We start from the raw sequence: 206,728 nt of genomic DNA, 5'->3' as shown, positions 1-206,728 counted from the left end.
CATCTGTGCATAAATCAGCTATCCTACACAGGGCACACCAATCAGAGCAAGGATGAAAATCAACAATAAGCCATTGCATTCTGTAACGGAGATGTGATATTGTGTGAAACTATCAGGTCAGCTACACGGTTTTTTTGGCTTGGTTGGAGGGGTGGAACAGGTTCACAGTGAATGGATTTAGAAACTATTTTTAAAGATTTGTGAGATAATTGCTCTCCCACCAGCAGCTACACACAGACCACCCCTTCCTGCAACCGGCTCAGACATTTCTATGGCACTGGTTCCCCTCTATCTGAGGTTTCGCCTGTTCTAGTGAGTATGACGGGGAGAAGGATACATGTCTACCTCCTCCCACCACCGCTAAACACTCCCCAGTGTTTGTCTAAGACCAGGAAAAGGCCATCAGAGCTGGTACAGAACCTCCTGCGGTGTCCTTTGAAGCCACATGAGATTTAAGAGAAAACAGGGATGTTTTGGTGGGGTGGAAGGATGGGGATAAATGTTCCTGTTGGAAAAGCTGGGGCAGGATCAGGGGAGTTTTTCCCAATTGCTCCAGCAGAGCTGGGGATTTTACCCAGATTTTAACGTAGCACAGATCAAATGTGTTGAAGTAAATTTTCAAGTTAAACCTTCATAAGGCAGTGCCCTCATAGTGACACTGTTTTCTCTTGGTTTGTGGGAGCGAGGATGATCCCATATGTCTTCAGAACAAATCAGACAACTGCCCGTTGATAAGAAATAAATATCCTACGGGTGCAGATTATCTGATGCTTTCTTTTCCTCCTGTGAAACAGAATTCAAAACTTAGCCTAAATGAAAGCAAAAAGCCTGTTCGCACTGTGGATTCAGGAATCACATCACTGCACGGTTGTGCAGTAATACCTCAGGAAGATTAGCTCATCTGCCTTTGGAGTTCAGTGATGGTCTCATTGGGAAGTGCAACATCGCCCCCTCCAGGAAATGAAGTTTTGTAATTATTTGTATTGCTGAGCCCTACAATGCTAGAACTGATCCAGCAGGTTTATATGATGATGATCCCAGTTCATGTAATTATACAAGTTGCTTTAAATTGAGCTACCTGAAGCCTCTTTCATGTAAACCCTATTGAGGCTGTTTTTTTCTCTGAGTGACCAGGCTCCATTGCAAGCAAGCCCTGAAATCTTCCTAGAGTCATCGTAGCTACTGAATAACTGTAAAAAGTACAACTGGCTAGAGTAGTGTAGACAGAACTCACCCTGTGCCTGTAAAGAGTTTTCTATACACATGCACATCTACTGAGCATATATAATCTTATCCCCTAAAGAGTCTCACAACCTTCTTCTGTGAACAAACAAACCCCCAAACTAAGGGCTTGTGCCTGCTTCCTTCCATTACTGTTGGTTCAATTCCAGTGCTGGTGGCACTAAAAGCAGCGTGGCCACCAGCTGTGAAGCAGACTGACAGAAGAGGAAAAGCTTCCCCCTGACTCTACTTCTGCATTAGCCTCTCTCCTTGTCAGACCTTCTGAGGAGGAGCCCTCCAAGACTGTAGCCTGCTGCAAAGGAGCAAGACAGCCAGGAGTTACTCTCATTTATTGTAGCTCAGAACGAGCAAAGGACTAGATCCACAACGAGGATGTAGGCTTAGTGTCTGAACACCTAACTTTAGGTGTCCTGCCCTGGTGTTTGTACTGGCTGCCAGGACAGCAGGTGTCTTCCTTTAGGTGACCCTAAGCTATGGCCTGGGTATTCTCAAGTCAGCCGTACAAATGACAGGCCCAGACCAGTGCAGCTGTTTTAGGCGCATGCTTTAGATGCCAGCCAAGATTTCCCTACTGAGAATCTTGTCCCACCCGTTGTCCCTGCAAATTGGCCAAAGCCGAGGCAAAGCTCTCTGCATGGAAGAAAGGGCTCCACAGAGAGCTGAGGAAGGTGCCACCTAAACTAGCCAATAGGAAAGGCCAAGGACAAATATCCCTCCTGCAAGAGAATTAGATGCCTACGTCCAGGCCAGAGGGAGGCATGAACCATCTCCTGGAACATTGGTGCCTGAGCCCCTTCTGATGAACAGGAGGAGGCAGCAGTTCCCTTTAGCCCAGAGGTTAGAACACTAACCCCTCAGGTAGGAGATGCAGGTTCAATTCCCACCTCTGCCATGTGGAACAGTGCCTTGAACACACACACTCGTGAGCTCCCTAGCCCTCAGACTAGTCTATCTCACCCGCTAGTCCAAAGCCTTATGTCAAGTGGAACAGGAGAGACGGACAGAGATCTGCTGAAGAATACACCAAAGGCCAGCGTGCAGGAGACCAGCGTTGAATCCCTACTCAGCAGGCCATGGAAGGAATTGAACGTGGGCTTCCTAGAGGCTGGAGTTGTGCTTCTAATCCCTGAGCTAACAGAAGGCAGCAGTGAAGCCAATGCAATGATGGGTGTTTTGGGCAGGACTCATGCTGTTAGGCAGCCTCTGAAAACATGGGCTCAGGTCCTGCACATGGGATACGCAGGTGAGGCTCTACTCTGGATCTTAGGCCCCAGCTATGAAGATTAATGTGGCTGTGTGTATGATCACTGCCAGCCACTTAGAAGCCCTGGGGATTTTATTGACAGAACTTCAGGCTAGGCAGCAGCTGAGCAGGGATGCTGAGGCTTGACACTGAACGTACAGCTCTGTAATGTCAGTACCTCAGTCCCTTTGGGGTTCTAACCTCAAGGGAATTGGAGCAGACTTTGTTCATCTTTCTGGGACAATGGCTCCCAGGGGGAGGGAGCTCACAGAATGGCCAGGCAAAAGGTATGATTCTATCCACAGCAGAGAGCAGTATAATCCCCCTAATATAATTTACATCATCCTCCCCAGTGCACAGAACCCGAAGGTAAAAAAGGATGACAAAACTAAGTCAGCACCAACTTCCTATCCTGGACCACTTCAGGATGCAATCAAAGCAGACCCAGAAGTACTACAGGCCAACACTCCCCTTCCCCCACAAACCAGGGTGACTTTCTCTTGCTCAACCAACAGATGCAGCAAGAGGAGCCCTGCTACACCACCAGTTCTTCCTGTTGAAGTAACTTCCTGACTAAGGTATTTACTCACCATTATATAAACTCATGCAACAGAAAGTAAGTCAAAACAGTCCTCAGGTGCATCCCGTTGCTTTGCCAAAGCAGTTCTTGCAGACAAGCCTTGCATACAGTTGTAAGCAATGACATGGGGAATAAGTCGTTAGTTTTTCACTCTACCAGAGCAAGGAACGTCGTAATCCCATGGCTGGAAGTTGAAACTAGACCAGTTCAGACTGGACCCAAGGCATACATTTCTGAGAGTGAGCGTAATCAATTACTGGAACATCACTGACAGCTGTAAAATCAAGCTTGGCTGCTGTGCTAAAAGAGCTCCTCTAGGAATTAGTTTAGGGCAGTTCTATGGTCTGTGCAACCCAGGAAGTAAGATTTGATGATCATAATGGTCCCATCTGGTCCTGGAATCTATTGGCCAATCTTCCAGCCAAAAGGAGTTCGGAGAAGGAGACGGGCCAGACAGAAAGTGTTCCTGGTCATGCAAGCACAGACGTGGCCCAGCTGATTTTCAGGGTTGGTCCTTCTTTTTGTCAGGGCTGGATCACAGTCCCACACATATGCACATCTCACACTTTGGACCTGACCCTGCCATACCACAGTGCAATTTCTTTGTCCACATCAGTCTTAGCCGTACAAAGGTCACCCCTGCCCCCCTGCAGGCTGACTTTGCTCGGCCTTGTTTCAGACCATCAGTTCAGTGGCCCATTGAAAAGTCAGGGGATATCAGCTCAGGTAGGCACCTCATTTAGACAAACCAAAGTCCTGCATGAGCTGTGGTACTGAAATTCTCTCGCACCTTTAGACATAGCTACCTGCCCCCCCCAGCAGGGATGTTAGGAAGCAGATAGGGAATGTGGCAGTCTGTCACCCTTCAGCCCCACAACCAGCTCATTAATCTGTTACTCTGCTGCCAGGCCCAGTCACAGGCCCATAAGCTGAGGGATGTGTAATTAGCACAGCCTCAGTGTGTGGGCAGTGACAATTCATTGAATGTGGAAGAGGTGGGATAGCCAAGTGAACTTTTTTGGGGGGAAATGACACCATCCCTCTACTGAAAAGAAATGGCATGTAGGCTGAGTCCTAGGACAAAATAGCTGCCAGCAGCCTCCATCTCCATGCTCATAAGATAGCTCTGTTATCACCAGCTGTCCCAGTCCTTCCACAGGCTGCAGCAGACAGTTTAGGCAAGGTCTGATTCAGCTCCAGCGGCCACAGTGGGAAGAGGGGTCTCCCGAAAGGAGTTCTGAAAGACCAGTGCCCTAATACAGACCATTCCTCTCTCCCTACGATCTGTCTGTCCACAGTGAGGGAGGGGCTTCCATTCACTATTGGCAGAGTTGCCCTTGGCTTCCTCTTTCTTTGACCATCCATGGACTACTTGGTTCCTCTGGTCCTGCTTTTCACTGTGTAGGGGTCTTGGGCATATGCTGCCCCCTGTTGGAATTCCACTGGTCTTGCTCTAAGCCAGCGTCAATTCTTCCATCTCTCATTGATCTCTCTCTGCCAATAGGTTGCAGACACTGAGCATTCTCTTGAAGGACAGAATATAGCACTGTATGGCAGCTCAGGGGTTATGAAAGTCACAGCCTGTGCACCCACACCTGGTGTGTTGGAAGAGAGGGGCAGGATACATTACAATAAGTTGTGCTGTGCAGGAGAGTGGGCCTAGCCAGCTGGTCAGTTCATGAGTAATAAAATGGAGCTTGAGAGGATTATGGCCTTCAGATCGCTCACAGAGTTAACAAGCAGGCTGCTGGGGAAATTACAGTATTGGAATGGGCACCTGAGCCAAAGCTGTTCCATCTTTCTATGGCAGCCGTCACGTGGCTGGCCTGGAGGATCAAGGCCAGCTTGCTCTGATGTTAGGCTACTAGACAATCTTGTAGAAGATACAATAACCCACTGCTTCAGCACTTTCCTACCTCACCCAGAATTGGAGCAGCAGATTGAGGAGCCAATCCAAACAGCAGCTGATCTTTCAACAGCTTCTGTCTGAAAGGCAGCTCTTGTCTGTGATAAGCTTAACCTGTGGTGCTGTGTGTATGCTGGAGCCAGGGTCACGGAGTGCAGTGGGATTTCTCCAGCACCCGCAGCATCTCCCCCTCCTTTTCATACTACAGTAAGGAAAGCCAAAACCATTTACACTGACATCCTACTCACCCCTCTTTTTGCTTCTCAAAGTAAATCTCACAGGTGAGAGCAACACAATTGCACTCAGACTCTTTAGTACCACTGGCTGGGTAATCATAGACCTAAAAATCCAATGTGTGTATTCGTATCTGAACACTCCCTAGGTCACCCAATGGGCTGAGCCCAGGTTCTTGGCTCACTCTTCTAGCCAGTGGTTCTCAACCTTTTATGGGCACAAGACCCATCTGCAAACGTTGATGGCCTGTTGCCCCCCCCCCCCCAATAAATAGCTTTAGAGACTTAAATATGTCTAAATATAACATACTAAATATGTCTGACCCATGCTATATATTAGACACACTAACATACTAAGTACTGTGTGCAGACCCCAGTGGTGACTCCTGTCCTATGGCACTGGCTGGGCTTAGCTCCCTGCTCCAGGTGTTGTGACCGCCAAGGTTGCAGTAACACTCAGTAACATTTGACTGGGCCCCCATATGGGATGCTGGGCAGGTCAAATTTGTGAGAGTGGGGACACAGTGCGACAAATTTAGCCTGGCTGGAATGATCCTTTGACATATTCGGTACCCCAAATTTTGGGACATGACCCATGGATTGAGAGACCATGTTCTAGCCAGCGGATGAGCATCTTCCGAAATGCCGCTGACAAGCTGCATCATCCAGAGGTGTCGTCACTGAAATTCCGCCTATTTTCGGCGACATTTCGGCAGCGACGCCAGTGGATGACACTACTTATCGGTGGCATTTCAGCGGTGGTGCCTATTGACGTTGCCGCTTGTTGGCGGAATTTTCTCGGATGCTCATCCACCGTCGCGGTCCTCCATGGCTTGTTGTTTGGTGCCCACCAGACGAAAAAGATTAGAGGCTTGCAAATGGTTCAAGTAACTCCAGTGCTGTAAGCAAGGAAGGTTTTGCTCTGTATTTCAGAGAGAGGCCCATGCCCCGCTTAGCTCATGTCACCATTATCCTGGCCTTGGTTAGCATGGTTTCCAGGTTCCTCACCAGTTCACCTACTTGACATCAATGGCCATTTAAGTAGCTGACTGATGTTAATGCAACGGTACGATTCACCTTGGTATTGTTATGGGTGAAGAGTAGCTCCTGCATTTTGAACAGCTTTCCCTTTTAAAAGTAGCAGCTGTCTCACGGCAAAATTAACAGGAAGCCCTGGCACTAGCCTAGTGAATTGTGCTGCGGCACAGCCAGCAGAGGAAGTACGAGCTGAGAAACACAGTTCAAGCCATGTTGCTGCCACTGATCAGGCTGGGACAAACTGACAAGGTAGGTTAGTTTCAGGGGGCATGAGGCTGGGAGAGGGGAAATCACAATCTGGCCCATGAAAACCAGTGAGAAGTTTCACAGATGGTGTTTTGCAAACTGCTTGGATGGAGCACTTCCAGTATGCCAGGCTGTGGGTGGCGATGTTGCAGCACCTACAGTTATTAAGCAATGCTGCTGCCTGGATACTGCTGTCCAGTCAAGGGCTCCAGCAGTTTTTATAGTCAACTAAAAGCCAAGCCCCCTTTCTGGGCCCTCTGTGGCAACTCAAGTCTCTCTTTGTTTCTTGGGTATAAGGTGACTCAAGATCAAATCGGGGCTGAGCTCAAGGTTGTAGGAGGGCAAAGACCCAAGGACAAATTCACCTGGAGAGATCAGAGCAGCTGGGGTGCAGGCTGCCTGGGGAGATTTGGTACCAAGATGTGTGAAGCCATATGCAGAGTTGGAGGAAAGAAACAGGCACACCATACAGGGAATGTAACCAAATCACCATGGCACGGAAGTGAGCTTATTTTCACCTTGTCCCCTTAAGTGAAATCTTAACACCTGCACCAAGGTAGAAGTTGGACTAGATCTGACTTTGGGGCTGGTCCATAGCTGCAGAATTGGTCTAACAAGCACTATGGAGGTTGCATCTCTCCCCTTTGCTTTCTGGATCCAGATCCAGCCTGTGTAGGTTAGGCCCATGGAGACTCTTGACAGTCCTTTTCTAGTTGCTGTGGGAATCAGGAGATGTCTGGGAGGGGCTCTTCTTGTACCCTACTCTGACAGATCCAGTAATTCCCAAGCTTGAAGATATTACAAAAAATAAAGAGAGTGAGCAAGAAGGATTTGAAAGGTCACTGGCCCTTTCAAGATGAGGCCATGGCAGGATTTATTATGTTTAAAAGTTGTTCTCCAAATTCAGACATTTGAATTTTTTAAGCTTTAGCGCAGCAGATTGAGAGTCCCTGAAGTTTTCCTGGGGATGATGGAACAGCTTAAAATATTGCGTCTTTCAAAATGCTCTCCACAAATAGCCCACTTCCAAACAACAGACTATTTATGAGAAGCCTCCTCTAGGAGCTTTAGTTATGGAAACTATTTGACCCTAACTTGCTGCTGGGAAAGTGGCGGGAAGAGTCAGACGAACACCCACAAAGTGACTGCAGCTCAGATCCCTCCCTGTGCCACAAGAAGTTCTGCTCTACTCCTGCATGTGCCATAAAGTTCCAAGCTGGCTGAAGAAGCTTTTCATAAACCCAGGAAACGAGCAACTCTTTACTCTTGCTCTACAAGTCCTTGTTTGCTTGATGCAGTTTGGCAGTCAAGCAGCCCAAATCTTGCCTTAGCATGTCAACCCTTTCCCAAGTAAACTAGCTCCTGGGACATACATCTGTCTATTCCAAACGCCCCCAAACTCCCCTCGCTCTGGCCTTGTTTGGAGATTAAGCTGCAAGATGGAATTCTTGCCTGAAAAGCATTCGCTAGAATTCCCTGTGATGAAGCTGGGCTGGAGCCGAGAGATGCTACTTTTGGAAATGGGCCTTATCACAGCTCAAGTCTACTGCCTGAGCAGTGGTCATCCAGAAGAGCAGATGAACAGCTTTCCCCAGCAGGGCGATCTGATAGCTGGTGTAATATGCTGCAGGAACACAAACAGGCTCCTAAGAATGGACACGAACTACAGCCTGATAGGGTCAAGATGCCCTGAACAAGGTGTCTCCCATTTCCCCGCAGCCAGAACGGGAACATTTCTCCCGATGCATATGAATGCTACAGTGGGCACCGTTCAAATCTCAACATTAACACTGCAGACATTAACACTGCACAGGGAAGTGGTCTTGTCTCTCTGCTACCATTGGGTGGGAACTACTGTACATAGGCCAAGAACCCCTCTGCCACGCATAACTAGGGTATCTTACCTTCATAAAACTAGTAAGCAGCATTGAATATGCATTGAAGTGGGGCCTCCTAAAGCCTAGGTGAGGATCCAGAACATTCGCATTCCATGACCAATATAGGACAACCTGCCCAATAGGTTTCTGTCATCTTTGGTTTTATGACAACTGGGCAACTGATACATCAATTCTCCTTCAAAACTATACCTCTTGCTGGTGCCATGATTACTGCCTCCAGACAAACTACCATCATCCCACAAAGACACAGATAGGGCAGGCTGTAGCAAGATGCCTCAAAGCGGCCATTCAAATCAGAGGCCAATGTGAACGCCAGACACACCTCACGATCCCGCAGCATTAGGGTTAAGCCAGAAGGTATAGTGCAGAGGAGAAAACATCTCTAAACACAACAGAGAGACAGTGTCCTTACTGCAGGTGAAAGAGCGTTCAGATTAACTTAAAATCAACAATAGTAGATTGTTCCCCCCCCAGAACAAACATTTGTCAGTTTTCATTTCACTACAATGCTGGCTATAAATAACTCAGTTAGGTGCTTGCTCCTCAGTTAGCTCCACTGCTAGCTCCAGCTTCAGTGAACTTCCTGCAGGTCCAGCTCACAGTAATGTCTAGACTAAGCTAGAGTGCGTTAGCCTTTTACTGCACACAGCTGGGCCAAGAACCCGAAACAGCCATGTGACTTTCCAGGCTTTGACTCAGTGACATTACAATGCTGTGCACCATGGGAAGAAAGTGATGTGGCAGTGTAAGTTTCCCTCCCCCGCAGATACTTGGAAACAAGATTTGCCAAGCAAACTTTCCTAGGGGTGTGAAAATGACTGTGGCCATCTTCCAAGTCACAGCAGCACCTACATACGTGATCCATTAAGGCTACAGCCAACAAAGTTCTTTGGACCCTGTTGAGGATAACCAGAGATGTTCTCAGATCATCATCATTTCCAGGAATAAGGAAGCTACAATACAGCTGCACTACAAAGAAAAGTGATGCTGACCTGTGTTAGGCCCAGGCCCAGATCCCCAAGTGTATTTAAGCTCCTAACTTCCACTGAGATCAGAGGTGCCTAACTACCTTTTTGTGGATCTGGGCCCCAATGTCTGTGCCACACATTGTTCCACCACCTGCATGCTGCTCACAGCGGTGGCTGAAAGCCACAGACCTGCCATCTTAGGGGATGCTGCTTCTCCACTAGTACATGCGAGTTGAACGCTGCCATTGCAAGACAGTCTGGCTCCTGTGCATTTGACTGTCATGAAAAGCCCCTTGATTAAAAGCCAACAACAGGCTGTCACCCCTTGTTCTGGATACAGTACCCTTCTTTTAAGAATTAGAGCATGTATAATTCTGGAGGGGCAAGCAGCGACGAAGGCCAGTCCGTTTCACTCAAGCAGAAGGCTGAATGCAAAACAGTCCTTTGTCTGGAGCGATTAGCAGCCTCCCGCCCTCATGTGTCCTTGGGGATGTTCAGCAGGCACACAAAGTGATGCATGCAGGCACACAAAGGAATGCAAGGCCTGTCGGTTATGAAGACCGGCGGAGAACGAAAGTTCTGAAGCCAGCTGAACTGCGTTTAGCAGCCATTAAGCAGCAGTCAGCTGGCTTTAATTATAACTCATGTCTATCAAAGTCATCCCTTTTCTAGAGTATAAAATGACAGTTACCGGAAACCAACTCCAGGCCCCGCAACACAAACCTGTTTGTTTAAACCACGGAAACTTTGCTGATGATTTTGATACCATCAGTTGCAGTACCAAGGGGGAAGGAGGGCGGGAAGTAAGGCAGGGGCTTATTTGATATACCAACAAGAATGGACGCACATCATCAAGATAATGCTATGGGATGGACTGACAATTCAGTGCATGAAAAAAGGGAGACACAACTCCAGGGCAGCGTTACGCTCCTTCCAGTTCAGTAGCCACAAGTGGGTGAAGGATATTGCACTCGAAGAATTAAAACAGCCTCCACTAAAAAGAAGACAATCCAAATGGGGCTGCTTGAGAATTTCTGTCCTGGTCAGTTTTATTTTGATGTTATTAAAAAAATGGTTCCTGGGAGGTAAGAGCGACAGTCCTAAATACTAAAACTTGGCTAAATGATTAGGGAACGTGAGACACAGGGAGTTGAGAGGCATGAGAACTAGTCACAAATACGAGCACTCACTGAGAGCAAGCACCAAAACTGGTGTGGGCCAACCTTCACCTGAACATCATCTGATAAATCAATATGATGGCTCCAGGGAAGAAGCCAAACAAATGCCACCTTCCTCAGCAAACAGAGTCCAAGTAAAAGCCATTTCTGGAGGAGTGCAGTGCGGAAAGAGAGTTGGAGTGTGGGCAGAGAGAGTAGCCACATGCACCATCTACCTCAACTGGAGACCTGGGTTTGCACAGCCGAAGCTTCTATGGAATTCTACCATCAAACCTTGTTCTGCAATCTAGGCAGAGATCATGTGAATGAAGTCTGTGAGGTATAACAGGCAAGTAACATGGTAATTCACTACTCTACATACACACATCTGCCCGAGCAGCTGTGCAACCCATCCCAAGTCCCTTGGCTGGCTTTCTAGATGACATTAATGCAGAGCCTACAATGTACACAGCGTAAGGGGCACATTACATATCACTTATATTTAATAACAAACAAATCTGTTATACTGGAAGAAAAGGCCACTCCTGCTAGAAGTGTCCCGGTGGAACATTCCACCAGGAGCTAGTCAGCCTGTGTTCAGTGCCATCAACTCCTCAACGTTCTGACAGACAGGAATGCACTAGTGGGAGTCTTTTCTGTCTCTAGCTCTGGGCCCAATCCAGTCCCACAAGAGCCGGTGGCAAGACTGACTTCCGTGGGAGTGAGATCAGGCCCTCTGACACTCTTGGCAATGTTAGAGGGCAGCAGCAAGCTGGGGACACATTCATCATCCTCTGTGATCAACAAGGAATCCTGAGCTGCTGCCATCACTGGATTCCAGGTACTCAGCCCCGCTCATAATGAAGAAATTATCAATCTGTCCTTTAAATAAAATAAAAATGAAACATGGAGAAGGGAAAATGCATAAACTGGAATGTTCAACAGAAAAATCATCATTTATCTAAAAAGAGCAGGAAAAAATGCTTTTAAACAAAATCACAAAATATACAAATAAATCAGGTACAAAATAAATAGAAGAGATTGGAAATCTGCAACACAATTGGAATAATTATAACATTCATTCATATGACAATTGGTTTATGAAACGTATACACTTGGTTCATGGATTACATTTGTGCTTATTCGAGTTTATGTACACAATTTGAAATACTGTAGTCAGAATACTACATCTCTGATAAAAACTGGAGTAATGTACAATATGATACAATTAGAAAAGACCACATATGATGGAAAATAAGACATAGTGAAAAGGCCTAGGAATAGCAGCATAATCTAAAGACAATTGTGTGAGTTTAAACAGTTGTGAACATACATTTTAAAGGTGAACTTCAAAGCTTTTCGGTGGAGAAAAAAGTAAAAAAGTTTTATGAATGGAAGTCGAAGAAAAACAGTACAGACTTCAATATGTAGTCAAAGTTAAGACTTAAATGCAGGGGAATGGCTTGGTTTTAGGGATTAGGAGATGTAGCTGCTGTTGCAGAGAGAGTGCTGAATGTTGAACCAGAGGTCTTGGGCTGTTAAGTTACAGAGGAGCATATTAGCCAATTGTTTGGCTTCCAAATTAAATTAATTTGCCACGAAGACATCGGCACCTTGATTTAGTTACTGATCTGGGATCTCAAGTAGTGTTAAGAACAAACAAAAGCTTTGCAGTTCACCCCTTAGGGCCCAACCCTACAATCCTTGTGCCCCTTAAAGTCAGCAGGAGTTCTGAGGCCAGGAAATGCAGGATCGGACTTGAAGGGTATGCCTGCATGGTGTTCTGGAGCCTATGGCAGCGAGCTTCCCAGCCTGGGACGACAAGTCTTGGACTTGCTGGCGCCCTAAAAGTAGCCGTGTAGACAGCACTTTGAAGTCACAGCTTGGGCTAGAGCTCAGACCCTGAACTCCACCATGGCTATTTTTAGAGTGCTAGCACAAGCCCTGCTAGCCTAAGTCTATCTACAGTTATTGTGGGGAGAAGATCAGAACAGTTCAGTCAATTACAGCCTTCTGCAACTGCATGTGGCTAGATGTGCAGCGTTTCTTCTCCTTCCCCCGAAACTCAACCAAAGTTGTGGGAGGACGGCAGGGAGCTAGACAGAGTCAGAGCAGCAGCACTGTCAGAATGCTGCGTCCACGTACCAAGAGAGTATTATCCAGAATGACAGAATGCATTACCTAAGTGAGACTCCAGCAACAAAAACCTTCCCAGCCTAGCCATGGAACATGGACCCTAGCGAGTAGGAACTGTGTTGGAGATTCTCTAGCTACCACATGTCTGTTGCCTTTGTAAAAACATGCTCACAAACCTAATTAACTTCTTACTGCTGGAGGTACTGACCTATGGATGGGCCCAGAAGGCATTAATGCAAGTATCTACACCAGGGGTCAGCAACCTTTCAGAAATGGTGTGCCGAGTCTTCATTTATTCACTTTAATTTAAGGCTTTGCATGCCAGTAATATATTTTAACGTTTTTAGAAGGTCTCTTTCTATAAGTCTATAATATATAACTAAACTATAGTTGTATGTAAAGTAAATAAGGTTTTTAAAATGTTTAAGAAGCTTCATTTAAAATTAAATTAAAATACAGAGCCCCCCGGACCGGTGGCCAGGACCCAGGCAGTGTGAGTGCCACTGAAAATCAGCCTGCATGCTGCCTTTGGCACGCGTGCCATAGGTTGCCTACCCCTGATCTACACTTTCAATGATAGGTGTAAAACCCAGGTTACCTGCCTGACACCATCTACCTGGGTTCTGCAGTCACTCCAGTTCACAACGTCCCCCGCATGCTGACACACTTCTGCACAGAATGGGGCACTTGAGATCTGCAGCACAGAAGAAAACAAATTTTTGCTCTAAGAGGAGCAAATCAACCAAATGCTGCTAGCCAACCAGACTTCATTTGCCCTATGTCCAAACACTGCCTCACAAAGGAAGGAGACCTCCAGAGATACCAGCACATCCCAGTAACTCCTTGAGCATCACAGCTGCTTGCAGTCTCAGATTTTGTTCACTTAGCCTCTTTGCCGTTGCTGATGTTATGGCTCTGACTTTCCATTACTAGCATCTATAAAAATCTCAACCACCACTCTGCAACAGACAGGTTTTCTTCATAACCCTCCAAACCGTTCTTTAGAGAAGAGGAAAAGGATTGACTCAACAGCAAGCACTTGGCTAAAACTGAATTAGATTTTCTTAATAGCATTTTCACAGCAGTTGGGAAGGCACTTTACTCTGCAGAATTCCAGCCGCCAGCCCTGTTCAAATTTAAAAGTCTCAGGAGAAATCACGAACAATAGGTTTGGGGTGGGGAAGGAGAATCAGAAATCCCAAGAATCCTATCTCAGTGTGAAGCAATGTTATAATGGAATCACACCGGAGGGATGCAAAAATGACTAACAGTCATCTTGGCTTGCAGACAAAGATATGAAGAACAAAACCAAGCAATGGAGTTTAATCTACTAATATACACACACTGTAGGTTTTTAAGGATTTGATCCCATCCATAGGTGAGACTTTAAAGCAGCATGTGAATGGGGGTGAGTAGGACGGAAGAAAGGGCTCCAGGTGACTCTCAGAAATTAGGTGTTCAGACGATGTCTAATGTGTCTTATACCTGAGCCAGAAGTCAGTGCTAATGACAGGTAAACATCTCAAACCAGGCTTCTTCACTGGGCAAGAGGCTGGATACATCACTTTAGTTCCATGCCTCCTACATTCACCTTCCCCAGCTCAGGAGGAAAGACGCTGGGATTTCCTGCATTGCTGAGGTCTTTCCCTTTCTCCCCTAAGGTATGCTCTAGCCACCCCAAGCTCAGTTTCCCAGGTGTTAATGTAGAAGAGCAATAAACACATGAAATCCAAACTGAAAATCTAACCTGTGCTATTTAGGAGAGGGAAGTACCATAGCCAGGATGCGCCTCGCGCTGAACATGCCCTCATGATGTGGGCAGCTAGCACAGCAGGGAAGCAAAAGGCGGAGAGATTAAACAGAACATGAAGAGTGGCCTTTTGGAGGAGAGAGGCAGAAGCAGGGCAATGAGTAGAAACCTTGATAATAATTTGGCGGAGGGGCGAAACGAGGCAAGCCTACGTATTGCAATTAGGCTCCTCAACACCAGTCCTCACTTGCTACATGCAAGCTGCCGCATCATGTCTGTGTGCCATTGGGATAGCAACACTTCAGAAGCAGCTCTCCCCAGAGAGACCACAAAGGGGGGTGCACTGGGACTAATGCGCAGACACACAGCACAGCAGTGAAGCAGTTTCGCTAGTTACTCATTTAAGATCTCCCACACAGGTGCTCACTTTGCCCCATAGTCAGAACCAGACTAAGGGCTACTTTTTGCAATAATTCTGCCAGGATAAACCACTTGGCCTTTGGCATCACTTATCAAGGTGAGGCCTCATCTGGAGTACTGTGTCCAGTTTTGGGCCCCACACTACAAGAAGGATGTGGAAAAATTGGAAAGAATCCAGTGGAGGGCAACAAAAATAATTATGGGGCTGGAGCACATGATTTATGAGGAGAGGCTGAGGGAACTGGGATTGTTTAGTCTGCAGAAGAGAAGAATGAGGGGGGATTTGATAGCTGCTTTCAACTACCTGAAAGAGGGTTCCAAAGAGGATGGAGCTTGTCTGTTCTCAGTGGTAGCAGATGACAGAACAAGGAATAATGGTCTCAAGTTGCAGTGGGGGAGGTTTAGGTTGGATATTAGGAAAAACTTTTTCACTAGGAGGGCGGTGAAGCACTGCAATGGGTTACCTAGGGAGGTGGTGGAATCTCCTTCCTTAGAGGTTTTTTAGGTCAGGCCTGACAAAGCCCTGGCTGGGATGATTTAGTTGGGAATTGGTCCTGCTTTGAGCAGGAGGCTGGACTAGATGACCTCCTGAGCTCCTTTCCAACCCTGATATTCTGATTCTAAGATGATTATTTCCCTGTCAGAAGAAGCCAAACCCCTATTCTTTCAATCCAAGGATCAAATACTTCTTTGGATCCTTCTGAAGCCACACGATGGACAGCCTAAAAAAAGAACACACACAAAGCCAAAGCAGCATGATGTACAGCAAGTCCAAGGTCTGTTTCACACAGTGCTATTGAGCAAACCCCACTTATGGCATCAAAGTCTACAATATACACATTTCTATATAACATATTAATGCCAGTCAGACACCTTCACTATAAAGTCTCAAGTTATAATGTTAACAAAGATACTGGAATGGTAACACCCACCCCTCCCCAAGTTTGCTAGTTCTAAACTAATCCAGACACTGGATAACGTAACAGCTGGTACACCAGGTACTAGTTTTAAACCAGTGATTTGTGTATTCGATATCCTATAACATATGGTACATATATCACATGGGAATGATTTGTGTCTATTCTATATCAGCATGAGGAAGTTGCATTTCCCAGCAGGTCCTGGAGAACTCGGTCATCCCCTCTGTTATATGGGGTAGTTACCTGGGATGCTAGCGAGGAGACAGTGCTGCCATCTGCCATTCACAACCACTTCCCTTGTGGCTGAGCTCCACAGAGATCACATGAAGCACCATGGCAACCAAAGGGGGCGGAGCACTGCTGCTGTCCAATCAGCCACTCCATTTTCCTTTGAGCTGCTTTCAAACAGAACACAGAAGCAGCTCCCTACAACACCTCCTCCAAGGCCAAATCCCAGCCTGCTCAAGTGCCTGCCCATTGCGGGGTAAGGAGCAGCAACTGGGAGATGTTAGTGAGTCTCCCAGGTGCCATTCCCTTTTTCCCCTCCCCACATGCCTTCTCCCCAGGAGAGGTGAATGCCAAGGGCATATGAACAGGAATGACAGTCTGGAGGAAATGTGTGCATATGGCATTACCACCACACTGCTAAATGTGGAGCCAGATTAGACTTTGACTGCGACATATGGAAACAATACTGGGCAGCACCCTGAGCTCAGTATAGGAACAGTGACACAAAATGGTTCGAGAGAAGTCAGAGAGAGAATTGTATGGGAATGAAAGCAATGACCAAGGCAGGGAAGTACTGTGCAAGCCTGCCCCATCCAGCTCTGCTGATGCACCTCATCCTTGATCTATAGTACCTCCTGCTATGCCAATCCTGGGTTCCCCACTTAGCTTTGACAATGCACATCAATCTCAGGCTGCACCGGCTATGCCAGTCCTGGGCTATCCCACCACCTCTGCCAATGTACCTTAATCCTGGCCTTCATTCTCTGCTATAACCCAGTCCTAAGCAATCCTTGGGGAAGGGCCTCCCACGGTGCAGGGATTTTGGGATGCAGACATGTGGCAAGTAGAATAACAAGGGCCCTGCAAACTCTCACCTGTGAGTAGGGTCTGCAGAGGGAAAGGTTATATGTTAAATCCACCTCCACATTCAGAGCTTATGTGCTTCATCTGATCTCCGTGCCACCAGAGTCAGTCTTGTTTGGAGAGAGAGATTCTCATTATAAAGCAAGAACATTCCTTCACTCTTTACAAAGATTTGGCAATACACAGAATTAAAAATCATGGTGACAACAGATTCAGGTTCATTTAATTCGAACAGGATTCACCCAACAGGAGTGTAAAAACTAATTCACAGTTGTGCATTTAAGATACTAGTGTTGAAAACCTCACTTCAAAGAACTTTTGTGCAAAAAGTGTATTGACATAGGAAACGGTGGTGGCATGCCCTCCTGCCTCCCAGAGACCACCAGCTAATGAGCTGGATTGACATAGGAAACGGTGGTGGCATGCCCTCCTGCCTCCCAGAGACCACCAGCTAATGAGCTGGATTGACATAGGAAATGGTGGTGGCATGCCCTCCTGCCTCCCAGAGACCACCAGCTAATGAGCTGGATTGACATAGGAAATGGTGGTGGCATGCCCTCCTGCCTCCCAGAGACCACCAGCTAATGAGCTGGATTGACATAGGAAATGGTGGTGGCATGCCCTCCTGCCTCCCAGAGACCACCAGCTAATGAGCTGGATTGACATAGGAAATGGTGGTGGCATGCCCTCCTGCCTCCCAGAGACCACCAGCTAATGGGCTGGATTCTGCACTTTGGCTTGCACTTCAATGCAGGTGGAAGAGGGAAACAATACAGCCACAGGAGCCAACGTTGAATGATGCCGTATCCTTTCTACAAATCAAAGCCTTGCCAAGGGTCAAGGACTGAAGTCAAGTCCAATGGTTCCCAAAGCTTTCAGCCGGTGCCTTGTTTCATGACAGTGACTGATTGACAGCTCTGCTTTGGGTGTGCATGGCACTGTACCGTAGCATCTAGAACCTGAGCACCCCTGAATTTGGACAGCCAAGCAGAGACTCCATAGCGCTATGTCTGCTCCGGTAGGAAGCTTACAGCATAGAAGCAGCTCTGGGGATTTCCACTGCAGCAGGAACACTATTTCTGCAAACATGGGTTCAAAAACTAAGATTGGTTCCCGAGTTGGGCGTGTCGTCCCTCTGCTTGCACTGGCACCTGCCATATGCCCCAGTAGCCATTTCTCTCGGAAGCCCATCTCTGCTGGGTCCCCCTTCACATTTCAACAGCCCCATGTACTCTTACAGCAGAGAGACTGGCTTTTTTTTTTTTTCCCACAGAAGCCAGGCTATGGAGAGACAACATTCCTTGTCCCTGAAGCCAATTTGTGGGAGCTCCTGTCCCCCTACCAAGGATGTCCATTTTCCGTAAAAAATCACACCCATGACCAACTAGCTTTATGAAAGTTACTTCACCTTCTCTTACCAAATTTGGAAGAGTGAAGGGAAAAGTTATGCAAAAACAGCCTGGAGAGTTTGGACAGAGACAGGAGTTACTCGCCTTTAGGATGACATGGCTTTTGTGGTTTGTGTTACAGGAGAACAAATATTTTCAAAAAAGTCACACCGCAGCATGAAAACCAGAAATCCAATCAAATTAGAAATCTCCCCGGCAGAGAATTTCTTCTGTTTGAATCCTGCCCTAACTCAGCAGGTTTGACATGAAGCATACTGCAGCCCAGGGTTACCATGCTATGCATCTCTGTCAACAGTGGTTCCCAATCAGGAACATTAGGGCACAATGGCAGCTTAAATGAAAGCGACCAGAGCAAGGAAACAGATCTCTCTTCTATGTGGGTTAACATCATAACATTTCACCCCTCTGCTCTGGCAGAAAAGGTGCAACGTTAGCAGCCCTCCTTGAGACAACTAAATGGGGGCTGCTGGGGCTAGACAATCCGGTGCTGTCAATAACCTATACATTGCCAGCTCCATCCGAGACATGTGTGGCACATACGTCCACAGGTGGCTGCAGTTCTCTCGCAGCGCTGTGCCAGAGCCAACGGGTGGGCCAGAAAACGCTGAAGGAGACAACAGGCACATCGTTTAAAAGGAAAAAGCAGCAGCATTTTTTAAGATACAAGGGTAAAAAATGAGAGAGTTAAGTTTCGGGGCCGAATTTCCCAGTCTCATGGTTCCACATGTTAAATACCATGCATGGAACTTCCATTCCCCCTTGGGGGACTTTACCAACTGCCCTCCAAAGGGCTAGAGTGCCTTCTGTGAAAGGGGCCACGAACTGCCTTTCCCCATGCCATCTCTCCTTGAAGGGCACAGAGGACCCATCTGTGGCCCCTTCTCAGGGGAAACAGCAAAATGCTTCCTAAGGCCTAAAGCAAATGGGACAGACCCCCATGCAGCAGCCACATACTCTGGCTTCCCACAAGGAGCTGCTGCAGTGAAATATTGCACCTTTTCAAAACACGTTTGCACAGATGTAACTATGGAGTCAAACTTGACTCACACCCACAGAGGAGGTGCTTCCCGCCTGGGCTTCCGCGACTGGGCTTTGCTTTTAAACTCAGTCAGGTAAAGCTTATCTGAGCATAAAGACAGAAAATGGTACATAACAATCAGGCCACGGGAGGTTCTTTGAGCAACGCAGGCTGAAAGTCAACAGAGAAACCACCATGCAGCATTTGCTCACTGACAGACTCTGCATTTTGGGGGGTTTACAATATACAACACAATGACCTCCCAACGAACGCATTTCCCCTCCACTCTGAGGCCAGGCTCCGGGATGCCTGGGATGGGCAGGTGGAGTGGCACTGATGGCAGTCATGGAGGATGCTACTGTGGCAGCTAGAAGAACAGTAGATAAAAGGGATGAGGGAAGGAAATCCAGCATCTCCTCAAAAATAGGGGAATCGCCTGGAGACTAACCTCTCCAGTCCCTGAAGTACAATATGCTCCCTCAAACTCCCTCCACAAAATACAGATCAAGCTTGTAGTGGAAGTTCTTGGTCAGTCTTTGGGGAGATCAGGAAGGCCCTCACTCTACCATGAAATCCATCTTGCAATGGCAAAGGTTTAGGAGCCACCTGGAGGATTTGCTTTGGACATTGTTGTAGCAGCATCTTTTGTCTTAACACGAACAGTAATACTGGGGGAATGGTTTGTCCTGAATTCTATCTCAGTTATTTAACATGCCCTGCAAATATGCTTTGGTTAAAGCAAAGGGCACACAGACGACTTCGGTATGTTAGAATCTGAGATTCGACATTTTGGGGTTCACGCTTTCAGTACAGCAGGGGAGGCAGGGAACTTGACCATGTGATTCCCAGTAACATTAATGCAAATTCCAGGGGGACAAAAATTGCCCAGTACACTACTAGAGAAATTTATCCCAGTCTGTAACTTGACGAGACTGCAGTTATGTCAATTAAAAACCCACCTTCATGTTCAAAACACACAACATCTGTGGAGGTTACAAAACTGTAAATGTAACAATCTTTTTGTTTGTTTTACAAGGAACCGTCTGAAATTTCAGATATTATGAACACATGCAACCAAAATAACTACCCCTTCCTTGAAGCTCAACTGGGGAGAAAATAATGCCCATTCCCCCAAACTTCCATACTGCTAAGCCACAAGTTCCTTGAAGTCTCATCCACATTCTTTGTTCTCAGGACACAAATACATATGGGTACCAGCTGCTGTTTTAACAACAGGGCAACAGACAGGACCAAAAGGAGGGGTGGAAACAGGTCTATGACAATGGAGCTGATTCACAAAGTCACAACAGAGCCTATTTGGGGGAGGGGAGGGACAGCAACCATTTAAAACTCTGCAAAATTCTTTTTAAAAACATGATCTCTCTTGAAAAAATAATCAGAGCAGTTTTAAAAACTTCTCTGCGCATCTAGGAAGGAGGGGCAACCAATGAGGGTCAAAGATACGGCTGAAAAAATAAACACTATTCTACTTTGCAAGGAAGAATCCCATCGTTCTCCAAAGGGCACTCACCATGCCCAATGTTTGTTTGGTTTTTGTCTTGCTGTGTTCTCGTTTCTTCCTCTTCTGCTCCTAGGAAGGGCGCTAAGTCTTTGGTCTCAGAACACTGGATGCAGCACAGCATTGCAAGCACATACTAAGAGCATTTGCAGTCAAGAAGGAGCGATGACTGGTCCTGCTGAAGTGATGGGTGGGAAAGGATGCAGATTGTTAGCTCCTAGATGGAGCCTTCACTGTGCATACTGTGATTGGACTTGTTGTGTGTCACGCAGTTCTGTTCATTCAGCAGGTTTGCCGTCTCATCCGGCAAACCATCATGCAGCTCCGTAAGAGTCAGTTCAATTTTAGTGTTTTCACTGTCCGAGGACTGAGGTGTCTTGTCCATCCGGGATGCCATCAGGGCATTTTGGTACTGCTGTCTTGAGATCTATTTCACGCACACAAGGGGGGTGGGGTGGGAAACACACACAAAGAAGACACAATAACACTTTGGTTTCTAATGCTGGTGTCCTATAGGACACACTATGAACATAAACTCTCTCCTCTTACAAAATTCTCCTTTCAGCCCCGTTTTTCATGGGATCATTCCACTTTCTACAAGACAAGGCTGAGTTCTGCAAGCCTAGCAGGATAACAGAGAATCCTAACTTAATATCATGATGTGGTGACAATTCAACGTGATACAACATTGTGATGATAATGTTGCCACGTGGTTCTGTCCTGTCTCAGTGTTGTGATGCATAGATTTGTCTCACTGGATATACTCTCAAGAGGCCCAAGAGATTTTTAGTTACTCCGAGCTAAAAGCCACTGATGTTGTGAAGCAAATTTTGAGGGCCTCATCCAAAGCCCATTGACGTCAATGGGAGTCTTTCCAGTGACTTCAATGTGCTTGGGATCAGATTCTTAGAGCCCTTTGTAGGAATTGAGTAGTGAGTCAAACAAGGTTTACAATTCTGATATAGTTCAGCAATTCATGGTCTCACATGCAGCGTGGGTCAAATCCTGAAGTCCTTGCTCCGTTGCCAATGGGCATTTGCCTGAGTAAAATCTGACCTTTGGGCCAACATCAAATTAGCCAGCTTTTTGGTAAGCTAACAGGAACTTACGGTTTGCTATACTGGAGTCAGCATATAGGTCAAATATTTCAATACCTTGTCCTGGTACCTGATGCTCCAGAGGAAAGCAAACCCGCTAACCTCACACTATACCTGATAGTAGTTCCATGCTACACATGGGGAAATGGGAAACTTCTTCCTGACAATAGCGAGCAATCCCCTTGCACTGCGTTGGATTCACCTTCCCAGTTATATCAGCTGTCGCTGTCTGAAATGATGTAAGTGTAGAGATGACCCCAAGTTCTGAGCAGCAACAACTGATTGACATGGGGGTTGGGGAAATGAAGGAGGTGGGAAAGGAGTTCTGCTTCTTGCTCACTAGGATCGTATCTCACAAAGCAATTTCAAGGCATGTGGATGCAACATAACCATGGGTTGCCTCTCAATACAAAGAAATAATTGGCCATTGCAGTCTGTAACACAGGCCTGTAACACTGACACTGAATTCTCAATTCACCCTGGCCAGTATTAAACCCTTATTCATGTAAGTCTGTAAGATTCAGTGCATCAGCTGGTTGGAGCGTGCGTCTCTGTGTTAAGACATCACCACTTTTAAATCTTATTCCCAGTATATCTGGGACCATAATCAACATCTTCACCATTAAAAAGATTCTTTTTATTCTCTCTTATTTAAAGAGTTTTGAATATCTGATTAACTGCAGCAAAGGGCAAGACAAGTTAAAGTGCACTGTTTGAGCTGTGTGCTTCGAAAGAAAATCTCAGTGTAAGTAACCAATTGAAAATGTTTTTGTTTAAACTAAGCACCATGATCATTCTGGGATACCAGCTTCCCTTAACTAAAGGGGGATTCAGCTAGGTTTGAATTTCCGGTTCCATCACATTGGTCTGCTCATCCCACAAGATCTATACTCATTTCAGCACCTTGCCTGCTTATCACGATGGGACACAGAGAGCTGAAGAACAGAGCAATACGCACGTGCCCAGTGGTGGTTAGCACAAGAGGTGGGCCTGACATGGGAAGTCCGGATGCAGAGATGAAGTCAAGACTTCTCTAAAGTTGAGGAAGGGGGACAAGCTGGGAGGCAGGCTGGATCCCAAGTTACATTCTGGGCCAGTTTTTAGTTAGAAATGAAATGAATCAATTGTACCACCAAATTCTTCATTCTTCAACTACTGAGAGCTGATTCAGATTGTTCAAAAGGCTTTACAAAACTTCACAGCAATAGATGGGCTTTCAAGACTAACTCCAGTGGAAAAGATTTTTTTTTTTTAAAGCTTCCTCTGAAGTGCTGGTAACCAGAAAGTGAAGTGACCAGTCCGATTTCACTGTCCAAACCAAGCACTGGAGGAAAGTCAACCAGCAGCAGAAACCGGGGAAAGCAGGCAGTTTAAAATGACTGCTGCTTTCATAATTCTAGTTCCTCTTTGCAACTCAAGGACATAACAGATCTGCCATCTCCCTCCCCCGCCTCTCAGCTCTGCAAGGTAGCGCAGCATTTCTGAGAGGGAACCCGGCTGTCTCTTTTCCTACCTTGACAAACTGAATATCTGAGAGGGCTTTCACTGAGTAGTCTGGGACGTACACCTGAAGGAAAGATGCATTCAGCTGGTTGTTGTTGCTCCCCAACGTGGGTGTCACCGCCTCAATACGATCACCTCTATTTAGAGAGTCCGAATGGTTCAAGCCACAAGGACGAGGGGGTGACTTGTTTTCAGCTGAAGAATAGGAAAGAAGAGAGAGAAACTTTTTAAATAAAGCAGGAAACGGTTAGTAGCTGGTTCTCAGAGACACCTGTTAACCCATGATATAGCATGGAGGACTGCACCAGTACTTAAATCATTGAGTACACAAAGTACAGGTCAGCAGCAAAATTACCATCAGAGTTAGAACACTTTAAATCCCAAGCCAATTTGTGACATCACTATAGTTAGGATAAGCTCTTAATGATGATCACACACAGTGTATAGTGCCTTTCATCCAGGGACCTTGGAGCCATTTACCAAGATTTACTTCATTATACCATTTAGTACATTTCACCTACATCACAGGGGAGGCCTCTACTATATCACAGCTGGTTGCTTCACAAGGTAGGGTGCATCCACCTTTAGAGGCCGAGGGAATGCTAAGTGATGGGGTTCTGAATGGGCCAAAGTGCTCTCTCTTTATTTCATCTGTTTCTGAAATATTTTCCCTGACACCTGCCATGGCTCAGGGTTTGAAGAGATAACTTGGGCTGATGCAGTATAGAACCTCTGTCAGCCAGGTGACACAGCGCAACAAGCGAATTACTCTACTCTATGGAGAAACACCCAGATTCCAGAAAGGCCTTGGCATGCTTGCTCCCTGGGTATGGCAAAATCATGAATGATCAGCTTCTTGCTCTCACTGAAAAAAAAGTGCTGAGCCTCACTGGCCTACCAAAGCATTGTAACCATCCCAGGAGGGTGCCTTGGCCATCATTTACCTACTGTAAAGTTGTTTTCAGTAGATCTGATGATCCCTTCTGGCTTTAAACTATGAAAATACTAAAATGCTGCTTTCCTTGTAAAATGATGTTTGCTTCCTTAAGTTTGCACCAATTCAATGCCCTACATGGATTGGGGCCCTCCAAGGTATGTCTACACAGCAACAACAACAAAAAACAATCCACAGCAGTGAGTCTCAGAGGCCATGTCAACTGACTTGGGCTCGCACAGCAGGACTAAAAATAGTGGTGTAGATGTTCAGGCTGGAGCCCACACTCTGAAACCTGACAAGGGGGTTGTGCCTCGAAGCCCAGACCCAAACAGCTACATTGCAATTTTTAGCCTTGCAGCATAAGCCCGAGTCAGCTGACCCAGGCTCTAAAAAAGACGGTTACTCACCTTTGTAACTGTTGTTCTTCGAGATGTGTTGCTCACATCCATTCCAGTTAGGTGTGCGCGCCGCGTGTGCACGTCTGCCGGAAACTTTTTACCCTAGCAACTCCAGTGGGCCGGCAGGTCGCCCCCTAGAGTGGCGCCACTATGGCACTAGATATATACCCCTGCCGGCCCGCCCGCTCCTCAGTTCCTTCTTGCCTGCGACTCCGACAGTGGGGAAGGAGGGCGGGTGTGGAATGGATACGAGCAACACATCTCGAAGAACAACAGTTACAAAGATGAGTAACCGTCTTTTCTTCTTCGAGTGCTTGCTCATATCCATTCCAGTTAGGTGATTCCCAAGCCTTACCTAGGCGGTGGGGTCGGAGTGAGAGGTCGCGGCCTGGAGTACTGCAGATCCAAAAGCAGCATCATCTCTGGACTGCTGGACCAGGGCATAATGTGAAGCAAATGTATGAACAGATGACCAGGTCGCTGCTCTACAGATTTCGTGAATGGGCACTCGGGCGAGGAAGGCCAGCGAGGATGCCTGTGCTCTGGTAGAGTGAGCAGTCACTCGGCCCGACGGGAGTTGGGCCAAGTCGTAGCAGGTCCTGATGCAGGACGTAACCCATGATGATAACCTCTGAGAGGAGATCGGTAGCCCCTTGACCCTGTCCGCCACTGCCACGAATAACTGAGGGGACCTACGGAAGGGTTTTGTCCTGTCCATGTAAAAGGCTAGCGCCCGTCGGACATCTAGCGAGTGAAGCTGCTGCTCCCTGCGGGACGAATGGGGCTTAGGGAAGAAAACTGGGAGGAAAATCTCTTGGTTGACATGGAAAGCTGAGACCACCTTAGGAAGGAAAGCAGGGTACGGCCTCAGCTGTACCTTATCCTTGTGGAAGACCGTATACGGCGGGTCCACCATGAGGGCCCGCAGCTCTGACACCCTTCTAGCTGAGGTAATGGCCACAAGGAAGGCGGTTTTCCATGAGAGGTAAAGCAGGGATCAGGTAGCTAAGGGCTCGAAAGGAGGGATCATGAGCCGAGACAGGACCAGGTTCAGGTCCCATGAGGGGGCCGGAGGGCGAATTTGGGGATAGAGCCTCTCCAGTCCCTTCAGGAATCTCGCCACCATGGGGTGAGAAAAAACAGAACAGCCGTCCACGCCAGGATGAAAAGCGGAGATGGCAGCGAGGTGAACTCGTAGGGACGACAATGACAACCCCTGGGTCTTAAGGGACCAGACGTAGTCCAGAAGAGTGGTGACGGGAACCTCCATAGGGATGCGGAAGGCTGGGGCGGATGGAACGGGAGCCCCGCACACACCACGGATCGGTCCAGCCACCAGTGTAGAGAGTCCAGCACCACCTGAGGGATGGTGACGACTGAATCCAAGGACCGTTTGGTCGGTCGATACTGAGCAATCAGCCATGTTTGAAGAGGCCGCATGCGGAGACGGGCGTACGCCGTTACAAACGTACAGGCCGCCATGTGGCCTATTAGGGCCAGACACGTTCGGATTGAGGTCAGCGGGGCCGCTTGCAACCAGAGAATAATGTCTGACAATGACCGGAACCTGGGCAGGGGCAGCAAGGCCCTGGCGAGGGTAGAGTCTAGAACAGCTCCGATAAACTCTATCCGCTGCGTGGGGAGTAGAGTGGACTTGTCGGTATTGATTATGAGGCCCAAAGTTGCAAAAAGGGAGCTGATCCTGGTGACATGATCCCTGATCTGTTGCTCTGACGTACCCCTGATCAGCCAGTCGTCCAGGTAGGGGAAGATGTGGACATGGCATCGTCTGAGATGAGCGACGACTACTGCCATACATTTTGTAAATACTCGTGGGGCCATAGAGAGGCCAAATGGGAGGACCGCAAATTGATAGTGCTGGCAGTCGGCCACAAAGCGGAGGAAACGCCTGTGATGGGGGGTGATAGCAATGTGGAAGTAGGCGTCCTGCATATCGAGGGCGGCGTACCAGTCTCCGGGATCCAGGGATGGGATGATAGTTCCGAGGGACACCATGCGGAACTTCAACTTCACGATGTACTTGTTGAGTTCCCGCAGGTCGAGGATGAGCCTGAGACCGCCCTTGGATTTGGGGATCAGGAAATAGCGGGAGTAAAACCCTTTGCCCTTCTCGTTCTCCGGAACCACCTCTATGGCTCCTTTGGTCAGGAGCGTGTGCACCTCCTGACGGAGGAATTGCTCGTGAGAGGGGTCCCTGAAGAGGGACGGGGAAGGAGGGTGGGGGTGAGGAAAACTGTAGGCGATAACCGTCGTGTATCGTGCGTAGGACCCAGCGGTCCGATGTTATTTGGGACCACGCCGGGAGGAAAGAGGAAAGGCGGTTGGAAAACTGCAGGAAAGGATCCGTAGGGGAGGCTGGTACTGCGCCCTCGGGCGCACCTTCAAAATGAAGGCTTAGGCCCTGTGGGGGCCTTAGCGGGACCCTGACTTTGTCCCGCCTGACCTCCCGACTGCCTGCGGCGGTTGTTCCTGCCCCGGCGTCGCGAGGGGTCCTGTCTCGGGCGGAACGGGGGGTAGGGACGACGCTGCTGCTGCTGGTTCTGTTGTCTGAAGGACCTGCATTGGGTCGCCGGAGTATGCATTCCGAGCGACTTTATGATGACCCTATTATCTTTTAAGTCCTTCAGCCTAGGGTCAGTGTTGTCGGAGAACAGACCCTGGCCTTCGAAGGGGAGGTTCTGGATCATGTGCTGGAGTTCCGGCGGAAGGCCGGAGACCTGCAGCCACGAGAGGCGCCGCATGGTGAGCCCGGAAGCCAGGGTTCGCGCGGCCAAGTCAGCGGCATCAAGGGAGGCCTGGAGTGATGTTCTTGCTACCTTCTTGCCCTCGTCCAGGATGGTGGAAAACTCCTGGCATGCGTCCTGTGGCAAGAGCTCTGCAAACTTCTCCGTCGCTACCCAGGTGTTAAAGGAGTAGCGGCTGAGGAGAGCCTGCTGGTTGGATACGCGGAGCTGTAGAGCCCCTGCCGAATAGACCTTGCGGCCCAAAAGGTCCATGCGCCTGGCCTCCCTTGACTTAGGCGCCGGGGCCTCCTGTCCGTGGCGCTCCCTGTCGTTCACCGACTGGACCACTAGAGAGCAGGAAGTCGGGTGAACGTACAAATATTCATACCCTTTAGATGGAGCCATGTATTTCAGCTCCACTCCCCGAGAGGTCGGGGGAATGGAGGCCGGAGACTGCCAGATGGTATTGGCATTATTTTGTATGGTCTTCATGAAGGGCAAGGCAACCCTGGTTGGTGCATCGGCTGCCAGGATGCTCACCACTGGGTCCTCCACTTCCTCTACCTCCTCCGCCTGGAGGTTTAGATCTTGAGCCACTCGGCGGAGGAGATCCTGATGTGCCCTTAAATCCAATGGCGGGGGGCTGGAGGAAGAGGTACCGGCCACCGCCTCATCCGGGGATGAAGATGAGGAGACTCTGGGCAACAGAGTATCGACGGGGGGTTGCACAAGGGGCTGCACCTCGGTATCCTGAGGGAGCTCCGGGTCCCGGGAAGTGTCCTCCGTTTGTGGAGAGAGGGGTGGCCTGGACACCGTAGCCTCCGGTGGTCTACGCTCCGCCAATGGACGGGGGGTGATCTGATGAGGACCTTGTGCCTGGGCGTATGCCCACGGGGTCCAGAATCCCCACTGCGGATGTCCTCTATCTTGCTCCGGGAAGCGGTTTTCGTGCCTGTCGAGAGCACTATCATCGAGGGAGGAGACGGAAGGCTCTGCAGCAGGCCAGGGAGGCGCTGAGCTGGAATGGTATAGCACCGCCGGTGCCGCGACTGACGTTGCCCTCAGTGCCGGGGGTCGGTGCCGAGACTCATACCGGGGCTGGGACCGGGACCGGGATTGGGACCGAGAGCGGCGTGATGACCTGCGCCGAGATCTCGACCTGGAGCGGGAGCGATGACGATGTCTGGAGCGAGATCGCGACCTTCTGGAGGCCCGGTGCCGAGACGGCAATGGAGACCGGGACCTTCTACCAGCGCGGTGCCGGGAGGTCGACCGGGTGCGGGACCTGCCACCAGTTCAGTGCCGGGAGGTCGACCGCGGTGCCGAACGCCGAGGCGAACGACTCCTGGAGGCTCGGTGCCGATGGTGAGATGAAGCCGATCGGGACCGGCCAGATGGTGATCGGTGCCGCGAGTACGACCGGCACCGTCTAGGCGATCGGTGCCGGGACTCCGAGCGGTGCCCCGAGCGTGAGCGGTCACGCCACCGGGGTGATCGGCGTCGGGATGCAGGAGAGGATGGACGAAGCATCGGCTTGCCCATGGATACTATGCGTCCCGTGGGTGGTTGAGGTGGCTCCGTGAGAGCAATCAAGTCCCGAGCCGAGGCGAAAGTCTCCGGCGTTGACGGGACCCTTAGCTCGACCCCTGATCGTATTGGGGAGCTAGGAGGAGCTGGATTCAACGGACCCTCCGGGCCCGGAGTCGACAGTCCTGCAGGCGGTGCCACGGCTAAGGTAGGAGCCGGGCGGTCCACTCGGGTCTGCCTGGGTGTGGAGACAGACGTCGAGGGACGTAGGTCTGTTCCCGGTGCCGGAGATGGTCGGTGCCGGGGAGTCTTGCCGGTGCCGGCGCGGTCCGGTGCCAGAGCCGAAGCGGTGGACTGCGCTGCCGGTGCCGGAGAGAGAGCCGCTTCCATGAGAAGGGCGCGGAGACGTTGGTCTCTTTCCTTTTTTGTGCGCGGCTTAAAGGCCTTACAAATGCGGCACTTGTCACTAATGTGCAACTCCCCCAGGCACTTCAGGCACGCGTCGTGGGGGTCGCTTGTAGGCATCGGCTTCTTGCAAGTCGAGCACTGTTTAAACCCCGGCGAGCCAGGCATGGGCCCGGTGCTGGGTGCCGGGGAGGGCAACAGCCCACCCACAGGCAATGTTCAATAACTATTTACAAAACTTAACTAACTACAACTATACTGAAAAGGTAACTATACTAACTGAGAAAAAAGGTTTTATAAGCTAAACGACGAGGAGAGCTAGGGACGTGGAGGTCAGCGAACCGCACTCCACAGTTCCAGCAACCGACACGGCGGTAAGAAGGAACTGAGGAGCGGGCGGCCGGCAGGGGTATATATCTAGTACCATAGTGGCGCCACTCTAGGGGGCGACCTGCCGGCCCACTGGAGTTGCTAGGATAAAAAGTTTCCGGCAGACGTGCACGCGCGGCGCACACACCTAACTGGAATGGATATGAGCAAGCACTCAAAGAAGAACTTGCTGCAGAGGGGTTTTTTGCTGTGAAGATGTGCCCACAGAAACACATTTCAAAATCACAGAATATCAGGGTTGGAAGGGACCATGTGCTGATCAAGATACAGATTATCTACAGGATCTGTGGGTTTTTTGTCCATACCAGACGCAAAGTTCATCAATTCCAAATCAAAGCTAAACCTGGCTTGTTCTGAAGAGCTCATTGGTTAGCCAGTGCACCAAGAGAGAGGTCTCACTTTAAGATGTCATGGTGAAAGCCTTTTTGCATTGACTTACCATCCAGCAGAACAGCATCTTGACAGCTGGAGCCTTTCTATAAAGGAGCTTTGATCTTAAAAGGTTTCACAGTGCTCTAGGCATTGTCTCCTTCACTTAATCATAAAATTCTTAATGCCCTCCTTGGCAGCTGGACACAGATCTGCCTTGTCATGGGCAGCACCGCCCACTCTCTGCACTGGCCACATGGATATGCAAACCATGCCATCCTTGCAAGAGAATGAAATGTGCTTCTTCACTTCTTGTGTTCTTTTACCTTTTTCTATAGTCCTAGCATCTCAGACTCCTCCTGGCTTATGACGGAATTAAAGTGACCCTCCATTTGCCAATTGCTTTTAAAATCCAGTGGCTTCTTTACATCTTTCTTTTCAAAATAGCAAGGAGGAAAATAAAGGTTTTGAGAAACAGGCAATTCTGTGCTGCAATTTCCATCGGTGGGGCAATCATTTTGGCTTCTAGAAGCAATGCCAAGCTTAGACTCAGATTTCTGTCAGCCCTCCCTGTGGATACCCCCTTGTTGTCTTGGGAAATGACTATAAGGCTATAATGGCTATTATCAGAAGCAACCCAACGTTACTAAGCATCTTTCTTCACAGAAAGTAGTCTGACCATATACCATCATTTTGTCAACTGACCAAATCAGTCAGCCTTTGCTTTCCCATACTGATGCACAAAATGCCTATTTTGTGGCAAGAACAGCACCTTACTAGTTTTTGGAAGAAAGTTTTTTTTGTGTGAAGTAGCTTCAGGATCAGTGTGAATCTGACATGGACTCCTGAAATCCTCATTCATCAAGGGTAAGGATATTATTTGAAAAATATGGTGACTGAAGGGGGGGGGGAGGGAATGGAAAAAGAGTGCATGTGCGAAAAACATGGAGTGGATGGAGGGAGAGGCCAGAACAAGAACAGCCAGCATGCAGGAGAGCACAAAAAGGAAGGGACAGAGAAAGTATGGGGGCAAGTGAGGAAGAGAGGGCATGCAGGTGTGCATGTGCAGAGGTTTCTGGGGGTAGAGGAGGTGTGCATGAAGAAGTAAGGAAATAGAAAGCGCATGAGACAGAAAGAAACCAGACAGGTCCATGTTCTCTGAAGAACAGTGCATTCCCCGCCCCCTCCCAAGCAGGTCAGCTCATATCTAGAAAGCTTGGGTCTTCCCAAATTCCTACAGAAAGGCACAAACCACAAGCCAAACAGCTTTTGGGATTAACACAATGGAGTGTTTTTCAGAATGCCCCAATACCACAGCTGAGAACCCTGGTACAGTCTCCTTTGTACCACATGTTCAGCAACACAACTGACATGGAGCTGCATTGTCAGTTGCCATAGCAACCAGGGTTACTATATGATTTCATTTCAAGTGGTATATTCTCTCCCCCTCACCCCCCCATTATTATTTTCCATTATTATTTTATTTCTTTCAGTGGGAAAAATCTAGGAAAAAATGTCTGGCATTTATACTGGAAATAGTTTGCAAGTGTGAGGGGTACAGTTCATTTGTAAAATGGAAAAATAAAAAAAAAGATGATCTGGGCACAGCAAAATAGTTGAGCAAAAAAGATAATCAAAGCTGCAGAGTTTCAAGGAAAAAAAGCCATCAAACAGTTTAATTAAAGAAAGATTAAACTTTTTTCCCTTCGATTTCAGTGGCTGGAAACTTTAACTGGGCATGAAAAAACCCTCCCGCAGGGCAATAACCTGTAGTTTGTTTGGAATCTGCGTAATACTAATTTCAGGACAGAGAGTAAAATATAGCAGAAAGTTTAAAAGAGAGAGGAAAAACTCAGGGAGTAGATGCCACATAAACACCAAAAGCTCAGGAAATGGCCAATGCCTCCTTTCATAGAATATCAGGGTTGGAAGGGACCTCAGGAGGTCATCTAGTCCAACGCCCTGCTCAAAGCAGGACCAATCCCCAGACAGATTTTTACTCCAAAATTGGCCCCCTTAAGGACTGAACTCACAACCCTGGGTTTAGCAGGCCAATGCTCAAACCACTGAACCTATCCCTCCCCCCTTTTGGTTTGTACATTAAAGTTTGGGGGAAAGGGGATGGTTTTGTTTTTTAAGAACACACACATTGTCCTGTTCATGTTCCAGTCAGAGACACAAAGAGACAGTGGCATTAACATGAACAAGGTAACCTCATGGAAGACAAAATTTCAGCACAGCTCAGCCTTTGTTGAGGAACAGTCATTCCAGTACACTCTGTCATTTCCCTTGAGTAACATTTTCATTTATCTCCTAACCAGGAAAGGCACCCATAGTGCTCACTATAGGTAAGGCTGGCTTTCAACTTCCATTCTGGATTCCTCTCTTCCCTGTTTCCAATCATTCACAAATGCCCCTAACAAGTTCTTTTTGGCCTGACGCATTCCATACTTGGTCTCAACCCTCAAGTGAAATGTTTTGGGGAAGTTTAAGCAAAATTAGTTCAAGTTCAGTCATCTGAGTAATACATGGTCTTAAAACAAACAAAAAACCCAATCCCCACATTTTCCCCATCTCTCTCAGTCACACATTAAGTGTATGAATAACTTATATACCACTATTGAGAGAACTATCAAATTTGGCTTTATTTATAACTCTCCATGGAAATCTGTGAAATAAACCAATTTTGAAGACGAGTTTTTGAGCATGTGAAACGGGATATTCTGTGTATGAACAATAAATTTAAATTTTGTCTGGAGATAAGATACCTCTTTCTCAGTTAAATTTTATATTTTTGGCAGTTCAGCAGTATGCTTTCCTCCATTTTAACTCCATCTTCTGCAGAATTGAGACATTTTGTACATTTTTACATGAACCCAGGCTAGGGACCAGAATATTATCTTAAAAAAAAAAATTCACCCTGATACTGCGTCAGTCAGTATAGGAGTAAGAGAAGCAAGGACCTTTTCATTACAAAATACGTTCTCTTTAAAAAGTTATTACTTTTTTCATTTTGACGTGTCTGCAAGTTTGCTACTAATTAGTCATAAATGAAAGTTTAGGATACTTACCTGTTAGGCATATCTCTTGGCTGAACTTCTCTCTAACAAGTAAAAGGGTCAGACAAATACAGACTGCAACTGGTTTTTGGGTCAGCGCAGGCACAAGAATGATGAAAAAGAAGCATGCGGATTTACCTGGAGAACCTGCTGCTAATAATTCTGTTCTGCTGACAACAAAGGTACGAGACAGGGACAAGGGAACTAGAAGAGGGAGAGAAAAAGGGTGAGATCATGACTGGGCAGGGACAGTTCTCCATACTTGCCAGGGGAAGAGTTAATTCACACTCTTCGAAGAAACCAGAAGCACAAATCAATTGCAGAAAAGAAAAGGGGGGAAAAAAAAGCTGATTAGGCAATTTGTAGAAACAATTAAAAATAAATAAATCAGCAAAACTACATACATTCCACTTGGTAATCGTAAGTGCCATTCAATACAGAGCTCTCAATTTACATTTCAAGACCCATTCACTTAAAAACAGTACACAACGCAAAAGCAGCAACCACTTTAGCCCAAGAGATGAGGAATAAAAATGAAAACCCTGCAAGTCATCTTGGGGGAAGACCCAACTGGGTAACTAAATACAGAAACAAAAACTGGTGAAATTGATCCTTTTTTCAAATTCTTTTTATCAGACCATCAAAAAGAGCCTGCAATTGTCCAAGTTTAGCCATTTTAGGGTGAAGAACATAGGAACAGCCATACTAGGTCAGACCAATAGTCCACCTAGCCCAGTACCCTGTCTTCCGACAGTGGCCAGCACCAGATCCTTCAGAGGGAATGAACGGAACAAGTAATCATCAAGTGATCCATCCTCTGTCACCCATTCCCAGCTTCTGGTAAACAGAGGCTAGGAACACTTCAGAGCATGGTTTTGCATCCCTGCCCATCCTGGCTAATAGCCATTGATGGACGTATCCTCCATGAATGCATCTAGTCCTTTTTTGAACCCTGTTATAGTCTTGGACTTCACAACATCCTCTGGCAAGGAATTCCACAGGTTGACTATGCATTGTGTGAAGAAATACTTCCTTTTATTTGTTTTAAACCTACTGCCTATTAATTTCATTTGGTGACCCCTAGCTCTTGTGTTATAAGGAGTAAATAACACTTCCTTATTTACTTTTTCCACATCAGTCATGATTTTATAGTGATAATTTGCACTTATGTAGCACTTTCCATCTACAGTTCAAACTGGACTTTACAGACGTTTAAGCCTCAGCACCCTTGTATTGTCGTCACTTTCCAGAGGGGGAAACAGAGGCATGAGGGCTGTTAGGGATTAGGAGTCTTACAGAGACAGGCAACAGCACCTACTCTTGCGCTGCAGTGCCTCTCTCTGGCTATTACCCAGAGTGCTGAGAGGAACAGCTTCCAGACCTACATGGAGCAATCCCAGTCATTTTATTTATAAGAGTTCATCCCGCCAAAGCCGAACTCTGGGTGCCATAAGACCTAAAATCTCATAATGAAATGTACTCTCTTGACATACAGAAAAATGCACCCACAAACTAACTGCTTTGCTACTGGAAAAGGGACTGTAGGGAACGTAGCAAATACAGAGCCACTAGTGGTCAATTGAAAACAACCTCCAGACGTATGCTCTTGGGAGTTTGGTGAGGGGAAGACCAACACAGTTCAGAGTAGGAGGGCCCATCCTGGGAAAGGTACAATGACACGATCTATGGTAGAGTGGTGACGTCTGAGTGCAAAAGCTGGATTGATGAAAGGAAGAACCCAGAGCATGCCAGCAAAGACAGAACACTAGGAAGTTCACACTGAATAATACTGGCAAACGGAGTAGCTGTGAAAGATTTTCCAGTGTAGTGTTGGTACATGTCAGGTGAGCCTTGATGCTCTGGCATCCCCCAGATCCATCTGTATTGTAAGAGCTCAGCCTCAAAATGGAGAGAACAGGAAGGGTGTAAAACACACACACACACACAGAGGACTGTTTCTAGAGCACAGACAAAACTCTTCCAAGGATCTGTGCTTTAGCAAATCTGCTGTTCAAAAACCTACAGGGTGGCAGTAAGATCTATTTAACTTCAGCACGCGTAATCAAGGAACAATTGCTCCCTACTTTGAATGTGAAATTGCTAACATATATTCAGAAAAATGTCAGCTAAATGGCAACATAGGTTGCTGCTTACATCACAAATGTTCCAGAGAATTGTTTGTGTCTCTGGAATTTACTCTAATCATATGCTGTTACACGGAAATGATAATACCTTATTTATATATAATACTTTTCATCCTAAAGGTTTTCAAAGCCATTTAACAATATATACTGAGATCATTAACCCACTTTTGAATTGCAGCTACTTCGTGGGTGGAACATGGAAGGCATTCTGCTCCTGTAACACCAGAAACAAATTTCTGTGTGAGTGAAGAAAAACTTCCCCATTTGAAGCCATTCAAGGAATTTTAGGTTGGCAGAATGTAACTGCAAGACTAACCCACCAATATTGGTGAAAAGTGATGTGTGATTTTTAATTACTTCAGCTGATCAGAATCTTGGTTTTTGATCTCTACCTGAAATGCAGCATTTCCAGCAATAAAATACGTCCCCTGGTGGTGGCAGTGGCTCAATACTGTCTAAGATGGACAGGTACCATCCACTGAATCACTAATATCACTTTCTGCAGCACCTGAGATTTCTGGGAGGTCTCCCGTTAGACAGTGAGCCAGCCCAACCAGGTTTAACTTGTGAGCTGTGACAGAATCACAGTCCAAGGTGGTATAGCTGTAAGAGAGCAGCACCTGAAGTGTTACCTTTACTTCTTGTAATCAGGGTTAGCCCACAATGAATGTCTAATACATGCTTACGTGATGGAGGTGGCGTGACAGGGTACCTTGCTCACAAGATTATGGTTTTTCTAATGAGGATTCGCCTGGGTCCCAATTAGCTTTCCTCACTGCAGTTGCCTATATTTTTCTTACATATATTTTTAAAAAGATACATTTCTGTGCAAGTTAGCTGTATGGGCTGATTTTCAGCATCTTTGCATGATGGGAAAAATCTCTTCTTCATTCCAGTATAATTGATAATTCTCAGGCTTGTTTCGGAAACCTCATATTAGTCTACATGACAAGTGATTGCCTCGGAAAAGGAGGATGCCAATCTACAGTGCACCAGCTTGCCACGCAGTATCGCCCCATGTAGACACTGCTATACTTGGGGGCTTTCAGTACTCTGTAGCAGCGTCCACATGGGATGTTACTGCGTGGCAAGCTGGTGTGCTGTAGATTTGCACCTGGGCTTGCTGCACAGTAACTTGCCATGTAGACAAGCCCTAAAATTATCAGATGCATCATTATTGTTTCCTGATAAGAGTCATTTTCCTTTGACAGCACCATATGTCTTTCTAGTACTTAGCATTACTTATCCTAGTCCTTCAGTCCCTATTATGCTGCTATTAAAAACAAACCAAAAAAAAAACCCCAAACCCAACTGTCCCTGTAGTCAAACACAAAAACAGATCACTAGCTAGCAGACTTCTTGTCTGCTCACAGCCTGCAATCTGGCAAACTTGCGACAACTGGTCAGATTTCGTGAGTTAATACCACAACCAGTATCAATCACATCCGGCAGCTAGTTACATTGGCAGGATGCTACCATATATTGTGGATGCCAGCCATATCAAACACCACAGAGGTCTCTCATACACAGCTCACTCCATCCACATTAACAGTGAGAGGCATGCTTGGGCATGAAAGAATTTCAAAAGCAGAAGGTAAGAGAACATACCTGGCGATGCTGTGAGGGCCATCACGCCATAATAGGAAAAAGCACCAGCTTCAAACTTCATTCCCTCTTTCCCAGCCTCCACTTCCACTTTCCCCTGTTGAGGAAAACGAGAGAGCCATAATTAAAAGGGGCCTCAAGCATCCCAAAGGTCCAGAGACCTTAGAACAGACTTGCACCCTGAAAGCGGCAGCCTTGCCCGAAGTTGAAATGTGGGGTTAATTCCTGCCTTCTGCTGAAGTCTGTAAAAATGCACAGAGAAGGGTAGAACTTACACCTCAAATCAGTCCCAAAACTTTCCAGCCTCATATCTGCTCCAGCTAACTTAACTCAGCAAGGTGGGTGGGCTCACCATTGCAAAGAAATACAGTAGCTTCTCAATGGTACTACTTTTTTCCACTTCCAAAGAATGTTTGAGCACCACTAAGCCATTTACTACAAACTGAAGGGAAGGAGTGGTCTCCAAGTCTGAGAAAGCCCATACTACACATGGTTTCTGTGTCAAGACAGATCTACTCATTTCAGGTAACTGCCCAAATTCACATAAGGCCCTTCTGAATACAAACAGGAAATCTCAACTGGGAATGGGAGTAAGCTCAACATATTTTGGGAGGCTGAAGTTAAGGTTGTCTGCTTTCCCCCACAGAAAAGAAATCCATAATTCCTGAAGGAGTCCTGAGTCCTCTTTCTCAAGGTTCTTTTGGGTTAGGTGGTTTCCAACTGTTTTACAAATTCCACATCCCTTACTATTTGATACTGACATTTATACAGGATCTTATCAAAGGATCCCAAAACACCTTACAAACTATACACAAGTACACCACCACAGAAATGCAACCGCTTCTGGTGTGGAATACAGAAGTTATTTAACAGCACATAAACACTCTACATGAGTCTAAATACAGAAAAAGAACAGCAGTATCTCTTCTAGAAATATATTTTTAATATTCAAAGTATAAAATTAGAAGCTTCAGGAACCACCTAGTGGGACCCTATTTTCAACTCCGTTACCAGTGCAGTGGCATCACTAGTGGATTTTGGGAGAAGGGAAGAAGAAATCTGATTCCGTATCAAGCTGAAACTATATTTTACTGGAGGAAGAAAGGGTAAACAGAATTTAATTAATTATTTGCAGTGTTCTCAGTGTCTGCTGGGCTGGAGAGAAGGAACAGACTGGGTCCTCCCACATATAATAGATAAATATGCCATTGAATGGATAGCCAGGTCAAACTGATGCTAAAATTTAGGTTTTGTAAAAACAAGCTTACACTAAACCTAAGACCAATATACATGTTTCCAAGTGTTTTTTTTTCAGTTCAATTAAAAACCATTTTAAAATAATCAGCCTTACCCATCAGTATTTTCAATCCAAACTATGCAGCAGTGTGTTAGTGCGGTAAAGTGCAATCAAATTATCTAGTCTAATTGTCCAAGATGAGAGTAGTGCAAAAGGGAGTCCATCAGGATAAATGTGTCAGAAGTACATTTGATCTTTATAATTATTTCAAAAACATATTGTTCGTGATTTGTTCAAGATATGATGTTCGGCTTCGTAGACTCAATTAAGTAATTACTGGCAATTATTCATCACATAGTCATAGACTCCAAGCCTGAAATTAGATGTATGCAGGTGGAATCCTCACTTGGGAGTCCCTTTGAAGTTAATGGTTGAAAAGTTTTGAGCTGGCAGTTAGCTGTAAAAATGGGCCCTCAATTCTGCGACCTGGTTATTTCATTAGTTACACACACCAAAAATGTCACCCTTGCCAAATCTGGGCCACACAACAAGCAGGCAGCATGCTGAGCTGCTTGATAGCTGAGAATCAGGCAGCAAAATTCCACATGCATGATACTAAAAGTGTCCTGCCACACTTTACAGGTCTATGTTTGCATTTTTCCCAAGGTGGTTAAATGACACAACATGGATTTTGAAGGAAAAAAAAAGTTACAAATTGCCACATAATGTATTGGTGTGGAAGAGATGAGCCTAACCAGTGGAAATAAATTACATTTCAGAAATCAGTAAATTTGACTACTGGAGATTAGATTAAATTAATTTACAGAATTGTACATTTGTTTTCTTGTATTTTTCCTATGTGAAGAGTATTAATATACCTTGAGACATCCAGATCAGAGACTGACTATATTGCAAACCAAAGGCAAGTACCTACTATATGCTGATACTTGTTCTGGTAGAACCAAACCTTAGTACCACTTTTACAGCATGTGTCTTTTTTGTACACTCACTTTCAGATGTGACATAGGCATGTAGAAAAGTTTCTTCTAAAAACAGCATGTTAGTTTTTACTAATCATATGCTTGCTTGTTACAAGATGGTTTGTTTGTCTTAATGTTTGCTCTTTATTATGCTCATGCAATACTGCATTCTACAGCACTTGATTCATTATCTTGCCTCCAGTGTATTTCAAGCTGCAGTGATCCACTGCAGAAGTGTGGGAGTTTACAGAGCTGCCAATTCCTCATGGAAAGCAATCCATATTAACAAAGCTCAACTGGATGCACACCACCATCTTTTTGGTTCTCCTTTCGTTCTTTATTACTAAGATCATGGAAAAATAAAGACCTCTTTATGTTTAATGCCACATAAGAGAGTCTACAACCCTGGTTTACAGCATAAATTATATTACTATAATGTTGTTTTGAAAGCTATTTTGTAAACACAACACATTTGAGTTTCAATCTCAGTGTGGACAAATATTCCTATGCTCCTGCTGCTTATCTCCTGAGGAGTAAAGCTCAGGAGATGAACGCTGAAGAAATCAATGAGAAAATAAACTTCCTAATCTCAAAGACAAAAAGTATTTCCTCATCACCTTGGCCTGTAATCTCATTAGATCACACAAGTTAAGCAGGGTCAGGTCAGGGTTACTGCTTGGATGGAGGACCTCCAGGAAAACCCACAGTGCTGGAGAAAGTGATGTTGGCAATTCAGTAGGTGGCGCTCTTCCCTAAATTAATACTAAACGATTGTTCAATGATACTGGAGGTACAGACTTTGAAACATAAAAAACGAGTTTTCGATCAGCTATCAAACAACCCATGGCACTTTTTGCAAGGAAAAAAAAAAGCATTAGCTAGAGTGTCCTGGCCAAAAGTCAATTCCAGTCATTAAATTTTGCCTACCAATGTTTTCTCAACTGTTTCAACTGGACACAAAATTCTTCTTCGCTGCTTGCCCAAATAATACTGGCTGCGCTTCTGTTGCAATTTTCAACAGATGATCCTTTCTGAGAAGTAGGGGCCTATTATCCACACTGTACAGAAGGTTAAAATTGAGGCTGTGAGCAGTTGAACGAGTTGTTCAAGGTTAGCAATTTAGCAAGGGAGTTAGGAAGAGAGCCCTGGTGTCCTGGCTCCAAACCTTAAGAAGAAGATTAATATAACTATTTAAGTTTAGATATGGAAGGGAAGGAATAAGGAAACAGATATCATGATACACGTATATCTAGTCACGTGCCTGACCTGTAAAATGAGAATGAAGTAGTCGACAGGCTTGTTTCTCTGGTAGAGGTAGTATTCTGGGGCTTTCTTGTTCTTCTCATCATATTTCAGCTCCTGGATGACATTAGGATGTTTTAGGAGCCTTAAGAGGATCTTCTCTGACATCTGGGATGGGCCAAATGCTTCTACTTCTATAAACACAAGACACAACTTGGCATTACACTTCACGTTCATGGGAATGAATAGGCATTAGTTAAGAAACATGGAAGCAGAGACATATATTACAGAATTGGAGTTTTCCTGTCTTTTGAGCCTCTTAGGGTTCATCTATACAGGGATAAAAGACCCAGGTCAGCTGACTTGAGCGTAGGCTTTGGGGATAAAAATTGCTGTGTAGATGGGCCACCCTCAGCTCGAGCCCAAACATTTAGACAGCAATTTTTCAGCCTGGAGCCAGAGCCCAAGTCAGCTGATCTGGGCCAGCCACAGGCTTTTTACATACCCTGAGGCAGATTTTCATGGAGAAACAAGAATACTCCAGTTCTCAGATATTACAAATGTATTTGCCCTCCTTGAGTTAATAACATATGTTTCAGATGACTGAGAATGATCTTCCCAACATGAAGGGGAAAGGAATTTGCCCATCTGAGAGCTCAGAAAGCCATAGTTGTTTGGGCTTGCTCATGGACTGTGAAGGGAATGGGTTTACAGTTGGGGTCCCAAGGACCTTTCAGTTTCATTTTGAAATGATGTTACAGTGGATTCATTATTTATTGCATTTGTTTCTAAAGGTCTCCGATTGTTCATAGACCTAGAAAATTGCTATAGATAGGCCCACTGTGTAAAGCCAAAGAAGAAATAAAGGAAAGGTGCCACAGCCCACATGGGGACAGCGGCTCAAAGTGAGAGGCAGAGTGCAGGCAAATTCACACCAGTGGGATTAATGCATAGCACACAGAACACACCTTATAACCTCTTGCTCTTACTGTTCAACCTTCCCAAGAAGAACTATTTGAAGTGAAAAAAACCCAGCTTTTTATGAAGCGAATTTAGGCAAGGGACACTTGAAGTAGACATGCAAATTGCCAATACCTGCTTCTGCTGGTTTCAGGACAGGACTCTGGAGACAGAGGACTGTCTGCAGATCCTGGTCTACATTTGGAACGACCAAACTGTAATGTCTGACTTACTTAGCAATGCTCTCACAGTCAGACTTGGATTTAAATTATAAAATCATTTTACATTTCCTAGACAAGCACAGAAATAGCACCTGCAAATTAAGTCAATAAAAATCCGACAAGACGGTGTTTGGGAACTTCCACTAAACTTCATGCACATAAATGAACCAAGTGTTATTTGTTATTAAAGCTGCATTTTCCTGTTGAACTGTTTCCTTTCACTTGAAGTAGCAATGATGAAAGGTGCTGACTGAAAGGCCTGTACATGGAAAGCCATTGCCTACACACCAAATCGGTACAGCATGAGCAATAGCAGGTCAAGCTTCACACACATTGCTGCTAATGGGTCTTATCTCTGATGCAGAGAGACCAACTCTATGATGAATAGAAAATCCAGTTCCTGTAGCCTACGCAATCCATGGGCTGTCTGCAAAGACTGCCCAGAGGGGGACCAACCATCATGGTGATTTGAGAATGCAGGCATTTGCCCACTGAAAACTGGACTGAAGCCACCAACTCATGCCCCATAGGCCAACAAGAAATCCATTTTAAAAATACAATCCCATAACCTGTTCAATTTGCATTTAATTTGCAAAGAGAAGTTTTCATTTGGAGTCAAAGTGCCATGGAACGAACAGGTTACACTTTCCCCCTGAAGTCCAGGATCTCTTCCCAGATGAGCCACCAAAGGGGAATTTCAGTCAGCACTCCAGTAAACTGGCCAGTTGGCACAACATCCTTATTAGTTTGTTCCCTGAACTCTCCCTAATGGGGTGTACTTGCTAGTCGTTAACCTGACTGCCTCTATACATGCAGTGTGGCACTTGCAGTCAACCTTACCTTTCAGACCAATTTAAAGTTACTGGTCCACCCCTGGTAAATGTCTCAGAGGGTTCATGCCGACACTGAACACAGGAGAGGAGAGAATTTAAAAAGAAAACACAAAACACACAAAAGTGGCATTATTTGTCACCCCGTTGTCCAGCCTCCCTCCCTGCCAGCACTGCCCACCGGCCTCGCCAGCCTCCACTGACAATCTAATCGCTCTCAGGCACTTGTGTGATCGCAAGCTGCAATAAACTGTACTTGCCTGTTGCCAGGAAACGGTGCATTGCCAGGAGCAGCTGTGGTGATATTTTAACTTTCATCTCACTGTCTGTCTGTTTGAAGGCAGAGAAGTCCTGCTTCCTGTCCCGATGGGCTACTTTCTTCTTCGTCTTGTTATCAGCTGGGGAAGGGAGGGTGGGAAAAGGAAGGAAGCAAAGTCTGTTAGAACAGGGTACAATATGAACTGCACTGAATGTAGTTACCTGATGCCTTGTCTACACTACAGGGAAAAGTCAATCTATGCTATGCAATTTGAGTTATGCAAACAGTTTAACTCAAGTGTACATAGCTTAGATTGGTGTCGAAGGGGAGCACAAGGTTCTCCGGTGAGATGCCAGTGTCGATCTGGAGGAGAACTTCCTGGTGACAGAGAGGAAAGGCAGTCACGATCCCTTCAACCTGCATAGCGAGTAACATAGCTGGAGTCGATATACCTTAGGTTGAGTTACTGTAGGGTCTACACCGTGGGAGGTCAATGGGAGAAACTCTCTCGTCGATTACCTTACTCTTCTCGTCAGGGGCAGAGTACAGGAGTCGACTGGAGAATCAATTTGGTGGGTCTTCACTAGACCCGCTAAATCAACCACCAGTAGATCGATCTCAGAGCTTCAATCCCAGCCGTAGTGTAGACCTGCTCTCAGTTCCTTCTTCCTCAGTGGCTCCTTTTTCCATTCTACATTCCTCCCACGGGTCCACCTCTTGTTCCCTGAGCATTTCAATCAGATGTTTCCTTCTCAACACTGCACAGGCTCCTCCATGCTCGCAAGCCTCACTGAGAGCATGGCAGAGACAGACTCCCTGCTCAGGGGGAGGGGAGGAAGCATGACTTGCACAAGGTCACCCATCAGGTGAGAACCAGGAATAGAACCCAGGTCTCCTAAGTCCCAGTCCAGAGCTCTATCCACTAGGCCACACTGACACCTTAAAAAATACACTTACGGTAAGAATATTATGTCTTTAAGGATTGTCATACAGGAACTTCCTGACACCGGAATACTCGTAAAATACTGACAAACTGAAAGTGGTTCAGAGAATTATACACTATTAGGAAGCTGGAGAGATGGACTTAGGAAAGATTCACCTAATATTTACAGAAGGAGAAAGGAACAATGAAACAAAGGATATCTGAATAGCCTAGGAGTATTTCAAATGATTAGTTGTATTGCAGTCATGTGTATAGGCCCCAATGTGCTACGCCCTAGACAAATACACAGTAAGAGACAGTGCCTGCCCCCAAACAACGTAAAGAACATTTAAGACAGATAAAGGATGGGAGAAAAAGAAGTACTGTATTTGTAACCCAGTTCTACAGGTTGGAAGTGGGCAGAAAGAGAGATTAGGTAACTGGCCCACAGTGAGATAGGAAGTCTGATGGAGCTGGGAAGGGACCCCAGATTTCCGAGGTCTCAGTCTAGGGCTCTAACCATGACACCTTCCCTTCTTCTCAAAATATATTAACATTAAGGAGGGAAAGGAATTGTATTAAGTGGTGCAAGGAGAAATAATTAGGGGCTGAGTAATCACAGTGCTCTTAAGGAAAGGAAGTCCCTCATCACTACTGTCTCTCTACCAATTCACTGCCAGTGACCAACTCTAAAGAGAAATCATCCAACTTTCCTCTACCAAAGAATGAGAGTGGTACTGAGAGCTCTCAAGGGTGACATGGATATTAATCAAGGAGAAGCATAGAGATATTGAGAGGCGCAGTAAGGACACAGAATAGGATTGTTTGAGGCAGGGCCGGCTTTAGGAAGTGCGGGGCCCAATTCAAACATTTTTGGTGGGGCCCTGGCAGGGATGACTTAAAAAAAAAGTGGAAAAAAAAAAGCCTTTCATTTCTTTCATGTATTATTTACTTTCCATAACTATATGAATAATAAAATTATATATTATGTACATTGCATCATATATGCTATTGATTGGCTATTAATGACCGCCATTTCACATGTGTGGGTCCCCGCCACTCCCTGGGGGTGTGCACATGTATTGGTCCCAGCTGCTCCTGCCCCCCCTCATTGAAGCAGGTGTGCAGGCTTACTGCCCTGGAAACTGCAGGGCAGCAGTGGACATGGGGCTGGCTGGAGGCAGGGCAGGGGCTGACTAGAGGTAGGGTCTGCCTGCAGGAAGGGCAAGGGGTGTGGGGCTGGTTGGAAACGGGGGTGTGGGGCGTGCTGGCTTCAGGCAGGGCCGCAGGGGGGTGCAGCAGGGGTTTGCAGGTCTGGAGACAGCGGAGTGTGGAACTGGCTGGCTTCAGGAAGTGGGGTGCAGCAGGGGTTGACTGGAGACAGGCAGAGGGTGCGGGCGGGGCAGGGTGTGCAGGGCTGGTGCGGGCAGCAGTGTGTGTGGGGCTGGCTGGCTGGCTTTGGGTAGGGCTGCAGGGGTGTGTGGCAGGGGTTGGCTGGAGACAGGACGGGGGTTTGGCAGGGGCTGGCTGTGGGCAAGGGGAGCAGAGCTGGCTGCAGGCAGGGGGGGCAGGACTGATGTGGGCAGGTCAGGGGGTGCAGCAGAGGCAGCTGGAACCCCAGCCCTTTAAGTAGCCCCCAAACCCCCTTGTACCCCGCCCCGGACCTTTTAAATAGCCGCGGGAGCGCTGGGGAATGCATGGGGGAGGCGGGGCTCCGGCGGCTATTTAAAGGACTGGGGTGGCAAAGGCAGCTGGAGCCCTGGGCCCTTTAAATAGCCCCCAGAGCCCCTCACTGCCCCAGGGCTCTGGGGGCTATTTAAAGGGCCCAGAGCTCCAGCCAGGGTCGCGGGGCTTGCCACGCTCTGGCCGGAGCTCCAGTCGGGGTCGCGGGGCTTGCCGCGCTCTGGCCGGAGCTCCAGCCGAGGTCGCGGGGCTTGCCGCGCTCCAGCCAGAGCCGCCAGGCTTGCCGCACTCCAGCTGGAGCGAGGCAAGCCCCGCGGCCTCGCTCTCCCAGCCGGAGCGCAGCAAAGCCCCGCCGCCCCGCTCTCCCAGCTGGAGCCCCGGCCGGAGAGCAGCAAAGCCCCGCCGCCCCGCTCTCCCGGCTGGAGCCCCGGCCGGAGAGCAGCAAAGCCCCGCCGCCCCGCTCTCCCGGCTGGAGCCCCGGCCGGAACGCGGCAAGCCCCGCCGCCCCAGCTGAAGCTCTAGCTGGGAGAGCGAGGCTGCGCCACGCTCCCGCCAGCGCTTCGCTCAAAGGAGCGGGACCATGGAAGACCCCGGAGCAGACAGCAGCCGGGGACCGGGGTAAGTTAAAAAAAAAAATTAAAAAGGTGCCTGAGGTGCGGGGCCCTCTTAGGTGCGGGGCCTGATTCCCCGGAATCAGTCGAATCGGCCTAAAGCCGGCCCTGGTTTGAGGTGAGGAAATGATAACTGAACAAAACTGAAGTTTTGCTCACATAACCTGTTGGAATTGAAGGATTCCACAAAAAAGCTGTCCTATTTCAGCTAGAGAGTCATGCATAGAGGGGGCCATATTGCAGGAATGACCATGATAACAGCCAGCTTGTGGACTTGTGTGGAAATCTGACCTTCTAGATCTTAAGTAAAACAAAGTAGCTGGATCAAGGTTGGAAGAATTCTCTTTGATGTTTAAAGAAAAAGCACAAAATACTTTTACTCACTGTACAAATCAGTTTCATCTAGAATCTCAGACTTGATGATTTCTTCAATCACATCTTCTAATGTGACAATCCCCAGGACTTCATAAAAAGGGTCTCCTTCTCCTTCATTGTTGACTCGCTGTACTATTGCCAGATGAGATTTGCCTGCATAGAGAAAGATTAACAATTATGACTTTAGATTCAGAGATTAGAAATGGAATTATGAGCAAAGGATAAAAATAAGAGACTCATAAGAAACTGTGCTTCACACATTCTAGAACAGAGCTGAGCAACCACAGTCCAGTAGATGCTTAAAGGGATACTATCAGCTTAAAGAAAAAATAAATCAGATTTACATATGAAAATGCTGTTCCTGTTGCTATCACAAATTGCCTTTAAGATTACCAGAGCTGAACAGTTAGACATATTGAACATTCCTCCCAGTCTGTTTACCCTGTGCATATGTCAGCACTTGGTGTCAAGTCCATTTCATTGTTTTGTTGATGGTCAGCTTTACTTCCTGTCTTGTACACCAGCACCAGGACATCACACCCTTGCACTGCTTTGCACAGAGCTCCCATATACGCATTTCCTCACACTCTGTAACATTAGCAACAAAGTTGAAATTTAAGTAGCAGCAGGCAGGGGTGAGCACAGGGAGATGCGGGGGAGAAGAGGTAGGTCTGATTGTGTTTGGTGGTGGTGGTCTGTCTCTGCCTTCTCTGCCCACCACCAAACAAGAGATTGGCAGGCAAGCAGACGAGCCCATAACATTATATATATTTTTTTAAATGTAAGGCATACTATTTAAAGGGAGTTCTTTCAGAAAACAAGAGTATTTTGAAATTAGTCCATAAAAAAAAAATTCAGGTTGCCGTCAAAGTATGGTTAATTAAAATGAAGAAGATAAAGCTGAAATGTGACATGCTAGTGGCAATGAAGCTCCGTCCGATGTCATTTCTGTGCTTATTTCAGGGTGTACTAACAACTCTTAAAATCTTCTCTGCCACCTACTGTACAAGACGATTACTCACCTTTGTAACTGTTGTTCTTCGAGATGTGTTGCTCACATCCATTCCAGTTAGGTGTGTGCGCGCCGCGTGCACGTCCGTCGGAAGATTTTTACCCTAGCAACACTCGGTGGGTCGGCTGGGCGCCCCCTGGCGTGGTGCCGCCATGGCACCGAATACATACCCCTGCCGACCGGTCCACTCCTCAGTTCCTTCTTGCCGGCTACTCCGACAGTGGGGAAGGAGGGCGGGTTTTGGAATGCATGCGAGCAACACATCTCGAAGAACAACAGTTACAAAGGTGAGTAACCGTCTTTTCTTCTTCGAGCGCTTGCTCATATCCATTCCAGTTAGGTGAATCCCAAGCCTTACCTAGGCGGTGGGCAGGGCCGGCTTTAGGAAGTGCGGGGCCCAATTCGAACACTTTCGGCGGGGCCCTGGCAGGGATGACTTAAAAAGAAAAAAGTGTAAAAAAAAGCCTTCCATTTCTTCCATGTATTATTTACTTTCCATAACTATATAAATAATAAAATTGTATATTATGTACATTGCATCATATATGCTGTTGATTGGTTATTAATGACTGCCGTTTCACATGTGTGGGTCCCCGCCACTCCCTGGGGGTGTGCACATGTGTGGGTCCCCGCTGCTTCCTGCACCCCTCATTGAAGCAGGTGTGCAGGTTACTGGCCTGGGAACTGCAGGGCAGCAGTGGACATGGGGCTGGTTCGAGGCAGGGCAGGGGCTGACTGGAGGTAGGGTCTGGCTGCAGGCAGGGCAAGGGGTGCGGGGTTGGCTGGAGACAGGGGAGTGTGGGGCGGGCTGGCTTCAGGCAGGGCCACAGGGGTGTAGCAGGGGTTGGCAGGGCTGGAGACAGGAGTATGAGACTGGCTGGCTTCACACAGGGGGGTGCAGCAGGGGTTGGCTGGAGACAGGGCAGTGCGGGCAGTGCAGGGCTGGTGCAGGCAGGGGTGTGTGGCAGGGGTTGGCTGGAGACAGGGCAGGGGGTTTGGTAGGGGCTGGCTGTGGACAGGGGGTGCAGAGCTGGCTGCAGGCAGTGGGGGGCGGGGCTGGTGCGGGCAGGGGAGGGGGTGCAGCAGAGGCAGCTGGAGCCCTGGCCCTTTAAATAGCCCTGCTATCCCAGGGCTCTGGGAGCTATTTAAAGGGCCCAGAGCTCCAGCCGGGGCATGGGGCTTGCCGTGCTCCAGCTGGAGCTCCAGCCAGGAGAGCGGGGCCATAGGGCTTGCGGCGCTCCGGCCAGAGCTCCAGCCGGAGCCACGGGGCTTCTCGCGCTCCGGCTGGAGCTCCAGCCGGGGCTGCGCGGCTTGTCGCGTTCTGGCCGAAGCTCCAGCCAGGAGAGCGGGGCCACGGGGCTTGTCACGTTCCAGCCGAAGTTCCAGCCAGGAGAGCGGGGCCGCGGGGCTTGCGGCAATCTGGTCAGAGCTCCAGCTGGGAGAGCGGGGCTGTGGGGCAGCTGCGCTCCCGCCGGCGCTTTGGTCAGGGGAGCAGGGCCATGGAAGACCCCGGAGCAGACCGCAGCCAGGGTAAGTAAAAAAACTTAGAAGGTGCCTAAAGCGCAGGGCCCTCTTAGGCGCGTGGCCTGATTCCCAGGAATCGGGCAAATTGGCCTAAAGCCGGCCCTGGCGGTGGGGTCGGAGTGAGATACTGCAGCGTGTAGAACCGCAGAGCCGAAGGCTGCGTCCTCTCTGGATTGTTGCACCAGGGCATAATGGGAAGTGAAGGTATGTACTGAAGACCACGTAGCTGCTCGACATATCTCCTGGATACGTACTCAAGCTAGGAAGGCGGCCGATGAGGCCTGAGCCCTGGTAGAATGAGCGGTAATAAGGAACTGAGGAGCGGACGGGTCGGCAGGGGTATATATTTGGTGCCATAGCGGCACCACGCCACGGGGCGCCCAGCCGACCCACCGAGTGTTGCTAGGGTAAAAATCTTCCGACGGACGTGCACACGGCGTGCACACACCTAATTGAAATGGATAGGAGCAAGCACTCGAAGAAGAACGTTTTGTTTCATAGTCCGTGGCATTATCACGTTCTAAGAATGAAAGAAGCATATTTGGTCACCAATTTCTATAGCCATCATTGAAACTCACTTAATTGCAAAGCTATGTAGAAAAGTACCTCAAACTCTAGGATCAAAGAGTTTGACAAGACACAACCAACCAACCAGACCAGACCAGAGCTACATGCTGAAGCACAGGTATAGCGGTCTATACATAGTCTATTATGAACTGGGCATTATTTTGCATCCCCTTTGTTGGTCTCCAGCCTGGCATCTAAGCCACCCACTCTGCGATCCATAACCAAAATAGTCCAACTTTTGTTTCCTTTGCTCAGACCCCTTTATAGGCAATAATGTCTGGATGCATGAAGATTTGGATTATTAGACTAACAGGCATTCAAACTATTCCAACCCAGGCTCGCTCATGCTCAAAGAATGAAAATATCTTGAACAAATTAGACCAGGGAGGAAAACTTATCAACGACTGATATAAACATTGCATCAGGTCAAGTCAATTCACTTCGGTAAGATTTTCACATCTGCTTTCCCAGGGACCCAACATAAGCAGTTAAAAACAAATTCTTGGTGAATGCTGTCTGTCGAAAGTTAAATTCTTTTGCTATTCCCAGCTTGTAATCATTTAAAAGGAATTTTCCAAAGCAAGGTCTAATATTAGACTCAAAATGAAGTTTCCATTCCACTTAGGCGATATTCTCACCAAACTAACTACTGCATAATCTGATTGTCTTGGAGCTACTCGTTTAGATGCAGATGGACATACTTTAAATACCAGCTCCACAGCACCAGTGAGTCTTATCTTGAAAGGACCTTATTCAAGAGTGAGTTATTAGAACGATGATTTGCAATTTAGAAGATCAACATGCTTAGTGAGCTGAAAGTCTCACTGATCTCTGTTTCCTAGCATTTTTTTCTTTGTAGTCCCTTGTGAGATTTGCAGATCTCTCAACCTCTCTCAATTTCTCAGGAGACACCATTTAAAACTAGTGGGCTTTGTTCCCTGAATGAGATAACATTAGCTGGATACAGTGCTGCCCATGCAATACTTCTCTTGATGTTAGCATGAAGATCTGGAGGTAACATCAAGGCAAGCTCCAGAAGTCAAGACATTTATTTTCAAACTAGAAGGCATCACTCTTTTCAATGAGCTGTTGATATCTATCACATTCCAGGATGGAGAGAAATGAGCATGCAGTCATTTAGATGTTAATACAACAGAATAATAATTCTAGAACTTAATAAATAAAAGAAAGTATGCTCAGCTCTATGCAAGACAGAGGATAACTAGATCCCTTTCCCAAACAATTCACAATCTATTGAATTAGCTCTAGATTATATAAACACAGCCTTTTACTCCATATCTGTTGTCCTTTTCAGAATAAGGAAGAACTAACTGGTTTATCTAATTGTACATTTCAAATAGAAAATAAGAATCATTTACTAAGTGTAGGGTCATGGAGTTAGAGACATCACCAAGCCATTTGCCATCACTAAACAATTCAAAGTATAGAACATTCTCTATGACAGAATTCACCTCATCTTTGTATCTGTGGCATCCTTGTTATTTTGGTAGAAGATGCTTAATGTGGGAAGGTGAGCTATTCCACCAACCATCCTTATTTAGGCAACTTTCTTTAAGGTGAACTATGAAGGATTTTTTTAAAGATGGGATTGTGCCCTTTTTGACTTCATGATGCAAAAAGAAGGTCAGAGGGGTTTTTGTTGTTTTCCATATTTATTTTTTGGCTTGTTACCTCAGAAATATTAAGTATGTCAATCAAGACTTCTCTTCTCTGGCTTTGCTGGAGGACTTTTTGGCAGGTCATGTTACTGAGATAATCAATCCTTTTGTTGAAGGGATGGGTTGTGGAGAGTAAATCTCTAGCAAATACATACTTTGACTAACATTCTAGATAGTCATTGAAGTAAAATAGATGTTAATAAAAATATACACCCTTCTCCCCACATTTTTTGATAATTTTATTTTAAAAACAGTTTGACTAAAAGTCCCAACCTGTCTCATCTGGCCGACTTGCACTCTCGGCTCCTGTGGTATCGTCATTTCACTGGCTTGCCTAGTCATCAGTCTTTCAGCCTAGACAGCAATTAGCAGGAATAAAAGGCTAAGAGGAAAACCGTACACCTTTCAGGCCTTCTTTATACATCATAAAGATGCATTATAAGGCACAGAATCAGGTTTTTCTTCCCTTGCAAGCCACCTTTAATAGACCCTCCAGATTTATTAAGCAGAACCAGGCTCCACCTTTATTAAAAGATTACCTATATTAAGTAACCAATTTTTGGTGAAATTCTTTAGTGATAATTTAAAAACAGGTTTCGCTGCATCTTGTGAAGCTAAAAATAAAATATATATGCCCAACAAACAGCTGAGTAGTGATGTGAATCACAGAAACACCTAACCAAACAGACAATCTATAATGATTCATTAGCATTTTAGGTACAAAATGAAATTTAAAAAGAAATATATAGCAAAGATATATGGTATTCTCTTACCTCAGACACTTCAAATGTGCCTTTTGCTATGACACACAGCAGCCATGCATCTACTATTTCAATCTCTTTTTACCTGCCCACTTTAAGTGGCAGTCCAGTGAGATGCTGATTCTGTCAATGCTGCTGAACTGCATAAAGGCACAGACTGCTTGAGAGAAGTGTGATCTAAGCAGACTACTGGGAGACAGGAACTCCTGAATTCTAACCTCATCTTTACAGACTCTCTCTTTGGTATCAGACAACTAGTTTTACATCTCTGCCTCAGTTTCCCCACTATAAAATGGTGGTAACAGTCACAACTCACAATCTTGCTCCAAGAGCTAATGTTTGTAGTGAACTTTGAAGTTGAAATGTGTTAACTGATAATTAAGACAAAAGGGAATGGGCTTAATCTGCAGCAAGGGACATTTAGGTTAGATATTGGGAAATGCTTTCTAACTATACACGTAGTTAACTTTTGGAATAGACATCCAAGGGAGGCTGTGGAATCCCCAGCACTGGAGGTTTTTAAGAACAAGATGGACACACACTGGTCACAGATGGTCTAGGTTTCTTTGGTCCTGCCTCAGCGTTGTTGGACTGAACTTGATGACTTCACAAAGTTCCTTCCAGCCCTACATTTCTATGATTCTAATTATTCAAATTATCTCTAGGGGTGACAATAGCTTCTGAGAAAGTTTTGTTAAGAACAAATCCAATTTAATCCTATTGTTCAAGAATTTGCAATATTTTACTTTCTAAGTAGCATACCAGCAGGGTCAGGATTTTGCTGTCTGTCATAATTTTTGCCTTCAGTATAATAAAAACTATTTTAAAATCCCGAAGGCCCCTAACTGAAATCTCAGTATGTCAGTGCATGTTTTAGACACAATCTTTGTTCAATGGAATTAGATGGGAGTGGATTCCTTGAAGTCTTCAAAGGGAAGTATTCCAAAAAGAACAGAAGGGAGATCAGTGTTAGAAATTATATTTGAAATTCAGAACATACCTGGCAATTCCATTTCTGATTTGGGATCTTCATGTTTTACATTTGGGAATATAAATGTGTGTTAGGTTTTCAGTTCAGAAAGATGATATGTGAACAGAATACTATCTGGATTGACATACTACACTCCTGTATGTGACCAGATGCAATAGCAGAATGCCACTATTAGCCTCAGCAGCACCAGAATGTTCAACAGTACTATACGGCAGCTGCTATTGATGCCACCACTGCAAACAAAACAACTTTAAAAACAGACACATGTCAGGAAATAATTGAGCCACAAGAGAGAACACCCCCACTTCATTCTGGGGGCTTTTAACTGGGAAGGGATGGATTGAGTACGAGCTGTCAAAGGATCAACTTGTGTTTTGGGTGGAGAACTGGAAACTCCTGTATCTCTGGAAGTGCAGGGTTTGCTAACTTTGCATCTAGAAAGGAGAGTGCAACATGTAAGTTCCACAGAGCAGATGATCTGGTTTGGCCATTTTATTAAAGCCTTTGAAGTAAGTTTTATTAAAAACTAAAGGACAACGTAAGAATTGCCGTACTGAGTCAGAACACCACTCCAACTAATCTAGACTGGCCAAGACAGTAGCCAACCACCAGGTATTTCAAATGAAAGCAACCCATCAATAGACAATTATGTAATAGCTTCCTGCATATAGTCATGCTTTTTCCTAATCCTATGCCACAAGTGCTTGATAATTGTCTTAAAGCTTTACAGTTTGGTCTCTTTTAGATCAGATAAGATGTATAAATGAATGGGGAAGATCTTCTAAAGCAGAAATGACAGTCTCCAAACTCTCTGACTTTCAGCAGGAGTTTGGTGGCTAACTAGTATTTGTGCCTTTGGAAATCTTTCCTGGCATCTTTATGATATGATTATTTAATCCTTGCTTGAATTCTAAACTCTCCTTAATATCTTGCGGCAGTGAGTTTCACAGGTTAATTGTGAACTGGGTAAAAATAATTACTTTAATCAGTTTGAAGTGTGTTGTATAATTTCAAGTGAGTTAAAATGTAGATTCATAAAATCTACGTCCAGAAGGGACCATTGGGACCATCTAGTCACAGGCCATAGCATATTCCCAAATAATTCCTGTATATCTTTACCCACGTATTCAATTACATCCAAGAAAGAATTATTTAAATTGCTTTCCCTACATTACTTTTCGGCTACATGGTGGATGAGCATTAAGGCTCTCCTGCTTTCTGAAATCTACATCCTTGTTGTTTGCTTTTGCATTTCACCCACTTTGAACGGGGAGACAGAACTATCTGTTGCACTTTCTAATTATTCTTTGTTTCACTACCTGGTTTGCACGCTCTAGCAAAACTCTATTTGGATTCAAAATGCGGCATGAGAATGTTAAAAGGTTTTTTTTTATTTAAACAAATTCAAGGGTTCAATAGATGCTTCCTTTTCCCTCACTCCAATCCTACTCTCCAAAACCAGAACAAAAAACACTTTATAAAATCTAAATTTGAGGATGAAAACTAGTTGCCAGTGACCCTTTAACATCCACAGTAAAATCACCTGGCATACGTAAAGAAATGACTGAGAATCAGATTGCTAGCACAAGGCAGATAATGATTCTTAGTATTATTACATACAGCATTACAGCTTCAAAATCCTGTACAAATACTGACTAGACAAATGCGTCAGCTCTTTCCTCATATTCAAAATACCATATTACAATAACTTCCTACTATTAACCCCTCCACCCTCTACAATCAGATCTTTCCAATCTAGTGGGTTAACACCAAGGCAGGGAAAAATGAAGCTGAGTTTCAGGAATAAACTTCCCAATAGTGAGTTGCATTAGTAGCGGAATTGTTTCCCAAAGGAAGTAGTGAAAGTTCAGTTGGTTGGGACTTTTAGAACTAGACTGGACAAAGCCATAGATTAAAAAGTATCCTGTATCTATCAAAAAATCCTGTTCTAGGCAGATGGAATAGAATGGATGATCTAATAGGTATTTTCCATCTTTAACTTCTAATATTCTTTCATTCAGTGCACACACACTCCAACTCAACTGCTGTAGTCTACAGTTCAATTTGCTTTTGTATGAAGCTGGTATCCCTGGTGAGGAGGCATTCTGCCAGCCACCCTTGAAGTAAAAACATTGTTAGAGGCAGCTGCCACCTGCTGCAGTTTAAAAGGTAATTTAGCAAGCATGTCTCAGACAAAATAAGGTGCCATGGTCTCACCCATAAAGTAATGTGCAAGTCAGTAAAATCTACAGGGGAAGGACAACGGTAATTCAGAAACCAAGCCCTGGCTGTCAGAAATGGAGTCTTAAGGACGGATCCAGAGAAAAGAGAGAATGCTTGGGAGCCTCAAGATCAGAAGACTCTACCCACATAGGGGACATTGTCTGTGAAGGTCCAAAGCCAAGATTAATCAGGGAACACTAAGGACATCCCTGCATGAAAAGTGATCCTCTGTTTGTCCCATATGTGCTACTGTTGGCCACTGGTCAGTCAGGCCACCTTTAATTCATCATGGAGCTTGGGCTGACTGTGATTCTAAGACTGATTAGTAGCCCTGGTTTCATGGCGATTTAAAGCTTGCTCAACTGAATGGGTTACAGTCAGCACTGGCCAGCACAGATGACATCTATCTGGTAAACTGGTACAGCTGCCTCTCAAAGTTGGGACCCAGTATCTTAGAGAATGTATCCACTGGGTCATGCTGTAAGAGATGATGAGACTGGAAATAACACAGAACAAGGCTCAAAGTGCAAGTTACCTAAAAAGCAAAATATTCTACACAAACTGTGCAGAGCCAACTTGGCAAGATTGCTGAAAGGGAGGGACACTTTTCTATGGGGGCACAGAAAGTTATCAGAGCACTGACTGGTTCAACACAGGGACAGGTTAGGAATTTGAAACACCAGGGAAATACTTCAGAAGAATTAAGCAAACTAAAACAGAGAGAAGGGGTGGCAATTTTAATAAGGGAAAATATTGAGTCTGGAGAGAGACCTATCAGTATTTTGGCTAGCTCAGAAGAAAAAAATTCAGATAAAATTTAAGGACAAACAAACATACACCATTAAGGTCATTCTTGATCATAGTTCATCCAGGACAATTTAAGAGACACTGAAGTATTATTTAGATCATTCTGATTCCCCCTCATGTCCCAATTTCCCATGGTAAAGTGGATCTTTTTGAAAGACTTCTAAAACACTTCATTTCCATACAGATTTGCCCCTTTACTAGTCGGTAAATAAAGATTTATTTGTCCCTTGGTGTCTAATGAAGCTCTAAAAACACTATGCTAATTTTAGTCTTTCCTTGTTTATGCAAAACAGTCCTCACTGAGGGTCGAGTAGCAGCCATTAACTAGCAGAGATGTAGCCAGCAGGGGGAGCACAAAACATTAGGTTTTGCGAAGCTAAAATAAAGGTGCTGTAAGTATCCTTTGGATAAAGGATTTCATTCTCGAGATCCTCTGGGAAGCATCCACTGACTCCTTTGAGCACTGGGTGTTCTCTAGAGTTCCCCTTTCAGTGTCCCTCTCTATCACTGTTTTGCCCCTGCGACCTCCTCCTCCATCCCCCATCTCTGGTACCCTGTAATTGTTGGTTTCTGGAGTCTGTGGCAGCTCCCTCACCTCAGGCCTTTCATTGCTTTTTGTCTCCTCCCACTGAGCCCAGTTATCACAGAGTTTTGATGAAGGTACCATGCTAAGCTCAATTTGAAAAAATAAAAACAAAGGGGTCAGGAGATGTTTCTGAGAAACAAAAAGCAAAGCCTGTAATGCTGAAGAATTCTAATTGCCTATATACTGAGGTAGCTCATATGTCACGCTGAAGAAAGCAAGCATTCTGCTGCTATTTAAAAGCCAACATCACAGCATAACCTACATTTAATCCTACTTGGCCCACTTCCTAGGGTAAGTACAATTTAATTTGGGGCGCTTCTAGATCCCAGCATCCACAATACCACTGGATTTTAAATCCCTATAAAGGTAAAGTACTAGAGGCAGCAACAGAAACATGTTTAGACTTTAGGAAGAGGTTAACTGAGGACATCGTGCTTATATAAGGATGTAAATAGTGCTGAAAGCAACATATCAACTCAAAAGAAAGGCCAACCAGCCTCTCTAGAGAGTGGGTGGTGGAGGGAAGTGGAGGTTGGGTATATTTCCTTTTTATTATCTTCTCTTGCACTTTACTTTTTATCCATTAATCACATTCATTTTTAAAAATGACTTTTAACATAATGTGCCTTTGCGTTCCTAAGATCTTAGATTATTAACATTCAGTTTTAATGATCTAATCGACTTTTCGCCATTTACGTTGTTCACATTTTGCAATTAGGCTGACAATGAAAACAGAACCCATCAGCTACACCTTCAGATATTCCTGCCCTACCATAAGGCTGCATCATTTCAGTTGCAGACTCTGCAGGGGAATGTTTAATTCTTAAAAAAAAACCTACCCACTGAATTTTTTAAAGTGACAAATACATCTTTATCTTAAATATTTTTTTTCCTGTTTTTATCTTGTTTTAGTAGCTGGGAGATGTCCCTGCCTTCATATTTTTAGGGTGTGGAAGAGAAGGTTTGGCTGTGCACATGTACATGAGAGAGCATCCAGAAAGTCCATACAGGGAAAGGGCGAGGAAAAAAGTTCCCCATTTTTTTAACAGCCCTAAACTTTGTCTCAAAGATACGCACTGAAGTGTGTTCTGTCCTGTATTTAAAAGTCATAAGGAGCTGTCAAGAGTTTGCTTATTGGAAGTCTTCTGTTAAAGTCTGTTATAAAATCAGTTTCTTTTGGGCAAAAGTTAGCCACCACATAATAATTGGATTCTAAAATCGGTTGTGATTCAGACATTAGATAATAATTTGGTTTCAGTATTAAGATATTTAACCAGCTTTAAAGTCACAGATTTGATTGACTCTGTACAATTCTTTCATCAGGAATTACAACCCAACAGCCACCTTCTTAGAATCATCTTTACTATTTATAAGGATTGATTATTTTTAATATTAATTTGATGATTTAATAATGCATTTGATGATTGAATTCCAATCCCATGTTGAGACTAACTTATTGGTTTGACCTTGATTTGTGTTTAGTTTAGTAATAACAGCTTAGCTTTGATTATATGTTTTCTTGATTTTATTTTCTTGATTTTTAAATGTTATAATAAAGTTTCTTAGAAGATACTGGGTCGTGCTTCTTTCAATGAGCAACATGGGTCCAGAAGCTTTGAGGACCGTGGTGGATGCTACCCAGTTAATATAAAAGCCTGATCGGCTCCTCTAATTAGTCTTTGACTCTCAAAAGGTCCTGATCCTGTTGCCATTCACTGACATGAACAGCAACGCTTACTCACATCAGTGGGAACAGGACCAGATCTTTAAGCCTAAGCTCACAGAAAAACATTGGGACGCTTTTGCTGAGTGTGTGAAGCTGTACTCCTGCACATGCACAGCATTGGTCCTCAGGGGATTCTAGCCCACAGCAAGGACTAGTGTATTACCCAGAAGATGACTGTCCTTAGTTGGCTTCTACTATATGAATCTACTCAGCTTAGTCTCCTTGATGTGGGCATTAGAGCAGGTTGCTTGCAAAGGTACGTCTGTATGTGACTGGACAGTATCATGGCATAACGTTGGCTAGAAGGTGGGTGTTGGTATATAGGCAACCAGCAAAACGTTCAACTCTCAGGGATACTAAAAGCAGAAAGAGACCTAGATAGATAGATAGATAGATAGATAGATAGATAGATAGATAGATAGATAGATAGATAGATAGATAGATAGATAGATAGATAGTCTGGGATAAGAATAAGCTTCGGACAATTTGCCTCCAACTGAAAAATAGCAATATGGTGTATGGAGGAATTAGTCCGAGTTCTACTGCTGTCTCAAACTCCCCAGTATTAGCACAAGTAAACAAGCTCTACAGGCTCCATAGCTATGTTTTCCCTCTGTTGTACATCCAGCCAGACAAACCTCCTTAGGGAGCTGGTTGCAGATCCCTGATCCTGAGCCACACAGCCCCAGGCACAAATTAAAGCTGCAGAAGAGCAGCTTTAGTTTACGCCAATTGGGAAAATCTTTGCTCCACCATGCCCCTCCCTGCCCACGCAGATTATGCACAGATTATACAACACATATGGCTTTAGCTGATCAGAGAATCTGGCCCAATATCACTTATAATAATGCTTTATAGTTACGACACGTTTCATTTAAAGATCTCAAAATGCTTTACAAAAAGAAAATAAGTGTTATACTCATTTTACAGATGGAGAAATAGACACAGAATGGTTATGGGATTTACCCAAATCACACAGAGAATCAGCGGTAGAGTTAAGAACAGACATGATAATCCCCCACTTTAACCACAAAAGGATGCTGCCTACTCACTCTTGTACAGACTCTACTATCCTTTTGGTTCCCACCCTCGTTAAGGTGTTTTGCCGTGACACTTATTTATGATTAACAGTTGTCTTAAGCCAGCATGAAGTCACACAAGGTTATCCCACTGAAAAATGAACACCTAATATAGTAACTGGGGTTTTTAACTTCAGGCTTCTTGGACCCAACTTCTTTTAACGATTGTATAAAACCAAAAGTAATTCAGTAGCTTTCCAGTTACTGGCTGGGAGATGACCTGGTACACATAAAATTTTTGTCTAGACATTTATTCTGCACTCACTGCCATATTATCCAAGTACATCTCTTGGCAAATTCTTTCCCAGTTTCCACAGACCCATATGTCAGTGCTCTGATCTTTGCAAAAGGGTGATAATTTCAGTAATGGAGCAGAAATCTATTAGATATGGCTTTTTTAGACAGGCTGCCTGGTTAACATTTGATGAAGTTTGGCAGAGCCAAACCCCTGGGTTTCTTTGCAATCCTGCAGAAGCTTGTATTTCATGCTGCTATTTTATCCCCCTCCAAAATGAACCTGGAAATATCTGTACACAGATGAGGAGTAAAATTGTTAAAAGCACCTGCATGACTTAGGTGCTTGTGTCTCAATGATTTTCAGTTGCATTTCATTGCTTTTGAAAATTTTATCTCAGAACAAGGCTGGCATCTGAAGGGGATAGATACTAACAGAGGAACAGAATAGGATAGAATAGGAAACTTTAACGCTCAGTCTGCAAGGACTAGGGATAGCACTGATAACCACTTTAAATCCATTGTTTTTAAAAGTTTGTTCCCATAGTTTGATGAAGTTGGTGCCCCACAGGAGCTCTTGGTTCATGTGTGTTTGTGTAAGATATCAGACATCATCTTTACTCCTTTTCTAGCACTTCAGAGGAAGTGTGTCCTCTTATGACTTTGGCCTTCAATTTGTTAATTTTTTAGCTAGGATTAAGCTGAATTCCTTTACCTCCCAATAAATGCTAAACTAAACTCAAGCAGCTCTAACCTCTGCTAGTGAAAATATGGGCAATTAGGTCACTCAATATGCACACACACTTCACAATTATTTCCTGTGACTACTCACAAATCCAAACACTTTGGATTTTTATACACAAAATCTTACAAAAGCCTTTAACACAAATATACCGATTAAAACCCCAACTATTATATTCTGGGAGATGTACTCAAAGTCTACAAAGCAGTGGTACTTATTCAGTATACTAACAGTAGCAGAAAAGATATGCATCACCATATGCAGCTCACAAAGCAATACCCTATAGTAATTATATGTACAGATACAGTACAAGGAAGATATGGAACAGATCACAGCTTGGGCAGACGTACTGGGCTTTAGTCAGTGAGCTGACTAACATGCAAAAAGCAAAAGAAATATTTCAATATAAAACTACCCTGTATCACATCTAGAAAGATAGGATTGGCATACAGAATAACCACGTTGTTCATCCTTACCCAACTGGGGCACTTCTGCACCAAAGACCCATGTATCTGGCTGTATATAAACATTCTACAACTCTTCTTGATTCAGCATTGACTAATACTGTACCAAATACTGCATATAAACTAGCAAACGTAGTACTGCTACGTCAAGTGCATACACCAATTAGGTTTACAGATCCATATGATACATCAATTAACTGTATCACCATACCACACATCAAACCTGCACACACGCATGTATTTATGTTAGTCTGTGGGCTTACATATGTTTCCCTGTAACTATTCCTATGAAACAGTTTTTAAAATCACAATATTGCCACCATTTCATTAATAAGGAGGCCAACATCTGTGAACTCAAAGTAAAGCCACAGAATGATCCATTATAATAAACTGCAACTAAAAATGGTTATTCAGATATTGTTATTAAGACCTAAACCCTACAATGTACTGTGTAAGCTAAATAACTCTAACCACCTCCTCGTTTCCCTCGGGGGGATAGATACCATTTCAATAAGAGGAACACTATACACTCCAACACCCTGCATCTTTCCCATACACAGACAGAGAATTTAAAGAGGCAGAGAGAACAATAGTTCAGTTAACTTCCATATACTGCCGTGTGCACTTAAAGGTTCATTCCACGTGAAAGTTCACATATCTGGTACTGCACACTGTACTGCTGTCCTTACAAGGGTTAGACAAACAGGCCAGCGAATCCTGGCAAAAAGGAAATGCATGCTGAGTTCATGTTGGGGCTATCACTTGGCTATTTCTGGAGCGCCTGTAACTAAAAAAAGATCTAGTTCACACGAGTAGTTATTTTACCTTACTGTCCCACAAGAACTAAATGCATTTTTTCCGATAACATTTTCCCACAATAAAATACACTAGAAAATGTGACAAATATTCCTATCAAAGCACATTTATTAATATATATAGAAACCTGGGTATAAATAGAAACATATAAAAGGGTATGTTTATATATAGACATGTCAATTTCTAACTAAAGCTAGTCCATGGGATTGAAGTCATGTCTTAATTCATTCCCGAAAATTTTTGTTTTAAAAAAATTAAATGCTGAATTTACAGCCATCATCATATCCTGCCTCTCTGTTAACAGCTAGCCAACAGTTCAGTTTATCTGTATTAAATAAGGGTCATTACATTTGGATAAAAGAGATTTTAGAGAAGAAAGGCAGTTTTCAATGGTAATGTTCCAGATACTTTTCAGGTATCTCTTGGGGAAATTCAACATCAATAGAAGTGACCTTTACGTGACAAAACAAGGGAGGGTAATTTGCTCCAGCTCTATTCTAAAATATGAGAGCAAATATCGAACTGCTGAAAATGCATGGAGTCCCAGTCCTGTTTCTCCTGATGTTAAAAACCACCAGAGTTATACAACCAGGGCAGCAGTCTATTATCAGTCAGAAGAAGAGCAGCTGGGTAGAGAATTCAGAAACCAATTCATACTGTGGGAGTTTACATTAGCCTCCCATTAAAAAGTATCAGAGGAGTTGTTAGGAATAGACATCAGAGATCCTTGCATGCCAGCTGATTGCAGTGCAAGCTATGGTGAGGATTTTCTGAAATCAAGATTTAGAGTCTAATGAACTTCAGTAGCATTCTCCCATCAGTCTAACAGATCAGCATCACCTTTCATGCTTAGTTCTCATGCACAGTGTTACCGTATTAGGCTGCTTTGATTTCTTATTTGAACAGCTGAGGTGTTAGTATTACCATATTGCCTCTTCTCCCCTCCACAGCTTTTTCCACTATGCTGGGTAACTCTTGTCAATCAAAAGTCTGGAGACGTGTTGGACACTGGACAAATAAATACAAGATTCTTATCATGATTGTACTTGAACAGTTCTCTGCATCCTAATGAATCCCCAAAGCCCTTTACAAACATTACTTATTTTACAAGTCACTCTGCCCCAGCACTGCAACACAGTCCTCCTTGTGGAAACATAGTAGGTTCAACAGTTCTCACACATATGCCAGGCTGTAGGGGGAACAGTTACAGAAACTAGAATTAGGTCAAGACAGTGGGGTAAACAACCTCAGTTCACACACTCTTGTAGAAAGGCCATGGACCCTTAAGAATCACAAATGGTCAGAATCTCCATTCTACATTTCATCCAAGAGATGACATCTCTGTCAGCTGAGGCATTAATAATGCAACTAACAGAAGAAAACCACTTACTGCATTAACCTGTTTTCTGAAGCATTCTGGGATTTCCTAAGAGATCCCCCATCCAAGTAGCATCACCAAGGGCAACCTGGCTTAGCAAATGCTATATGAGGAGATCAAAGCTTGAGGCAGGATGACTACAGGCCACAATGAAGGAGGATACTTTTCTCACTAGTGGTGTTAGCAAGCAATGGACCCACTGGCACAGGAAACACTGAGATTAAAGGTCAGACAAATAATTGCATATGATGCTTGGCACTCTGAGCCAATGAGTCTATTCTCGTCTTGATGCTCGTGTCACTTTCATTGATATCAATCAAAGTTTCATATACACACACAAAAAAGTCTCTAGCCTGCTTTCAGAAGCACATGTAACAAAACAGACTCCAGCAGAAACTCTACAATCATAGCACAGATTTATGGACCAGTTAATGTTACAAGATAGCTGGTCAATCGAGAGCTAGAATGATTCCCTAGTAGAGATCTAGAGAGCATGTAAACTCAGCTTCCATAAAATCAGCACTGTTACTAAATTAAACATCAGGATGATTTGGGTTGTTTTGTTGTCCAAACTGTTTATTCCCATTGCACATTAATCCACAAGGCAGTGATAGCCATGTAACTGGTGTATCTTGCAACATAAAGCTCTGCTTTCCAGCTAAATGGAAAGGAAAAGAATGGCTGTAATTCTGAGATGGCGGTTGAATGGTATATGCCATATGGGTGTGTTTTCTAACAAAGGCTGAAGCACACTGCCCAAGTTAGGGTTTGGCTACGATGTCCTTTAAAAACATTTGGAGACTTAGAAAAACTATGTGGGGGGAAACTGAATAAGTCTGGGTAGTTGCAAATGGGATATTTATTTGTATTATGGTAGCACTTAATACCCAGCTGACAACTGCATCTCACTGTGCTGTGCAAACACACAGGGATGGTCTACATTACAAAGTCACGTCAATTTAACTACATTGTTTGGGCCCGCAGACACCACTAAGTGAACGGAAGAATTTTTCTGTCAACTAAAATGATGAAATAACCCTTTCCATCACTGTAGTACCTCCACTACAGTGCTACCGAGTGCAGCTGCAGCATGTCTAGTGTAGACATATCCAGAGAGAGAACTGGTCCCTGCCTCAAAAGGTTTACATTGTAAAGGTAAGAGGAAACAACTAAATGTAACACATGTGGGGAAAAGAACACAAGAATGGCCATTCAGGGTCAGAACAATAGTCCAACTAGCCCAGTATCCTGTCTTCCAACAGTGGCTTGTGACAGATACTTTAGTCAGAATGAACAGAACAGGGCAATTATCAAGTGATCCATCCCACTGTCCAGTCCCAGCTTCTAGCAGTCAGAGGTATAGGGACACCCAGAGCATAGGGTTGTGTCCCTGACCATCTTGGCTAATAGCCATTGATGGACCTATCCTCCATGAACTTACCTAATTCTTTCCTGAACTCAGTTATAATTTTGTCTTTCACAACAAATCCTAGCAATGAGTTCCAAAGGGTAACTGTGTGTTGTGTGAAGTAGTACTTCCTTCTGTTTGTTTTAAACCTGCCTCCTATTAATATCATTAGATGACCCCTAGTTATTGTGTAATGTGAAGGGGTAAACAGCACTTCCCTATTTACTTTCTCCACACCATTCGTGATTTTATAGACCTCTATCATATCTCTCCCTAAATCATCTCTTCTCTAAAAGGAACAGGTCACATCCTTCTAATTTTCCCTAATATGGAAGCTGTTCCATGCCCCTAAACATTTTTGTTGTCCTTCTCTTTCCAATTCTAATATATATTTTTTGAGATGGAGTGACCAGAACTACACACAGTATTCAAGGTGTGGGTACACTATGGATTTATACAGTGGCATTATGATATTTTCTGTCTTTTATCTACCCCTTTCCTAATACTTCCTAATATTCTGCTAGCTTTTCTGACTGCTGCAAAATGTCGATCGGATGTTTTCAGAGAACTATCCAATGACTGCAAGATCTTTTTCTTGAGTGGCAACTGCTAATTTATGCCACATAACTTTGTACATGTAGTTGGGATTGGTTTTTTTCCCAATGTGCATTACTTTGTACTGATCAACACTGAATTTCATCTGCCATTTTGTTACCCAGTCACCCAGTTTTGTGAGTTCCCTTTTTAACTCTTTACAGTCAGATTTGGACTTAACTATCTTGATTAATTTCGTGTCAGCTGTGACCTTTGCCACTTCACTGTTTACCCCTTTTTCCAGATCATTTATGAATACGTTGAATTGCACTGGTCCCAGTACAGATTCTTGGGGGACCCCCACTATTTACCTCTCTCCACTGTGAAAACTGATAAAGGGTAGGAATAAATTATTACTTATCTTTTAGTCAGTTATTGATCTCTCAGAGGACCTTTCCCTCCTATCCCATGACGGCTTACTTTGCTTAAGAGTCTTTGGTGAGGGACCTTGTACTCGAACTTTCAGAAACTCTCAGATACTATATCTACCGAATCGCCCTTGTCCACATGTTTGACGACTCCCTCAAAGAATTCTAATAGATTGGTGAGGCATGATTTCCCTTTTCAAAAGCCATGTTGACTCTTCCATAACATACCATGGTCATCTAGGTGTCTAATAATTTATTTCTTCACCATAATTTTAACAAATGTGTCTGGTGCAGAAGTTAGTCTCACCAGCCTGTAATTGCCAGGATTGCCTCTGGAGCCTTTTTAAAAAAAACCAGCCTCACATTACCTATCCTCTAGCCATCTGGTACAGAGGCTGATTTAAGCAATAGGTTACATACTGCAGTTAGTAGTTCTACAATTTCATATACGAGTTCCTTCACAACTTTTGGGTTACCAGAACAATGGGGTCCTGGTGACTTATTACTGTTTATCAATTTCTTCCAAAACTTCCTCTATTAACACCTCAATCTGTTCTATCACCCAAAATAAATGGCTCAAGTGTGGGAATCTCACTCATATTCTCTGCAATGAAAACTGATTAAAAGAATTCATTTAGTTTCTCTGCTACGGCCTTGTCTTCCTTGAGTGCTCCTTTAGCAGCTCGATCATCCAGTGGCCCCACTGATTGTTTGGCAGACTTCCTCCTTCTGATGTACTTTAAAAAAATTTGTTGTTAGTTTTTGTCTTTTGCTAGTTACTCTTCAAACTCTTTTGTGGCCTGCCTAATTAGACTTTTACACACTTGACTTGCCAGAGTTTTTGTTCTTTTCTATAATCCTCAGTAGGATTTGACTTCCAATTTTTAGAAGATGGCTTTTTGTCTCTAGCTGCCTCTTTTACTCTGTTTAGCCATGGTGGCATTTTTTTGGTTCTCTTACCTTTTTTCATATGAATATAAGGGCTTCAGTCTCCATGACTATCAATCTGGTACCTTTTCAGCACTGAACTTATACCCACCCATCTCTTGCTCCTTTAACCGTCTTCCAGCAAAATATGAAGCATATGTGCAAAAAGCAAAAATAAACACAGTTCCTTCCTCCATGATGAGGGTCGGATCCAATCTCTGAAACTTTGTGAGCAGGAACTCAACAAAAAGAGGACTCATATCTTTAACAATGGGATTTCCCCATCCATTAGTTCCTTTGTCATACAGGAGGGGAAGTGGATTCTTTCCATTTTCCACAAGGTAGGGTCAGTCAGACAAAGAATGAGCTAGAGTTAGGAAAAAAACAGTAGTAATCACATAAGGTCAAACACTAGATGGCAGATAGCAAGAAGGTAACCCGACAAAGTAATTGCACTGAACTGAAAGAAACATATCACCTCAAAGCAGCTTAATATTTTCAAGGGCAAGTGCACTTAAATGTTTAAGGATTTTAAGAATAATAACTGGACAGAAAACACTAGTTAATGGAACAGGCACACTGGGCTGGGTTGAAGTGGTGAGACGACAGATAGGATTATCACAAGCTCTGGGTTACGGATGTCAGCAGGACACTTGCCCCAGGAAGCATGTTACTTACTAGAAAGTGAGTGTGGAAAGCAAGTACCTAGGGGACAAGGCACAAATCTTCTAGTTAAAAGGAAGCTATGATGTTTGAGAGATATAACTGAGGACAGGACAGCCTGTGAGAGTTCATGCAGCCCAGGAGAGTTGTGGTGCACCTCATACTATCAACAATTTGCCTCTTTCTCCTCTTCATTAACTGATCAGTTACCTCTGAAGCAAGAGAGGGCCTTTTATGTACAGGAATCTCTCCAAATCATACTGACTTGCCCAGTGGGTTCCGCCAAGTTGCTCGTGAGAAAGTCTCCTGAACCCTGTGGACAATGCAAGCAGCCCTTTTTCCATCCCTCTCAAAGTATTTAAAGACTTGAATTTTCCCATCTCTGTTTTGGTTCATCTCTCTCTTCCTATAAATAGAGAAGCAGCAGTGCATCCATCTCCTCTTCACTTTTCTGGTGGTCTAACGTATGCATGCTGGAATGTTTTTCTAGTAAATGATAAGCGATGTGAAACATGTCAAAGACAAAGGATGAGTGACCTTGAGCTCAGAGAGATAGGAGATGGGGAACATTCTCCTCTTTCCCAAGTGGCAGGTATCTTTTCTGTGGACCAAAGGGTTGTGTTTTGGAAACAAATGTATCTATTTCTGTCATTTCCTTTAGACTTACAGTCTTCAAGGGGTTGATACTGAGACTGACTACAGTGTCTGAGAATGACAGTTTGGTCCCATCAGAAAGCATTTCCAATCTAAATATGAGATTTTCAAAGGAAACGTGCTCCTGCTGCTAAGCCCATGTCTGAGTGGACTAATGCTGTGATCCCAGAGCCTCCGCTTTAATCCAGAGACTAATAATCAAGTTAGCAGTTTGGGTCGAGGGCCAGGTCTTCTGAATTTCAACTGAACGCACTGCCGAGGGATTGACATAGAACTCAGCAGGCATTCTAGCTGCCACGGGAAAACAAGGGTGGGTTGGCTAGGTACTCCACTTTGAGAAGAGCTGAAAGAAGGCATGCAGCCTTGAGCCTCACCCATAGATGGTGCTGTGGCTAATTCTACAACAATGAAAGATTCAAAGAAAGCCAAAAAATTCATAGAAGTAAGAGAGGAAGAGCCAGAGTGGGGGGATAAATGCTGGGCCCTATTGCTTTGGTCACACAGCTAGCTTCACACATCAATCATACCCACTCATGAGTGTAGAACATAAGACACTACATGACCAACAGTAAAATATATATTTCAGGCTGTTCACACTGCACTGGTTAACAGCAGGGCTGGCTCCAGGGTTTTTGCTGCCCCAAACAGCAAAAAAAATAAATAAATAAATAAAAACCCACAACCAAAAATAAGGGCGCGATCGCGATCAGCAATCTGCGATCTACCGCCACCGCTTCAATCCTTGGCTGCAATTCGTCGGCTGGTCCTTCAGCAGCGGGTCCCTCTCGGAGCAAAGAGCTGGACATGCCGCCTCTTACCGTTGGCTGCCCCAAGCACCTGCTTGCTGGGCTTGTGACTGGAGCCGGCCCTGGTTAACAGGCAGGTCTGCTGTGCTAAAACATCACCTTGTACATTCATTTCAGTTAAGTGAGGGAGAAGTTGGAGGGGTGGAGGGGAAGAGAGGGAGAAAATTAATGAATTCTCTTTCAACATCTTTTTACAAACAAGAACTGCAGTCAAGGATTTTAGATGGAGACTGACTGAAACCTCAAAATCTGGCTCTGGATTTGAACACCTCAATGGTCAGAGTTAATTGGATTTGGAACATCTTAAAAATCAACAATATCCTGCAAGGTCTGGACCAAGCTACCTCCCACTCCAAAAATGTGAGCCCCCTGAAAGTAGAGGACCGTACGATGGAGCTTTGATCCAAAGTCACCTGTCTACTTTCTCACCCTGAGGAAATGGCTAGTTGTGATGTTACCTGCCAGGACCTTAAGAGAATGTCCTTGCACCTCCCCTGAAAAAAGTCTGAGCCTGGACTTGTACCAGTTGGCTGTGAAAGAGTGCAGGAGGGGGCATTATGGTTATGGCACCAGGAGTTTGCCAGTGAAGAAATTTGGGCTCAGCCACATATGTGCCATTTTCTGCCTACCTGGTTACTGCTCCATTAAGCACAAGATGAACAAACGAAGTACAGGACTGCGCCCTCAATCACTGTTTAGCAATCTGAACAACAGAGGGAAATCCACTGGGGCCCAAATTGTGGAACAAGAGGAACTGGAACCATTTCATGCTTCTTGTTTCATCATAAAAGCAGCCCCCAAAAAAGGCACAACTGTTTTTAAAACTCCTCTGCAGAACACCTTTAATGGAACAGTTCGCCCAGGCCTATGCAAAAGGTGCTTCTTTAAATACATTTTCTTACATTCCTCCTTCCTACCTCCCAACAGTGGAAGAAGTTTTGAAATATGGAGAGCGAGCTCAAGTCACATGAGCCAGGCATGTTGCTGTAAATAGGCTTTTGACCATAGTGGGTGCACAGCATCTTTCTTGTGTGCAAATGTACCAAACCTGTCTATCAGCCAGGGCAATATTGTTCATTCTAGGTGATGGAACAGACCTCCGCCGCTGCTTTGGTACTCGGGGGGGAGGAGGGAGCCCATAAAAATATACGTTTCGAACAAAAATAAAAAAAGTGAACTAATGGGACCCCGCTCCTAACATTTTTCACTCATTCTTATGTTTAATCCTGTAAAGTCACTGTAACTCTAGTGCAAATTCTCAAATATGCAGGGACAGATTTGATTACAAAGCTGATCTTTGAAGCAAGTACAGTATGACGGTTAACTTTTCTTCAACAGAAGCATCATTAGGTTGATTCTAAGTTACATTCATTAGCAGATGAGGCCTTCTGGGGACACTGTCAAGCCCAACACACGACGTACTTTAGAAGTGTTGAGAACCCAGGAAGTTTCGTGAGTTATTTTTTTATTCTTCAGGTCACATAGAAAAAAGTCTCTAACACACTGCTGCTGAAAATGTTAAAGGGAACCACATCACATTAAAATTAAAAAAAAACTTTACATTAACAATTTTATTTCCTACTGTTATTACAAGACATGCTCAAGATTACTGTAGCCAGTAAAGAGAAAATTTGTTTTTATTCTTACTTTGTGCATTTGACAGCACTTTGTTTATGGTCAGCTTCATTGTTTCCCTGGTTATATGGATTTTTTCACTCAGCAACATGGAAGCAAAAAACAAAAGTAGTAATCTCACAGTAAAACCATTAGGAACTAGTAGGGAGACCCATTTTCTTCTCACCCTTCAAATTTCTTTGATCATCCAAAGTTTGGAGGATGAGCAGAGACCAGCAAGCTACCCTCAGCAATTCTGGCTACAGGGATGAATATATTACTGAATCCAAGCACAGTACTTCCTCCAACCCTGTAGTTGGCACTGTGAACACTAAGACACATTTATTCAATGCCTGCATGCTTGACACTTCTTTCCACAGGAGCTTATGATCTAGCTTAGATTAAAAGGGTTCAAATGTGCTGGGAAATGGAGGCCTTACAGATGACAGCAGCTTACTGAAACATGAAGGTGCTGCAACCTGCCCCATTTTATGCAGTTTAGATACAGCCCTCTCCTCTTGGCAAGTTGCCAAAGTGGCTGTCAGCTTGGTAATGTTTATGTCTCCCTAGTTTATGGCATCTTCAATAGCCAGGACCAGTGAGCTAGTGCAAGATCTCTAAAAGCAAATATAACCATTCTAGAAGTCTGAGTCAAGCATGTTGTAAAGTGGATTTTGAAACTCAAAATGCTCTCCTTGTGGTACCACTCACACCACAGCAGGCTATCCTGTTGACATACAGTTTGGCTGTAAGAATATGCTCTGGGCTAGAACATGGCCTGTGAGAGCTCAGCCTCAGCTCATATTTCCAAACGAGCTCACTAACAGTCATTGCCTTAGTCAAGTACAAAATACAGCAGAGAGAAGCCATACCACAATTTAAGATGCTTTGTGCTTATTCAATCACCTGTGATGTATTTACTGTGGCTCACGTGTTCCTGAAAAGGATGGAATATACCAGGTACATTAAAAAGCAGATATCAAGGCTCATTGGTGGTAATGCCACCAAAATCAACAGCTGAAAAAGCTACGGAGAACTGCCATTTCTGAGGCCAGGGACAGGTAAAGCAGGATCTAGTTTTCCTTCGACATCAGCAGCAGCAGTTTTGTGATCAGTTGATATTTCCCTGACATAGGTAGCTCTGTCAATTAAATCTATTTGAGGGAGTGTGATGGCCACTCCAGAAGTTGCTGTATTTCAGTGGTGCTGTATGTGTTTTAAAAGCAGTTTGGGATGCCCCAGGATGTAAAGCATTACAGCAATGTATTAACAAAAGCTCACCTCCTAATCCCACAAGGAGTCAGAAGTACCTGATTAATCAAGGATTACATCGTATTCTATCAATGCACATGTAGAATGAGTCCTTATTCCAGGAACAAAGCAAGATGTAGCTTCCCTAAATAATATTAATTGACCCCCTTGCTGACAGTCTCACCAGAGAAGTCATGAACAGAGTAGACCACAGAGATTTAATGCCCCTCTACATCATTAGGTAAGAGGAGGTGACAGTCAGTGCTCGAGAACTGGAATGACAGCAATTATTTTCGAAGTTTGATTCACCAGGAGATGGATTCACTACAAAGAGCAGCAACTCCCCAAGAGAGGAAAGGGAAGCCAGAAGGGAGCTGCAAGTTGAAACTGGAGAAATGCCAATGTTAGCCTGGTTGGGGGGGGGGGTAAGAGACCATCTTGTTTGAAAGCTTGCAGTTAATTACAGTACTTCTCTGTTGGCAACAGCTATGGTAACCAGAGGCAGACCCAAGACCTAATAATGCACCCTCCTTCAAAGCTTGAGTTTATAAGTGGCCACCTCTAGAATGAAGGGCAGGGAGGACATAACAAAGATAGGGCGCTTAAGTAGTCACAAATATCAACTATTATAATTCACTCCTCTCCTCCAAAACTACTGCACCTCAATATTCAATTGAGAGTGAAGGAAACCTCAACATCCATAATGCTAATAGAAGGTCAGTGTTATGGATCAGCCAACAAATACATATTCCCTCTAAGAGAATTAGTTCATAGGGCTTTGTGTGAGAGTGTGTGTGAGATTTTCCCCCCAAATCTTCTGATTCCCTTACAGATTTCTATCAGCAGCTTTCCCATCAGAGAAACCTGGCTACTGTTATTCCACTCAAAGGCTCAAGTTTAATTACGCTTGTTACTGAAACCCTCTTTGCTCAAATCCTCTTCTCTCCCTCAAAGCAAAACATCATCAACTGACACCCGTATTCCTGGCCTCTTCTGCAGGAAATGCACTAGTCTACTGTATACTACATAGGTTCTTATATTATGCTCATCACTTGTACTGCCAGTGTAGAACCTGAAGCTAGAGGGAATCAAATAGACTCTGCTTATCTCACCATCCCCTACAAAAGAAACCTTTTTTTTAGCTAGCAGCAGAAGGTATTGGATCTTGTAGCTCTAGGCCAGCAGACGTTTTCATTGTAAAGCTGCAATTTCACCATTAAAACAGAAAAGACATGTACGGAGTAGAAATTTTATGTGAGATCTCTGGTTTTGTGCCTTCATGTTAAGCACTCAGCCCTTTTTAATACTCTAGAAGTCCAAAGGCAACTTTGCTGTGAACAGGAAAGGAAGAGTGGAAAGCTGGATTTCATGTTGCTTTTGGCAGAGATGGAAAAGTCATGATTGGGAGCCATTTGAACCCTCCCCGACAAGCTCTTTTACACTAGGGAGCTTAAGGAAAACTGTAGTGGAACATAAGAGATTCCAATTGCTACATTCGACTGCAAAGAAGAATCAAACTTTTAACATCTTACAAGTAATTTCAGAAGGCATTAGATCTAATGAATCATTGCAGTTTCCCCTATGAAAACCTGCAGCTCTGTCTGAATTAAAGTCCAATCTAGCTGTTAACCCCTGCAATGCACAATGACCTTTTTATTTTCCATGGCTCTTGCAATTTTCCACCAGTTTGAGTTCATTTGGGCTAATTGTCCCAACACAGAGCTGCGGATGGAAAATGTTGCTGCTAAGTTGTTCCATTCACAGCCATTTAGGCCTGCACTGCTTGCGTCAGATTCTACCTATTTTCTCCGTCTCCTTTGGCAGCACGACTTCAGGCCTCCAGTGCTATTCTGCTTTCAGCAGTCACACACCACAGACTACATGAGCAAACTCTAGGAGGAGACCATTGACCTTTCATCTGGAGTGCTCCATCAAGTTTGTGCCTGGACACCTTTCCTTTGCAGAACATCATGTGCTGGTAGCTGAGCAGATGCACATTGCACCACGTGGAACTTGCTCTCCAGTCCCGTGTAAGAGAACACACTTGCTGACCCCTTTGGAAACCGACACTCCTTGCAGTTTAATTATGGAGCAAAAGCAGTCACTCCACAGTTAACTTGCCATTGAGTTTCCATTATAAGCTGGATTTTTGACCCTCCCTTTAAAATCCAAAAAAGTATATCAACCTCAAAATTAGTATTTTGTATCCAGCGTGGAGGAGGTAGAATGTTTCTACCCAATTTAAAGTTAATTGAACAAGCAGTTTTTTAATTCTGACACTACAAACCAGAACAGCTGGATTCAGTTTCAAAGCACACACATAGAAAGGAGGCCAGGCTCTTACACACCTTAAAGATCTGTATGAGGGGGATGGGGAAATCAAAAGGCATTTGTCACCCTGTGACCCAGCTGAGGTCTGGAAGGGAGAAGCTCCTAGGTATGTCTACACCGCAGCTGACAGTGAACCTCCCAGCCCACATAGACAGACTCACACTAACTTCACTCGAGTTAGCGCATATAGCAGCGTGGATGTTGCAGCACAGGCCTGGGTTTCTGAATACTTATAAACTGCTCTCAAATCCCCAGTTAGTCATTGGTTCAGCCAGATTATAAATACTTAACTCTTTTACTCTTTCCTCATTAGTCACTGCCTCCAGTTCCTCAGTCATTTTTATTGCTCCTCTCAAAATTTGCTCAAGCTGGTTGTGATCTTTCATGTACAGGAGGCCCCCAGAATTGCTGGCAGAACTCTAGGTTCACGTACAGGAGGCCCCCAGAATTGCTGGCAGAACTCTAGGTTCACGTACAGGAGGCCCCCAGAATTGCTGGCAGAACTCTAGGTCCAAAGATCTGCTCTAGGAAACAAGCAGCATTCTTTACTACAAAAATACAAGTGTTACAGTGCAACGGACAGTTGTAGAGAAATAGAATTCACTGTATCCATATGTCCAAGTGAACACTCCAGTTTATGCCTTTTAGTGCTTCTTTAACTAGATCCCTACAGATGGCACTGTACCATCATCTACAGCACACCTGTTGGGAAAGGCCAAGCTTGGAGCAGCTAAGAGTTCCTAACACACTGAGTCAGCCGTGAACAGCCACTTGATACTACATGATGGTGTTTCCCACTTTCGGATGATGAAAGCACCAAGGGTATGAGGATAGGGATACAGAACAATGACGGTAGCTGGAGAGGGGCACAATGCTCTTGTACATCAAAACCTCTCTATTCGAGGTTAGGAGCAGACCTAAGGGAGGGGGCAGATTATCCCACATCAACCCACCACAGGATTCCAGCATCTTCTCTGAAGCAAGTGATTCTGTCCACTGTCGGAGACAGGATATTGGACAAGATGGGCCTTGAGTTTGATCCAGTCTGACAATTCCTATGAGAGACAACAGGGGAACCTCACAAGAAACCAGGCATCTCATGTGACATATATTGGGCTGACATGTCAGACATTACACAAATGCAATAAAATCTGCAGATATTTTTCCTAAACGATGCCAGTTATTTATATTACCTTCTCTGTGGCTGTTTTGCATCCCAATAAAAACACACTGGGTAGAAATCATAGTAGTTTAAGTTTGCTCTTGTTGAGAGGAATAATTCATTGATCCGGCACTTCCCAAGACATGCGTGAAAGGGAGAAGTACTTGGCACACACAGGCTCATATTTATTAGCAGTGAATGCAATCCATAGTGTATTTTACCCACTGCTTCTTAATTTCACTGCCTCTCAGCTGAAGAGATTTGTAAGATAAGCATTTCATCTCAGCATCCCATGACTGCTGCATCCTTTTTTGCGTTTGATTCACTACTCTTATTAGTTGAGGGCAAAATGTTGCCGTTAGATGCACATACACAGTTCCTACTTACTCCCAAAGCAGATTTGCATTAACTAGTGATTTCAGGTGCTGAGCTTCAGACACCTTAAAGGAGCCTGAGTTTCATGATGTGCTGAGCAAGCACCCTCTGAAAACTGGGTTCATTTTAAGGCTCTCAAGTTAGGCAACTGAAAAGTGAGGGACCCAAATATCACTTTGAACTTTTGAAAATCTTGGACTATAACAACATAATAGTATCATTTTATTAACATAATGGTGTCACTTTGCCCACCACTGAAATACATTCATCTCTGGGTGAAACACAGCAGCTGTTTAACAGTACACATCGACATTCTGCAATAGTTTAAGACCTGGAAGTGAAAAAGAATACTGCAATCTATTGAAGCTGCATAAACGAATTTAGGATCACAATGCAAGAAGAAATTGACCAGGGCTAACTGGCCTTCAGTTTTACCAATCAATCAAGAAAAGGCATCTACATTGCTCCAGCGCTCCCTAACACCGTGCTGAAGCACTGACCTTGTACAGACTCAAGTGACAAAGAAATACCATTTCCTGCAGCATCATGATTGTCTTTGATCAGGACTAGCCCTGCCTAGCTTCTGAGATCTGAAGAAATTATAGCCCAGTGTATTACGGAAGCAGACTGACATCTTCCTGTAGTATTGATTAGTAATACCATCAGCAGCTATCCAAGTTACTTGGGAAGCAAGAAAGAACAGACACCAAGGATTCAGAACCTGCTAGATTTCACACTCCATATGAAGAAAATAAAGCCACAGGCAGCCATTCAAATAAGAACACAGCACTTTATCTAAGTGATTGTTAGCCAACAACGGGTTGTACACAGCACAACACAGCTTTCTGAACAGGAGTACTTGTGGCACCTTAGAGACTAACAAATTGATTTGGGCATACACTTTTGTGGGCTACAGCCCACTTCATCAAATGCATAGAATGAAACATCTGATGAAGTGGGCTATAGCCCACGAAAGCTTATGTCCAAATAAATTTGTTAGTCTCCAAGATGCCACAAGTACTCCTGTTCTTTTTGCGGATACAGACTAACACAGCTGCTACTCTGAAACCTGACAGCTTTCTGAAACACTTCAGTTCGAGGACAAACTGAAGAGATTCCTCTATCACAAGATGACTTAACTAGGGCACTTTATCACCCACAATTTGATTTGGGCTATAAATGGATGATCATGAACTGAAATATGTTTATAAGTTCAAAATACCTTTCCCTTGGTCATTTGTTAGTGTAAGAAATACTTTATTCTGTAAAATAAATTCAGTTTCAGATGATAGTTATTTTAGTAGGTCAAAGTTTAGAATATCTGTCTTCTATTCCTAGCTCTTCCACTAATTTTTGCTGTATGCCTTTGGAAAGTCACAGCCTCTCACTGTCTCAGTCCTAACTAACCAAACTGGGATACCATGAAGTTTAATGTCCATACAATACTTGGGCTCCCCTGAGGACAGCTGCTACATATTACTGTATATGGAAGGAAGATAAATATATTTCACATCCAAAAGGAAAGCTGAGGGACGGAGGTTGACAGTTCTGGAGCCCCCAACACCTACAGCGGCTCAGAGCTCTGGGCCCCCTATGGTGGCAGACAGCTGCGGGGCCCCCGCTGCCCGTGGTGGCTCAGGGCTATGGGGCCAGCAGTTGACATCTCCGGGGCCCCAGAGCCCGCGGCTGCTGAGAGCTTCGGCCCCACCATGCTGGGATATGGGGCTGAAGCTGAAAATGTCATAAAAGTCTCTGAAATTCATGGAATCTGTGACCTCTGTGACCAAATCTCATCATCCTTACAACACAAAACCAAGGAGACATTCAATGAAATTGAACGGTTAAATACAAAACCAATAAAACCAAGTACTTTCTCAAACAATGTACAATCAGATTGTGGAACCCATTGCAATGTGGAAGTCATTCAGGCCAACGATTTAGAAAGATTTTTTCTAAAAGACTGGACATTTATCTGGGTAACGAGACTACCAAGCAAAAAGAACAGGAGTACTTGTGGCACCTTAGAGACTGTATAGGTAATGCTAACAAACATTTTGGAAAGGGTTTAAAATCTCATGCTTCTGGGATTCAGCTACCCTGTATCAGAGATCAGAATAAGACTCAATATGGGGAGCAGATTATCCTACACCTGTTACTGTAGAGTTCTTACACTTTCCTTGGAAGCATCTGGTTTTGGGCTCTGTCAAACAGGATACTGGACTAGATGGACCTTGAGTCTGATCTCGGAAGAAATGTTGTCCTTATAGTCCTAATTCTAAGCAGAGCCTTAGAGAGTAGGAAGAGGGGCAGGGAAGAGAAGACTGCAGCTTCCTCTCTGCAAGAAGCAGGGAGGGGCCCAGAGCTTCTTTCACCAGTTCCTGAAAGCCTTGCTCTCTCACAGTTCCCCCCTCTTTGGTTGGCGTGATGAGAGCTCCCCCTCCTGCTTCATTCTATTTTAACAACTGCTTTTGACAAGCCCCAAGGAAAGAGATCAGCTCTCCCTTTTCCCATACAGCTAAATTAAACATTGGCTGGGAGATGTTTTGGAATCAGAATTAGTAATGCCTGAATCAACCCCCCCCCCAAGAGAAAATGCTTAATGAGTCTCGTCTTCCTAAATATTTAACCACAACCATGATCAGTGACTAAACAAGCAAGGAAATACTCCCTATTTTGGGAGGCTGAGTTGGGTAAGCAACTCACCTCGGACGTAATGAAGCCATTTCCCTATTCCCACTTTCCAAAGTGATCACATTGCTGCAAGTATCAATTGACTTATTTCTGATTTCCCCCCCTCCCCACTCTCACACGCAATCTATTACCCTGGCCAAATGGGAGAGGAAGAGATAATCGCTGTTGGCTCTTTGTAAGTGTGTCACAATTCAAAGAGGTGCTAGATAACATGTTTTCTGGGGTTGCCAAGATTCTGGGAAAGGTGGCTTGAAAATTTTGACTAATATACTCTAGGTGCTCCCTCCATATTGAATGTTGGGGGAGCTCTCTTCCAACCCTAGATCTGAATCCATCTAGCTTGTGCCAAGAAATGTGTGGCTGGGACAAAACAAGTTCTACCAGCATACGGTTCTACCAATGGGAAGACAACATTTATGGAACGGACAGTCCAGGGCAGACCTCTAGAGAGTGCTTTTCTTAAGAATGCACAACTGCACAGACTAGCTTGAGGAATGTAAACAGGTGGAATTTCCAGCCTGCTCTGAACAGAGCATACAGTCATCATCTTGTCCAAGTCCCCCCTTACTGGGTTTTGACTTTATTGATAGCCAAATAATAACAACATAAGCCTCAGCCTAAGCTTACTCCTTTAGCCTAGCTGTTTCCAGGGCTTCCCTGTAGAGTCGTCTTTGTTGCAAACCCCAGTCCAGAGATCAGACTCATCTTCTAACCTCATGGAGTTAAGTTGCCCATGCCACAGTAAGTCAGCCACACTTACTCCCCAACTTCCAGAAGGGTTCTAATAGGGCCCAATCAATAAGAGAAACCTGACCTCCTCTTACAAGCACACAATCACCCCAAAGTACATCTTTTCCCACAAGACTTTGCATTAACAAGATTTGGACTTCTGAGAGCATGAGCTCCTCCCTTCTCCTCTCAGTTCACCAGTCCCAGGATATGGCAGCTAATAACAGTAAAATTCAGGAAAACTGCTAAAATAACAAGTTACATGAGAGAGACATGATCTAGTGAGCTGCATGGCTGGGGATCAGGAACTTTGGGCTACAAATACCAACTCCTTCCATAGCTTTGAGCAAATCACTTTACCTCTAACCATCTCCCCATCTGTAAAATGAAGATTAGAGTGTTATTTAAGAGTCAAGTAATAAATTAGGATCATGACCCCTAATGTACATATAGAATTATGCTGTACTGTGTCTTGCTGGATTTAGGTTTCCCGTCCTGCATCAACAGCAACACCATGAAAAATGGGAACGATACAATTACTGCGTCTGATGAAGTGGGTATTCACCCAAGAAAGCTCATGTTCCAATATGTCTGTTAGTCTTTAAGGTGCCACAGGACTCTGTTGCTTTTTACAGATCCAGACTAACATCGCTACCCCTCTGATACAATTACTGTATTATGTTTCTTCCCATTTTATCTCAAAAACTCAACTGGCAGAGAAAGGGGAATGAGGATTGGACACACCGATACCATCAGTCACTAAGTCCACTTCCAAACAACATTGAGATGGAAGAGGGAAGAGAGAAGGAGAACCACCATTTATGACAGGCTGCATCAGGATCCATCCTACCATCCAAATCCTGAAACCCAAGAAAACAAGCTAAGGGGGGGAAGTTCCCTGTGTTCCTTGCCCCCATCATATTCCCTACAATGCTGCTGCTAACACTCCAACACTGCACTGGGCACTGATTCATAGATTTTAAGGCCAGAAAGGACAATTATGATAGTCTAGTCTGATCTTCTATATAATACAGGACAGAGACCTTCACCCACTAAACTGTATTAAGGCCATGACTTCACTTCTGTTTGAGCTATAGCATATCTTTCAGAAAGATACTTAATCTTGAATTAAAGACTGAAATTCAAGTGATGGAGAATTCATCATGTCCCTAGGCAAACTGTTCCAATGGTTATTTACCAACACTATTAAAAATTTACATTTTATTTATAGTCTGAATTTGTCCAACTTCACCTTCCACCATCTTCCAACCATCATCTCTCTCTATATTTCTATGCTAGATTAAAGAGCTGTCTACTCTTAGAAATCTCTTCCCCATATAGGTACTTGTAGATCATGACCAGGTCACCTCAACCTTCTCTTGGATAATGTAAATAGACTGAGCTTCTTAAATCTTGAATTATGAGCACTGGAGCTAGGAGGTATAATTCTCAGTGCAGGCAGACATACACACACTAGGTCTGCTGGTGTATAAAAAACAGCAGTGGTGGTCGCAGAGGCACAGGCAGTGGGTCAGGCTAGCCACCTGAGTATGTACCCGGATCTGGGATAGGGTTGCACTCTGGTGATGAACAAGCTCTGCTGTGACTACTCTGCTATTTTTACATGCCAACTTGAGCGTTATGCCTCCTAGCAGCAGTGTAGATGTACGTGTAAATGCACATTTTCCAGAGCTCAGATCACTCTTATAGCTCTTTTCTAAACTCCTTCCAATTTTTCAAACACCCTCTTTGAAGTGCTGACACCAGAACTGGCCGCCGTATCTAGCAATGGTCTTACCAATGCCATATACAGTTAGTATCACCTCCCCACATGCCCCTGATTATGTACCTGTGGGAACATCTACACTGCAGTAGGAGGTGTGACTGCAGCTCACGTAGGATGTCCATGCTAGCTTTAATCTAGATCACACGGCTAAAACTAAGAGCGAGAATGCAATGGCATGGGAGGTATGGCCTGTCCAGAACCTGGGCTTGTGGGCCTTTCTTGCCCCCTAGTGGCTAGAATACATTTGAAGCTTACGAGTCTGCTACTGCCTCTGAGCTAACAGCCTTAGCCCTTTAGCTCATACAGTTGAGGCTCATACTTTTAAATTCAAATCCAGAGTTCTGGGATGACTCAAGTAGGGTCACTATTACACACAACATAGCTACTAGAGAGGAACGACAAACCCCAGCATTGTGTTAGTGTGGGTTGTACACTCTCTTAGCCAAGTAAGCTAGTCCTGAGTTGCAGAGAGCCCCAGCAATTTTAATCTCTTTGTGCATCTGTAGGGACTGATCCCAAGATTACTCAATCTAAAAACCCACAAGCCTCTGCTGCTTGAGCTAAAGGACCAATCCAGTTAGCTGAAAAGCTGTGGCAAACTCAAAAACCTCTGTACATGATTTAACTGCTAGAGGGTGACAGCCAGCCATACTACATTAGCATGGGTAATCCCCCAGCAGTGAAAGTTCAGCAGTTCTGATCCCAATGTGTATCTGCAGGAACAGAACCAGGGACCTCTGGATCTAAAGCATGAGTCCTAGTGCTTGAGACATGCGAGAAGGTCCATTAGCTCAAAGGCAGAAGCAGATTCAAAACACTGTATGTGGTCTAGCCCCAACAGGGAGATGACAAGCCACAGAGTGTTAGGGTGGGTCACAATTGCATTGTCTTAAATCCTTTGGTGTCGCAGCAAGCATCACGTCAGATACCTTGTTCTACTGCAAACCTTCTGCCATTACGTTCACATAACTTCATAACTTCTACGCTGTAATTGTATCTTATATCATCAGTAATAGTATCAACATAAGCTCATGCTCCAAAATGTCTGTTAGTTTATAAGGTGCCACAGGATACTTTGCTGCTTTAACAAAATTTCTGCTTATATTCAAAACAGCTCCTATTAAACATTAATTGTTCATAAAAACATGTTGCAACTTTTAATAAATCTTCTTCACAACTACTCATAGCAAAGAATCACACACATTTAATCTAATAACTCAGGCTGCTTTAGCATCTTTTAAAGAGGGGTCTGAAGAAGACATACGTTGGAAAATTTTTGGTCACTTGGTGCTTGTAGAAATAATTGTAACTAACCTCATATTGGACTTCCCCTCCCTCCATAATCCCACAGAAAATGCTAGCAGTTCATAAACTACAATAAAGCATTTAAAATCGTTCCTCAAGATCACCACAGATTTTAAGCCTTGTTAAAATGAAATTCTGAATGTAACCTCAGGAAACAGGAAAACGATTTATTCACTGAAGCACATTCTCTTGGTTTTGCTGATTTTCCTCTTATCAATGTCACCCTTTCAAATGTCTCCAAAGAAAGAAACTGGATTAAGTAACAAGCTAACAGACCTTCCCCAGACCCAACCAGCTTATTCACTGAACAGCATGCCTCCTGGGATCTGCAAGTGGTACCTTCAAATAGCCAAAGTCTTCCCTTTCTCTGCTACTTGGTTCTGGAACTCAATCAAGAGCTGAGTTCAGAGCTGCTCTCTTCTCCCCCGACTCCTTCTCTCCCCCCCAGGAGGGTGGTGCATTAGCAGAATAAGATCAGCGTACTGATGGGGCAGGATATTTATCATTAACAGATTGACTTTTTTAAGCTTTAAAAAAAAATAAGACCAGTGTTTTAGTGGACGTTAAGAACATGAAACTGTCCCGCAGGTCTGTCGGAGACTGTGTATATCCTGAAGATGTTACAACAAGTTCATGCAACTCTGCAGGAATTTCCTAATTACAGGACCCTGTTTTAAATTAACTTAAATCCAATTTTGTCACTTGGTGTTTTCATTCCATTGAAAGGATTTGTCGTTCTTGTACATTTGTGGAATGTTAAAGATTTTTTTAGAAAAACATTTTAAGCTGTCTCTACTCCCCTTCCCCCCATTTTATTATAGCTTATATAAGCTATAATAAAATGAATGGGATAAATACAATTTAAGCCTAACAATTTTAAAGGTGCAGATTTTTTTGTCCAACACAAAAGGGTTTTTTTGGTCAACTATTATAGTCAAGAGGACCAGAGTTGTTAGTTTTGTTGTCTTCACAGCATAGCTGGGTGCAGGGCGGTAAGAGGGGCAATTTGCCCTAGGCCCCAGGCCCTCCAGGGGTCCCCACAAGAGTTTTTCGGGGCCCCTGGAGCGTGGTCCTTCACTCGCTCCGGGAGCTTCTTCCACTCCCGGTCTTTGCTGGCGGGGGGTCCTTCCGCTCCGGGGCGGAAGGACTCCCCGCTGCCAAAATACCACCAAAGCGGGGGACCCCGCCACCAAAGACTCCAGTCCCCCGGAATCCTCTGGGTGGCTCTGGCTGGGTGATGTGTTTTGGGGAGGTAGATTAGTGGAAAGAGGAATTATCTGCCCTATAAAGAGATCAGCCACTATAGGCAAGGCTTCAATTCTGTAAACATCTATGAACGTGCTTAACTGTAAGCATGTGAGTACTCCCATTAACTAGGCGGTGTTCTGAAACAACTATTTCAGAAAAAAAGGCCACAACCCTAACAGAAATAGTTATACTGATATAAAAATCAGGTGTGGACCAGGCCTGAGTCAAGAGAATTCAGTTCCTCAGTAGTAGGGAATGGAATTCCAGGAACCTGAAACTTGGATCCAAAGATATTTTGCAATCCATACTGGATTCTCTACTGCTAAGAGAATGCCCTTTGCTAAATGTAAGCAAGCAGGATCAATGGAAGCAGGACTCGGGACTTACTTAAGGTCTAAACTCACCTGTTTGTCTCCACTGAAATTGATGTAAGTATTAAAATCTCAGGGTTTCCCTGTTCTCACTGCATTGCTTTAGAGATCAGTCTTCTGCCTGGAGAGTTGTTTTTCTTTTTTAAATGGAATTTCTTTCTGAGGCTGCTTCAGCAATGTTCAATCAGGAGACAGCAAATAACAGCAGTGAAAAAAATTATCTTCAAGTTGCTTGGCAGATGGGAAACTATTTACTTCAGCCATTATTGACCATTGATTGAACTGCAAACAGTTCGTTATAAAATTGCAGTTCCTATGGGCTCCATCCTGAGCAGTGCTGAGCACTCACTCCCCAATGAACGGGAATTATAGGTGCTCAGCACCTCCCTGAATTCACACCCTGATCCTACTGGTATTTGGCATTAGACAGTGTTTCAACCCCAAGCATTTACAATTCATAATTAATTCATATAATTCAGGACCTAAAAAAGCATAAGACTGGCTTTAAAATCAAGAGGTTTTAAAAAAAGTATCAATTCTGAGGAGTTGGGAGGCAGCTTTCTAGGTTTTCAATCTTCAGGGGTCATATTGTCAAGCTTTTCTCCGCTATACCACATTAGCTGCTTCTTTATTTAAATGAAAGCTGTGAGATTCACCCACATAATCACATGACCCCAGAAGCACATCTTCCCCACCACCAAGTGTTACCCTACAACGCTGAAAACCCAAGCAGCACAGGAAGTGGGCACCACAAAATTAGGAAGTGCAATTTACATTAAAAAGTGTCTCTTAGAGAACTGAGTCAAAAGAAAGATGCTAACGGCTCCTAAGAGGAGCAATTTCTTTCATTTCTGATCACTGGTTTTGGGCAAGTGATTTGAAAAGCTTAATGGTCCTGAAAGCATGTCTGCTGGTGTCAAACTTTTTCTGATCCCAGAAAGCAAGGAGATGAGACATTAGACCTTCAGATCCCATCATTCTGCAAAGCACTTTGCTCTTCCGTGCCCCACATGTCAGCTGGAACAGGATTTTAGCAGCTGCTATCTCGTTAACTGCTAGAGTTAGAGATTATTACTTTACACGTCATTTGAAAACTTGGATTCCAAAGCTGCTTTCAAAGGGAATAAAACACTGGTTTCTTGCTCTAACGGTTCTCAAGATATCAGCCTCTATAATCAGGTCAGAGTTCAAGTGGGGAAAGCAAGAAAGATGGCAATAAGGGTTATGGGAATTAAAGGTCCAATCTCTTCCAAACCAGCAGGAATCGAAATATAAAAACATTTATCAGTGGAAAGCTGGGTTTTCCAGCCTCCCAGAGATACACAGCAGCCTCAGCTGCATACAAGATATTCATCCTGAAATGGTCATTAGCCTCTCAGTCTCACTGGGCTAGTCCATACCTAACAACAGCTAGTTCCAGGTCACAGTCTTTTTCAGTTGTTCAGTCCAAGAGTCTCAACATTTGCTTCTCTTCCTTGCAGCCATCATGCACAGATCCCCTCTGAATTCACCACTATTATCCTTCAATGGAAAAGTGCTTTATATAGAAAAATCCACAAGGACAATACGCAGGCAAAAAGCCAGCCCCAGATTTGGCATGTGCCTTTGAAGGGGTCAGTGACCCTGACACTGCTACGTGTTGTTAAAGCTCCTTAGTTTGATCCCTCAACTTTGGAAAACCTGCCAGGTTTTTGCATAATTCCCCCTCCTCCTAGTCATGCCCCCCCTCATGCTTGCTCCCTGGGTTAATTTTACATCAGCCTTCTGGAAAACAATGGTGAGACCTGTAGGTCAAAGCTCACTGCAAACACAATTCCAGAGGACCAAAGTAATTAGCATTTGGCAGAGAGTTCCATTTCAGCTACAAATCCCATGGGCAATCCCACCTTTTCCCCACCTCCTAGAAAGGAGAGCACTTCGGGGAGTCCATGCTGGGCTCAGAGCAAAATATTCCTGCTTTATGTCCGTTTCATTTTGGAATCAGGAGAATTGAGTTCGAACTGAGTGGGTTCTCCACTGAACTGGAGGATTCGTTTCTCCACTGTTTCTTTTGTCATTTCAGTTGTTATGTGTACAAGGGCACAAGTGATCACACAACCTATCATCACAGAGAGTAAGGCAAAAATCATAAGCTGCATCTAGTCCACCTCCTTCATCCCAGTCAGTAAAGGATTGTTCATTCCCCACAATGTTTTCTTCAGGGCGTTGCCTAGTCCAATTTTAAATAATCCAAGCAAGAGGGTGCAGATTCTTACGTGATTCATTCATTTTTATTAAACACCAAAGAAACCTTTAACCCCTCAAATGCTGGTATGTAACACATGTGCAAGGTTACCCAGTTTAATATATTCCTTGGCTGTGTTCTGCAAGTCCACATAACCAGGCATGTGCCAGTATAGTGTCTGTACCTCAGTCTATATGCTGGGCATGCTAAGTGGCTTATATGACTACAGTTTATTTTAGTAGACAAGGTCCATCTGGGCTGGAAACTTATATAGCACATTTAAAAAAATAATAGAAACTAAGGTCCATGAGACAGTCTGTGCTGGAAAGATCCTTGGGAAGGCTATCCACAGCCACTTATGGCCCATTTCCCAGAAAAGCTGAGACCCTGTGGAGAGGAGGATGGGAGGAAGGATACATTGACTCATCATTCTCCCAGTCAGGGCTAGAGGAACATTTAGTTCGCAGTAAGCTGGGGTGTGACTCTACCCTGAGCTAACCTGCCACATGCTAGCTATCCACATGGACCCTGCCGACACGCACAAACAGTTCTTTAGCAAATGTTGATCTACTCCTGCTTTGAAATGGGAGAAGGTCAAAGAACACAAGGGAAATGTTAGTGTGCAGCAGCAGGATCCACATGTACAGTTAGGATAGTGCAGGACAGAGTCACACACCAGCTTGCCACAAAGAAAATGTTTGAGTAGACAAGGCTTCAGAGAAGGCAGTGGTCTTCGGCAGGGGAAAGGGGAGACAGCACTTAGCTCCCAACTTCCATCACCTTCAGAGTAGAAGGAATTTCTTGGGGGGAATGGAGAGGAGATGCTCACTTACCTGATCTCCCTCTACTTTTCCCCATTAAGTTCCCTGACCAGAAGGAAGTGAGGAGAAGGGCAAACTCACAGCCTGCCCACGTCCCTCCAGAATGGCAGAGATAGTCCCTGTGAAAGTGGGGTTGGAAGAGACACAGCCCAACTTCTCCTTACTCTCAAAGAAGCAATGACCTGAGAAAGAATCATGGTCCCGCAGAGCAGAGCAGCTCAAGCACATCCCCAGCAGGGAGTGGACTGACTGAAGTACAGTGATTACTGTGACGATGGAACTAATATCTCCACGAGCTTTTTTGAGGTGAGAGAGGCAGTTGGGTACTGCTCACAGTTAAAATTCTCCCAGGATTACAGCAGTTCCAGTTGGATTTTACTTGAACTGACTATATACAAACATGGAGAAGGGCTGGTCTTGTGATTAAGACAGATGATGGGAGACAGAAGACCTGCCCTCTACTGAGCATGACTCTGGAAAAGTCACTTCCTCTTCATTTCTTGGCTTTCCCCATATGTTAAATGTTGTAATACAGACCTGCCTCACAGGTCGTTGTGGGGCTTAAGTCATTAATGTCTGTAAAATACCTTTTGACCTTGGGGACAAGGTGTTAGACTTATCTTTATTTTAGATTTATATACAACTGTTTTCAGCTCAAAGAGCATCCAAAGTGCTTTACAAAGTTTACAAACTATGTATACAAAACATTACATCCATGACCAATACTGAGCCACCTCTAGCTTTTTAATAGCACAAAGGAACGTTACAAAACGGTTTCACTTCAGAAGCGAAGCACTCTATGTTCAGTTGAAATTACGGAGCTCATTAGAAAACGAGAACAACCCAAAAAAGAATCTGGGCAGGAAATGAGGACAAACTTATCTGAAATATGCCAACAGACCTGTAAGAGCCACCAGAGGTCAGGATCTTAGTACTACCTCATCCTAAATATGACATCTCCAGGTTCAAAGCACTCACTGACATCATGTTTGGGCACTGACTCATTACTGCCTTACGGGAAAGGGTGACACCTCCCGCTACACTAAAACCTCTTTTTGTAGCATTTGCTTTTACTTTGAGGTCTTCCATCCAAGTACCAATATAGCCCAAACCTGCTTAAAATTGTGCACAGTAATGGGATCACTCCATGAAATAATTTGGATACGGGATGCAGAGGGTGTTATTTTTTAGAGGAAGAATATCATAGTTTAGCTGTAGTGAGTCTGATACATCACAAACTGCATAACAAAGGCTGCCTTGTGTACTAGTCAGCAAAACAGAGCCAACAAAACATCTGAAATATAAACTCCAGAGAAAATGCTTGACTAATGACCCTTAACTACAGGAACATGAGCACTAGCCATGCCTGCTCCAACAGTACAATGTGCTGGGCTGATTGCACACTGCTGCGTGCGCATTAAAGGAGTCATAGACACTGTTTCCTAATGTTCCAAATGTTGGCAAAATTAGCCACTTTAGTCACTCACATAGAGAACATTTATGCAATATCTGCCTTCATAACAGATTTACTATCAATACACTGGGCACAGATTGGCATCTTTATGAACACGATGTTGATCATTAACCCTTAGAATACTAGCATTTTCCTGACAGTCACCTAAGTAAATCCTTAGAAGAAGGTGAGGTTAGAAGTGACTGAAAGTAGTTCCCACCCAATTGCTCTACAGTGGTCTATGTGAAATGAGTTTGTTGATCTCCTGTTTCTAATGGTCAATGGTCCACATGATGAAAGTACCACCAAAATATCTGGCATCCTTTTGGGCCGTCTCAGTAAAGACGTAAGGACTGAACTGGCTTGGAGACGAGTCCTATGGGGCAGTGCTGAGGTTCAATGATGGCAAGGAAAGGAGGTACACGTGCTGTGTGTTGCTAGCACTGACTCTGCTCTACTTGTTCTCTAGATAAATAGAGAACATCAGTCTCCGAGGGCTATCAAACCAATAATTTTCCACCACTGCTAAAGTCTCTGAAAACTTTTTTTAAACAAATACTTAAAAGAACTACATTAAATATTCAATACGTTACCTCACAGGGGCATGCATCTGTAAGCAACACGATTTTCTTCTAGAAAAACAGGATTAAATCCAAGCACTGTTCAGTTGACTAAATAGTATCTCCTTTGCATGGCTTCTGTAGCACTGTCTTCAAAGGGTCTGATTCTGCAATGTGCTGAGCATCCTCAGCTACCCCTGATTTCAACAGGCATGAGGTGCTGAATGCTCTCCGTAGGAACATACTGCATCTTGCAAAATTTAGCCCAAGAGCAGCTGTAAAAAAGGCTAGTGAAAGCTGTATCCCCAGTGGAATCACCATTCATTTTAATCATTTGAGCACTGTAATAAGATTAGAGGTGATTGGATTGAGAGTAGTGGGATTAAACTCATCCATTAATCCTCAAAGCTTACTATTCACAGCTCAGATATATTATCCTTTATGAACAGGATGGGCTCAAACTCAATTTTACAACATGTCATGATCAGAAAGGAAGAGGAAGTGAACATTAAGATCTTGTAAATACACATCATGCTCCCTGACTCTGGATCATTTGTGTCACAAGCTTACTAGACTGCGGAAATGCAGTTTTTATTAGTTGAATAGCTCCATAGCTGTGCACTCTACAAAGGTGGAGAGGGGGAAAGGAATCTGTTCCTACAAGGAGGGTACAATTTCTCCAGGAGAAGGGGAAATTTGTATAGGTACCACAGAGTACATTTATTTTGCATTCTTGATTTCCTTGATTTATTGAACTTATTTTTTTTATTAATTTAAATTCTATGTTTAACTAGAAACTCCCTAAGACGGGAGGGCAGGGAAGGTATGTGAGGAAGGCAGAATTCTCCCACAAAACCTAACCAGAGCTGTTCTAATGTCCTGGCAGAATGTTGTTTTGCAAGAGCAGCTCTTGTATTCCATCGAAGCTATCCAGGCATTTTTCTGCAACATCTCCCCAGTACGCAAGCACCTCAAGTCATTTTACAATGCAAAGCAACAAGACCTATACCATGGAAGCATTTGTCTGCCTATTTGCTAAGGTCACGTATTTAGAGATCCTATATGAGTGTGGAAACAGCGACTTAAGACAACAAAGTTAAATCGCAACCACCAAAACTTTGCCATTTGATAGAACCATCCATTTGGAGATAGCCATATGTGATTCTCCACCCCCAATACAAGACCTGGAGGGATTAAAGTTGCTAGGCAGGCCAATTAACTGCCCAGGCTACACCCTAGAAAGGAGATAGGGAGCAGGTCATTAATTAGAAATGAGCTCAGCTGGACAGGAACAGGAGAGGCCTGTATATAACCCAGGAGCTGTGAGCAGCAAGACATTGTAAGGAAGTAGTCTATGGTCACTCCCTTGGAGGAGGGAGCTTGGACTGGCAAACCCAGAAAGAGGGGGAACCCAGATAAGTAGGAAGCAGTCCAGGGAAGGAGTAGCGAGGGCTGAGAGAGTAAAGCTCAGCAACCACCGGCAGCTCCCTGTGGCCCCGCTCCACCCCCTTGCTTGAACTCAACTCCACCTCAGACTCCTCTGCAGCAAGCTGCTGCAACCTGCTTCTCCCTCCTTCCCTCCTAACGCTTGTGCCATGAAAGAGCTGATCCATGGGGCAGGGAGGGGGGAGGAAGGGGAACGTGGAGCGCTGGGGGAAGAGGCGGGGCCAGGGCGGGGATTTGGGGAAGGGATCCAATAGGGGCTGGGAGGAGGTGGAGTTAGGGTGCAGACTCTGGGGCTCGGGTTGGAATGGGGGCGGGGCCAGGGGCAGGGATGGAGTGGAGTCAGGGCAGGACTGAGGTAGGAAAAGGAGTGGGGGGGCACGGGCACCCACTGGCACCAGAGAAAGTTGGTGCCTATGCCCAGAACTACTGGGTTGAAGGTCCCTGGACTGGAATCCGCAGTAGCATGTAGACCTGGCTTCCCCTATCGGCCACTGGGAAAGTGGCCCCATCATGGCAATACTGGAGAAGACTGCCTGAGACTGTGCAGAAGGACTTTGGGTAACCCCTGGAAGGGGAAACCATGTAGTGGCCCAGCCGGAGAGCCAAGTCACAAAGAGGAGGCTGCGGTTTCTGGAACAAGAGGGGCCACAGGGTGAGATGATGAAGGGAGGGACTCTGCCGGAGGAGGGTGCAACATCTCGCCAGAGCTACTCCCCAGAATGGCCAGGAAGAGGTGCCACATGCCGTCTGTGACACCATATATTAAAGCTCATCTGTGAAATGGGGTAATAAAGGTATCATTAAATGACCTGTCCAGCATTACAAAGTGAGACTCGGTAGCAGAGCTAGGTGAAGTCCAGCTGCTAGTCCCTGCTCTAACTACTATATCAAACTGCTTCTCAATGATTCTACTAAGCCAGTGGTTCCCAAACTTTAACAACCTGTTGATCCCTTTCACTAAAATGTCAAGTTTTGCGAACCCTCTCCTAAAGATGAGTATTTCCAGAGATTTTTCTCCTTTGCCTAAGTATAAATTATAAAACCAGTGATCTTGGAAATATAAAATTTGTTTTCACGACACGATTACACACTATTATTAATTATTAATCATTACAGTATTTTATTACATTATGAAAACGGCAACACTCTTTCAAGATCTCACTTTCATAGCTTGGATCACTTTGAATAAGTCTGTTATAAGACAAGCTGCCTATGCTTCATCAAGGAATATCAGATGTGAAACGGCATGAAGGTATTTAAGATGCCAACTCAAGAGTTCCTCCTATACAAGCATTCGGGTCTTGAGCAATCCAGGCAAACAAAGCACGTTACAACAAAGCTTAAACTTGTTCTTCATAATAATTTTAAGAACAATACTAGCTGCCTATTCAATCTTAAAAACAGCAAAAAATATCCACCTCCTTTTCCATTTTTTATAAGTCTTGAAGTTCAAATCTCCTCACTGTGATAGATATACTTTCTTTGATCTGCTTAGCTCTTGGAAGTCCAGGGGCTCTGTGCTGCTGGCCTTAGCCCAGGGTCTCTAGGAACAGTTCTGTCTGCCATTAGGGATTTACCCCCCACCCCACGTACCCCTTGTAACATTTTGTGAACCCCAGTTTGGGAACCACTGTACTAAGCTACTAAAAGTCAGTATGAATCACCTACTCTTTTTGAAGATTACCATAAGATTTAACATCCTTTCAGAATTCCATTCACATGTATTCTTCCTAGAATCAATATCCATCTTTTTTCCCTCTCCCATAAACCATCAGTAATCAGAGCATGGACTAGCTCCTAATAAACTAATTGAGAAATTCCTGCAATTACAGAAATTCATAGATAGAAAACTCAACTTCTTACTTTTTTTTGCTTGTCCAATGTTAAAAACAGACAGCACTATTGAGATTTCAGAAATTTAGCATAAAAATGATAGATATCATGGCTCTTGAATGCATTAAAAACTAGGGGTTGTAGTTGCATAGTTAAAGTTATACACTGTGACACTTCTGTTCTTCTGTAAGAGAGGATGAACATATTCAAGGTGGAGGTTCCATGCTTTAGCATTCTTTATCACCCAACTCCCTCACTAACATTCCCAGAAATGCTCTTTCACTATTTCAGTCCCATGTAAAAGAAGAGGGATGAGTCTGAAAAGGACCAAGTCATCCGCAATTACAAAGTCAAATGGAATAAATGCAAAACACAAATTCAGAGAAATCCACTGGGTCTCTTGTTGACCTTTGCATTAAAACAGATTCTATTATTAAGTCAACTTGTAGTGCTTAGAAGCTCATGCACTGAGTAGCTGTCCACTGAACTATCATTTCCAAGGACATCAATAGAGTCTGGAATTTCTGAAACTGGCAAAGCCTGGACTCTGCGTGAGTCACAAAGGCTGAAGCATGGCAATTTGTGACTTTTTTTTTCCGAAAGCTATAAGCCAGCAGGGCTTCTAATGTAATTATTGTTCAGGGAGACACATTAGGAAACATGCTCAGCATGCAGGCTCTTTCCCCTAAAGCAAGCCTTTCTATCTTAAACATTAAAGATCCCTCCAGCATGCTGATTTCTGAACTGTGAGAAAGAGCAAACTGAACTGCTCTTAAAGCTAGTGCAGCTGGGCATTTCTAAGTTTATTCCACTATTACAGATGAGATAAGGCACAGAATAGGAGACAGTGTGCAGTATGTACCAGCCTAGAACGAAGACTGCAATGACACAGTTGTTACTGATCCCACAAGAATGCACCCAGATAACGTCCTTCAGACAAAGATCTCAAAGTGCATTACAAAACATTGGCAGTTCTACAGACATCCCTCTGAGGAATAAACTTCTCAGTGTTTTCCTTTACCAACCTGTAAAATGGGAGTAAACAACTAATCCAAAGCCACACAGCGGATCAGTCAAAGTTGGGACCAGAACTCAAGAGTATTGACTGTCCCTTGTTCTGACCACTACAGAACACTCCCTTCCCTGGAGGGTTACAATGGAAATGCCTCCACAGTGCCTGATGTGAACTGCGAAGACCCAGATGACTTAGCTACATGCTCACTTCACATTGTACTCTTCAGAGCATGAGCACAGAAACAATCCTGACAGGAAGACAAGTACAACAAAACGTACATCGTATGTGCAGCATGTCTGCATTCCTGTAACAGGAGAGGAACTCCAACCAGCTACATTACAGTAATTGTTAACATGATGTTCGTCCATCGTTGTCGAGGAAGACCTCAACAACCCATTCGTTCAATGACCGGGCTCTGTGCATCCGAAGATGACTGATCAGTCCGATTCGGGCGTGGAACGTCCTGTCACACGTCGGGCAGACGTGATGGCACTGTCAATAATGCGTGGGCAGCTCTGGACTTGCGCAGCTCACGCTTTCTTTCAGCCTCAGCAGTATGCCTCGCTTCAGAGGTATTACTGCCTGTGTGAATGAGGCGGCGCCATGCTGGATGGTTCAGTGCGAGGGTTTTCCATGTGGCGGTGTTGATCTCGAGGGATTTCAGAGAGGTCTTCAGCGTGTCCTTGAATCGCTTCTTTTGTCCTCCATGGGAGCACTTTCCCTGAATGAGTTCTCCGTAGAAGAGCTGTTTAGGAATGCGCTCGTCTGACATTCTCACGACATGTCCGGCCCATCATCATCAGTGTGTGAACTGACGGCAGACTGGCTCTGGTAAGGACTTCAGTATTGGGCACTTTGTCCTGCGATCTCATTTTTAGAAGCTTTCGCAGACAGGAAATGTGGAAGTGATTGAGCCTTTGTGCATGACTCCGATAGACAGTCCACATCTCGCAGGAGTATAGCAGAGTTGGAAGCACCACTGCTCAGTAGACCTTCAGCTTCGTTGGTAGACTGATCCCTCGACGTTCGCAGATGGAGTGCAATTGGCCAAATGCAGAGCTGGCTTTAGCAATTCTGCAGTTTACTTCATCATCGATTGACACTGCTCGGGAAAGGGTACTGCCCAGGTACGTGAAGTGGTCCACTGCCTGATGTCTCTGTCCATGTACAGTGACGGATGGTTCTGAGTACGGAGTGTGGGGAGCTGGCTGGTGCATGACCTCAGTCTTCTTGATGTTAATGGTGAGACCGAAGTTGTTGCATGCAGATGAAAACTTGTCCATACTGGCCTGTCCATACTGGCTTGCATTTCTAGCTCTCTGCTAGCATTCAGAGCACAATCATCGGCAAAGAGAAAGTATTGAAGTACAGTTTCCTTCACCTTGGTGATGGCACGCAGTTGCCTCAGATTGAATAGTTTCCCATCAGTTCTGTACTTCAGGCCTACTCCTTCAGTGCAGTGTTGGAAGACATCAGTCAGAGTGGCAGAGAACATCATGTTGAACAAAGTGGGTGCTAAAACACACCCTTGCTTGATGCCGTTGGTGACTGGGAAGGCCTCAGATGTTTCACTGTCATCCAGGACACGAGCCATCACACCGTGATGAAATTGACATACCATTCGTATGAATCTGTCTAGACAGTCGAATTTCAGCATGATCCTCCACAGGCCCTGGTGACTGACAGAGTCAAACGCTTTCGTGAGGTCCACAAAAATTGTGTAGAGTTCACGATTCTGCTCTTGACATTTCTCCTGTAGCTGACGCACAGCGAAGATCATGTCAATAGTGCCATGTCCCTTGCGGAAGCCACACTGTGATTCTGGCAGTAAGCCCTGCTCCAGGTGAGTGATCAACCGGTTCAACAGAACCCGTGCAAGAACTTTCCCCACTGTAGAGAGCAGCGAGATTCCATGGTGATTGTCGCATACCTGGTGATTGCCCTTCCTCTTACAAAACTGCACGATAGACGCGTCCCTAAATTCCTGTGGAATGGATCCCTGCTTCCAGAAGGACTGAAACAGCTCAGTGAGTTTCCGTAGCAGCACGGTCCACCGACTTTGTACAACTCTGCTAGTATGGCATCTGACCCTGGGGCTTTGCCACTTGACAGCTGGTTGATGGCTTTCTTCGCTTCGTCCTCTTCTGGTGAAGCATCCATGGAGTCATTGACTGCAATCTGGGGCATCCTGTCAATGGCCTCATCATTGATGACAGAGGGGCAGTTGAGAACTGCTTCAAAATGTTCAGCCCATCTCTGGAGAATCTGCGTCTTCTCTGTAAGGAGCACAGTGCCATCAGAGTTCAGGAGGGGAAAGCTCCTAGAAGACTCTGGACCATAGAGTGTGTTGAGGGCTTCATAGAACTGCACAGTCATTCCTGTCCACATACACCTGTATTTCATCTGCTTTGGCGCTCAGTCACAAGTCTCGCATTTTGCGCAGACGGTTCTGTACTGTTCTGTGAGCATTGATAAAGGCGGTCTTCTTTGCCGCTGAGAATGGGTCGTTTTGATATGCACGACACAGGCGGTGCTTCTCAGCAAGTAAGGCCTGGACTTCTGAATCATTTTTGTCAAACCAGTCTTGCCGCCTGCGTGTGGAGGGCCCCAATACCTTTGATGCAGCTGTATGGACAGTGTTGCGGAATCGCTCCCAGTCTTTCTCAGCATCATCCTCAATACGAAGATCAGGAAGCTCATTCTCTAGGCCTTCCGCTAGATTTTCAGTGATGCGGCTGTTCTTCAGCTTCAACACGTTGATCCTTTTGAGAGCCTTACAGCCTTGTGGTCATCTCTTCAGCATGATATGGAGCTTCATTTTGGATACTATGAGCCTGTGATCTGTCCAACAGTCAGCGCCGCACATAGCTTTTGTAACTCTGACATCTTGTCTGTCCCTTCTCCTGATGATGAAATAGTCTATCAGATGCCAGTGCTTGGAACAGGGACGTATTCACGAAGTCCTGTTACGGGTAGGGAAGCGGAAGACCGTATTGGTGATCAGAAGGTCATGTGCTGCACAAGTTTTCAGCACTAACAGGCCATTGCTAACATAATGCCAACATGAAGGTACAGCACCGCCACCTAATACTAAATGAAGAGAAAGTGGAAACTGTTGACCTTAAAGTATTAAGTGCTCTTCACATCAATTATGTATTCCAGTGAGGTTAGTGGGGCAGTTTCCTTCAGCTCAGCACTAGACAAAGCCTTAGGCATAATATTCTCCATCTGACACCCACACAACTGCCATTTACATTAATGAGAGTTTGATGTCAATCTCAGGATTATACCCTTTAATTTAGATGGTCTCCTATGGTGACAGTTGAGTTAGAGATGGAGATAAAAGATAAATTTACAGTTAAGTATCAGTAAAAAAAAAAAAAAAGATTGTGATCTCTTTTTTCAGGGACGTGATCGTATACAATATTTCTACACACAGCAGGCTGGTGCAGTTAACAGTGCACGTTTAGCCAACTGTAAACGCTGTTAAGAATTTGGAACCTAACCTTTGTGCTCAAGAAGATCCAGTACTAACAGACCTAGTGCTTTCAACTTCAGTAACATTGTTCTTTCACAGCTCTTTGACTAGTTTCTCTGCATTTCCACCCGCTGCAGCCAGCCAGCATTGCTGTATCAGACAGTAAACTGTTTTCCTAAAATGGGACCCCGATCTTTTAAAAAATATATATATTTCTGCCCCCAATTTTTATTTTTTTTCCTGTTTTAATATCTAATTTACTGTCACCATTCATACTGTTTACTTTTTCCATTTCACTCTGATTGGACAGTGATAATCATTCTTCACATGATGACTAGCACTTCACAAGACATGACCTAGACTGTTCCTGTTTTACAGATGAGGAACTGTGATACACAGAGGCAATGTGACATGCTCAAGATTACACAGGAAGTCTGGTGCGGAGTCAGGAACAGAACCCTGGCAGTCTGATTCCCACTCCTGTGTTTGAGCCACGAAAACCATGGTCCACTTTCCACTGGACTTGCACTAGCTAATGGTTGGGTTCCCAACACTGCAGGGGAAGACAGTTAAATAAAAATAAATCTTGCTATTGACATTAAGGATTTATTTTTTTCATTTCAAATAAAACCTAGCTCTGGAGGCTCAAACTACATGACAGAGTCCCTTCAAACTTGCTCTTCAATATGGCTGCTGCGAACACTGCAGCAGCAGGAAGATAAAGGAGCTGAACACTATTTGCATTGGTTCCCATCTTTTCAGTGACCCAGAGCTCATGAATAGATAAATCTGTATCCACTTCAAATTCGTGATCCGCAAACATGGTCCGTGGATGCAGGTATCTGCGTATATAAAGTAGATATCCACAGATTTGCAGGGCTCTAACGGTCTCAAAACTTGGATAATAAACAATTCACCATGGAAAGAAACTGGCTACCGATTTTTTTCTCCCTCTCTTCCCAAAAGGGATTCATACACCAGGCATATTTACATGGGGTGCGTTACAGAACTACGGAAGACTGTAATAAGCCCTGGGTAACAGAAAGCCTGGAGAGTCCCATCCCTATCTCTAATATCACCCTCTTCCCACCTTTACTCCTTCATTTTTGTTACTTTTGCTTCTTTTTCAGCTCCCTTCCCTAATTCCCAAAGCTACATGGGGATCAAAGTCAGGTCATGGGAGTCAGCTTGTGGCCTCAATGGGCTGGGATTGGCATGATCTCATAGCTAAGCAACACAGGAGCAAAAGAAGAGAACTTATACGCCACTAGGTTGCTGCCCAAACATCTCAATGGCTAGCTTCATGAAGGTCCACAGTGGGAGCAGGGGGGGGAAAGCAGGCAGCATCCCAAAAGGCCACCTGCAGCTTTCTCCACATCTGAAGGAACATTTGCTGTGGAGATGTTGGGTAGATCTAGCACTTCAGGAAGGCAGCATTTCATGGGGTTATTGCAGCTGTACAAATTCAACAGAATACAGCTACAATTCAGTGAGTGAAACATTGTTAACCTCATGCTATTAAGCTATACAAACAACAGAAGAAACAATCTACTTATCTGGAGCCAGTTTTTGACTGTGCTAACCCATGTGTCAATAGGAGTGGTTCTGCAAGAACCCCAAGGCCAAGGCAAAGATGTTTCCGGTTTGCATAGTATATGGACTTCCAGAAATTATTTGCTGTAATTCTCTCTGACACTTGCTCCTTTTCCTCAAGGTGATCTACTTCAACAGCTATATAAGTTGGCTAGCGTTTTACCTGGGGTCCTTTGCAATTCCTCTGCATTGGAACCTGGGCACTTCTAAGTGACCCAGAATGCAGGGAAGCAGCATTCATATGGAGGTGCCTTTTCCAGAATCTTGCTCTACATCAGACTGGATCTCCTGAAGGGAGGCCTCTGCAAAATGGTCTCTCCCACTGAACCACAGTCACCACGCACAGTTATGGAAATGATAAACGTGTTACAAGAATTCTGAACAATCATTAGATATTTGTACTGTGGTACAGCCTAGCGGTCCCAATCATGCATCAGGGTCCCATTGTGCTAAGCGGTCCCTGCCATAGAGACTTTACAATCCAAGTCAAGGCGACCAGATGTCCCGATTTTATAGGGACAGTCCGATTTTTGGGTCTTTTTCTTATACAGGGTCCTATTACCCCCAAACCCCATCCCAAGTTTTCACACTTTTTGTCTGGTCACCCTAATCCAAGTACAGGCAGATACAGGCAGAGGGGATGCACTAGTTCAGAGATGGCCAACCTGAGTCTGAGAAGGAGCCAGAACTTACCAATGTACATTGCCACAGAGTCACAGTAATATGTCAGCAGCCCCGCATCAGCTCCCGCCCCTGTTCCCAGCACCTCCCACCCACCGGCAGCCCCACCAATCAGCACCTCCCCCTCCTTCCCCACAACTCCCGATCAGCTGTTTCATGGCATGAATGAGGCTGGGAGGGGAGGGATGGAGCGAGGGCACAGCAGGGTCAGGATCAAGGGTGGAAAGGGATGGAGTGGGGGCAGGGCCCGTGGCAGAGCCAGGTATTGAGCAGTGAGCCGCCACCACAAGCACACTGGAAAGTTGGTGCCTTTCGCTCCAGCCTCAGAGCTGATGCCTGTACAAGGAGCCACATATTAACTTCTGAAGAGCCGCATGTGGCTCCGGGGTCACAGGTTGGCCACCCCTGCACTAGCTGATATGGGTTACTGTAATAAGCAGCAGTCAAAGCACGTCAGTAGCCTTGCCATTCTCAAGTGCTTTAGGAATTATGTTATGTTATGTATATTCTAGCTTAGTGAGTATTTAGGGACCTAAATATTATAACCACTGCAGCTGTTCGAGAATATGCATACTTCCATAATGAAATATATTTATTTGTATTACAGCAGTGCCTAACACAGTGGTTTTCAACCTTTTTGGCCTCATGGTCCATTAATAAACCTTGATGGCCTGTCACCACCCTGTAAATAGAGTTAGTGTTAAAAAAAAAAAAATCCACACCTGGTTTACTAAATATTTCTGAAGAAGTGGGTATTCACCCACGAAAGCTCATGCTCCAAAACGTCTGTTAGTCTATAAGGTGCCACAGGATTCTTTGCTGCTTTTACAGATCCAGACTAACACGGCTACCCCTCTGATACTAAATATTTCATACCCACAATATCTTACACACAGATTAACCTAATAAGGATAAGTCCTAAATAAGTACACTGTGCATATGAGTGGCAGCTCCAGTCCCACAGGGCTGGTTGGGCTCACCTCTCCACTCTGGGTGTTGCAATCCCTGGGGTTGTAGTGCTGCTCAGGTTTGGTTTGGCTGCGCTCCCCCCATCGGGAGGGGCAGGCTAAATTTCTGAGAGTGGCATTGTGCCCTGGCACCTGGAGTCGCAATGCCACTGACTCAGATATGGTCTAGCTAGCCCTCCAGCATCATGGGAGAGGAGCAGCTGGGCCAAACTTGAGCAGTGCTGTGACCCATGCACCAGGCTGCAGCTCTTGGACAAGGGAGCAGAGTCTAGCCAGTCCTGTGGGATGGGAGCTGCAGGAGCCACTACTGTGAGATGAGTGCTGGGCAGTCTCTGCAATTGCCCTCCAAGAGAAAAAATCCAATATCCCCCCAGGCATCCCACGTGACTCATGAGAAAGTTACTCACCTTGCAGTAACTGAGGTTCTTCGAGATGTGTGTCCCTGTGGGTGCTCCACTCTAGGTGATGGTGCGTCCCGGCGCTGTCGATCGGAGATTTTCGGTAGCAGTGCCTGGTTGGGGTGCACGCACCCAGATGGTATCTCCCGTCTAGTTGGAATCTTCCTGAGTGCGTGTGCCCCACACTCTCCTCAGTTCCTTCTCTACCGCGGAGCAACATACTAGTACTCCAAAGTAGAGGGGAGGAGGGCGGGGTGTGGAGCACCCACAGGGACACACATCTCGAAGAACCTCAGTTACTGCAAGGTGAGTAACTTTCTCTTCTTCTTCGAGTGCTGTCCCTGTGGGTGCTCCACTCTAGGTGAATGTGTAGCAGTACCCGCTATGGTTGGTGGGACTTTGGAGATGCAGCAGTGAGTACTGTAGATAGTACTGTATGTAGATAGTACTCTATTATGGAGTCTGCTGTGGTGTCTTGCGTGAGAGTATAACGTTTTGCAAACTTGTGTTCAGATGACCCCATAGCCGCTTTGCAGATGTCAGGAATGGGAACATTGTGCAGGAAGGCAACGGATATTGACATGGCTCGAGTGGAATGAGTTCTAATGCCTTCGGGCGGTTGAAGATTTTGCGCATGGTAACAGGATCCGATGCAGTCAGAGATCCACTTGGATAGACGTTGTTTAGAGATAGTCGTACCTTTCGATCTTTTGGTAATGGAAACAAAGAGTCGTGGGGACTTACGAAATGGTTTGGTCCTGTCTAAATAAAAGGCGATTGCTCGCCTGACGTCGAGAGTATGCAGAGTTGCCTCTTGCAGAGTCTTGTGAGGTTTGGAATAGAAAGTAGGTAAGTATATAGGTTGGTTGAGGTGGAAGGTCGATACCACCTTAGGAAGAAATTTAGGATGTGGTCTCAAAGTGACTTTGTCCTTGGAGAAGATCATGAAGGGAGAGTGGGCCATCAGGGTTCTCATTTCACCAACTCTCCCTGCTGATGTTATGGCAACTAAGAAAGCCACCTTCATGGACATATGAAGATGAGGGGAGTTAGCCAAGGCCTCAAATGGAGGTTTCATGAGAGCATGAAGAACAAGGTTAAGATTCCATGCAGCAGGTGTTGGGTAAATTTCAGGGTGGAGATTTTGCCGGCCTGTGAGAAAGCGTTTTATGGTGGAGTGGGTAAAGAATGAATAACTGTCTAATAGGTCAGGGAAGGTGGTAAGCGCTGCCAGGTGCACTTTGATGGAGCTGAGCGAAAGTCCTTCCTGTTTCAGTTTCAGGAGGTAGTCTAGAATGTTATGGAGGGTCACATTATTGAGTGCTAAGTGATTACATGAGCACCAGGGGGCGAAACGCTTCCACTTCTGCAGGTAGGTTCTACAAGTGGAGTCTTTCCTACTGTGCAGGAGGACATACTGGACTTGCTCGGAAGAGGCTAGTTCATGGATTTGGAACCATGAAGGAACCAGGCTGTGAGGTGGAGTTTTTGGAGCTGGGGTGAAGAACCCATCCGTTGTCCTGGGAAACGTGGTCTGGCCTGTTGGGGAGAGCCCGTGGATGACGGGAGGATATGCAGAGTAGGTAGGGATACCACATCTGTCTTGGCCAAGCCAGGTCAATAAGGATGACCCAGGCCTTGCCGTCCGCAATCTTCCAAAGAAACCTGTGTAACAGAGGGATTGGTGGAAGGAGTACAAGAGGGAGTTGTTCCATGGGATGAGGAATGCATCTCCTAGGGATTCAGTTCCACTCTGGAGCAAAACAGAACATTTTCGATTCTAGGTCGTGGCAAAGAGATCTATTGACGAGCTGCCCAGAGGGAGAAGAGCTGTCGAAGTACTGCGGGGTGCAGTTCCCATTCGCACTGTGTCAGGAAGTGCCTGCTGAGTGTGTCGGCAGTAGTGTTGTGGCAGCCTGGTAGGTAGGAAGTGATGATTTGTATTCGATGTCGTATGCACCAATTCCATAGCTGAATGGCTTCCAGGCAAAGGGAATGTGATTGGGCTCCCTCTTGTCTGTTTATGTAGTACATACATGCTATGTTGTCTTTTAAGGCCCAAAGAGATTTGTTCTTTCTGAGGGAAAGAAAGTGAAGGCACAGCTCTGAGCTCTAAGAGATTTATATGTGAAGGTGCGTCTCTGATGCAGACCACCGGCCTTGTGCCCTGTGCTGCCCTAGGTACGCTCCCCAACCGATTAGGGAAGCGTCCGTGGTGAGCATGAGTGTTGGGGAACATTGCTGGAAGGAAACCTCTGTGCAGAGGTTTCCTGGACTTGTTTACCAATGCTGGGAAGCTATAACATTGGGAGGAGGAGTTAGCAGCATCCTAAGGTGTGTCTGTTGGGTTTGAAATTGGAATTGAGCCAGCCCTGGAGACATCTCATGTGTAGCCTGGCGTGGTGAACCATGAAGACGGTGGCTGCCATGTGACCAAGGAGCTGTAGGCAAAGTCTTGCCTGTGTCCTGGGATGAATAGAGAGCATGCGTTTGAGCTGCGTGATAGCAAGGAATCTGTGATATGGGAGCAAGGCCCTGCTCTGGATTGAGTCGAGATGAGCTCCGATGAACTCAATCTGTTGTTTAAGTGTCAGAGTGGATTTCTGGATGTTTATTTGGAGGCCTAGGCTGTGAAAGAGGGAGATGGTGAAACGGGTAGCTTGAAGTGTCTCGCCATAAGAGTTGCCCTTGATAAGGCAATCGTCCAGATACGGGAACAGCATGACCCCGAGTTTGCAGAGCTGAGCCACGACCATGGCTAGAGTCTTGGAAAAAAACTCTCGGTGCTGTGGCGGGTCCGAAAGGAAGAACTCTGTATTGAAAATGGTCATGACCGATTGTGAATCGTAAGAAGCATCTGTGAGCTGGATGAATTGATGTATGAAAGCAAGCATGCTGTACGTCGAGGGCTTTGAACCAGTCCCCTTGATCCAGTGCAGGTATTATTGTGCCCAGTGTGACCATCTTGAATCTTTGTATCCTCACGAATTTGTTCAGTCAGCGTAGATCTAGTATAGGCCTCCATCCTCCGGTCTTTTTCTGAGTTAGAAAGTATTGAGAGTAGAAACCTGTCCCTTGATTTTGCGTTGGCACAGGTTCCACTGCACCTAATTGTAAAGATGCACCACTTCTGTGTGAAGTAAGTGGTCCTGAGAAGGGTCCCTGAAGAGGGACAGGGAAAGGTAGGAGAAAGTTTGTCCTTATCAAAAGGGAGATCCTCCAATTTGGTCTGCAGTTCTTTGGGGATGCCAGATGCAGAGAGCCATGAGGATCTGCGCATAACCACAGTAGCTGCAGTTGTACAGGCTGCTGTGTCTGCCGTGTCGGAGATGCCTGTAGGGCTGTTCTGGAAATCAGTTGGCCCTCAGTCAGGATTGATTTGAAGTCTTCTCTCATATCCTCTGGAATGTAGGAGGCAAATTCAAAAGTTTAGTGCAATTATCAAAGTCGTAACTGGCAAGGGGAGCAGAATAGTTTGCAATTCTGAAATGTAGTGTGGAGGACATATAAACCTTGCGGCCCAAGACGCCAAGGCGTCTAAGGTCCTTTTCTTGCGAGGTGAGTCAATATTGTGACTGTTTCATACTCTGTGCAACTGCATCCATGATAAGGGAGTTCGGTGGTGGATGAAAAAATAGGAAATCAGCGTCCTTAGCAGGGACATAGTATCTACGTTCGGCCTTTTTGCAAGTTGGTACTAAAGACACTGGGGTTTGCCAGAGTGTGTCAGCCGGCTCCAGGAGTGCTTCGTTTATAGGGAGCGCAATTTTTGAGGGTGCAGACGGTTGAAGGATTCTGAGGAGTCTGTGTTGCATCTCCTGAACCTCTTGAAAGGGGATATCTTGACTGAGTGCCACCCTCCTGAAAGTTCTTGAAATTGTTTACAGTCGTCCATGGCCCGTGGAGACAGAGGGAGGAGGGCTCCTTCCAGGGCTAATGGAAAGTTAAGGATATGGCGTAACTTGCATACTCAGGAGGGGGTTCAGGCACCTTAGAAGTGGATGGAGCAGGAGATTGATGCACAGAAGGAGGATGACTAGTAGGAGGATTTTGCCAAGGGTACCACTGAGGCCAAGGCACAGGGTAGGAGAACCCAGGTGTCGCCCATGGGGGGGCGAAGTAGGAAAGCTGAGGCTGGTGGCCTTGAGCTGTGACCTAAGATGGCAGAGCTGCCTGTGGAGGAAAAGCAGGAGAGGAGAATTCCACTTGTTGCTGTAAATCAAGTTCACTGTCAGTGAAACAGTTCAGGTGGAGAGAGCGGCGGTTCAAAAAATGAGCCCTGTCTACGTAGGAGCGGAGAGTGAGGCTCAGGTGGCACTGAAAGGTCACATTGAGTGAGAAACTGCTGCTCCTGCTCCCTGGGCTGAGCTGAGCTTGCTCTCTGCTCTAGCTCATTAGCAGGAGAAAGTGCAAGTGACAGTAGTGCTGCAGGCTGCTTGGAGGTGCCCTGCAGGGGGTCTGCTACTGGTGCCTGGGTGGAAGACAGCCTCGGTGCCAACGTTCTTCTCCCTGCAGCGGAGGATTGCGCTGCCGGCACCGCGGCCGTTTGCGGTGCTGAGGGGACAGGAGCCACAAGGACCTTCCTGACACTGGAGGTCGGGTCCCTGCCTCTGCACTCTGTCAGAGCTGCGGCTGAGGCATTAGAAAAAGCTGAGGCACCTGCCCTTGGTACTGTCAGCACAGAGGGTAGGGATCTCGCGGGAGACCCCTTCCCCTTGTTAAAGTCTCTCCTGTGAGACTGTTCTGCTTCTTGCTCTGCTCCAGGGAAGGTGAAGCAATGCTGCCCACCGGTTCTGATCTGGCTGGGGCGCGTGTGGGAGTGGGTTTGACCTTTCCCATCTCCGAAAGCGGCTGTAAGGATTTTCCATCATCAGCATTTTGAGCCGCAGATCCCTGTCGCAACGAGCTCTTGACTTGAGGCTCGCGCAAGGGAGGCACGTCACACAGTAGGAGTGCCCATCTGTCCATGGCATGGATTCCTGACAGGAAATACGCCTTTGAATCCTGAAGCTCCTGGCATTATGAATTGGAGATGGCCGAGGAGAGTGTCTCACCGGGAGACAAGCCTGAGGGATTTTTTTTTTTAACTAAGTAAATAACTAACTATGTAATTACACTAAAGGAAGGGAAATAACTGGGATGTAACTACTAATTATTTCTCTGTTCTTTGTTACTGTTTCCTATAGAGACCAGGGAAGAGAAGGTAGCACTGCCCCGAGTCCCGTCTTCAGCCGAGGTACGGTTGAGAAGGAACTGAGGAGGGTGTGGGCTGCACGCACTCAGGAAGATTCCAACTAGACGGGAGATACCACCTGGGTGCGTGCGCACCAACCAGGCACTGCTACCGAAAATCTCCGATCGACAGCGCCGGGACGCACTGTCACCTAGAGTGGAGCACCCACAGGGACAGCACTCGAAGAAGGAGGACACATTCTGGCATCCCAATTTTAGGTTACAACCCACAGGCTGAGAAACCATGGTCTAGAGGCCAAAAAAAAGGTGGGTGGGGCCTGAGGAGGGGATTAATAGGAAAAGGGAGGGGTGACAATGGAAAGAGATAAGGGGGAAGGCAGGAAGAAGAGATGTTAGATGGGCTGGGAGCTGAGTTACTACAGAGACTTCTTTCCTGGGTGCTGGCTGGTGAGTCTTGCCCACATGCTCAGGGTTTAACTGATCACCATATTTGGGGTCGGGAAGGAATTTTCCTCCAGGGAAGATTGGCAGAGGCCCTGGAGGTTTTTCACCTTCCTCTGTAGCATGGGGCACGGGTCACTTGCTGGAGGATTCTTTGCATCTTGAGGTCTTTAAACCATGATTTGAAGACTTCAGTGACTCATACATAGGTTAGGGGTTTGTTACAGGAGTGGGTGGGTGAGATTCTGTGGCCTGCATTGTGCAGGAGGTCAGACTAGATGACCATAAAGGTCCCTTCTGACCTTAAGTCTATGAGTCTAAGTAGGAGATAGGGAGGGAAGGGGGTGAAAATCAGCCTATCACCAGACAGGAAAGCCTGTGCAAAACAGCGATTGCAGAAAGCAATCTGATAGTACCCTCAGCATCCCAAAGCCCCTACTGCAGCTACTTCCATTTACCATATTTCTATTTCCATCTGTCCTGCAGGCAGAGACTCCGTCCCTCAGCTGATTCCATCCTGGAGTTTCTTTCTTAATCTGTCCCCTATCCTGAGCAGTCTTTTGCAAAGGAGCTCCTCCCTTGAGTACCTAATCCAATCAGCTTTTAAGATCACTCAATGTTTTATTTTCAGTCTGAAATAGGAGATAACCATTCATCTATGGACAAAGTCCTCTGGAGCTCAACCCTGCTAAATAGCCTTACAGGATGATCAGGATGCCTCTACTGGCTGGTCAGATCTTTCAACGGAAGTATTAAATCTTCTGTACACTGGACTAGTCAGACAGACATTTCAGATCTCAGCAGCAGAAGCAGCTCGTGCAGCAACTGCTGCACTTAGTGGTGGGAAGGAAAAATTGAGCCCAACCAAGGCCACTTGCAGACCCTGGACAGAACTCTGCAGGTGAGATCCCTACTCCTCTGGGGGCAGTAGGACCCATGCTGTGACTTCCTTCCCTACAGCCACCTGCACTTTGAGAAAGAATCTATAGGGAGGAACCAGCCAGAGAAGCTGCAGAAGCAGGGACCCATGTACATGGATAATGATTTTGACAGTTTGATCAGTATCAGGCAGAGAAAGTTCAATTCACTATCTGCTCCAACCTCCTCTCATCCCAGCCTCAATCTCCCTCTACACCTGCCCCTCAGGCCTTTCTCCCTTCCCTCTTACCATCTGCTCTGTCCCCCTCACTCCTCTCCCCTTCCTTATCTTTTTGTTTCTCTAGTTACCACCCTACACACACTAAACCACCCTCGAAAACAGCTCTGGCACTAGGATGACATTAGATAGTCCCTAGACATTAGTGTAATAAATATTATTAATTATGTTGTCTCAGACAGCCTGTTCTCTCTCTCACTTGAGAGCAATGCCCGAGAGATTACTGAACTCATATGCACTTGTTCCACTGCTACGATAGATAAAACTGTCAATGGCCTCAAGAAGAGTGACTCAATGAAGGCTATTGCCATTGGTAGATTGTTAGAGAGCTCTAACCAGGGATGACACTGACGGTTATTTACCGAGACAATATATAAACTGCAACTGTTACATCATCCCAAAGGAAACAGAAATTATCTAGTTCTAAAAACTTCCCCATTGAAATGCAATCTGATTAATGCAACTGAAGTCACAAGCTCTCCTTCCATCATGAACATTTGAGACCTTTAGGTCCTGCTTCTGATATACACCTGCCTTCTTAATGCTGATGCTAATAGAGTTCTGCCTAAAACTAGGATGTAGCTGCTGCCAAAAACTAGGATGTTATTTCATCCTCTGCTGTAGGAGCTACTACAAAGTACACATTCAAAATCTACAGGTAAGGCAAGACTTGATCACTGGGTACTTGGACCTCTGTTAAGCATCTATATCATTTATCCACTATCAGAGATAATGTCATCAGGAAGTAACCAAAAGGAGCAAAGAGAGACAGGTAAAAATACATCATATGAGACATGGACAACCTACAAAATTTTAGTTCAGCAAGAGAATACACAGCATGAAGGACTACAATAACTTTTTTTTTTAAACCTCCCACCCTCGCTTACTGAATGTCCCGACATGACAGCAGAAGAAATCAAAGGCGAACAGACAGCAGTTAGCTTATAACAGAGGGAACATTACAAACCAATTAGGTCCAGAAGTGGAGGAGAATCCCCCAGACAGTCAAACCAACACTGAAAATTTTAAGACGACTGAATGCAATAATTTAACTTGGAATTTGGTCACCACTTAGGCTAAACACACCTCTCCTCTGAAAGAAGCTACAGAATTTTTAGTGACCAACGCAAGTTATCATGAACTCTTGGCCGCCATCCCAAAAATAACCCCCATAACACAGTGTCCCCAAGCACCATGCTGCAGTAGTAGGAAGAACCTACATTTGCCATCCAGTTATTGGTGCAAATACGGCTTGTGAGATCCAATACAACCACAGCTCAATGTAATAAGGATGCAGGACTTCAGTGAGCTTTTTGCTGCCTTCGAAGTTTTAAAACAAAATACTGGACTTCTTAAAGTGACACTATGGAAACAGTCATGGAAGATCAGGGTTTGGGGAGTTTTTTGCTTAATTTTGACAGTTTTCCTGTATGAAAGTTTATATTTAACTTGTCTATTAATGCCACAGACAATACTGAAAGGTGGCACAATAGGAAGGGAAGAGAAACACATTTTTCTTGTTTTGTTTAAAAAGTGAGGGTAGGAGAAGCAGCCCTCATGGAAGTGCACGAATGTTCACACCAGCTATACAGTAAAAATATACCAGCTGTACAGTATAACTGGTTTAGCCAAGAGACTGAAGCCTCTCACTCTGGAGACTATTGTATAAATATATTTCAATGTTTTTTAAATGCACAGTTTTCAAACTTGGAGATGAGCTTTGATTTATGATTGACTCTAGACTTCTGGTACAAAAGTGTAAAGAAAAAAGTAGATACATACTGCATCGTGTAGCCACTTGGAAGTTAAGAAAGCTCACCAACTTCAATTAGATCCAAAATTATGCCTAGCTAAGTCCAGTTAGGATATATTATGAACTAGTGTGCTACCCAGTTGATTTTTCTAGTGAACCATTTCATAATTACGATTGCAAACACAGCATCCTAAGGCATAAAATTAAGGTAGCCTGATTTGAGCATCTGTAGGATAAATATCTTCTGATTCAAAAAAATACCTATCAGCCATACCATCTTCAGGCTGTTCTGAGAGAGACCACAAACAAGACCTGCGTAAAAGAGAGAAATTCTACACAGGAGGGTAAAGCTACCCATCAAAATGCAGAAAGCTGCTAATCCATCCTTTTTTAAAATCCTTCCTTAGAACCTACCTCTGCCTGATGCCTACATATCACTCCCATCTGTCACGGATTAGACTAATGGAAAGCTGCAACTTCGGCTTTTCTGCTCAGTTCTGTTCAACTTGGAGCATGTCTGCACAATTAAAAACCCATGGCCGGCCCATGTCAGCTGACTGGGGCTCGCAGGGCTCCAGCTAAGGGACTGTTTAATTGTGGTGTAGATATTTAGGTTCGAGCTGCAGCCTGGGTTTTGAGACCCCGTGTGGCGGGAGGGTCCCAGAGCTCAGGCTCCAATCCAAGCTCAAATGTCTATACGGCAACTAAACAGTCTCTTAGCCTGAGCTCCACGAGCACGAGCCAGCTGACACACAGACCAGCTGTGGGTGTTAACTGCCATGTAGACATCCCCTTGATGGTTCTCATCCTCCCAATTTATCTCTAAGTGCAGATTGTGAGGTTGCTGGAGAAAACACTCTTTAGTTACTTGTCTGTACAGCACCTAGCACAATGGAGCCTGCTCACTGGCTGTATTACAGTAGCACCTAGGAATCTCAAAAAACCAGGGGATTGCCTGCTTTATTACTTCAGTAGGCCAAGCTTATTACACACACCAGGAGCAGCTTGAATCCCTCCATTCTCTCCCACAAGTTCCGTGCATTTCACCTTTTCATCACACTGTTTCCTACTGAATGCTTGTGAGTTGCTGCAGGCATTACTCTCTCTTATAGCATCTGTATTCCACACTGAAAGGTAATATTTGAGCGGTTGTCTTGTGAGCCTCTGTGACTGTGTAAATCACCAGACAGGAGAAAGACATTAACTAGTGTGAAGAACTGATCTTCAATAAAAGGTGTTATGTCCTGCCCAACAGGAAAGGTCCGCTGAGAGGCTGTGCCCTTCTTCCTGTGATGAGTTATGCAAGTGGATTCCTCCCATCAGCTGAGTTTGTGGCTCAGAGCACATGGCAGGAGGGAGATAAAATCCCCAAACAGAAGAAACTGATTCTCTCTATCCTATTTGGGGGGCTGAGTGTTCTCTGCATAAGCAAGAGATCCCCAATGCTTAGCCGGGGTTAGCCCTAAAGGACATATAAAGCGTGTTTATTATAGAAGCTTCTACTACCTTTTGAAATTTAAGATTAGAATTATTTGTGTGTGTTTACCTGTTTTAATTCTGTAAATAACTCATTTCCTTTTCCTAAATAATAAATCTTTTATATAGTTTACTATAGGATTGGCTACAAGCACTGTCTTTTGTGTAAGATCTAAGGCGAAACTGATGTGGGCTAAGTGACTGGTCCTAATATTGCTGTGATTTTTGATGTGAGGGACCATCTAACACAAGGTACACTCTCTGAAGCCAAGTGCGATGCCACCTTCATCTCTTACAGTGGGTGTGTCAGGGGAGGAGGAGTAGACACAAAGGCTCCCAAGAAATGCAATTAGGTCACTGAGATCAATCTGATGCACTGCTTGGTGGAACTTGCAGAATGCAAATACTGCTCCTCTCTATTCGAGAGAGACGACATTTTTGCCCCCCCCCCCCCAAATTTACAGTTTAATAAAGACATTAAAGTCTATGAATGGCAACAGTCTGGCTCCTGAGGGACCTACTGCAAACCAAAACTTGTGTCCAATTCCCCATTTGTAAAATGGAAAGATCAGTACTCATGCTGTGAAGTTTATTGTAAAAAGATCACATCGGAAGCACATGAAAAGTATTTACTATCATACCAATAACCTAAGGAAGTACAACAGTGGATGTGCCACATGGCTGGCTGGGGCAAGTCAAAACACATTTTGCACATGAATGATGTGTTGTTAAGCAGGGTCTGAACAGACCAAAAGGAAAAAAAAGTGTTTTGATGGCTGGAATTGAGTGGACTGCTTTTGCTGCCTGTTTCCATGGTGTCTACTTCAAACTTCACCTTAAATGCAATATTTATTGAACTAAAATATCAAACAGTTTAAATGCGAAAGCAGAAAGCTAGTGGAATAGCAGCAGATCTCTGTAGCAACTGAAGAATGGATTGACTAGCCAAGGAGAGCTAAGGGACAAGAATGAGATTACAGGGGATTTCTTTCACGTTAGGAGGGGCTTGACCAAAGCTTTCAGGGAACAGCCCAGATTCAATGTAAAGCAGCTGCTGCCACCAAGCTCAGCTGCTAGGATTTGTGTTTTCTCTTCAGTGGCATACAGTGAAGTTTCCTGAGGTCAATCACAGGTGCTGGTGCTCATGCACACAGGTCTGCTTCCCACCCCTCAGAATGAATAGCAGCAGAAGTTGACTACAGGAGAGTAATGACATACTTTTACTAGCAATCACAATTTAGCCCCATCTTTCATAGATAAAGACCTCACACTAACTGATGTTCCTGACTCTAATTTGTACACTCCCAAATATGTCAACCTCTGCTATTCCATTATCCTTTTTGATTCTTGGGCTTAAACACATGGAGGTTGTGATAAGACACATTTTCCCCCCCTCCTTTTCCTTCTTCTTAAATGAGGACAGGCCTGCAAGTGTTCTGGAGAGGCATCACCAGAGTGATTAGGGTGACCAGATGTCCCGATTTTATAAGGACAGTCCCAATTTTGGGGTCTTTTTCTTATAGGATCCTATTACTCCCCCATCCCCGTCCCAATTTTTCACACTTGCTGTCTGGTCACCCTAAGAGTGATGCACAGTGTTCTCACCAAGAGTGCATAGAGGTCTGTAAACATTTGTTTGCTTTGTACTGCTAGTAAGGAGTTCTCTGCCTCTGTAGTGCAGACAGATAGATGCTAGTAACACTGAGGTATAGCTCCCCTATGGTTAAGAAAGCAGCTAAGTACAAATATCACCTTACCCAACCCTGTCAGTTTTACATATTATTCCCTGAGTGGGAAATCAGAAGGCATGATATTAGAAGATTTCAACACTGACTTGATAAAACCAGCCAAGTGGGAGCAAAATTATACATTTCCTCCAGAATGAGAGGATCACATACACCATTGCTCACACAGGCTAAGCACTGCATGTTAGCCAACTTAATGTGCAAATGGCTTTTCGGGTTTAAGGACCATCTGAGACGGTATTGGGGAGGCAGAATCTCAGAGTGGCTACCACCAGTAACTGAGAATTTAGCTGTGGAAGTTGAAAGAGCTGACATTTTGGAATTGATCAAATGCAGGATTCAAAAATTATAACATTACATCCAGAGAGAGAAACATCATCAAGCTGAGGGTAGATTTGCTTTGCTCAGCCAACAAATAAAACCAAAACTTTACTACCAAAAGGGTTCGTGTTTATACAGTGGAGGGTGGCTTCTCTATAAGAGCATTCTGCAGATACTGAGTATTAACCCAATGACATGATGCCTTTCCTTAAGGGGCCTCCAATTACTCTGATGTCTGGAAAGTGAGATGCCCAAAACTACCACTGATAGTATTGCTGGTGGTATACCAAGACCTTCATTGTCTAGACCAGGGAACATATTGGTACACTGGGTGTGCTGAGAGCCATTGAACCAGACTGGAAATGCTGTATATGATAGAAATCACTTCAAGATAGGGGTGCAGCAGCACCCCCAGAACCCATAGTTCTAGCACCTATGGTCTAGACCCAGAAGTTCTGGGGGTGCTGCTGCAGCTATCTTGAAGTGATTTCTATCATATACAGCATTTCCAGTCTGGTTCAATGGCTCTCAGCACACCCCGTGTACAAATTTGTTCCCTGGTCTAGACAATGAAGGTCTTGGTATACCATCAGCAATACTATCAGTGGTAGTTTTGTGCATCTCACTTTCCAGATATCAGAGTAATTGGAGGCCCCTTAGGAGTCGGGACCCCACAGGGGATCACGTGATAATTACATGGGGGGTCACAAGTTGTCAGCCTCCACCCCAAAGCCTTCTTTGCCTCCAGCATTTATAATGGCAATAAGTATATATATATAAAAAAAAAAAGTGTTTTTCATTTCTAAGAGGGGTCGCACACAGAGGAGTGCTATGTGAAAGAGGTCACCAGTACAAAAGTTTGAGAATCACTGGTCTAGACACAAAATATTTGGCCAGCCTTTTCCCATATGTTTTGCCAGTGCAACTGAGGATGCCAGGTTGATCCTGTACAGTAACGCTTCACTTAATTATCAGAGGGGTAGCCGTGTTAGTTTGGATCTGTAAAAGCAGCAAAGAATCCTGTGGCACCTTGTAGACTAACAGACGTTTTGGAGCATGAGCTTTCGTGGGTGAATACCCACTTCGTCAGATGCATCGTATTCACCCACGAAAGCTCATGCTCCAAAACGTCTGTTAGTCCATAAGGTACCACAGGATTCTTTGCTGCTTCTTCACTTAATCTTGTCTCAGTTAATGTTATGTTGCTGATCTATTAGAGAACATGCTCATTTAATGTTGCACAGTGCTTGTTTATAATGTTCTTTGGTCATGGGGGCTTGGAACCAGAGTGGACCAGCAACATGCCATCAGCTCCCCTCCACATACCCTCCAGCGTCTCCTGCCTGCTGGCAGCCCTGCAGGTCAGCAACTCCCCCTTCCCTCCCAGTACCTCCCGCAATCATCTGTTTCGTAGCATTCATGAGGCTCGGGGGGTTGGGGGAGGAACGAGGACGCAGCGCACTTTGGGGGAAGGGGCAGAGCCAGGGGTTGAGCACCCCCAGTACTTTAGAAAGAAGAGGAAGAGGAACAGCTGGATGATCCATCCTCTTTCACCCTGTTTCCACCACCTCAACCACGCTTCACAATCATCATTGCTGAGTACAATATTGTTTGTTTAAAACTTATACCTGTGTATTACATTGTTTGTTTAAAATGGTTTAAAACTTATACCTATGTATGTATATAATGTCTTGTCTGGTGAAAAAAATTTCCCTGGAACCTAACCTTCCCTCCCCCATTTACATTAATTCTTATGAGGAAACTGGATTTGCTTAACGTTGCTTCACTTACAGTCATATTTTTCAAGAACATAACTACAACATTAAGCAAGGAGTGACTTTACTCCATTCCGAGGCTTTCTTTTGGTTCATGGGCACCATCTACAAACTATCCTCCCCTCCTGAGGGACTCTAGCGGTCTTGAAGATTCTGTACAAAGCCTTTTCTGGGGGCGTACTTCAAGCACTTAGGTCTCCTTTCTCTCTCCCGCTCCTACCCTCCAAACACACCCAGCTGCTCCTTCTCACACCACTTTCTTTTGTAGGACTTCATTCAAGAAAATAGTTGGTTTCTCAGGGTCCTGAGCTCAGACATTTAAACAGAAGCACCTTATGTTCGTTCATATCCAGAGAAGGGTGATTTATAAGTAAGGATACGATTTTCTCACAGATTCCGTGACTTTAACAGACCTCTGTGACTTCCACTTCAGCTTCAGCCCCAGGCGGGGCTTCAGCTGCCCCACACACACGGCATATGGGGCTCCAGCTTCCATGATTTATGGTTTATTGCCAGCGCCCTGCCCATGAATTTTAATAAAAACCCCTCTGCCAAAATCTTAACCTTATTTATAAGGCATCAATAGATGCTATGTTAAATAATGTCTATGGATGAGATTCATGGACTAGACTGTGTATCTGAGGTACATGGCATTCTGTTAGTTCTAGCTATTTAATATGCCAAAGGTTACTTTGAGATATGGATGAATATTGTATCTATTCCTGTAACCAAGTACTCATCTTGACTCGGTCAAGTTGCACTATTTGTGGGGTTGGCACAAGTTCACAAGCACTCAATTACCCTGAGGAGCAAGTGTGGCTTATTTCACTCTTTAAATTAAGGAGATTCTGAATAGATTTCAAGGGAATTTTAATCACTTGCTTTTTTTCCCCTCCCTCTCCACCAGCAGGTTGCTCTCTGTACAAAATGTCAGCTCTTTGGCAGAGGGATAAGCTGGGAGCTTCTTCAACAGCACTTTTCATAAACAATTTAACTCAAGTTTGAAGATTGCAAGCTGGTTCATCTAATGGTATCGTCCTAAGAACCCAGCATCCTGGACAGCTTTTGATTAGGGCCAAGAAGAAATCATGAGTTCTTAAAGTTTCAATGGTCATAGTAAATGTGTAGAGGAAAAGCTGCTCTCTCAAAAGGATTGCGTTACCATGCACACAAGTTCCTACACCCACAATTCATATGGTGGATTTATTGTGCCCTTCCTCCTTTTTTACTAAACACCACTATAAAAAAATCTTAGTGTAATTCAGCTTTAATAAATATACTTCTCACAAATTTTGCTGTTAGCTATGGGAGGTGAGAAGCTAGGACAGCAAAAATTAGACTACATGAATGAGTTTCACTCTGATAGGTACACGTTAAAATACAGTTGCTACACTGTTTGCAATCACAAGGGAAGGGAATGTTCAAGATAGTTTTTAAATGTACGGTTTTGCAAAATGAATTTCCACATCATTCAACAGAAATTTGGGGGCTAAACTATGTAAGTTATGGACGTGAACATAAGAGTACTGCAGCCTACAGTCATGAAGACTTAATTAACCATTCACAATAAAGACCTCCTAGTAACTAGCTGCTTCCTTACAGCACTCACACAGCATTACCACTCAAGATTCCAAGGAGGCAAGGGGCTTGCTTTAGGAGCAGGTTGGAACTTAAAGTCAAGTTAATTGTATCTATTTCTCATAACAGAGGACATTAATGGTCTGGCCATCACTGTTGTATTGAACCAGATATGTCCATTACAGTGAAAAAAACATCTTCATCCCATTAGTTGTATCCAGAACAATGGAAGACCATGTATGAGTGAGCTTTTACCATACTTTCTCTCGTGCTTTCACCTCTGTGTCTCCTGTTATCCCGCTGAACAAGTGGCTCACAAAGAAAAACAAGGAGCTTCAAATAAACAAATGTAGAGATAAGGCTGTCACAATACTATACATTATCATTTTATAAATAATATTTAGATTAAGATTTTAGTGAGAGATTACACAGTGCCAACATAAAACCTGAGATTTGAAATAGGTAGTGAAGCCAGTAAAAAAATGGTGTGAATGCGATATCACTATGAGTGGTTGGTACTTCAACATGGTTTCAAGGGAATGGTGAGAATTATTAGTTATGACAGAATTTATCTTCTACAGGAAACAATGAGTATTTTTAAAGCTAAATGTAACCACATAGATAAGGGACTGTAGCTTTATAAGGTAAACTGCATAACTGGAGGTCAACATTTTTTGGTTTTAGTTACAATCTAAATATCATTAACAACTTTCTAATCTTTGTCCACGTACCCACTAACACCTCGATAACCTATTATTTACTATTTGTTAAGTGTTAAGGACTTTCTTTTCTTCAGTCTTGGATATTCTGTGTCCCAAAACTCTTGAAATCTACAATAAATAAATCAGCACAAAATACAGAGACAAAGCCAAAAAGGAAAACATTCTTTTTGGGCTTAAGTTTCTATATTAGTGGCAGAACTTTTATTTTTGTGGGTTAGCATGGCTGCTATGAGCTTTTGTGAGTAGTAAGAGTTAATTTCAGGTAGTGTGATACTGACTTTGGAAAGGAAGGGGGGGTGGGCGGGGAAATGAGTATTCCTGAACTTGGAGCTTGGCACTTAAAAGAAAAATTGATTCTCACATATTACGCATTGCAGGAGTCATATATCTGCAATTTAGTCTACTCATAAATTCTGTTTAATGATGTGGGATCAAAGGATTACTCAAGTTTTGCAACTCACTGAAGTGCATTCTAGATTTGGACATAAAAAGATTTTCAGTGTTTAGTTCTGAAGTCAAGTATACTGTGACTAAAAAAGAAAGCTGAAGGTTCATTAGTTTAATGATGTTTTGGAGCCAAAATTGACTGTCAGCCATTATGTAATCATCCCTTTTGATTTCTCAAGGCAAGGATGACGTGTAGCCTGCCAAAGACAAACCTTCATATTACTTAACAGCTGGAATAATCCAAGTGAGAGGGATTGACAGGGAAGTGAAAATAATAAATGAACAAAAATTAACAATGTTTTCTCCCTGGCAGGGGAGTGTTGAATTTTCCATGCTGAGTCAATAAAGGAAAGGTAAGAGGCCTTCTTCTCACAAGCAAGAGAGCATCAAGGAATTCCATCTTTAATTAATTAAAAGTGAACTGAATCAAAAGTAACTGGAACTTTTACCAACAGGAGTTTAAGTCTACTCTTCCGATTCAAGTGGAAACACAGCAAAGGCAGTACACAAAGCCAGCCCTTGACCATGGGGGCCACATTTTGGGGGCCAAGCGAAGTGTCCACTTACAAAAAGTGTATTTGAGGCAGAGTTAAGGGTATCCAGTGGTATATCATCCCCTTCCAGAACACAGAGTTCAGGAAAACTCAAATCTCTGAAAACCAGGAAACAGAGAGTGAAAGTATGTGCCAGTGCAACCTTAACTCTGCCCTGCTGGAGCTGGTAATAGCCAATGAGAATTATCTGCATGCACTCCGGCTGTGTTCACTGTATTAGTGAACTGTATTGAATGATGGAGAGACTAGAAAAAGCTCGGCAGAGCTGTTAATCTGGTATGAAGCAATTCGGTGGAAGGAATATCCAGGGGAGTGGGAGGGGGGATGGCTGAGCAGCTCTCCCTGCCCCCTTCTTGTCTGTGAAATAAAGGAAACAGGTGTAAGTACCCTAGGAGATGTGGTTTGACTAGTTTCAGCACTCAGTTGTGTAGCATGGGTTACTAATTGTACTCAAAGCTGTTTGCCATAAGGACTGTCAGCAGTGAAGGGTGGAATATGACAGCTGTCTATGGGACTAATAATGGGTCACTGAAAGTATATTGTTAGATGGCATCCTTGGCAGAGGGGTGAACAGGTGGAATTTTTTCTGAGGGTATGGCTACATTTGGAATTTCAAAGCGCTGCCACGGCAGCGCTTTGAAGTGTGAGTGTAGTAGGAGCGGCAGCGCTGGGAGAGAGCTCTCCCAGCGCTGCATGTAAACCACATCCTTTACGGGTGTAGCGTGCAGCGCTGGGAGCCATGCTCCCAGTGCTGCCGCCCTGATTACACTGGCGCTTTACAGCGCTGTATCTTGCAGCGCTCAGGGGGGTGTTTTTTCACACCCCTGAGCGCGAAAGTTGCAGCGCTGTAAAGTGTGAGTGTAGCCATGGCCTCAGAAGGTGAGGAAAGTGCTGGAAGAGGCTTGAAGTGACCCATTATTCTCAGTGTTGTGTTCTCAGTTAAATAAGAACACCCCATGGAGATGAATACAGCCTGAAACAATAGCTCAGATTTGCCAACTGCTCAATTCACCTCAGGCTAAGTTCTGCATTTAAAAGGCTACACTACTCTACACTGTAGTGCTGTAGAGTAGACACTACCTACACCGACTGGAAGGCTTCTCCTGTCCGTGTAGGTACACACGCCTTGGCTACACTGGCGCTTTACAGCGCTGCAACTTTCTCGCTCAGGGGTGTGAAAAACACACCCTCCTGAGCGCTGCAAGATACAGCGCTGTAAAGCGCCAGTGTAAACAGTGCCACTAATCCCCATGAGGAGGTGGAGTACGTGCAGCGCTGGAAGAGCTCTCTCCCAGCGCTGGCACTGCGACCACACACACACTTCAAAGCGCTCCCGCAGCAGCGCTTTTAAATTTTGAGTGTAGCCAAGCTCGTAATCCACCTCCTTGAGAGGTAGTAGCTAAACCGGCAATTAGATCAGTATGGCTGTCTCAGGGGTGGGGATTTTCCACATGTAAGACATGCAGCTATATCTATTTAAGTTCCTAGTGTTGGCCAGCCCTCTGGAGGTGTTCTCTTCCCCCATGCGTCGTCCATGCTCGCAATATGTACCAAGCATGCCTGTTCTCAGCTCCCCATGCTGAGGAGCTCAGACACGTCCTGCCCCTGAGGAGTGAGGTCTGCCCATTCCCCCTAACACACACACACACTCTCCCAACCCACCCCCCACCCCACGGTTTGGGGCTGACAAGCTCCCTGACCCCTTCGTCCTCAACTCCCTCCAATTCCCCACTTTCTCCCTCTGGCCTAAGCTCTGTAATGCATCTCCCCTACTCCTCCTCCCTCCCCTCACTACAGCACCAATCTCCTCTCTTCCCAACAAGCATACACATGTAATTTATTTTCTTTCACAAACCAGAGGCCCCTTGTGAATTATCTACTGTAGTTAGAATACATTTCCCAGAAGTTAAATAAAAACACAAACCACCACCAGAGAGCTAGAGGGCACTAACATGCCTACAGATGGTCATTCTCGGTTTTCTCCAAGGGCAGGACTTGAAGTTACATTGAAAAAGAGCTACACTGAGGCAATGTCCATAGCATCTGCCATTAAGCCCCCTTGGTCACACAAAAGTGGACTACCTAGAAACCCTCTGACCTTTCTACACATTGCAAAACTGATGGGTGTGAGAGATTTAAGCATATGCCAGTCAAGAGCTCTCAATCCTCCTTTAACAGCACTTTCAATTATTGCTTCCTCAAAGGAGGAGTGAGTGCCAGGTATGATCTGAGATAAGCATCAAGTAACGGAGATCAGTTGGTGAACAATTAGAGCCATGCTTAGAGCCACATGTGCCAAAAAAAAGTTGGTAAAATCTGCTGATTTTATGAAATCCTGTTTTTACTGAAAGTCTATTTGGTTCACTGACTCTGCAACCTATACCTCAGAAGGCACAGTAAATTCCAAGGCAATCTTAGTAAGCATGCAGATTCTGGCACACTTCAAGCAGACCCTTAAGCAGAAAGATTTATCAAACTCAACTATAACAGAGCTGGTGTTCCACTATGATATTCAGAAAGTTGTTTCACAGACCTAGCTAAAAACATTAAGACTGGGCTCCAAAAATCAGATCACTTTTGGACCCTCCTTTAGGTTTTGTTCTGTATTTGCAGCCCCTATGGCTGTAGTGCTGTGTAAAGGTATGAGAACCAGAAAGTGAACTGACTAGAAGCTGACACATATTACTTGTCAAGCCTAGGGGAAATGCAGAAATTAAATAAAGAGCAGGAACAGAAAGTGTATTACATTTCCAAACCTTCAGTTTTAATAATCAAACGATAATCTGTCATTCATAACAGATGGAACATTTAAAATATAATTTTCTACCATGACAGCATCACTTAATGGACAAAGACACCCATCCACAGATATTAACAGGAAAGACCTGTGTATTCAGAGTGGCAGTGAAGTAATAGACAACACTCTTGCCAGCTTTAACAGCTGTTACATGTCACTATAGCTCTTATGGTAGGTACCACTCCTAACCGGAAATATTTTACAGGCTGGTCTTTTAGATTCTGAGTGATTTAAGATTAAAGTGAATAAATCCGCTTAATTCTGGCTGTAATTTTTTTTAGAACACTAGAGACTCATTAACTAGTAATGCAGTAATGAATATTTGTGCAGTAACTTGCTGCCTTGGAAACAAGGGACCGTATTTATCAAGCGTGAAATTAGCATTAGAAAGTAGCCTTCTGTGGAAATTTAAGTGAAAGCTGTTGCAGCACCATCATTTGCTATTCAAAATTTTAACAGTAATTGTGATCAAACCAGAAAAAGAAGAGTAAAGTGAAAATAAATCTCTTCTTACTTATGGTGGTGAAAATTAAGATTATACAGGTGTAAACCCAGCCTGAGAGGAGAATCTTTATTGCTGGAGCGACACTTGCTACATTGCTGTAGTTAAGGCTCAGACTCATTTTTCTAGGGGGCAGTTAATTTATTCATTTATAGGACATTTCAGAAATTATAGTGAGTGCTGTAGAATGTCCTTGATATGAATGTTCTAAGAAGAAATCTGAAACAAATCTGGTCTGAAGTTGTGTGGGCCGTTAGTCCATCAAGGGGATTGAATACCTCGGGTAATTAAAACAAAAAGAAAATGAAAGGCCAGCACATTTAAGCATTCAGTAAATGTTTGAAAGTGAATTTTAGTGCTCTTGAAAAAGCTTCAATAGGGAAAGTGTTGGAAACTGGAGTAATCTATCCACAAATACAGCCTAGGTAGCTGAAGGGCAAGTTTCCTTGCATCCTGCCCCACCAAGGTGACTCAAGACCATCTGGAAGGGACCCATAGCTAGTGGCAAGAAGAGAGAGCTGATCTAAGGGCAGATCTACACTTAAAACACAGCACTGATGCAGCTGCACTGCCGCAGCACTTTAATGAAGATGCTCTGTGCCAGTGGTTCTCAACCAGGGGTACGCATACCCTTAGGGGTATGCAAATAGCCTCCAGGGGGCACATCAACTCATGTAGATATTTGCCAAGTTTTACAACAGGCTACATAACAAACACTAGCAAAGTCGGTACAAACTAAAATTTCATTCACACAAAATGAGAAAGCAAGCAAATTTTTCAGTAATAGTGGACTGTGACGCTTTTGTATTTTTATGTCTGATTTTGTAAGCAAGTAGTTTTTAAGTGAGGTGAAACTTGGGATACACAAGAAAAATCAGACTCCTACAAGAGGTATAGTAATCTGGAAAGGCTGAGAGACACTGCTCTATTCTGAGAGGAGAGTGCTTACCTGCCAGTGTAGTTAATCCACCTTCCCGAGAGGTGGTAGCTATGTCTATGGGAGAAACCACTTCCCTGAGAGGTGCTAGCTAGGACAATGGAAAAATGCTTCCATCGACCTAGTACTGTCTATACTGGGGTTAGGTTGGCTTAACAAAATGTCTCAGGAGTGTGGATTTTTTACAACCTAGAGACACAAAGCTAAGCCAACATAATTTTTCAATGTAAACCAACCCAGAATTTTTCCGTCTGATCTGTCTCTGCTGAGAATCAACAAGGAATCTAGCCACGTCAGTTGTAATGCAAACTCCTGCTCACCAGGAACTGCAACAAAGGCCAGTAATTTGTTTCAGCGGGCAGTATGTTATTTCTTCAATATGCAAACTCTCACTGACATAAGAGATGGCAGGTATAGTCCATTACAGAAATTAAGAACATAAGAATCGCCAGTGGTACAACCAGCCCAGTATCCTCTCTTCTGTAGTGGCTGGTATCACATGCTTCAGACAGAATGAACAGAACATGGCAATTATCAAGTGATCATCCTCTGTTATCTCGTCCCAGCTTTGGCAGTCAGAGGTTTAGGGGCTCCCAGAGGACAGGGTTGGATCCTTGACCATCCTGGCTAACAGTATTAATAGATCTAGCCTCCATGAATTTATTTAATTCTTTTTTAAGCTAGTTATACTTTTGGCCTTTACAACATCCCCTGGCAACGAGTTCCACAGAGTGACTGCGTGTTGTGTGAGGAAGTACTTCCTTGTGTTTGTTTTAAACCTGCTACCTGTTCATTTAATTAGGGGACTCCTAGTTCTTGTGTTTTGTGAAAGAGTAAATAACACTTAAGTATTGACTTTTTCCACACCACTCATGACTTTTCAGACCTCTGTCATACCCCCCCTTAGTCGTCTCTTTTCTAAGAAGAACAGTCCCAGTCTTTTAAATCTCTACTCCTATGGAAGCTGTTCCATACGCCTAATTATTTTCGTTGCCCTGCTCTATCCTTTTCCAATTTTAATACATCTTTTTTGAGACAGGGCAACCAGAACTGCACACAGTATTCAAGGTGTGGACATACCATGGATTTGTATGGGGGCATAATATTTTCCGTCTTACTATTTATCCTTTCCTAATGGTTTCCAAAATTCTCTTAAGGTATTTTGATTGTCGCTGCACATTGAGTGGAGGTTTTCAGAGAACTATCCACATTGACTCCAAGGTCTCTTTCTTGAGTGGTAACAGTCAATTTAGACCTTATTATTTTATATGAAGAGTTGGGAATATTCCCCCCTCCCCTCCCGTGTTCATTACTTTGCCCTTCTTAACACTGAATTTCATCTGTCATTTTGTTGCCCACAATGTTCTTGTAGCCATGTTGGTCCCAGGATATCAGAGAGACCAGATGGGTCCTTTATTGGACTGACTTCTGTTGGAGAGGGAGACAAGCTTTTGAGCTTACACAGAGCTCATCTTCAGGTCTGGGAAATTTATTTGGAGTGCCACAGCTAAATACAAATGGAACAGATTGTTTTGCCTAAGTAGTTAGTTGTATGCAGTGACCAGAGGGTTATAGATGATGAGGCCTCTAGGGATGGTTACCCAGTTTTGCGAGTTCCCTTTGTAACTCTTCAATCTGCTTTGGACTTAACTATCTTGAGTATTTTGTACCATCTGCAAACTTCACCAAGTCACTGTTAATATATTCATAAATTATATGGAAACAGGAATTAACAGCTCTGGTCCAGGTACAGATTGCTGGGGGACCTCACTATTTATCTCTCCACTGTGAAAACTGACCATTTATCCCTACTCTTTGTTTCCATCTTTTAAGCTGTTACTGATCCATGACAAGACGTTCCCTTGTATCCTATGACTGTCTACTTTGCTTAAGAACCTTTGGTGTGAGACCTTGCTATGGGCTTTCTGAATATCCAAGTACACTATGTTGACTGGATCATCCTTGTAAACATGCATGCTGACACCCTCAAAAGAACTCTCATATATCGGTGAGGCATGATTTACCTTTACAAAAGCCAAGCTGGCTCTTCCAACAAATTATGTTAATCTAGGTAGCTAATAAATTCTGTTCTTTACTATATTTTCATCCGATTTGCCAGGTACTTAAGTTAGGTTCCAGAGGCAATCTTGGCAATTACAGGCTGGTAGACTTTATTTTAAAAAAATAACAGAGTTACGTTAGCTATACATCAGTCAGCTGGTATGGAGGCTGACTTAAGAAACAGGCTACATACAATAGTCGGTTCTGCAATTTCATATCCCAGTTTCTTTAGAAACTCTTGAGTGAATATGATCAGGTCCTGGAGACTTACTATGGTTTAATTTATCAATTTCTTCCCAAATCTCCTCTACTGAAACCTCAATGTGGGACAGTTCCTCAGATATGTCACCTACAAAGAATGGCTCAGATGTGGGAATCTCATTTTTTGTGTAGTTTCCCTTTTGTAAGTTAAATGCTACTGTGGTGGGTCTCTTTGGTATTTTCATCCCTACAAGCATGTCAAATTTAATTGCATTCTTGTTGATGTTACTGAGCAGTTCAGCTAGATTTACCTCTTGGACCAGATCTTGTACTCCACGTGGGACTAAATCAAGAATTGCCTCACCCATTGTGGGTTTCAGGACTAACTGAGGGGGGAGGGGTGCACTGTGGGGGCAGGGGAGCAGGTGGAGATGCGGGCGACAGGAGCGCTGTGAATGCAGCCAGAGGACTCATGAGGAGGACCAGGCAGCCGCGCAGCCAGCTGGAGAGAAGTGGAGCTTTGAAGGGGAAACCACCCTTTATCTCCAGCTGTGTGGCTGCCCCTGCTCCTCTTGAGTCCTCTGCCCATGTTCACAGGGCCAGGGGGTGGTTTGGGGCAGAGGGCTCCAGGGGGGTGGCTAGGGGGCAAGGAGCGGGGGAGTTGGATGGGTCGGAGATTCTGAGGGGGGCAGTCAGAGGGTGGGAAGTGGGAGGGGGTGGAGAGCAGGCTGTTTGGGGAGACACAGCTTTCCCTATCTGGCCCTCCATACTGTTTCGCAACCCCGATTTGGCCCTCAGGCCAAAAAGTTTGCCCACCCCTGCTCTAATCCCTGAGCATTTCACAAACACTGTCATAATCTTGGTCCAGTAATTGGCAGCATATTCCTATTGCTATACTCTTATTATTTAAGCATGGAATTCCTATCCATAGAGATTCTATAGTGGAGTTTGATTCATTTAAGAATTTTACTATATTAGATTTTAGCTTTCTTTCACATATGACACTCACCCGCCAGCGTGACCTACTCTGTCATTCCTATATATTTTGTACCCTGGTATTACTGTCTCTCATTGATAATCATCATTCCACCAAGTTTCTGTGATGGCTATTATATCAATTTCCTCATTTAATACCAGGCAGTCAAGTTCACCCATCTCAGCCTTTACACTTCTAGCATTTGTCTAGAAGCACTTACAAAATGTGTCTATATTGGTCTGCCTTCACGTGCTGTAACTGAGTAGGACTGTTTTGCTTGACTGTTTCTCTTTAGTTTTTAACTGTACTTTATCAACATCCTATCCTTTCTTCTTTATTTGGATACAGAGTATCCCCTTTAACAAATCCTCCCCTAAGAGATGTCTCTGTCCAAACTGTACAGTACTAGCCTACAGGAATTACGTGACACGGCTTGGGCTGGGAATTTCTATTTTACCCGAAAAAACAATGCCATGAAACCACAGGATGAGGAGTTTCATCTGCTTACTGTAGCGTACTTCAAAGAATGCATGTTTTTTTGGTGGCGCTGAGGCATTCTGTTCATTCATTAATTCATTTTGAATGCATTCAAGAATTACGGTAATTCTGGAATAGCTATAATTCTAAAACCCAGGAGACTCTCAACAGCTGAAAACCAACAGCCTCGAAGTGCTGGTTGTAACGGAATGCACCCTTATATTCACACCCAACACTACACCCTACTGTAATGATCTTTTTACAAAATATAGTTTGGAAGATATTATTTGAAAACAAAACCTGCTCATCAATAATATCATGATAAAATGTATGTAGTAATATTACATATAGAGTTATAAACCCCCCCCCCTTCCCCAGAAGATGTTGGTGACATGTTCAAACCCACATAACCCAGATTAGGCAGAACTGGGCAAGCAGGACTTAAACAAAGGAATTTAATTTTTAATTCAATTTACATACAAATTGTAAACAGAGCCCTCAGTGAGAGGGGGAAGACAGAAGACAAAGGGCATATGCTGTTCTGTTCTTAATGATGTAATCAAATTTTCAACTGATAGCAGGAGCTCCTAGAAGCCATGAAGATGTTCCAATGTATGATTTAAATCTAAGTAAAGGGGGAAAAAATAGGGAGCTTGAGTCTTCACATGCCAAGTGCCCTACCCTGAAGGTCAGTGTGTTATGTACCTTACAGGCCACAGACAAACAGTTTACAGAAGGCAATGATCAGTTAGTCAAAGATGGACTCACACAGCAGTAGCAAAAAAAAAAAAAAAAAATTAGTTTGAATACTAGGAAAAACATTTGAAGAAGAGTTCCAGGAAACTTGCTGCCAAAGGAGGTAAGTTTCATTGGAGATACTCAAAGCAAATAGCTAACAGTCAGGGATGGTTTATGGATAATAAAGTCAATCATGCCACAATATAAGCACTTAATTGATGGCACATAGGAATCCTTTCCAACCCAAATGACCCCCATGATTTCCACACTCGAACTTTACATGCTTGGTAAACTCACAAGTAATATCCATCAAGACAGTTCAAAACAAGGCAGAAGGAGAATTGTTTAGCCTGGTCCAACAGGCTATATCTAGGATAATTGGATTAAAATTTAAGCAAGAGAAAATTTAGGAAAGTTATCAGTGAAAATCTTTCTGACAAACTCTGTAAAAATGATCTCCCAAAGGAAATGCTGGGAGTGCTGCCTATGAGAATATCTGCAGCTTGTCTGGACAAAGCACTAACATACTAAGCAAAGAGGGTGGGGAGAGTAGGCAGTGTTGGGAATAGAGAGCTCAATTACCATAATTCTTATTAATAGAAATTCCAACACCCCATAAGAGAATGTATCAGGCTAACTTTTAACAAGAGAACTCAATGCTTTGTTTATTATCTTTTGTATAGGACAGACTGCCATCCAAGTCAAAACAGTCTCATATACAATCAAACAAGATAATATAAGGCAGCCACATGCTACTTTGCACAGGAATTCGATTTCAGAGTGGTAGCTGTGTCACTCTATCTGCCAAAAACGAACAAGGACTACTTGTGGCACCTTAGAAACTAATACATTTATTTGGGCATAAGCTTTCGTGGGCTAAAACCCACTTCATCGGATGCATGCAGTGGAAAATAGCCCATCTTAATTGATTAGTGTCGTTAGAGTTGGTACGGCAACACCCATTTTTTCATGTTCTGTGTGTATATATCTATCTTCCTACTGTATTTGTCAGTAAGAAATATATAGACACTGGAATGTCTCTGGTGTGAAGAGTGGAAGGTTCTTAATAGCTCAGGACAGAAAGGAGCACCGTAACCAAACAAACTGCAGAAGAGATTTAGAGATGCAGAAATGAAATTTAGGTAGTTACCTTGGTCAATAGGTTGCCATATGATCTTCAGGCTGCATCTACAACAGCCACTGTCAAAAATGGATCTTAAAATTCCACTGGTAGAAGCTGTAATTATTACCATCATGCCTGGGAGCCATATTCATAGATCATAACCCCATTGTCCCAGGCATTTGTAAAAACACAGAACAAAAGGAAGGTCCCTGCACCCAGAGAGCTTACAATCTAAGTGTAAAACAAGAGCCAAACAGATATATAGGCAGTTGGGGAGCACAAGGAAACAATGAGACAACAGCGGCCAGAATGATAGACAGTGATCTCAGTGCTCCAGCAGCCTAACAATTTTTTTGTAGACCTCAAAAGAGAGTTTTAAGGAGGATTTCAAAGGAGAACAACGTGAGCTTTGTGGTGACCTCCCCCAAGCCCAAGAGGCAGCATGGGAGAAAGCATAAAGGTACGCATTGTAACAAATAGGCAATAGAAGCTTGCTTGCATCACGGGCTAATCAGAGTGGGAGCCAACCTTTCAATACTGAATAAGAAATGATAGGTATGGTGGCAATACACCATGCAGGTAAATACAAGCAGCTTGTGTTTGGTGTGATAGAGAAGGGGGAGCCAGTTGAGGGATGCTAAGAGAGGGGTGAGATGGTCAAGGTGACAGCCTAGAGGAATGATTTTATAGCTGCATTCTAAACAGATAAACGCAACCTTGCCCTGTTTGTATCTATCAAGGCAAGAGAGAAAGATGCTGCAGTAAATCGAGATGCAAGATGAGAGCCTGACTGAGAGCTTTAGTTGTGTGATCGACAGAAAAGGTCATATCGTAGATATTCTGCAGAAAGGGTTTGCAAGGCAGACACAGCTTAGATTATGAGGACCTAGCCAGGTCTAGGTCAAAGATGACACCTGTTTGTTAGGCAGGATAATGGTGTTGTCTGCAGTGGTCAAGGACAACATATACAATAACATAAAGTAAACAAGGTTCATGCTTGGAGCAGAGTTAGATGACAGCGGTAAAAAGGGCTGTGCCTTTTCTCTACTATACATTTCCACCTCTGCTACAATCGGTTGGACAGCACTGGGAGTAAGTTTGAGGACTTATGTTTGCTAGGGAAGACAAAACCATAGTGATGCAAATGGTCAGGACGTCAGCTGTAGCCCTTTAGGAGAAGGCAACACTTTCAACAGCACATCACACTGGGGGCCAGAGGTATTTGTTGAGGAGGTGCCAGTCTTTTGTCTATTGTCTGTATTTCTTTATTATCACCTACAAGCCTCTGGATTCCCTGGAAGCTGCAATCTGAGTACTAGCCAGGTCCAAATGTGCTTAGTCTATGAGCACAAACCAAGATACTACAAGTAGAAGCAAATCCATATAAATTCTAAAATCATGTACCCAGCTTTCCTACTTTTTGTCTGGCTAATCAGTCCTTTCACAAACTGAAAATCCACAATTTCTAGAAAGACTACCTTCTGCCTTGAGCCAAATGATTGTGGTCCTTTCCATTCCGCTCCACAAAAGGGAGCGCACAGCACACCGATTCCATTTACAGTACCTTAACCCATACATTTCAGACCATTCCATCTCTTTCGTTATATCTTTTTATTTTTGTAAAACTTTAAAGAAAAATGAAATTACAGTATGGAATCTCTTGGAGGTGAACCTTCACTAGAGCAACAGTAAGAACAAATTGTGCAGTTACCTAATCTCTGTATCTCACCAGAAATCAACTATTTGAGATGCAGCCCCCAAAAAGGTGCCAATTTTCCACAAATCAGAACCTCAAGATTCAGCACATTCTGAAATTGCATGATCCAGTTTTTTTAATCGCATACACTGTCAAAGCCTACATTTCACTGAGGTTTTTTTTGAGGCTGTAGCCTCAAACTGGGGAGAAGTTTGGGGACAGTCCCTAAATGAAATCAAAGCAGAGTAAGTGAGAAAAGCATGTTTTGGGAAGGAAGGAAGAATATCAGTTTAGGGTTGTTTTTGCAGGGGAAAAACACAAGACAAACAATCCAGAGTAAGATGCATTTCTCATGAAATACAAACAATGCAGAAGTTTTGTCTATAGTCTAGACAAGAGGAAAAAACAGCTTCCTTTCTTGCTGGATAGCACAACTAGCTAAGTGTAGCACTGATCTGACCAAAACAGCAGCTCCATTTGACATGGTTATCACACAATCCAATGTACCCATTAATATTGAGAGCTCTCATTTTGTCAGACACCCTGAAACCACCCCCCAGACATTGACTTTTTACAGTTAAGAAGTCAGACCCTGGCTCCACTGAAGCAAATGGGAGATTTGCTATTGACTTCAATGGGATACAGGATTTCATCCAAGATCTCAGTCTGTTATAGCTGCGTGAAAAGGGTCAGGAGCCAATGCTGGAGTACTGTACTCTTATACTGTAGAAAGGCAGGACACTAAACTGATGTGTTTACTGAAATATTAAGTCAATTAAACTCAAGTGTATTTACAGTTGACGGTACTCAAAATCAATAAACTTTTTGTCATATATTCTTGTGATGGGGCAAGGCCAGACGGCTACAATAAAGTACTGAGGAACAGGTATGTTAGCCCCAGGCTAAACAAATCCCTAGTACCGTGGTAACCAAATGGCAGTTGCTCCAGGTTAATCAAGGCACCTGGGGCCAATTAAGATCTTTCTAGAAGGCAGTGGAGATAGCTACTTTGATTAGAACAACTGCAGCCAATCAAGGCAGGCTAATTAGGGCACCTGGGCTTAAAAAGGAGCTCACTCCAGTCAGGCAGGGAGGAGCACCCATGAGGAGCTGAGAGCTACTGGAGGATTGAGGAATTATCAGACAATCAAGCATTATCAGACACCAGGAGGAAGGTCCTGTGGTGAGGATAAAGAAGATGTTTGGAGGAGGCCATGGGGAAGTAGCCCAGGGAGTTGTAGCTGTCATGCAGCTGTTACAGGAGGCCCTATAGACAGCTGCAATCCACAGGGCCCTGGGCTGGAACCCGGAATAGAGGGCGGGCCCGTGTTCCCCCCAAACCTCGCAACTCCTGATCACACACAGGAGGAGTTGACCCAGACTGTGGGTTCCACCAGAGGGGAAGATCACTGAGGTAAGCAAATCCGCCAATAAACGCAGGACTCGCTAAGGTGGAGGAGGAACTTTGTCACATTCTCCAAAGGTGCTTTGTTTTGTTTTTTCACTACTTACCTCTATCAAGTCCATAAATCACTGCTCCCCAGACTGTTAAATCAGAGTGCATATAAAGCAACTGGGAGGGTTGCTAACCCTATAGTTTCCCACAGAGCTACACAGGAACTTAAAAGCATCTATGAAGTTAAAAACATGTTTTCCCATACACTTCTTTGCAATAACAATGAGGGCAGTGTCGAGCTAGTCCAGAGCTGAACAACAAAACAGTCATATCTGCAGTCCTGCACATTCTTGGCTATAGCTGTTTACAGGTTTGCGATTCATAATTAATACCCCCAATGAAAACAATTACTTGTGTCTGAAAGCCCTAAAGCCACGACGAGCTAATTACCAATAAAAGCTCGACAGTCTCAGTTAAGCTGTGGGAATGTCGCTAGGCACAGCAAATAGCCCAATGGTGAGCAAAAGTTTAAACTCTCTGGGAATTTTTTTTGATAAATGTTCTACAGTTTTACTCTTCCTTTTTCCCTCTCTGCTCCCCTAGGCTAAAACACACACCCAGCAAATAAGAATAGTGCAGAAAGATTAAAGAAAAAAAAGTGTCCTGAGCAGAACGTCACAGGCAGAATATTCTCAAAAGGATCCTCAAGGAACTTCAGGCAATCTTCATTCCTATTCAGGGTGACATGAGCTATCTGGGGCAATATTAGTCTCTGTTCATCCAAAAAGGATGGCTGATTTGCATTCTTCCTCTTCAGAACAGACCAGCTGGGATCCTCTTGAATTTGTTTTGTCTTTTTTATACAAAGTCTGTGGATGAACTAAGTACCATGTTGTCCAGGAAGAACTGACGCGAGTTCCTTGAATGACAGATATACCCCTTCCCCAACTCACTTATTCTCTTAGTTGAAGTGTGATAAATAAAGGAGAGACAGGGATAAGGAAAGAGGCCACCAGTACTTCAAATGGGTTTTGTGAAGGCCTATAGAACTGATTTTCTTAGCGGTCTGCTCTTATTGATGCATCTAGATAACAGTGATAGTTACTTGCAACAGAGAAAGTCTTTAAAAAAAAAAAAAGAAGAAAAAGGCTGGTTTGAAAATATATTTTAATTAACAACCATGCGCTAAGCTCTAAGTAGCTGGCTTAATAAAGACTTGGTCCTTATGGAATCAAGCAAAGTTAGAAGTACTTTTTGCCAGGCATAGGAGGCACATTTAAACTACCTTAACTCCTCACTTAACTTTGTAGTTATGTTCCTCAAAAATGTGATGTTAAGTGAAACGATGTTAAGTGAATCCAATTTCCCCATAAGAATTAATGGGAATTTTTTTTTGCCAGACAAAAGGCATTATATACATTTTAAACAAGCAATTTAATACAGGTATTAACAGGCTGGCAGCCCCCTTATGTATACCCCCCCGCGCCTGCCACCTGCTGGCAGATCCCACGGATCAGCGCCTTCCTCTGCTCCCCTCTCACCTCCTGCCGGTGACAATCAGCTGATTTGTGGCGTTCAGGAGGCAGGGGAGGATGGGGGGAGGCTGCACATCGTGGCCTCGCTCCTCCCCCCAGTCTCGTGAATGTCATAAGGCAGCTGATTGCCGCGGGTAGGAAGAAGGCACTGATCCGCAGGTGGGCAGGAGGCACTGGGGGGGGGCGGGATGGAAGAGGGGAGCTGATGGGGGGCTACCAGCCATGGACAAAGCAGGCGGGCAAACAATGTTACAGCAGAGTATTGCACAATTTTAAATGAGCATGTTCTGTAATGGAGCAGGGACGTAACATCAAAAAAATGTTAAGCAAGAGAACATTAAGTGGGGAGTTACTGTACTGTGTGCGTGCACTAAGGGAATCTCCAGTCCTCATATCCATGCAGGCTCTGAATGTGGAGGATTTCTGAGAGACACTGATAAATCAGCTAACCAGCTCTGGGGTGTATCCATGTTGAAAGCTCAGCCTTTATGATTTAAGAGTTATTGGAAGGTGAGCAGGATTCTAAGGAGCCCAATGAAGAGGACCATTGAAAACTGGAGGTGTCCCGGGTTTGCAGTCTACCATCTGTTTGCTACCACGCAGTCATGGTCTACATGGACAATACAATTTTGTCAGGATGACCTACTGTCTGTCTTGCCTTCCAAGCCCAAGTGATGAGAAAACAGGGGAAAACACACACAACAGTGAAAAGGTAAAGCAGTCAGTCTATTAGCCACAACTTGGGATGCCAGTGTCAACACTAAGACACTAGTTACTTTATACTGATCCCAGTTGCAAACAAGCCTATGTGAGGGAGAAGCCAACTGGTAGATTTTAGTAAAGACATCCGGGTTCACCTCCCACTTGTCTGCTGCCAGTTCATATCAACTACACCACATTTTCTACATGCTGGGTGTATGTTATGATTGACAAATATTGATTTTCCTGGTGGCATCTCCATTTAGAGCTGTTCTTTATGACTGATTTATGTTCACCATTCTCCAGGAGCGATTTGCAGAGTGCAAAGCAAGTGATGGTTCTGGGGATTTTGTGAAGCAGTGCTTCAGTGACATTGACGAGTGCTTTGGGGGGGGGGGGGGAAGAGAAGTGAGGGGCAGAAAACAGTCTGAAAACAGTGTTTCTCTTAGAAGTACTGTTCTTCAAAAGGAGAACTGAAGAGTCTGATGGGGGTAGAGTAGATCATATGTTACCACCATCATTATGAGTATCAACTAGAGATAAGCACTGAAAGGCAGTTACCTAAGCAGAATAAAGATTTTTTTTTAAATATTATTTTTAAGACGTTTTCTTACTGGGAGAGCTACCACTTGCGATATTTTCAAAGTGTATCTTAAATTTTGATAAAACTGAGAAATCCCAAAGAGATCAGGTCTTTTTTCTTTAATTGATGATATTCCCTGCTTTGTGAAGCTTCCTATAATTTTTACAATAGATATTTCAGATCATGTAGGTATAAAACCTTCCCTTTCACAAACTGGGATACCAAAAAAAACCAACCCCTCCACCCACAAGTTTGAGAACTATGGGAACAGGTGATACACCAAATGACATTATTACCATCAATGACAACAACAAAAAAAAGGTTTCCCAGAATTTCAGGAAGTGATAGTGACCAGGTCTGATAAATGAAGGCAGGATTCCCAAAAACGGTGATGCATGAAAAGATCAGGAGGAGCTATTTCTTGAGTTGGACAATTAACATTCTCTTCCAAGTAACGTCTCAGCATTTATCAGGGATGCATGCATAACATCTTCCAGTTTTCAACAGGGTCTATATAAAGAACGTATTTAGATGTTGCTCCAAAGATGGCCAGTTATTTTTTTTAAAATGAGTTATAGTCAGGGAACAGATGGAAGAGGAGAGGCAATCTCTTGGAAATATTCCTTTTTTACATGTTATTCAGAACCCATCTGCCTGAAGTGAGACTGGTCCTGAAGAAACAAATAAAGGTTTAATTCGCCCCCTAGTCTTGAGGATATCTGGGCTGACAAGTTTAAGATTATATGTTTGCTGGAGGAGAAGCTATGTTGAGTTTTGCCCTGCAACACTGGAAAAATTCTTCTGGGCTCCAGATGGCCAAGACGATCAAAAGTATTGCCAGTTTTCTCTGGCCAAGCATCTCAGCTTTTACTTCCTTCAGAGGGTTTCATCCCTACTAGAAAAGGTGAGCTGAGGAGGTAAACTGTGAGAAAGCTTGAAGGTGTGGTGTCTAACCAGGATTCTTTTATTAAGTTATCGCAGTAGTATCTGATCCTTACCATGACTCACTTATATGGTGGAAGATTAACCTCTATCCCAAGCAGAGTCTGAATAGCAGAAAACCAGGAGAAATGGGCAGAAGCACCAGTGTTTGGGAACTTTCCCTTGTTCTAAAATGCTCTGAGTGTAGATGGGCCTTCTGGCTTTAAAGTTTAAGCTACTTTCTGGGATGCTTTTCTCCCTTAGTACTGGCTTTTGTCTGAAGGATTACAGCTGATGATGCTGCTGGAAGGAGCTGCCTGAGGGTGAATATATAGGGTTTCCATCACCCTTGTGCTCAAGGCAAATTTGCAGGCAAAGCTTCACTCTGACAAGGACAGAGTGCAGGCACAAAAGCAGCTTTATAATCGGATAGATAAGATTAATAAATAAATAAGTTAAAGAGGATCAGTTTCCCTCCCCCTCCCCCATCAATGGCCGAACTGTAAATTAAGGAGACAATTGACTCCACAGTTAAGGTTGCAAGACCTTTTCCATTCTAAGCTTGACTGTACATTACTATGTTGTATGAACTCCTTGCTGAGTATCAGATACCATGTATCAGATCTCTCTCACCAATTAAAATGGGTTGTTTTTTTAGCAGCCAAAACTATCTGTTGTACCTCCAGGAAATAACTGAAAGGAAGATGAATGGCTGTGGGATGGGATTAACAAGGCAAATCAGTGATGTGATGATGCATGCATAATTGCTTCTTAATACTGAAAACCTGAATGTGACAAGACAGAATTTTAACACTGCAAGTGGAGTTTGATTTAACTACAGAATTTCTTTATACTGTTCATCTACTGAGCTGCACTAGTTAGTATACGCCTAAAAGATGTAGGATTATTCTGGTTAGTATCTGATGAGCTATTTAAATAGTTAAACGCTGATCACTCAATCCAAGCCTTTGGCAGAGAAGGGAAGCCAGATAATTCAAAACAGCTGCCTGCCAAGACAGAAGTTGAAGAGCTCTCCCAGAGACCAAAACAGGCTAAGTCCCTCTGTGCATTCCTGGAAAGCAGAGGAACAAGAGCCACTGATTTTCTTATCCTATGTTCTCCCGTCTGTCCACTACTCAGTCACCCTTTTGGGGGCTGCAGGTGAGTTGAACTGCTGCAGGAACTGAGCAATGAAGCTCCTTTAGCAACTAAAAGGATAGTTTAAGGCCAAGCTGCATGAAAACTCAATGGCTGTTAGAGGAGAAGGGGGAGGAAAACCCCCAAGAAGACACATGAAAGGATGCTCTCCCAGAGGGAGGTCTGCCTGTCAATTGCAGCTGTGGAGACAGAGCAAACTGACAGGCATTTTAGTGGCTGGGCCAATGACTCCCAGGTCTCGTTCTGCTCCCAGACTTGCAAAGAGACTGAAAATCCACTGAAGGATCTGTAGATTCGATTATGAAAGCACGTTATTTTACGATACAGTAGCTATAGGCTCCCCCACAAAAGATGATCATCTTCCTTCATGTTACCACATGAATTTCATGAGGTTGGGAAACATTTTCTAATTTTACATTGAAAAACTATGACTCAATTTTATTTTCCACCTTCTACTCAAGATTAAAGGCAATTAAAACTTGTGATTCTCTCAAAAAAAATCTCATAATATTTGCCAGCACCCTGGCAAAATTCCAGGATAAGTAACTAGATTCAGGGTATGTCTACACTGCAATTAAAAGCCCACAGCTGGCCTGTGCCAGGTGACTTGCAGTCGCGGGACTCTGGCTAAGGGGTTGTTTAATTATGTTGTCGAGTTAGACATTTGGGCTCATGCTGGAACCCGGGCTTTAGGACCCTGAGAAGTAGGATGGTCCCAGAGCTCAACTGCAGCCTGAGCCAGAATGTCTACACCAGTGGTCCCCAATGTGGTGCCCGCAGGTGCCATGGCGCCCACCGGGGCATTTATGTGTGCCCGCCTAGTGCCCAGCAGGGGATCTGCCAGGGACAGAGAACTCAGGCTGCGGGTGTGGTGTTCTCAGTTTCCGGCAAGTGCGGGGCCTGCCTAGTTCCCAGCAGGGGAGAGAAGCTATGGCCCCATGCCTGCCAGGGACATAGAACTCTGGGGCTGCAGGTGCTGGTGTTCTCGGTCCCCGGCAGGTGTGGGGCCCACCTAGTGCCCAGCAGAGAAGAGAATCTAGGGCCCTGTGCCTGCTGGGGACAGAGTATTCCAGAGCTGTGGGCACCAGTGTTCTCTGTCCTCGCGGCTTTTCTCCGGCTTCTCTCTGGATTCATATATTATGTAATATTAATTTTTTTTTTGTATTATTTCATGTACAAACACAAAATAAGCCTTGAAAAATTGTTGGTGCCCACCACACTCTTCTGAAAACATGAATGTGCTACTGGTCACAAAAAGGTTGGGGATCACTGGTCTTACACTATAATTAAACAGCCCCTTAGCCACGACCAAGTCAGTCGGCGTGGACCAATCACAAGTTTCTAATTGCAGTGTAGATCTATACTCAGTGTCCATTAATTACTCTGCTGATTTTAATGGGATATGATTTTATTCACTTCCTGTCCCTAGATCATTTTACAATTAGAATTCTATTTCAAGATATTTTGAGCAGTATTTTTATTGGCCTGCCACCATATTATTAGCTCTTAGACCTTGCTAGCTAAGCAAAGTCCTGGTAGGTCACTACATTGATAGGAGACCTCAAGAATGCTGCAGGAAAAGTTACTGGTGATTCAGTAGGATGTACTCTTTCCTGACTTGAACAGAATGATCAGGCTCATAGACAAACATAATATGTTGAGGAAGAGGCAACAAGGTTTTTGTAAAGGGCAAATCATGTCTCACCCACCTATTAGAATTCTTTGAAAAGGGGTCAACAAGCACATTTACAAGGGTGATCCAGTGGACGTAGTGTACTTAGATTTTCAGAAAACCTTTGACAAGGTTCCCCACAAACGCTTGTATGCAAAGTAAGCAGAGAAGGGATAAGAGGAAGGACTTTTCATGGATCAGTAACTGGTTAAAAAGTAGGAAACAAAGGGTAGGAATAAATGGTCAGTTTTCATAATGGAGAGAGATATATAGTGAGGTCCTCCAAGGATCTGTACTGTGACCAGTGCTGTTCAGCATACTCATAGGTGATGCATAGGGGTTAGGCTAAAAGGGGTAAAAAACACGGGTGATGTCGTGATGGGAGTCTACTACAGGCCACCTAATCAGGTGGAAGAGGCTTTTTTCAAACAGCTAACAAAATCATCCAAAGCCCAAGATTTGGTGGTGATGGGGGACTTCAACTATCCAGATATATGTTGGGAAAATAACACCGTGAGGCACAGACTATCCAATAAATTCCTGGACTGCATTGCAGACAACTTTTTATTTCAGAAAGTTGAAAAAGCTACTAAGGGGGAAGCTGTTCTAGACTTGATTTTAACAAATAGGGAAGAACTCATTGAGAATTTGAAAGAAAAAGGAAGCTTGGGTGAAAGTGATCATGAAATAACAGAGTTTGCAATTCTACGGAAGGGTAGAAGGGAGTACAGCAGAATAGAGACAATGGATTTCAGGAAGGCGGATTTTGGTAAGCTCAGAGAGCTGATAGGTAAGGTCCCATGGGAATCAAGACTGAGGGGGAAAACAACTGAGGAGAGTTGGCAGTTTTTCAAAGGAACACTATTAAGGGCCCAAAAGCAAGCTATTCCGATGGTTAGGAAAGATAGAAAATGTGGCAAAAGACCACCTTGGCTTAACCACGAGATCTTGCGTGACCTACAAAATAAAAAGGCGTCATATAAAAAATGGAAACTAGGTCAGATTACAAAGGACGAATATAGGCAAATAACACAGGAATGCAGAGGCAAGATTAGAAAGGCAAAGGCACAAAATGAGCTCAAACTAGCTATGGGAATAAAGGGAAACAAGAAGACTTTTTATCAATACATTAGAAGCAAGAGGAAGACCAAGGACAGGGTAGGCCCACTGCTCAGTGAGGAGGGGGAAACAGTAACGGGAGACTTGGAAATGGCAGAGATGCTTAATGACTTCTTTGTTTCGGTCTTCACTGAGAAGTCTGAAGGAATGTCTAGTATAGTGAATGCTTACGGGAAGAGGGTAGGTTTAGAAGATAAAATAAAAAAAGAGCAAGTAAAAAATCACTTAGAAAAGTTAGATGCCTGCAAGTCACCAGGGCCTGATGAAATGCATCCTAGAATACTCAAGGAGTTAATAGAAGAGGTATCTGAGCCTCTAGCTATTATCTTTGGGAAATCATGGGAGATGGGGGAGATTCCAGAAGACTGGAAGGGGGCAAATATAGTGCCCATCTATAAAAAGGGAAATAAAAACAACCCAGGAAACTACAGACCAGTTAGTTTAACTTCTGTGCCAGGGAAGATAATGGAGCAGATAATTAAATAAATCATCTGCAAACACTTGGAAGGTGGTAAGGTGATAGGGAATAGCCAGCATGGATTTGTAAAGAACAAATCGTGTCAAACTAATCTGATAGCATTCTTTGATAGGATAATGAGCCTTGTGGATAAGGGAGAAGCGGTGGATGTGATATACCTAGACTTTAGTAAGGCATTTGATACGGTCTCGCATGATATTCTTATAGATAAACTAGGAAAGTACAATTTAGATGGGGCTACTATAAGGTGGGTGCATAACTGGCTGGATAACCGTACTCAGAGAGTAGTTATTAATGGCTCCCAATCCTGCTGGAAAGGTATAACAAGTGGGGTTCCGCAGGGGTCTGTTTTGGGACCGGCTCTGTTCAATAACTTCATCAACGATTTAGATGTTGGCATAGAAAGTACGCTTATTAAGTTTGCGGATGATACCAAACTGGAAGGGAATGCAAGTGCTTTGGAGGACAGGGTCAAAATTCAAAATGATCTGGACAAATTGGAGAAATGGTCTGAGGTAAACAGGATGAAGTTCAATAAAGATAAATGCAAAGTGCTCCACCTAGGAAGGAACAATCAGTTTCACACATACAGAATGGAAGGAGACTGTCTAGGAAGGAGTATGGCAGAAAGAGATCTAGGGGTCATAGTGGACCACAAGCTTAATATGAGTCAACAGTGTGATACTGTTGCAAAAAAAGCAAACGTGATTCTGGGATGCATTAACAGGTGTGTTGTAAACAAGACACGAGAAGTCATTCTTCCGCTTTACTCTGCGCTGGTTAGGCCTCAACTGGAGTATTGTGTCCAGTTCTGGGCACCGCATTTCAAGAAAGATGTGGAGAAACTGGAGAGGGTCCAGAGAAGAGCAACAAGAATGATTAAAGGTCTTGAGAACATGACCTATGAAGGAAGGCTGAAGGAATTGGGTTTGTTTAGTTTGGAAAAGAGAAGACTGAGAGGGGACATGATAGCAGTTTTCAGGTGTCTAAAAGGGTGTCATCAGGAGGAGGGAGAAAACTTGTTCACCTTAGCCTCTAAGGATAGAACAAGAAGCAATGGGCTTAAACTGCAGCAAGGGAGATTTAGGTTGGACATTAGGAAAAAGTTCCTAACTGTCAGGGTAGTTAAACACTGGAATAGATTGCCTAGGGAAGTTGTGGAATCTCCATCTCTGGAGATATTTAAGAGTAGGTTAGATAAATGTCTATTAGGGATGGTCTAGACAGTATTTGGTCCTGCCATGAGGGCAGGGGACTGGACTCGATGACCTCTCGAGGTCCCTTCCAGTCCTAGAGTCTATGAGTCTGAGTGATCTGGAAAAGGGGATGAATGGTGAGATGGCGAAGTCTGCTGATGATACAAAATTATTCAAGATAGTTAAGTCCAAAGCTGACTGTAAAGAGCAACAAAGGGATCTCACAAAACTGGGTGACTGAACACCACAATGGCAGATGAAATTGTGTTGATAAATACACAGTAACGAATGGATGAAAACACAATCCAAATTATACATACAAAATGATGGGGTCTAAAGATCTTAGAGTCATTGTAGATAGTTCTCTGAAAACATTAGCTCAATGTTCAGCAGCAGCCCAAAAAAGGTAATGTCAGGCACCATTAGGAAAGAGAGAGATAATGACAGAAAATATCATTGTGTCACTATATAAATTCATGGAACGCAGCACCTTGAATACTGTGTGCACCTCTGGTCACCCCATCTCAAAAAAAAAAAAATAGAACTGGAAAAGGTACAGAGATGGGCAACAAAAATGATTAGAGGTATGGAACAGCTTTCACATAAGGAAAGATTTAAAAAGATTTGGATTGTTCAGCTTAGAAAAGAGATGATGGGGGGCAGGGGGAAGAGATGATAGAGATCTATAAATCATGAATGGTGTGGAGAAAGCGAAGAGGTAAGTGTTATTTGTCCCTTCACATAAACACAAGAACTAGGGGTCACCCAATGAAAATTAATAAGCAGCAGGTTTAAAAACAAAACACAGTCTGTGGAACTCATTGCCAAGATATGTCGTGAAGGCCAAAAGTATATCTGGGTAAAAAAAATATTAGATAAGTTCATGGAGGATAGGTCCATCAATGGCTATTAGAGAAGATCTTGGAGCAGCAGTCAGAACTCAATCTCATGCTCCAAGTGTTCCTAAACCTCTGACTTTCAGCAGTTGGGACTGGATAACAGGGGATGAATCACTTCAATAATTGCCCTCTTCTGTTCATTTACTCTGAAGCATCTAGCCCTGGTCAATGCTGGAAAATAAGATACTGGGCTAGGTGGACCTATGGTCTGACCCAGTGTGGCCACTCTTATGTAACAAACCTGCATGATACTAGGTCCACTTTGACGCTGAAGATCTTAACACATGCAGCGACTGAAGAATCCGTAACAATTATCACGTGAGTAGGGAAGACTGTCCCTGCATTATGGACAAATCAGACAAGGAGGTCCTCCTTCCCATCAGCAGCTTTCCCCTAGGATATAGGATTTTCTGACCAGTGAGCTCAAAATGCTTTACAGTTACCATGTTTCAGCAACTTTGAAAGAGTCAAGTCACATTCAAAATCCTCTTTCCTCAAATCATTCAGAAACAGCTCCCATTGAGATTAGCAATATAATTCAAAAGGCACTTAAAATTCCCAACTAAGGCATGCAGAAGGTCAGCAGTAAAACAAGCTATACCAAGTTAACAATGTTAACATGTGTTGGATACATCAAGCTGAGGATGAAAAAAAAAAAGTCAGTATTTTGCAGTGGAAAAGTTTAAACTGCAAAAGTGACTCAGATGACTTTTTAAACAGATAGTTCTGGGACTATGGAAAGAAACAAAACAGATTTCCCTTGAAGCAACAGACACCACAGTGTCTCTCAACCATCTACACACAACTGTCCATGAAGTTCAAGCAAAACATGTTTGCCTTGCTGCCAATATGTCAACTCAGTCAACCAGATCTTAAGGTTTGACCTTCTACCCATTTTGACAATGTTTCCAAGCCAAACTACAAGGCATCTGTAGCCAAGCTTGAATACTTCTGCCTCAGGGAAAGATAATTAAGGGATGGTAGGAGACTTGTGCCGCAGCATATCTCTAACTAATGAAAACTAAACTAGGGTATAGTGTACAGAAGTACACAGCAAATGGCCATAATAAAAGTCAATTAAAAGGAACACAGGAATTTCGGCTGTCAGTTTTCTGTAAATTCAGGCTTGTTTCAGGACATCTGAAATCCAAACTTTCCATCAAAAAGTCTGTTCTACAGAGTGGTAAAATCTGATCCTAAGCAGGAAACTACCATGGCCCAGAGCGCACAGCATAAACCTGAGTTGGGAGACCCATTTTCTATTCCCAGCATTGCCACTGACTCACAATGTTGATTTCTGGCAAATCACTTTAGCTATATTTCCCTGCCTAATGTGAAGGGTGATACTTACTCAACTGAGATCTATGGATGAAAAGTGCCATATTATTTATTATTTGTATTTCTGTAGTGCTTAGGAGTCCTAGCAATGGACCAGAACCCCACCTGTACAAACAGAACAAAAAAAGATCCTTGACTCAAATGTACACCACACACACAGCGAAGAGATTCCTTAGAGATGAAGGACAAAGGTATCATCTCCAACCTCAGGCTATACCAACGAAAACATCTTGCTCTCTGCCATGTATCGGACTCTTGTATGTTCTGTGCCTAAACAGAGATTCCAACAGGAGAGTAAAAGCACATTTTGTAAGCCCAATACTGGCTAATAAGTATCAAACTCTTATGGAATCTCTAGATAATCAACTTGCCAACAAGGCCAAAGTATGCAGTAGATTTAACATCCTCAAAAGAAAGTATTTCCAGACCTTGGATGGGAGAGTGAATTTCAGAGCACACCTGTCGGCAGCTCCCTCTCTTCTATTCCAAGGGAGCTCCAGCTTAAGCTCCTCCACGGATATCAGCTATGGCAGTATGGCATAAAAGAGTGTCTCAGATAGGATGGCCCCTGGCAATTCAGAGCTCTGGGGCAGGAGAACAGATACCTGACACTACCATTTGGGCTCTCAGAGGAAAGAATGAAACCATGTCACAGCAGCTCTACTCCCCGCTCTCCAGAGATGAGATGTCTGTCAACACAACCTGAAGACGCACAGTATCAAAGGCAGTTGACAGAACCTGATCTTTATCTATTGCCAGGAGAAAACAGACTAAAATGCAACAAATGCAGTCTATGGGCCACACTCATGTCAGTCCAAATTGATAAGGGTCAAGGAAGGTGGAGACATTGAGATATTAGGCATCTCATCACAATCTTGATTAGCAATGAAAGTCAAGGACTGTCAACATCAAGGCTGTAGCTTTTGAGTGGAGCCCAAACACATGCTTCCTCTAAAGCAGAGGCTCTCAACTGGGGGTCAGCCCCCCAGGTTGCATGGAATATATTCAGGGACGGGGTGGGGAGAGAATGCAAAGCTTTAGGGAAAAAATTTACTGCACGCATTTTACCCACAGAAATGAATAACTAGCAAACCTGGTTCCTCCAGACACATCAGGTCCTCAGATGGAGTTGTGCATTTTGATGGATTTCTGTTAAGCTTGCAATAGCATTACACACAGTCATTGCCATCTGTATGTTAAGCTGTTTGCTATGACACAGCGTGCACATTCAGTTGTAAGCATTGACCACAATCATAGTTTTGCTTTTGCTCTTATTACAATGGCTTGTTGGCTCTGTTTGAATCAATGCCTTACTGTTTTTAGTAGTTAGTGAGAGATGCCTAGTGATTTTTTTTTTTAATCAGTATATGTACTTGTGTGGTGGGGGAAAGAGGGATAAATTACTACAAACACAAAGAGGAGGAGAGCAGTCAAATAATTTGAGAACCACTGCCTTCCTTAAGGGGGACACAGTACCAAATACAGCCTCCCACTACTCATCAATCTCACTCTGCTGTAACAAGCCCCAGATCCTGTAGGGTTCCCAACCCAAAGCCACAGAACAACATGCTGACACTCCACCACTTCACTGAGGTTTAACAGTTCCATCCTATTCCCCACCTCCTGAAGCTAAGGAACAGGGCATTTCCAGCCCCAGTACAGTATTTTAATTTCTTCTTCCCTAATTGCCCCATCCACATAGGGAATCAGTCCTTCCTCAACAATCCAAACCAACCTCCCCACATTCCTGTAGTGACCCTTTCACATATACTGGAGGGACGTCAACCTAATCCAGTGTAGCACTCCACCTTTGAGAATGGATTAAAAGGTATGGTCAAGTACAGTGGCTCTCAAACTGTGGGTCAGCACCTCAAAGTGGGTCGCCAGGGCTGGCTTAGACTTGCAGGGGCACAGGGCCCAAGCCCAAGCCCTTCAGGTTAAGGTTACAGGCACCCAGGGTGGAGGGCTTGGGCAGGCTCTGGCTTCGGTCCCACCTCCTGTCAGAAGCGGGCTGTGGTGCAATGAAGTTTGAGAACCTCTGGTCTAGTATAAGGGAGAGGAAAGAGCCAACTTCCCCAGCCTCACCCTAACCTCACTGTTCATGCACATCACCATCCACAAAGAAAAATCAAAACAAAAGGGTTCCCTTGTCTTTGTTCCACCAATGATCAGATGGCCATCCTAGCCACTGCTACTCCTGGTGTATGGCTGGGTCCCTCTAAGGGGCATTCTAAACCTGAACAGCTGTTTTATTTTTGATCTGTTTCTCACAATAGCCTTAGTTATCTTGTCTTTGGACTGCTATTAGACACAGCTCCTCCTATCCGCATACTCAAGGTTAGATCACAGAGTACTTTAAATTCAGCCCACAGGACGCTCCTTTTTTCACCTCAGAAAATTTTACTGATCAATCTTTAACAGTCTAAATCAAGACAAGCATTGCATGCAGAGGCCTGAAGTCTCAAAGCCCACACCTCTGTATTAAGAATTAGCAGTTTCTACACAGCTAACTTGTATGTAAATTAGGCTATGGCTACACTACAAGGCTTTTAGCAAAAAGGCTGCGCCACTACAGTCGTGCCGCTAAAAGGCATGCAGGGTAACTGCTGTTTGTCAGCAGGAGAGCGCGCCTTCCACCCCCCATGAGCCGCACTGACTTTGTTAGCAAGAGAGCACTCCTGCCGGCAAAGCACTGTTCACATCAGCGCTTTGCTTCAGTAAAACTTCAGTCATTCGGAGATGGGAGGCGGTTTAAAACCCCTGAATGACATAAGTTTTGCCGGCTAGGTGTCAGTGTAGACGAACCCGTAGGTACAGTCCTTGTGCTCCAGGAAATATGCCAATGCAGCCTTCCACAGGGACATTTGGGTGGACCTAAAAAAAACCAAAACCACCCTCATTCATGTTTTTTAATAAAAGAACACCAAGCCTAGAGTTATACATCCACTTTTGCTTTGAGAGTACATGATGCAGTCTTTCCACTCCGTTATGCTGTTCTATTCTAACAAACAGCCAGGGATTTAAAATTTACAAGAAACTTGCTCTTAGAGAGTAGTCACTTTAAAGCTGTTAATTCAAATGCAGCACATACACACTCATGCACTTTCAAACATCTTAAAGGATGTCATTTGACTCTAGACTTTTCAGTGTCAGTTACTCCACTGGAAGATTAAAGGCTCAACTTGTGGGATTTGGTAGAATTCTGCAAGAGACTGGATTAGATATCCAAAGTCAAGAGACCTGTTTAATTTAGCATTAAAATCCACAATGGCATTTCCAGGATTTTAATTGTTCAGTAGATAATTTAGTCAAGCAAGGGTAAGCCTTATGTAAACTGGCTATTCCAAACCTAGGGCAGTTATGTTATGATCAAGTCAAAGGAACAGCAAATATGAACACTACTTTTAATTTTGGTAAGTCTAGACAGCAGTAAGGAGCTTTGCACAACTAAGTAGGGACCCATTTTGCACTCTCCTCCATGGCATTCTAGCTGATCTTTAACTCCTTCCGTGTCATTCGGCAATCCAAATGACACCTGTAAAACCAAAGGCCATACAGCATCACGGGAAAACTCACTGCCCCTACAGTGCACCAGGGGCTCCATCTTCCAAAGTACCCAGCAGTCTGATCCCCATCCAGCATAGCTTGTAAGCACACGCTTCACTTTAAACACACAAATATGCACTGACTTCATCCAGATAAGAATTCTACAATCAGGGACCATCCCTAGTTCAAAACACCAAAGAGCTGTTGGCTTGCCCACATACTCAGCATTAGCCGGATCTAATTCAGTACTGGAAAATACTTTGAGATGCCTTATGTGCAGTTACGTTATTTTGATTTTTACAACAAAAACTAGTCCAGTACTCTGATTCTGATGAGTATTATACAGTCCATATAAATATCTGCAAGTCCATCTATCTAGCCTCAAGCCACAGCCAAGAAAGAAACATTCATCCCCCCTAAATACCACTCACTAGGTTCTTGCCTCCCCAAAGCATGTGACAATGCAGTATGTCTCAGATGTCAACAGGTTCCAGCTATTTGGGACCAAGGGGTTATCAGCCAATTCTATTGGGTTCTTGCCAAAGGTTTCTTGGATTGCATCTCCTTATTCTCTCCCAGATACTGGGCTCCAGACAGCTGATTGTACCATTTCCACTTCCCCGGGTGAGTCTGTGCAGTTGGAAGAGATTAGAATAAAGTGCACTCATCTGAATTGTGGTCTTGCTTAGAGGTAAGGGCCCCAAACTGGACAACAGTTAGGAACCTGGCGTGCCAAGACCATTGCCTATCATGATGACCTGCATTGTCTCACTGGTTTCCTTGTATTCCCCTGTGTGCCTGTATCCATTCGTTGTCTCCTATCATTCTTATATTGTAAGTTTTAAGTGTCTTTGTTCTGTGTTTGCCAACGCCCAGTACAATGGGCTGCTGGTCCATGACGGAGAGGTGCTACAGGAATACAAATAAATAATGGTTTATGATCCAGTGGTGATGGTGGGGAGGATAACATAAGCAGAGTGAGCATGATTGTTTGCCAGAATCACATTAGTTAGTTCCACAATCCCCCTCCCCACCTCCTTGTCTACATTTATTTTAACTAACTAGTTTTTGGGTGGAGCAGAGGAGTCTGGAGAGAAACTCAAGGAAGGGGCTGGAGCCAACAGCCAATCAGAGGAAAATGAACCTTCTAAGCAAGATTCTGAGGATAGTGTTAAGGTCCATGATGAGGCTGTTTTTTCATTTGTGCTGGCTGGGGTTTCTCTGGTCTTTGGGATTGGCTCATCTGTTCTTCCCCAGGGCTCCTTTCTTCTCCAAGCCCACAAAAAGTGGGATACAAGGAGGGACACCACAAAGTCCTAGTGACCTCGGAGAGGGCAGGGGGTCTCTACAGCACCATTCTAGGTCCAGGGAACACAGGGGTAGAGAGTGCATGAGGCAGCACTGGCTCATCAGGATGGATATGTTTTACAGCAGGGGTCGGCAACCTTTCAGAAGTGGTGTGCCGAGTCTTCATTTATTTATTCTAATTTAAGGTTTCACATGCCAGTCATACATTTTAACATTTTTAGGCGGTCTCTTTCTATAAGTCTATAATATATAATTAAACTATTGTTGTATGTAAAGTAAATAAGGTTTTTTTAAATGTTTAAGAAGCATCTTTTAAAATTAAAATAAAATGCAGAGCCCCCCGGACCGGTGGCCAGGACCCAGGCAGTGTGAGTGCCACTGAAAAACAGCTCGCATGCCACCTTCGGCATGTGTGCCATAGGTTGCCTACCCCTGTTTTATAGCCTGATTTGCCTCAGTGGAATGGGAGTTTTATCACTTACTCCAATGAGAGTTGGATTGAATCCCTATTACAACCCTTTACTAATCTCTCCCCCTCCCTCCCCTCAAATGAGTATTCAGTTGATGGCACAATATCTGAAATCCCAACAACTTTGTGAATTTGAGGAGCAGTCAATTGCAACTTCATAAATTTTACTTAAAAAAAAAATCTATATCTATATCTATCTCCCAGGCCTATAAACAGGAATACTTAGGGCTTGCCCACACTTACCGGAGGATCGACGCTGCAGCAATCGATGCATCGGTGATCCATTTAGCGAGTCTCGTGAAGACCCACTATATCAACCATCAATCACTCTCCAGTCGACATCCTGTAGTGTGGATCCCACTGTAAGTAGATCTAAGCTACATCAATTTGAGTTACGCTATTCACGTAACTCAAATTGCGTAGCTTAGATCGACTTTTCCCTTTAGTGTAGACAAGGCCATAGAGAATACTCGCCATTTGGAGGATATTAAAATGCTTAAGTTCATTAATTTAAGCTCAACATCTCTGCATGATTCCCTTTTTACACACAGGGGAGCCAAAAGCAGAGAGTTTAAATAACTTGCCAAAAGCCACAGAATCATTGTGATCGAGTTGGATAGAGAACCCAGATCTCTCAATTCCAACTCCCATTTTTTTCCAGTCAGTTAGCTACAAACTATTGGTGTTTCTACCATGGCTGTCTGAATTACAGGGAACAATCAGTCTTAAATCAAAGTTAGTTTCTATCATCAGCTTATAATTAACGACTGCAGTTAAAGCAGATGGAGAACAGCTTTTGTCTTCGTGCTGAGTTGGTCCTACTCCGGTGAAGGCAGCACAGGAAAATTGTTTTGACAAGCCAACTGAACAAACATGATATTGGAAGTCACTCAGATCCCTTGCGGAAAGAAGACTCTATCTGAACCTGATCAGAAGGAGAAAGTACAAGTACACACACTCTGTAAACAGAAAAGATTTAAGACAGAAAAATTATTCCATGGACAGGACACAAGGAGTTCACAGCTCACCTCATAACTAAGTTGAGGCATCTAAAAATAGACATCCAATATGGCCACTTTTCTTTAAGTGGATTTTATGCTAGTGAAAGTTGTTGGATTGAAAGCCATGAAGTGCACTGATCCAGCAGTGGCCTTGTCTGCACTACAGAATTTTTTAGATAAGTCAGTTTTTGTCGACAAAATAGCAGATGCTCTTTCTGTCGACAAAAAACTCTCCTGCTTTGCTGACAAAATAAAACCACCTCAACGAGAGGCGCAGCTTTTTGAGGCAATGTTATATAAACAAAGTGTCAGCGTAGACGCTGTGGTTTGTTATGCTGCTGTAAAATAGCCTCCAGGAGATGTTCCACAATGCCCATCCTGACCACTCTGGTCAGCAGTTCAAGCTCCACTGCCCTGCATCCAGGTACACAGGCATCCAGACCTCCCTCTTTAAAGGCCCTGGTATTTTTGAAATTCCACTTCCTTTTTTCTCAGCATAGACAGCTCACATCGTATCTTCCCAGTTGACCATGGCAGCTCCACAAAGCAAACGCTCTCCCGCTTGGAGCACACCTGAGTTGTTGGATCTGCTGGCTCTGTGGGGAGAGGAGGCTGCGAAGTCCCAGCTCTGCTCCAGCCATAGGAACTTAGGTATTTATGGTCTGATTTCTTGTGGCATGTTGGATAACGAGCCACACATCAGTGCTGTGTGAAGATAAAGGAGCTGAGGCAAGCACACCAGAAGGCAAGGGGCCAAACCGTTGCTCTGGTGCTGTGCCAAAGACCTGCCACTTCTATAAGGAGGGGGATACTATACTTGGCCACAACCCCACCTCCACTGTCAAGAGCCCGGTAGATACCTCGGGGGGAGGCTGCATACAGTGGACTCTATATCAAGGATGAAGTTGTGAATGAGGAGGAGATCAAGTTGGAGGACGAGATGGGACAGATGGCAGGATCATCTGGTATTGTTGCAAGCCAGGACTACTTCATGACCCAGGAGGGTTCGAGCCAGTCCCAGCACTCTGTCCCTGGTGCATATGAAGCAGGAGAGGGAAGCTCTGGTAAGTGATCTTTTTGAGTTGATGCTGCTCAGTTATATGAGATAGAGTTGCCCTTTTCTTTGTTATATGCTAGAAGTGGGTTAAGGGATAGAAATATAAATGAGTAGCTGTATTTGCTACATTGTGTAACTGCACAGGGAAGAGGGGTGGAATAGTATGTTAATGCACACCGAGATTTCACATGACTCCTCCATAGAGATCTCTAGGAAACTTTCCTGGAAGTACTTGCCACTACTCTGCTGAAGGTTCCTTGGCAGACTGCTTGATCCTTCCCCTGCTGTAAGACACTTTCCCACGCCAATCGCTTGTGCAGGGACTCAGCGGCACATAGTCAAGCAGCACAGGGACCCACTCTGAAGCCGCATGCATGCAGTAGACATGCTCTGCATCCTTGCTTACACTCAGGAGTGAGATATCGGCTTCAATAACCCCCACCTGTGGCAAATGGTGTCAGAACTTACAATTTTGTCCCTAGTCACTTGCAGTGATCTCCTAAAAAAAACGGTCTAGACCCTTTGCCCCATCTTGAGCATTCCCAGGGCCAAACTCACCATGTTTAGGGCATATGCTGAGCTGTGCATTGGCCAAGAGACAGTGAGAAACTGATTTGTATTTTAAAAGAGTTGTATTTTATTATCATGATTCGATGCCATGAGTGCATTAACAATCATGCTTCTGTATTTTTTTTGTGCTTCAGCAGATGTGGCCTTCTGGGGATCCCCCTACACATAGGCAGGGTGCCTCTGCCAGATACGGAAGTGACAGAGGAGCAGGGCTTTGGAACAGAGCCCGGAGCTGGAGTGCAGAGCAGCTCTGGAGCAGTGGAGCTGCAGGTTTTTGCCTGGAGCTGGAGCGGAGCCAGAGCACAGCTCCAAAGCCCTGCAGTTAAGAACATGTTTTGAGAGGTGCTGCAACCCTCAGACGCAGAAAAGCAAGAACACAGGGCATGGAGAGAGACTGTAAATTAAACTCATCAACTAGATAGACAGGACAGGAAGGAGAGCCAGGAGCATACTTTACAGGGCCAGGAGCTGATAAAAGCGATGGAGGAGCAAACAGAGATGCTGAAGTCCCCACTCGTGGTGTAGGCAGAATACATGTGTGCTCGCTCCTCATCACCACCACCCGACAGCAGATACAGAACTGGTTGGCATGCCCTCCCCAAACTCCTCCCATGCATTCCTTGCATCTTCCCAACCCATCTCAGGACCCGATTGACTCCACCCCTTTGGACAGCTTCCAAAACAATAGCTGGAGTTACACACAGCTATGAACGCCTACATCAGAATAATTGCCATTCCCTGTTATAGCTCTTTCCATCAAGCATTTTCTGTGTGTTGTTAATTTAATAAAAACATACTTTCTGAAAGATAATATTTGTCTGTCCCCTACACACGGTAGTTGCTGCTGGAATTAATACACAGTTGCAACTGAGACCACTGCAAACTACAAATCACAGTCAGGAAGCTATCATCAAAATTTTCATGCATGGCAGCAAATTAACAAAGCGTGTCAAAGTGCTGTACAGAAAGAGAGATTACTGGTGCTCACTGTGAAAATGGTGCCTCAAAGCCTTCCTGATCCAATAGTCCCCTGTTGTGCCCTTCTAATAGCCCTGGTCTCTGGCTGCTCCAAATCATCCGCCAGACAATCCACCTCTGTGCTCCATCCTGGGGGAAACTTTTCACCCTTAGCCTTACAAATGCTATGCAGAGCACAGCAGGCTGCTATGATCATGCAAATAATTTTCCTCATTTAGATCTAGTCTGCCTTAAAAGGAAGCATCAGTGTGCTTTTAATCTGCCAAATGCACTCTGCACTTGCTCAGCCTATTGCTGAAGTGCTCCTTGCTGCTGTCCAGGCTTCTTATGTGAGGCTTCACAAGCCATGGGAGTAAGGGGTATGCTGAGTCTCTCAGGATCACTATGGGTATTTCAATATCCCCCACTGGAATCTTCTAGTCTGAAAAGAAAGTCTCTGCTTGCACCTTTCTGTACAGGCCAGTGTTACTGAAGATGCATGTATCATGCAGCTTCTCGAGCACCCCACATTGATTTCAGTGACAGGACCCCAATTATCCACAAGGACCTGCAATACCATAGAGAGGTACCCCTTTCTATTGATTTACTCGGTGACAAGATCATCTGGGGGCCAAAACTGGGATAGGTATGCCATCTATCACCCCGCTGTGGTTAGGGAATCCCAATGCCGCAAAGCCATCCACTATCTCACTCATATTTCCATAAGTCACAGTCCTTCATAGCAGAATGCAATTAATGGCCCTGCACACTTGTGTCACTACAACCCCAATGGTGGATTTCCCAACTTCAAACTGATTTGTGACTGTCCAGTAGGAGTCTGGAGTTGCCAGCTTCCACCCAGCAATCACCACATGCTTCTCCACTGTGAGGGCAGCTCTCATTTTGATGTCCTTGCACTGCAGTGCTAGGGCAAGCTCTGCACACAGTTCCAGGAAGGTGGCTTTCCTCAGCTGAAAGTTCTGCAGCCATTGCTCATCATCCCAGAACTGCATAACAATGTGATCCCACGACTCAGTGCTTGTTTCCCCAAGCCCAAAAGCGATCGTCCACCATGTGCAGCTGCTCTGTGAATGCCGAAAGTAATCTGGTGTTGTTTAACATGGCACACAGCACTTCAGCAACCTCAGATTCCTCTTCAGATTGGGAGCCCATTAAATACCCGCATGACCAGCCACAATATGTTCATAACAGTGACCACAATAGTAGAGCAATGCAGAATCCATCCTTTCTGACAGAAATGGCAGGTACACAGTAAACAGGGGACTGTGAAAAATGGCAAGAAACACAGTCAGAAGCAGAAACAGGAGTACTTGTAGCACCTTAGAGACTAACAAATTTATTTCAGCATGAGCTCTCGTGAGCTACAGCTCATTTCTTCGGATGCACAGAATGGAACTCGCAGACAGGAGATAATTATACATACAGAGAATATGAAAAGGTGGAAGTACACATACCAACAGGAACAGTCTAATCAATTGAGATGAGCTATCATCAGCAGGAGAAAAAAATACTTTTGAAGTGATAATTAAGATGACCCATAGAAGGTGTGTGGAGAACTTAACATAGGGAAATAGATTCAATTAGTGTAATGACCCAACCATTCCCAGTCTCTGTTTAGGCCTGAGTTAATTGTATCTCATTTGCATATTAATTCAAGTTCAGCAGCCTCTCTTTGGAGTCTGTTTTTGAAGTTTTTTTGTTGCAAAATTGCCACCTTCAAGTCTGTCACTGAGTGGTTAGAGAGGCTGAAGTGTTCTTAATTATCACTTCATGCTGAAATAAATGTGTTAGTCTCTAAGGTGCCACAAGTACTCCTGTTCTTTTTGCGGATACAGACTAACACGGCTGCTACTCTGAAACCAGTCAGAAGCAGGTTTTTCTGTCCCATCATTCCATGAGCATCATGGAACATTGAGCACGCACCCACGATGCACTGCGATCCACTCTGCCTTCCGACAACTCTTAGCTGCAGAAGATGGTGAGTAGGACACTGGGATAGCTACCCACGGTGCATTGCTCTCACTGTCGATGCTAAAGCACCAACTGGGGATGCATTTCACTGACAGAGGCAGCATTGTGTTGACTTGCACAGGTGATGTAATTATAGGGGTTTGGATCATTGGCGTAACTTGTGTCAACAAAATTCTGTAGTGTAGACAAAGGCTGTGACAGTGCAAGCTGTCCCCATGCTGCTCCTGCTTTGACTAAAAGGGAAGGAATTTTGTTTCCATCTTTTAGTGCATCCATGTAATCACAGAACAACATCTTCCTTTGGTTGTAGTTTTATGAAGAGCTTAGGACATATGAACAATTTTTAAAAATTGCATCCAAAAAAGTAATGATGGAAAGGTCAGCAAGAAGACTAGCTGCAAAGGATGGAGATTCCCAGCCAGAGGTGTTCAGCCACTCTACCATGCTGGAGGCTGTACCAACCCTCATATGAGTCAGAGTCATTCAGCCCTGAAGTCTCTGCAATCACTCAGTCCAGAAGTGTCACTCCCAAATCAGCAGCCTGAATGGTCAAAGCAGGGGCTCATCTTTGTAACGTGTGAGTGGCTGAATGTGAGGTCACAACAACAAGTCCTTCCTCAGAATCTTTGCACCATCCCATAGTCCTATCTCCTGGAAGAGCTGAGTGCTGAAATGCAGTTGATGGGGCACTTCTGGAATCGGAGGACAGCCACTATGCAAGTTCTGCCTTGGCTGCACTAGAAAGGATTTGCCAGTATAGTTATACATCTCTACCCTGATATAACGTGACCTGATATAACATGAATTTGGATACAAAGCGGTAAAGCAGTCCTCGGGGGGTGGAAGCGCTGTGCACTCCAGCAGATCATAGCAAGTTTGATATAATGCAGTTTCACCGACAACGTGGTAAGATTTTTTGGCTCCCAAGGACATTATATCAGGGTAGAGGTGTACCAGCAAACTCTCCTCGTGAAGATGCTTTCTACCAGCAAATGAAACTGCATCTACACTGGGGCTTATGCCAGCACAGCTTTGTTGGGAGTTTTTTTGAGAGGGGGTGGCAGCAGGGGGCATTTTGTCACTAGACAAATGGCTTTTACAAGCCCTGTTTTATAACACAATGAAATTAGAGCAAGAGCAGGAAAGGCAGATTAAGTGGCAAAACCAAACAAAGAGAAAAGGTTGGTGTGGCTACCTGATGAGAGACCAGCAGTATCTGCAAATTAGCCATGCTGATTATAAAGCATCTGGCAACATACCTAATCTAGAAAGACTGACAACAGAACTCCTCTAGAGAGAGGATGGATGAATTTGCCTAAAACAAAAGCCTAGGTCTGTTGACTGCAATTTCGCTTTCCTCCCTCCTGCCCCATCTTAAGTAACAATGCAGTGGACATCAGATATAGTAGGCAAATCTCAGGCCATGTCTACATCTAAAAATTTTGCTGCGCGGGTTGTTACAGCTGTATTAGTACAGCTGTATAGGGCCAGCGCTGCAGAGTGGCCACACTTACAGCAACCAGCGCTGCAAGTGGTGTTAGATGTGGCCACACTGCAGCGCTGTTGGGCGGCTTCAAGGGGGTTCCGGGACGAGAGAGCAAACCGGGAAGGAAACCAGCTTCGCCGCGGTTTGCTCTCTTGGTCCCGGAGCCACCCAGCAAACCGCAGGGAAGGAGACCTGCTTGCTCGGGTTCCGGGACCGAGAGAGCAAACCGGGAACGCCGCGGTTTGCTCTCTCGGTCCCGGAGCCACCCAGCAAACCGCAGGGAAGGAGACCTGCTTGCTCGGGGTTCCGGGACCGAGAGAGCAAACCGGAACGCCGCGGTTTGCTCTCTCGGTCCCGGAGCCACCCAGCAAACCGCAGGGAAGGAGACCTGCTTGCTCGGGGTTCCGGGACCGAGAGAGCAAACCGCGGCGAAGCTGGTTTCCTTTCCCGGTTTTGCTCTCTCGGTCCCGAACCCCGAGCAAGCAGGTCTCCTTCCCTGCGGTTTGCTGGCTGGCTCCGGGACCGAGAGAGCAAACCGCGCGTCCCGGTTTGCGCTCTCGGTCCCGAACCCCGAGCAAGCAGGTCTCCTTCCTGGCGTTTGCTGGGTGGCTCCGGGACCGAGAGAGCAAACCGGGAAAAGGAAACCAGCTTGATTACCAGAGGCTTCCTCCTTCCACGGAGGTCAAGAAAAGCGCTGGTAACTGTCTACTTGGATTACAGCGCTGAATCACCGCGCTGGTTCCTCTACACCCGAGACAAACGGGAGTACGGCCAGCGCTGCAAACAGGGAGTTGCAGCGCTGGTGGTGCCCTGCAGATGTGTACACCTTCAAAGTTGCAGCGCTGTAACTCCCTCACCAGCGCTGCAACTTTCTGATGTAGACAAGCCCTCAGTCATTTGTTTAAAACTCCTTAACAAGTATGTAGTTAGAGTTAAAAGCCTTCACAGAAGCAGGTTTTATGGGGGAATTATTTGAGCAATCTGGCACAAAAGAAACAGGACAGTCCTGGGCATCATCCTCTCTACACCATTTTTTAATGTCACCAACTGCCAGGACTGTGCTAAAAAGTCTTTTTTTTTAGTGGAAAGAGATCTTGTCCCCAGTGTTTTATCACATGGTCTCCCATTTTCTGAAATTGTGTCACTAAGGTATTGACAGGAACATGAAATATTTGAAAACCTTTTATACACACCTCTACTCCAATACAACACGAATTCGGATATAACACGGTAAAGCAGCGCTCCGGGGGCGGGGGCTGCATGCTACGATGGATCAAATCAAGTTCAATATAACGTGATTTCACCTATAACGTGGTAAGATTTTTTGGCTCCTGAGGACAGCGTTAGTTAGGGGTTTGTTATAGAAGTGGGTGGGTGAGATTCTGTGGCCTGCATTGTGCAGGAGGTCAGATTAGATGATCATAATGGTCCCTTCTGACCTTAAAGTCTATGAGTCAATCGGGGTAGAGGTGTACTAGAAACATGTAGCTCTAATTTCAATCTATGAATGAAATGACCAGCTATTCTAACAAAACTAAATAGATTACCACTCTTCAGAAGTCTTGATGATCAATTTCTAGACAGGGGATCAAAAAACTCTTGGACATTGCATTAGTTTTTGGTTTATAGTGTGAAAACTGTCAACTTTGCCAACAACATTCTAGACCAGCAGTTCTCAAACTATGGGTCAGGACCTCAAAATGGGTTGTGAACCCTTTTTAATGGAGTCGTCAGTGCTGGCGTTAGACTTGCTGAGGCCTGGGGCCAAAGCCCAAGCCCAAGCCCCACTGCCCAAGGCTGAAGCCTAAGGATTTCAACCCTGGATGATGGGCTCAGGTTACAAGTGTCCCATCAGTTTGCCCTTCCCTGCCCTGGGTGTCAGGTCTCAGGCTCTAGTTCTGCCTCCTGGGCTCGTGTAACAATTTTTGTTGTCAGAAGGGGGTCACGGTGCAATGAAGTTTGAGAACCCCTGTTCTAGACCATGTTTCATCTTGAGAAAAGAGAAATTAAAAGTTCAGCAACAGGGCATTGTAGTAATAAATCAATACCATGAATCAAGTTAGTACTTCTCTAACACAGATAATAGAATCATTTGTTATTACCAGTTTGCACATGAGCAAAACATTTGCACATTTCTTTTAAAGTAGCAGCGGCGCAGCAATGATGAATTTGGTCTAAAAAGTAAGACTAGTCACAAATATAGCTGATCTATCTCGGCAGGTACAGCATTATTTGTCAAGTTCTGCCTTCTCAAACCTCAACAAAAGTCTGTTTATAAATATCATGGTTGAGATTTTACTTTGGATGCACAAAGGAATACCTTAAGGGTGGTGCCTTAAAGGGGTTTTTAAATGGTAATCAATCAGTACTTTCTGAAAACCCCTCTTTAAAGTGTTTCAATTTGGGCCCCCAGGAATGAGACACCTAAAACTCAAGTGTTGCTTTCCAAAATCTTAGCTTAAATATCTATAATACTGTGACACTACTTTCTTTTTTCCTAGAGTGTGAATGGTAGCATAAAAGTAGAGGTGATCTCAGATTCAAATTCATATTGAAATTTGTTAGGTGAGCTTACCTATATTGCAACCATCACCTTAGATTTTAAATTTTTCATTTTTCTAGTTTACTGCACTTTCTTTCAGTGCAAACAATGGACATCTTGTCACTTTTACTTGACAGTTTCAATTCTTTAGCAGGATGCTGTATTGTTCAGATTGCAAAACACTGCAGAAGAATGCTTATGTATTGAAAAAATATTGCTAGAAGTATTCTAATTTCACAGAAACTCTCTACTAGTCTTAGGTTCTGGACAACGTCTCTTCTGAGAGAACCATGGAGAAATGGGAGAGGAGTGTGTCGCAGAAGACTGATAGTAGATATCTTGAATAAAACAAATCAAAACATACCCCAGTCAGAGGGCTGAACCTTTAGGTAACAAAGGTTTAATCTTTAATGAAGGTGATCCTTTAGAAATTGGAGAATGTCTGACAAGCGTGTAGAATGAATCTGGTGGAGATCCAGACAGACACAGTCCCCCAAATTGTCTTGTAGCGTTGAGATTTTAAGCTAGAAAAGTAAGGAATTCCTAGGAGGATCCATGTCGAAGGGTTGGACTTTGTTTCACCAAAATCCAGTGTTTCCTCTATGGGGAAGATTCCAATGTTTGCAAACTGCCATTTTTGTGCGCAGGGAACTGCTACTGGCCCCACTAGCCTTAATTTCCAAAAGGTAACAGGGAGGGTTCCTACATGGTCCCATACATTTATATTTAAAAATACATAAACTGATAGAGAAGAGAGAGAAAAATCCCTTGAAATTCCTATAGTACCATTTATATAACATTTAGAATTCATATGTCCCAGGTGGCACTGGTCCAAGGGAAAGGAAAGTGTTTAATTTTCTCCTTAGGCATAAGACTGTCTAAGACTCCAAGTTTACATTATCTTTTGTCATTTGAGCTGTTGAAGGAAAATCTGTGTTGACCTCTGTCCTCTGAAGTTGGAAAAAATACTTCCTGGCTCCACAACAAAACAACGGCCTGAAAGACTGCCTGTTAAGTGGAGAGCTCATCCTACAGCAAACAGCTGGACTGAGAAAATATTGTTCAATTTGGATGAATCCTTCAGTACCTCAACAAATAACAGTTCCACTCAAGAGAACATGAATGATATTACTATGGTTTAAAAAAGGGGGAGAGGTGTTCCAGATATGATTTAGGGTTGTCTGGCACCTTACACCAAAGCAAGAGGACTGACTGAAATTATGCAAGGACATCACTTGCAGCTAATTTGGTCCTGAAATCAAAAGGTTTGTTTAGGAGCTCAGCAGCACTAGAAAGATATAAACTGATAATTTTAGATTTAATATAACAGTGAAAACATGACAACATTAAGAAGTTCACTGAAGAGATTCCTTCCCCTTTTGGTTAGAGCACTATAATTTAGAATACTCCCTAACAAGTTGGCTTGGGTTCAGATGTCAAACAGGCCTGGATGTTTGACATGAAGCTGTAACTCCTGTTGTAGGAGACACTCAGGAGAAACTCCTTGTCTTGCCCCAAGGAATGGTAGAGGCTACAGAATAAGTCCCAGTCTGATTCCAACATTCTAACGAGGCATTAGCACTTCTGGAAACCTTTGTGGGGTGAAAAATTTTGCCTCTTCAGCTATTGAGTCCTGATTCAGTCCACAACCATCACAAAGGGACAGAGGAGTGTTGCCCACTAAAGCAGAGGTTGAACTCTCAGGAAACTACAAGGGTTGAGCTTAAGCAGTAGTGTCTGGGAATTTTTTCTTGCTCTAAAATGCCCTGTGTGAAAATACTTGCACAGCCACTATAGCTAGGGTGACCAGGTGTCCCGTTTTTATAGAGACGGTCCCAGTTTTTGGGACTTTTTTTATATAGATGCCTATTACCCCCTACCCCAGTCCCGTTTTTTCACAGTTGCTATTTGGTCACCCTAATTATAGCCCTATATCACACATGGAGCTCTTACTGCAGGATTGCAGCTATTTGCACTGCCACTGGCATGCATTAACACTACACACACACACACACGACTTTGTAAGGAAGTGCCAAAATCCTAGCAAAGGTGGCAGCAGAGAGGTACCTTGCTCTAGCACAGTGGTTCTCACCCAGGGGTATGTGTACCCCTGGGGGTACACAGAAATCTTCTAGGGCAGTGGTTCTCAACCAGGGATCAAGGGCTCCCTAGGGGAGCTTTAATAGGTTTTAGGGGGTCCTCCAAGCAGGGCCAGTGTTAGACTCACTGGGGCCCAGGGCAGAAAGCTGAAACCCCACCACACCACATGTGGCTGAAGCGCATGGCCCTGAGCCCCACCAGGGGGCTGAAGCCAAAGCCTGAGCAACTTAGCTTTGCGAGGTCCCCTGTGGTGTGGGGCCCCAGGCAATTGCCCTACTTGTTACCATTAACGACAGCCCTGGCTTTTATAAGCTGAAAACCAGCTATTGTGGCACAGGTGGGCTGTGAAGTTTTTTTTAGTATGTTTGGGGGAACCTCAGAAAGAAAACGGTTGAGAACCCCTGTTCTAGGGGGTACATCAACTCATCTAGATATTTGCCTAGTTTTACAACAGGCTATATAAAAAGCACTAGCAAAGTCTGCACAAACTAAAATTTCATACAATGACTTGTTTATACTGCTCTATTTACTGTACAATGAAATGCAAGTACAATATTTATATTCCAATATTTTATAATTATATGGTAAAATGAGAAAGTAAGTAATTTTTCAGTAACAGTGTGCTATCACACTTTTGCATTTTTACGTCTGATTTTGTAAGTTAGTAGCTTTTAAGTGAGGTTAAACTTGGGGGTATGCATGACAAATCAGACTCCTGAAAGGGGTACAGTAATCTAGAAAGGTTGAGAGCCACTGCTCTGGCATGTATATGGAGGAATTCAAGTTTACTTTTCCTGCAGATTCCATTGGTTTGAATGGTCTGCTGACAAAAGACAGGTTGCTACTTCTGCTCTCTGGTGTTAAACCAGCAGAAGGCTGGAACAGTTGGTCAGGCTGGGCAATGTTTACAAGAGTATTGCGAGAGCTGGTCCACTAGCATAGGCAAGCAGGTGGTATGGACTAGAATTCTTTGCTGCATGCCTGAGGAAAGTCAGTGGAAAGTGTGATAAAATGAATTGGGGTGGGCTGTGAAGACTCAGAACTGTAAGCAGTGCAAAATTCAGATCATAGATTCCATAGGCTGCTCTTTGTAGCCTATGGGACTAACCTGCTTGCTTTTATTTATTAATATCTAATAAACGATAAGAAAATTATATATCTATATCTATTATAAATATAACTATATATATAACATAACTATATAACTATATAACTATATATATATAAAGTATTTGGTTTATTGCAATAGGTTTAGAGATTTATATTAAAGTAAGTTTGGCTATAATGGAAGAGACCTACAGGCCATATCCTGTATGATAAGCTAAGGCAAAGTTAGCATATTTATATTAAGACCTTTTACTCAGAAAGCAAAAGTTGACCTACGTCTTGTTATCCAAACAGATAAGTACCCACGCCTATGTCTATAACCAATAGACACTGGAGAATGGCATAGGGGGAGTTTCAGTGTTGTATCCACAGATTTAACAAGTACACTACAAGAGACTGATGTGCAGACATACCCGCCATCAATACACACATACCTATTAGCTTAGGGGGTAAGCATACCCTAACATTTTGTGGGTGAGGAATGAAATTTGGGCATAGGAGGATGGATTTCCAGCATTTGCCCTATGAAAGAAAGAGGTGCCACACCTCGACAGAGTACTCCTTTCTCACTTTATTCCATCTCCATTTCTCAATCCATTTCTATTCTTATTTATTCTCTGTCTATTCTATCTACAATGACTACTACTATCAGTAGACTATACTTCTTAAACTTAAAGTTTCAAAGGTACTAGGCTAAGCTTGGTTTCCTTACATTTTATTCTTTGTTTATTAGGTTTTGATTTTAAGTTTTAGTTAAGTAAACCCTAATTTAGTTTAGATAGCTTTTACCATTAAATTCTTCTAAGCACTGCATCCCTCACTCAGGAACTGAGAAACCTGAACCGCAAGGCTGTTCCTGTGTCTCTTACCACCAAGTTATCAAGGAGGGGTGTGAGTATATTAACCAAAGCTTTGTTACATATACTATAATATTGTATGTACCTTTTGAATAGTAGTAATGCAGTTTTAACTTCGTAACTCTGATTATTTTACCATTTATACTTTTTATTAAAATCAATAATAGTCTTTACGACTATATCTGTCTCAGTGTGAGCTTCCTGTCATACTCACAAGGGTCCTTTGTAAATCTGTGGAGCCTGATTCGAGACAAGAACTTTTATCTTCTGATCAAACAGACTGGTGAGCCTAAAACTCACACTAATTAATATTAATGATTATTATTAATTAAATCAATTCAAATAAAATTATATTAATCAATTCCCATATTATCCAAAATATGATCAGTACACCCTAAATCAGGCTACATCTTAAAAAACAAACAGGCCATCAGGTTCATATTACTAAAAATCGAATCCAGCTAAGTTCCCAGCAGTTAGCATGAAGAAATCCCCACACTCTAAACACCTCTGTTATGGATAGGGTGACCAGATAGCAAGTGTAAAAAAGCGGGATGGGGGTGGGGGTAATAGGTGCCTATATAAGAAAAAGCCCCCAAAATCAGGACTGTCCCTATAAAATCAGAACATCTGGTCACCCTAGTTATGGAGAACAGGGGTAAGTCTCCTCTCCACAGAGTAAACTTGGATCAGCATGCAATGTTGCAGCAATCCAGCAGAGGGAGACTGAATTCAAAGGAAAATAGCATCAACCATCTCCCTAGGGGTGGAAGGAGCTGCTCCATCCATAAGTATCCAGACCAGTAGATGCCTGTAAGGCGAGGGGTGGGGGGGAAGGAACGCGGGGGGGGACACCAAAGCAAAATCCTACTTCTCAATCTACACAGCCATTTTTGACTCCACTATTCTGCTGATGTAGCAGAAGTGGGGGAACAACGCGTCCAAGCAGAGTCCTCCCATGCTAAGCCAAGCTGTGGTTATCCTCAGTCCCGTTTTAGAAATCAAATCAACATTTTGTACTCAAGGGACTGCTTCCTTACTGCTGTGGGTGGGAGGGAGGGAGGGTGTCATTCCTGTAGGTCATTAACCCAGGCTCTCCTTTCACTCAGTCACAGATCCAACACAAGCTATCAAGAGCCAGCTTTATAGAATCAACCAATTATGAGCTTAAAAGAAGACCCAACGATCAATAAGCGAGACAATCTTGTGCAAATCTTTTTGTTTCAGAAGATTTTCCTTACATCATGTAATTTAAAAAATTATTTCTGCTCCTAACCATGAAAATATAGGCTGAACTCATTAAAGCTTCCCAAAGCCTTTGATGTAATTTTAATACTTTACTACACTTCTGTTCCTAGAGCTCTCTTGGGCTGAACTGACACAGTTTTGCAAACATTCTGCTCACAGGAACTATAGAACATAAGCTGGCATGAGTCAGCCACCTGCTCTGTGCTGTTTTATTTAGGAAGTAGAGAGGGGATGGGGCATTTTTTTTAAGTGTTACATTTTCTTGATACAGTTTAACTTAAATATTTATTACAGTTTCATCTGTCTTGATATGGGAACTGCAAATACTTAACCGAAATGTGGCCTAGTTTCACAACAGCTTACGTCCCGCTGTTGAAGTGCTGTTTTGGAACTTCTTACAGTACCAACATTCAGCAAAACCCCCAGATACCAAGATGCCTCCTGAAATACCAAGATTTCCTCCTCTACTACAGGTGACAACAAGGTTTTAAGAGGCTGTTCAGTTTTCTGCACTGAGTAGGTGCTGTAGTGAGCAGTTGCCTGGGCCCCAAGACAGCTGGATCAGGCCTGAGCGAGTCCTACTGCATCCAATCAGAATCAAAGACTTTCAAGAACCAGTTGCTGGACAATCAGCAAACTGTGTTACAACATTCCAAATGCTGTAGGTAACAGCTGATTCAATATAAAGGCTCTTTAAACATTAATGGGAGCCAAGTCCACACTCTTTGTCAGATGCTGCTTTCTCACATCTCTCATTTGCTAATAACTATTTTAAATTTTGTTCCACTGTAAGTTTTGAATCTACCTTAAAAATGAAAGCACCATGCCATATATTGCACATAAAGTATTCATCTCACATCTCTTAGTCTATGACAGTGAATGAAAGTGAAAACTGAACCCACTCATGACTCAAAGTAACTGTTTAATTTGGAAGTACCAGAGATTAATGATGTCATCATACATTTGATTTTTCTTAAAGAGACAGTAGTTTGTGGAAAACCAAAGACACTGATTTACCTTAAAATGCTACACTGATTTATTCAGCACAGCCAGCTGACAAAAATCAGTGTCAGTCTGGGGTAAGTAAAATCCCCTGGGCTGCAAAAATAGATTGTTTGACAGACCAACCAGAAACACAGTTTCTCTCCAGTCACAGGCACACAGAATGAGAAGCCCCAGTTTGTCCTGGCTTCCAAGTCACAGAAAGCTACAATCCTCCAATTGCTTAAAAGAAGACACAGCAATCAGAATGTTCAAAGACTAGAGAGCCCTTTGCCCAGGCTGAGAGCTTAGGCTGTATTTGTGCTAATCACTGAGGAGAGGACAGTGTAACTGGCTTCAGTGTCCTAGTGTTTCAATGCCTGGGAAGGTTTTTATGAGATACAACCCCCACCCCCCATGCAGATGCACAGCACCAACTTAAGCCACTTTACTAGTGCAGTGTGTTTATGCTAAGGGGGTTTTCACAGGTACACTACATTGGTGTGGCTACCTCAGAGATAAAAACTTCAACACAGATGAGGCTTAAATGGCTGTCTTCTGGGTCATTGCACCATGGCATCTGCACCACTGTGTAAGAAGAAGGTTTTTTTGCCCAAAAGATAGATAATTTTGTATTAGTTTGGTAGATGAGTGGGATGCAAATAGTACATGGATTTTGCAGCAAGGAGTAGAGGACAATAATATGGACACTAGGACAAATTTTTTTCCTTAGTGTTCCTTTAAGATTGGCTAGTATTACAACTTACACACTGAATTTACAAATTCAAATCAGTGAAAAGGGGGAATTATCCCTTTCCACACAATGGGGATGACAGAGGGAAACCAAGCAACTCTCTCCCAGCTTCACAGTGGTAGAGCCAGTAGCAGCCCCATCTTTGTTCAGGCTCACTCTCAATTAGACTTTGGCATTTTCCATCTTTGTTCCTTTCAGCATACTGTAGTTTAAGAACAGGCTGGGGTGTAGAAAGAAAGTGGGGGAATATCACAAGGCACAGGCTTCCTAGTTTGCAGAAAAGGGTGTTTTGTCTACTTAGATCTGTGCAGTGAATAATCAGACTTCCTGGCTCCCAGTCCTATACTCAGTACACTATGTCACTTTCAACTGAGATCTCTTCAGTGATACAGTAATGACCCTAACTGCAATCCTCCAGCCGTGGAGAAGAGGGCTAGATTTATTTCCACCATGTACATCCCATAAGTAAATGTCACTGAGTTGGAGATCTAGCATTAAACTAGAGCCAGTTATACTGTTGTCACCTCTGTCACTAGCACAGCTCTAGAGCTCTCAGGTTAGAACAATGTATTGTTAGTCCTGGGAAGCTTTGATTAAATACGGAGGAAGATGATCAATTACTTGCAGCATTCACCACTGAATTCACAAAAGGCAGCATTATGTAAATTACTGTTGCACTTGCTTCCAGGGAAAAAGCTCAGCTATGCAACGCAAATTGCAGGACACACAGTTCCCATTTCACATAAAAACAATTAAGCAACCCAACTCCCAGGTATAAACTGCAGCCACCAAATGGGGAATTAGGTCACAGGCAGCATGCCAGGTAGTCACAAGAAAGAAACCTGCCGTATCTGAAGATTTCACACCCATCTCCCATACCAACCTTTAAGTGTCCTGGCAGCAAAGCAATTATGGATTGGAGGCCTGATTTCCTCTTAATGTCACTTGCTTGGTAAAACTTAAGAGTAACAAGAAAGGTTTCTACAGGTATGTTAGCAACAAGAAGAAAAAGTCAAGGAAAGTGTGGGCCCCTTACTGAATGGGGGAGGCAAACTAGTGACAGAGAATGTGGAAAAAGCTAATGTACTCTATGCTTTTTTTTGCCTCTGCCTTCATGAACAAGGTCAGCTCCCAGACTGATGCACTGGGCAGCACAGTATGGGGAGGAGGTGACCAGCCCTCTGTGGAGAAAGAAGTGGTTCAGGACTATTTAGAAAAGCTGGATGAGCACAGTCCATGGGGCCAGATGTGCTGCATCCGAGGGTGCTAAAGGAGTTGGTGGGTGTTGCAGAGCAGTTGGCCATTATCTTTGAAACTCACGGTGATTGCGAGAGGTCCCAGATGACTGGAAAGAGGCTAACGTAGTGCTCATCTTTAAAAAAGGGAAGGAGGAGGATCCGGGGAACTACAGGCCAGCCAGCCTCACCTCAGTCCCTGGAAAAATCATGGAGCAGGTCCTCAAGGAATCAATTCTGAAGCACTAGAGGAGAGGAAAGTTGATCAGGAACAGTCAGCATGGATTCACCAAGGGCAAGTATGCCTTACTAACCTAATTGCCTTCTATGATGAGATAACTGGCTCTGTGGATGAGGGGAAAGCAAGTGGACGTGTTATTCCTTAACATAGCAAAGCTTTTGATATGGTCTCCCACAGCGTTCTTGCCAGCGAGTTTAAAGAAGTATGGGCAGGACCGGCGCTAGGGTTTTGAGCGCCCTAGGCGGACGGCAATTTCGCAAGCCCCGCGCGCTGGTCCCACGGCTCCGGTGGAGCTGCCCGCAGTGGTGTCTGGGGAGGGTCCACCCAGAGCCGTGCGAGCAGCCGACCGTCCGCAGGCATGACTGCAGCAGCTCCACAGGAGTTGCCTGCCACCCCCTCCGGATACCCTGGACTGCTGGCTGCTGCAGCGGCACCCTGACCCCAGGGTCAGTGCGCCTCTGTTGGCAGCCAGCAGCCCGTGGTTTCCCTGAGCCATGGGGACCCTCCGCCCCTGGGCTGCGGGCTGCCACGGTGGCGCCCTGACCCAGGGGACACCCTGGGCTGCCGGCTGCCGTGGCGGCGCCCTGACTCAGGGGACACCTTGGGCTGCCGGCGGACTCCCTCTCTGTCCCAGCAGCAGCGGCTGCTCAACCATTTAAAAAAAATTTGAGGGTGCTTTTTGGTGCCTTCAAATCTCGGCGCCCTAGGCAACCGCCTAGTCCGCCTAAATGGTTGCACCGGCCCTGAGTATGGGCTGGATGAATGGACAATAAGGTGGATAGAAAGTTGGCAAGATCGTCAGGCTCAAACGGTAGTAATCAATGGCTCCATGTCCTAGTTGGCAGCTGGTATCAAGCGGAAGTGCCCCAAGGTCGGTCCTGGGGCTGGTTTTGTTCAATATCTTATTAATGATCTGGTGGGTGGCGTGGATTGCATCCTCAGCAAGATTGAAGATAACACTCAACAGGGAGGAGTGGTAGCTATGCTGGAGGGTACAGAAAGGATACAGACGGACCTAGAGAAAGAGGATTGGGTCAAAAGAAATCTGATGAGGTTCAGCAAGGACAATGAAGAGTCCTTGCACTTAGGATGGAAGAATCCTATGCACTGCTACGACTAGGGACCGAGTGCCTAGGCAGCAGTTCTGCAGAAAGACCCTAAAGGTTAACAGTGGACGAGAAGCTGGACATGAGTTAATGGTGTGCCCCATGTTGCCAAAAAGGCTAATGGCATTTTGGGCTGTACAAGTAGGAGCATTGCCAGCAGATCGAGGGATGTGATCATTCCCCTCCTACTTGGCATTGGTGTGGCCTCATCTGGAGTACTGTGTCCAGTTTTAGGCCCCACACTATAAGAAGGATGTGGAAAAAACTGGAAAGAGTCCAGCGGAGGGCAACAAAAATGATTAGGGGCTGGAGCACATGACTTATGAGGAGAGGCAGAGAACTGGAATTGTTTAGTCCTGCAGAAGAGAAGAATGAGGGGGGGATTTGATAGCTGCTTTCAACACCTGAAGAGGATGGATCTAGACTGTTCTCAGTGGTAAAGATGATGAACAAGGAGTAATGGTCTCAAGTTGCAGTGGGAAGGTTTAGGTGGGATATTAGGAAAAACTTTTTCACCTAGGAGGGTTAGTGAAGCACTGGAATGGGTTACCTAGAGAAGTGGTGGGAATCTCCATCCTTAGAGGTTTTTAAGGTCAAGCTTGACAAAGCCCTGGCTGGATGGTTTAGTTGGGGAATCGTCCTGCTCTGAGCAGGGAGTTGACTAGATGACTCCTGAGGTCCCTTCCAACCCTGATATTCTATTATAGCTATGTTAGTTTAAAAAAAAAAAATTGTAACCTCAGCCTACATACTAAAGGTCACTAGCCATTTGCCTACATTACAATAAGGTAGATAAAGTGATAGTGTATTTACGACATGAAATGTTTCAGTGCCACATCACTGCATCCAAGAAATCCCCAATTAATTTAGGTGTCTTTACAAAAAGGGAGACAAACACATTGTACTAGGTAGCAAACATTCCATTATTTCTGCTTTGTCCTATGCCTGTCACTAAACTTCAGTCCTAGTCAATCAATGGAAGCAGAGATCTGTTGGTGCTACATTAGTCACATATTTACATAGTCACATCGGCTTGGCTCGTTTCCAGGGACTGTACTGATCACTATGGTGGACCACGTCTCCCAATTTGAGTACAATTTGCGCCTCCCCGCCCCAAAAATCACATTATCTGCAATTCCACAGGGCCTCTCACTCTACACCACCTTACAAACTACAAGGAAAAAGAAAGGAATGCGCCTAATTTTAGGCCCACTAGAATGTTAAATTTTAAGATCACCACTATTCAAGCAGGAATACTACGTCTGGAAGAATCTTCGATGAGACACTGGGCACAAAGTAGTCTTCAATTTTTCTGGAAGTGACGTAGGAGGGCCCTTGCCAATTTAACTTATGTTTGATGCCACCCCCAACACCCCCCCCCCAAAAAGAAAAAAGAACACACCACCACCCCCGCCCATCTCAAAAACCTCATCAAGCCAGCCAATCCTTCAGACAAGGAGGGGTACACATAAAACTACTGGAAGCAAAGACACCCCTTCGGTTGCATAGACGGGGAAATCACATGGGAATGAAAGAAAGATTCCCCAGAACTAGGCTCCCAGTTACTGCTAGCCAGAGAAGCAAATGATGAATATTTTTCTACAGATCAGTTAATATAAGCTATGGAAGCTATAATGAGTGATAGCTAGCACAGCTCAGCTAACCACCCCACAGACTGGAGGGAAGAGCAGTACAGAGATACTGATTACTAGTCCCCAACAAGGAGGCTCAGAGGAAGAGCAGCAATGTTTCCTCCACCTGCCCAGAAACCTCTCCTTTAGAAGCAGGAATTGATAATCCTGCCACGCCTGCCTGGCCAGGATTTAAGATGTAAAGAGGGAGGAGGAGAGGTCAGATGGCTGGAGCCAACTGGCCTGCATGTGGCTGAGATGAAGGTAAAGTTTAATTTTGCTTCCAGGATTTTAGCAACAGCAAAAGCCGGACTTACTTAATTGGGATTGCTAAAATAGCACTTGCATACCTAACCACACAGGACCACATGCAGTTTTGTTTTCCTTCAATAGATCAAAAGCGAGCTGAATTCCTCAGTGAAGTAATAAAGGAGGCACAGACTGGTGATTAAAGCACAGAACTAGGGGGCAGGAGATCAGGATTTGATTCTAAATCTAGTCATTTCAGCTCTCAGTGCCTCAGTTTCCTCATGTATGATGGAAACAAAAACTTGCCTCCCAAAGATGTAGCAAAATTAGTTCACAAATGCTTGTAAAATGCTTTGAGTGTCTCTGAAGATGATATAGTAGAGCAGGGGTCAGCAATCTTTCAGAAGTGGTGTGCCGAGTCTTCATTTATTCACTCTAATTTAAGGTTTTGCGTGCCAGCAATACATTTTAACATTTTTAGAAGGTCTCTTTCTATAAGTCTATAATATATAACTAACCTATTGTTGTATGTAAAGTAAATAAGCTTTTAAAAATTTTTAAAAGCTTCATTTAAAATTAAATTAAAAGGCAGAGCCCCCCGCACTGGTGGCCAGGACCCAGGCAGTGTGAGTGCCTCTGAAAATCAGCTTGTGTGCTGCCTTCGGCACACGTGCCATAGGTTGCCTACCCCTGTAGCAGAGCAAGTATAGTGCAGTTGCTGTGATTTAGCTTAGCAAATACTCCACAAAATCAAGTATCAGTTTGGCAGGTTGCAGAGCGTGACCTGTTTCCCCGACCCTCCAACTTTCCTCAGAACCATCCATAAAGAAAAGGCACTGATGGACAACTGCACCTGCAACAGGCTGGAAGCGACACACGCTGGTATTTTAATCAGAGCTGTTGATTAATCGCAGTTAACTCACGCGATTAACCCAAAAAAAAAATAATTGTGATTAATGGCAGTTTTAATCTCACTGTTAAACAGAATACCAATTCAAAATATTTTAATATATTTTGATGTTTTTCTATATTTTCATATATATTGTATTCTGTGTAGTAACTGAAATCTAAGTGTATATTATCTGCATGAGAACCTAAATTGGCCTGAAGACAAGGGTTGAATTTGTCTGTTTTACTTGTCTAAGGAAAGACAAAATCAAAAACTAAAGGGAAGCAAAGTAATGTTGCCAAAGGAAACAAAGTGCTTCTCAAAAGCTACACTGAACATTCACTCTCACACTGCAGGTTTTAGAAGGAATTGTTTCCTCTCCGAGGAGCAGTTTAGGAGTTGTACAATAAGGAAAAGGGCTGGTCAAATCCAGGCTTTTTATAAGCATCAGTGTGAATGCAGAGCTATCAGCTAGTCAGTCAATCACGCACATAGTAAGCAAAGGAGCTTTTATATATACTTTCCCTATTACTGTATCCAAAACATGCAGTTCTGAAGTGCTCAAAAGAAGACAGATGGATTACAATGTAACACTTGTACTGGAAAGTGATTAAGGAACCAGCCTTACAAAATTCAACCACTAAACAAGTTCCAGCCTGGACATGAGGAACCAACAGCAGATGGGCACATGTGCCAAATATCACACAACTTCTGAAATAGCCAACAGATAAGCCTCAGAAAATGTGGAAAGGAATGGCTCACAAAGATGGCAGCTCCATTAAGACGCTGATCCCAAGCTCATGCACTGCTTTCATCAATTTTTAAAGTTATCTTCAGAATTCTGGAAGTCAACACAAATCCCCAGACACCAGAGTAACATGCTACATCCCTTGCATGGGTAGTCAAGTTCCATAAGTAACCGTTGTTTTTTATATTTTTGAGAAGCAATCCTACTAAGAACATAAGAATGGCCGTACCAGGTCAGACCAAGTCCATCTAGCCCAATATCTGTCTACCAACAGTGGCCAATGCTAGGTGCCCCAGAGGGAGTGAAGCTAACAGGCAATGATCAAGTGATCTCTCTCCTGCCATCCATCTCCATCCTCTGATGCACAGAGGCTAGGGACACCATTCTTTACCCTTCCTGTACCTTTTAACTTTTGTTTAACTAACTCCCTCATTTTTGTATAGTTCCCTCTTTTGAAATTAAATGTCACAGTGTTGGGCTGTTGAGGTGTTCTTCCCCCCACAGGGATGTTGAATGCTATTGTATTATGGTCACTATTTCCAGGCGATTCTGCTATAGTTACCTCTTGGACCAGCTCCTGCGCACCACTCAGGATTAAATCTAGAGTTGCCTCTCCCCTTGTGGGTTACCATATCAGCTGCTTCATGAAGCAGACATTTAAAGTATCGAGAAATTTTATCTCTGGATTTCGTCCTGAAGTGAAATGTTCCCAGTCAATATGGGGATAATTGAAATCCCCCACTATTACTGGGTTCTTAATTTTGATAGCCTCTCTAATTTCCCTTAGCATTTCATCATCACTATTACTGTCCTGGTCAGGTAGTCGATAATAGATCCCTAATGTTATATTTTCATTAGAGCATGAAATTTCTATCCATAGCGATTCTATGGAATGTGGATTTGCTTAAGATTTTTATTTCATTTGAATCTACATTTTCTTTCACATAGAATGCCACTCCTTCCTCTGCATGACCTGTTCTGTCCTTCCGATACATTTTGTACCCCGGAATGATTGTGTCCCATTGATTGTCCTCAGTCCACCAGGTTTCTGTGAAGCCTATTATATCAATATCCTCCTTTATCACAAGGCACTCTAGTTCACCCATCTTATTATTTAGACTTTAGCATTTGTGTACAAGCACTTTAAAAACTTGTCCCTGTTTATTTGTCTGCCCTTACTACATGGCATTGAACTAGTTCTACTACAAAGTTTTTGTGCACAGACTCAGCATCAGAACAATAGACTTAACTCTTCCTCCAGGATCAGAATTGGACCAACTACAGTACTGCCATAATATCTAAATCTGAGTTCAGCCCAGTATTGAGGCATTTTAAGAATAGCGGAATTGGTTCAACACTAGCGGACACAAAGAAATAGATAGAGACTTGCCCAGTAAATAAATTCAAAATTCTAACAGACTTTGTTTTACTTGTGTCTTCAACGGATGTGTTTACCTCACACATTCAGTAATACTAATACCCTAATCATTCTGCAATGAAAATACTCATTCCTGGATGTCTCAAAGGTGACAATATACAAATAGGCTAGAGTAACCCATGGCAAGAGGAACAAAGAGGAAACCTGCAAATACTAAAGAGAACTGGGTCCTTAGATGACAGATGTTGCTCAATGGCTATAAATTAGATGTCACACTGGAGTCTGCCCAGACACACATAGACATACTAGTAAGTCCCAAACACCTACTGTCCAGTCTAGACGAAACATTAATGGACCCCATCATCTGCTTGATCCAAAAATGTGGTGGCTAGAGCCAAAACGTGATACTGCGTAAGTATCAGGAAAAAAGCATTGTTGCAGGATGTTAACTAGAGTGGTTTCACCACTATATCCCACCAGCAACATGAATCACAAGTCCAATCTGTTGACTAATATCCACAGCTTTTGCCAAAAATGTATGAGGGGAAAAAATGGCAGTTATGAACTGGGACAAAAGCTGTCAAGTTAATTTGATAGCAAAGGTGGCATACTGAATGAATGCCAAGGCCCTCAGGCATCTACAGAGAAGCCAAGTAAGATTAAGCACTAGGCAAAAGAGTGGATATAGATGCCCGAGCCAGAAGAATGCATAGGGACAGCCAAGGCCACCTGACCTGAATTTCCTCAGAATTTCCTAAGCAGAAGATTCAGAGAAACAGTCAAAGGCAGCTCTCCCACCATGGAGACAGAAGATCAGCATTTCAAGACCTGTCATAGTCTTAAGAATGTTTGACAGGTAATGGAAATGCCCTAAGATGCCCCAGTAGAAGAACACCCAAGTAGAAAAGAAGAGTAGGAGGGAGGAGGAGGGAACTGGATGAATCAAAGGATTGAATGTTAACTGGGATACAGCGCACATTACCAACTCAAATGTAGCCCAGATTGGTAAATCACTAGAACTTGTCTGTGGCAGCTCAGGGGCTTATATGAATTAAAGTGAATAGACTCAGGTCAATTCTTAGAGCGCAGGTCTAAGTTTTCCATTGTACCCATCACCATAGCTTGATTTTGATGTGCTATCACGAATGGAACCCTAGATAGTTTCTGCATGTTTACCCTGTAGCCTCTGTGCTAAGTCAACTGCCGCTCCAGATCATAAACTAAACACTCTGGTGGAGGAATTGCAGCATAAACAGAGGCAAAGTACATCTACCCTATGTCTGGAGGTCTATAGGAGCACCAAAGCAGCTTAACAGATCACTGAAAGTAAGTGACAGAAAAACAAAATGCAGAGTAAAATGCACTAAAGTTTAAAACAGCACTACATCAACATGCACTAGGTAACTTTTTATTGTGCACCAGCAGAGTCCACATGGACGGTCAGTGCAGGACACATTGGTGCACGCTAGAATTTACACCCCAGCTGGTGAGTACTACTACACCATGTGAATAAGCCCTGAGTCAGGAGTGTCCTAGTTGCAGGAAGAAGTGTGGGGGTGGAGGGGAAACAGAGGGACCAACATGGAACATTCAGAGGCAAGTTATATGCCTCTATGAATATCCAGAAGTTAGGGCAATAACCTATTGCTCTGTTACTTATTGAAATGAGCATGTGTATTAAATCACTAAAAATGATTTAGGTATCTAGATTTTAAGTATCATTTCCCTCTTCAATTTTACACCACAGCATATGTAACTTATGGAAAGAGGCATGACATTTATATTACTTTGCACTGTGTGAGGAAGTAAAGCAATAGTGGGGCTATTGCAAATCTTTGTATATGGACTGGGATTATACTGTAAAAACTATTATTCTTCTACATGCCACCACTGTTGGCAGCCAGCTGTGCATTTATTAAGAACATCTTCTCCCCGCCTGCTTTCTAGATGCATGGCACCAGCCCTCTGACATTTCAAGTTTGTTTTCTCAGCACTCTGATAGAAGTGTATAGTAGTTAGAGGAAGAGATAAAAAGGAAAGAGAAATGACAAAAGCTTGTTTAATTTAGTTTTATTGTCATCTTCTACAAAAGGTATGATATGTCAAGAAGTGTCCTGGTGCATGTGATATACACATGAAAATGGCTCTCATTGAACTCTGCGCCTCTGATGGAAAAAATCGTGCTCTGGTCACACTTCAATACAGTCGGCTATTATAAATGTCAAAGATTATTTCTTAGATTTCCAATAGAGAAATTAGGAATTTAACAGTAACACACTTATTCCAAGAACCGCAAAACACTTCACAAACTGCTAATAGCAGCGAGTGAATCTTCTGGATCATGTCTAATTTTAAAGCTTACCTGCAAGTCCAATCCTTTAAGCATTCAGTTTCTATTCTAGCAAGTTCCTATATCGTGCTTATCACTGAGTATCTAAGAGCCTGCCTCCACAGGATCTGAGCATCCTTCCCATCATGAGTCCATTGGCTTATTATCTTGCTTCTGTAGGGTCAATGACAGGCATGGCAGCCTAAAACTGCCTTGTTTGACCCAGGGGGCTTCTGGCACCATTTTTTCTGCTCATCAAAACCCCACACAAAGCACTAGAGCATTTGCACTGAATACAGGTCTTAAAGTAACAGACTCAGGCGGGGAGGGGGGGGTGGGGGAGGGCTAGGTTAAATTGTGGGCCTACTGACCTTCGAACCCGAGAGAGAAAATCCACAGAATGCCCGACTTGAAGTCAAACAGGTTTGACAACCACTCACCTGCCTTGATGCAGAAGGTAATTCACTCAGGGTATGTCTACACTGCAATTAGACACCCGCAGGTAGCCCATGCCAGATGATGCAGGTTCATAGTGCCCAGGCTAAGGGGCTGTTTAATTGCTGTGTAGACTTTTGGGCTCAGCTGCAGTTCAAGCTTTAGGACCCTCCTCCCCCTTGCAAGGTCCTAAAGCCCGGGCCACAGTTTGAGCCTGAACCTCTACACTACATTTAAACAGACCCTTAGTCCATGCCCCACAAGCCCGAATCAGCTGGTACAGGCCAGCTACAGGTTTTTAATTGCAGTGTAGACATACCCTGAGTGTTGCAAGTCAGAAGGAGGTGGTGGAGGGTGCATGTACCCAAGGAGGACAACAGTTCACTGCCCACATGACTTCAACTGTTACTTTAAAAGTTTTGCATTCCCCTACATTCCTTCTGCCTTCTCTGGCTGTTCCCACTCTTGCCTTCCCATCACTCTCTTCCACCTCCTTACATGTAACCCCACTATGTAGACAAGCCCGAAGTAATGCAGTCTACAGGAGTGTGATTTCTAAAGCATACTGTTATGCAGACCTTGCTGCTGCACTCAACACAGTGCAGTTAGAAATAGTGCTACATGAACGCACATTAGGGAATCTTTAGTGTTCACAAAAGCCTATTAACCTGAAACACATTAGTGCGCTTCAGGTACCCTACTCTTGGAGTGTGCATTACCACACCCTGTAGACTAGCCCTTCGTTTCACTGCAAAATAAACACTTTCTCTGGCAGAGAGTAGAAATCCAAGAGGACTTCCGCAGTGGCAGAACTGAGAAAAGTTAGTCCCAGAATTCATCTGCTACTGGGAAAGGATGAACAGCTGCTCCCAATGTCAGCCACTTCCTTCACTGGGGCTGGATGAGAAAATTGGTCTCTGCCTCCTCGCACCTCAGATCCTTCTCGCTGGGGTGGGGGTTTGTAAACCGCTCTCCATTCCCCCAATCATATCTACATCTCTCATGGGGGGCAAAGGTGGTGTCACAGGCACTCTGCTCTACTTCCTTTACCTTACCACTGGGTCAGGGAAGTTTCTTGAGCAATTCTCTATGAGACTGACTTCAAAGAGAAGGGGAAATTTTGCCCCAGTGATCTATCTGGTAGTGGAGTTCCTGTTTCTGCTCCCTTAAGCACAGATTGAACCAAAGAGAGAAGCTTCCTGCAAAGCCAGCTCCTCTGCAGTCACAGATCAAGGCTCAGTGCCTTATCCATCCTGAAGTACCTTGCACTGCTTCCCAAAGTGAGAAGCTGGAGGAGGGAGGCAAATGCTAAAGATGATCATAGGTCAGAATGAGAGCTGGGGTCAAGCCTCTTCATGCCAGCACATCACTAAGCTTCTGGAGCATTCTACTACAAGCCCAGCTCTAGGTTTCTACACTGACAGCCACTTCCAAGAGTCTTGGCCGGAGCCATCAGTGGTGCGTGTGGGGAAGAAGTGATACTGACTGCAAGGGACTGGACAGCTTGAGGAACTGTTAATAGAATGCAGAGACTTTCACTTTGAGGTCACTGGTTTGAATCCAGCCTAGACTGGCCTTGAAAGATGTGAAATAAAGTCAGAAAGTCTCCTGTCCATTCACAAAGGGACATACATACACAAAACACTTAAGCCACCATCACACAATTGCTGTTGACTGGTCCCTTTGTTGGCAGACTCAAAGGAAGCTAGAATGAATGGGCCATGGAGACAGCTTCTGCTGCACAGCCTGAGAAATGATCCCTATAGACCAGGATTCAGGGGGGGAGGGGGAAGGAGAAGTGAGAAGAGCAGGGAAAGGATGAAGAAACTTTCACTGCCTCTACCCATGCTAAGGCTATCAGCCCAGTACCTCTCCAGAGCACTGCATCTCACACAAAAATAAAAACAGGGAAAAAAGACTTACCCAGTCATTCCTCTCCATGCTCCTGTTCCACCAGTGGACAATACTGAAGGAAACAGACTAGAGAGCACATACTTGGATCTTCTCTTGTGCCTCTCCCCAGAGGTGTTCAAAACCCAGAAAAGGTGCTTAAGCAGCATACTTGGGAGAGAGGAAGGTATTATATCCTGATTAGTACAGGAAACCTGCCAGACAAATCAGTGGTGCCACTGGTCAACTGAGATACTAAAGGAGTGCTCAAAGACGACAAGGCCATTGTAGAGAAACTAAATGAATTCTTTGCACGGGTCTTCACTGCAGAGGATTTCAGGGAGATTCTCACACCTGACCCATTCTGTTTAGGAGACAAATCTGAGGAACCGTCTCAGATTGAGGTGTCAATAGAGGTGGTTTTGGAAGACACTGATAAATTAAAACAATAAGTAGTCACCAGGATGAGATGGTATTCACCCAAGAGTTCTGAAGGAACTCATATGAAATTGCAGAACTACTAACTGTGGTATGTAACCTATCATTTAAGTCAGCCTCTGCACCACATGACTGGAGAACAGCTACCTAGTATAATGCTGACTTTTTAAAAAGGCTCCAGAGGTGATCCTGGCAATTACAGGCTGGTAAGCCTAACTTCAGTACCAAGCAAACTGGTTGAAACTATAGTAGAGAACAGACTTATGACACACAGATGAGCATGACATGTGGGGAAAGAGTCAACATGGCTTTCATAAAGAGAAATCATGCCTCAACAATATATTAGATTTCTTTCAGGGGGTCAAACGTGGACCAGGGTGATTGAGTGGATATAGTGTACCTGGACTTCAAGAAAGCCTTTGACAAGATATCACACCAAAGGCTCTTAAGCACACTAAGCCATCATGGGATAAGAGGGAAGGTCTTCATGGATCAGTAACTGATTAAAGGACAGGAAACAAAGTGTAGAAATAAATTGTCAGTTTTCACAGTTGAAATAGGTAAATAGCGGGTTCTCCCATGGATCTGTACTGGGATCTGTGCTGTTCAATCTATTCACAAATTATCTGGAAAAAGGGGTAAACAGTGAGGTGGCAAAGACTGCAGATGAAACAAAGTTACTCAAGAGAGTTAAGTCCAAAGCTGACTACAAAGAGATCTAACAAAACTGAGTGAATGAACAACAAAATGCCAGATAATACTCAATGCTGATAAGTGCAAAATAATGCATACTGGAAAATATCCCAACTATATATACAAAATGACCTGGTCTAAATTAACTGTTACCACTCAAGAAAGGTCTTGGTGCCATCATGGTTAGTTCCTGGACATCTGCTCAGTGTACAGTAGCAGTCAAAAAGGCTAACAGAATGTTAGGAACCATTAGGAAACGGATAACAAATTAGACAGTAAATATCATAATGCCACAATACAAATCCATGGTACTGCCACACCTTGACTACTGTGTGCAGTTCTGGTCACTCCATCTCAAAGATATATTACAATTGGAAAGTACAGAGAAGGGCAACAAAAGTGATCAGGGGTCTGGAACAGCTTACATAGGAGGAAAAATCAAAAAGACTGGGATTGTTCTGCTTAGTAAAGACACGACTAAGGGAAGATGTGATAGAGGCCTGTAAAATCGTAAGTGGTGTAGAGAAAGTATTTACTCTTTCACATAAAACAAGAACCAGGGGTCACCCAGTCAAATTAATAGGCAGCAGGTTTAAAACAAACATAAGGAAGTTCTTCTTCACACAATGCACAGTCAACTTGTGGAACTCATTGCAAGGGGATGTAGTGAAGGTCAAAAGCATAACTGGGTTGAAAAAAGAATTAGATAAGTTCATGGAAGATGGGTCCATCAATGGCTATTAGCCAAGATGGTCAGGGACGCAACCCACGCCCTCGGCTTCTCTAAGCCGCCAACTGCCGGTAGCTGGATCTGGATGACGGGGGATGGATAACTGAATAATTGTCCTGTTCTGTTCATTCCCTCTGAAGCATTTGGCTCCAGCCACTGTTATACGACAGGATACTGGGACAGACAGATTATTGGTCTGACCCAGTATGGCCATTCTTATGCGGAAACTGAAGCACAGAAGCGTTCAATGATTTGCTCATGATGACGGCAAAGCAAGCTTCTAGTGGAGCCATGAATAGAGCCCAGGGGTCCTTAGCTGGCTAGAGAGCCTAGTCTCTGATTGCCATTAGTGCAGGGTAAATAGGTAGCTCCTCTCTGCCTTCCCAAATGGCCACAGAAGGATTTCATGTGGCATAGCAAAACTAGAAATATTTAACACCCATATTCAATTACAAACTGAGTTTTTACAATTTGAAAATAAAAACCAAGAAGCACAGGATAAAAGGATTATAGCGCCTCTGACACAGTAGGAAAATTATTAAAAACTCGTGTGCCAGAGCAGGAATTAGAGAGCATGTGACATTGGACTCTATAGCAGTAGTTTCAGTAACCATTAGGCTGCTCAGAATAAGCCACCATGTATTAGGCAGTTAGTTTTGTACACTCCTTGCCCGGTTGATAACTTCATGCCCCACCAATGTTCATTCTTCTTTAGAGTGCCATCTTGTGCCAGAGATATATCTGCAGGGAAGAAAAAAAAAAAAAGATCTACTGGGCATGAGAAACAAATAGCTATCGGCATGATCTGCCAAGGGCCTCACAGCAGGAGGAGCAAAAATACGAGCCAGAGTGACTGTCAGCCCACAGCTGGTTAAACGCATCAAACACCAAGGAATTTAGCAGAAGAGTGAGATTAAGCTGTATAAGTGTTGTGCACCTTATGTTTCCCTTATACTACAAGACCAAAAAGCCCACCTAGAACAAACACCTCTGAATTATAGCAATTACTTAAAACTTACAGTCTATATGGACAAGGCAGAGGAAGGAGGAGGAAGAATTATTCCCCATTTCACAGATGGGGAAACTGAGGCAGATAGAAAGTTATACCCAAAGTCACACAGAGTGCAACAGAGCTGGGAACTTGAACTCAACTCTCTCAAATTCTAGTCCCCTGGCTTAACCCCAAGACCATCCTTCCTGTCCTGGATTCTTGAGGTCCTCTCATTACCATGACTTTTGGGGGATGGGATGGGATGGGGATACCACCAAAACCCCTCATCACAAAGACATTTCTTCTAGTAAAGGAGAACGGGAAACTGACCTATCTGGAGGTCATTGGGTTGCTTCAGGCATAGCCAGAAGTTGCCATCCCAAGTGTCATCAGGTGGCACTCTCTAAGGACCAACTTGGATGCCTCTGCGGCATTCTCAGACTACCCGCCCAGGGAGCTGAGCAATGTCTGCACTAATCTTTGTAAATGTCAAACAAACGCTTTTTGAACTACAGTCAGACCACCATCCATTCTTTGACATGCAGCCTCACTAATCCCTGTATCGAAAGTGGAACTTGCATACCATAATTTGGTTCTATTTATTCAGAGTTTGGACCCAAATCCCGATTTACAGTCAGCTACTCAGTATCCTCCTGCTCTAGATTTGTACAGAACTTTTCAAATTTTTACAGCTCCATCATTTGCACTAATAGCTCTTACCCCTTCCCCTTGTTTTGTGACAAATTCCAGCAACGAGATGCATATACATGTTATTTCACACTCACACACACACTTTAAGGTCTCTGCCAGAACCAGATTCTGGTCTCATCTGCTCAAAATGGAGAACGCCCTTGAAGAAGATAGAGGGTCTTTTGGCTAATATTGGTTCCAAGAGCATGTTTTTTTCCTGTCTCCACCTGCTGGTTTACCCTGCTGTCTGGACTAAAACAAGAACGTAGTGGAGCTAGTGATAATATCCAAAGGATAATAGTTACCAGCTCTCTAGCCTCTACCCGCACCCACCCCAAACTGCTTCCAACAATCTCTCTATCTGATAAGTGAGTTTATTATCCACTCAAGCAGTTCTTAACTATGAACCTGCAAGTTATCCTCCTCCAATTCTTTCAATAGCTTGACTCAAGTCCTAGTGAAAGTATGTTCCTGACTTCCTCGTGTCACCTTTTCTCCTTTGGGAGGAATTAAGAGACACTCATTTGCTGAGGATGATCTCGCATACGTAGCCTCATGCCAAGTCCTAGCCTACCTTTAGTGTTTGCAGTGTCTTTTGCACCAGGTTAAGTAATATTTTTAGGTTTGTGGCTTCCTGATCTTCCCCAGAGCCAAACGCTCTGGCACAGAGCAGCTGGCCCCTTTAAGTGAAGTGGATCCAGCTCTCTTGATGACTAGACAGGTGCACCCTGGTTTGACAACATTAGAGCTAGAGAATAAGAAATGGTTTAAGACACAGTAGTTGGAGGAAATGCTGCAGAAGGGGAGTTTGCTCCTGCAGGGGCCTGAGGGAAGGGTCAGGTTTTTGGAAGAGGTGCAAAGCTAGCAGGAGGAAGCTGCTTGGAACCCTTTGGAAAGAAGGGAAGCTGGTCTAAGGAAAGCAGATACAAACTGTGAAAAAGACTGTGGGATGGGACCAGAAGGAATACCTGGGACACCACTGTGAACCCTTTGGAAAGAAGGTACACTCAGGGAGAGCTGATAAATATTTTGAAAGACCGATTACCCTGGGACAGGAGGCTCTCTCTGAGTGACCATTTCATTGTTCAAACAATAGTGAGGGCTGAGCCCAGGAAAAGAAGCTAAGTACCTAAACAACCTAGTGCAGAGCTCAAGGAGTTAAGTGAGGCCTTGAATGCTCACTTAAGACTGTGGACAAAATTATTGAGAATATTAATGAATAAAGCAACAACAGTGGTTGCTTTATACATTAGGAAGGTGTCTGAAGAGTAACTGGGGAGACCCTTGGATGGGGCATAGTTCATATCTGCAGTGCCATATTTGGCCTACAAGGGTGTTCAGAGTAATTCTATGGGGAGTATCAGAACGGAGATCAAATTCCTCTATATATTAGAATGATTAGCTCATGAGCAGTAATATGGCAAGCTCCCCTCCAAAATAATCCACCATCTCTAGATGAGGGAGAATTTGTGTCACTTTACTGTAAGACCCTGTAAGTCTAGAACCTAGGCCTGCAGAGATACCAAGCCACAGACATCTCCAGGCTCCCATCCAGCGGCAGCTGTAACCAGCTTGCACGCCACAGCCCGTGACCTTCCGTGGACAAAGACCACACCTCAAGGGGTCTGATAGGCCCCTGAAGAAGAGCTCACTACAAGCTTGAAAACTTGTCTCTCTCACCAACAGAAATTGGTCCAGTAAAAGATATTACCTTATCTACCTTGTCTCTAATGTCCTGGAACCAACACAGCTATAGCAACACTGCCTATAACAGCGGAAGATACTGAATTTTAAGAAAGTGTCCTTTATTAATTGAGCTCACTTAAATCAGAGTTATTTCTACGTACAAGCACCTTTTCAGACCAGGTGAACCTGACCATACAACGATAATATAAAGGACTAAATGCAAATAGCTGTCAAATGCAAGCTTGAGGGGTCGGGGAAAAATACTGTTAGCTTTTCAATTCTGATCTTCAGTAACAATATTCAGGCAAATATGATTTCAAAGTTAGTCAGCCCCCTTGCATTTCAGTACATTACATGAATGTCTCTCTAGTGCACAGTATTTTCTTGTTTCCAGATTGGTCTGCAATCCACACAAAAAGTTCCCCTTCTCTGACCACCTCCCTTCAGATTTCTGGGATGGAACCTGTTTGTTCCAGGGGTTGACAGCACTGCTACTCTTGGAAGCTGTACTTCCAGATTCTTTCCTTTACTGGAAGACATGAGGTTGATGATTTAGAGGAAGAAATGCAGTAAAGCCTCTTGCAATTGGACCCTGTTCAAACAGCAGCCCAGCAACAAGTTCAAATCCAGCTTTCAGAGCTGGAGTCAATAATGCAAGTGCCCTGAACATTCAAATAAGCATGCTGCTGCTCTCCCCGGCTTCTGAAAGGAAAGGCTTGTTTCAAAAGGTACACTAGGCACTGTCCGATTCAAAATACCTGTTCTGAAAAGCAAAGAACTTTAACTGATCCTATTCCTTACAGATGAGAGATTTTTTCCAGATAAACCATACATTCCGTACACAGAACAGGTGTGCCATTTTGTACAGAGTAAGAAGGAAATGCTGATTCCTAGTGGCAAAGCATTAAGTTTGGTCCGGGGAGTCACCATCTTTTTCTCCCTCCCATACCTTTAGGGGGAGGTAGAGATTATTTCACATATTTGTCAGTAACACAAAAGATCACTGAAGCACAATCAGGGGCGGCTCCAAGGGCGTGCTTGGGGCGGAAAGCTGCGGGGGATGGGGGGCGCTCTGCCGGCACCGTGAGGGTGGCAGGCAGGCTGCCTGTGGAGGGTCCGCTGGTCCCGCGGCTTTGGTGGACCTCCTGCAGGCATGCCTGCGGGAGGTCCGCCGAAGCAGTGGACCCGCCACAGGCAGCTTGCCTGCTGTGCTTGGGGCAGCAAAATGCCTAGAGCCGCCCCTGAGCACAATCATTAATATAATCCATCAAGCTGCATTTGAATGCTAGTGACATTTTTCCATGCAGACAGATGCTCTTCACGCAGTGATCCTAAAGCTCTTTGATAAAATGGGGTAACAATGAGGAGATGGAGGTACACAGGAGTGAAGTGATTGCTCAAGTCAGATCAGTGGGTTCCCTCAGCCTGCATACAAGTCAAAGCTGATACAGGCACATCACCTGTATGATGCGTTCAAGTTAAAAGCTCGTGTAAGGTGCTGAGGGTGACCAGACAGCAACCATGAAAAATAGGGACAAGGGTGGGAGGGTAATAGGAGCCTATAAGAAAAAGACCTAAAAATAGGGACTGTCCCTATAAAATCGGGACATCTGGGTCACCCTAAAGGCGTCAGAGGAGTTGTCTTAAAGACTGGAGCACTCTAACACTGACCTCAGAAGGGACTCCCCTCTAAGGGTGTGAATTCAGTGTATTTAACTTTCATTAGTCCTCTGCTGAGACTATTAACAGAGGGATGAACTGTGATGATCTGGAATTTGATTTCACTCCATCACATGGCAGCTTTCAGTCAATACCAATACAAGTTAGATTCAAACGGATGATCCCTTGGTGATAGGTCACAAATCATCCCACACCCCTTGGGCCTTCAGGTGGTCAAGAGGAAGGCCCCTAAATAACACTCAGGGCTGGTTGTGATTAAGGAGCTTCTACCACGAAGAATAAGACCCACACAAAGTGTCGTAGGCAGGTAAAATACCACAGCATTGGATGAACCTGAGAGTTTCCCTTTCACCTCAAGCATGAGAAGGGGACACACTATCATCTTACTTTTCTTGAAAGTAAGCACAAGCAAAAGGAGATTCTCCACCCAGCTAACAGAACAAGAGACTACATTTCTGTCAACAACAGCCGAAAACTGTTACAGCACAGCTTATAATGTGCATGCAAAATATAATAGTTGTGGAATTCAACTTACAGATGTTTATCTTCACCATTCAAAGGCTTTGCTTTTTGTTGGTCCACTTGCCCTGACCCACCTTATAAGTATGTTTCCTAAGTTGTATGCTCCTCTGGGTGGGCAGGGTTCTTGCATTTGTAAATGTTTGTTAAGTACCTAGGTCACTGCTACCACGTAACACAGGTATGGGCAAACTGCGGCCCGCAGGCAGCATCTGGTTCACGAGCCATTTTAAGCTGGCCTGCAAGGCTTGGCCCCACTCTGACCAGGACACCAGGTTCAGTGCTGCCCCACGCCGCCCTGCTCTGGCCAGGGCACTGGGTCTGGGCCCTGCACCGGCTGGGGTGCTGGGTTGGGAGCTGCACCCCACAGCTCAGCCCCACTCCAGCAGTCCAGCCGGTGCGCAGGGTTGGGGGGGCCACACCACACAGCTCCTGGAAGCTGCAGCATGGTCCTGCTCCAGCTCCTACATGCTGCAATGGGAGCTGCAGGAGCAGTGTCTGTGGATGGGGCAGCCTGCAGAGCTGCCTGGCCACGCCGCCATGTAGGAGCCAGAGAAGGGGCATGCCACTGCTTCCATGAGCCACTTGAGGTAAGCACCACTCAGAGCCTGCACCCCTGAGCCTCTCCCCACCTCCCAACCCCTTGTCCCAGGCCTGATCCCCCTCCTGCACCCCAAACCTCTCATACCCAGCCCCACCCCAGAGCCCGCACCCTTAGCTGGAACCTGCACCCCTTCCTGCACCCCGATCCCCCTCCTGCTCTCTGTACCCCTTGGTCCCAGCCCAGAGCATCCTCCTACACCCCAAACTCCTCATCCCTAGCCCCACTCCAGAGCCTGCACCCCCTCGTGCACCCCAATCCCAATTTTGTGAGCATTCATGGCCCATCATACTATTTCTATTCCCCGATGTGGTCCTCGGGGCCAAAAAGTTTGCCCACCCTGACTTAACAAATAAGCCTCCTGTTTAGTGTTCAGAAGGGAGGGATAGCTCCACGGTTTGAAGCACTGGCCTGCTAAACCCAGGGTTCTGAGTTCAATCCTTGAGGGGCCATTTAGGGAACTGGGGTAAAAATCTGTCTGGGGATTGGTCCTGCTCTGAGCAGGGGGTTGGACTAGATGACCTCGAGGTCCCTTCCAACCGTGATAGTCTATGACTTCAAGAATAGGTCTCAAACGGCAGAGTTTACATATCAAGTGGACACAGTTACTACAGTGTTGGCACAATAAGATACTAGGATCTGAAACCAAAAGTATTGTACTAATGTGGTCAAATTCTAAAAAGCCCACTACATGATTTTGCATAAGAGATATTTACTATTTAACAATCACTTCTGTATACACAATTGCTTCTGAAAAATCCAATTCACTTGGTGCAACTAAGGAACTGCTTACACTAGAGGGAAAGCAAAGTTACACTCTTTAGTGAACAGAGTCCATGGATCCAGCCAGGAAGCTATCATCAGTGGTTTCAATGTAAGCCATAAGAAAGACTCTTCTAGACTGTATGCTAGCACTAACCATCCTGAGTGCTTTGGACAAACGAGTATACTGCAGTGTCCATGCAATGATAGAGGACTATCATGCAGAAAGAAATTGCATCACATATACTGATCCACAGTATCTCAGACTAATCAGTTCCATACAGCACCTGTAGAGGAATCTGTGCACTGGATTTCACACTCCAGCACTGCCCTTAGTCCTTACTAGTGGGAACATCCCCCCCTCCCAAATCTCATATGCTAGCTAAAGGCCAGAATGTGTTTGGTAAGTTTTTCCATGCCTCTTATATTTAAAGAAGTTTTTATTCTGTGACAGCTCTAATATTAAAGCAATTAGAATGGATGTCAAGTGTATTTCAATAGACCACACGAGGGTTTAGAGAGAAATCAAGCCCACAAATGAGAGCCAGTTAGCCTTAACAACTCTGCTCCTTTGTGCATATGCCTGAACTTACAGGTAAATACAAGAACATTTTGACAGATAAGCTAATATAACAGGAACAATGATTTACCTAGCCTTAGGAAAAATAAGTTAATATTGCTTGAAGATCATATCCTACCATAAGCACCAGAGGTACGGGAGAGGGTAAAGTTGTGAATTAGGCCTACTTGTAGAATAATAAATTTACTAGAAGTCCCCTACTGTTTATAAAAGTAACATTGTACCAGTCCTTACTTGCTGTCAACAGGAGTCCTAGCTGGCAAGAGCTGCAGCATGCACCTCTTAAGGCAAAGATGTCCAAAACTTGGATAGCAAGGCCAGCATTGGCAGGCTGCCCGAAACCCAGGGCCACACCCCCTCTTCATGCTCGCTTACAGTTTTATCAAAAACAGATTCACCCTGACAATATTTTTTCTTTGTAAATGGTTAAAGATTGCCAACTCCATGTTCACCAGCAATAAAGCTGGCAATTGATCATCCTGGTCTCTTACATGGAGAGGGGACCAGAGGTTCATTTTCAGCCATGAAGGACCGCACCTTGAACTTCGCAGTGCAAAGGGCAAGCAGAAGAATTCCTGTGACATTCTTGGGAAGCAGAAGGAAATCAGAAATGATATTTTGTGGTTCGCTTAAACGGGTTCACTGGCAGCACATAGCCTAGTGAAGGGGCAGAGTCAGCCTTCTGTTACTGTGATTACTGATCAGATAAAATAAAGTTTTACTCATCACCATAAAGATCAGAAGACGATATCCGCAGCTTGTTCTTTGATATCATCATAAAACATTATACCACCATAAAGAATTAGAGAAATCTTACATTCACTCTCTTTCCAGTAGAGAACAGTGGGCAGGAAACAAACCACAACATTTTAGCAAGATACAATGTTCAGTGTATCGACACTCTTGAAATCTAAAATGAAACTGTTTCATGCCAGACAAATTGATTAAAATTATAACAAGAAACAGAATTATCAGACACATAAATGAACACAATATGTTTGCTAAGAGTCAACAGGGCTTTTGTAAAAAGGGAAATCATGCCTCAATCTATTAGAATTCTCTTAGGGGGAGTCAACAAGCACGTGGACAAGGGTGATACAGTCAATATGGCATTGGAGTCTGACAAAGCCTTTAATGAGGTCCAACGCCAAAGTCTCTTAAGCACACTAAGCAGTTATGGGATACGAGGGAAGGTTCTCTCATGGATCCGTAACCGGTTAAAAGATAGAAAATAAAAGGGTAGGAATAAATTATCAGCTTTCACAGTGGAAAGAGGGAAACAGCAGGGTGCAAGGATCTGTACTGGGACCAGTGCTGTTCAACATATTAATAAGTTATCTGGAAAAGGGAGTGAGCAGCAAGAAGGTAAAGTTTGCAGACACTAAATTATTCAAGTCTAAAGCTGACTGCAAAGAGTTAATAGGATCTCACTAGACTGGATGACTGGCCAAAAAAATGGCAGATGAACTTCAATGTTGATAAGTGCAAAACAATGCACATTGGAAAAACATAATCGAACTATACATACAAAATGGAGTCTAAATTAGCTGTTACCACTCAAGAAAGATCTTGGGGTCACCATGGATAGTTCTCTGAAAACATCTGTTCATGTACAGCAGCAGTCAAAAACCAGAATGTTAGGAACCATTAGGAAAGGGTACATAAGAACTGTCATCCTGGTTCAGACCAATGGTCCACCTAGTCCAGTACCCTGTCTTCTGACAGTGGCCAATGCCAGGTGCCCCAGAGGAAATTAACAGAATCAAGTGATACATCCCCTGTCGCCCATTCTCAGCTTCCAGAACACAGAGGCTAGGGACACTTCAGAGTATGATTTTTGAACCCTGAAGGCAACAGAAAATATAATCAAGTATCAGAGGGATAGCCGTGTTAGTCTGGATCTGTAAAAGCAGCAAAGAATCCTGTGGCACCTTATAGACTAACAGATGCATCTGAAGAAGTGGGTATTCACCCACGAAAGCTCATGCTCCAAAACGTCTGTTAGTCTATAAGGTGCCACAGGATTCTTTGCTGCTTTTACAGAAAATATAATAATGCCAATATATAAATCCATGGTACCCACAGACTTTGAATATTACACGCAATTTTAGTCACCCCATCTCAATACCCACGCATAAATCGGAAAAGGTGCAGGCAGAGAAGAGCAACAAAAATGATTACTGTTCTAAAGTAGCTTCCATACAAGGAGAGATTGAAAAGACTGGACTTTCAGCTCAGAAAGAGAACTAAAAGGGGACATAATAGACACAATAAAATCATGAAAGGTACAGAGACAGTGAATAAGGAAGTGTTATTTACACCTTCACATAACACATGAACCAGGGGCCACCCAGTGAAATTAATAGGCACCAGGTTTTAAACAAACATAAGGAAGTCCTTCTTCACACAACACTCAGTCAACCTGTGGAACTCATGGCCCAACGAAGTTGTGAAGACGAATTTGTTAAGTTCACAGAGGATAGGTCCATCAATGGCTATTAGCCAGGACAGTCAAGAAGGCAGTTCCATGCTCTGGGTGTCACTAAACCTCCAACTGCCAGGAAATCGATAATTTCCCTGTTCTGTTCATTCCCTCTGAAGCATCTGGTTCCAGCCACGATTGGAAGAAAGGATACTGAGCTAGATGGACCATTGGCCTGACCCATTACGGCCATTCTTATGTTCATGTTTAGAAAACATACTTCATCCAGGGTCCTCGAGTGATCTTCAAACAAGTTGCTTTGCCCAGCAATTAAATGCAGCCATCTCTGAAGATGACTGGGCCTGTTTTAGCACTAAGTAGTACAGTTTGGGTTAGAAAATAAAATTACTGTATCCCATTGAAACTGCAGGGGAAATTGAGGCAACCAGAATTAGATTAGCCAAAACGACACTGAGACAAGACAGTGGGATCAACATCACCAGCAAATTAGTACCACCATCAAATATTTAGTGTCCACAAGCAGACACGTCCTCTGGTTTAAATCTCATCCAGAAAACAGCACTTTCTGAAGCAGCGAGCAGTTCTTTGGGTAGCCTCCGAGCCAAGTACAATCTGCTTTCTTATGAGGTCACAGCTCAAATTTGTGCGATATACAAGCAAGATCATCCATAAAGTATTTTCCATCAAAAGTCTTTTCAAATCTGGTTGGCTCTGACCAACCTTTAAAAGAAATCTTAATTTCAAGAAAAATGTATGTTGCCACAGCCAAATGCAATGAACTGCTTCGCTATTATTTTTTACTGGCCATTTTACAGAGAAACAGTAACACTAATATGGATGAAAGACCAATGTTAGGTCTTTTAAATATACAAGTCTTAATTCAAGAATAGCCAAGACAAGTACTTCAGGACAATAAGTATTTTAACTTCTGATCTGCCAAAAAAAACTGATTTTGAGAGAAAGAAAAGAGAGTGTATATATTACATATACACATTATGTAATTTAAGATATACTGGTATTCACCTGGAAGACAGTCATTCTGTGAAATATTCCCTGATCAGTGAGGAAATGGGCCATGCACTTCCTATGAAGTTGTTCTGTTCAATGTGAATTGGCTATGAAAGTTCTGTCTGGTTCCCGGGTACTTAAAAGCAATACAACTGTTCTAACAACTCCCAGGCTAATAAAGGGTCCTCTAGTGTTCTCAAGAGACAGATGGTCACAAACAAATGAGAAAGCACCTTCAGAAGTTCTGCAACAGACTTGCATAAGCAAAAGGAGGAGACAAATTTGAAAGGAAAAAAATTTAAAAAACCCAAACACCTTAAGTCCCTTGATGCCACCTGATCTAGAGAAAGTAAAGATAACATGGTGGCCAGCTACAGAAAAACAGGGATAAGTGGGTGTCTAGTGCAGAGACTGAAGGAAACTACACTGCTACCCTGCTATAACACAACCTGATTTAACACAGGTTTGCGTACAGCGCGGCAGCAGCGGAGCTCCAGTGGCGCTTTAAAAGGTCGAGGGCTCCAGCTGCTGCGGGAAGCCCAGGGCCTTTTAAATCACCGCTGGAGCCCTGCCACTGCTATGCCGGGGCTGCGGCAGCAGGGCCCGCTGGCAATTTAAAAGGCCATGGGCTGCTGCATGGAGCCCTGGGCCCTTTAAATCGCTGCTGCTACCCCGAGGCTGCGGCAGTGGGACTCCGCTGGCAATTTAAAGGGCTGGTGAAACACCGTTCTAACACGGTAGGGATTTTTGGCTCCCCACGACCGCATTATATCAGGTTGGCAATGTATGTTCTGTTCTAAGTACAATATTGCTGTGTGAGCTTGGGTCAAAGGATATCACTGTGACCTACACCTTCAAATGCCAAAACTGGCCAATTCATCTGGACTGCCAAGCTGAGAACTGCTTTTTTGCATTGCCAAGAGCTTCTGCCTTAAGAACTTGGCACACTATTTTGTGGAGGATGAGAGAGACCGAAGACTCTGGCAGGCTTGCTGTCCCAGACCAGTACAGGCTTTGCAGTTATATTTCATTTCAGGAAACCCTGAGTTAGAAGGAGTATTTAGTCATTTCTCTGGCTGCACTCATGCTTAAAGCCTGAGGACCCTGCAGATGAGTCTGATCTTCATCAATATACAAAGCACACATACGCTTCTGGACATCCTGGGCCTCCTGATCTACCCTTTCCCTGTGCCATCAGTAACAGCCCCGGTCCATGACTCATTTTTGTCTAGTTCCCTTCCTTCTTACACCTCTTTAGGTCTCCTGCCATGATCTTTGCCCAGTACAGAGGACCCCTCTGTCCTGCTCTTCAGCAGATAGTAGGCTCCACACTAATAGCTCTAGTTCATCTCAACCCCAGCAGAGCTGAGGGAGAAACTGGATCCCAGTAGCAGGCAGATTACTAAAGGGTTAATATTTATGCATACAATACCCAACCAACCAAAACAAAAATTCCAGTAACAAATGCACCTGAATTGATCAAGTGACCCTGGCAGGAGCTAGGCTGGACAGGACAGCCGATTTGGGGCTGTTAGCCATGTGCTGGTAGCTGCAGCTCATTAGCGTTTTGTATTTACGCTACTGTTTGTAACTAGCTTCAGTTTTGGACCTTGTCAAATCCCTGCGAGTGCCAGGTCACGCTCACTAGACATGTCACGGTTCAGAGCACTGCACTGCTCCCATGTCAAGAGCTACTTTTATGAGCTTGATTAGTGGAATTTGAAAGGACTTGAAGTTAAAACTGTAATCAGTCAACACAGGCTAGGAATGGCAACACAGCTTTGGAAATGTACATCTCAGAGCTCTCATTTTTTCACTAGCTCACATATTAATGAAACAAAAACAGTGCTGGGCCCAGACAGATGCATGTTCGGCACAACACTTTACAGATCCTTTAGTCTAGGCCAGCAGTTTTCAAACTTTTTGCATTGAGCCTCCTTTTGAGTTACAACTTATGGTTGCAGCCCCCAACCCAGACAGGCTGGGTGGCCCACTGAGGTGGGTCAGGGGGTAGAGGTGAGCTTCCTCCTCGATCCCCGTTGCACGCAGTTGGCCCAAGCCACCTGGCATCACCATTCCTCCACCCCAAATGTTCCTGCACACCCCTCAGGGGCAGACCCCACAGTTTGAAAACCTCTGGTCTAAGTCCACGATATGCAACCCCACTGAATTTAAACGCCAACTGATGTCTTAACATTAATGTACAATGCAGACTGTTTAGATGAGGTGGGATTTCAAATTCTCAAGTTCTTAATTCCTTTAACATCGGCACTGGAGGGGAAAAGAAAAAAAACAACCCACACACAACTTAGCAGAATGTCTGCTTCCCAAATGGAAAAAGAGCAAAATCAACACCAGCTATTCAACAACATATAGACTACGCTGTAATCTTCTAAATAGGCTAAAGGTTTTACAGCTGGCAATATAATCTCTGCAATGTACCAAGCTAAATCAGCTAGTCATCTCCACCATGTCGCATATTTCAAAGAAATTTCAACAAAGATTTAAATGCAAGCCAGAGACTGCTCAGCGAGGTGTGAAAGGGTTAAAACAACCTCATTTATGATGGTGGCCCATATTGCCAAGTGGAAGGATTGCTGATGAATTCCACTGTAAGCAGGTAAATGCTAATGGTTCTGAGAGCATTCAGTGGAAGAACTCTAATCTACTATGCTGACACTCACTCACTCACTCTCACTCATGCCCGTCACCCCAATCGGGGTATGGGCCGCCAACCACAGATCTCCAGAGTTATGCTGACAGAGGGGCCATTATTTGCCTCACGCCCCTGTTTTAGTACACAGTACTAAAGAGGTTGATAAGAGTTGATAACATAAGAGTTTCTCAAGCTCTTATTTCTTCTATCATTCTTCCCCAGGGATCTTGTGGTAAAGATAGTATGCGATTATACAGTGAAAGATTATCACTATGCATATGCACACCAGAGTCAAATTACGGTTGCACAATAACCCTTAATTCTTGCATTTTATAACTTGTGGTGTTGACTTTCCACTCAGTTTTTTTTTAACATGGGTTGCATGTGCGTAATTTTCTAGTTTTTGAAAAATGCAAACTGAAAAAAGACAAATCCCATCATGTGGCACCATTTTGACACTAGATGGTTCATCAACAGAGTTGGAACCATCAGCTCAAGTGCCAGAGTCCTTCAGTGGACCTAACAGAGTACTGACAGAGGGTGACCACTTACTCCTGCTATATGAACCAGCAAAAGAGGGGCAGGGGGCACTATCAATGGGTTTCACAGCTCTGTGCTGACAGCAGAGGAATGGCAAGACTCAGGAATCTTGGGTACCATTCCAGGCTTCGGAGACGAATTTGCTCTTGTACTCAGACACTTCAGCCTGTTCCCCCACACACACTTATCTCAACCCATTCCCTCCAACCTGTCCCCAGACCAGCCGTCTCTTTCCTCACACCCCCTCACCCACTGTCTCTCACAGTTTTGTCCTCAGTCTCATTTTCCCACATCACGGATCCTCATCCAATCTGTATCTCGCTCACCACAACCTCTAGCTGCGTTCTACTGCCCACACCTCCTGCTTCCATTCTCCGCCCCCTCCAAAGGCTCCTTTTTCCTAGACTCTTTGCCCAAGAGTGCCAGCTCTCCCCAGACACCTTGACTCCTCGTCAGAGCTGTCTTCCTTCCCCCATCCCACCTCCTTGCCTATCCATCCTAGACTCCCCACCCTGGCTCCCAGTCCCAGTCTCCTTGCCCATCCAGTCCCAGTCCCAGCCTCCACACTCACCCAACTCTTAGTCCATTTTCCCTCCTGCTCTACAAGCCTCCAGTCCCCACCTCACAGGCTCCTTGTCCGAGCCTACTAACCAGGTCCACCTCTTGTCCTCTACACATTCAAATTAGGTAGCTTACTCCTCCACACTGCTTGAGTCCAGCAGAGGGATCACTAAAAGCAAAGGAGAGACAGGTTCCCTGATCAGTTCAAGTGCTCAGCCTCAGCTCTGGTCACTGCAGCTCAGACCTGCCCAGCCCATCGAGGACAGAATATTTACGCAATTTGGCTGCAAAGCTCAAGCAAGCCTCTCCTCAGCATGTGAGAGCTGCCAATTTTCAATGACTGCCTTATAACATTCCAAGAGGACAGTGCAGTGGATTCAAATTAAGCGACTATGGGTTTGGACTACAGAATATTCTTAGACGTAACTACATTGAATTTGTCTGTGCTTCAGTTGTAGCCACTCGAGTCCATGGACACTACCCGCTGCCATGTTCCACGGGTGTAACTTTTCTGTAATCCATATCAGTCTGTTGGAGCCTGGAAACTAAGATCAGCCTCTTCATAGCACTCCTGGGTGCCACATCTTTATTACATCTTCTATTCTATTGCACTAAGGCCTGTGAGACCTCAATAGGCAATGGACATGTATTTTATCTTTACTAGAAGAAAAAAAGATGAAACAAAAAATGAGTGGGGATTTTCATTCAAGTCATAGAAATGAAAGGACAAGATGTAAAGTGTCCTATTTAATACATACATGACCCAGATCATCATATTGCCAAGCAGACTTCTGTCTCATCCATCAGCACGGTTATTCAGAGACTCTGGGCAATCAACAGTATATATGAGATATATTCATGGGAAAGAACCCCTCTCACAGCCTCAGGCTGCGGTGTGACTTACAGGCAGTCAACCAAGACCGGCTGGAGAGGGACAGTGGAGTAGTCTACTCTGCAAGTCTCCCTCTCCTTCCATTCTCAATTGTATGTTCCACCCCTTTGTGTCAGCTACTGTGGCTATTCTTCCATCAGTACATAAGGGATTGAAATAAAGTAACTGCCGTTAATATTAAACAGATGTTCTATGCAGAAGCGTCCACAGAAAAAAAAATAGACTGTCAAACTACACAGTGGAGTCATCTTGCAGTTGTGAGTTATATTCTTTGCTACCGTACAAGGAGACCAAGTATTGCCATGCCCCAGTTCGTAGCACTCATCATTTCAAGGCAAAGCAAATCTCTTTGGAAACGCCTCTCTCTTGCCCTTTAAGCGTGGCCACCAGTAACCTGCCCATGGTCATGCTGCAAGGACTCGCCACTGACATCAGTTATTTGGATGCTCCTGATCTCCATGACAAAGGTCAGTTCCAAGACAAAGAAAGTGACTGACAAAAATGGTATGTGGCATGATGGTCCATCAACAAGGAAGGGACATTAGCCTGTCAATAAATTCAGAATGTCCTACTTTGAATTTTCACCCGAGGCGTTAGTCACGTTTCCCCGATATGTTTCACAAACAGGCTCTTATAAAGATGTTCATCTCACATACATTTGCCGTTAACAAATCAACGCTCCTTAGTGAGGAAGTGAACAGCTATTCATCACATTAGACAGTAGAGACTCAAGACGGAAGACAGAAAGACATGCAGAGTTTGAAAGGAGTGAGTGAGAGTGACTCCTTAGGGCGCTGGGCGAGGGGAGAGAACCTGTTACTTACTATAATCAATTAGTTCTTTCAGCCACGAGAGCTGACTTGTTTTTACACCTGTGCTTAGCACTGATGGTTAGGGAAGGAGGAGCCAGACAGAAACCCGGATAATCCCCCAGCTGAAGTGCAGACTCACTACCATCTGCTTCCTTGGAGGAATGTAAGGGTTTGCAGACTTCATAAACAAGTGCAGGAACAAACAGGTGACTGCTTGTTCCATCTGAGTGCAGACCCGACAAGTTACTGATTGTTTGTAAATTCAGAGAATCCTGTGAATGTCACTGATTCAAATCTCAGCTGTTCAAGGAAAGTTTTTAAAAGCTGCCAATTTGCTTAAACCTCTCCCTAGTAGTCTCCTAGTCTGGACCTGATGCCCCATATCACTTCTGAGCAGAAGTTGTACCTGTGATTCTGACATGGGGAGGCATGAAAAGGAGGACTGACTCAAAACAGCATGCTCCCCTCTTTCCCTAGGGCCTGCAGAAGTCTCGCAGCAAGGTGGGGGATACACACGTTTGGAAGACAGGAAAACTGGTGAGTGCTCCCCAACATGTTCTTCTACTCCCCATGCTAGCATGCAAGAGCAAGTTCTGCCTGCAGCAACCCATATCTTCCCTCTATACAGTGTGGGAACAAGCACATGGCCCCAAGGAGTCCTGCAAGTCCAGCAGCAGCTGAAGCCTCTGGCAGCACAGTAACTGCAAGAGCTATACTGTCAGAGGGACATAAGAACGGCCATACTGGGGGTCAGACCAATAGCCTGTCTAGCCCACTATCATGTCTTCCAACGGTGGTCAATGCCAAATGCTCCAGAATAGATGAACAAAACAAACGGGCAATCAAGTGATCCATCCCCTGTCATCCACTCCCAGCTTCTGACAGTCAGAGGCGAGGGACACTCACAGCATGGGGTGGCATCCCTGACCGTCTTGGCTAATCATCTCTGATGGACCTATCCTCCATGAAATTATTTAATTCTTTTTTGAACCTAGTTATACTTTTGGACTTCACAACATCCCCTGGCAAGGAGTTCCACTGCATGACTGGGCGTTGCATGAAGTAGTACTTCCTAGCCCGCAAAAGCTTATGCTCAAATACATTTGTTAGTCTCTAAGATGCCACAAGTACTCTTGTTCTTTGTGCTGATACAGACTAACAAGGCTACCACTCTGAAACCTACTTCCTTTTTGTTTGTTTTAAACCTGCTGCCTATTAATTTCATTGGGTGACCCTTGGTTCTTGTGTTATATAAAAAGAGTAAATAATACATTCTCCACACCATTCATGATTGTATAGACCTCTACCATAACCCCCCTTAGTTGTCTCTTTTCCAAGATGAAAAGTCCCAGTCCTTTTAATCTCTCCTCATACGAAAGCTGTTTCACACCCTTAATCATTTTTGGTGCCCTTCTCTGTACCTTTTCCAATTCTAATATACATCTTTTTTGAGATAGGGTGATCAGCACTGCACTCAGTATGCAAGGTGCGGGCATAACATGCATTTATACAGTAGCATGATGATATTTTCTGTCTTACTATCCCTTTCCTAATGGTTTCTAAAATTCTGTTAGCTTTTTTGAACGCTGCTGCATATTGAGTGAAGGTTTTCAGAGAACTATCCACAATGACTCCAAGGTCTCTTTGTTGAGCGATAACAGCTAAATTTAGACCTCTATCCTTTTGTATGGCAAGCAGCAGTTTGGTGCCATGTGGCATTTGCCCCTCACATAGATCTCAGTCTGGGGCTAGAGGCAAGAGGAGAGAAATCTGCAGTCTCAGAGTGCTAAAAGCCTCCTATTTCATGGAGGCAAATTCCCATTCCACTCCCCCCAAATAAAACATTTCGCAAACTCCAAACTGAGCCTCCATATTTCCACTTCTTTATGCAGGTTATTCTTCTAAGGCCCAAGGAACCCTTTTATTAACACTGCAACAGGCAACTTTAATTTACATTGTTTTCCAAGAAAGAGTATTACAGGCTTCTTATAGGCCATGGCTACACTGGTGCTTTACAGCGCTGCAACTTTCTCGCTCAGGGGTGTGAAAAAAAAACACCCTCTTGAGCGCTGCAAGATACAGCGCTGTAAAGCGTCAGTGTAAACAGTGCCGCAGCACTGGGAGCACGGCTCCCAGCGCTGCAAGCTAAACCCCATGAGAATGTGGAGTACGTGCAGCACTGGGAGAGTTCTCTCCCAGCGCTGGCGCTGCGACTACACTCACACTTCAAAGCGCTGCTGCGGCAGCACTCCCGCAGCAGCACTTTGTTGTGGTCATAGGCCTAAATAAGAGAAGAATCTGAATAAATCCCCAGTGGAGATTGTGGGTATGGGTATGGCTACACTCACTACTTCAAAGCGCTGCTGCGGCAGCACTCCCACAGCAGCACTTTGAAGTTTCGAGTGTAGCCATATCCATACCCACAATCTCCACTGGGGATTTATTCAGATTCTTCTCTTATTTAGGCCTATGACCACAACAATCAATCAAGAAATTAACTCCACAGAAGAAATGGACCCTAGTGGGTTATCTGGTAGAAAACTGACCATTTCACACCCACTAGTCAAAGCCTGTCCATGTGAGAAATTATAAATTGCAGTTTGGCTTGATTGGAGCTCACTTTCTGAATCACATTTCTCTGTCACTTAAAAAATTAGGAAAAATAACTGCACAGTTTTGAGCTATAGCTACATCACAGAGGTACCTAACGAGCGTAAACACAGTGAATTTCTGATGTGATCTACTGCCGCATGAACTGAAGACAAGGAAAATACATAGTTTTGTATCCTTATGGCTCTAATCATCCACTACTCTACCCTTCCAATAGAGAAGGCAGCTAAAGTAGAGTCCTGATGCACTTACATTAAGAACACACCCCTATATCATATATAGTCCCGTGCACCAGGTAGAGCCTAGACTAGGAACTTGGGTATCAAACATATGCACTACTGAGAGACAAGATGCCTAGTATGTGAAACCAAGCACAACTCCTAGATCACTGTTAAATCTGACACGCGGTCCAGGGAGGGGAAATTCTCAGGGTCCAGATTAATTAGCGTTGATTTTAATGAGGATTCAAAACACTTTCTAGAACTGATTTGTAAATATGAAAAACAAACGTAAGAGCTGCATTGTTTCAGAACTGCAACACACAGTTACCTTGCATTACCATGACATTTATGGAGCAGGATATTCATTCCCCACTCTGATCTTTATTATAATGTAGTAGCAAACAGATAAAACAAGATCAAAACACAAGATTCAAACTCTCCAGATCTCCTACTGTAGCAGATATAAATAAACTGATTGAGAAACTGCTGCATACCAAAGTTGTAAAGGGCAACATGAAAGCTGCTGTACAATGGTTCGTGTTAAGTGTGCCAGTTTTACACTATTAGTATTACAACACAATTCTTGCAGCTCTGGCATGCAGGGAGCTACAAATAGAACACTTTGGATTTAGGATCACACATGCAAACATCAGCCAGCAAACAAACAGCAAGAACAAATGGCAGATAGCATTCAGCTAGGACTGAGGGAAACAGTGTCACTAAAAACCCATCAACTGCGAAAGGGATGCAAGTGGAGAGATGTCCACTAGGTTCTTCCCAAGACATCCACTAGGTTCTTTCCCTAATTCATTTCTCACCGTGGATTCTAGGCCACTGATTCAGCTCCTTGTATGCTACATTCCCTCGCTCCTCCTTACAGCAACAGAGCCAATACCAACACAGAGTAGTCATTCCAGTCTATGGGACCCTACCCTCCCATTCCTGAACTATGTTCTCCATTAATAGTAACAAGTGTTACATACATACGCATGCCTTTCTTCCTGTGCACTGACAAAAGCAGTCAGGTCCCCTATGTCTACGGGAGAGGCTTCAATTTGTATTGTATTCTTTCTAAACAAACAGGGAGAGATTGATGAGCTAAAACAGCGTGTGCAAGTCACATACAGAAGGATCCGACAGCAGTTATTCAGTCTCTTGTGGACAAGAGCAAACTGTTCCATTTTCACAAGCTTTTTTTGAAATCATCCTTCTGCTTACTATTTTGTAAGCAATGTTTATTCATACTCCAAGACATTAAATGAGAGTGGGTGGTGGTGCAGCTCCGTTTCATTTTTTAATTACACTCAAAACATTATAGATTTATAATTTGCTCAGCACCACACCATACAGGAGCACAGCCCAGAGGTCAGATGAAGAATAAAGCCATCAATTCCTCTTCCAAAATAATCAGGGGCATATACTCCACAAGGCCCCAGTGCAGATGAGTTTTTCCAGCTTTTCCTTGTAAGTTTCCAATCTATTTTGTTCAGCTTAGAAAGGGGGGGGGGAGGGGGGAATCCATCTAAAAAATGAGCTTCAATCCCTGTCTGACAGACTAATGTGTTTTCAGAGAAAACAGGTCATTTCTTTACCAATTTAAGTACTCACTCTATGACAGCACTGTAACATTTACATGCCCATGACAAGAAATTGTGGACAGCATATGGGGGGGGGAGGAAGGAGACGATTAAGATATTATAAGCTTTCTACGGTGCTGGAAATGAATGAAGTGCAGGATAGTAAAATGTTCTCCTTAAAACTAACTAAACTCCCATGAAAATGTGCAAGTTTTCTAGGAAAGTGTGCCTCAAAAAGGTTCTGACTTTTGCAAGAATTTTCCAGACTTATCAGGCAAGTTATCAGATGTTTGCGCTAGTTTCAAAGGGCACAAAAGAAGCACTTCATCTCCATCATATCTATGCTTGAACAGGAACCTGGGTTAGGACAGAGCTGGTATTTTAAGGAAACATTTTGGGACGGGGGGGGTGGTCAGTTTTAAATGGAAAAAGCATTAACACCATGGCTTATCTATACAATGAAATTGACAGGCATACCTACTCTGTAATAGTTTAGCTATTCCAAAGTAACTCCGCCATATTCCAGAAAAGTCACTTATTTCAGAACATAAGATCGGCCATACTGGGTCAGACCAAAGGTCCATCTATCCCAGTGTCTGCCTTCCAACAGTGACCAATGCCAGATGCTTCAGAGGGAACGGACAGAACAGGTCAATCACGGAGTAATCATTCACCTGTCATCCACTCCCAGCTTCTAGCAATCAGAAGCTAGTGATACCCAGACCATGGGGTTGCATCCCTGACCATCTTGGCTAATAGCCATTGACGTTTCTATCCTCTATGAACTTATCCAATTCTTTTTTGAACCCCGTTATACACCACCACCACTTGGCAACAAGTTCTACAGGCTGTGTGTTGTGTGAAGTACTTTCTTCTGTTTGTTTTAAACCTGCTGCCTATTAATTTCATTGGGTGACCACTGGTTCTTGTGTTATGTGAAGGAGTAAATAACGCTTCCTTATTCACTTTCTCTATACCATTCATGATCTTATAGACCTCCATCATATCCCACCTGCCCCCATCATCTCTTTTCCAAGCCAAAAAAATCATCTTTTTTAATCTCGTCTCATATGGAAGTTGTTCTATACCCTTAATCATTTTGTTGCCCTTCTCAGAGTAGAGTGTTTGCACGCGGGATTTATTTTGGAATACCTGTGTGATGCTGTATGGAATCTGGGGGCCGATATTATTATTGCAAAATAGCAAGGAATCTGACCAGATATGCCCTGTAAGGTATCTGTGAAAATGTTGTGATTTGCAAAGTATGATCATCTTGTTTATATATTTGTATCACCTTTGTATTATGAGTCACAGATATGTACGGTATATCTATATTTCCAAACATGCGCTGTGTTTCTGGGTAACACCCCCAGACAGATTGGCATCAGCACTAGGCCTGCTTGATGGCCCATCAAGGGACATCAGCTGTACAATGAACCCATTGAAAGGAGCCAAGGACTACACCTTATGACTCAGAAAGGCATGCAGGGGCTTGCCTATAGACAGAACTTTAAGGCCTTTCAATGCCATATGCACCAGACATGACAAAAGGGCTATAAAGGGCAGCTGCATCATCTCAAGCTTGTCTTCAGCCCTGCTTCTTAACTTTGCTACAAACTGAATCTCTGCATGAAGGACTGAATGACCCATCCAAGCTGCAGATGTGTTCCTGAGGAACTTTCAAGCCAGCAAACTCACCAATACTGCTAAGAACCTGATATATGGACTTTGAAGTCTTTTTAGGTATGTGATTGCTTTACCATTTAACAACTCTTCTTGTTCTTTTTTCTTCATAATAAACCTATAGATTTAGGCACTAAAGGATTGGCTGGCAGCGTGGTATTTTGGGTAAGAGCCAAACCTATACCGACCTGGTAGGTGGCTGACCCTTCAGGGTCAGAAGAACATTTTGTATAGGTGAGCAGAGTTATTTAAATAACTTCTCATTGTACTGGACCTATGTGCTGACTGTGAGCCATAGGACTAGAATGCAATACAGGGGGCTGTGTGATTTCATTTTTGCTTCTTGATAACCAATGCAGGGGGATCAGAAGCACAGTTTGTGACTGGTTGGGGGAGTTTAACTTCAGTGTTACCCACCAGTCTTGGGAGTATCTGCTCTCCCTTTTGCAGCCTGCCCTGACCTTGGCATTTCCAGTGAGGGTTGCTCTACGCACACCCGGTCACAACCTGTGCTGGTTAATTTCCCCATGTATACAAGTCCTCAGTGACTACCATGGAAAGATCTTCAGAGTACATGCATAAGGGAAGCAAAAGATACCTATTTTATCATAATCCTCATGAATATCTGGTCACCCACACTGAAAGGGCTGAAATTCTCAAATCTGCTTCTCCCAACAACCAAACAAGAAAACCCCTGCTAGCAGAAATCTAGCAGAATTTTAACTCCTTCAGTAAGAGAAATAGAGGTTTCAAAGTCATTTTGACGTCTCGATAGGCACACCGCTACTCAACCAAATTTAAGACCATGTGACCCTGACCTTAAGTCAAGCAACTAAAGAAGACTGAATGACCTTATAGAAAGGAATACTATTGCTAAGAAATGTGAAATCAATATTAACACGCCAAGAATTAAGTCTTGAAGCTAGACAGCACATAACTCAATTTCCCAAAGCTCTTTTACACTACAGAATCTACAAATCAAAGAGTCAGGAGACAGGTGAATCTGAGTCTCCCTTGCCCCTTGATCAGCTCCAAAACAACTGGTAGGAAATGGACTGTAAAGCTTCAAATCACTAGCTCAATTAGGCCAGGTAAACAAACGAGGCACTTACTAATGTTTACCAACTAAGATAGCCCATTTGTTTTTAATCAAAAGGAAATCTAAAATTTGCAGCTTATGTAGTCCGCCTTTAAATCCCAGTAACTGGGTTAAATTAGAAGTCAATACATAGGGATCATTTAAAGCTTAGCACACAAATCAGATGCTGAACAGAAATTTAAATGGCAGAGCTTATTGCCTAGAAAAATCCTAGGTGCAATTTACAGAGTTCATCTAAAGTGCAGGAGTTACCATGAGAAAAGGTTAACTCAAATATTCCCCTATTTACCTGGGCATAGTGCTCCAAGGAGCTCCTCCTTTAGCAAGGTTATCTCCCAGTGACTGAACTTTTCAGCAGTACTTTGATCACAGCTCCCAGGATATATGACAGTTCAGGCGATCCACACTGCTCAGAGTTTCCTAGCAAGGGTCTCCACAAACAGGCAGTTAATTTGGAACTTCATTTCCCAGCCCTTTGAAAAAATTTCCCTACATAATGTAAGCAGCCACTCTATTACTTTACAGAGGAACAGAACTGAAACATGCTGTGCCATTGTTTACGACAAAAGAAATCCAAAACAGAAGTACAGATGTTTCTGCTGGGACAGCTCATCCCACAACTAAGGCAAGACTGGAAATTCTTGGGGTAAATGTTACAAAACTGCAGTGTAGCTTTGATCCAGCATTTAGACAACCAACACACATGTTATGCCACACACCAGGATGTGTAGTTCAGTAAGGATTGTGTATACACAAGGCTCAGTTTGTGGTTACTGGGCAAAGGACCTGGGGGGGAGAGGGTGTGTGTATGTGTGGGGGGGTTAATCCTGGCATGTGGCATTAACAAGCAAGTAAAATATAATTGTAAGATACATGCAAAAAGCCCTGAAGCTATTCATGACCCACAGACCCTAAACATAAAACAGATCAGCTGGGTGAACTAACACAAACAACCATGGCACCGAAATACCCCCGCTAAATCTATGAATGAAGTTTAAAAGCCTTGTTTATCTCAGCACCCGTGTGTGTAAAGCCCAGAAGATATTAGGGATCTACAGCAGCAACCCAATTTCCTCACTCTCAGACTAACTGAAGGAGTGTGTGACCACAAAAAATTTAGGGGGGCAGGGGTTTGGGGGTTGCAGAGCCACATCAGCAGAACTCCTATATGTGGACAAATAAATGGGGAGGCAGAAACAGATTTACCGGAAGAAGCCCAATGCAGATCCACACATCAGCCTTTAGGGAAAGGCGGATGGACAAATGCCCATCTGCCACAAACTCCTCTACTCTCAGCCCAGCTTGCTAGGGTGGGTAGCTACAGATGCCCCAGCCCCCCACACGCCCCATGGCCTCACCTTTCTTGAACTCCTCCAGCATGGCATCAAGCTTGGTATCGTTGAAGACAAAGTGCAGTGGGTGGTTGTAGAAGCGAGTGATTGTCTTGAGCGGGGTGCAGTCATCTGGGTCCACAAAGGCCAGGTCCTTGACGAAGAGCAGGTCCACAATGTTGGAGCGGTCACCCTCGAAGACAGGGATGCGAGTGTAGCCACTCTCCATGATCTCAGACATGGTGTTGAAGTCCAGAACAGCCTCAGCAGCAATCATGAAGCAGTCTCGGAGTGGGGTCATCACATCCTCCACTGTCTTGGTGCGCAGCTCCAGTGCCCCTTGGATGATGTTAAGCTCCTCCTTGACCAGATCGTTGTAAGGGTCGGTGACCCGCAGCATCTCCAGCAGCTTCTCACGGTTGTAGACCGTGCCGATCTCCTGGCCCAGCACGCAGTCCAGCAGCTTGCTGACAGGGTAGGAGGCTGGGAAGGTCATCATCATGAAGAACTTGGTGAGGAAGATGGTGTTGGCACCCACGGCCAAGCCATGACGGGAGCAGATGGCCTGCGGCACGATCTCGCCGAAGATGACGATGCCGATGGTGGAGACCACGACGGCCACCAGCCCGGAGCCGGCGATGTCATCCAGCAGGATGGTGAGGGTGGTGTTGACCAGCACGTTGCCCAGCAGCAGGGAGCACAGCAGGTAGTTGCCCTGGCGCCGCACTGGCTCGATGCGCTTGGCGTAGTTCTTCTCCTTGTCGGTGCCGCAGTTCTGCACGATGCGCAGCTCCATGGGGTCCAGGGCCATGAGGCCCAGGTTGAGGCCGCTGAACATGCCGGAGAGGCAGAGGAGCAGGGAGATGAAGATCACCTGCAGCCAGAAGGGCAGCAGGAACTTCTTCTCCTCGCCCACGATCATCTTCGTGTCCTCGCCATCGTGGTAGATCCAGGTGGTCTCGGTCCAGGGCGGGGGGCCGGCAGGGCCGTCGGCCCCCACCTGCCCGACCCCGGGGGGGCCGGCGGCCCCCAGCGCGGCCGGGCCCGACACCGAGGTGCACAGGTAGTAGGACTTGCTCTTCTCGGTCTTGCGCAGGGGCTTGATCTCGATCTCGATGATGCCCGAGGTGCGGCGGTTGAGCACGATGTGCGGCCGGATGATGATGTCCGAGGTGCGGATGCCGCAGCGCTGCGGGGCGCTGCTCTCCGGCGGCCCGTCCTCCCGCTCGGCCGGCGGCCGCCCGCCCCGCCGCCGCTCGTGCTCGGTGAAGGCGATGCGGGACCAGGTCTCGTTGTTGATGTTCTGCCCGTAGACCCGCAGCTTGACCTGCGTCCGCTCGCTGACCCGCAGCGCGCCCCCCTCCATGAAGGAGACGTCGTCCGTGTCCTCCAGCCGCAGCCCGATGATCACCGTCTCCTCCGCGTCGCCCGGCGCCCCGCTGCCCCCGCCCGAGGAGGCGGCGGCGGCGGCCGGGGGCTGCTCGCCCAAGCAGCCGCTGAGGAGCAGCAGCAGCAGGACCCGCGCCCCCCGGCCGCCCCCCGCCGTGTTCCGAGCGGGCAGCGCGGCCGAGCCCAGCGCCATTGTTAGTCAGGGATCAGAACCGCCGGGGCCAAACATAGCGGGGCGGCAGCGGCTGTCCGCGAGAGCTGACAGGCGCCGACTGCCGGGCCCTCGGGGGAGCCGCTTCAACCCCTAGCCCAGGGACGGAGCCGGCGGCGCGCGCGGCCAATCAGGGCAGGCACGCGACCCAGAAGCCGCCCCCCAGCCAATGCCGAGGCGGCAGGGGCAGGGCCCTGCTGAAGCCTGCCCCACCCCCTCCCCGCTGAGTTTCCAACCGGCGAGCGCGTGACTCTTGTGTGTACGCGAAAGGGAGAGGGGCGTGGCTACGGGAACTCTGCGAGCCAATGGAAGAGAGTCTCTGCCTCAGGGGGCGGGGACTGCCAGGGGAGCAACCAACGGAGGCGCGCGCTCTTCCGCGGGTCTGTGCCCAGGTGCAGCTGGCGCGTGCTTGCAGTGCTCTGGACGTGGACTTGGGAGCACCGGGGCCCAGGCGACCACCCGCCGCCAGACAGTCGCCTTCGGCAACGCCGCTTTAGACGGGTGTGGAGCTTGAGCGCATCTATCAATGCTGCATGCATTCGCGTGTGCAAGCGTGCATCCCTCCGTGCACCACGCCGCTCCATTCACACTATGGGACACGCACAGACCTGCACAACCTTTGCAGCTGAACACGGAACACGAGCATCTCCGTGCATGTGCGCCTACAATGCATCCAACTGACTGTGCAATTAAGTGCTGCAGCCACCTGTGCCTGCAGGTACTAGATGCTTCTGCTTGTGCATACATCTATAAATCCATCTCCTTAACCAACTCTTTATTTACACTGAGATAATACACACCTTTACTGACCTCCCCGCCTCTGCACTTGGAGTTGGGGTGCAATTCCCATTTCTAGTGGGTATGCTCACGATAGCTGCCCCGCATAGGTACCCACAGCCAAGAGCCAGGTTTGCATTTATGGGAGATGGCTGGTCCCGTCCTTTGCTATCACAGGCACGCTACTGTTTCTAGCAGGTTAGCTGGACGAGAGAGCTAGTGCCAATATGTCTACCAGAGTTTCCTGGGAATCGCACCCCCCCCGAGTGCTCTGCGCAACCATCCGTTTAGTAAAACCATGTCGTTCTGCATGGGTCTCTCTACTAAGCTATTTAATGGAGATATCCTATCTCCTAGAACTGGAAGGGACTTTGAAAGGTCATTGAGTCCAGCCCCCTGCCTTCACTAGCAGGACCAAGTACTGATTTTGCCCTAGCTCCCTCAGTGGCCCCCTCAAGGATTAAACTCATAACCCTGGGTTTAACAGGCCAATGTATCCCCAGGCAGCGAGCCATTCAGCTACTGTAAATTTCTGTCAGCCAAAGCAGCAGAATTAGAAACCAGAACTGACAAGAAGAGGCGGCTATTCAGACACCAAAGAATCCTATGGCACCTTATAGACTAACAGACGTTTTGGAGCATGAGCTTTCATGGGTGAATACCCACTTCGTCGGATGCACCCACGAAAGCTTATGCTCCAAAACGTCTTGTTAGTCTATAAGGTGCCACAGGATTCTTTGCTGCTTTTACAAATCCAGACTAACACAGCTACCCCTCTGATACTATTCAGATACCAGCAGCTCCATTGCAAAGTAAAATCCCTAGAGCTTACCTGAATAACATCGCTCCTGCTGTAGTATGGGGAGGGACAGATGCGTCCTCAGGCTCCAGTAACTTTATTTTAATTAATTTGCCCGGTGTATATTACACCAAACCCTTTGCAACAGGCAATGCTGCATTCAGAACTTGGATCTAGACCATGCATCACATCCGGTGGTAAAGGATTATTGCTTTGGGCAGGGCCAGCTCTAGCAATTTTCCCACCCCAAGCACGGCGGCACGCCGCGGGGGGCGCTCTGCCGCTCGTCGGTCCCGCTGCTCCAGTGGACCTCCCGCAGGCGTTTCTGTGGACGATCAGCTGGTCCCGCAGCTCCGGTGGACCTGCCGCAGGCGTGTCTGTGGGAGGTCCACCAGAGCTGCGGGACCAGCGGACCGTCCACAGCCATGCCTGCGGCAGGTCCACCGGAGCTGCGGGACCAGTGGACCGTCCACAGCCATGCCTGCGGCAGGTCCACCGGAGCTGCGGGACCAGCGGACTGTCCACAGCCATGCCTGCGGCAGGTCCACCGGAGCCGCCTGCCACCCTCCCAGCAGCCGGCAGAGCGCCCCCCGCGGCGTGCCGCCCCAAGCACGCGCTTGGCGCGCTGTGGCCTGGAGCTGGCCCTGGCTTTGGGATATGTTCTACACAGGACCAGGAGTTGTTTTAGCAGATCTCCAGCGCAGAGCCTCTGATGGCTGTGCAGCTCCCCCTAGTGGCAATCATAAGTATTTAGAACCATGGTTAACTTATCCATAACACTTTTCAAAACAATGCATGTAGCATGATCGCTGATAAGGAAACTGAGATAGAGGGGAAGGAACTTGGCTGAGGTCACACAGCATGTGCTGGACATATTTCAGCATCTAAGAACTTTTGTTCCAGTGGAACAAACCAGGGCAGGTACTTTCTCAAGGCTAGGCTATCTAATGGCTCCAAAAGACGGCAATACCATAACACAAAGCTGTCGGCACAGGGACATATTTGGCCCCACATTCAAAACATCCGATAGGTCTATCCTGTGAGGATCCATTGCATTGGTACCACTCTCAACTGGCCTCTAACACAAAGGCAAGAAATGAAACAGCAAAAGGTCTCCAGTGTCAGGCTATGCTGAGCCTTAAGTTGGAGGAGGAGGAGGAAAAGAAACATCATAGTGGGTCCAGGAAGCATACTGCTACAATTCCTATCACAGTAGAATAGTGCTGAGGGCCCCTTCATCTTTTCCTGAACTGCCAGTCGCTAGGTGGCAATGTTAGTTTCTTCATTAGGTGGAGGCTGGGTATCCTCAAACATTGCCAGCAGGTCTTATTGTCATATCCCAGAGCAATTGCTCTTCTGGGAAGG

General features: G+C 44.6%; 1 protein-coding gene and 1 long non-coding RNA gene across 2 annotated transcripts; both read right to left on the bottom strand.

Moving 5' to 3' along the window:
* Positions 1–17,035: 17,035 nt before the first annotated feature.
* CNNM2 (cyclin and CBS domain divalent metal cation transport mediator 2) lies at positions 17,036–203,769 on the bottom strand. The gene is made up of 8 exons (XM_030568830.1): positions 202,215–203,769; positions 46,283–46,426; positions 42,684–42,821; positions 40,437–40,606; positions 36,957–37,050; positions 33,343–33,408; positions 23,386–23,570; positions 17,036–21,202 (listed from the first exon to the last, which is right to left on the bottom strand). Exons 1-8 carry the CDS (start codon positions 203,767–203,769, stop codon positions 20,993–20,995), a joined length of 2,562 nt encoding a protein of 853 aa, XP_030424690.1. The 3' UTR covers positions 17,036–20,992.
* LOC115654334 lies at positions 113,252–135,342 on the bottom strand. The gene is made up of 3 exons (XR_004001168.1): positions 135,330–135,342; positions 122,784–122,790; positions 113,252–113,328 (listed from the first exon to the last, which is right to left on the bottom strand). It is a non-coding gene; the product is annotated as an uncharacterized LOC115654334 (long non-coding RNA).
* Positions 203,770–206,728: the final 2,959 nt, after the last annotated feature.

Source organism: Gopherus evgoodei, chromosome 7 (assembly GCF_007399415.2).
Source record: "Gopherus evgoodei ecotype Sinaloan lineage chromosome 7, rGopEvg1_v1.p, whole genome shotgun sequence".
In the NCBI taxonomy this organism is placed as follows: domain Eukaryota; kingdom Metazoa; phylum Chordata; order Testudines; family Testudinidae; genus Gopherus; species Gopherus evgoodei.
This window is presented reverse-complemented; position numbering and strand designations above follow the sequence as displayed.

What these genes read in the sequence shown, in the direction of transcription:
- CNNM2 (XM_030568830.1), bottom strand. Translation starts at nt 203,769, where the DNA reads ATGGCGCTGGGCTCGGCCGCGCTGCCCGCTCGGAACACGGCGGGGGGC. An exon ending in GCTGGAGGAGTTCAAGAAAG is followed by an intron (nt 46,427 to 202,214) that starts GTGAGGCCATGG and finishes TTCTCTATGCAG; the next exon opens with GCAAATCTCATCTGGCAATA. An exon ending in GCACCGTTTCCTGGCAACAG is followed by an intron (nt 40,607 to 42,683) that starts GCAAGTACAGTT and finishes TTGTGTTTATAG; the next exon opens with AAGTAGAAGCATTTGGCCCA.